The sequence below is a fragment of the Talpa occidentalis genome, unplaced genomic scaffold, assembly GCF_014898055.3.
Source record: "Talpa occidentalis isolate TD23 unplaced genomic scaffold, MPIMG_talOcc4v2.1 talOcc4.11, whole genome shotgun sequence".
NCBI classification, from domain to species: Eukaryota; Metazoa; Chordata; class Mammalia; order Eulipotyphla; family Talpidae; genus Talpa; species Talpa occidentalis.
This window is the reverse complement of record NW_023601104.1, coordinates 36,782,333-37,022,229: the sequence shown is the minus strand read 5'-3', so window position 1 is coordinate 37,022,229 and position 239,897 is coordinate 36,782,333. Positions and strand designations below refer to the sequence as shown.

The 239,897-nt window shown below is 38.1% G+C and overlaps 1 protein-coding gene and 1 pseudogene across 5 annotated transcripts; one reads left to right on the top strand and one right to left on the bottom strand.

Annotated features, from left to right (window-relative positions):
• Positions 1-12,440: 12,440 nt before the first annotated feature.
• NEO1 (neogenin 1) lies at positions 12,441-193,186 on the bottom strand. Of its 5 annotated transcripts, XM_054688659.1 has the most exons (29): positions 192,997-193,150; positions 133,422-133,739; positions 127,965-128,240; positions 124,712-124,865; positions 122,189-122,325; positions 95,233-95,387; positions 93,704-93,824; positions 65,598-65,757; positions 60,253-60,407; positions 56,128-56,276; positions 55,680-55,818; positions 50,921-50,970; positions 49,725-49,872; positions 47,107-47,217; positions 45,615-45,809; positions 40,604-40,699; positions 37,842-38,065; positions 37,621-37,759; positions 35,652-35,759; positions 33,959-34,153; positions 33,257-33,289; positions 30,201-30,269; positions 28,371-28,518; positions 23,991-24,229; positions 23,319-23,411; positions 19,420-19,578; positions 15,364-15,627; positions 13,371-13,507; positions 12,441-12,533 (listed from the first exon to the last, which is right to left on the bottom strand). In XM_054688659.1, the coding sequence occupies exons 1-29, from the start codon at positions 193,133-193,135 to the stop codon at positions 12,450-12,452; spliced, it is 4,395 nt and encodes a 1,464-aa protein (XP_054544634.1). In that variant the 5' UTR covers positions 193,136-193,150; the 3' UTR covers positions 12,441-12,449. The 5 variants fall into 5 exon arrangements, with proteins under 5 accessions (XP_054544634.1, XP_054544632.1, XP_037358787.1 ...); XM_054688657.1 differs by lacking the exon at positions 33,257-33,289 and having other exon boundaries at positions 192,997-193,186; XM_037502890.2 differs by lacking the exon at positions 33,257-33,289 and having other exon boundaries at positions 37,842-38,017; positions 65,598-65,817.
• LOC119239507 (U3 small nucleolar RNA-associated protein 4 homolog) lies at positions 134,688-135,847 on the top strand (annotated as a pseudogene).
• Positions 193,187-239,897: the final 46,711 nt, after the last annotated feature.

Genomic DNA, 239,897 nt, shown 5'->3' with positions numbered 1-239,897 from the left:
TGTGTGCTGGGCACTTGGTGCTTTCCTCTTATCTCATTCTATCCCTGTAACAACCCTAAAGGGATCTGAATTAGCCTCCATTCGAGTGAGCCAAAGGGCGTGGAGGTGCAAAGAAGGTAAGGAACTTGCCAGCTAGAATGTGAACAGCCAGATCCTTGAGACTCAAACCCTTCCTGCCCCTTCCCTTCGGTGGCACCAAGGACCAGGTAGTAGGAGCAGTCTGTCCCTGTGCAGGCCAGAAAGGTGTGTTGTCTGTAAAGAATGAAAAAGCAATAAAAATGACTAAGTGTTGGTTTGCTTTCTCTTATCTTTCACCATCACTATGTGCCAGCAATTCTGAACAATGCGATGATAAAGTGTTCCTCCCCACCAGGACAGACAGCCCCCCAAATGCTGCTGCACCCCATGCCCAGCCCCAAGGGAAACCTGCTATGCTTGCTTCTGGCAGAAGATCATAATTTTTAAAAGAACATTTTAAAAGTTTAATAGTTTCTTCCCAGCTGCTGCTCCTCGCACTTCTCAGCCAGATGGTCTTGTGCTGGTCCCCACTCCCCTCGGATCTCTTCCTCTGAGCCACTTCTTTCTCCACGCAGTCTCGTCCTTCACAGAAGGTGTCACATAAGGTCGTCGATGAACTGGCTGTGACATCCAGGCTGAACAGACCTCCTTGGCTTTGGGGACCCCTTTCCCCTCTGCTCCACCTTTCCACTCAGCCTCCTTATAAATACTCTTTCTCTTTGAAAGTCAGTGCTCCTTGGCCCCCATTTTCTCACTCTGCACACCTGCTTCCTGGAGAAACCCCCCCGGCCATGGCTTCCCTGTCTGGGTGAGTGCCTCCCAGATGTCCCCCCTCATTCAGGCTCCTCCATCCCCGGAGCTTCCGCCTGGTCCTGTTGCTGCCCCCGCGTGGTTTTCTCGTCCTTCGCTGGTGGACTGATCCCTTTCCCTCTTCCTGGAGTTTGCAGCGCCCCACGTTCCGCGGCGCGTGCCTTCCCACCCGCTCTGCCCACGGCTGAGCTCGCTCCCTCAGCTGTCTTTCTCTGGACGCTGGGGCATTTCATACATAAGAAAATAGAAACAAACACACAATAAATACATAAGTAAGTATATAATAAAAAAGACGTTGAAATATGATAGTCATTTACCAATCAATCACTCAGCTTAAAAGCTCTCACAGAAGGAACGTCTTTGCAAGTATCCCTCTCTCACGCCAAGAAAAAACACTCATCTGAGCTTTCTAGTCATTCCCTTTCTGTTCACCATACTTTTACTACAGAAATAAAATGTGTCTAAACTCTGTGTTCCGTTGGAGACCAGGGCAGGGGGGTGAGGACTGAGAGTAGCTGCCTTTGTGGGGAGAGGATGCTATCACAATAATGTTCAGAATTGCTGATGCGTGGTGAGAACAAAAGCAGACTAACTTTTTAATGTCTTTTATTATTACTTGAGATTTCCTTATAAATATTGCACCTTTTGTTGCTGGCATCAGGGGTGGGTCGTATCCCCCTCCACTGTCACGCACCTTTGAACATATCTGTAAATCGTTGAACTTCACATGAGTAGTACCAGGCAGTATGTATTCTTTAGCAACTTGCCTTTTCATTCAATATTGCAATTCGGAACCCCTGTGGATGCACTGAGCAGCGTTCAGTCATTTTCAGTGCTGTCTGGCATTCCAGTAGATGAACAGGTCGCCATTGCAGATATATTTTTCTGCAGACAGATAGTTCAGTCAATTCCGGATCTCAGTATTACAAACACAGTTACTACCAAACGTTTGTTTTTGTGGCTCCCAATAAGATGAGTAAAAGGATCTCCAGGCTCTGTGTCCAGGAGTGGAATAACTGAGTCCTAAGGTGAATTAATCTTCACTTTATAAGACAACGCCAAACTGTTTTAAGTAGTTCTAACAATTTACACTCCCACCTCCAGAGTCTGAGCTACTCTTGCTCCACATTTTAGCCAATAATTGGTATCATCGGACTTTCTTATTTTTCCCAATCTAGTGATTTCTAATTGTGTTTTAATGTGCAAATCCCTAATGACTCATAAGGTTGAATGTTTTCTCATATATTCATTTGCATTTGTGTTTCCTCTTCTGAGAAATTTATTTCATGTATTTTGATTTCTGACTGTGGTTGTCTTTTTATTGGTTTGTAAAAAATTTACAAACACACATCTACTGAGAAAGCAAATCCTTTGTTCCTTACATGCATTGCAAATATCTTCTTCCTGTTATTGGCTTATATTTTCACTGTTTTTTTTTTTTTGGTGTTCTTTAACAAATAGACATTTTATATTTAATGAGGTCAAGTTTAGCAATACTTTAAAAAAATGTCTGATACTTCCTTAGTGCCTTTTTGCTTATTTAAGAAACCTATTTTACTCTGATGTGATAAAGATACTCTTCTATGTTAATGTCTAAAAATGTAAAGTTTATTTCTCATATTTAAGTCCCTAACCTACCTGACCTTAACTTTGGGTATGGTGGCGGGACATAGTTCAATTTCATTTTTGCCCCATCTGGACAACCAATTGTCCTTACTTATTTATAGTGACATATGCCATATCTGGATCTATGTCGAAACTCTCTATTCAGTACCATTAGCTTGTCTATTCTTGTTCAAACAGTATACTGTCTTAGTTACTATAGCTTTACAAAGTATGGATCTATCTAGTACAATAAGTCCATCTTCTTAAGCAATGGCTTGGTTATTCTAGTCTCTTCGTGCCACCATATACCTTGTATAATCAGTTTGTCTAAGATGCATGAAGAACTCAATGGGCTTCTGATTGAAATTACATGAACATTATCATTAATACTTGTAGTCCTACGGATGAACAGGGTATAACATTTCCTGCATTTGGGTTTTATTTAATGTCTCTTGTCAATATAATCAGCACAGGCTGTTGCAACAGAAAAATTTCAATGATTTAGCACATTGAAGATTTCTTCCAGCTCAGGTAACATCCCCTGCAGGCCAGACAGCTGTGTTCCTTACTGAGATTGCCCTGAACCCGTGGTGTCCCAGATCACTGTGAGAGGAGAGACAACTAGAAGGGAAGACTGATTCTGAACTACTGTTCTCTGGCAACTGACACACCATTTACTCTTATATTCTATTGGAACATGGCCAAAATGTAACTGCAAAGAAGGCTAACATATGCAGGGGGACACATGGAATATTTGTTGCTGAGGAAAGATAAACTGAGGCATATCAAAAATGTTGAGTTTATTGGAGCAAAAAAAATTCAAATTAGGCCATGCCCAAACAGAAGTGGTTACAGAGCCCTCCACAGACAGGAACCAAGGGAAGAAATACATAAAGTGGGCACACAAAGAAAGGAAATTATTTGATTGGCCATAGCTTAAAGCTTAGTTGATTCTTTGCAATTGGTTGTTTTTATCATTTTGATTTCATAACCTGAAAGCATTTACAGGCTTGATTTTGGTTTACTTACAAAAACCACCCAGGCTTAGAGCCACATCAGTTTAATAGTTTCCTTGTTTAATTATTTTAACATTCAGTACTCTGTCAAATCTTTCAAGATAGTTTTATTGTTTTCTTTATGAAGGTTTATACATTTTATTAGATTTACTCCTAATATTCTGTATTTTGCTGCTTTTCCTAATTGTATCTATTTGTCATTATCAAGATATAATTTATATATAACAAAATTCACCAATTTTCAGTATATAGTTCAATGAGTTCTGACAAACTTACATAGTTCTATAACCTCCTCAACAATTAAAATCTAGAACATTTGCATCAACTCTCCAAATTCCCTCCTGTCCCTTTGTAGTCAATCCCCTCCTCCTACTCCTGACCCTTGACAACCCGCTTTCTGTCACTAAAGTTTTGCCTTTTCTAGAATTTCATATAAATGGAATCATAAAGTATGTCATCTTTGGTGTCTGGTTTCTTTCATTTAGTCTAAAGCTCTTAAGGTCAGTCCTTTGTGTGGATATGCCACAATTTATTTATTCACTTACCCACCGATGAACAATTGGACTGCTTCCAGTTTGGGGCTCTTACGAATAAACCTCCTATGAACATTCATCTTCAAGTCTCCATGTGGATGTGGATTTTCATATATCTTGAGTAAATATCCAGGAGTGGCACTGTTGGGTTAAATGGTAAGTATATATTTAACTTTATAAGAAACGGTCTGATTATTTTCCAAAGCTGGAATTCTCCTGTACATCCCCACCAGCAACTGTATGAGATTTTCAGTTACTCCATAAACTTGTAACACTTAATACTGTTAGCCTTTTGTTTTTACCATTCAAGAGGGTGTATAACGTTAATTCCGGGTGAAAATTTACATTTCCATAATGAATAAAGATGCTGAGCATCTTTTCTGATGTTTATTTGCTACCCATATGTATTCTTTGGTAAAATGACTGTTCAAATCTTTACACATTTGTTTTCTTTGTATTATTAAATTATAAATAATATATTCAGGACAAGTTCTTTATAAGATATATGTTTTGCAAATATTTTCTCCCAGTTTATGGCTTGCCTTTTTATTTTCTTTTAAAGAGTAAACACTTAATTTTGATGATGCTCAACTTACTGACTTTTCTTGGACTACATATATACATTTAGCTAGAATGTATTCCAACTATTTTTTGTCAACAAGAAACATGCTTCGTATGCAAAAACATATAAATTGAAAGAATGTGAAAATATTAGCCAAAATAGACTTGAAATACTATCCTAATATCAGAAAAAATAGACTTTAAGATAAAATTGTTACTAAAGACAAAGGATTTTCTAAATGATAAAAGGGTCAATCTATCAAAATTTAATGATTATAAACATATATGTGCATGTGTGTGCATACACACACACACAAACACACACCCTAACAACAGAATCTAAAATTCATAAAGAAAACCTGACATAATAGAAGGGAGAAATAGAGAATTCAATAATAATATATGTAGACTTTAATACTCTACTTTTAAAAATGGTTAGAGCTGAAATAAATGAAATAGAGATCAGAAAAAACAATACAGAAAAACAGCAGAACTGAAAGTTAGTTCTTGAAAAGATTCAAAAAACGACAAATTTTAACAACTGATCCCATAGGAGACCAAGAGCTAATTGAGTCCAATTCCAAAATGATGCAAAATAAAATATATATATATATATATATATATATATATGTAGTCTCTTTGCAAAACGCACATTTTCGTATTAAGTGGACAAATGCAGTGTTAGAGTGCTATGAAACTCCTAGTTGAGAAAGCATTGTTTTTCTGTGATAATTACAACTATGGAAGACAACTGCCATTTTGAAACTTCCCAAGTAATTTTTAAATTTCTGTGAACAAACTTGAAGTTGCAATTTCTTTGATTTGACAATCAATAACTTTAACAAATATCAGCATAACTGTTATGGAAAGCTTTCATATGCAAATGTTGTGAGTGTACTTCATCAAGGGATCAAAATAACCTTGTAAATTCTATGTTAAAGAAAATAAACTGGCTATTTGTGACAACAAAAAGCCACTCTGCTGAAAACCAGAGAGAGAGAGTCAAAATGTCAACATCAGGAATGAAAGAGGGGTTACTACTACCAAACTTTAAGGGGAAAAAAAGGAATATAAGGGAACATTACGACAATTGTATGCTGAAAAATTAGATAATGTAGGTAAAATGGACAAATTCCTACCAAAACCGAATCAAGAAGAACTAAAGGATTTAAATAGACTTGCAACAAGTAAAGAGATTAAATAAGTAATAAAACATCCCACAAAGAAAAGCCCAGGTTCTGGGCTTCCCTGGTGGTGCAAGAGGTTAAGCACAGCACTATGAAGCGACCCAGAGCCTCTCTAGCATGAGTTCAATCCCGGGCCCTCCAGGGAGCTGACCTACATGGCGCAGCAGACCTCTCCTGTCTTGCCCGCTGCTCCCCTCAGCAGTGTATTTCAGTAGATCTGCCTGTTTGTTCCCCACTCTGTCTCTGGTGAATCCTTTCACCCCCCACACCTCTGGCCTGTACCTCAGTTCTTGTATGCATGAATAAATAAATCTTTAAAAGATTATTATTTAATAATAATAATCTTAAAAAATCTTTTAAAGATTTATTTGCAGCGTGGGGCTGTGACATGTGAAACCTTCCTTACCTCCACCCACGACCAAAGTCCAGACAACAACTGAATGCTCTCACTCACTAGAGTTTGACACACCTGCATCTTAATAACAGGAGCAAATGCTGCAGGTTAAGGTTTCATACTAAAAATTCAAGAATAATTCCCTGTCTCAATGATAGCCCCACCTGGTATTATACATGTTGCTCAACCACAACAACAGGTTAAGGTTGGCAAGAGACTGTATAAGACATGTTGGCTGAGGAGTTGGCCTAGGGGAGATCACTGTGGATCAACCCCACGCGACTTGGGTACACAGCGCTGTAGAAAGCTTGAACCCTTGAAGCTCACTGGAGACAAACAGTATCCCACTGCCCTAGTTCACCAGGCAAGTTTTTGAGTGAACACAGACAGTGTGCTTGGCAGTGGGAGGGAGTGTCCAAACAGCAGCATGCTTGTTTTCCTTAAGGAGTTCATGGTGTATTGGAAGAGACAGAAATAGGAGCAAGAACAATCAGGGGCCTGGATAGTGAGGCTGGGTCTTCAAAGATGAATAGAAATGTACCAGGTAGAGAAGGCAATAGTGAGAGGAGGCAGGGAGGCAATTTGAAGCAAGGGGAATAAATAGTACAGCTCTGACAACATGGCTTATTCCGCAAGTGCAAATTGCTCTTGTTAGGGCCGAATTTGGGTAAAAGTGCAAGTTATGTGGCAAATAAAAGCAAAAAGGCAGACAGGACCACCTGGAGCTCTACTCTGCAGATGGGGCGGGGGAGTTAATGCACAAGGTTGAGCAGGGGGAGAGATCTCAGATTTGAGATAGAAATCTCCATAGTTGTGGAGGCTGCTGGTGAGGATACGGCAGGGAGGGGGAGGGGGAGAGTGGGGGAAGCTTATTGTGTTTGAGCGAAGGAGTTTGCCCAACAGAGGACAAAAAGGATGAGCACTGGGCTGCGAAGCTGCCCGCAGCCTCTGCAGCACCGGTTCGATCCCCAGCCACCAGCGAGGGTCCCACATGGCGCGCAGACCTCTCCTGCCGCCCGCTGCTCCCCTCAGCAGTGTGCTTCGGTCCTTCTGCCTGCTCTGCTCCCCGCTCTGGCTCTGGTGAATTCTCTCACCCTCCCACGCTTCTGACTGTACCCAGCGCTTGTATAAATAAATAAATCAATCTTTAAAAAAAAAAAAAAAGGAGCCACCTTGGCATTTGAGAGAGAGCTGCAGGGTTTGCTGAGTAATGCCATGGGTGTGAGGAAAGAATGCATGCATATTTCTCCTTTGAGAGGTCATGTTCTCAGACCGCAGACCCACCCATTGCAGGGTGGGGCAGGGTGGGGGGTGTGGGAGTGGGGAAGCGGTGGGCAGAAGTACGGAGGACAGCACAGTGCAGCTCCAGGACACCAAGATGGAGGGTGTGGAACCAGAAAGTCCTTGCAACCCAGACAAAGCTGAGGTCAGTCTGCCTCTTCAAAATCTGGATAAGGCTGATTGGAATTCACATTTCTTGGCCTATGAAAAGTCCTGTGCCCTCTGCTCACCCCAGGATTCTGCTTTAGATTCTTTTGGTTGCTTCTGGCTCTGAGCTCCTGCTCCTGGTGAGCCAACTCCATTATGGCTCACCCTCACCAGATTCGCGGTCCATGCCCGTGCTGGCCCAAAGGCCCCTTTGTCTGTTGGGGGAGCAGCCAGCAGCTCTAACCAGGCCTTGGGCACAGGCAGATGTTATATGACTTTGAAGTCAGAAGGATTTACCTCATGCGAGCGTAGAGAACAGACAGCAATAAGTTACCTCTCAGATCTTCTCATTTAAAAAAATTCCTTTAAAGCACCTCAGGGGCAGCCCTTCCCACAGAGCCCCCCATTCACTCGGTTTCTTGTTAATCATACCTGGTGCCAGCACTACCTCATTCTTCCTCTAAGGTACAGCAAGAGTCTCCTCTGACCCTTCTTCTTCTACTACCTTTCTTGTGCTCAGTTCGAGGTCCACCTTTTCATTTCCAGAATCCATCAAATTCCTACTTGAGTGAAATGGGAATTTGCCATGAATATCACCCACTTTTCTTAGAGGGTAATTGTAGTTTTAGATAGCATTTTGCAACATTACATACTTCAAAAATATTATGAAAATGTATTTTCTTTCAATTACTGTCTCTCCCCTCTGACCCTGGCGAACGTCCTCCTTTGGTAGCTGGGAACCCATGATGAAGGGTCAGCACCTGCTGTGTGTGAGTGTGTGTGTGGGGGGGCTTTGTGTGGGTAGGGCTGGCCCCTTGGGTGCCCTGCTTTTCCACCCTCTACCTCACCAATGACGGTCTATTTAGTGCTGCTTTGCAGGCTTTCCTGAAGACACCACACCCCTGGCAGGAAGGTGGCTGAAACTGAAAAGGCTGATGGACTGGGGCAAGAGGGCAAGTTCACCCCAAGACACAAAGGACCACAGCTGCTGGAATGGAGGATCCTGCCACCAACCCCACGGGCACCTGGTAGGATCCCTCATGGCAGGGCGGTGCGTGTGGGGAGCCTGCCAATGTGCTCCAGGCCACGAGTCCCCTGTCCGCCCATCTGGGAGACAGGCTTCTCTGGGGTTGGAAACTGCTGGTGGCAATAGGCATTTAGTAGTAAGAGATTATGTCCCCACTGAGTCCAGTCTGGTGGAAAAACTCAAATGCTGTAAAGAGTGGCGAGAGCGCCACCTAGGGAGGCAAGCAAGGCTGGCACTGAGGACTCTGGGCTCTGGGAACAAGAGTGGGTTTTGTGTGCGAAGACGGAAGCATTTCCCAAATCATTCCCTTGGCCTCAATCCTGGGTGCACACACTGCGGGAGCCTGGAAGCTGAGGAGAGAGCAGACTTCAGCACTGGGGCCCCAATTCTATCCTGAGCTCAGAGGGGCACGGTAATGGCATATGGGTTTCATAAAGTACACTCGGTAGCAGAGCAGGTGTATCCCGGGGCCGAAGGAGCAGTCGGTAAGGTGGTGGGCCTGTATCCAGCCCTCACTCTGTTGCAAACTCATGAGGGCCTATGACTGCCGTGTTCCCCACTATCCTGTCCTCAGACAGACCCTCATACACTAGGAGAACTCCTAGTGCTATGGACTGAGTGTTTTATTCAAAATCGTATGTTGAAATCCCAACCCTGGCTGGAATAGATTAGGAGGTGGATCTTTGGAAGGTGCTTAGGTCACAGATTAATCCCCTCATGAGTGGAATTAGTGCCCTATTAACTCTGGAAACCCCTCATGCCCCTTCCACATGTGAGGACACAGTTTACATCTGTAAACCAGAAAGCAGACCTTTAGCAGACACCAGGCCTGCTGGTATCTCAAGCTTGGGTCTCTCAGCTTCCAGGATGGTGAGAAGTAAATGTTTGCTATTTAAGCCACCCAGTCTATGGTATTTTTGTTCCTGCAGCCTCAGATAAAGCACAGAATGAATGCAGTGGGAGGTGAGGCAGCCTGGGTGAGGCAGGGCTCCTGGCAGACACCTCCTGCCAGGGTCATGCACCAGCAGAGGTGGGGCTGGGGCAGGCAAGCGCAGCCTGGTGTGGGGGTGCAGTCTGTGTGCTGACAGAACGAGCTACTGCCCGGGAAGCTGCCACAGCAGGACTTGCCTGCACACCACACAGGAGCAGGTCTTTCCTGCTGGGGTTACTTGGCTCTTTCTGACAAGGGTCACCTTCGATTCCTCAGGCTGCTCGGGCCCAGAAGGGGAACAACGGTGATGGGGACAGGGCTCACCCTCAGGGCTGGGAACTCTGCCTCTCCTGCAGCCTTCTGCCTCACCCGTCACTCCCCAGGGCGCCCTGCAGAACTACAGTTTTACAGTTGTCAGGACAACATGAAGTCAACTAGGGATGGGCAACAAGGGACCCCAAGGTTCTGTTTTCTTAAGGAAAAAGGAAAATAAGTCTTTGACCAGAGTTTGATTGGATTAAAAAAGTGTATTGGATTTCCAATACTAAATAAAAACATGAAATTGTTTTTTTAAAAACCATAGAGTTTACAGCATCAACTACAGAAAAGGCCAAACAGGTGTGTACAGAAACCAGTCCCCAGCAGTCCTCCAGGCCCCCCTCAAGCAGGCAACAAGGCAACACGCACATTTGTTCTCAGTCCTCCTGAAGGAAGCTGCTGAGAAGCTGATCAACTAGGACATTACAAGACACACAATGGTTTAGTTTCAAAAATCACAGGAAAATGTAAGAAAATGTATTAAATTGTGAAAAGGTGCAATACAGAATAGTTCTTTTTCTTAATTTTAAAAAATCCCCCAACTTTGAACAGTTAGTTACTTTATTTAAAAATAGGCCCTCCCCACCCACCCCAGTTCTGTGGCAGTATCCAGGTCCCAAGGCCCTGAGGTAACAGAAGTGTCAGGGTTCATGGGGGGATGCCCCGAATACCCAGCATGTTTCTTTGGGCAAAAGGTAAGAGACTTTCTGGGGAATCTAGCCCACCTGGTGTCCAGAGTGCTCTTTTCAGATCAGTTAAGTGCACTGGTTTTGCAGAACCCTGCCTGCACCATCCTCTGTGATGGTCAGCATTGCACGTTTTATTGCCCCCCAAATAATAAATAGAGTTCATCTCCTAGAAAAACAAATGTGTTTTAAGACCTAAAATGTGAAATAACCAATGCACCAAGGCAAGTGGCCTGCCAGGGGCCCATGGGCCTGGGGCAGGGAGGCTGGGGTACCCACTGGTGGTCTCTGCAGCTGGTCCTTTCTTGGGCACAGAACTCTTCTGGGGATCTGTTGAAGAGTAAGGGAAGAGGCCTGAGGGTCAATCCTGTATTCTTTTAATAATATATTCTTAGTATTTAAAAAATCACCTCAGCTCCTTACCTTTTGAAGAAAAAGAACACAAGAACTATTTGTAAAGGCAAAGGCTTCTGCATGTGGCCGGGCCTCTCAGCAGCTCACAGAAGCCTCCTGCCGCCCTGTTGGAATCTGGGCTGAATTGGGTTTCAGATATGGAGGGGGCAGCTGCCTCCACTGTCCCTCTCTGCTGTCCTCTCCCCTGCTGCTCAGAGAACAATGTTTGGAAAGAGGTGGGGTGCCTCCCTTGTGCTGCAGCCTGCCTCCCTCATTCCTGCTGATGCTTTTTCTGGAGGGGTGCTGGCACATGGACTGAGAGCTGGACAGGCTGAGGACAGGGCCCAGAGAGAGCAAACAGTCCTGTGTGGAAACCAAGTTCCTTCCTCATCCTCCAGTTTCCCCTGAGGGAACATGGAGCACAGCAGGCCTTTCTCTCTGACTTCCCAGGAGGGAAGGCTCTTACCCTGCCCTATCACTCCTGAAGCTGGAAGTATAGAGCCTGGCCCCTGGTACGGACATTTTTATAGAATCTGACCAAGACATCAGGGTAGCAAAATCCTCAAACCCACAGACTGCACAGAAGAGTTTGACTAGATCCAAATGAAACTCCAGTTGCAAGTGACAATAGATGGGCATGCCAGGAAAGAACAATAAAGATGCTTCCATTCTCTGCAGGCTTCTGGAAGAAAGTACAATGACTGATACATTCACAGGACCTCAGCAGCCCCTCCATTTCCTATTACCAACGCCCCCCAACCCACCCCCACCCCAATACTGAAACTGCACAGAAAGCAACAAACAAGTCTTTTCAATGTTACATTTCATTCAAATAGATCTGTAATCTCACAGTGATGAGAGGAGAAAGTCAGGCCTTTAATAATTATAATAAAAAAATAATAAAAAAGTTTACAAACAGCAATGCAACATTTCCTCCCCCCCTCAAAGTGATGGATTAACAGCTGGTAGAGGATGCAGTGACTCAGAACTAAAAAACAAAAACAAAACCAAGCCAACCCCCCTGGAAAAACCCACACTGTCAGTGACCTTCCATATGCAATTCAACCAACCGGTCAAATGTCAACCACTGTAGAGAACACCATGGATTTCCTTGGGTTTTGATGGTTTTTCTTTTGAAGGTAAAATAAAATAGGACACAAATAAAATTGTACATAAATGCCAATGTCTACACTCCATAAAGGCGATGCAGTCGTAGCACGAAGACGCAGCCTGACCACAAAGTGAAATGTAGGTTGCATTTCTTGTCTCTTCCCTGGACACAAACTCTTGGCCCATGGTGCCCAGTCCTGCAGGGTATCAGCAGGCAAAGGGAAGCTGCCTCGGCACAGGCTTCTTCCAGGCCAACCAGGAGAAGGCAGGTGGCCAGGCCTGGAGCGGGCCCCACGCAGAGACACTGGCTGGCCGGCTTGCTCACTCTGTGTTCTCACGCTGTCCTCTCGCACTCTGTACAAGTCCTTGCTTTCAAGGCGAAGACCCAAGACTTCGAGACTCAGGTCTGGAGTCATGTTCTGGTGAAGGGCGTCATGCTGTTGTGATGGCGTTTAGGTCCTTCATTAGTCCTTCCAGGTGGGCCATCTCTTTGGTCAGCTCATCTGGTTCATAGCTCTAGGGAAAAGAGAACACTGTTACTGAGCCGACCTGAGGAGCTGACGGAAGGAGAACCCAGGGAGAGCGCTCAGGCATCGAGAGGCCAGTGGTAGAACAGCCCTGAAAGCCTGGGACACCAAAAGCCTGCCGGGTCCAGAAGGTAGAGACTGCTAGACGTGCCCCGGTGACTAGGGTACCAGGCTGGCAGTTACTCATCAGCAAAACACCTTTCTCCCAACACGTGGTCCCCAGGTCCTAATAATAACCTCGTAGGTGAGAGGCCTCACCGCCCACACCTTGGAGGGCACAATGATAGTCAACACAGTTGGTGTGTCACCTGTCTCTCTGGGCCCAAAGTGAGTCCCGTACCTGGAAATATAGATGCAGAATATCTTTATTAGAATCTGAGAGTGAATGATCAGGAGAGACCCTGTGGATTTTTGTCTTGAGAGTAACTATTCAAGTACCTTCCTCTCCAGCATCCCACTCAGAAAAGGCCAGGAAGTGGAATGGCGCTGAGAGAACAGGTGGATGATTCAATCCAAGAAAAGAGGATCAGATGCATAGCACAGAACTGAAAGGAAGGCAGGTGGGTGGATGGGAGAGAAAAAATTCACTAGCTGGCCTGGTTGGACACACTGATCTGAGATTCACCAGGGTGGTGAGATAGCAGGCTAAGCCCGCGGCACCATCCCTGGCTCAGAGGAGATGCTCAGTACACGGGTACTGAGTAAGTGACTGCTCCACACTGCTGGTGGCAGAGCCTGGGCCAGCAAAGAGTACAGGCCCGACCAGCACAGTCCTGTCTTGGGACACACTAGACATCTGGCGGGGCTGATGGGCCTGTGAACTTACACTCTCGGAGTCTTCCAGCATTCGTGTGGTCTCCTGCACTTCAGGGGCACTGGGAACCACCACTGGCATAGGAGGCCGGCTCCTTCCTAAAGTCCCAATGGAGGCCGTCTTCACCGAGTGAATGTGATGGTTGAGAGCTGAGGGGAAAGGCACCATTAGGGGTGTGGGAAGTTTGCTTCCTCTAGACTTCAGGCATCTAAGGTCCAAATGTTGCTTCAGGGTGAGGGACACACACAGACCCAGTGCAGAGATGATCTTCTAATGGGACGGGAAGAGGGAGAAAGCAAGGAATCCCAGAGACAGAGACAACATCCCATTTGGTTTTAGAAAGCTAACGTCCTACTTTAGGGTTCTCAAAGTGTGGTGGTTGTGGACAGACCCCTTGCAGAACATCTGTGAGAAATTCTTTTTTTAATAAGACATTTTTTTCCCTTTATACAAAAGTAACTGGGTAAAACTGCTGAAGCCTCAGCACAAATTAAGGTAGAGTCACCAAACTGCTGTCATTCACTGATGTAAGCCTGCAGCTTTTAAAAAAAAAATTTTTTTTAAAAAAGCAAATTTAACTTAAGATCCTTAATGAAGTAGTAAAAATTATATTAAATCTTGACCTTGATTACATGTTTTAAATATTCTATGTGACAAAATGGAAAACATGCATAAAGTCTGATGCCATCTCAAAAAAGGCATCTGTGATCGTCTGAGTTGTGAGCTGTGTTGCTTTTATCATGAACATCAATGTTAGTTCAGAGAAAGACTGACTGACAAGCTCGTTGTTCGGGCCTGAGCATTTGGTGGACATTTTCTAGAAAGGGAGTAAAGTCTGTCCCTTCAAGGAAAATAATGGACGACATTTTTTTGGCCAATGGTAAAATCAAGTTTCAAGTGAAATTAGAAAAACCTGTATCTGCCACATGAGCTTGAGACCGTCCCGACACACACTTACAGGCTTTGGTGTTACGGCTGAATGCATCTGTAGATATTGTATAATGAATGTATCAAGAATTACAGGATCTGTGTAACTCAGGTCACTTTCCAAGTGACCAAAGTGTGATGTTCCATATCATGCACTCAAAATAAAAAACAGATGGAATTCCATGGGAGAGGGTACAAACAGCTCATGGATACGGTTTGACTCCACATTACAAACTGTTATTTATCCTAACATGATAACAGCTTTATTTTTTTTCTTTCCAAAGGGATGTTTTTAATCTGTAAAGAGGAGGTTTGGTTTCCCAGTCACATGTAAATACTATAGCACATCCTGCAATAATACTACTTTACTATCCATTTTGATTCCTTTTTATTTCTTCAGTTGAGATTCATGCGGAGTATTGGATAACTGCTTTATTTTTAGAAAAATTAATAATCAAAAAATTTCCTGGCTTTAATTTCTAATATAGTAAACACTGACAGATATAGCTCATGTGAAGAAAAGCTCTTCCGTGGTCTCATGAGCTTTTAAGAGTGTAAGGGGGTCCTGAAACCAAAAAGTTTGAAGGACCACGGCCTTATCCTGAAACCAGCCATCCTAATAGACACCAGTGTGGAAGCGTAGGGGAAGAATGCTTGCCTTTGAGGTCAAGGGACTTTTGTGGAGCTGTGTGGACTCAGGGAGTCAACATCCCTTCACCAGGCTTCATTTCCCCATCCTAAGGCTCCCTCAGGTCTTGGCCTCCTTAACCCTTCTCCAACCTGCAGGGATCTTATGGAATGAAGTAATTATAGGAGGCTGTTGCTCACGCCCAGTCATGCTGCTGGATTTTACCACCTAGCATGCTGGGTAAATTACCCAAAACATTATTCGAAAGACAAGTCCTTGCTCCCCAACATTATTCTATGGCTCAAATGAATCCCCAAAGGAGGCTTCTCAACACTCCCTGAGTGGGACAATAACACTACTCTAAATTTCTGGGGTGAGCAGAGAGGATCATTTGCTCTGCCATTTTTTGTGACTTCTGCCAAAGCAGGAGGTGTCGCTGTCCTCACTCACCTTGCTGGGATAGTAAAGGTGTGCTTGGCAATGCAGGATCATAGGTGGGAGGTCCGGGGGGTGGGATGGCTGGCACGGCAAAGCTTTTCAATGGGTGGGAAGGGCGAACATGTGCTGTAGGAAGACTCTGGCCTGAATCTTCCTCTTGGGAGCTGGCCAAGTAAGAAGAGCTGGTAGCACCTTCAGGATCTTGGTGATCAGTACAGCACGTCTGAGACGAGGAGGCCGGCATGGTGTCAGTGCTGGGGGTATTTCGAACAGATTCTACAGTGGGAGAGTCTAAATGTTAGCATTTCTTTTGTCATTAATGTAAGCATATCCCAGGGTTCTGGGGCTACTTCTAAGTTAGCACAATAAGCAGTGGGGATCAGTATTAGTCCAAGGAAACACAGTTAGTTCCATTGCCAAGGTTAAGGATGGACTAATCCTCTGAAAATCTTAAACAATTTTGTCAACCTACTGCTGGAACTTTTTCACCTACACAGCTAGGTGGATATGATTGTATTTTCCTCAGTACTTACTATGGAGCACACATAAAGGTTCCCGAAATTGAAATGTAAGTAAGTACAAAAGTAAATTAAAAATCTCACTCACTGATTGGTAGTCTTAGAGATAGGCCTTTCAAAGACAATGTATCTAGTCACCAAGGCTGGCTAGGTCCATGACAAGCACTAGCTGTGTCTGTGGGCCTGGTGGGCACTGCAAAGGGGGCAATGCCACAGGCCCAGCATGCCCTCCAGGGATTGTGCATGGCCTCACCAGAGAGGCAGCCACAAAGCTCAAGTATGACCTGGATAACCAAGCAGTCCAGAGAACTGCAAATCGTTTTAAAAATCACACCATATGAAGGGTGTTTTGGTCCAGAGAAAGAAAGAGGAGATTAGTAGGGGCAGAGATGGTCTGGAAGAGCAGTGTAGTGGACAGCAGACTCTAATTTTGGCGTGCTAGCTGGGTGAGCCTGGCAATCACTGTAGCTCTCTGAGTCTCAGTTTCTTCACATGGAGAATAATACATAATTCACTGAGGTTTAAATGAGAAGATGTATGAAAAGTGCTGAACACAGTGCTTGAATAACTGACAAAGTTCTTTGTAACTGACAAAGTGCTTACTCTGAGTGAGTCACTACATTTAATGTACTCATTCAGCTCATTCATTTCTCATACTAATGCAGAAGGCACCAGGAGGTTATGCCATACCCAAGGACACAGGGAGAAGTGATGGGGGCAGGAAACTGAATCTCTTCCCCCTCACTCCCACAACTGTGCTCTGAAGCACCTCACACTATGCCTGTCCATGCCCAATATCACCCATGCCTGACCCTGCAGGGATAAGGCCCACCCAGGGAGGCCTTTCAAACAGTGTGAGCTGATGCAGGCCACCTTCCCCATCCCTGAAGCAGAGCCTGGAGCACTAGCTCTGGACAATAGACTGCACCAGGAAACCTGAAGGAGAGCTGCCTCTGAATCCTAAAGCTTTCAACCTCAAGAAGGAAAATAAATCCTTAGTAGTAAAGCCCGAGCACCCTGTAGAAATCCCACCTACTTCCCTGTCTTTGCTGCTAAGTGAGCAACTAATCTGTTCCCCTGGGCTCTCAGGAGCCAGGTCAGGTCAGTCAGGAGTGCTGTCTCCTTAGCTTAAAGTTCTTGGGTGCCAAGGATGAGGGACTCAACTGTTGAAAGTATGGCTATGATAACCCTACAGATCTAACTCACTTCTCACCATCTGAAGAGATGGGCTGAGGATCTCACTTCTTACACTTGCTCAAGCCAGCCACTGCATAGTTGGGAGTGGCTGATCCCCTCTGTGATTCTGGTCTGGGTGGAAATTGCTTAGAGAGCTCGGGTTCACACCCAGACCCTGTCACTGCACTGGCAGATATGTCATGTTGGCTCTGGCACACAGGGCCCCCTGCGCTGCCTTAATTTGGTGTATGACTTTCTGAGAGGCAAAGAGATGGTGGGAAATGTGAAAAAGGAAAATAGGATTGCCTATGTGAGTCACAGCCCTGGCCTGCTGCCATAGTTCAGGGCCATTTTGCCCAACTCCAGAGGGCAATATGTACACTTCTCTGTGTATTTTCTGTGAAGGGTGTGCCCTGAAGTGGTGCAACAACATTGGCTGATGAAGAAAACTATGCTATAGTTTCTACTATGCTAAAGCTTCTACTTTGGTGATGGGCCTACTTTCTAACTGACTTATCTTTCAGAGTTGTTTAAGACACACAAGTTTACAGTGGCCAAGGTCCTGGACAGGTAGATAGTGCTCTTCCTGTGTTATATGGTGGCGACAGTGTAAAGGCCCAAGGAAAAGGCCCAGCAAATGGTCTTTAGAGCAAGGACTCTGAGGCCAGGTTCTAATCATTTCCAACCACAGGTTCAAGGTTTGTGGTAACACTGAACTCTGGATACACAGAGCTTGGAAATACAATGGTAAAAGAAATCTGATTACATCCAGATATTTGCTCTACATTTCAAATCCATCTATACTGAGCCTGTTACTAGCTTTATCTTCTTTTATCCAGTCATCAAAGTGAAGAACCCTTTAGTACTGAAAATCATTACTTCATCTCTCCACTTTCTGCTTAGGTCCCTATAAAAGGGAACTGTTACTAACACTAGGCCATTAGGATGAGGGCTGGGTGGGAGCTGTCTTGTTTCCTTCTAACTTTACCCACTCCGAGTCCAGGAAGAAGAACTAATCTGATTGGTTAGAGCATGCCATAGACTCAGGCAGGGCCCCATCCTGGTGAGTGAGAGTCCTCTGCCCTTAAAATGGGGAACAGAGGACACAAAACCTGCTTTCTACAAGCAGGTTTGGAGGTTGTTTCTGGGTCTATTCTGCTTGAGACTATGTCTATGGTCTAGAACAGCTGTCTATTGTGTAGACCATGCTTCCCTAAAGGCAGGATTCCACACCTGGAGGGAAATAGTAGGAAGGCTAATTTTAGACATGAGTCCCAGCAGTTTTCTCCAAGCCAGGTCCAAGTTTTGGAATTAGATAACTTTGGGAATTTTTAGGGCCTTAAAGCTTTGATCTACATCTGATGTTTTGGGTGTATTTATAATTGATCACAACTTAAAGGAGAGGGGGATGTTCTTGGCAACCCAAACCTTTGGCATGAAATTTTAAAATGAAATTCACTTGAAATTCTTCCCAGAACCACCCAAACTCAGTTCTACTAATAACACTGTAACTACTAATAGATGAGTTTCAAATGATGGAAAAAGAGTATGCTGTATTTATAAGAAGTTACCAGATTTGCACCTTAAAACTGAAAAGTATAGACATTAACTTTCAGTTAAGGAGGAACAATAATATTTGTTCCATTTTCTATTGCCTCTCCTCCATTTCTCCTTAAAACCGTTTCGATAACACTGTTTTGTAAGATTTCTGAATTGGGACATGTTTATCTGGCAACATATTCTTTAAGCACACTGCAGACTGTTAGGTTAATCTATCCGGTTTGTGTGTGGACGCTCTATGCCTGTGCAGCCCTTTCTAATTTCAGTAATCTACTAGGTAACCTGAGCTTTATAATGTGCACAGACTCATTGAGGCTGCCGGCCCAGTTGCCCCAGATACATGTCTTATATATGTGCACAAATATGTGAGTAAGACCTAAGGTAAGACGGACTTTATGGCTGCCCTACACCCCTCCCCACTTTAGGACGATTATCAGGCAAAGGAACCTTTAGAGTCTGAAAATCACCCAGAATGACTTTGCCTTTCAAATTGGAAGATTATAAAAATAAACAAACTGAAAATAAGACTGAATTAAGATATAAGTTGATGGAACAAGACATGGTTAAGTGATTATAGCTATTGTGTTTATAGGCACATAGGCACTAAAATTATACCTCACAATAAGCATTTAAAACTTAGGGAGAAAATGGAGTGAGTTTTATAGAAAGAAATTTGAGTCAATAAAAGAAAAGTTATGATAAATATGTGACACTGAGAAAAATTCCAAATCCTTCTAAGCAGGGCAAGTTGTTCCCATTTCAGCTGGCCAACTCTGTGGAGTGCTTTCCACCTGGGCTGGTCCTCATCTCTCACCTGTGGAATTGGCCCTGTCTGAAAGGGACATGGATGTGCCAACGGGCCATGGGCTGCCCGGGTGGTAGAGATGACTGCGAGCTGGAGAAGCGAGGCTGCTGGAGTGGAAATGATGGTGAGGGTTATCGAGGGAATGGATGGGATGGGCACTAATCACAGCTGTGAATGAACACAAGACAGAGAAATGCTTAACATGCTTGCACAGACACACACGTCACCGCTGGTCACCCACCCCCACCCACACAGAACCACCACTCCCTCGGCTTTTGGCGGCAGCTGGCTGGATTTGGACAATTAGCTACGGATTTCACATTTGTTATCAATAATTAACATACTTCTATCGCATGTTTTTCTCTCTCTAAAAATCTATATATTAAAAAAATATGGAATACATACTAAAAGTCTTACAGTGATTATCCTGTAGGGAAGAGTGGCCAGGATTTAAAAAAAAATTTCAACATCAGTTCAATTTGTTGAAACACACAAACACAAATTAAATATTATATATGCATGCATATTCCCTACCACAAAAAAAAAAAAAAAAGGAAAAGAAAACAATGGTATTAGCTGGTATAATACTTTTTTTTCCCCCTATACTCGTTTTCTAAATCTTCTACAATAAACATGGATTACATGAGTGATTCAAACGATCTATTTGAATATGTCACAAATATAAACCCAAACCCATACTTTTTTTCTCTGGCTAAAAAATAGAAAACACTTCTTGGGCCTCCCTGGTGGTGCAGTGGTTGAACGCTGGGTTGCGACACTGCCTGCAGCCTCTGCAGAGCCGGTTTGATCCCCGGTCACCCGGCAAGAGTTCCACATGGCACGCAGACCTCTCCTGCCGCCCTCTGCTCCCCTCAGCAGTGTACTTTGTCATTCTGCCTGCTCTGCTCCCTGCTCTGGCTCTGGTGAATTCTCTAACCCTCGTGCGCTTCTGACTGTACCCAGTGCTTGCATAAATAAATAAATAAATGAATAAATAAATCTTAAAAAAAAAAAAGAAAGAAAACACTTCTTCCAGTGTATTCCTAATTTTCACTTTGCATTTTCTTACTTTTTGAAGGAGGCAAGCAAAAGGATTCATGCTAAATGAATAAGCAGCTGTTTAGTTGCTTCCATATCTTATAGAACTTAAATGGTTTGAACGCCTATGGTCCAGTCTAATACTAAAAGCAAGAAACACAGTCCATGACACCATCTCTTACTGCTGCCAGTTTCAGGGCTCAGTCATATCCATTCACATTTTAAAATATAAAACTTTCCTAATTGCCTCTTTTCTTCCCACATGGGTTAAAGAACTCAATTTACTGCATTTAGCTACTGAATGCAATTTTTCCACACAGATATTTCATATACAATTTTTTGTAAAGACAAAGCACTTCTTTAATGAGGCTTCATTATTGATTCCTGAGACTGACACTAACAAAATTAAACAGTTTGGGTGTAAACTTTGTACACCCTTAACATAGCTGTAGAAACAGAGTACTTAAGATTAAGATAACCAACTCTAAGCCTCCAAACAAGCCAATAGGCAGGGCTGAGTAGGAACACCGACAATCTTCTCTAAGCAAGGACTTCACCAACTCCGTGATGAAATTTAATTGGCCCGTGAAGTATTCTACTAAAATGTCTCTGGGCTTGTATGGAGTCACACAACATTACTTTGGTGAAGAAAAATCCCAACCAAGAAAACAGATGCCTTCATCTTCCACTAATTTTGGTTTTAGTCACTAGCAAGCAAGCAAGCAGGTGGTAGACAACTAGGAACCCTGGAGTTATTGCTCCCTCCACAAGACCTAGAAGTTCCCTACTCTCCGGGACCAAAAGACTCAGGTGGTTTTTTGGAGCAAAACACAGCCTAGCAAAGCTGCCTGAGGAGGGTTCTCAGGTCAGTTTGGGAGTTAGCATCTCCTTTAGGAAGGTGGGGTGCAGGAGTTTTCAGAGGCAGATCCCTTGGGATCGATGTTTTCCAGAATTAAGGTTAGAGAGAACAAACTTGATTTTCACCCCGGAAGTGCAACCTGAAAGCATTCTAGGCATAGAGGACCCTCACAAAGGAAAAACAAGTAATTTCCAGTCTTTCCAAATTAAGTAAATAAAAAATAACAATGTGAAAGTGCCTGCCTAGCTAGAATACACTCAGAAATCGTTAGCTTTTAGCTGAATCCAGTTCTCTGTAAGAACTGGATCAAACCTCCCTCTTTCCTAACAGTGCTCAGGCATTCAAGGTCGGGATAGGTAAAAGTGGATACAAACTCTAGGGAATTCTAGCTTGTGAAGAGGATGGTAGTCATGTAGGGAAAGGGGTATCTCAAAACCTGAAGATCACAAGTATATCTGGGTACCTGTTTGCAGGTTATTGAATTAAAAGATTCCACTCACGCACCTAACTGTTGTAACATGAATTAAGTATTATATTCTCATGCATATTCCTTCCCTACCACCACAAAAATAAAACAGAAAAAGATGATATCTTACTTTTTTCTTAACATATTCAAAAGTCAAATTTTATGTTTGAAATATAGGCTGGTTCAGGTAAGAGCTAAAGTCTTAAAAAAACAAACAAGCAGTTCAGTTACCATTCTCTTATAAATCAAAGCAACTGGAATGGATTACTTTATTCTTTTTGAACATCTATAATTTCAAATTTGGAGGCCCTGTTCAGGGTACCTCTTATAAGTGGAAAACTACAGCTTTTCCCTGTATGCTTTCAAGAATAGGCTTCTTTTCATTATAGACTCTAAGCAAAAACTACTTGTGCAGAAATGACCTACTGTGGAATATATCTTTCTTTCAAAGCTGACTTTTAGAATCTATTAACTACATGTGAGAGCAGTGAGACAGTGTGTGTGTGCAGACATCTATGTGCTTGGAGCACTACTGTCTTCCCAGTACAGAGTGCCATGGAGCAGCTCTTTGCAAGTAGCAAATCTATGATTATTTAAATCTCTGTCACTTGTTGACAGAAAGATGGCTGGGAGTTCGGAAATGAGAAGTATTTTAAGAAATGAATGAAAAATTCAAAAGCTCATTTAGGTCAAATTGAAAAGAGATCTTTTAGGATTTGATGCTTTCAATATTTGAATCTAGTTATCTGAGAGTATTGAGGCTTACTGGCCCACTGTTCTACTTAGAGCAAGTACTCCAATTATCAAATAGTTTTAAAACTTGATACGGGTAGGCAGGTTGCTTCTTATCACTCTAGGATGGTAGAGGGGACCACTCTCATGCCACTGTGCCAGCTAGTCTGATAAGCTTCTATAGCTTGAAAACAGGACAAGGGAAAAGATGCAGTAGTTTGAAAAAAGAATTGGTTCATCCCACTGCTTTTTGGTTTTCATACATGACATTTACCTTATTTTGAATTTCAAATATTATTAAAGGATGCTAGGTTACTCTTATCACAGCAAAGCATAGGTCAAATAAGGTAGGAGAAACACTGCTTTTAAAACTCCATGCTGTAAATCTAAAACTTCTTCTACAATAGAAAAAAAAAAATCCCACAGGTGCTCCCCAACACAAAGATCCCACAGGTGACAGGAAGCCTAAGAGGCACTGTGACACCCAGCTCCTCAGCCACAGCCTGGAGGAATGCTCTCCATCAATCCCATAGAGATGTCACGCACTTTTAGGGAGACTGGGTACTATTCCTGGGAGACCAGGGAAATTGGCTTTTTAGTTTATTTATGCTAAACATAAGCAAGCTGGTCTCAAGAATAATATTAATTGTAAAACATGGCAATTGCTTGATATTTCTTTCCCTTCAAGGTGCCAAAGCTTTGGGACATAACCTATTGTGTTAAGATCAAGTGAAGTCAAAAGGATCATTCACAACTGTTTCCCAACATGAATGGATAGATTGGCAGCACTGGGGGAAAAAGCTTTTAACTTACGCTGGGGTGGCTGGGAGTCAAAGGGCATCATCATTTTTGGTCTCATCCCCCGTCTTCCAGCCAGCGTAGACATGCTGTCCTCTGATTCATGCCCTAGACATCAAATATGGAAGTTACGCACAAGCATGTGCCCTCAGTGACTGAGCAGCCTCAGCAGTGACCTATCTATAACGGGGGACTGAGGATTCACAAACACAATGAGGATAAGGCGCTTCTTCAGGAAGTGAAGTAGAGGAAAAAGATCATTACTCATTACTGGAACGCCTGTTAAAGAGTCAGTACAGTTGACACAATGCTGCCTACCATGCTTCATGGGGTGTCTGTAAGAGCATCTGCACCAAGAACATTCTGAACACTGCAATGACAGCTGGATTCCAACTGCAGGGCTAAAATGAAATGTGAAGACATGGGCAAGTTTCTCTCAAATGCTTGAGGATCAAATGGGTGAAGCATGATGTGAAGCCTAAAACAGCTAAAATGTTGTCTCTTCTGGGTACAGAACCATTCCCCCATAAAGGGTTAGCTATTCTTCACCAGATGTTGACCAAATTCCATAACATACATTTCTTTAAACCCAACCTCATATAGGAACCACCATATTTAGACAACCTTAGGAAATGCAAAATGATTTAAGTGAAAATAATCTCTCTAACATTTGGGAAAAACCTGCACCTCTGTATGAATTCCGTCTTTGATGTATATTGCTGTCCATGGAATTGTCAACTGGTGTGATATCTTGAGAGTTACGAGGAATTGGAGTATCAGTCATGATGGGGTTTGGGTCTGGAGATTTATCGATGGGTTTCAGCTCCAGTCTCTCATGATGGATCCAAAGGTCTGGGGGTTTGACATCTTTCGAGTTCCCTTTGTACTTGTGGGAGCCATTCACAGATTTGCAAGCAGCTCGTTTCCTAAGCACAAAATTAAGAGAATTTTAAAAAAGTAACTCTTCAGAGTTATAAAAGGCTTATCCTTTTGAAGGCTGCTTCAAGCAAAGTCAGAAACTTAAAAACAAACAAGAGAGGAAAACAGGCAAGAAATTTACTTCTGGAAACAGCAAATGTATTTCTGCTTTGTCCACACATATTTGGAGATACATACAAGGGCATATTTGAATTCTTTCCTGTGACTATTTTTTTTGAGTATCTACAGATTAGACAGCATTTTAAGATCAAATAAGCTCTAAACCAAAAAGTTCCCCCACAAACTTCCAATCAATAGAGAATAGACAACATTAATTAGAAATATAGCAACAGAGTAAAGGTAAAGGTGGTGGCTTATGAAAGAAGAACCCCAACTAGAACTACCAAGTGGGCAAGTCAGGAATGGGAATAGCAGCATCCAGTTCTCCGTGCCTTAGTTTCTCCCTTCCCTACTCAGTAAGCAGTTATTAGGTACCTATACTACTCTATGTCAAATCTTGTGCTGGAATGCTATGTCCTCAGTATTTCTGGTCACACACGCAGACAGATATCAAGCTATTATTTTAAAATCCTTGAGCTTAATAAAACACCAAGCATTATAGTAGGTTCTTAACAGGTGAATATAAAGTAGACAGGAAAAAAGTGATATTTAAACAAATGGATGCAGGGCAGAAGGTGCCTTCTAGGCGGTGGAATCAGCTTATGTGAAATCCCTGCAGTATAGAGCAATAGTCTGATACGCTGGAAGGACTGCAGGGAGTTCTGAGTGGTGGGAACAGAGTGAACCATGGGGAGAATGATGCTGGAAAGAGAGTCTGCCATCAAACAGAAAACGCTCTGCTGAGAGTCTGAAGTTCCCTCTCTGAGTAGTAAGAAACCATTAAATGGTTTTAAGGAGGTAAGGAGATCAATTTTGAGATAAAAATTTATACCAACTGTAGTGTGAAGAATGGATTTCAGGGGTGGGATTCAGAAAAGGAGACCAACTGGGATATCACATCATTTCAGGCAGGACTGATGGGGGCTTAGGATAGTAGGAATGGAGGAAGAGGCAACTTTGACAGTTATTTAGGAGGCAGAAATGACACAGCTTGGTGGATAAATGTGGGGTAGGGTGGGAGTAAAGTAAGGTAAATGCTGATGCCAAAGGTTCTGTTTTAAGTCATTTACCAACAATGGGGTTGAAACATGTTTGACAGACAAGCTGACTAATTCTGGTTTGGACATGCATGTGCTTCTGAGCCTAGTCTAGAGGAAATGCTGAAGAGACAACTGGGTATGCAAGACTGAGACTCAAAAGAAAGAGGCCTTCACTGGAGACAGAAAGATAGGAGTAGCTAGGATGCAGGGAGTAAATGAAGCCATGGGAGTAGGAGATATCACTTAGGGGAAATAAAGAAGAGTGCAAGTCTATGGCGAGTCCCTTAAGCATGTCTGCATTTGATGGCCGGACAGACAGGAGGGCTGTAAAAAAGAACATATATGCAATTACAGAATATAAGAGAAGAGAATGTTTCAACAAGGAAGGAATAGTTGATATCAAGCACTGTTGAGAATTTGGCTTTAGCAATAGGAAAATCACTGGTGACCTCAGCAAAAGCAAAAGTGATAGGGGCAGAATTTAGAAAGGATTGAAGCATGATTAGATAGTGAAAGCATGAACAAGTTGAGTGTAGACCAGTATTCAAGAAATTTTGTTGGGATGGGAAAAACAAGGAATTAGAACAGCTAGGGACAAGGAACATGCAGTAGTGGGAGGGTTATAATTATAACTATTTCTAAAGATGTAAGAAGTTTGAGCACACTTATATGCTGAAGCATGGAGTCAATAGAGACTAAGAGGTAAGCTGTGCTGGGGAGAGGGATAACAGCAAGTGTGAGGTCTTAGAAAGAGGGGACAGTGAGATGAGGATAAATGAGGAACTGGCGTTGGACAAGAGGAAGTATACATAGAAGGGAGAGAAAACAATTAGTCTCAATGTAGAAGGACCTTTAGATCTGATGGTGGTAGACTGAGGTAGTTTTCATCTGATGATGGCTTTCCCTCTCTTCATGGAGGAGGTCATCTTCTGGGAGGGAGTGGGTGAAAGAGAAACGTGCTGAGAAGCAATGAAGGGCTAGACTTTATATGCTCTGTTAACTTTGAGGCTATAAGAGTCTATAAACAGCTACCATTGAAATAGGAGATATCCAGGCATCAGAGAGGAAGAAAGTAAGAAAAGCTCACTTACATTTTTCAATGGTTGATGGAAAACTTGGAAAGCAGGTCACAGGGAGATGGAAGGGGAAAGCCCTGTGAAGACTTGACACAATTCTTTTAAACAAAGAGACTCAAATCTGCAGGACTTAAAGCTTCAAATACAAAGTATAGAGTCTATTATCAACCCATTTTCCCACCTCTAGATCTGGAGACTAAGTGCTTTATTTTGAATTTTAAATCTCCCAAAGCACTAAGGAACTGCCATTTTAAAAATGATTCCTTAAATAAATATCTCAAGATTTCTAAAACAAGATATAAAATCAAGTTCACAGAGATAGATGAATTTGTCATGACAAGAAGCTAGCAGAATATTTTTTTGAGTAGAAAAAATGTAATCTTTGAAGTTTTTCAAAGAAACCATTTCTATAATCCAAAGTAGACAGGGAGAACAGTAAAAGGCAGTGATCAGGCTTACAAAAGGAGCCCCCATTTTCTTGGACAAGTGACGGTATGAAAAAAAAGCTATTTCATTCGGGCAAAAGAAAGCTCAAAATCATCACATAACCGATATAAAATGATATAAAGCGATTACTAGCAGCAGTTACAGGGTAGCTTGTTCATGTCTTTTCTATTAAAAAAATTTATTAAGTATAAGCATGCTTGTCTTGGGCAGACCAAATCTGACGAATGATAACAGACATGAATTTCTTTCTCTCTTAAGGGGCAGCTCCTCCATCTTATGATCTTAAGGACACTACAACCAAAGTTTTGTGTTTTTGTTATTAGGGGTAACTCTAATATATATATATATTTTTGTTATGTCTCACTGGCCAGTGAGTGTAATCTAGGGTCAAGAATTCTGTCAAGTTTAGGAGAATGTAATCTAGGGTCAAGAATTCTGTCAAGTTTAGGAGAATAAGCTGCTGTCACCAAGTTCTACATTACTACATCTCCTCGCTGGCTGCTCTATGCAATCAGCCACTAGCCTCAAACTCCCAGAGGAGTTCAGAGCTTTCAAGCAGTTTACCTGTCTGTGAATTTATGTCTATACATGATTGTTTCTTAACTCATTAAATCAATACATCTCTAGCTGCCTTACCCCAGTCAGTCCCAACCTCAGCTTTTACATTTGGTAGCACTTTAAAGTGCTTAAACTCAGATTCAGAATAAAGGCCTATGGTCTGCTTCCATCTCAGCTGGCATCTGTCCTGTGAAGGAGCCTGCAAACTCGTCACACATATTCCTGTGTGCCTGGCTCATTGGGTGTGTGTGCAGACAGCACTCCGCACCAGCCTCCAGGATGCTGGACATGTCCATACTCCTCATCAGAACCCCTTCTCTACCTAGCTCTGTAACTGGAGAGGCTGAGTTAAATGAACTGCATCTACTTAGCAACCCTACCCCTGGTTTTTGTTGGGTTGTTGCCATTAAAAGGTACAGGCAGGAGCCTGGAAATAGGAGGGTTTTTCTCTCTTAAGGGGCAGCTCCCTACTGGGTTAGAAGCTAGCAAAGGCAACATTCTTAGCACCAGACAGAGTTGTATTCAGGAGTTCCCTCCTATTGCTTCACAACTCTGAAAACAGCTCTCTTCTCCAGAAAGAATTTTTGCCCTTCTAAGCTTAAGGGCAACAGTGGACTGCAACTGCTGCTGGCCTCTGAACTTCCCTGCCTGCTGCCCCCTGTCCCTGCCCGTGACTTACTGGTCCCTTCAATAAATTCACTCCTTGTGAGTGTGCCACCTCTTCTCCAGGCAGAACCCTGATTGATACATGTTTATAAAAGAAACCATTCTGCATTTTCCTTAAAAATATTAAAACAGCCCTTTTCCTGAATTTTATGCTTTAACTTCGTGTACCACTCCAAATATAGAAGTTACATAGAAACAATAAAAATACACTCCAAGTTCATGGGCTATATTTAGGCTCTTACTTTTTCTGGTGTGAGGTGGTGCGCCTTGTGCAAAAGACAGCAATGATCACCACCACGACGATGGTGATGACGCCAACAGAAACGATGATGACCAGGAGCATGTTGCTGTCTAGAGGAGAGGTGGGGCTTCCATGAGGGCTGTTACTGCCTGGAGAGGGAAAAACGGTACATTTTTGTTCGTGTTAGAGAACTCTCAAAATGCATGCAATCAGGCTATAAACTTTCATGTAGAGACAAAAACTCCATGTGAGCTGCTTTGTGGCACACATCACATGCCTTTTGTAAGTGTCTGCTGAACAGGGCTGTGTCCTCTAGATTATGGAATCTAGAGAGCAGAGTTTCTGCCTTATGTGTAGTTCTCTGTGGCTTGCACAAAGTTGTTCAGTGAAAGCTTCTCAAATTGTATTGAATGTTACATATGGACAAATAAAGGGTCTGCCCTTCCAGTGTCGTCATCTTATAAAGCACCTTCTATAAATCATTTAATTTTCTGCTTTTCAGAACCATTTTAAAAGGGTATATTCATAGAAAGCAAGTTTTTCCCAATATACATACATATCTATGTATGTGTGTGTGTGTATCTCTCTCAGACATCACAAAAAATTACTTGAAAAATAGTCTGTTTTTATAAATATACAGTCTATGCAGAGTTAATGCTCTTATTCAATTTCAGGAAAAAGATGTGTATGATACATTAATCTGACGAATATTTACTGAGTGGTTATTATGTGCCAGTGAACAACAAAGATGTGAATATTGGGGTGGGAGTGGGGGAAGACTATATAAACTGAGGGGCTATGATACAGAATAACTGGTGGTTATTTTAGATTGGATGGTAGGAAAAAAACTCTGGAGATGGCATTTGAGCTAAGATTCAGGTCACACAACACTAAGACCTGGAGGAAGAATATTTTAGACTGAGTGATCAGCTAGTGGAAGGTTCCTTCTAGCTAATGGAAGGCAGAAATGAACTTGGCGTGTTCAGCAAAGAGAAAGGTAGCCCAGTGTTGCTTAAGCTAAAAGAGATATGCAAGGTTAGAGGGGAGACAGTGTGCAGAAGTAATAATAGTATATATAAATGCATGGCAATATGTTTGTGGACATTTCCCCACTCTGGATTCCCACATCTGGTGTAGAACCCCATGACTTTTAAGCTGCATATGACAGCAGAAACCAGAAATCAGAAGACCTAGGTTTTGGTGCTACAACTTCCATACTTAGTAGGTGGCTCCAGGCACAATACTTTTCCACATTGCCTCTTAATGCACAGAATGGAAAAAAAAGAGATCTATCCCAGCTGCACAATATTATGAGGAGCAAATGAATGAAAGTGTGAAAGTAAATTACAAATGGGCAAGTTCTGTGGAGAAGTAGGTATCACCATTTAAGTGAACAGGATGGCTAGGAGACTGAAAGAACTTTAGAGAATTCCCAAACTAAAAACACTGAAGTCGTGTAGGGAGAAATCAATGATTCTGAAGTATTTCTTTGATTTGCTCTTCTGTGCAATGGTTAATTCCATTAGACATTTTATTTTTAAAGTATAAGATTCTATTTCTTTCCAGAGGCAGTGGCAAAAGGAAGATTCATTTGTTTAAAATTAATCTTATTTTAAGTTGGATATAAAGGGAAACAATTTTATTTCTGGATCCTATAATGAATGGGTTTATGGTAATTTAGCAAACATTTGCTGGAAAATGCCTAAAGCCAAATCTATTAATTATTAAATGCTATAACCCATGACATACAAGTTACAAAAGGCATTTCAAGAGTTCAAGAAGAACTGCTTCATATCCATAATAGGCCAAGAAAGACACAGGAAGGCTTTACCGCTCATTGGAGGTTTGTAGTCAGATCCTAAGTCTGGCAGCCGACTTCCTTTTCCTGAAGACCCTGAGGCTGAAGCAGAAGAAATCATGTCATTATTAACCCAACACTCTGGTGTGACAAGTCCACTTCACAGCCAGTGAATGTTTCCTACAAAACATTTCAGTCTACTCTGTCCATGAGAAAACGAAGTAGCACATAAACAACAGGGAACAAAATATAGCCTATTTGTACAAAGCAAACTAAAGTGTAACTTTCTACGCAATGAGGCATCTGAAAGGCTGAAAGCCCTATTACACAGTTCTCTCTGGGTTTGTCACTCCCTGTTTAGGAGGGGTGGGAACACATCCATTTCTCTACCTCAGGAAACAGTTCCAGAAAGGCTGCTCAGAATACTATGGCAAAAGTAGCTTCTCTTAGAAAAGAACTAAGGAGATCTGTTAGGTTAACTTCTACACAAAAGACCTGGACTCTTTCAGGGGATCTAGCTATGTTGATCTGACTTAGTAGGTGTCTGTATCATTTGAATTCTATTCCAAATTATACAGTTGCCTTTCTAAATATAAAGTTAACCTAAGCAGGAACAGGAAGGCAAGCAGAAGATCAAAATGGGGTCTTAGTTCCTGTGCAGCAACCTAAATATCCAAAGATAGAAGAAACAAAGTCTTCCCTTTGGTTGCTCACAAAGGACACTGTCTCCTGCTGTATTTCATGGGGAAATACAGCAAGTGGGTCTTCTGACCTTAGACTTGGGAAACCTCTTAAGCAGGCCTCAGAAAACATAAAACACCAATAATTCTTAGAATTCTGTATTCTTGATCTTGAACTTTGTTCTTCACATAAAGAAAAAGGTGTTTTGGTAAAGCAAATACAAGGATTCCTTTCCCAATAAGGCAAAGGTATTTCTCAATCCAAGGTTTGGGACTAGAAAGCAGTATCACACTGTCCCTTGAAGAGGTCTGAAGGGAGTGAGGAGTAAAAACTGCTCCTCACTGTTAACAGCACAGCACTGAATAGTGGATGCACCTGGATACTGGCTCCATCAGGTATTGAATGGCTTTTGGTATGTTTTTTATTCTTTCTGGGTTTCAATTTCCTCATTGTAAAACAGTGATAACAATGGTATTTACTTCACAAAGTTGTTGTGAGGATTAAATTTTAATCCTATAAATTATTTTGAGTACTACAAAATGACACATAGCAAATGTTCAATAAATACTAACTACTATTATCACAAGCATAATAAATCTTTAGGGAAGAATATAATCTTTCCTTTACAGAGGCAGAGAGCATGAAGCTTCAGGAAACACTTATAAATAAGTTATTTTTACAACTAAAGCTTGACTAGAAATGCATAAACTGGATGTGTTTCTGTAAAACATTAGAGCTGATGTCAAGAAATTCCATAAATTAGCAGACTTGGGGGAAGTGAAAGAAATTGAAACTTGAAGTTTCTATATCTAGTTCACATAACAGAATAAATCTAGAGATGAAAACATTTTCTGCTTCTGGAAGCTAAAAATTCCCAAAGGTAACAGAAATTATTGGGTTTCCAAAGGGCATATTCTAGAATTTAACTCAAAGCCCCGATCCCTTTTCCATTGTTCACACTTCTCCCTTAATCTCCTTACTTCTTTTGCCATTATTTCTCCCAAATAGTACACACCATATCTCAAAATTCCAGTTCTTTTCAATATGATAATGTCTAAATGGCAGAGATGGCTTAGCACTTTTTAGGCTCTTCATATGTAAGTATACTTAGGTGTCGGGTAGACCACAGGCCAAACTATCCAGAATATCATATTAAGTAAATAATTGCCAAAGAACATACTTGTCAATAAATAGGTTGGTATGATTCCTATATTTCCCAATATTCTTTTAAAGGTAACCTCTAAACAAGAAATTCCAAGGACTAACCAAATACCAAGATAAATATGGGTAAAGAATTTTAAACACCAGAGGTGTGGTATAGTTAAGAACTGTACCCTGGCTATCAAAAGAGGTCAGGAAAGGACAATAACCACATTTATATCCTGTGCATATGCAGTATGGTTATTTTTCTATTTTCATGCTTGAGTCACAGTTCCCAACATGATTAGGATGCTTTCCACGCACACATAAAAAGCACATACACAGTTTCTCCAACGTGCAGCGAAAGACTCACTGAATGGGAACATAATTCCAAAGCTCTGAAGCTTGAAGCCTCAAGTTCTGACTCTTCCTTGCTGTTAACCAAGATCAATGACTTTGTATTTCTAATAATTTCTCTTATACCATGAAAGCAACCATCAAATTTATTTTTATTGCTTTTTCTCAGCATAGAAAACAGGTACCAACTTCAGCTGACTTCCCAGAGATGAAAATCACAAGTACAGTTACTGCTCCACCACAGCAGTTATAATGAAAAGACCATGCTGACAGTTTCAAGAATGGTGACACTGAGGCACATACTTCCTACGTTTCAATTTCCAATGTTTTTTTTCTCTTTTAAAATGAACAGATATATTTAAGAGAAGACATGAAAAAAGAATTCTGAATTAAACCCTACAGTAACAGAATATATAGCACTAATTTTGCTAGAGATAATCACATAATTCAGTAGCTAAATTTGTAGTCTTTGTGTGAAGAGGAATATAGGGTATTCACTGAATTTGATTACAACTTCTCATTTAGAGATACTGTTAAAATCTTAAATGCTAAGATTTTCAAATATGAAAAATTAGTATGCTGTTCTCAAGGCCCAAATGCCTATCATTGTTACAGAATATCAATCTCTTAGCACAAAGGATAATCTGACCCACACTTGAGGTCAATTTCCTACAGCTGCAGTACTCAGTTTATGTGATTCAGTTTTTTTCCACCAGTCATTTTAGCTTCTAAGTAGATTCCCCAGCTTTTCAGATACCCCAAGTGCCATAGACATGGACTCAACTCCACTTTGGCCAATAAATATGTGCATTTTAATACAGATTTTCAGGAAAAAAGAAACAAAAACAACAAAAAGCTAACAATAGATCACAAAAGAGAGGAGAGGAAGGAGAGGCCATCTACTCATTTACCTTGATCATTAGGCATTTTATCAGAGGAGTCCGCTAACAGGCCAAGCACAGGGGAAGAAAAAACAAGAGCAAGGATCACAAGCTTTGAAGATGGGAGAGGCAGAATTTTTAAAGGAAAAATAAAACCCCACAACGTTCTAAACAAATTGAATCTTGTTTATGGTACTAATAGAAATCCGCATTGGGTTTCCATATTCCTATATTCAGTCCCCGACTAGTCACTTGGTCCAATACTTTACCTTCACTTTCTTATCCAAAGTTTTCTTTAAAGGGCCCCCCTTTAGTCTCTGTCTCTGTCTCTCTCTCTCATCTTTCACTCTACAAATGTCCATGAAAAGCCTTTTAGTTTAAGAGCCTTAATTTGTTGAAAGAGAATTTCTCACAATAACATGCTATTACTCTGGGAAGCAAGAAAAGTGCATCTGATCTCACTGGTGAAAACTTTTACATCACTGTACTTTATCAGCCTCAAAAAGCCTGGAGTCAAAGTCCCCTGGTTATGATATGGTTAGGCAGCAACCTAAGGAGCATTGATTTGGTGGCCAGTAGTGGGTAAGGGGTCGTTTTAAGAGACATCTTCACACTGTGGCTCATAATGCTTATCTTCAGGACATCTATTATCCAGTCTCAACAGCCAAAGTGATATGTGTGAGCATAGTCCCACTAAAGAGACACATCATAAAACCTGTTTGGGAGCTTTACCTTTAGGTGTTCTGAATTGGACTGCTTCAGACATGGGCCCCATGCCCTTCGAGTTCCGGGCTTGGATTTTGAAGTAGTATGGTGTGTCGAGTGTTAACTCTTGAATCTGATGAGTCAGCCTGTTTCCCACAACAGGTTCAATGACCCAGTCATGTATCTCTGCATTCACATCCGTACTGTAATATATGATGTAACCTGTCCAAAAGAGTTAACGGGAAAAGATCTTATTTCTGTGTTTTCTTTTGTAATAAAAAGTCAATAAAGACATAAGTTACAGCACATATGGGCAAAAAATCAGATACTGGTTAGAATAGTGGTAAATGCATTCGCAATGCTACGCTAAACATAATATGTAGAAAACCACACTCTCAACAGCATCAGGCTATAAGTTACCATCTATACAACAGCTGAAGTGATAGTCACAGATAAAAATATAGGGTTAAGTACTCTCAGAAGCTAAGAAATCAAATAAGGAAACATAATCTAATTACTATAAATAACCTGAATATTTGAATAATGTTACCCTTCAAGGGTCTACAATTAAAATAATGCAGTTATGAAAACTAACAATGGCCCGACATGCTGCTTTAGCTCTTGCCAATATGACTTCCTGGGAGAAAAACTCCTGGGAGACAGACTATGACCTTTAAGGTCACTGGGGTGGGTGATAGTGACAAGTCACCTGATACTTCCTTCCACCAGAGGGCACTCAATCCCTGTGGTTGAGGAAAGAAGAGCCACACGCCTACCTGACCCCCACACAGCAAAATGCACTATATTATTACTGGTTTTTTTTAAGACAAAGTGAAAAGTAATCCAAGCCAAAGCATGCTTGATGCTTTTATGGAAGAGGCAAATTCACAACCTAAAAAAAAAAAAAAGCCACAAAGACTAGAGATTTACAGAAAGGGATTCCTAGTGAAAGTCAAGGTGGGGCAATGCTAAGAAATGCTTCCAGTTTCCTTAGGCCACCTAATTCATGAAAAGGAACTTCAGAAGGCAAACTCCTGCTCCACAGCATACTCCTACTTATGGAACAGAAGTTACAAAGGGAATAATTAGCATTCAAATCCCATCAGGCTTTCCTCCTTGAAAAAGCAAAGGAAGGCCTAGTGTCTACCCTCTCTGCTGTGGAAGGTTCTCTTCTGCAAGTCAAAGGAAAAACACCAGGTCCCTTCAAAGGCCTGAGCCAAGTCAAACTTTTAATTCTAGTTATAAGAGCACAGGAAGCTAAAGAAGTAGGTTTGGAGGAAAAAAAGGAATTAAAAGCCTTTTTGGGGAGTCTAGGTTAAAAGAACACAATCTGTATTTATTGGATATTACCCTACATAATTAGGTTTGGAGGAGGATATCTCCAAAGTCAAAGCTGGCCATCTAATCAGAGAAAGAAAATAGCTTTTCTGAAGAAAATAAATATGTCTGCAAGGACCCATTATAGCCAAAGGCTGTATTATGCAACCCACATTCATCATACTTTCACTCAGTTGAGTTAGGACAAACTGGATACCTGGTTATGTCACACTGGGTACACAACCCCTCCTTGCTCCATTTGCAAGGCCCAACATGACTCACAGCACCTCATAAAAAGATCCAGTCAGCCTTCTGATTCCCTCTTTTCCCAGTAACACAGCAGTCTCCTAGAAAGCTTCTGCTAGTTGAGAACAGGGAACAGACACAATCAAAGGCATCTTACCTGTAATTTTGCCATTGGCTTCAGAGGGAGGCTGCCAATTTACAATTATGGTCCTAGGTTTTCCCTCTTTACTCACAACTGTCACATCCTTAGGTGGAGAAGCAGGAACTACAAAATAACAATAGTTTCAGTAATTCCCATTCATCTTAATTCACCTTTCCGCAACCCTTTCCATTTATAAGCATAATAAATGATATAAGACAAAAAGGGTAAGTCTCCTGGCTCTAAAGAACTTACTATCTATTCATAAAGTAATAAAAAAAAGAATATGCCAAATACCAAAGAGAAAATACCATACTATAAGGATACATAACTTGACTGGGATCAGGGACGTATAGAACAGTTAGGTAAGGAAATCAAATGGCATTTGTAGTTACCAAATACTATATGGCTGTCATTTTACAAATAGTATTTCACTAAATATTAACAACACCTTAAAAGGCAGTTCCACTATCTCTGCTTTACAGATGAGGACACTGAAAATGAGAAAAGTCATAAAATTTGCCAATATGGCATTCCCCTGACTTTGCAATTTGAATTATTTTATTAGAATAATAAATTTTCCTTTGGCTCTTGTAACCAAATACAATGTTTAAAAATCCCTATTCCTTCAAAGAAAGATTTACAAATTGATTTTTTTTATTTTAAGTTTACAGTGAAAACATCTTACCAACTATGTGAAATTATTGCTCTTATAGGTAAAGGATTCACAAGGAAAAAACCCATAAAATAAAAATGACAGTGTGTTTGTTGTGTTTCCATATTAAGGCTGCAAACTTTTTGTATTAGTAGGAAATAAGTAAATTCAAAGTGTAGTCTTAAATTTATTCTTCCCTCTGTCAAATTCTCCTAACACAAAATGGAAAAGCCTGGTGAAATACAAATAACCTAAGGGAATACACAGTATCATTTATTAGCTAGTGGGTTGGAATTAAAGCATTAAAATCTTAAAAACTGGTAAAGAAAGCAAACTCAAGGTTTATTTAAGTTTGCATACTATATTTCTAGCTCTGTAAATTCAACCTTCTCCTTTGTAGGAAGTCCAAACACAAGAAGATCAAGACATTAAGGTCAAGCCTAGTTTGGGGAGATTTCTATATTTCATTTTTAAATTCATGTATAGAAGAGGAAAAAGACAGGAGGTCAGAGACCCCAATGCTTACACATATCCCCAAATTTGGATAGTACAAAGGATACATGGGCAGGCCTACCAAACTGAGCAATAAGCAAACACTTTCTCCTCTTAATTTGCTCAGTTATTGTTTCTCTCTCATGTTTACTTACAGACAAAAACCCTAATACTTCAGAAGGAGCTTTTATGAGATACTGCCTTAATCTTTGCAAGGCCAACTGATTTGCAAGAAAGCTTTGGGGTCCCTAATACAGTGCTCAGGTTCTAGTAAGCACGACATTGGCAGCTGTCAAGCGTAGATAACGTGAACTTTTCTGTCTCAATTTACCAGGAAAGCAGGATAAAAGACAATAATCCCTAATTCTATGTGTTTTATAATTAACCATGTGTGTTCCCATCTGCTCCTCATTTTAACTTCACAATAATCCTACAAAATAGGAAAGGCAGAGATTATCATCTTTCTTTTATTATTGGAAGGAATGGATTCAGAGAGGTTGGATGATTATGTTTAAATCACTCAGTAAGTGGTTGATCTGGGATTGAACAAGTCTCTTGATCCCTAAAATCTAGTGTGTTTTGCATTGTATTACTGTTATTTGCTAGTGTTCTGGTACAATGATGAAAAAAATTCATCAGTTGAAAAACTGAGGAACTCCTACTATAGTAGCATTGTGTTTAATTAATGCATTCAATTCTTCCCTTGGTTATGTAGCAAAAGCAGATGATGATAAGTCTCATGACTTGAAATGTGGCAGAACATTAGCGTGAACTTCCACTGGCCTTCACGTCTTGTAAAGAGAAGAAATGCCATGTGATGTAGGTTCTGACAATACATACCAAACTCAAAGGTGGTCCCATGGGCTGTCATACTCCACGTGCTTGATCTTCGACCCTTGGTCACCATCACAGAGAACTCATAGAGTGTATTTGCCTTTAAACCAGTCACCAAGTAACTCAAAGTTGTTGCATTTGCATTCTGGAAACATATGAAGCAAAAACTTCAGAATTACATAATATCAATAATTAGCTTTTCTCACCCAGAGCAAATGTGTCAATACCTTGTACTTGGTGTTTGCTGGGATGTTGGTTTTCCATCGGACTGTGTAATACCGGGAGTCTGTAATCTTCTGGTGCTTGGGCAGTGAGTTGTCCGCCCATGTGATCCTTATGGTGTCATGACTCAGAATGGAAGCCTGAACTCCCACAGGTGGCATCATGGGAGTGGGATCTGGCACTGGAGTGTATGGAGCATTAATAACAAATAAATCAACTTCAGAAGTGTCTGGGTAAAAAGTAATTAAAAAAGGGAAGTGGCATTTTAACATAAACAAAAAGAAAAGAAAAGGGAAATGTAGGGCAATAGAATGGAATGAAAGGTGAGAAATGGAAAAAAAGAGAAGAGAATCCAGTGTTAATAGATAACCACCACTCATTTAAGAGTATTTCCATTTGTGTTCTTTCAGGAAAAATATGTAAAGAAACAGGAATGAACTATTTTCTCTACTGTATTCTGTAGACAATTAAAATTTGATAATAGTGATTTTAATGTAGCCATACTTGAATTTCCTTAAATTACTTAAGAAAGCTATCTCCTCCTCCTGTCCAAAAAGGATCCTGAAAAGATAACTGCTTTTAAAAGCAAGGGTATAATTTCTGGATAAGCAATGCAAGGCTCAGTATCTGTTTTGATATTTCAGTGACTGTGACTGAATTTTTGGGACTTGGGTTACCAATGCAAATCACTAGATATATATTTGGTCTTACTGTCAAATCTGAGTCCATTTTATTTTAGCAAATGACCTTATTTTAGGCGTTATCTGATACCCCAAAGGGTCAAGTTCACATATGCTAACATCCTGGGCTTAAAAGCAGTACAACAATATGGTCCCATCAAAATTAAAGAAAAAGGAAATGAGAGCATTCCTTGTTTTTGAGGAAAGGCAAGCTGATTATCATGAGAGACTCTTTGCTACACTTTTCCAGTACAGTCAGGGGACAATACATTGAGGCATCCCAATCAGTTATGAGAAATATCATGGTTATCAAAGGTTCAAATGACATAGCCTTTTTGAATTTTAAAAATCAGAGTACTTAGATGATAGGAAAGTCTGTAGTTCATATGCTGATCTTGTGGCATATGCAACAGACACATTCACTATGGAAAGCACAGCAACCAGAATGAGTATCAAAGGATCAAACACTGGAAGTTCAGGGCAACACAAAAGGATGGATTTGGACTTTCCCAACTCTCAGGTTTTCTAAGTATATGCACACCAGTTTATAGTAATGTCATGTTTATTTAAAATGGGCTTTCCACATGGTTATGGAGATGAGTCCTTTCTATAACTCAGAATCTGAAATGGCATAGGTCGTATTTATGAGTAATTGCCAAGTCAAACTAAGAGTCTCTGTTTGTGTATTTCCTGCACAATGAGGACTAAAAATAACAGAGGAACAGCATACATTATAATCAAGGGCTTTGTTCAAAGATTGTTAGGACACATACCAATTAGTTACAGAAAATGCACCTTCAGGTGCAAAGTCATTAGAATACTTTGAGAAATTTTTTTCTTATTGGTAACAATTCTTCGAAATGATAACTAGATTACAAGAACATTTCCTGGTCTATTTCTAGGAAGAGGGCTATATTTTTAACTCACATAACAGATTACAATTAAAAAAATTTCTATTAAAGGCTTATTTGAGAAACAGTAAACCATTTACTTAAATATTCCCTTTCTGGTTTTACTTTTTTTTTTTCTTCTTTCTGGAACACCAAAGCTATATTTAAAATAACTTGTAAATTGAAAGCACATCGAAGCAGAAGACAGGAGAGAGCAACCAAACACATAGTAATGATGCTGGTTTTGTTAAGCAAAAGCTTAAAAAGAAACAAGAAAGACGAGATTATCTTTTTACAAAGAATAATGCCAAATCTATACTATATTATGTAAAGTATCCAGAACTTATAGGAGGCAATACAGATTCACAATTCTGGGAAACAAATAAAAAAGAACATTTCTGAAAATGATAAATTCTTTAGTTTTCAGTACTTTCTAGAAAAATTTACAACTGAAATAGTTCAATAAACTTTCTCATTCATATACAAATTCAATGTCTTTTAATTTCTCAGAAATTTTATATTATATTCTTTCATTTTAATAAATTACAAAGAAAAAGTGATGAGTACCTGGTCTTTTTATAAGAAATATAGTTGTTCAAACGGAGAGAACACCTGACTTTATATAAATAAAGCTTGAGACTAGCACATAGACTAAGGTGGCGCAATGTAGGTGCTTGGTGATGGGAGTGGTATGGTAACATACACCTGAAGGGTGTGATCCTACACCTCTGAATCATATACAGTGTTGTAAGCCAATGTTACCTCAATAAGAAAAATTTGAAAAAATTAATTGATCATTAAAAAAAGGAAGGCACATAGAACAAAATTCTCCCCACCAACTCAGGTGGACTAGTAAAGGAAATGTGAGATACACCACCACAAACATTTTTTGGCTCAGTTTAGTTATAACTTATGCTACTGAAAGATGAAAAATTACTTTTAATTCTTTCAAAACTATGCCTTCTAGGTCCTAACACATTAAAAACATGTGTTAGGTATCTACATAGAATTGTTTACATGACAGGATAGCATTTTCCAAAAAAGCAAAACAGGATAGTCCATGTTGAAAGTCTGTTTTCCTATTTGAAGCCTACATCCTAAGTTGCCATACACTTTTCCTTCCACTGATACCTGAGGGGCAGGCTTCAGGCCATGTTTTACTTACTTTGCTGAAAAGAGTTAGAATGTTAACTTTACCTGTGTGAGGCCTGGTCACAGCACTCTCATACAGGGGAATGCCTTCACCCACATTGTTAAACGCTTTCAGGGTGATCACATAGTGAGAGCTGGGATCTGAAGGAAAAAAAAAAATTAAAAAATTCTCACTACAAAATTTTTTAAAATTCATCATCTTAATTGCAGAGGAGAGAAAATGTAAAGAATGTGTACGTAGGATTATTTTGAACTGTGGGGAGATATGGAGATGGATCTCCTACTACTCGGTCTTCACATGTGTACAGCTGTTCCCTATGCTGGGGACACACAACACCCCTATTCTTTACCAGATGATTGCAGGTGTATTGGTAATATAGTATTTCTAATAATTAGGATCATGTCTGTCTGATTCTGTACTCTATGCAACATTTCAGTAGCTGCATAAAGGAAAGGGCAGAAGGTGACTGAGTCACCACTGCGATGTTTATCTTACCAGAAAGACTTTTCTTTTGCCCTCTTACAGTTGCCTTATAAGACTGCTTTGTGGGGAACACTTCTAGGTAAGCTATGTTATTTCTTCTTGGAAGGGAAAACAGAAAGGCTACAGTATCTGAGATATTGCAGCACTCATTAAACATTTGCTGACAGGTGAGGTGGAAAAGATATTAACTTTAATTTTGATTAAGTTATGACAGAATATGGGATAGAACCTGGTGCAGATGTCCAGTAAGCAGATATTTACATGGATCTGAAGGTTAGGCAAGTGCTCTTGTTTGATTAATAATTCCTGAGTACATTTCTTCCCCTCTGACTTGCCACTTTTGCTCAACATTACATGCATCTTAGATCTACTTGTGTTGACAGAATTCAAGTTTATTTTATTTTATGCCAAATTAAATTTTTTGCTTTTATCAATGTGCACTCTTCTTTCTTATCTGCTTATTCTCTTCATCACATGTGACACTCCTCATCTCTGTTTTCAAACACTATTCTGACTCAATCTTTCAAGGACAGGTTAAGTTTTTTTTTCCTTGACTGTTCTACAGTGCCTTGCTAGCTCTCCCTTCTGGGAACTGACTTCACTTCAAGTCTTAATTGCTTCTTGTGTTTTACTTTTGTTCTTCTATTAGGGTGAAAGCACCTGAAGGTCAAGGGCCATGTCTTGCCAACACTGCAGAGGATTTTCATTTCAGTAGCTGCATAAAGGAAACAGTAGGAGGTGGGTCACTACAGGGGTGTTTTTTTTTATCCTACCTATCCTACCAGCAAGAATTCTTTTGACCTCCTACTGTTGCCTTTTAAGACTGTTCATGTGGGGAACACTGTAGGTTAGCTGTGCTATTTCTTAGAAGGAAGAAAAAATGGCCACTTTGTTTTTGAATAAAGCATTAAATTGTTGCTTATTTTCTACTAGGATTTTCTACCAAGATTAAGTGTCGGGCCTCCCCGGTGGCGCAGCGGTTGAGCGCTGGGTTGCGAAGCTGCACGCGGCCTCTGCGGCGCCGGTTCGATCCCCGGCTGCTCCCCGGCCACCGGAGGAGGGTCCCACATGGCGTGCAGACCTCTCCTGCCGCCCGCTGCTCCCCTCAGCAGTGTGCTTCGGTCCTTCTGCCTGCTCTGCTCCCCGCTCTGGCTCTGGTGAATTCTCTCACCCTCCCGCGCTTCTGACTGTACCCAGTGCATGTATGAACAGAACAAAACAAACAAACCAGCAAACAAATAAATAAAGCATGCCTCTATTAAAAAAAAAAAAAAAAAAAAAAAAAAAAGATTAAGTGTCATTGTTAGGCACTTAAAGTTGTTCTTAGGAAAGATATTTAGAAAGAAATGATTTAAATAAAAAACCTGGTTAGGGAAAAATTTTAAATTAAAAAACCAGTCTTTCCAAAAAAACAATAGCGATAATCTAATTTGAAAATGTAATTATGCCCAAATTAATTTACTATTATAAAATATTACTATTTCTCTAATTTTTTTCCCTTTGTAAATGAACTTTGAGTTTATACTAGCATACAACAAAATACACTCATTTAACTATAGGTTAATGAGTGTTTACAAACATATACTTGTATAAAATATATTTCAAAATACATGATAGTGACCACAACCATGATATGTAATATTTCCAACACTCCAAGTAGTTTTGTTTCAGTCTAATTTTCACCAGCCCTGGATCCAAGCAACCACTAATCTTGCTTTGTCACTATATATTAAGGGCTGCCTATTCTTTAATTTCATGAAAATGCACTGACACAGTATATACTTACTCTCTGCTACTTCGTTTCTTTTGCTCAGCATGTTTGTGAGATTCACTATGTTGCTGTGCATATGGATAGTCTGTTCTTTTTAATTGCTGGCAGGGTATTCCAGTGTGCAGATATGGTACAATTTACCATTTACCTACTGTTTGCTCCATTGAGACTATTATAAATAAAGCTATTATGAACATTTGTGTATAAGTCCTTGTATAAATAAAATGTTTTTATTTCTTTTGGTTAGAAATGAGTGGGATTGCTGAGTTGTAGGGTCAACTTTTTAAAAATCTCTACACTGTTCTCTGAAGTGGTCATATAATCAGACATTCCCACCACCAAGTATTAGAGTTCCAGTTCTGCATCCTTGCTGATAATTGGCATTATCAACCTATCAAGAGTTTTAGTAGACATGTAGTGGAATTTCATTGTGGCTTTATTTGTATTTTTCTGATGGTCAATAATGTTGACCAATAATTTGAATCTTTTCACGTGCTTATTGTCCACTCATAGATCTTTCTTAGGATTAATGTTTCTCCAAATCTTTGTAGGGCAAAGAATTTTTATATATTCTGGTGTCAAATTCAATGTCGGATATTTAAATCAATTTTATCAGTGCTTTTCCAAAAATAGTTTTAAATTTTGATGAAGTTCAATTTATCAACTTTTAAATGTTTGTGATTTTTTGCATCCTAAGAAATCCCTGCCTACCTCAAAGTCAGGAAGAATTTTACCAGTATTTAGTTCTTGTTTTTAGTTTTGTTTTGTGTATGGAGTGAAGTAATGGTCAAGAAAGGCTCCGTTTTTTTTCCTTTATACAAATATCCCACATCTTTTGTTGAACAGCCGATCATTTCATTTCATGTGTATGTAGAATATAAAGAAATAAAACAAAGGAACAGACAAAACTAAACCATAACAACCCCTAGAAATATAAATGCAGAAATGATCCTATTAGTGGGGGGATGCTATTAGATAGAGGTGATGAAGAAAGGGGAAAGGGACAAAACAGACTATGGTGGAGGATTATTGGGGCTTTGGTGGCAGATGTGGTATAATAACATACATTTGAAGCGGTGTGAACCTTGTCCTCTAAATCATACACAGTGCTGTAAAGTAGTCTTACCTCAAATTTAAAAAAGCTACAGGGAAAAAAAGACCATCATCTTCCCTGTGAATTATCATAATACTTTTGTCAAAAATCAACTGATCATATACATACAGACCTATTTCCAAATCTTCCATTCATCTAAAATACCTACCTTAACACCAATATCATCACATTGTTTTGATCACTACAGTATCAACAGTATTCTTCTTTGTCAAAAATTTTTGGCGATCCTAATTCCTTTCATTTTTCATATAAATTTTAGAATCGGTTTATCATTTTCTACAAAAAATCTATTGGAATTTTACTTGGAATTACAAAGGGAAGAATTATCACTTTAATAATATTGTCTTCCAATTCATGAACATGGTATTTCCATTAAAGTCTTTAATGCTCTCAGCAATAACTTTCCAGTTTTTAATGCACAGACCCTGTACATATTTTAAAATTTTATTCCTAAGTCCTTTGTATTTTTGGTGTTATTATTTTAATTACACTTTCTGTTTATTTTTAGTATAGGAAAATTGAACTATTTTTGTATACTGATTTTATATCTCGTGACCTTGCTAAACTCAAAGTTTCAGTCATCTTTTTGTACATTCCTCAGGATTTCCTACCCAATAAGAATAAGCATGTACGTGCTCAACTACTGGTTTCTAAAGAGCATTTCCCATAAAAGAAACTGGGGTTCCTTGGAGATTTGATATTTCAGGGGCCAATACTAGGTAAATACCTGTGAAAAAGATGGGACATGAAAAATGGACAAAAGACTCCCATTGGCTATTTTCTATGGGGGAAGAGGTAAGTATTTCCTTGTCAAAGAATGCTTATAAATGTAGAAGAAACAATGGAATTAGAAAATCATAGCTTATAGTACCGTTATAAAATTGCTAATACTAGTGAGTGGAAATTTGATGAGAAACAAGACACAAAAACTCAAGCTATCTCCCCACAAGGTACTTGTTAAATATGAAGGGAAAAAATTACTTTATCGTGGAGAAATGTGGCAGGTAACATTTTAATCCAGTGATTTAAAGTTAACATGATTAGCAACGGCCCCCATGTGCCTGATACAATGCACTGACAAGAACATAATGCTTCTATACTATTTCTTCCAAAAACACATAAGCTGAATGTAATGAGGAAATACTAAACAGTTCTGAAATGAAGGATATTCCACAAGACATTAGTAGCCAATGCTTTATGTAAAGGTCATCATCATGAAAATTAGGAGGAACTGTTGCATAGCAAAGAAAACCACTGAGACCTGGTAATTAAATGCAGTATGTGATCATGGACCAGAAGATAATGTTCTTCTTTTGTGACAAAGGATATTAATGAGACAACTAGTGAAATATGAACAGTCTTTAGATACAGCCTAAGTATTAATCTGATGATTTTGATAAACTAGTTGTTTTAAAATATCCTTGTTTTTTATGGAAACCATTATAGTACTAATGGGCACCATGTCTGCAACTTATTCTCAAATGACTCAGAGGAAAAATAAGTACATACAGGAAGATAAAGAGTGATAAAGTATATGTGGTAACATGTTAACCTTTGAGGAACCTGGTGAAGAACACATAGGAATTCTTTGTAGAAATTTTCAGTTTTCTATAAAAATAAAAATTATTACATGATAGAAAGTTAAAAAGAAACAGTAAGTACAATTACTTCTACTTGGCATACATACCCAGATTTTCTATGGTGTAATAGCGCTGTTTATAGTCCACTTTGATGGTCTGGGCATGAGGGCTGCCAATGCCATAACCAATGGCATAACCTCTGACCACAATGTTTTGATTCTCTGGAGGAGTCCAGCTTACTACAATGCTAGTAACCAGTGGGCGAACGTGAAGAGAACTAGGCACTTCAGGAACACGGGTTTCTGGGAAGGAAAAGTAGAAAAGCAAGATGAGATCCACCTTCTGAATGCTGTTCAGCCTCCTGCCAAATTATTTGCGACTAAGTGTTTTTCCATTCTGCCCAAGAATTCAAAGGGAATTTTTAGTATGATGCGTGGTTTTACTACGTTACTACATTTTAAGATGAAAGCAAAACCTAAACACCTTTGAACACAAGCTACTCATTTGGAAAGGAAGACCTAAGATCCTCTGCACAATGGACTTTTGATGGCTGTCTATTCCTCTTGGTCATACATCTGATACAACAATTCTATTAGGTAGAATAAGGAAAGGCATTGTACCAACTAATTGCTATCATAGGTGATCAAGGATTACATTACAGCAATGGTGTCAATTATATAATCCTCTAAATACTGAAATAGGGCAGAAAATATAAAATTTTAGAACTACCAATTAGCTTAAATGGTGGTGGACCCAAGAAGCTTACAAAGGTGGCAATTGAGAGTTATGTTTCAAATACATATTTCAAAGCATAAATTGCCATCTTAATTAAAAATTAGTAAACCAAGAATTACAATAAGTACCAAGTTGTGTTTTTTTGGTTTTTTTTTTTTTTTTTTTTTGTCTCCCAACTGCAGCATCTGTCTCTGATAAGGATAAATACTACAAAACTATTCACTGAAAAAAACAGGTGAATAAAAGGGCAAAATGTCCAGGACTCAGGGAAAAGGGGAACTTTAGGATTCATGTATTTCAGTCTTAAATTTTAGATCATCCATCTACTTAAGCGCTTTGGTCAAAGCTAGACTTAAAGCACCTGTACATTTTTATTTTTCTGGTTCTGCTTAAAGGGACAATTTTCTAAAAGCCACTGCAAAAAACAAAGCACAACATTCTAGATTTGCTATATTACAGGAATGAGAGCAGTGTAAAACAAAAGTTCACAAATTTAAGTTATACACACCCCAAATCTGTGGCCTTCCAGTTAATTCATTTAACTATAGTTAGTACTAAGCCTGTGCCAACCCTGTCATTATTCTTTTTTGCTTTTTAAAGATTTACTTGTTTATGCATACAAGAGCTGAGTGTATGCTAGAGGTGGGGGGTGTTGGTGAGAGGATTTACCAGAGACAGACTGGGGAGCAGAATAGGTGGACTGACTGATATACACTGCTGAGGGCAGCAGCAGGTGAGAAAGGAGAGGTCTGCAGTGCCATGTGGGTCACCTCCCTGGCTGGAGATTGTAGCTCCGAATTGTTTCATAGTGCTGATGCTTAACCCCTTGCGCCACCAGGGAGGCCCCCTGCCAATTATTCTTACCATCTAAGTCACTCTCAAAAGTTTCAGCAGATAGCCAGTCAGTAGCTGGGCCTGTACCATTGATGGTTAGAGCAGCCACTCGGAAATTATATTCAGTCCCCCGATCAAGACCTGAGACACAAATGACAAAAAAATGATAAGCTGAACAAGAGCTCTGGAATATGAAACATTAACAGTCCTTCATTAAAGCAATTATCTCATCTACCAACTTGGTAGATAACTACAATCTTGATAATACAGAACAGGCAATATGTAAGTAGAGCAGAATAGCTCCCACCTTTATAGGCTGAAACCCAACCCTCCTAAGAGAAAACAGATATGAGTAAAGCTCCAAGGAGACTACAGATTCTTTGCATTTGAAGGCATTTTAGAAATCATTTAATAAAATCCTTTAAATTTTGTTACTAAGGAAGTGAAAGGCCCAAAAGAGGCCAAGGATAATGAAAGAGTTAGAACAAAGGAATAAAGTCAGTTGGTCTCAGAAAACACCAAAATCCAGGAAAGAATGCAAAAATATAATGTCTACCAGGTTCTGTGAGACATCTATAATACATTCACAGTTGAAAAATTCTGAATAGCAAATAGCACCTAAAAATTTTTTCACAATCTAGTTGTCCAAAAAGAGGACTAGAGTATTTCTTCTCTATAGAACTCTTCATATTTAGTATCAGCTAACAAAGTACACAATTTACCAATGTATAGATGTCAACAAAGACCTACGTGTAAAAGTCTACCCTTATATAGGGCAACAACCAATAATATAGTCAGTCTTACATTTTTTTCTTTTTTTTATTGTGTTAAAATATACGTAACATAAAATTTGCTGTCTTAACCATTTTTAAGTGTAGATAGTTAACATTAATAAATTTTTAGCATTTGTAGGTAATAGATATTATGATAGGTCTTAAAAGATTTATGAAATATCTTAGCTCCCCATATATAAATACTGGAAACTAGAAGGGTGAAAAATATCCTTGGAGTCATATATTTACCTTCTCCTATACCAAAGGAAGCCAACCCCATCTGTGAAGTAAGGAGCAAGGAGAAAGCTTACTGGGTTACCAGAGTATAGGTTTTCATTGTCAATGGCTCTCTCAAGTTTTAGAAACTTGAAGCTATAAAGAAGGGAAGCGCCATCATATCTTTTAACCCCAGACCTTGGTCCTCTCAAGATTATACTCCCAACGGCACAAGTGACTGATGTGAAGCTTCTTTAATCATTTCACTTACTATGCAGGAGGGATGTAATATAAGGAAAGTTAAGAGTTCCCCAAGGATGACGAAATTAATTCGCAGGGTTTTGATACTAATGACATACCTCCAATTCTTACAGTTCTCTTTTATATAAGAGTGGAAATCCCAAAAGAGTTTCTCAGAACCATCTGTTGCTATTTTCTGTAAGCATGGTGCCAATATCCAAAGATTAAAAAGCACTTCATCTTTCCCCCAACCTTCTGCAAAGCCAACTTGCCTTTGCTAAGCCAACTCTATTTAAGGAAGAAAGAGGGGGAATCTCTGTCACTTATAAGGGGCCCCAATTTGAGATGCTTTTGGGTTCATTTTTATAAGTATGCCACTTGCTGTGTTTCATGTGAAGGGAAAACTACCCAAAAGAGCTATCTCTGAAGCAATTTATAAGACTTTATCATGTCCATAGTAGCAAGAATGATTACCACATTAATATGGCAATGCACAAATATTTCAGGCCACATACATACAAGTGGAGTTGGTATTATACAAATAATTTTGTAGATAATTGCTACTACCTTGATTGAGTAATTTTTATTTTGCTTTTATAGTTTTGTTTTACCTTTTCTTTTAGATTACAAGAAATACATATATTAAAAAAAGAAAATATGAAGATAATAGAAAAACACAAATAAGAAAAAAAACCCCAAAATTAAATTATACCACTTGGAGATGGCAGAACCTGTAAAAGAGTTTTCCAATAATTTTTATCAAGCCAAAAGTGTCTTTTCTTTGAAGAATTTTTATTTGTCTAAGCCAAAAGTTCAAAGAAGTCATGTAATTAGAATATTCCTTTTTCTTAAAATTTGTATTATAGTTTTATCTTTTCATTTCTAAATCAATTTCAAAGTCTTTGGGGGGCAGAGCAATACTGCCCTTCACTGTTTGCATACAGTGGGGGTCTGCTAAATGTTTATTGAAATAAAACAAACAAAAAAATAGAACCAACGTACCGTGCCTTGTACTCTCTCTATATATGTATCTATGAGCCCAATTTAAAAGATAAATACATAAATATTCACACATGTATGTGTATGCATAAATATGTATATATGTATGCATCTGAAAAAGAAACAAAAACCAAGGAAGAGAAGAGAAAGTAACAACTTCAGTAATGTAGGTAAACTTCTGTCTATTGCCTTCAAAAAGTATAGTCCCAGGAGAGAGCAGAAGATGAGAGGGGTGCCCTTCTCTCATGCACTCTCAGTTCCTACGAGCACTCATGACGGAGCACCATGCTGTGGTGAGTGGGATGCTAGTGTTAAAGATGTATATTTTTCATGCAACATGGTATCCACACGAGAGACCAGCACATTTCACTATCTGAGAAAGACCTTCTCTCAAGTTTGCTCATGTGCAGTACAGCCTACCTTCCACCAGCTGAGACAGCTGGGTTCCAGCTACCACAGTCTCAGTGACGTCACTCTTTCGGGAGGCCTTCCGATAGCGAACCTTGTAGCCAGTGATTTGTCCATTTTGTGTGGCTGGAGAAGGTGGCTGCCAGTGAATCATAATACTCTGGGAAAAATAAGATTATAGGGAAAAGACTGACTATATAAAAAGTTTGGACCCAAAGGTTTTGTATATTACTACCCTAATTTTTCTGTGTAAAGGAGGTATATAAAAGGCAGCAGGGTACTCAGAGTTTTACTAAATTATTTAATAATCACTCAAGAACACTTTTTAATTTTAAAATCTTCCATTATCAGAAAGGGATATTATATTTGTGGGCAATATACCCTGGGCACTTGACCTACTGGATATTTTCCAGAATGACAACACTGGGCAAAAGTCTCAGAAGAGTTTTCAAAAGGAAAATACAAGATTAGAAGCAGATGAATTTGGTAGTAAATTATTGTTAGGTGTAAAGATTCTTTCCCATCTGCAGTATGCAATAGCTGAAATTAAATAATATCCATTTAAAATTCCTCAGAAGGTAATTAACAACTGTTATCATTAATTAACAACTGTTGTTTGTTGTTTCTAAAAGAAGAAATGGAGTCCCACTGGACTTTTTAAAAGGACTGAATCCCTCAGTTGTCTATGCAGCCCAGAAAAGGCTCTGGACTCTGAGAGGCATCCATAACCCTAAGTGTATAGTGAAGTTGACTTGGAGGGAGGATTTGAGCATATGCACCCAGTCTGACAGCTGTCTGCCTTTAATTTACATGGGGGATGTTATCATAAACATCTTCTTTCTGTGTATCACCAAGGTTCTGGAATGGTAAGATCTCAAATGCTGTGATTTATATAACAATTGCAGTGTATATGTACAGCTAAAGTAATTTTGGCAATAGAGAAAGGCAGCAAAGTTACACAGTATAAGCTGGAGTTGGTTTTCTAAGTCCAGCCTTACTAACATATCTATGTCACCTTATTTCTCTGATTATGATTGTTTTTAGTTAAGCTGTAATTTATAGGCTTAGTATTTTAAAAAACAAATAGATGATTGCAATGTTAGCATTCACATATTTTGATGGTTTCCCACAAAATTTCCCTGCTATAAACCCTTCTGAGATTTGACAGTATAGTAGTGAAAATGAGTAACAGCAACATAAAATTTTACCTTTGAATTTCTTACTTCTAAGGACAGATTCTGAGGAGCAGCACTGGGAACTGAAAAAAAGGAAAAGTTTTTTCAATCACCCAACATATCATCATGTGACTGTTTTTGGCTAGACTTTACACAAATGCACATTTCCAACACTAATTATGCATCAAAATTCTTTTTTTTAGAAGAATTATTTATCTATGCATACAAGAACTGAACCGCGGCACAGGCCAGAGATGGGGGTGGGGTGGGGTGAGAGGATCCACCAGAGACAGAGTAGGGACAGAACAGGAAGATTGACCAAAATACACTGCTGAGGGGAGCAGCGGGCGAGCCAGGAGAGGTTCGCTGTGCCATGTATCAGCCCCCTGGCTGGGGATCAAACTTGTGCTGCAGTGGCCGCGGACAGCCCCATAGGCTGCATCTTAACTTACCCTTGTGCCACCAGGGAGGCCCTATGTATCAAAATTCTAACCCACCTCAGAGTTCATATTGATTGAACTATGTGGATAAGGGATGGCCAGGTTTGACTCATTAGAGAAGTAAGACATATTCATTTAAAGTTTGTTCAATAAATGGTGCTGGGAAAACTGGGTCGCTACATGCAAAAGAATGAAGCTTGACTACTACCTAACACCATGCACAAAAACCAACTAAAAATGGATTAAAGAACTAGACATAAGACCTGAAACCATAAAATACATAGAAGGAAATATAGGCTAAACTCTACATGATATGCATATCAAAGACATCTTTACAGACACATCACCCAAAACAGTGATAGTGAAGGCAAAGATTAACAGCTGGGACTACATCAAATTAAAGAGCTTCTGCACAGCAAAAGAGACAATAACCAAAACAAAGAGAAACCCCACCAACTGGGAGAACATTTTTGCGCACAACACTAATGATAAACGACTGATCACAAAAATCTACAAAGAGCTGATGAGACTCAACAAAAACGAAGAAAATAATCCAGTCAAAAATTTGGCAGAAGACCTAAAAAGAAACTTCTCTGAAGAGGAAATGCAAATGGCCACCAGGCATATGAAAAAATGTTCAACATCACTTGTAACCAGGGAAATGCAAATCAAAACTACCATGAGATACCATCTTACACCAGTGAGAATGGCACATATTAAAAAAACTAGCAACAACAAATGTTGACGAGGATGTGGAGAAAAAGGAACTCTCCTGCACTGTTGGTGGGAGTGCAAACTGGTCCAACCACTATGGAGAGCTGTGTGGAGATTTCTTGACCTACTAAACATAGAGCTTCTATATGATCCAGCAATTCCACTCCTAGGTATTTACCCAAAGGACACAGAAACATCAATTCCAAAGAGCACCTGCACCCCTATGTTTATAGCAGCACTGTTTACAATAGCTAAGCTTTGGAAACAACCCAAATGCCCCAAAATAGATGACTGGGTCAAGAAGATGTGGTGCATATACACCATGGAATATTACTCAGCATTCAAAAAAGATAAACACATGCAATTTGCAGCAACATGGATGGAACTGGAAGGGATCATGCTCAGCGAAATAAGCCAGAATGGAAAAGAAAAATACCGGATGGTCTCACTCATAGCAGGAATCTAGAAAACTTAAATAAGGGACCAGGAAAAAGAATAACTATAAGAAAGAAAATATCAAAATCAACAAACAACGATGAACTAGAGACACTCTACGGGGGGTGAGGGGGCGGGGAAAGGAGGGATTGGGGTCAAAATAAGGGGGTTGTAATTGTATGGGGAATATAAAAATAAAAAATTTAAATATTAAAAAAAATTTAAAAAATTAAAAAAAGACACATTCATTTATATATCCATGTCAGTTTGTGCCTTGGCAAGTCAGACACTTATTTAGAGATGTGACAGTGACTTCAAACTTTCCTAGGTTCTGAATTTTTCCAGACCTCTGAACCTTCAACATATTCTTTGAATATTCTTGATGATAGCATGTATTTATCTTGGAGAAAGGATCATAAGTTTTCTGGAACCAATTCTCAAAAATATGGCAAGTGAGAGATTATCATAGGTTCACAATGTTATTGCATAAATCAGTGAGTTTTGTTTTCTTATGCGGTTCCTAAACTGTCTTTTTATAATAATTTCTTTTATTGAAGTAACATTGGTTTACAACATTGTGTATGATTCAGAGGTATAGGATCTCCCCCTTCAGGTAGATGTATTACACCACACTCACCACCAAGGCACCCATAGTGCTCCACCATAATCTATTGGGTCCCCTCCCCACTTCCTTCTTCTCCCTTCCTTCCTGATAGACCCAGTTATATAGTCAGATTTTATCTGCTTTCTTGCTTTGTTTCTCTATATTCCACATATACGTGATATAATCTGGTATATGTCTTTCTCCTTCTGACTTATTTTACTTAGCATTATCCCCTCCAGTTCCATCCAATGGGAAGAATTTCTTTTTTAGTAGAGCAAAGAGATATTTAAGCAATGGCAGCCTCAGGAAAGTGACCATCTGGTTTCCCAAAGCAACTATTACAGCAGGGAACACTCATTTAGAAGTGAGAAGTTTGGAGCTATTGGTTAAAGAAACAGCTGAACTTCAGTTTCTCACATATTAGGGATAAGATAGGGTATTCAAAGTCCACAAATGCAACACCATTCCTCTTTGTAGTGAGTATAGTAAGCAAAGAAAATTTAAGTAGACCTGATTAGTTCTCTCTCCATTCATAAATGCTGACTTTAGTTCTCTGTTGTTGTATATCATGCTTTAGTTCTTTGTTGTTGTAAAGTTGTTGTATATCATGCTAGCGAAGTATATCAGGCCTCAACCCTGACAATCAGGTGCAAAGGGTCTGGAGTAGGTCTTGGGCACCTATTTTTGGTTTTTTTTTTGAGGAAAAAAATCTATAGTTGTTCCATTCATTTCCCTATTAAGAACCTATGCATTGGCTGCATATGCACTCAACAGTGGTGCTGTCATTGCTGTTGTCATCACAACTGTCACCATCTTGACCATCACTGCTACAATTTGCTATATGTGCCCATACTTCAGTATCCATACAATTCCACAGAACAGTTTTTTTGTCATTATTTCTGTTTTTGAGATAAGGAAACTGTAAGTGAGGTTTAGGGCAGTTAACCCACCCTTGTTTCAGCTGGCGACAGAACCAAGATTTGTCTCACTTCAAAGTGATGCCCTTAATCACTGAGCTAAGACACATTCAGTGCACATGACAGGCACTGTATTGGGCATGCCAACCCACCTGTGTGCAGTTAAAATATGGCTCATAATGTAAATTTAAAAGCCCACATTAAATCTCTTTCTCCCCTCAACTTTTCTGAAGTGTCTTGAACAACTGTGTAGCTGGCTAATCAAATTACAATTTTTATTTATTTCCCCCAACTTTTCATCCTGAAAAATATCAAGCACAAAGAAAACAGTGGTAGGAATCATACAATAAACACCATATAGTTTCCTCCTGTAAATACCCCACCAATTTGCCTTATTTCTCTCACTGTGCATGCATACACATGGTTATTTGTCTTTATGATGCTTCTGAATCTGAGGTAGAGACACAGCCATCATGGTACTTCTCTCCTAAATGCCATAGAACAAGGACATTCTCCAACAAAATGATAACAAGCATATTCAGAAAATTTAATCCTAACACACAATTAATAATACACTTAATAAGATATCTAATATTCACTGTTGCTTCCTATTATACCTATCTAACACTAGGTAATTATACAACCAGTATCTTTGTAGCATTTTAATCACCAGATCGAGGATCTAAAGATCACATATGCTTCTCTACGTGTCTTCACTCTTCTTTAATCTAGATTCTAGAATATTCCCCAACTTTTTATATTTCTAAGACTAATATGTTTCAAGAATGCAGGCCAGTTCTTTTGGAGGGGTAGAATTTGCCCGTTTGGGTATGTCTAGCTTCTTCACCATGATCAGATTCAAGTTAAACATGTTTGGTGGGGACTAAACACAGGTGAGAGGTAGAGTTATGTTCCTCTTATGCATCACTCAGGAGGCACATGATGTCAGTCTGCTCCTTGGTGATGCTGCATTTGGTCATTTGCTTAAGGGGAGCAAACTACAGTTCCTAAAGCATGTGTGTTTATATATAAGGACATATAAATATACATTAAAAAAATAAGACATTTTTATAACACACTGATTATAGTTGAGTTTCAGGAAATAATATGTACACATAGCAAGTACAATGGATGATGTTATTTTTTGTCAACTCTAAAAAACTTTTTTTTTAAAAAAATGCTAGTTATGCCTACTCAATCTCTTTGACAACCTGTACTTTGGAAAATACTACTCTGCGTCATGGGTATATACATACAACTTAGCTTAGAAATTCTATCACAAGTGAAAAATGAAATGTCATTACAAAAGACCCATTTGGCATGCAAATATGATTGCTAAGTACAGCAAGGCTAGCCTTCCAACAACACTAGAATGATCTGTGCTATGAACAAACAACAATCTTTATGAAAGCCCCAAGTAAAAATAAAAGCACTGAGAACATAACTCAGTACCAGGCAATGCATGTGCTGTATCCTCTGACTGACTGTTTACAGCAGTCCAATTAAATTGGTATTAACTACATTTTAGATGTAAAAAACACATTCTCAGCTAGGTCAAGTGACTTGACAAAGGTTTCACTCCCAGGGATCAACTGGGATCTGAACTAAATCTTGTTGTATCAAAGCCCATGATCACCTCTTTGCCACCAGGGGCACTGTGTTTCAAAGGAAGGAAGACTTACCATCTGACAATGTTCGAACAGCCACATCTTGTGTGGAGACCCCAGGACCATGTTTATTGTAGGCAACCACTCGAAAATTATACTCTGTATATTTTTTCAACCCATTAATGGTGTGGGAGAGACTTGAAACATCAACATCCTTAAATAAAACAAAACAATTTATATATATGCCACTCAAGCCAAAAGAAGTGCTGCACTATGAAGAATTAACTATGCAAATTCCATACTGAATGCAGTCAAAGCAGATTAATCATAAACATTGGCAATTTACTTAGAAGTATCGCTTGATGTTTAGTGACCTTTACTAGTAAAAATCTTGGTACAGAGAAATGACTCTACTGACTTTGTGTTTCCTATACATTACTTTTCTTTCAGATTTTGACTTTTGGAAATATATTTCAAATTTACTAATCTAATCAATGTATTGGAAAATGGCTTCATCTTTTACCTGTTCTTTATCAGTCCCTTTTTCCATGTAGTATAATTTGTAATTCTGAATTTCTCCATTGCCAGACAGTGGTGTTTCCCATGTGATGGTGATGGAAGTAGGTGAAACTGCATATGCTCGGATGTTAGGTGCTGGGCCAGGAAGCTGAACTGGAAAGAAAATTTCAAGAGAGCAAGATATATGAAATTAACTGCATTCCTCAATAACCATTCTCAGCATTAATGCCATACTGGATTATTTTAAAAACTAAGAAGTGATTTGATTAACGTATTAGGATTAATACACAATTAAACACATTTCCCTTTATAATTCAAATTAAAACCAAAAATTATCTGTAAAGTATCCATAAAGTATCTCAAATTTATTCAAAGAAAAATATGAAAACTTTAGAATTTTTGTGGTTTATAAAATACCAGCTTTGTGGAAGGACTGTATAGCAGATAAGAGCGACCATCACAGAAAGAGCCTTCTTTTGTCAGGTGGTGAGGTAGAGTGATGAACAGAGTTCCAACCCACCAAGAACTTTTAGTCTAATAGGGAAGTCAGACATAAATACACACAAATAATGTCAAAAGTGCTAGTAGCTAGGTAATGATCACAATGAAGAGAGAGAGAAGAGTACACAACTTTGCTCTGGGAGGGTTTGGTAGAAAAGGGAAGGCTGGTGTGAAGACTTCTGGGGGCTAAGGAAAATGAATACTTTTCTCAGATACCAAGGAAAAAATTATACCAGTAAACAGGTCAGGGAGGAGGATGTAGGAGAAAACCGTGCTACATGGCTCAGATTAAAAGATGGCAGCTGTGGGAGAGATAATGATTGACAGGATGACAAGAACCAGTTAGTGAAGAACATGTAGTGCCTTACTAGGGAGTCTGGATTATTTCTAGTAGGTGCAGGTAATTACTGAAAAACTATGAGTAGGAACATATATGACGTGATCAGATCTGTGTTCAGAAAGACATGTGAACATACCATGGAAGAACAGCACTACGGGAACAAGACTAGGGGAGAGAATAATAGTCTATTTAAAAAATAGCTATCATTTGTTGAATGCTTAATCGAGTACAGCAGTTAGTGCTTTACATGTATTTAAGTGACATTTTATTTACCTTTGCACTCAACACTCTTTACAGATGAGGTTCAGAGACCTCTAAGAACCATTCCTAAGTGAATGGATATTAGTGAGTGGTGGAGTAAAGATCAAGCAGTCTCTAAATCTAAAATGTGGCTCAGGAAGACCAATCAGACAGCTGTAATTCCTCCTATAAGATGTATATGATGGAGAATCAATTGTCTGCCTGGTTCTGACTCTTACATTGGCTCACATACCTTATGATATTCTTTTTTTTTTTTTTCTCTCTGTGGGACCCTCGCCGGTGGCCGGGGAACCAACTGGGGCTGTAGAGGCTGCGGGCAGCCTCGCAGCCCAGCGCTCAACTGCTGCGCCACCAGCCACCAGCCACCAGGGGAGGCCCCCTTATGATATTCTTTTAGTCTGACTGACAGGTTCCAATCCCAATCTACACACAAATTCTATGCCTACACTTGGCACACAGTCCCTATTTGAAAACAATTTCTCTGGTGCTAGGGTTCAGTAACAGACATCCATTAGAGTGAAGGAAAGGGGGAAAAACTAACAAAATGTATGACAAACTGGCTTTCTTAAATAACAGCAACATAGCTTAAGATTAGTTTTGCTACCAAAGTAAAGAAGCCTGAATATGGTTGTTTAAACAGTTGTGGGCTTTATTTAGTCATGAATCATGTTATTCACTTAATGTGAACAGCATATTTTGTGCAGCCTGACAGGTGGGATTTGTCTCACTTCTGCTGCTATGGAAAATTTCCTTCTAACTTATTAAAGGGAAAGAAAAACAAAACAGTTCCCAAATTCCCTTGAAATCACTTTCAGTATATTCGTTGGCTAAATGTACGTAAATAAGATCCTAAAAAAAGGTGCTAATAAATTCTTTCCTTTCAGCAGTATAGTGGCATAATAGAAAAAATTTTAAGTCAAGTGGTTTGTGAAACTAAATATATAAACTATTTTCCAAGGGCTGATTCCAACACTTACACCTCCTCACACAAGCTGAATACTTCCAGATGAAGTTCACATCTCTCTACACTAACTTCTCGTGTGAAAATGTGTTACAGTCTCTCTCCATCCCTAAAATACCCTCACCAGAAACTGATGTCCCTTCCCTGTACATTCCTCTTTTGTTACTTTTAAACAAACTCCATGAACAAAGGACTATGCTGGCTGCTTTCTTTGTGAGACAGCCCACACTGTCAATCTACTTGTCTGTGGTCCCACAGTGGAAGTTCCTGTGGTCAGAAGTCCACTCTTACTCATCTTTACACCCTGACTGCCTAGCACAGTGATCAGCATATGATAGCCTTCTTCATCTCTTTTCTTTCATCTTTAAATTTGACAATGACCCTTCTAGTGGTTCTCAAGAGTTTTGACTCAAGTTTTGAAGTAATCAAAGCCACAGACTCTTTCCCAAGAAAAATATGAGTATGAACACACAAATATTTTCATGTATTTTCAAATGGGTCACAGTTGTAAGATGGAATCCTGGGACCATATCAAATTCAGCAGTCATTGCGTTCATTTTTATCACGATTCCCTTGCATGTATACTGTTTGATCCTATTTCTAGGATTTGGGTCATGCAGTTTCCTCCCCCAAGAATACTTAGTCTAAGTCAGATGCTTCAAGGTCGACCTCAGATCTCATCTTTTCCTAGGAACCTGCTTCAATTTACTTTTCTTTCACAGAAATTGTCCCTTGTTCTGTATCCCAATATCTTTCACATGACACTTGTTCATTGAAGCTAATGTAGGAAAACTGACTAACAATTTGTTCCTGCATCTATCTGAATGTACTAACTGTGAAATTCAACCTCCTTTCCCTGTAATGAGGGCACATTCTATCCTTAACTCAACCCCCTGATTCTCTGATGGTGCTCTTGTTCTTGGCTGGGTTTGAATTCTGATCTTCAAGTTCTATCTCTGAAATGATCCACGCCACCTATCTTGACTGCTCCCTCTTAAGGGGTAGAATCCTATTTTGCTCATCTCCTGGATCTCCAATACCTTTGGATAGTAGCTGGTGTAGGAGATGCTCAACCAGTGTTTGATAAATGAATAACGTGCTATAGTATTAGTGAGTAAAGTTCCACAGCTTCTGGATTTTACTTATTCCATCCATCAGGGTAAATAAAGTCCTTGAGATATTTCCATAGCTTCATGGGCAAAGTCATTAGTCTGTTTAGTTCTCTGGTGAGTAACTTCTAAAAATATATCTCATATGCCCCCTAGCTGAAGTAAAATCTTTATTACAAACTTTTAATACAGAAAAACCAATACAGCTAATGGTAAAAGAGAACTGGAGAAGATTCTAAGGAAAACAGTGACTTTGTTAAAGGAAGGAAAAAGTGTAGATGAAAGTCTCAGTGGGAAAAGCATTAATTATTATTCAATTGTTTCTTCTTCCAATCTCAGGTCTATAGTTTGCAGTGAAAATTTAAGATATACAAGATATTTATAATATAAAACAATCCAATACTCATCTCAGTTGCAGAACACCTTAAGAAATATGAGTAGACGTAACACTATTTAGGCCAAAAGACCCACGGCTCCAAATGAAATCTTTAAAGGGATTCTGAAGTGTGTGGTGAATGTAAACATCAGAGCAATCTGTTTGACTTTCTGATTACAGTTATGAAACACTTATTTCACATGCAAAGCACTGTATCAGAAATTCAAGAAAATAAAAGGATTGTGAAGACTGTTTTGCCATAAAACAATGTACATTAATATGAGAACTTAAGGAAAGAAAGTGATACTATATCTTAAGACTACTGAGAAACAATATTAGGATCTGAGGAAAGATTCTAGAAGGTTATCTGGGCTAGTTCTTACAGGATGGGTAAAATTTAAACATGCATCAGAATTATATTGTCTTACACTATTTGCTACTGTTTGATCTGAATTAATTTTGTCTCCCCTAACGGATGAGGAACTATTTTCTTGCACCCCAATGATGTACAAGGCTATTCACAGGGCAGACCTTCATAAAGATCTACCTACAAGTGGGGCTGCAGGTGGTGGAAGACTTACCCTCAGGCTGGGTTTCAACTCGAAGTGGAGCTGAACTCTCTCCTGAGCCATGCTTGTTATGAGCCATAACTCTGAAGATGTACACAGTTGCTGGCATTAGGTTTTGAATGGTTACCTGCATTTCTCCTGGGCGACTGGTATTTTCAACACGTTCCCTTTGGACAAAGAGGGATTTGGAAAGAAAGAACATCAATTAGGGAAATTTCTAGAAAGTACAGTGTCATTTTCATTGCAATGCCTATAGACACCACACCACATCAGAATCTTAATAATTTAAGTCAAATTAACTCTCAAAAAATTAAACTTCTGAGATGGAATAGTGCATAATATAGAGACTGGCAAAGAGCAATGCCAGCTGTATTTGATAATGCGCCAACCAACCAAGCTTCTTGCTTGACCATTACTGATCTCTGGTCAAATTCACCACTTTCTTTCAGAGAAGACACAGAAAAGGGTCTTCTCAGTGCCATTTTAAATGGGGCACCTGGTCATCAATTTTCCAAATTTCTGCAATAACTGAGTTTTAAGGGGTGATTCTCAGGGAGTCAAAAAGAAGCTGATAGGGATGACCCAATTTTCACAGCAAATATAAGAATACTGTGTATATTTTGGATAGTAAGACCCTCGATAAAAAGAAACTCGATGTAATAACTTTGAAAACATCAAAAATTTAAATGTGTTCTTAATCTAATCTGTAAAATAAGTTCAACATGATGCTGATTTTCATGATTTATTTCTTAAATACTCTTTTCAAAGCATTTTAAAACTGATTTGCAATGTTTAACAAATTGTACCACAAACTGTACAGTCTAGTGCCATGAGATAAAAAAATTAAAAGCAGTTACCTAGATTCTATTCTGGGGAGTCTGTAGGTCCACACTTGGGCCCATAATTATGCTCACTATAATAAAACCAAGAGTTTTCAACAAGCATTGTGAAGGAATTGTGTTAGAATGGTCAAATTTGAGGGAAGATCTGATCTACCTAGAAAAAGTAATAAAAGGTTGAAAAACTACTCTGTAGAAGATATTACTTGGAACTATCTAAGGAGTTAAATCAAAATTCTTATTTTAAAATACTGAAATTACTAACTAAAATTAGTTTAGGTCTCCATGACCATAAGCCAATCTGTGTGACTGTTAACAACATTTGAATTTCAAAAAGCTGTGTTTTTCCAATACTTTTTCTGTAGTTCTTTAAACGACTTTATTTTAATACAAAGAAACCCAGTACCTGTATTCTATTTAGAGAGACTATTAGTCTTAGGGCCACTGGAAAGAGTATTTCAGTAATAAAGGTTAATGGCTAACAGATACTTAAGATATTTATAAAATTATTTTCCGTTAGCTAAACCTCACAAGATGTATTTAGGAGGATATCAATTGATTTCTAACACTTCAAGATTTCTGACACTTGGTATGATCACAAACAATCTCTTTAAAAGGAAAGATGGTATTTTATGCTTTACTGCACTATAAATTCCATGTGAGAACATAGATTATGTCTGTCCTGCTTACTGTATACATAAAGGTGTTAACAGAGTCTTCTCTAGAGAGATAATGGGCAAGGAGAGTGGGAAGGCTATTTTACTATAATTTGAAGTGAAATGTCATCTCCTTCATGTTCACATACAGAAACACTTAGTAGAATGATCAAATATTCCACTAAGTACAACATACCACATGTGTGTTAAATGAGTATAAATCTGCCTTCTGATATATGTCATGTATAATAATGATATTACGGATACCTTTTGTTTGTTTCTATGAAAGGGGGAAAAAGTAGGTGAAATGAGTGAAGGGATTAAAACCTAAGACAAATTTCTATGGCAGCATTCCACCCCCTTCCTCCCAAAAAAAATCAGTCGCAGGTGTGATTAGCCATGATAGAATACACAGCACCTGAAAAGGTTTCTAACACTGAACTGAACTGAGGGCCCAAACAAGTTTCTCTTAGAAAAAAACTTTTAACTTGAAAATAGGATTCAGGGAGAATTATAAAAGACAGTTCACAGAAATATGTAGGATTACAATGGGCCTTAGGTCAGAATGTGTCAACGAAGAGTCAAGAGAAAAAGAAAGGTACACTTTATAGTACAGTTCCATTCTGACAGCACAACAGCTGGGGTAAGTATCAAGTCACTAATTCTGGGTCTCAGTTTCTTCATGTATTAACTGGAAGAATGAGACCAGAGTCGTCAACTTGTTCTTAAAACACCAAAAAAAACAAAAAAAACAAGCCCTAATAGTAAATATTTATGGGATAAGTGGCAAATGGAAAATACTATGCAGTTACTTATAAATCCTATTAAAGTGGAACCATTTAAAACCATAAAAACTATCTTTTGCTCCTGGTCCATAAAAATAAAAGCATTATCTGGACCAGCATCCATAGTTTGCCAAATCCCCACCTAATAATTACCTCTGGGCTTAGCCAATCTCTATAATGGTATTAATTTCTGGAATAACTTATTCACTATTATCCACTTATTAATATTAGGAGAGTGATACTGTCTACATTACATGCATTTTCTAAAAGGGTGAAAATTTCAGATCTGAAAAGGCAGATAAAAAGGACCTTTTATACTGTTTGGAAACTGAGGTACCCAGCAGAATAGAGGCGTGCGATCAAGGCAAACAGTGCCACCTGGTGGTTGAATTTTCAAATGCAGGAAGGGGAATTTGTAAATGCAAGTGCTGGCACACATTTTCACAATGAATTTTTATTATTCGCCTGTGAAGAAAAGTTATTACCCTCATTTTTCAGACGGGAAAGTTCAAGCTTATAAAGTCTAAATAAATTGTTTATAAAACAAATAAGCAGGATACAGTCTTTTGACTTACTGTTTTAATTCATTCATATCAGAAATCAAACTCAATGAAGTAACAAAAAATATTAGTCTGCAGGATTTCTCTGTCCACTGAGGTCACTGCTTTTATTTCTATTCATATCCATCCACACCTAGAGGAACATAAACTGCTACCTGAAAGTCTCCCTGACTCCATTTCTTCCTGTCTCTAATCTTGTGCGGTGCTCTCAAAGCACTACTAAGAAGAGCTGTTTAATAAAACCACAGTGCGCACTTGCTCATGAATCTACAAATGCCTTCTGCTGAACCGATTATGTCCAAATTCAACATTTGGCTCCCCTTTATTATACTTTCTTACTAACTGCTACTCTAAACTTGGCCAGTTAGGCTAGTTTTCTTACTTTCCAATCCTTCAAACACCAGAGATACAAATTAACTTCGATTCTTACCTTGCATATCCTCTTCCTCCACATATAGCTGCCTAGTCCTCCTTACCTGCCAATTTAACTTTTATATTTTTCTTAATTTCAACTTCATTATTAATTATCCCTGTTGATTTCCTTTAAAAGGTCTTTCACACACAAATGATGAAAGTAATTTCTACTTTTCTAATACAAGTTTTAAGAAGTATCTCAACCCACATATAATTCGGTGTTATATGTCAGACATAGAACTGCCCCCCCCATGGTAATTACCAACATAATATTTAACAGATATTAACAGATATTTAACAGATACTTAACAGACTTTATTTCATGCTACTTATATGCCAGGTTCTGCTCCAGACAATACTCACTGAACAAGACTGATACCATTAATACATTAACAAAGAGAGAAAATATCAGTGGTAAGTGCTTTGGAAAAAAAAAACAACAAACCAACAGGGAGATGTGACAGCAGTGACTCAGTGGTAAGCATTTAGCAACTGGCTCTGTGCTTACCATTGTAAACACTTATACCAGGACCAATTTCAAGCTACCACAACTTCCTGAATTTTGTCATTAGGTTGGAAAATTTTCCTGAAAGTTTAACAACTGATTTGGGATCAGCTGGTTTCAGCTGTGTAAGGAGGGTAAATTGGGTGGGCATTCATGGAAGGCCTAAGGAGCAGCATATAAGAATGTCAGCCAAAAAGCCAGACAAAATTGTTTATGAAAAAAAAAAAACAAAAAAAAAACAAACACCTATCTGGCAGAAGGAATAGGAGAAAGGCATGTTATTCTGAGGAATTACTAAATGCTTTCTTACCTCTGTGAATGCCTATGAGACATGTTATGAGACTTGAAAGTCTACTGGATACAGTTTAATATAAATGCTGTTTGGTAGTGATGACTTGCCGTTTTGTGTCTGGAATTGTTTCCTTATGTTTCTAATATCCAGAACATTCAGTATAGTAGAGTTCAGATAAACATTACCATCTATCTGGCTCAAATCCTCATACTTCTCAAGAGTATTAAATCAAGGGATCTTGAGGAAACTTTCTGTACTTGTTGAGTTTGCTGGTCTGGTATTAAATACAATGTATGCCAAATGTAAGCACCTTAACAGAAACACAAGATTTATTTCATGTGTTTGGGTCTGAACCCAAACAAGTATGTTAGCATCTTATTCTGGTGTGAAGTAACAGCACACTGAAGGAATCCACACAGCAATATTTATAATACACAGCATATAGCACACTTACTCCCTAAGAGTTTATAAACTGGGGAAACAAGACAAATGCACATAGTAGAATAATTTATGGTAGTATAAGATTATGTGTTACAACTGAGTGTCAATGGCACAAACTAGTAACACATATATAAGAGCAATGCTGCACATGCTGAAAAGGTGGGAAAAATTTGATGAAAATTTCATGGGGGGTGGGATTAGCAGAATTTAGTTTTAGTTTAGAAAGGGTAATAAGGGAAGTGGATGAAGAGAATAGACTGGGGGTGAAAATGAGTTAAATTGGAGTGGGAAGTGGAAAGAAAAATAAGGTGGAACAGAAAAAAAGCTAGCAGTTGGATATCCTGGATAATTTCCTAGAAGCAGTGAAGAGGCATTTGAGTTCCCTATATGGAAGAGGAATTTAATGAAAATGCTGTTCTAAAAATAGTTGCTAATTAATCATGTCATCAAGGAGACACCTTGGAGTTCAGCAGCCCACATTCACATACAGGCAAATAATTCATTTAAGATTACTTTAATAAATTAAATCTACCTTAATTTCTAGAATCTGAACGTTCTAAGTAAGCTACAGCATGTGTTGAGTGAATCTTAGGAAAGAAAAAGGGCAACCCCTTTTTATAATTAAAACTTTTATCACTTGCATCTAAATAGCTATATCTACTATCTCCCCAAGTCATGTAAAAAAGAAGGAATATCTGAATTTCAGTCTACTTGGAATGTACTTTTAAAGATGTAAAAACAGAAGAGATGCATCTCAACACTATTTTCTAGAATAAAAATTGGTACAGATCCCACACAACAAAGAGCCAGGGTGAGCATGACCAGGTTGGGCTAGCCAAGAAGCTACACACAGATAGGTGCTTACCTAGCAGCGCCCTCCTTGGTGTAGAAGACAGAGTAGGTTAAGTTGTCCCCATGAGGATCTGATGCAGGTGTCCGCCAAGTCAATTTGATGAAGCGGGTAGAGACCAGGGAGGCCACGACATCCCGAGGAGCTGAAGGCAGTGGTCCAGTTGTGGCTGGTGCTAGATGGTCAGTAGTGGCACTGGTCAGTGAAGTGGGAGGTAATGTTGGGATGGCAACATCTTGTCATGTGCAAACATTGGGGAATATGAAGGGCAAACCACGATGGTTTTAAAAAAGAGAACAGAAAAAAACAAAACAAAAAGAAATAAACAAAACCACGATGGGAAATAAAATAAAATGAGTGAACATAAAAAAGGCCATTAAACTGAAGGCTAACATGCAGGCCAGGGGTAACTACCGAAAACTAATGGGCATCTTCAAGACACACCACTGTAGAGCAAGCAGACTTTTTGGCCACTATAATGGGTGTGGGCAAGGGACAGGGAGAGTGACAGCTGAGAAAAGAAATCTCACAGGACACAGCAGTGCCCCTGAAATAAGCATGCAACATCTGTCAAACTCTGCACAATTAAGTCTCATGTATGTTAAGACCTCAATATTTGCTCTTACTTTATCAAGGTGTAAGAACAATGTATGAAAAGTATGTGGTACGAACTGAGTTACACTCAACAGGCCCCAGGGTCACTGTGACCTCACTGATGAGCTTGTGTGTCTTCAGCACTGCAGGAGAGCTAAAAGCCACAGTTTTCTTCAACCTTACCCTAATGTTACACTCTCTATTAGGCAATACCCATGGAAGTCTATCACCTTCCTACTCACTTTGGGATAATGAAGTATAGAAATGATTCCTGAAAGCACAGTCTTAGTACCATTTTAATAAAAAACAAAACAGTGAACTAAAGCTCTGGTCACTATAAAAAATATTTATGTATTTTAGTTTTGTTATATTCACTTGCTTCCTTTTTAGGAACATCTACACTTTCAGTAAATGTTTGCTCCATCACTGAATAAATAAAAACTAAGAAAACACTCAAGAACTAAGATATGTAATTCTGGGGATAGGAAGGACTTTGAAATATGAATTAATATCGTAAGGAAACTTTTCAAGCTTTCTAAAGAGGAATCATTTAGTTTTCAGGAAAATAAGGACTTTTAAATACATAAAACTTGACAGCCCGCCCTAACACACTATGATAAAGTGAAAGGAATATTTTTATTAGCCAAAAAATCCCAGGATATTTGTGTATATGTAAGTAAATACAGACTATTGAACTTCCAAATAAATCTTAAATTATTTTTCTCTTATTTGTAAAAGTCTCACCCCAACATATTTGCTTTTTCAAGTAAGCTATATGCATTCAACTCTGTTTCACAAAATAAGTCCTCACACTTTCTTATTACAATTTTAAATTTCTATAAGGGTCTACATTTCCAACTTCATTATACTAATGACAATCTTAGTTCACTCCAGGTTACCACTAAGATGTATAGTGACTGGTGCAAATGAAGCCCAGCCTGAATTCTGGATTCCCTAATAAAGGAAAATTGCTCATGGATACAGGAAACACTTCTAATCCCACTCAGGTTTCTAGAAGTAGATGTAGCAATGATCAGGCTGAAGCATTATCACCACTTTAATGGAAAAACATCAAACAGCTGTTCTTGCAAAACTCAGTTCAAATATTCTCAACTTCTCAATATTCTTTCTTCTCCACTTTTAGTCTTAACTTACACTTTATGTATGATTTACCGTCCACCCCCCACCAAAAAAAAAAGTAGTGAAAGTACACTGGCATTTCAGATAGCATCTATATGTGACTGTCATCTGAATAACTAGCAGGCTAAAGAGAGAAGCTACTATTCTAATTGCCACCGAAAAGTCAATCAAAACTGCTACAGGTGTTTATCCCATTCTCAAATTACCATAAGATAAATGTATGAATATTCTAATATTTCAGGATTCATCTTTAAAATTTCTCTACTGGGGGCCTCCCCAGTGGCGCAGCAGTTGAGCGCTGGGTTGCGAAGCTACCCGCAGCCTTTGCAGCGCTGGTTCATTCCCCGGCCACCAGGCGAAGGTCCCACATGGTGCGCAGACCTCTCCTGCTGCTGCTCCCCTCAGTAGTGTACTTCGTCAGTCTGCCTGTTCTGCTCCCTGCTCTGGCTCTGGTGAATTCTCTCACCTTCCCGTGCTTCTGACTGTACCCAGTGCTTGTATAAACAAACAAACAAACAAACAAATAAATCTTTTTTAAAAAATTTGTTCACTGGGTCCTACTCCACAATTCTCATACAGAAGTTCTTTCTCGCCCACTGTAAGAAGCTCAAAGAAAGCAATCAAAAAACCTTGAGAAACAGAAAAAACAGAGTCCAATAAAACAACTGTTCTTTCTACTTAAAGACATTCAAATGAAGCACACTCAACAGGGAAACAACCATTATACTAGACTATTTATCACAGCACTTTATTAAAAATAAGAACACTAACAGAATGTGAAAAAGGCATCAAATTATTTTCTCCTGAGAGTAATCTGTCACATAAAGGAGCTACTGAAAAATATGTGGCAGTAACAATGAATTTAAGGCTGTACACTAGTTGTTCCTAGTGGTGTCTCTCCATAGATGAGGCATATTTCATGGATCTGTGTAAGCAGTAAAAGATACAAACGTCTTCCCCTTCCCCAAATTAATACAATTCACCACTATTTTTAAAGTTAAAATATAATTATACTTAATTTAAAGAAAGCTAAAGAAGAGGAAATATGCTACACAATAGTGATGATTTAGACTTAACATGTTCTTGTACTATCACAATATGATTTATAAACACCTGTTTTTGGGAGACTCAGACTAAGAAATAGCCCCTGGCCAGACCCTACCCCATTTTGGCAGATGCCCCATGTAGGAGTCAATGTTAAAGATCTTAAGATTTTTATGGACTCTAGAGATTCACAGCACAGGTAAGAAAGAAGAGCTAGAGAGCAGAGACAGATTTTTTTAAAATTAGGAGTACATACACAAAAATCAACTCAAAATGGATTAAAGAACTAGACATAAGACCTGAAACCATAAAATACATAGAAGGAAATATAGGCGAAACACTACGGGATTTGCACATCAAAGACATCTTTACAGACACATCACCCAAAGCAGTGATAGTGAAGGCAAAGATAAACAGCTGGGACTACATCAAATTAAAGAGCTTCTGCACAGCAAAAGAGACAATAACAAAAACAAAGAGAAACCCCACCAACTGGGAGAACATTTTTGCACCCAACACTAATGATAAAGGACTGATCACAAAAATCTGCAAAGAGCTGATGAGACTCAGCAACAACAAAGAAAATAATCCAGTCAAAAAATGGGCAGAAGAGCTAAAAAGAAACTTCTCTGAAGAGGAAATGCAAATGGCCAACAGACATATGAAAAAATGTTCAACATCACTTGTAATCAGGGAAATGCAAATCAAAACTACCATGAGATACCATCTCACACCAGTGAGAATGGCACATATTAAAAAAACTAGCAACAACAAATGTTGGCGAGGGTGTGGAGAAAAAGGAACTCTTCTGCACTGTTGGTGGGAGTGCAAACTGGTCCAACCACTATGGAGAGCTGTGTGGAGATTTCTGGACCTACTAAACATAGAGCTTCCATATGATTCAGCAATCCCACTCCTAGATATTTACCCAAAGGACACAGAAACATCAATTCCAAAGAACACCTGCACCCCTATGTTTATAGCAGCACTGTTTACAATAGCTAAGCTTTGGAAACAACCCAAATGCCCAAAAATAGATGACTGGATCAAGAAGATGTGGTACATATATACCATGGAATATTACTCAGCATTCAAAAAAGATAAACACATGCAATTTGCAGCAACATGGATGGCGCTGGAAGGGATCATGCTCAGCGAAATAAGCCAAAAAGAAAAAGAAAAATACCGGATGGTCTCACTCATAGCAGGAATCTAGAAAACTTAAATAAGGGGCCAGGAAAATGAATATAAGAAAGTGAAAATCAAAATCAACAAAAAACTATGAACCAGAGACACTTTTTGGGGGGTGGGGGGCGGGAGGGGAAGGATTGGGGTCAGAATGGGGCGTTTGCAATTGTATGGGGGAATATAAAAATAAAATTTATTATTTAAAAAAAAAATAAAAAAAAATTAGGAGTAATTTTTTAAACATAAAATTCTGTTTTATAGTAGAATGTGATGTTTTGTGAGGAAGACTGTCCTACTGTTGGAAGATGGTAAGGGTTACTGTAATCACTGTAAAAGTAAAATTTGTGATTTAAAAATTCTATTTTTTTAAGATTTTTTTGGGCCTCCCCTGGTGGCACAGGAGGTTGAGCGCCATGCTGTAAAGCTGTCCGCAGCCTCTGCAGCACAGGTTCAATCCTGGCTGGCCGGGGAGGGTCCCACATGGCGCTGCAGACCTCTCCTGTTGCGCCCGCTGCTCCCCTCAGCAGTGTATTTTGTCAGTCTACCTGTTCTGTTCCCCATTCTGTCTCTGGTGAATCCTCTCACCCTCCTGAGCATCTGACCTGTACCTCGGTTCTTGTATAAATAATCTTTAAAAAAAAGATTTTATTTATTTTTGCATAGAACTGTGGTGAAGGTCAGTGGTGAGGGAGGTGAGAGGATTCATTAGCAACACAGTGGGGAGCAGAACAGGCAGCTCTATGAGATACACTGCTAAGGGGAGCAGCAGGCAAGACAGGAGAGGTCTGCTGTGCTGTGCCGAATGGTTTAGCTCCCTGGCCAGGGATCAAACTCAGACAGAAGCGGTGATAGCGTGATAGCTCTGAGATTTAACCTCTAGGCCACCGGGGAGGCCCCAAATTCTATTAATTTTTCAAAACAGAAAAAAATGGTCTTGCTAATAAATCTAAGAGATTCTGTATTTAACATTTTACTTGTTTGAAACAGAGCAAATTTCATTGTTATATATTATTAAAGAGAAAGAAAGCAAACAGCAATTAGTTTGGTGAAACTAACATGAATGTTAAGGACTTGACAGATATGTGCTATCTCCTTCTAGGTGACAGAAACAATGATCTATTTAAGTTTGATTTTTTGTTATGGAAAAGGCGCTAGGAATGTTTCATAGCAGATAATCTCCCCATGGAGGAGTTGACTTGGGAATAATCTTCCATATTATGAACCTTATTATTTAATTTCTAGAAGGAGAAATCAAAACATTTACTTAGCATGAAAATAACTCCAAAATATTCTGAATCTCCTTGAAATTTTCATGCAAATTCAGACACCTTTATTGATGCCAGTATGAGGAGCCTCTATCTAATTAATTCTAAAACTATTTGCCATTCCTGCGGGTTCGTATTAATTCGAACAAAGGGATTCAAACCGATAAACTCAAGATCCTTACACATATTTAAATAAAATTTACTCAAATATCGGAAACCCTGATGTAGCAATTAATTCAAAAGGTTATATTTATAAATTAAAGACAAAAATAAACTGAATAAATACACATATTTATTAACATTTATTAAAATGGTAACAGATCAAGCAATGCTAGGAATTATAAAATTACATGATAAAAGGAATAAGTCCTTTTAGTAGGGAAGAAATTGTATTTATTTAATGACTACATTTATATAAAATAGTAAACAATGCTAGAAAGGAAATAAATGTGAAATGAGGTTAAAAAAGGGATTTCTGCTGGAAGAGTGCCAAGAGCATTGCAGTTGAGGTGGTATTAAAACGGGATCGTGAAAGATATCCAGGATTTGGTGTTGGTATAAGAGAACTGCATCTTATTAGCAAAAACACTTACAGGCTAAAGTACAAGGTGAGTGAGGAACTGAAATCCATTAATCTTGGTGGAGTAGAAGCTATACACTCACAGCAAAGTACTTAAAAGGACCTGTGTGGATGTCTATCAGTCAGATGCATGAGGTTGATAACCTGATTCTGACATACATATTAGTCATGTGATCCTGGGCAGGTTACTTAATGTTTTTAAACTTCATTTTTTTTAAGCTTACATACAAATAACAACATCAACTTTATTGTGTTAATGTAAGGATTAAAAGAGATGTTCCCTGACACAGAATACTAACTTACAAAAATTAAAATCTACTTTGTTAATTGAAAGTGAATGAAACTGGATCAAGTTAGACTGTACATGCCTACCATCTCTTTCAACCAAATTCTTTTGAAATTACAGAAGAAAAATACTTGAATATGAAAAGATATCATCCTTAAAATTAAAATGCTGAGAAGTACTTAAAAAAAAAAACGGTTTGGTGAAAGGAAAAGAATACACAAAATCTATACAACATCTGAGAGAAAACAGTTTTCAAATTACCTGATATGAGCAAGATCAGACAAATTCCACAGATTAGACATGAGAAAACACATGCTTAATTAAATGAAGAACTATCTTTGGAATACCTGGCCCAGACATGTTTGTTTCCCTTCTTTTCCACATACTGTCCTGGTTTTCCCGTTGTCTCAGAACTCTTTCCCTAATGAGTACTTAGGGCAATATTTTTATGAACTGACTTTAATATGTTAACAACAGATAAGCAGGGGTGAGGATATATATGTATACAAAGCTACAGCATGGAATTAAAACAGTAAAGACAGGTACAAAACTCAACAGGAGAAATAATAATCTAGAGATCAAAAAATACAGGAGAAAACTTTAAAAAATGTTAAGGGTTTGGGTATCTCAAAACAAGAATGTGACATTAAAAAGTTTTTAGAGATACTAGTAATGAAAAATATAGCCAGGGAGCTGTCCAGTTTCAGTTCTGGCATGTAAAGAATTAGAAAAACCATCATTCCTGTGCTTACAACAAAACAAAAATAGCTGGACAAACTGAAAATGAATGACTTTTCTTGGACTCATCAGAAAACTCTAAGTACCAGGATAACTGCTACCTCAAAATCTGGAGGGCTGGGTACATACAGACAGATACAACAATCAAGATCTGCTTATATGAAGCAGAAATCACTGAAGCTATAAACTGGAAGGAACACTTAAAATGGTAATTTTTGATGAACTGATAAAAGGTTGAGTGTGGACTAGAATAAGAGATTCCTCAGGGCCACAGTCTTAAGGATGATCCTATATTTTTGTGGGTTTTCCCTCTAGGAACTCCAGCAGATTCTCACCTTTAGGATCCAAAAAAAGATCTCCTCCAATCTCCTGCATAGGGAGGAGAAGAGTAACTACTGTGAAACATTCCCAGTCCCTTCTCTATAACAAAAGTACATGCTTCAGAGGAAAAGACTTTGCTAGAAGGCAATTCTGAAATCTGTGTACCAGCTGAGGAAAGTTGTCTTCTAGCTTTCCAGCCGTATCTATGGGGTAGTGGGCAGAAATACAACAACAGGGGACAGGGCTTCAAGGAAATAGACTGGAAACACTATATGCAGGGAAAGGAGTAGAGAGCAGGGAGAAAAAAACCACCACTGTACAAACACTGTTAAAGTTACAGAATGATACACAGGCCCAACTTAATCAAAGATTACGAAATGGTGCTCCTCTTCATCCCTATCTTAATACCACACAAATAGTGCTCAGTGACCAAAAGGGTATTTATTACATGTGAAAAAACTGCAAGAAACTCTCTGAGGAATAGTATATAGGAAAGTTTCAAAGTCAAGAGTACAGAACAAAAAACCAAGTATATAAGAGGAATTTGAAGCCCCTGGTATCTACAAAAAACATTAAACACAACCTAACTCCTAGTTAGTTAAAATCCTCACACTAAAGGTTTAATGACTTCAGTTCCTACTACCTGAAACAAGGTGCCCAACTTTCAACCAGAAATTGTAAGGCATTAAAAAGCAAGGAAAAAACAAAAGACGGGAGAAACAAAGCAACCACTCGGACAAACCACAGTAATTGGAATTACCAGATTTGGAATTTGAAATTATGAATACAATATGGGCTCTAGTGAACAAAGTGGGTAACATGCAAGAACAGATGAGTAACAGAGAGTCAGAACTCTTTAAAAAAAATCAAAAGGAAACATTACAAATAAAAAAATACAACAGCAGAAAAGTCTCATCAATATACTTAACATCACTGAGGAAAGTCTCATCAATATACTTAACATGACCAACCTGAAGATTGGTCAACAGAAACTTCCCAAAATGAAATGATATGAGGAAGGGAAAAAAAAGACTAAAAACCCCAGAATATCCACAAACTGTTGGACAAAATCAAAAGGTATAACATTTAAATACTAAAAGGAAAAGAAAGAGAATGGAGGAGAAGAAATAGGTGAAATAATAATGACTGAGAATTTCCCAAAAATTAATGACAAACACCAAACGAACACAGGGGGCTCAGAGAACACCAAATGAAATACATATTTTAAAGATTCATGTGTAAACATATATTCAAATTGCTGAAACTAAAGACAAAGAGAAATTCTTGAAAGAAGTGAGAGGAGAAATATCACCTTACCTGGAGAGGAACAGTAAGAATTACAACAGACTTCTTGTCAAAAATCATGTAAGGAAGAATAGAGTGAATCTTGAAAGAAAAAAATAACCATCAATCTTTAATTCTATATCCAGCAAAATTATCCTTCAAAAGTGAAAGAGAAAGAAAGACTTTCTCAGACAAACAAAAACTGATGGAACTCATCACCAGATGACCTGCCCTGAAAGAAATTTCAAAGGAAGTTCTTAAAGCCGAAGAAAAATGACATAGGCCAAGAAACTTGAATCTACATAAGGGGAGAGCATCTGAGAGGGGAAAAAAATGAACGTGAGACAAAATCTTTTTAAAATCTTAGTTGATCGAAAAAGTATTTGTTTACAACAATAACAGTAATAATGTACTGAGTGATTTTAGCATGTGGATAAGTGAAATGAGCAGTTGCAATACATAAGGAATGGGAAGGATGAATTTGGAATATTGCTATAAAGTGTACATCACAATTAGATTACTTAACATAGTTGTTAATACAATGTAAATGCTATGTAAATACTTGTCACACTGTCCTATATAGAGACTGAGGGGGGGAAGTCTGTCCATGTGCAACAACTGTAGGCATGATTACATAGCTGGTATCTTCAATCCACAGTTGATTGAAACTGTGGATTCAGAGCAAATGGATACAGAAGTCCAACTGTATATTAATTTCAGACAAAGAAGACTCTGGAACAAGGAAGATTACTGGCAACAAAGAGGAGCATAGCATAATGTTTACACTGTCAATTCACCAAGATGACATAACAATCCTACTCAAAAAGAGTACCAAAATACAGGAGGCAAACTGCGAGGAGAAATAGGTAAATTCACCATTATAATTATAGAGCCAAGAGCCTCCCTGGTGGCGCAGTGGTTGAGCGCTGGGTTGCAAAGCTGCCCGCAGCCTGTGCAGAGCCAGTTCGATTCCCGGCTGCTCCCCGGCCACCGGAGGAGGGTCCCGCATGGTGCGCAGACCTCTCCTGCCACCCGCTGCTCCCCTCAGCAGTGTGCTTTGGTCCTTCTGCCTGCTCTGCTCCCCGCTCTGGCTCTGGTGAATTCTCTCACCCTCCCGTGCTTCTGACTGTACCCAGTGCTTGTATGAATAAATCAATCTTTAAAAAAAATAATTATAGAGCCAAACACCCTTCTGTCAGTAAATCATAAATCAAGTAGAAGAAAAATTAGTAAGGCTGGAGATGACCTGATAGCATTATCAATCTACTGACACATAACAGATTCTATTCAACAATAGCAGAATGGACACTCTTCTTAAACTTACATGGAAATTCACTAGAGATATAATGCCCTAACTATGAAACATATTTTAACAGATTTTAACAAATTGAAAAGAACAGAAATCGTTCAAAGTATGTTCTCAGACTACAGGAGAGTTAAACAAGAAATAACTAATGAATATAAATGAAAAACTCTGAAATATTTGGAAATACACACCTAAGTAATACATGGGTCAAAGAGGTTATCACAGAGAATGAGAAAACACTTTGAATTGAATGAAAGTGAAAACAAAACTTATCCAAATCTGTGGAATGCAACAAAAGAGATGTTTAAAGGGAAATTTACAGCATTAATACACATATTAGAAAAGAAAAAAATAACCAATGTTTCTACCTTAGGAAACCAAAGGAACACATTAAGCCTAAAGTAAGAAAATAAATAAAAACTAGGCTGCAATCATTGAAAACAAAAATAGGGGAGTGACAGAATAAGACTGACATTGATTACATGAAAATATCAATAAATTGATAAACCTCTAGCTAGGTGCATCAAAAAAGAAAAAATAAGCCACAAATTACTAAAATCAGATATGACAGAGGAATCAACAAAAAGAAATATAAAAACCATATGATAATATCAATAGATGCTGAGAAAGCTTTCGACAAATTGCAACACGCATTCATGATAAAAGCCCTTGAAATTCTTGGGATACAAGGAACATACCTCAACATCATAAAGGCCATATATAACAAGCCAACAGCCAGTATCATTCTCAATGGTGAAGAGCTGAAAGCATTTCCATTAAGATCTGGAACAAGACAAGGATGTCCACTCTTACCACTGCTTTTCAGTATAATACTGGAAGTCCTAGCCAGAGCAATAAGACAAGAGAAAGACATACAAGGAATCCAAATAGGAAAAGAAGAAGTCAAACTATCACTATTTGCAGATGATATGATAATATACATAGAGAACCCCAAAAAATTCCACAGAAAAACTAATTCAACTCATCAATGAGTTCAGTAAAGTGGCAGGATACAAAATCAACACGCAAAAGTCAGTAGCCTTCCTATACACAAACAATAAATCTGAAGAAGAAATAAAAAAAAAAATCCCTTTTATTATTGAAACAAAAAAAAAATCAAATACTTGGGAATAAATCTAACAAAAGAGGTAAAGGACCTATACAAGAAAACTATAAAACACTGTTAAAAGAAATAGAAGAAGATATAAAGAAATGGAAAGACATCCCCTGCTCATGGATTGGAAGAATAAACATTATTAAAATAGCCATCCTACCAAAAGCAATATACAGATTCAATGCTATTCCAATAAAAATTTCAATGTCATTCTTCAAAGAAATAGAACAATTATTGATGAAATTCATATGTAATCACCAAAAACCCCAAATAGCCAATGCTCTCCTGAAAAAAAAAGGAAGGGAATGGAGGCATCACACTCCCAGACTTCAAACTATACTACAAAGCCATACTCATCAAACCTGCATGTTATTGGAACAAGAACAGACACACAGACCAATGGAATCAAATAGAAAATCCAGAAATAAACCCACAGATTTATGGTCAACTAATCTTTGACAAAGGAGCAAAGAATATGCATTGGAGCGAAAAAAGTTTGTTCACACCATACACAAAAAACCAACTCAAAATGGATTAAAGAACTAGACATAAGACCTGAAACCATAAAATACATAGAGGGAAATATAGGCGAAACACTATGTGATATGCACATCAAAGACATCTTTACAGACACATCACCCAAAGCAGTGATAGTAAAGGCAAAGATCAACAGCAGGGACTACATCAAATTAAAGAGCTTCTGCACAGCAAAAGAGACAATAACCAAAACAAAGAGAAACCCCACCAACTGGGAGAACATTTTTGCACACAACACTCATGATAAAGGACTGATCACAAAAATCTACAAAGAGCTGATGAGACTCAACAACAAAGAAAATAATCCTGTCAAAAAATGGGCAGAAGAGGGCCTCCCCGGTGGTGCAGCGGTTGAGCGTTGGGTTGCGAAGCTGCCCTCGGCCTCTGCGGCGCCGGTTCGATCCCCGGCTGCTCCCCGGCCACCAGAGGAGGGTCCCACATGGCACGCAGACCTCTCCTGCCGCCCGCTGCTCCCTTCAGCAGTGTACCTCGGTCCTTCTGCCTGCTCTGCTCCCTGCTCTGGCTCTGGTGAATTCTCTCACCTTCCCGCGCTTCTGACTCTACCCAGTGCATGTATAAACAAACAAACAAACAAACAAACAAATAAATAAAATAATAAAACATGCCTCTAAAAAAAAAAAAAAGGGCAGTAGAGCTAAAAAGAAACTTCTCTGAAGAGGAAATGCAAATGGCCACCAGGCATATGAAAAAATGTTCAACATCACTTGTAATCAGGGAAATGCAAATCAAAACTATCATGAGATACCATCTTAAACCAGTGAGAATGGCACATATTAAAAAAACTAGCAACAACAAATGTTGGCGAGGTTGTGGAGAAAAAGGCACTATCCTGCACTGTTGGTGGGAGTGCAAACTGGTCCAACCACTATGGAGAGCTGTGTGGAGATTTCTGGACCTACTAAACATAGAGCTTCCATATGATCCAGCAATTCCACTCCTAGGTATTTACCCAAAGGACACAGAAACATCCATTCCAAAGAACACCTGCACCCCTATGTTTATAGCAGCACTGTTTACAATAGCTAAGCTTTGGAAACAACCCAAATGCCCAAAAATAGATGACTGGATCAAGAAGATGTAGTACATATACACCATGGAATATTACTCAGCATTCAAAAAAGATAAACACATGCAATTTGCAGCAACATGGATGGAGCTGGAAGGGATCATGCTCAGTGAAATAAGCCAGAAAGAAAAAGAAAAATACCTGATGGTCTCACTCATAGCAGGAATCTAGAAAACTTAAATAAGGGACCAGGAAAATGAATAACTATAAGAAAGTGAAAATCAAAATCAACAAACAACTATGAACCAGAGACACTCTATGGGGAGTGGGGGGCGGAGAGGGAAAGGGTTGGGGTCAAAATAAGGGGGTTGCAATTGTATGGGGAATATAAAAATAAAATTTATTAAAAAAGAAAGAAAAAACTATGACTAAATATACAGGCTAGTCTTAAAGTTGACCATTTGATAAACATAGTAAGATGGGTCGGCAGGACTCAGAGTATGAGTATAAAAAGAATAAATAAAAAAATAGAAAATATAGATCAGTCAGGGCTACTAAAAAGAAAGCAGGTAGAGTAATGCCAATAATAGTCAAAACATAAGTGAAGACAACAAAAATCAATCAGAACAAAAGGAATGTTTCCTACTGATAAAATAAGTACCATGTTTTATGCATGTTTTCACATTTTAATACCTCTGAAATCAGGATGCATATTATTATTCAACGTCTTAAATCTGATGAAACAGTAATCTACCAGGAACATAAGTCATGATTCTGAATGCATTCAGAACATAGCTTCTGATTAATATAAAGCAATAAGTTAGAAATACAAAGAACTGAACAAATCTATAATCATACTGTTCTCAGAAATACATTTTCTTAGAAATTGGCAGATTGAATAGACAAAAATTAGGTTAGTCTCTACAGGATTTTACAAACACAATTAACAAGCTTGATCTATTAGATTACTTATAAATTGTACAATGTAGGAAACAAAAAACTCAAGGATTTATGACAAAAAAAACTGATCATCAACTGTATCACAAAAAAGAATCTCAAATTCCAATGAACTGAGAAATGTGGTCATCTGCTAATGAATGGTCGGTATAGGGGAATAGGTTTGAAGAGCATGAAGTTCTAATTAATATACACAGGGAAAAGGGAGTAGATGAGGAAAATCTAATAGGACTTCCCAGCAGTTCTGAAGTCTAATTAAAATTGGTGCTTAAGAATTCGGTAGCAGTCTTCCTGGCTGTGAGAAAACTGTGAAATAATTCAGTTATCCAAATACCTGAAATGTTTATTAGCAAAGTTGTTGAAGACAATGTAAACAATGCAATATAAACTTACAAATTAGTCTGCCAAAATCATGAATTTGATTATTTAAATAACTACATAGGAGTGTAAGAGTTCCATGTAAATAACCCCATAGATTTCAGAAATCCTACTTTGAAGAACTAAGGCAGAAAACACCAAATCTGGTAACAGATACATACTCTATTGGAGAGTTTTAGTATGCGTGTGTTCTGACAAACAGCTCTGTAGTGAACTGCTGGCTTAAACAAATGACTTATACAAACAATTGAAGGAAGTTATAAAATAAAATGAACACAAAATACTCCTCTCATTCTTGTGTGCAGGAGAGATATTTCAATTTGAAGGAAGTCATCTGACTTTTTCCTGACATTAAAAGCATTCATTAAAAAAGGTGTGCCAGAGGCTAATGACGTACTTGTCACAGCAGTGAGCCCCGGAAAAGATAGCCTTCTCCCTTTCATCCTAAATCAAAATTCAATCCCTTCAATAAGATGGCAACACCCCAGAAGGAAAGGAAATATAAAATGTTTAAAGGTATTTCTGCTTATTACACACTGACACCAATAAAAAGGGAAAACTGACATCACTCCAGTATGCTAAATGGTGTACATTAATTCTAAATGTAACCAATTTTCCAAGATGTAGTTGAGAGACAAACAGCAGCAGCATTTTTTGGGATTCAAATTTAAGATGAATTTGAGAATTTAAAGAATTTAAAGAAGAATTTAAGAATTTAAAGAAGTTCAAGTTCTAAGTTCTTATTTCTTCAGATTGTGTACAAAAGTAACAGAATTCAAGTAGCACCTAATCCAGATCTTTAACATAACTATTTTATAAGAAAATATAACTACTCAAATATGTGGAGGAGTCTAAACTAAAGAAGAACTCTAAAAATTAGAAGAAAATCACCATCACACTGAAATCCAGCTAAAATAATCTCTCACATTCTCTTTATCATCTGGGGTCCACAATGTCTGGTAGACACTGTATAAGTTCTAGTGGTAAATAGTTTTTTAAAAAATATATACAGCTAAAATATTAGACTCATATTAGAAAGTGATAGCAGTAACACTTAAAATGCTAATACTAAAGAAAACATTTTTCAAAATGCATATAAAATTATACCATACTTTAAATTTCTCTAAAGTATGCAGCAATTGGAAGATTTTCTCAGCACCAACAGGATAACTGAAATGAGTAACACACTGATCCAACACTGAAACTGTAAGAAATCAAGTCTATAAGTAGCCAGATTGTCAGTGATGTTTTCTAAACTCAGATGATACTCTGCCAACTAAGTATGACATTATTGTATAATTTAGCATCTTTTAAATATAGCTACCAATTAAAAGATATTCAGACATACTATCTTCCTTCTGGTGTTTTAGCACCGCATAATGGATTCTTTATAACAAAATACTAACATCAAATTTAAATTCAGCCATGGTCTCTGATAATTCTTAATTCATCTTTGTGTCCAGAAAGGTCATTTGCAGAACTTCTGTATCACTTCTAAATACTAAAAATTACAAATGAGGCAGTAAGTCACTATCTGTACCTCACAAAAGGTGTGTCCTTAAAATTCATGACTGTTGGGAAATATGATGTTAAATATTAAACAAAAAATCATTATTTAATATTTCTACTTCTCCAAACTTTTCTAAAAACTGAACATTCATTATAGCACAACAATAATGGGGACAAACTTTCTTAACCTAAGGACACTAAGATTGTAACTGTAGACTAATACAGAATATCATTCTACATGTATTAATTGTAAAGCTCCAACCTACTTCTTTCCAGTACGTTAAATATCAAAATATTTATCTTATGTTCTGAGCAGCTATATATTGATAACAATTAATATGTATGAGCCACTGAGGGCTAAAAAAACTTTTATACCTACTGTCACTACCTAGTTGGGGGGATAAGGGTGTCTTAAAATGATATCTGATTTGGTGCATAATGCTCCTAATCACTATCATAAATTCATTATTTATTTCCTCTTTAAACCCATGCAACACATCACCAATATCTAATCCTAAACAAGTGTTGTTTCTTCATGTATCTGAAAATTGTGAGATTTTCTAGTTATTCAACAAATTCCAACCTTGTGACTTGGTATTAAATAAACTGGTCTACACATACTGCCAGAATGTATATTCCTGAATTTGTACTTTTCTGAACACTGTTAAATAGAGCTGCTTGCTATTCTCAAATACTTTGCACTTGAACTTTCTTACTTGCATACCTGAAATGTCATCCTTTTTCATGTCTGTAAAACCTGACCAATATATAATCCCATTCACTTTATAGGTTCAGCTCCAATGCAAGTGTCTGACTTCCTTTGCTGTCAAACCTAGCAGAAATCAGTTCTCCCCATTTGGAATTACAGTGGCAATTTAGCATTTAGCGCAGCTTACACTGCAATTATTTAGATTCATAATCTAAAACCTATACCCCAGAACTGTTAGAATATTTCAGATTTAATAAATTGGCAATAAATAGTTTCTGTGGAATATATTGTTCACAGCTAGATACCTCTAAGGGTGCTAGAAGGAATTTTCAACAATTATGCTGGGGCAACAAACTAGGACTGTCTCAGGCACACAAGATGCATGGTTATCCTTGCAAAATGATACACCTGATCAGTCTTATCAATAAGTATAACCACATAGATTTAAAAATTTAACCTGAGATTAAGAGGAACATAAATGATCTTTGTTTTGAAAACATTAAACTTATTAAATTGGTACAATGAATTCTGAAAGTGAAAACCTATGTATCAGTCCTGACTTTGATGCTATCCATGTGATAAAAAAAAAGTCACTTACCTGAGTCCCCAGCTAGTTGGGCTGGATACTCACATCTCTAAGCTATTCTAGCTAAAGTCTCTATGATTTTATATCATCTCTCCTGATGGCCTAGACAGTAAGGTCTCAGGTAAATATAAATATATTCACAGAGTATGTGTACTCAGTAGAAAACTCCGTTAACAAAAAAATTGATTTTAATATTTACAAACTATACTTAATTATCTTAGTATTTATGAGAAACAACTTATGTCCAAGGAAAAAGAAATACTATAATAAATGGCCAACAGTTGAAGATGGTTAACAACCTATTTTTTTCCTCACAGCATTTTGTCTCAAGAAATAAACTCAAAAAGTTATAAATTACCCTGAGTGAAGTAAAACTCACTATGTATAAACCTGATTGAACTATTTCAAATCTAATTTCCAGTAATTTTTTTTATTTGGCTTTTCAAAAATTTACAATACATTGTCCTCTCCTCCTCATCTTTAGATTTGTCCAATCCCATTCCTCAGTTATAGCACCATAAATACATCAATGAAGATTTATAGAACTTTCTTATACATACAGGCATAATACAACTATAGCCCTTTCACCTTTCACACAAAGCTAATCAGATGACACATATTTCTTTGAAACTTGCTTTATTAATAAGTTGGGCCTCCCTCGTGGCATAGGGGCTTAAGATGCAACCTATGAGGCTGCCTGCAGCCACTGCAGCACGAGTTCGATCCCTGGTCAGGGAGCTACCCAATTGGCACAGCAGACCTCTCCTGTCTCACCTGCTGCCCGCCTCAGCAGTGTGTTTTGGTCAACCTGCCTGTTCCGTTCCCCTTTCTGTCTCTGGTGAATCCTCTCACCCCCTATACCTCTGGCCTGTACTCCTGTTCTTGTATGCATACATAAATAAATATTTAAAAATATATAAGCTGGATATTTTTCCATATGTACCTTATTTCTTAAATGTCACCTAATAGTCCACTGTATTCATGTATTTATTTGTTGTATCGTTTGCAGATTTACGCTAGTCTAATTAAGTATCTTTAAATATTTGGTAACTAGATCTACAAATTATTACAAATAGGATTATCTGATGAAAGGATATATGAGTTCTAAATTATTAAGTTGCATTTCAAAAAAAATTATACTGCTACCAAGAATGCAAAAACAAGTTATACTATACTATAGTCCAATGAATAAAGAACAGTTAAAAGAAATAAAGTAAGCCTATACGTACTGACAAATCCACAAAATACTGTTATGTCGTCATAAAAATAATTTCACTTCTGTAAGTAAGTTTATAGCGAATGTGTATATTCATATACATGACCATAACACACAAACAACGGCTTATTCTAATGCTTTTAGGTCACAAATATCATATTAGAAAGACCCATGTAACTCCCACTCTACCCTCAATAATTCCTTTTCAGATGATTCTTTTTATTTAAGTAAACATAAAAACTGTTAACTATTTTGTTAACTTATTTAATGTCTGTTTCTGCTAAATGAACATGAGCACTATGAGGGCAGAGTCATGTCTGCTGTTCATCTTTTATTCCCATACTTAACATGATATAGAAACTTTATATAGCATGTATAATTTTGCTCAAAAATATTTATTGAGGAGTAAGTATACAAAAAATGTTAGTTAACAAGGACTATCTCAAGAAAGTAAGATTAGGGGAAGGGTTAAGAGATCTTTACTTCTAATATCCAAGTCAATTATCCAATCTCTCTTTTTTTTTTAAGATTTATTTATTTTTATACAAGAACCAGGGTACAGGACAGATGCGTGGGAGGGTGAGAGAATTCACCGTAGACAGAGCAGGGCATAGAACAGGCAAACTGAAGAAATACACTGCTAAGAGGAGCAGCAGGCAAGACAGGAGAGGTCTACCTCGCCATGTGGGACTCTCGCCAGCCAGTAGGCCGGGATCGAACCCGCGCTGCAGAGGCTGCGGACAGCCTCATGGTACGGCACTCAACCGCCTGCGCCACCAGGGAGGCCCCCAATCTTATTCTTGACAATGAACATGTGTTAAGCTTATTTAAAATTTGTGCAAATTTCCTTTTAATAAGGCTATTTCAGATGCCTTGCAATCTGGTCATGTATTTTTTCTTGTTTTTCAAACATGATCGAAATGAATAGTTATCAAACTTTGCTTCACAAAGGTACCTTTTATCTTTAACAGAGTTTAAGGTGACTACTGATTCCTATTCAGTAGCTTTGCCTCTGAACATTCTTCAAGCTACTATTATGTTAAGTTAGAGTATTTACAATTTATAACATGTTTTACATATATTCTACTTTTCCCTCAGAAGTGTACTGTGCAGAGATTATAGTTTATATTATAGGTAAGGAAACTGATGTTCAGAGAGATTAATTAACTCATCCACAGTGGGGTTGGGACATGAAATCAGTTGTTCAGATTTTGAGCACAGATTTCTTCATTACACACATTGTGGCAGGTAACAAAAAATTATTAACCGGCAATGCCCCAGCCTGTCTGTGAACATATTTGTTCATATTTGTTTCCATGTCTAAACAAAAACTGCTCTGAAATACATCTTATAGTCATCTGTTTTTCTAAAACAAATGCATTCAAGGTATTTGCAATAAGGGACCTAGAAAATCACTTAATTTAACCTCTTCATTTTATAGAAAATAAATATTACAGAATTTCAGTATGTGATTCAATCACTAAGCAAATTAATGGCAGACAAGTAGTAGAATCCATTGACAATAGGTGCATTTTCAATCTTAGATAGTTCTGAGACATGGACTTCATCAAATTTCATCGCAACTATCAAGTTAAACCTTTTTCTGAAGTTATAGTTACAGCTTTAAAAATGCAAAATAACTGACTAGTATTCTTTGATTAAAATCAACACCTGCTATCCTATATCCTAGTGCTTTATATTTAAAATATTCCACTAATGACTAATAATTTCCTGCCACATAGCCAACTTCTAATCATGCCAAACCTTTAGTCATTTACTCCAAAACTCTTATTATTCAATATTTACCTCAGATACTACATGGAATTTTTTTTTTTTTACAAATGTCTCTGTCCAAAAAAAAAGAAATGTATTGTCAGTCTGCACTCTTATCTACCATGACCATAATACCCTTGAAGTCATTTCATGAGTTAGTAAAGTATGAATTTCCTTTAATAAAAACAAGCTAATATTACTCCTTTTTCACAAACCTAGCCTACATTATTGCAACTAAAAAACTGCCAAACATTAGAACTGATATGAAAGGATGTACAAAAAATTGTATTTGTTTCTACATTTCAGTATTACATAATTTTGGAATCTATTTTTAAATTCAAATTGACAGGAAGGAAAGCTAATAAAAATTGACAGACAAATCCACATTTTACCTTAATTTTTACTACTTTTAACCTGTCTGCAATAATTTATATGCCAATACTCTTTTAAAAATAATAGATGATTAAAAAAAGAGATGATTATTACAAAGAGAAGATATTTTAGCATAAATGACAGGCATATTTTAGCATAAATATTAATTTACACTGGTAGCAAATAAAACAATGTTAGTTAACTTAAATATATTAGTCACATCTTCAAAAAGCAGAAGTGTTGTTGTTCCTAAAAATACATAAAAATAAATTTAGTATTAAAACTGCATTTTAAGTGTTTTGATTAAAAAAAAAGTTTGACATTGAATTCCAAGAAAGAGCATGGGATGGTGACTGCCAGGGGCTGAGGGGTAGGGGAATAGAGATGATGGTCAAAGGGTACAGACTTTCAGGCATAAAGTGAGTCAGTCTCAGGGTTCTAATGTACAGCAAGGTGACTATAGTTTTCATACTGATCCATATGCTTGAAAGCTGCTATGACAGTAGAGCTTTGATACTCTCACCCTAACAACAACAAAATAGAAATTATATGTCAGGTAAAGTACCTGTTAAACTAGCCTTATAAGTATTTTGCAATGTAATTGTCTAATCATCAATGTAATTGTCAAATCAGTGTTAAATGTCAATTACATCTCAAGAAACCTGAAGGATAATTGTTTGAAAGAAATCTACTTCCCAATATGACTATAAATTCTCTTTTCTAGTGTTGTTGCATAAGTGTTTTGCATATTTTTAACTATAATTATGAAATTACACTTAATGTTCAAAGGTGATAATAAACTTTAGAACCATGCTGTTCAATTGTATCATAGGTTAATGTGGGTGCTCCAATGTACCTTCTTGTGGCCAAGCACCAGTCAGCAGATTGAAGGTCGGTACATATAGCCATACAGTTCTCGTGGGAATCTGAAAATTCCCTCTACAAAAATAAGACTCTGTCAAAGAAGCTCCATCAAATATTTCCAACATTAATTTTAAACTAGGTAGATAAAGATAAGTACCATCACAACAGGTTTCTTTCTACTACTAAAATTTTATTCCATGGTACTCTAAGTGCTTAAATGTCTCTCGGATGTTACTCATAAAAATCTCCTAGCAAACCATAGTTTGTAGTTCTCCTGTTAACAGTTCTCCCTTGATTATTCACACATTCAAGTTTGACTTTTTTTTCTTATTCTTTTATCTTCACCCTCCTGACTTCTGCCCTTTTCCTGCCTACCCTTCCCCCTTTTTTTTTCATTTAAAAAGTTGTAAATGAAACAAATTTCCACTTCAAATCACACACTGAGGCTGTAAAGTATATATAACATAAACACTGTTTTCAGAAAACTTGTACAACGCCAGAGCATAAAAAGTTTTGCAGGTCATATGGTCTCTGTCTAAACTATTCACCTCTATTATTGTGAAAATAAACCACAGACTGGACACAAACCAATCTGTAAACAAATGTGTGGCTGTGTTACAATAAAACTTTATTAACAAAAACAGGAAGTTGGCTGGATTTTGCCAACATTACTCTTGTCCACCTTTGGAAATCCTTACATTAATGCTTCCCAAACTATGCCTTTTAAAAATTAATGGATCTACTTAAAAAAAAAGAGCGAGTTCCATGGTTAAATAGATTTGGAGAATGTTATATACACATTCTATTTTACTCTTTGAAATTTGTAATGCTAATAAACACAAAGGAAAAGAGTCCCAAGGTGAGCCATTTTCTATCCTTCCTCCTTCAGGTGCTCAAGCCTCTAATCCTTGTACCAAATCAAAGGGTATCAGTGAATTCTACCCAAAGATGCTCAATTTATTTCTTGCAACACAACCCAACACTCTTGTGAAGGCAACTGTTTCTCACTTTTAACTTGTACATTTCTGGCAGAAAGTCCTCAAAATTGTGCTTGGAATCTTTTCTAAATTTCAGCATTGATTGACAAATGGCTTAAATATTAATTTTTAAAAAAGAAAAACTATTAATGATTACAGAATATATGGCTATTTTAGAAAACTGAGAAACTATCACTACCCAAAGACATGGGAATTTCTAAATGTAAATGTTTAATTTTTTAAACTAAATTCAGATTAACTGGCATGTACAATTTTTGTATTTTAATTTTCAAATTCACACTATATCCTGAGTTTTTCCCGATATCATTAAAGACTGTTCAAAGGCATAATTTTTAATGGACAAATAACATCCATCATAAGGTGGTACTATATTTTCATTATTTCCTCTAATTTAGGGCATTTAATCATTTCCTATTATAATTACTACTATCTTTTTCTTTTGAAGTTACTAACGTTGATATTATTAGCCTTTGTCCAAATCCCTGAAACCTCCCTAGGAAAAAATTCTAAAAGAACAATTAATGGGGTGAGTCAGTAATTTTTAAGACATAATTGTTAAAATGGCTTTAGTAAATGATGTAACAATTTACATTTTCAAAGACATGAATCTAATCACACCATACCCCATCATTACAAAATAGTGCCATTAAAGATATAAAAAACTGAAATCTCATTAAGATTTTTAAAAATATTTTATTTTATATAATTCTTACATCATTTTTCATCTTTGCACAATGTATGCATTTTCATTATGGTTATATTCCCCATACAATTGCATCCCCCCTTTATTTTGAGTCTAGTCCTTCCTCTCTCTGCCCCTCCCTTCACCCTCCACCCCAGTAGTGTGTCTCTGGTTTATAATTGCTTGTTGATTTTGATTTACTTTGTATTGATTAGAAGATCTATCTTTATTCTATAGTGAATTGCATGCTATGTGTGTCATTTTGTCACATATATTTGTATTCCTGTTGTATTTAGAATATTAAATTTCTGTAATTTTTGTGACATTATTCCAGTTTGTCTCCTAAATTTAGTTAAAGTATTTCTCATACACAGATGATGTAAATTTTTATATCCTAAAATACCAAGATTTTCATCTGTACTCTATTTTATATGTAAAAGCAGATGGTAACACTATTCCATCATCTTTCAACCTTTTTATGAATTCAATAAATTTTAACTCTCCAGATTTTACATATTTTAGAAGGTGAATAATTTTCTTTTCAAATCACCAAGTAATCTGTGTTCATGTAATGTATTATCCTTTCTATACACACTGGTTCATGATTAAACTTTATCATACACTCAGAAATTTTAAAATGCTATTTCTGTAACAGGGTGGTGCCCAGGATGAGGGGAGGTTCCAGGTTCCCTGCCCTACCCAAAAGGAGAATTGAGCTGAGCAGGGAGAAGAAGCTGGAAAGGAGAATGGGGAAGGAAGGAAGCAGGATGGATTGCAAGAAGGAGACCTGGAAGAGGCTCATGGAGCAAACAGACATTTGCCTTTTGGTCCTGGGCTGGGTGAAACAGATGTGGGTGAAAGACCCATGGGGAGGTAAACAATGGCAGCTTTTATCTTGATTTTGACTTTGCTCTTTTCCTCCCAGACTTGTCTGGCTGTTTCTGACCCTTTTCTATGGGTCCCCGCCAGAAGGTGCTTTAGACTTGTGGCAGGCTTTCGAGTCTTGCTCTGGGCCAATCCCGTCTGGATGGGCTTTTACCTATGAGGGGACAGGTAAACTGGGTGCTTGACTTAGAAACCATATTCTTTGTCTTTTCTGTATTGTTCACTAATTGTATTAAAGTTCCTTTCCATTAAAGGTCTTATACGTTTTGTCTTAATGTGGAGGATGGCAGAACCTATTTACAGTGGGCTTCTGGGGTGCCCCTCTCCCTGCCCTGTGACATTTCTGCTCTTAAGTTTCTTTTTCCAGCTTCTTTTATTTAAACCATCTATTTTTCAAATGAAGTGCATTAGACTGAGATTAAAGACAAGTTTTTAAAAAATCAGCAGAACAGGTACTTCACTGGAATTGATGTGAAGGAAAAAACACAGTAAGGGAGTATGTGCTCTCTAGATATTGAGGTGTAAGTCTTCAGAAAACAGTGATGGCTTAAGGTATAAACAAGGATGAAAGTTTTGACTATAAGTAGAAAACACATAGCAAAAACCATATGAAAATTTCACTAGAGATGATGTCTATGGAGATCTTCAAGAAGACGTTCAGTGATAAATTCTGGATCACCAACCTTCCTCCAAAGACAGAGATCCAAGACTAGATAATACATGGTCCCTTATAACTACATTTACTGAAGAGAGGTTGAGGGATCTGACTTTCAGTAGTGTGGAAGACTAACACAAAAACAACAGCAAAGCTAGTAAAACAACATTAGATACATGTTGCAACAGAGAAGGCTGGTTTCGAATCTTGGATTAAAATCAAAATGAGTTACTTTCCTCCTCAACCTTTTTCCTAACCATCTGAGAGGACCCATCTTGCTCTGGTGTTCTGCTGTAACCCACCCTCCACACATCTTAAAAGTGATGTCTTAACCTCTCTTCAACAAATCAGATCTATTACTTTTTTTCAAGAAATAAATTTGTCCATAGCATTCCCTCATATCCTCCTAAAATTGGTAGGTCAGTAGTCATATTCTTCCTTTCATCCCTGATACTGACAATCTGTGTTTTTCTTAGCCTGGTTAAACATATTCCAATTTAATTGATCTTTTCAAAGAACCAGTTCTTGATTTCATTTATTGCCTATTTTCCATTTTATTTATTTATGTTCTTTTTCTGAATGCTTTAATTTGTTCTTTTCTGATCTGATTTGTAAAAGCTTTTCTCAAAATACTAGTTTAGCTGCATTCTAAAAATACTCATGTGCTCCCTTTTCATTTTCAGTTTAAAACAGTATCTCATTTCTTATGTGATCTGTTCTTTGACATGTGGATAATTATAAGGGTGTTTAATTTCCAAATATTTAAGGATTTTCCAAGTATCTATTATTGATTTCCAGTTTAATGCTGCTGAGGTCAGCAAACATACTTTAGATGATTTAAATCCTGGTAAATGTGTTGTGACTAGCTTTGCAGTCCAGAATCATTTACATTTAATGTACTTATTAATAAAGAAGATTTAAATATACCATCTTGCTAGTTGTTTTTAACTTGTCCTATTTATTTTATGTTCCTTTTTCTTCTTTTTTTCTTACTACTTTTATATTGAGTGTAGTTTCTGATTCCAGGGTATTTCCATTATTCACTTATTTAGTCAAATTCCTTTTTCTATTTTATGGTGGATTCCTAAGGTCTATAATATCCACCTTTAACTTATGGAATACTTCAAATAGTTTTATGTGATTTGACAGTAATGCAAGAATCTTAAAATAGATCTCAATTCTACCATACTTTGTTCTGCTTTTTTGTCACACATTTTAATTTTGTATGTTCTATTTCTTTAGACCAAAAGTCAGCAAACTAGAACTTGCCATCTGTTTTTGTAAATGAAGTTTTGCTGAAACAGTGCTGGCTGTTTGATTTACATGGCAGATTTCATGCTACAATGGCAGAACTAAACAGTTGTCGCAAGAAAGTATTTGGCCCACAAAGGATAAATAAAATATTTACTATTTAGTCCTTTACAGGAAAAGTTTGTAGGCCCCTCTTTAGACAATCAATTGTCTCTTCATTTATTAGAAATAAGAGAAGATGGGCCTCCCCTGGTGACGCAGCGGTTGAGCACTGGGCTGCGAGGCTGCCTGCAGCCTCTGCAGCGCCGGTTCGTTCCCCGGCCGCCGGCAAGAGTCCCACAAAAAAAAAAAAAAAAAAAGATATAAGAGAAGATAATTATACATATATGTATGTACATGTGTATATATGTATGCAGTATATATGTATATATATATATTAAATCACTATAGCCTGTTTTGTTTCTTTGTGAAGGTTCTTTAAGTTTCAGTCATTTATAATACTACCTCTCCTCAAGGGTCTGTAGAATGCTTTTGGAGCGACACCTCCCTGTGAAGAGCTCTGACCAGCATACTGACAGTGACTTTTAAGCAAGTTTTGACAGCACTGCACAGTAGCACAGCAACTTCTCTGTTATCTAGTAAATGATGACCACACCCTCCTCACCAACAAGGTGTGAATTTCAGTCCTCAGGGGACCTAGTCCTGAACACTGTCACTTAGTCCTAGCAGTATGGTTGCTCTTTATATCTGATTCTTATATTCTTCTATTCATTATATTCATTCTTCTTCTTATATTCATTCTTATATTCATTATATTTGCCTCACTTTTTCTAACTAACCCTTTGTTATTCCAATTCCCTTCAATTTAAAAATTCTTTACATTAAAGTATATTTCTTTTGTTTTTGCTTAAATTTACATTCTGAGTAGAAGTCCACTTCCACTTCAATTCACAACACTTTTCTATTTTTGTAAAGCATCCCCTCTTTCTTAGTTGCCCAAATAACCTCGAAATAGTGCCTTCCTTCTTCTAATAAAAGTTGCATTATCAGACTGCCTTACTACACTGTTATTTTGACTATTTATAATCAAGGTCATTATCAATTGTATCCTTTTCTGCCTTTATAATTCACCTTCCTAAAAAACAGGTACTCTAGTGATCCTATTTCCATAATGACCGAGGTCCTCAGTTTAACATGTAGAAATCCTATTATTTGAGGCCTATTACAAAGAGGACACTCTTCATGAATAAACCTCCCTAATAATAAACAAAATTATTCTTGTCTGCATTATATACTGCTTTATTTGTACTATAAAAATAATACTTACTATGGACTGGTATTAAAGTCATATACAACTCTTAACACCCTTTAAAATACTATAAACTCCAGAAAGGCAGAGATCATACTTTATAAATTATGTTCTCTCTGTTTTATCTCCCCATATACCTTGCAAATTTAAATAAAACAGTAAAATGGAAAGCAAAATTGGTAGCATGGAACCTACCTTCCTTCCTATAACCTGTACATCCTTAATGCTTCCATGACAAGCTCAATAAAATATCTGCCAGCCCAAAAACATTGTCTGTTTTTGAAAAGTTGCCTCAAAAATTTATGAACACACATCCATGAGTATCATTATTTTGGCATCAAGCATTTTAAAATGAGGATGAGTTTAGGGACAGCCAAACATAGCCGACCATTGAAACCTACAATGGTAACCCCAAACACAAATATACCTAAGTTCCTTTATTGATTGCCATGAAAATAACCTCAAGAGAGTCACAAAGTTTACTAATGAAAATCACTGTCACTAATAAAAAGAAATAAACCTATTTACTTCACTTTAGTTCTGTTAGTGCCTTATTTGGTAATCAAACTGAGGTATTTTGCCAAGATAGAAAAGTCGTATGCCTCACTAAGTCTTTTCAATGAATAGGGAAAGTATAATGGCAGACAAATATAGGAAGAAAAAGTTCAATTTTGCATTTTTATAATAGTACTCTCAAGCGTATTTTTTAAAAATAGCATACAAAAATCTTATATGATATTTTAGTTAATCAAATGCCCTCCAATTTAATAATTCTTTATATTAAAGTGTATTTAACTGTTTTGTTTCTGTTCAAATTGCTGTGTGATTTTCCCCTGGACTGACCCTGACTGAAACAAGGTTCTTCCCAATTTTTGAATTTTCAAAGTTGTATGAATTTGTAATAAACGTATTTTTGATGATAACTAGAAAAGGCAAGTTAATTTTATTTTTGAAAGACTGAAAATTTCTATGCAAACTAAATAAGGTAGAAATATATTTGTGAGATTAATGATTGAAATCTAAAAAAAAAATTCAATTGTGTAAGGCTATAATTGTTGTTTATGAAGGTCAGTTTTTCCTTTTTTAATTTAAATTTTGTTTTTATATTCCCCATACAATTACAACCCCCTTATTTTTACCCCAATCCCTCCTTTCCCCGCCCCCCACTCCCATAGAGTGTCTCTTGTTCATAGTTGTTTGTTGATTTTGATATTTTCTTTCTTACAGTTATTCTTTTTCCTGGTCCCTTATTTAAGTTTTCTAGATTCCTGCTATGAGTGAGACCATCCGGTATTTTTCTTTTTCTTTCTGGCTTATTTCGCTGAGCATGATCCTGAAGGTCAGTTTTTCTTAATACCAATTTTCAACATTATCTAAATTGTTTCTAGATCACTTTATGCAAATGAAATGATTTAGAATGCTATTTTTTCCTCACAGTTATGTCATATATTGGCCTTTACCAATAGATCATTAGTTATGAAATATACTGAAGTGATAGATACTAATTCTCAAACACACAGTCTCTTTCATCTTGACATTTCAGTCCCTCTTACCATGTTCAAGAATTATCAGTTGGGCTCCAGCTTGTGCATTTCCAACATCATTCTCAGCAATGCACTGATAGAACCCTTCATCTGATTTCACCAGACCCAAAACTTGAAGATTATGTTCCTTCTAAGGGAGAAAAATATAAATAAAATTTTATAATTCAAATGCTGACTAGTTGAAAATCTCAAGGTATGTTCTGTCTGGGAAAGAAAAACAAGTAAAATTGTGTGAATAAATCACTGAATAGTATTACTTCACCATCTACCTGCTAACTCAATTTTACATTATAGTTTTGACAAGGTATTGACTTGACCAGAACAGGAAACAGTGTCATTGACAAGAACTTAAGAGAATGACATAAACAAAGAACTTAACTGAAATGGAAAGTCATACCCACAATGTTTGCAAACTTAACTGCTTTATTTGGAATAATGTCTGCCATACAACACCATGTGACTGAAGTGAAAGTCTGATTTGTGAATTCTAGACATTTTCTTAAGATTATTTTTAACATTAATATTTTAGTAGATTAGATTATAATAAATCAAATGAGGCCACGTATATACCAGCTTTCCTTAAACTAAAAAGTACTATATTAATGTCAACTATCTTTATTGTTAGATATAATATAATTTAAAAATCAGAAGAACTATGAAAACACCAATGAAGTGAAACTGATAATTTAGCCATAAAAGTAATTTTTAATAAGATTAAATATTTGCAAATCATTTTTTCTAACATGAATATGTATTTAAAAAATAGAAAATATATTCCTAGCATGAGTGAAATACTTACATGAGAATTTGAAAGGAGACATTCAACAAACATAATTACTGACTCTGATTGTTTATGAAGGTCATGTATGTTATCTTAAAATATACCATTAATCCCTATTACTAAAGCCTACATAATTCTATTACTATTACTAAGATGTTAGATAATGATATAAGTAGTAGTAGATAATATTTACTAAACCATCTACTATATGTAAAGTAAAAAGCAATAATGGTTAAGTATTTTTAAATATATTTAAAATTAATCATTTACTTTTGTATTTACTTTTTAAAAAAAATCTTTGTATCTACTGTCACAACAATTGTCCAGCACTGGGTTATACTTACCTTGAAGGGAATGGGTATTTATACATGAGGGACAAATTTGTGGTCCCTTAACTAGAGAGCTATGAAGAAAAATTGGTACATGGCATGCACATGTGTACAAACACACGAGGGGTAATCATTGCCCAGAAAACGATGGCAGCTATGTTTAAAGATGCCATTGTGTGTAAGCAGGAGTACTAGATTGCTGGTCAGGCGATCTGGACTTCAGGCTTAGTTCAATCACTGGTTTGCTATGTGATTTATATAAGTTATCAAAATATTTCTGGGTTTAGTTTTCTCTTCCTCAATGAAGAGATTACATTTTGTGCGAACTTTTCTATCTTTATCTGCAATATATAAATATGTAAATGACTAAATTCTTGGTGATTACATTTAAAGATCTCAGAGGTAAGTGTCCTTTGAAAAATACTTACTACAATCTTAAAGTAATCACTTGGGATAACCATATCCCCATTCTTGACCCACTTCACAGTTGGAGTTGGTTTCCCAGTCACTTCACATTCAAATACAATATCCATGGATTCGTGAGCATATATATTAGTAGGTTGCTTCAGGAATTCAGGTTGCACTTTGAAAGAGAAAAGAAATTAAGTATTAATGAAAATAAAAATTCATATTACATATTCATAATTCAAGCAATTTTTTAAATTACAAGACTTACTTATTTGAGACTTTCACACATTTTTACAGAAGTATATAATAAACACATGTTTTCAATATGTTAGGAACATAGTATCTTTAGAAATTGATACTCTGGATGAATTAACTCAAAGAATAATTATAAAGATAATCTCTCAGTTTCCCTGTTAGAAGAATTTTCTAAGTTGACTATATGAAGAAATTAAAACTGTGAATAATCTAAACTGTTTAAAAAGGAATATTAGAGACTACTTCACTAAGATTTATACCATTTTGAAAAGCTCATAATTAAAACTCAAAGAGTTGAAAAGACTATTATCTTCCTTTTCAGTCAGCCTAATTAGTAACAACAACAAAACAACAACAACAATGCAAATGTTATAACAGCGGTCTTAAATAGTACACTCACAGAATACATTCTCACTAGTAACATCCCTTGTAACCTAAAATGGGTTTTAAGGGTAGGAGAAAGAGTGAACGTGATAGGATCTTTGAGGAAAAGTTAGCGTGTTGAAAAGCCCAATTATTCCTTTATTTATCTTCTCTTCTGCCCCAAAGTTTTAAATCACAAACATAACAGATTAAGATTTTGAATTTGAAGGGACAAAGTAGGACTGCCCACTCAATTCTACAATGTCCTGTACAACATCCTGGACAAGGGCTCTTAAGGATCCATGTTTGACACTGGAGAGGAAAGGATTTGTATTTCAGATTGGGATGTGCTCTGCTTGCACCCTTATGGTGTGGCAGCCACAGGTATGTGGGAGATTAATTGGTGTTCACGTCATGCATTTCCTTCTCAGTATCAAGCAAGTTTCTCCAGTTTATTCCAGCAAGTTGTCTTCTGTGCACCATTTCTGATCCATAGTATTCCATTGGATACCAGTTCTGATTCATGGCACTCCAGCAGACAACTTCCTGCTCATCTTCAGTCAGGCCATTGGCATTCCACAGTAGGCAACTTTCTACACAGTAGCTCAGGACTGTGGCATTTAGCATGTAATTTCCTGTAGACCATCTTTGCTCATGGCTGTATCTTCTGGCAGCAGCTACATTCTCTCTAAGGTCTGAACTGCAGCCTTGGAAAGAGATGTCCTCTTCCAAGCTCTGTTTTTGAATTTTCTCCCTCAGTTCTAGAGGTAGTAATTGATCCTTTTATTTACTATTTCTGTATTCTTTAGTGTCCTATTTTATCCTTTGTAGTAAACATCTTTTAGTAATTAATAATCCTTCATATTAAATTTTATTTCTTAAATTTCCTTGTTCAAATTCCTGTTGTGATTTCTGGCTCTTGACCAGATCCCAAAACTTCTTTTTGGCTTTTTCTTTTGTCTTTTAACTTAAGGTACCTGTTGTACCAAAGTTTTAAATCTGTATGTGGTAAAATGTGTAAGTCTTCTCTTTTCTGGCATCTGCATTTTATTATTCCTACTCCAAAGGTTTTCCATTTTAAGTTTCCATACTACTAAAAATATTCAGTTACATTTTTTTTTAGTATGTCTATGAAGCAACCTGAACTTCACTGAGGTTGAGTGTTAAAACTTTCTATTTTTCTAAATGGCAACTCCAGTATCCCAGTATGAGTAGCTGATCTGAAATAGTTTTAATATTAAAATTTTATGTACTCTTCTGTCCTTTTTCTGAAACCATATAAGCTGGGAATGGAAAACTTTATTAACTTCAGAGAGAGAGAGATCATCAAAATATGCGTAGGGGCCTCCCCGGTGGCGCAGCGGTTGAGCAGTGGGTTGCGAAGCTGCCCGCGCCTCTGCAGCACCGGTTCAATCCCCGGCTGCTCCCCGCCCACCGGAGGAGGGTCCCACATGGTGCGCAGACCTCTCCTGCTGCCCGCTGCTCCCCTCAGGAGTGTACTTCGGTCCTTCTGCCTGCTCTGCTCCCCGCTCTGGCTCTGGTGAATTCTCTCACCCTCCCGTGCTTCTGACTGTACCCAGTACTTGTATAAATAAATAAATAAATAAATAAATAAATAAATAAATAAATAAATCTTTAAAAAAAAAGTATGTGTAGGCAATCCTCATGACCACTGTTTTCCTTACTATCTGATGGCATCAAACTGCAAACAAGGAAACCAGTTTGCCGGTCTCACCCTTATCTGAAGATATTTGGAACCTAGATATCTTGAAAATTTTCCTGATTGGTGTCCCATGGGACTCCCAACTGGATGTTTAGTTTGCTTTAATCTGTTAGAGGAACAATAAGGAGCAAGCTCTGAGCTATGAATAATGTACTAAAAACTCTGTCTCCTGACATTTTTACAGATTCCCATCTCCACAGAGAAGAGATTTCAGGTGTCAGTGATCCCAACTCCCATCATGCCATGAACCTGACTTCCTGAATGGGAAGCTGCTGGGAACTAGGGAAAGAGTTAAACAGCCATGCTTGACTCATAAATGAACATGTGTGTGCTTCTGCTCTCTGGCATTTCCAGCTTCAAGTTGCCCCCAGTACCTGGAGGACCGAAATAGATACTTGGAAGAAACCCTTGGGTGAGACATGAGGGTGGCTGCTCTTGGTTCTCAACAGAAACAATGGCAACTATTATCTTAATGTGGTAAAATTTTTTTTCAAGATTTATTTATTTATACAAGCACTGGGTACAGTCAGAAGCGTGGGAGGGTGAGAGAATTCACCACAGCCAGAGCAGGAGCGGAAGCAGAACAGGCAGAGTGATGAAGTACACTGCTGAGGGGAACAGCGGGTGGCAGGAGAGGTCTGCGCACCATGTGGGACCCTTGCCCAGCGGCCGGGGATTGAACCAGAGCTGTAGAGGCTGCGGGCAGCTTCGCAGCCCAGCACTCAACCGCCGCGCCACTGGGGAGGCCCTTAATGTGGTAAATTTTGATTTTTGAGTCTCTCCTTCTATCCCAGTTCTCTGGGACCTTCCTAACCCACTACTTGTGGTTCCCTGCCAGAAGGTACCTTAAACTTGTACCAAGTTTTCAGGTCTCAGTGGCCTACTTCAGGCCAAGCCTGCTAGACTGGGCATTTGCCCATAAGGAGATGGGTAATTTAGGGGAGTTTTATTGGAAAACTATTGGAGGTCCTTCTCCCCCCTTTCCCCCACCAATTCTACCAAAATTCTATCAAACTCAGAGTCTGTTTCCTTTGCTTTTTTGTACACAGATGGCTGAATTCCTTTTAGAACATGCACCCCTTAATGATCTGGGGTCCTTAGGTAGTTTTTGGTCACACACTAACCTATTTTTCTTTATTTTTCATTATTTTCTTTTGTTTTCATAGATATGCTTATTATTGCTTGTACTCACCTATAGAACTACCTCTACAAAACAGACACAACTGTCTAATTGGACTGAAATATTCTCAAGACAAAGGCACTGGTCTATTAGGCTCAACTGAGTTAGCTATGATTACTTAGCTTGTTTTGGGTTGAGAGCAGTGAGGGTCCTGAAGGGTAGGAGTAGCTTCTGTCCTTTGCCCCTCCCTATCTGAAGAAGAGATACCTAGTGGAATGTAGTTTAATCTATCTCATTCAGCTATAGGTTTATCAGTGAACAAGTCCTCTCAATCTAAGAATCTTGTATTTACTTTCAGGGTAAGGATGAAGTAATCACCCCCCTCTCCTTGTCTGTCATGTGGAGTCTCCTTTCTCTCCTGATGTCCCAGGTCCCTAAACATAGGATAAATATACCTAGTCTACTGCATTATTCTTTAGAACTACAGCCATCTAAACCATGTTCATATGTATGCTATTAAATTGATATTTTTCCCTTTGCTAAAACAATTAAATGCTATGTATTCTTCGGGGTTTATTTGTAGATATTAAGTGGTTTTACTGATAGTCTACTCTTGGGCCAGAACCACAAAATTAATTATTATAATATACAATATTTTAAAATATTTGGTGGACTATGTATTCTCTCTTTTATTCTCTCAAAATTTTCCTAATATTCATTAAATTGGTTTTATTCCTCCAGATGAGTTTAGATTCACTGTTGATCCAAGTTTCTCAGTTCTTTCTCACAGAAAACACACAACAAGAACAACCTGAAATTTTCTTTTAAACTGCAAAAAATCTGAGCAACAGAGAAAAATTACTTGGAATTTTGAGTATTCCTATTTAAGACAAGATTATTTAAATACTTGCAAATTCTTCAGTGATGACCTACTGTAAAAAAGATGTCAAGGCAACAATCCCTCTGCTCACCTATGACTATGCAGGTGCATTTTTTGACCAACTCTCTCCATCTGCAGGGCAGCAGCTTCCTGCCTGCCTGTGACCTGTACCATGCTGAGACTTCTCTTTACTGACCTCCCTCAGCGGAGGCCGCTCACCTCAAGTTCTCCTTAAGGCCACCTGCAACCATCCAGGCCTCTCTGAGCAAACCTGTCCCTTTTGGGGCAGCTCTTCCTTCCTGCTTGTGTCTATACAAGTGTCCTTTATTCTTCTGGCCCTTTCCCTAATAAACCTGCCCTTTAAATATAATTTTAAAAATGTCAAGACTGGAAGTCAAGAGATCTACAGTTGATTTCTGGTTTACCACTGGACATTTTGGTGATCATTAGTTTTAGTTTGCTTCCTATGTTAGATAAGGAACGCAAGTAGACTATTCTTAAATACACTAAGAACTGTGATTTTATGATTTCAGTTTCTTTGAAGTATAATATTTAATATTGACTTGTGCTTTGTACTTTAGTCCTTGCAACAATACTACTATTTAGGTTTTGCTATATTATTTTCATTTTATAAACAATGACACTAATATACAGAGAGGTTGAGTAGCTCTACAGGGTCACAAAGCTTAGTCAGTGACATATTTGGATTTTGAACCTAGGCGGTCTGACTAAAATCCTGTACTTTTTAACCTTTTATTTTATAGAGAAGAGAGCAATAAACCCTGTGTACCTGTTACGTAGCTTCAACAATTATCAACTTATGGTCCATTAGTATTTCACCTAAGCCCTAATCTATCTCACCCGCTTCTCCAGATTATTTTGAAAGAAAATTCCAGGGATTATGTTATTTTGTATATAAATAGGTAAGTACACCGCTATAAAACTAGAACTCCTATTTCTAAGCATAACCGTAATACCATTATCAGGTAGCTATCTATAATATCTGTTAATTTAGTCAAATATTCCATTAGTATTCACATTTCACTAACTGACCTATGTTTTAAAAAACTGATCTATTTTATTTGAATTGGGCTAACAAGGTGCATTCATTGGTATTAATCTGTTCCTTATGTATCTTAATTTACAGATTTCTCCTTTATCTCATCTTTATTTGCAATTTTCCTATTGAAAAGTCATTTGTCCTATACAGTTTCCTGCTGTCTTTTGCATTACCACAATGGCAAATAACATATTCTTTCTAAAAAAAAAAAAAGACAGTTAAAGGAGAAGCTTGATTGGAATCAGGCTCTTTTTCTTTTTTTACCCTCAGATTACTTATTACACAATGGTACATTCTCCCATTAGGAGGTTCACAATGTGTGAAATGTCTCCTTTTTGTGATGTTTAGTTTTTGAGATCATTACCTATGCTTAGGAGTTGTAAACTAGTAATGTTTATCATTCCACATAGTCTAAAGAGAAATAGCTTCTCATGAACTATTTGGTTATCCATAAGTGTAGATCTTACAGAAAGAGCAAGATAAATGTTTCATTCTTTCCCTTTACTTGCCAATTTTCAAACTAATCAGATACTCTGATTTCTTCCCCAAAAGATAATTACTGATTTTTTTAAAAAGAAGTATTATTTATGAACTCATGGATTAAAATGTTATAATATATAACATAAGTTAATTCTTTTGATTCTCAAACTATCACATCTTTGACCAGTGGAAGTCTGAGTTGATGGAAGTTCCTGAATCCATTCTGACAAAACCCTAGTGGTCTTTAGTATCTTCCGGTCACTGTTTTTAGACCCTTTTTTTGTGGACAAAGCCAGGAAGCTTGTAAATTTTAAAAATAAAATTCATCATGATCTCATTTGGGTATTTCCTATTAAATTCAGAACTATAGGTTTTAAATGGATCTTATTAACTTTACATTTTCATTTTTGTTCTCTCATGCCAAAAATCTCTGCTCATGAGAATACTAATTCACAAGCTTTACTTAAACTAAGTAGTCTCAGAATAGTGATATCAATATTTCTACCAATGATAAGAAAACAGCCAACAGTTGAAGATTCTTACAAAGTTTTCTGACCTTTAGCATATGACCCACTAGGTATATACAATCCAACTGCTATTTTAAATTTATTTAGAATAATAAATTTCACTTGGAACTGTCACTTTCTGGGTGGCTATACTACCAAGTATATACACATGTAACGAGTCGTTTGTTTCACTGTCTCTCTTCAGGAACTGCTTTATAAAAATTTAAATCTATAAAAATAAGGTATATTCAAACAAACAAGTCCTGCTTTTAACCCTATTATCCCTTTTCCTACCACTCTCCTACAGGTAGCCATTTACCACTTTTTTATGCTTTATCCTTCCATTTTTAGAATTATAAACAACACACATATACACAACTTGTCGCTACTCCTCTTTAAATTAGTAACATAATAAACAACTTTTTCCTACAAACCCTCAACCTTAACCGCCATGGTACCATGATTCTAAGGAACTGACAATGTTCCTTGAATCTGAAAGGATTAAGGATCCTCCAATGCAGAATATGTAATTTTGGAAAACAAAATCTTCAAAAAAATTCAAATGAATACGATATATTAGTATGCATTTTTAGTAAACAGATTTTCAGATTATTAGGAGGAAAATCACAATGTTCATTTACTTTTCCCTTTCATGAATTATAAAATAATGCCTTTAAGATGTTTTCTGGATTTTAACTTCTCTGTGGATAGTAGTCACACCAATTAAACACAATGTAAGAACAGATGTTTGTGGTAGGGAAGTTAAATTGATAACCAGAGAGCAAACGAGTCAATTACCATAAGAAAATAAGCCCTGTAATGGAAGATTATGCATTTCGTTACCGAAGAGATAATTAAGCTTCAAATTCTCATTGACAGTCCCTATCCCTTCTAATGCCATCATCATCACAAGAATAATTTTAATTGCTAAATGCACAAGTAGAATTTAGTAATAAAACACATTATACTTGCAAAATTCTTTTACTAGAAACATCATTTAATTCCATCACTATTATATAATGCTGGAAGGTGCTACCTAATTAAAAAAGAAAACAATATAGGGCCAACACCAATGTTTCAAGGTTACAAGGTTATTTTACTGTTATTTGGAAGATAACATTTGTTGTGTATATTTGCTCTGAATTGTTGTACTTCCTAATTGCTTGATTTTAAAGGTTTAAGCATCTAAATTCTTAAAAAGCTCTAAGTACAGAAATAAAGCAATTTCTTCCATTCATGTTAAATTATACACTTGATTTTCTTAAGCAGCTTTTCAATAATTCACAAAATTACATACATGTAAGTCCTTAAAAAAAACACCAAATAAATAAAAACCAAGAATTCTCTTCAGGGATGTTGTTGACAGTCTAATCACAAGTTAGCTTTCAGCATGGGTTTAAGTAGCAAAGCAAAAAAACACTAGAACTCTCCATTTCTTAAGAAAACTTCTCCTTCTAATGATGGTGGAATGGTTTTCTTTAATCTCCAGGAGAAATAGGTGAAATGATAGCTATGAGGTAACATTATGACAAAGTTGCTACATGACCCTGAAATGATTTTCTACCCTCTCATGCCCAGCACCAATCTCAATGCTTTTCCTTAAAGCTACCCCTTAACTTTGCTAACAGGTACTCATCCTTCAAACCTGAACCAAGACCTTTCTTTAAAGAAGTGTTTCCTCATCTAAAGCTTCCTTAAGAAGTTTTCCTTTTTCAACTCTCCTGCACTACTATGGGAGTGCAAAATGGTCCAACCACTATGGAAAGCTGTGTGGAGATTTCTTGACATACTAAAGATAATGCTTCCATCCAGCAACTCCACTCCTAGGTATTTACCCAAAGGACACAGAATCATTAATTCAAAAGGACACCTGCACCCCTATGTTTATAGCAGCACTATTTACAATAGCTAAGCTTTGGAAACAACCCAAATGCCCAAAAATAGATGACTGGATCAAGAAGATGTGGTATATATACACACAATGGAATATTACTAAGCAATCAAAAAAGATAAACTCATGCAATTTGTAGCAACATGGATGGAGCTGGAAGGGATCATGCTCAGCAAAATAAGCCAGAAAGAACAAGAAAAATACCGGATGGTCTCACTCATAGCAGGAATTTAGAAAGCCTAAATAAGGGACCAGGAGAAAGACTAATTATAATAAAGTAAAAATCAAAATCAACAAGCAACTATAGACCAGACACACACTACAGTGGGGGGCGGGGGGAGGAGAAGAGGGATTGGGGTCAGAAAAAGGGGGTGGGAATTGCATGGGAAATATAACTAAAATGAAAATGCATACATTATGCAAAAATGAAAAATGATGTAAGAATTATATAAAATAAAATAATTCATAAAAAAAAGAAGTTTTCCTTTTTCTTCTATCCGTTCCCCAAGCCTATGTGCCACTGAAACCATAGCGGACTAAACTGTAATAAGTGCTGGATGCATACCTGTTAGATAAGTGCTTACTTGAATTCTTCTAAAAATTCCATTAACCAATACCCTCAGAGAATTAGAGATATCATAGAGCTCACAAACCAAAATAGTTATTATCTGCTCCTTTAAGAAAAAGCTTGCTGACTCCGCTCTAAAATCTTTTCATGCCTCCTAACAGAAAAAAACATGCCAAAATAGAATGGTAATATTTCATTTTTAAAATGAATGTGTTTATGAAATAGCTTAAAATACACATAAAATAAAAGGTTAACAGCTATGCTCTTTCTGGGTGTTGAAATTATAGGTGACTTCTACTTTTCTTTTCTATACATTCTAATTCTCCTTTGTTTTTGTGGGGAGAACATAAAATATCAATTGTTCTTATAATCTAAAAAACCAATAACATTATTTTTGTAGTATCAATTAACAGTTCTTAAATGAATGCAGTCCCCTGAACAACAATCCAATCATCAAAACCAGTAAATGATAATTAAACATCTTCTGAATTCCTTATCTACAAAGAGGAAAAGCACGTTTTAAAAGATGTTATTATCAAATTGCTACCAGCATGCTAATTTTTCACTCCTAAACTACCACACACGAAAATTTTTCAAGTTGGCCTAGCTGAGAAAAATCTTTATATATTTTTCCCATATGCAAATTAATGCATATATATTTGAAAATACACAAAGCCCTGATAATGAGCATTTTAGCTCTTAGTTGAAGTCTAATATAATAAATCACCAAATTTGCTGGTCAATACACGATTCAACAGTTTACTACAAAGCATAGTATCTGTTCTTCAAACTGTTGACTCCTGGTGTACCAAGAGTAGACCAGTGGACATAGTCAATTTGGTGCAGGCAGTGAAGAAGTACTTTGTAGAATTTAAAGATAAAAATGAAACTGACTAAAAATTAGTCTACTTTATTTCACCATATGCCAGCAATAAACAATGTCAGCAAATAACAATTTCAGTAATAAAAAACCTCCTCCGATCCAGAGAAGATTACTGCTAGCCCCGCCCCCACCCCCATCAGTTAACCTACTGATGTTTCATAAAATCCATTTTTAAATACAAGAACAGGGCCTCCCCGGTGGCGCAGCGGTTGAGCGCTGGGTTGTGAAGCTGCCCACAGCCTCTGCAGAGCCAGTTCGATCCCCGGCTGCTCCCTGGCCACCGGAGGAGGGTCCCACATGGAGTGCAGACCTCACCTGCCGCCCGCTGCTCCCCTCAGCAGTGTACTTCGGTCCTTCTGCCTGCTCTGCTCCCCGCTCTGGCTCTGGTGAATTCTCTCACCCTCCCATGCTTCTGACTGTACCAAGTGCTTATATAAATAAATAAATAAAATCTTAAAAAAAATCACTAATAATCACTAATAAGCTAAGATATAAAAAAAAGTTTAATAAATAAATAAATAAATAAATACAAGAACAGTAAGATATAGGATGGATAGAAAGTAGTGCATCTCATGTAGTATGGGGAGGTACTACTTTGTAAATCTTGTTTCCAAACAGATATAAACGTATATTGGATGATAATACAGAATGTATTTCTTACTATTATTGAAACAAAAAAAATCAAATACTTGGGACTAAACCTAACAAAAGAGGTAAAGGACCTATAGAAAGAAAACTATAAAACACTGTTAAAAGAAATAGAAGAAGACACAAAGAAATGGAAAGACAGCCCCTGCTCATGGATTGGAAGAATTAACATTATTATCAAAATGACCATCCTACCAAAAGCAATTTATAGATTCAATGCTATTCCAATAAAAATTTCAACAACATTCTTCAAAGAAATGGAACAAATATTGATGAAATTCACATGGAGCCACCAAAAACCCCAAATAGCCAAGCTCTCCTGAAAAAACAAGAAGGGAATGGAGGCATCACACTCTCAGACTTCTAACTATATTACAATGCCATAACAATCAAAACTGCATGGTATTGGAACAAGAACAGACACACAGATCAATGGAACCGAATAGAAAACCCAGAAAAAACCCCACAGATTTACTGTCAACTAATCTTTGACAAAGGAGCAAAGAATATGCAATGCAACAAAGAAAGTTTGTGCAATAAATGGTGCTGGGAAAACTGGGTTGCTACATGCAAAAGAATGAAGCTTGATTACTACCTCACACCATGTACAAAAACCAACTCAAAAATGGATTAAAGAACTAGACATAAGACCTGAAACTACAAAATATATAGAAGGAAATATAGGCGAAACACTACATGACATACACCTCAGTAACATCTTTAAAGACTCATCACCCAAAGAAGTGATAGTGAAGGCAAAGATAAACAGCTGGGACTACATCAAATTAAAGAGCAAAAGAGCAAGAGAGACAGTAACCAAAGTACAGCAAAAGAGACAGTAACCAAAACAAACAGACACCCCACCAACTGGGAGAAAATATTCGCACACAACACTAATGAAAAAGGACTGATCACAAAAATCTACAGAGAGCTGAGGAGTCTGAACAAAAACAAAGTAAATAATCCAGTCAAAAAATGGGCAGAAGAGCTAAAAAGGAACTTCTCTGAAGAGGAAATGTGAATGGCCAACAGGCATACGAAAAAATGTTCAGCATCACTTGCAATCAGGGATGTAAATCAAAACTACGAGATACCATCTTACACCAGTGAGAATGGCACATATTAAAAAAATTAGCAACAACAGATATTGGCAAGGATGGGGAGAAAAAAGAACTCCCCTGCACTGCTGGTGGGAGTGTAAACTGCTCCAACCACTATGGAAAGCTGTGTGGAAAGTCCTCAACCTACTAACGATGGAGCTTCCATATGACCCAGCAATTCCACTCCTAGGTATTTACCCAAAGGACACAGAATCATTAATTCAAAAGGGCACCTATGTTTATAGCAGCACTATTTACAATAGCTAAGCTATGGAAACAATCCAAATGCCCAAAAATAGATGACTGGATCAAGAAGATGTGGTACATATACACCATGGAATATTACTCAGCAATCAAAAAAGATAAACACATGCAATTTGCAGCAACATGGATGGAGCTGGAAGGGATCATGCTCAGCAAAATAAGCCAGAAAGAACAAGAAAAATACCAGATGGTCTCACTCATAGCAGGAATTTAGAAAACCTAAATAAGGGACCAGGAGAAAGACTAATTATAATAAAGTAAAAATCAAAATCAACAAGCAACTATAAACCAGAGATATACTATGGGGCGAGGTAGGAGGGATTATGGTCAAAATAGGGGAGTGGAAATTGTATGGGCACTATAAACAAGATGAAAAAGCATACATTGTGCAAAAAAAGAAAAATGATGTAAAAAATATATAAAATATTAAAAAAAATTAAAAAATGGCAAGAAAACCCTCCTTAGCTTCTTCAAACTTAAAAAATTAAATAAATAAATAAATAAATAAATAAAGTGCTTAATGAAAAAGACTTCCAGGCTAGAATTCTTTACAGGCAAAACTAGCATTCAAGATGGAAGAGTAAGGAGCTTCACTGAAATGCAAAAATCTAAAAAAATTGGTCAATAAGAAACTGCATATGAATGAAATCCTAAAGAGGTTATTGTAAAGCAACAGAACAACAAATATCAAGGCAACAGACACTTAAATCACTTAACATGGAGGAGCAAGAGGAAAGTAACAATGTGACCCATCAGAACCAGAGACCAAACCATCCAATGGGTCACACAAGTAGCTGTCATATACCAACCTTGGTAGAATTCTAAATAAATAAATAAGGCACAGACAGTGGAATACAAACCTAACAGGAATCACTCAAAAAATAAGACAAGATAAATGAAAGCAAAAACAAGACAAAAGCAAAACAAGAAAATGTGTACTTACACTATGGGAAAGTGGGTTTGGGGTCAAAATAAGGGTTTGCAATTGTATGGGGAATATAAAAATAAAATTAAAAAAAAAAGAAAATGTGTACTTATGTCTCAAAAATCACCTTAAATGTAAATGGCCTGCCCTCACCAGTCAGAAGTTGAACAGTGGTTAAATGGATTTTGAAACAAAGTTGAACCTTCTGCTATTTATAAGAAACTCCCTTACGAACAAGCACAGACTTACAGGCTGGTAGACAGTTACACAAGCTAGTGGCAACTAAAACAAAATCAGGAACATCTACATTTAAATCTGGTAAAATGGACTTCCAATTAAGAAAGACAAAAATATGATAGAGAAGGACACTCTACTATGATTAAGGGTCTAATACAACAAGAAATGGCACTCATAAGTATATATGCACCAAATAATGGAGCACTAAGACATATAAAACAATAACAGAACATAAGAGATACTGATAACAACACAGTAATACTAGGGGACCTTAATATCCCACTTAACAGCAACAGACAGATCACAAGTCAAAGCACAAAAAACGCTTTCAATGAGGAGCAAGACCAAACAGATCTAATCGATACCTACAGAACATTCCTCCCAAAAACCTCCTCACACTTTTTTTTAAAGTATACAAGGCACATTTCCAAAAATAGACCATATCTTGATACATATGTCAATTGTCAATATAACTACAAAGATCAAAATTATATCTATTACTTTCTCTGACCATGTCATAAAATTAGAAATCAACTACAAGGGAAAAAAAAAGGAAAAAATAATATGAATACATGGACACTAAACAACACGCTGTTTAACTGCAATTGGAAAAAGAAGACATCAAAGCAAAAATTAAAAAATACCTTGAGTGGAACAAAAATGATGATACACATTGCCATATTCTATGGGATGCAGCAAAAACAGTCCAAAGAGGTAAGATAACTGTAATATAGTTCCATCGGTGAGAGAGGGGTACTGAAATCTCCTACATAAATGTGTTTTTTTCCAATATTGTTTTCAGAGTAGTTGCCCAATATATTGGTAGTTGCTCAATATATTGTGGTGCTCCTTTATTTGGCACATATGTACATGGAGATTAAAAATGGATCTTTCATAAGACCCAGTAATTCTACTCTTGGGCATCTACCCCCCAAAAGTAAAAAATACTAATTTGAAAGGAAAATTACACTGGCATGCTTATTAAAGTACTACTCACTACAGCTAAATTATGAAAACAACCTAAGTGCCTCAAAACAGGCAAGTGGATCGAGAAGATATGGTATATACATATACAATGGAATATTATTCAATTCAAAAGCAATACTCATACCATGAGCAGCAATACAGATGGATCTGAAGGGATAATGCTAAGTGAAATAAGTCAGAAGGAGAAAGGTTAATACTGGATGGTGTCACTAATAGGTGGAATATAAACTAAAATAAGAGTAAGATAAATACAAGCTTAAAAACTAACCCCTGAAAGCTGACTACAGAAGTGAAGCACCAAGATGCGAGGAGGTGAAGAAGGGCAAAGGAAGCACAATGAACTACAGAGCTGGATGGGTACTCTGGTGTTGGTGTACTATGGTGGTAATACCTAATGGGATATCCAAATATTACCTCAATTATAAATAAATAAATGAAACATTCAGTCATGCTAAAAAGAAAAGATCAGGAACAAGACAAGAATGTCCACTGTCACTATTCCTGTTTAACTTAGTACTGGAGGTTTTGATCAGTTATCAGACAGATATAGGAAATAAAGGAAATCTAAGTCAAAAAAGAAGTGATGCTACCACTATTTGCAGACAATACAATGTTTTATATAGAAAATCCTAAAGACTCCACTAAACAATTAGAAACAATAAATATAGCAAAATAGCAGGCTACAAAAATCCATAGCCTTTTTATGACACAAAAGAAATTAAGACAATAACTTTATAATTGCCCTAATACAATTGTTGTTGTAGTATGTAAATAAAGACTGCTAAGTGTTCACTAACATTTTGTCTAGTATGTTTTCCTTGACAAGCAGGAGTCAACAAGCATAGACTAATGTGTCTAAGAAGCCAGATAGGGTAAAGAGTGTCATGTGAACAGCTTAGCTCATGGGCCACAAAACATGGAAACAAGAGTTAGCGTAAGACAAAACCAAAAGAGAAAGTGATGTCAGTCTGAATGATCCAAAGCAGCAGCAAAAAAAAAAAAAAAAAAAAAAAAAAAAAACAAAGAAAGTAGAAAGAACTGAAGAGGGCTTAGCAGGGAGTCTTTGAATGACAGGGACATTAGGTGAGGCACAACTACTAACTGCCTATAATGTGCCAGAGATTGTATCAGGTATCATCCTTACACCATCACAACAATGAAGGCATTCTCATCTTCATTTTACAAATAAGAGGAATGAAACTCTAGTAAAGGATTCATTTGCCAAGAACACAAAGCCAGAGACTGGAAATGTGAAGCATGTCTCCAAAAACATCTTTTTTATCATGTTATATTCCTTTTATATTAAGCATTGTTGATTTCTTAAGTGATTTTACAGAAATCAGGGAACTATTTCTATATCATGATTCCCATTTGTTCCATAAAGCTTCTTCTTGACTAGGGTTATTTGGTAATAACATAAAATCGCAATAGAGTTGAGTTCTTCTCATGCTGTATTTGACTAATGCAAAAACAGCAAATAGGAAGAATCTTCAGGCATGTGAATGGGTCTTCTATTATGCAATGTTTTCATCATCATAAGCCACACACCTGCATTTGTATTCCACATAAACCCAAATTCTAACTTTATATCATATTCCCACCTTTTTTAGAATACCTGCAGGTTCTCTCCTAAGATGGTTAGTTACCATGTAAGGCTATTGTAGTTCAGAATAAATTTACATAACTACCAGAAATTATTTCAGTTTGTAAAATATGGGATTTATCTGAAAGCTAACATGACCACTGATGCAATAAAAGTCTATGAACTGCAAAGCAATCCAAAATGATTCAGGTCCCAGTTGGTTTATAAAACAATTGTAAAAATTTTTATAGTTTATAGCAATGACTTCAAAATTAGAAAGTTTATAAAGTGAAATTTTGAAATCTACTGGATACAAATAACATCCTATAAAAATGTTCCAACAGATTATCATTTGTTGTCAAATATGTAACACCAGGTTCTACAATAGGTATAAAAGATCTAAAAGTTGACAAGATCCAGCTCTATCCTCAAGGAACTCAATCTGATAAGAGAAAAAAACAAACTGCAAAACCATTTAACCCAATAGGTAAAAAAAGAAAGGTATGTAATAAAGTATATCAGCAAAATTAAAGAGAAACTAATGCATGGAGAGAATGGGTACAAATGTTAAGAAGTACAGAGAAGTCAGAGTTTCAGCGACTTCTGAGGAAAGCCATATGAGAGGCTAGAAAGAGGAACAGTCTTAGGCAGAAGGAACAGTACAAACCCAAGAACTGCACTGGTGGTTAGCTACTGCCCTTAACCAAAAGTTTATTTAATTAACCCTTATAACAACTCCTTTAATTGATAAAAGAAACTAAGACACAGGTAAGTTTAAAAATTTGATCAGGGGCCTCTACAGTGGTGCAACGGGTTGAGTACAGCACTGTGAAGCTGTCTGCAGCCTCTGCAGCGCAGGTTCGATTCCCAGCTGGCCAGGGAGATTCCCACATGGCTCGGGAGATTCCCATAAAGCACCCTCAGCAGTGCTTTTAGTCTGTCTGCCTGTTCTGCTCCCCATTCTGTCTCTGGTGAATCCTCTCACCCTCCCACACCTCTGGCCTGCACCCCAGCACTTGTACAAATAAAATAAATAAATAAATAAAAATTTGACCATGTTAATATAGCTTAAGAGGGAACGAGGGAGGGGAGATGAGAGGGTTGTGGCAATGAAGCTATGGTGGAGGGGGTGTGAAACACATTCACATATGTAAATGTACTCATTACTCACTACAAATCAATAAAATCTGAGGAGGAAAAAGACATTAAAGCAAAATCAAAATGAAAATGTAGTAAGATTTGCATTTATAGATTTAATTTTTTTTAAAAAAGGTAGAGTGAGATTTCATAGAAATAATAAAGCAATGTTTATAATCATACATGCAAATGAATGAAGGTGGCAATGATGACCTCACTTATATAAATTAGGGTAATAGCCTCATCTTCCTAAGAATAATCTTTTAGATTTTAACTCCCGATTTCTTTTACATTAGAAGTCCATGGAAAACAAAGTACAAAGGAAAACATGAGTAATAAAGTAGCCACAAACATTAAATCATTATAGCTGTTGGATTTCAGACTTGAATACATTTCATTCATTCAGTAGTTATTACTAATATACTATGATAAAAATAATTAAGACCAGTTACTGTTGATAAGGACCTCAGTCAAAGAGTAATGGGAAAAAGCATACAAACAAATCAGTGAGAAACACTACTGATGAAAACAGAACTATTTCAAGAACACCTGAGAGTAGACAGTTAAGAAGAGCTTCACAGAAGGGTCAGGTCAACTAATAAATTTTAGCTGAGGGTGAGAGGGTATAAAGGGGCTAAAGGTATCAAACAGTACAGTATGTTCAGGAAACTATATGCAGCTTGATAAAGATGACTCCATCTGCATCCCAGGTTTAACTTGAGGAATGTCAAAAGTTTGTTTAATTAATCCTTAAAACAACTCCTAAAACTGATAAAAGAAACTAAGACATGACAGAAATGAGACTGGAACCCAGGTATGCAGGGTTCAAAGACTACTCTATACCTCTCTGCAGTAACATCTAGGTTAGCACTAAAAAAAAAACCACCAACTTCATATGAAGGGTCTGGCTCAGTTTTGTACATATGCCATAATGAGCTGCTTTTTATCCTAACCCAAGAGAACTGAGAAATCTAATCAATGACAGCAAAATATTGTAACTAAGAACTGACATCATGACGACTGGCAGAAAAAGGAGATCAATGTCTTAATGTGGATAAAGATCAGACAGCGCAAAAGAGCAAGGAAAGTAGAGTGACATTAGGCTGTGGTTTCAGAGAAAGATGGTGAGATTTAAAACTCAAGTGGTAGATTTTTTTTAAGTACTGACAAAGTTTTGGAGGTGGCCAGTCTAGAATTTATCAAGTTGTCCCACAAAGTTATAAATGGAAAATTTTCTTTTTGTAGGGAGGAGAGTTGTGTATCACAGACTATTATGAATGTTCTAAAAGAAAAGGGAAATTTCCTATTAAAAAACAACTCATGACCCATTTTAAGTGTTAATGACAATCTGAGATGACAGGAAATACATAATGGGCTAATTCACGTCACAGCATGTGGAGAAATCCCAGGAGTTAATAATAAAACAATAAATTTCAAATATTTAGCAGATGAAGAATGAACTTACAACCTTTTCTGCATTAACACTCACTATGGCATTTCCTGTAGCTGTAACTCATTAAAAAACATAAGTCAGATAGGTATGACTATATATATTTTTATATAGTATATTCTTTATCTCAATATATATAAAAACTATACATGTATGTTTTACTACATATAAAACACTATATACACTATGTATAAAACTCTACACACACACACACCCCTACCCAACTTTCTCACAAACTATTTTCCCCACACAAAAACACTTTGTTATGGGACAAGGTTCAAAACAAAATTTTCCAAATGTCTTTGTAGATAATGGCTTCTTATCAGTAAATAAAAGAGAACTCACATGACACACATTAATATTTCAGCTTGAATTATTGTAACTACCGCCCAAGTTAAGAAATGGAATATTAACACAGTAGTTCTGTAAAACATCAGTCACTGCTCTGCCCAGATGCAAAAGTAATCACTATTCTGCTTTCTACCAATAAAACCACTGAACAGTTTTGTCTGACTTTAATCTTTATAAAATTAGAGTCAAACAGTACATATTCTTTTGTGCTTGATCTGTTTCAATTGTACTTATGAGATTTATTCATTTTGTTGGATGCAATAGTGGCCTATTAATTTTCAAGCTGATAGTATGCCATCACATGATTATTTGTCTATTCTACAGTTGATGGATGCCTAAATTGGTGCCAGTTTTGATTTTCTGAATATAAAGCTAGTGAAAATTTTATTGTATTTGCTTTTTTTTTTGCATAGAACTGGAATGTAAGCCAGAGGTGCCATGGGTGAGTCACCAAAGACAGAGTGGGGAGCAGAACAGGCAGATTTACTGTAATACACTGTTGAGGGGAGCAGTGGGCAAGACAGGTCTGCTGCGCCATATGTGGGTTAGCTCCCTGGCCAGGGATGGAATTCAGGCGTTATAGCAGTGATAGCGCTGAGACTTAACCCCAAGGTCACTAGAGAGGCCCAGTGCTTGCTTCTTTTTTTTTCCCCAAAGATTTATTTATTTGTTTGTTTGTTTATACAAGCACTGGGTATAGTCAGAAGCGCGGGAGGGCGAGAGAACTCACCGGAGCCAAAGCAGGGAGCAGAGCAGGCAGAAGGACTGAAGTACACTGCTGAGGGGAGCAGCGGGCGGCAGGAGAGGTCTGCGCACCATGTGGGACCCTCCTCCGGTGGCCAGGGAGCAGCCGGGGATCGAACTGGCGCTGCAGTGGCTGCGGGCAGCCTCGCAACCCAGCGCTCAACCGCTGCGCCACCGGGGAGGCCCCCAGTGCTTGCTTCTTGATGCATATATTTATACATTTGTGATGAGTATACATACAGGAATATTGTATGTTTTACCATAAGATGTGTTTGTGTGTCATTTTTGTACATTCTACCAAATAGTGCTCTAAAGTTATTCCATCAATGCAAATACTTGTCCCCAGTATTCTTCATGCTAACCAATATCTGGTATTGTTAGTGTCTTCAATTTTAGCCATTGTGGTGAATGGAGTACAGTGGTATCTCATTGTAGTTTTTATTTGAATTTCTCTGAAAAGTAATGATGACAACTACTTACTCAAATAGTCACCTGGAGACCTATGGAATAACTGTTCAAATCTTTTGTCTACTTTCTACTAGTTTATCTGTCTTAGGTTACCTCACTGAGCTATAGGAGTTCTTTATAGAACAGTTTACATGAGGAGTGTAATTCTTTCTGAAAAGGACCGAATAGTAAATATTTTAGGCTTTGTGAATTATGTGGTCTCTGTCACAACTAATCAATTCCTGTGCTGTAGCATAAAAGCAGTCATAAATGAATACATACACAATACATAGATGAATATATATGGCTGTGTACCAATAAAATGTTATGAATGATAACAAAAAACAATTTCACAAAATTTTCATGTGTCACTAAATATTATTCCTCTGATATTTTTAATCATTTGAAACTACATTAAGTATTTAGATCTTTTTTTTTTTTTTAAAGATTTATTTATTTATTTATTTATACAAGCACTGGGGCACAGTCAGAAGCGTGGGAGGGTGAGAGAATTCACCAGAGCCAGAGCGGGGAGCAGAGCAGGCAGAAGGACCGAAGTACACTGCTGAGGGGAGCAGCGGGCGGCAGGAGAGGTCTGCATGCCATGTGGGACCCTCCTCAGGTGGCCAGGGAGCAGCCGGGGATCGAACCGGCGCCGCAGAGGCCGCGGGCAGCCTCGCAACCCAGCGCTCAACCGCTGCGCCACCGGGGAAGCCCATGAAACTACATTAAGTATTTTTAGTTCACAGGCTATACAAAAAACAGTCAGATTTGGACCACAATCTATAGATACAGATTCTTCTATTATTCCCTACAATGATTATAGAACACGTCCTATTTTAAATTATTTTCTATTAATTATTACAGATGAAAAATATTACTATCTTGGTAATAAGGAAGTACTCTATGTCAAACTTGCCAAATGGTGTTTTTTGATGTGATCAAAAAAAATCATATATTATTTTGTTGATTCTGTTGGTGATTTCAGGAAGACAATAAAATCATGTGCTGACAGAACTCTCTTCTTCCAATCTCAGCACTATTCTTTTTTTCTTTATATAACTAATAGGACTATGTTAAGTATTAGTATCTCTGACCAGAGATAACTGTGGTCAACCTAAACATTTCTGTCTGTATATATACATATGGGTTGGTGTTTTTTTAAATCCATTTTGCTGGTTTCTTTTGATGAGTTTGACCCATTTATATTATTTTAATAGCTATTACACTGGAAGTTATTTCTGCACTCTATTCAGTTTGTTTTTACAAATGTGTTTTTCCCACTCAGTTTGTGTAGCTAATGTAGTTTTCTTCCACTGTTTAGTTATAAGTATATCCTATTTTGTTCTATGGTGATTATCCTTAAGTTCCAAACTCATATTTGATATCTTAATATTTATGTCTTAGGCACATCTATGTACCTATCTGAAGATACATAATGTTCCTATCACTGTCTTTCCCTAACAACACACATACTTCCATCTACTCCTACTTGATATTATCAACAATTTTAGTTATAGGTTATCTTTCATGTGCTTTTGCTTTTTCTTTCCTTGGTCCCAGTCTTTTTTAAAACAACAACAATGAACTTTGCCAAGCTACTACTGTTATATAGCAAACCACTCTAGAACTCAGCAGCATAAAATAACCATCATTTTCTTATGCTCACAGACCCTTCAGATCAGGAATTAGGACAGAGAACAGCAGGGATAACCATCTCTACAGAGTCAAAGAAGACTTGAATGTTTGTGGTGACTGAGACAAGTGGGAGCTGAAATCACCTGCAGACTTGATTCACACATCTGATCTCTGGGTTAGAGACTTACAAGTTAATCTTGGCTAGAGGTGCCTACTAGAACACCTACAATGACATTCATTGTGACTTGAGATTTTTTTTATTATTTATTTTATTTTATATAATTCTTGTGACTTGATAGTCTTACAGCATAGCATCTGGGTTCTGAGGAGAGCCCAAGAGGCAAGTGCATGGGGATTAAGAATTCCAAGAGAACCAGTAAGAGTTTGCATGGCTCTTTATAAGCTTCAGAAGTCATGTGACATCACTGCTGTCATACTCTTGATTCAAGTACTAAGCTCAGCCACATTCAAGGACTTCATCTTATTCATTAAGAGGATTGTTGAAGAATTTGGGGGCATTCTCAGAGTTCCTCACCATTACCAATGAGGATTGAATGTATTATAAATATCTTTTATAGTATTTCCTGACTGTGTCTCTTCTTATTTGAGTATTCCCTAAGTGTTTTTAGCGTGTATCTTGTGTAGCAAAACTTCTGAGATCTTATAAGGTGAGAATTTTTTTTTTTTATACAAGCACTGAGTACAGTCAGAAGTGCTCTCACCAGAGCCAGAGCGGGGAACAAAACAGGCAGACTGACAAAATGCACTGCTGAGGGGGAGCAGCAGGCGCAGCAGGAGAGATCTGTCGCGCCATGTAGGACCCTTGCTGGCAGCCGGGGATCGAACCAGTGCTGCAGAGGCATGGGTAGCTTTGCAGCCCAGCACTCAACCGCTGCACCACCAGGGGAGGCCCAAGGTGAGAATTTTGATTATACCTCACATTTGGGATATGTATAAATTCCATGTGGATTTAATGGTTTATTCCTTTAACATTTTTAAAACATTACTCTGCTTATCCTCTTGATATCTTGTTGATTCTCAAAATCAACAAGAATTAGGTACAACCTAATTAGGTTGCTCATTTGTAGGTGATAGATTCTGTCATTGAAAAGCTTTTAGAAGTATTTGGTCTTTGCTATTATGTTACTGCAAATGGTTCACTGGCAAACTGTCCCTTCTCTCCCACATTTAGCAATCTTAAATTCTTTCAGTCTAAAGTTTTCCATGAGTCCTTCATTTGAGAAATCATCTTAATTGTTTCTACAAATATTTCTTCTTCCCCTTTTATTCCTCCCCTACTATTCCAATTTGTCTAGATAGAAGTCCTTCTACATCTAACTTCATAGGCTTGCTTTTTATTCTGTGTTCTCCCTATCACTTAATGCTGCATTCTCAGAGAGCTCCTCAATGTCATGTTCCACCTCATGATTTTGCTCATCAGCTATATACCACCTTTGACTATCATCCAATCTACTTTATTCTTTATTTTCACTGTATTTTAATACCTAATTTTTCAGTCTTTATGCTCTTGTTCTCACATCATATAACTAATATCTTCTTATCACTATAAATATATTTATTGTACCATTTTTAATTCTTGATCAATCTTTTCATATAATACTGCATCAGATGATATATTTTATTCACTTATCTTTCTCTGAGAATTATGGTACTATTCATTCCCATGACTAGTTTGGCTATAAACTTATATTTTTCCAGGGTACCAGTCACTCTTCTCTGGTAATAAATATGGTGTCAGGGCTAAAGACCAGACCCTAATTGATAAACTTAAGGGAAGGATGAACCCCAGAACAAAGAGTCCCAGGAATTTGGAACAACTGTTGTTTGTTCCAATTTGCTGGCCATCCCATGGACAACAACTCTGGTTAGAGTTTCACAATGAAATATTTAAGGAGAAACAGCACTGGGCCCTTAAGTGTTCCTTGCTTGAAATCTACCAATTTGGGAATTTGGAGGGATGGGAGAAGAGGTTGAAAGTGACCCCTTAAGGGTAGTCAGTCAGGCTACAGCAATTCTTATCAGTGCCACCAGAGCACCAGCAGACCTTTTGAACATGGAGGTCTGCACGGCTTCCTTCAATAAGGAAGAGACAGGCAAACAGTCTCAAGGCAACCCAGTGATGAACAATAGAAGTTAACAGCCATCCTTCGATCCATTTTCTCACTGTAACCTCTGGTAGTCCTTAGTTGTAGACTGCAGCTATGTACACCTCATCATACCTTATTAATCAACAAATCCAGGTTGAAGAGAACCTTCAGTTTCCATGTATTTCCTGCTCACTGCTTTAGATCTTGGGCAAGGAAGTCAACAGCTTGGACTAGCTTGACAGGAAACGGAAACCAGCCTATAAACTATTTTATCAATAGCGTAGAACTTTTGCTTAATTTCAACCACTCATAATCCATTTCAGAAATGTGAGGCAAATGGATGAATGCAAACTTAATATTTAATAATAGAATACCTTAGCACCAAAAAAAGCTATACCCTAGAGCATCAAGAGTTTGCAGAGTTGGGCCTCCCCTGGTGGCGCAGCGGTTGAGCGCTGGGCTGCGAAGCTACCCACTGCCTCTGCAGCGCTGGTTCGATTCCCGGCCCCTGGCGAGGGTCCCACATGGCACGCAGACCTCTCCTGCAGGGTCCACTGCTCCCCTCAGCAGTGTATTTTGTCAGTGTGCGTGTTCTGTTCCTCGCTCTGACTCTGGTGAATTCTCTCACCCTCCCATGCTTCTGACTGTACCCAGTGCTTGTATAAATAAATAAATAAATCTTCAAAAAAAAAAAAGTTTGGAGAATAACAAGTACTCCCTTCTTAATTCTCTCATGGATATTCATAACATGTTCAGCTTCATACTTCCAAAAACGTATTTTAATTTTTCTAACTCTTCATCAACCACAGATTGTGTGAAATTAAAAAAATAAAACCCTCTATAGTTGCTATGCTACCCAAGATTGTTGACCTCTCGGTGTCATTAGTGCCACGATTTCATACTTCTCTACTGAGAATCAAAGACCATGGCAGGAACCCTCAAACATACATACACAACTATTAGCCTCAAGCCAATTGAAACTATTAGAGAAGTTAGAAGGTGGGACACTATCTCAGTAGTAGGCAAGAAACAAAGGAAACCTACCCTAGAACTTTAAACACCCTCCCCAAGTAAGAGTTGGTGAACAGTTGATAAGATTTGGTTAGTAAATTAATTTAGTTGTTTGCTATAGTAAGGTTATCAAAAAAAAAAAACCCAATACAAACCTTAAATTTCACTGAAAACTATAATATCTAGTACTAAAGATACAGTGAGATCATATCAGTAATTACTTTCAGTTCTAAGTACCATGCCACACTCTCTTGAAGTCAAAAACCTTTTTAATTTTTGCCAGCAGAGTGGCTGCTGAAAATGGTATCTTTTAAATTTGTATTTCTCTGAGTACTAGTAAGGTAGATTACCTACTGATGAAAAAATGAAACTATCTAATAAGCTGTGAATTGCCTGTTCCTACTTTTTACTCAATTTTCCTATCAAAACTCTGTTTCCGAAAGCTCTCTGTATTTTAAGGATTCATTAAATGTGTAAGAAATATTTTCTCCCAAACTATGGATTGCATTTAGTGCCTATTTACATGTTTCTTGTTTTCCTATATTTTTTTAAAATGTGTATGTCATTAAATTTTGCTGGTGTTTGTGCTTGACATGCTACTTTGTTTTTCTGAAGATGGGCTCCTTTCCCAGAGATAATAATATAAATACTATCCCATATATTCTTCAGCTTTTTGCATTTAGACCTTTGGTTTGAAGTAGACAGAGCTCCAACTTTTTATTTTCCCCCAATCAAAAGTCTATTGTATCAATAATATCCTTCATTAATAAATACTTTTTTTCCTCTGACCTGAATCACCACTGTAATAAGATTTCTAAGTTTGTTACTTCTAACAGTTGGATTTCACACCTTCTATTGTATATTCTTGAATCAATACCACAGTGTTTTGATTAGGGAAGGGTTGTGGTCTTATCTGGGTCTCTTCACGCTTCTTTTTTCCTCAGTTTCCAAGGGCATTTTCTTTAGGCACAGATAATAAGATGCAACTGAGAACAAACTGAAGGTGAATGTATTATCTTAAAACTTAAAAAAAAAGTGCACCAGTTCAGTTAGTAGTCTCAAATTCCATACAATGAATAAAAATAAGAGCAGAAAATAAATCATAAAAGCTCTCGTGAAGAAAATACCGTGGAAAAAAGCAGCAACTGGCACATACAGAAGACACTATATGCATCTCATTTGAGGCTAATAACAGGATACTATACAGTGGAAAAATCTGAGGCACAGGGAGGAAAAAGGGAGCATTAGGCCAAGAATTTGATAAATGCAAAAAAAGACGAGAAAATGTCCATCAAGGGGAGGCATAGGTCAAATTATATAGAGTTCATTAACACTTTATATGTCTAATCCCACCTACAAAGAGGTAAAGAATTGATTATTTTACAGTGCTATATCCCAAAGCCAGCCTTATATCTATCCAGCCAAGAACACTGACTGGTTGAGCTCAACTGAAGCAATAGCTATCTAAAATCCAGACTGAGATTTTGATTTTCAGAGATTATGACTCCATCTACATAGTGATAGAGAATATAAATATTTTCAGCTTTTAGCAGCATAGAATCCAAGCAGCCTGCTCCCCAATTCCTGTCAAGAACACATTTGAGTCCTTTAGTGAATACTGCAGTAGGATTGTGGTTACTCTCCCGTTCTGAACCCACAAAATATACTAAAACAACAGCAACAACAAATTTTCATAAAAGATATGAAACAACCAAACCACAGACCATGAGTATTTTCTCAAATACAAATTGGGACAAGCTAATAACGATTATCATAAGCCATTATAGTTTCTGCATATTGAGGCAGCACTGAGTTTCTCTGAAAATAACAGGGGAGGTCTGAAAGATTTTTATTTAAAACCAAGGTAAATGAGAGTGCAAACAAATCATAGGATAGCAAATATTCCTCTGTGGATACAATTTCACATGGAGGAATGGCAAAGGAGATGGGGCTAAAGAAGAGAATATTGTATACATGCCATGTTCAATCTCTCTGACTTCTAAATAAGAGAACCCATAAGGAGAGAAGGTAAGAATATAGAGAAAAGCAAAGAACAACCATTTTTGCTGTAATCAGCATTAGTTGAACAGAAAGAATGAACACCCAATCATCAAAACAGATGTCCAGGTTCCATGGTGAGCCATGGAACACTCCTTCCTGGGTGATCTCACCTGAAAGGGAATACCAGAGCTTACCCAGACACGTGGTTTGGGTCAGAGAACAGAGAAGTTTGTAAGAAAGCATTCTGAAACAAGAAAAGTGAATCGAACCTTCCAAATGCTTTTCCCCACACTACTACTGCAGATAATAACTAACTTTGAGCTCTTACCATATTCTAGTCATTAATCTGGGAGTTTTACCCTTTTAATACTCTTATCAAAACAACACCAGTCAGTTAAGTACTCTGATTATATCCATTACAGAAAAAGAAAATGAGGATCAGATAAGTAAATTTCCTGTAGTTCCACAGTGAGGAATTAAAAGACCAGGAATTTGAACCCTGTCTGGCTTAACCTTAGACCTTTAACTATTATGCTGTATAGCCTCTCCCACAGAAATGTTCAACATTTAAACCCTGAAAGCTCATGTAATTTTTAATTTATACAGGAAATATTTACCTTGTACTGTAAGCTCTGCCTGAGCTTCAATTGTCTCATTTCCATTATCAGCAACACAAAAATAAGTCCCAGCATCATCCTCAGTGATATCACTGATCTCCAGATTATCACCTGCCAGCAATACCAATCGCTCAGAGCTGCATTCAAAAAAAAAAACCAGTGATACATATCAGTACTAGGAAAATAATACCTGAACATGCTTCACAGAAAACAGAGAAAATATTTACAAGAGTATTGTGATTTATATTGCTATGTATGAATTGAGATTAACATAAATTAAATTAATTCCCATTTGTTCTGCTCATAATTTGCATGCATAAATATCATTAATACAACTCAAAATGTTACAATGGAATATGACACTTCTATATTCCAAAAGGGGTATACAAAATTGTAACCAATTCCATTCTCCAGTCCACCCCTGCCTTCCTACTATGCCCAGTTTTTTAGTAAGTTATATAATTTTGAAGTACAGAATCAGAGTTTCCACCAAGCTATGCCACACTGAGATGACTAATAGAGGTCAAGTTCAGAAACAGTGAGTCAAGAGGTCACAATCTTACTGAACATTTTCTGTGGTAGTATGACTAGAAAAGGGAGGAAAAGAGGAAGAGAAGGGAAGGAGGACAGCTGCCAGAGAGCAGCTGCCTGGGAATGGTTATCTGGGCATGAGTCAGTCACCATCATGCCACTATTAGCAAGGATGCTGATACCCAACTCTACAGAGTGATTTAAGTCTATATAAATAAAATACTTGAAAAGAAAATGATCCTATAATGTCAAGGAAGTAATCACAAATCAATATTCTGACCAAATTTTTATTAAGTGAACAAGCTGAGTTAAGTTGTAGAGTTCTAAGCTAAATCAAACATGCAAAGGTAGCAGTCATAAAGTAAGGAAGGCAATTAATTATAGGGACAAGAATTAAAGGTACCACTCCAAAAGTCATGTTCACTGATGATACAAACTAAAAATACAATACCAAATACAATACCAATACAATAGTAAAATACACATTATTTTTGAGATTCTACATCTAAATTGACTTTCATAGGCCATACTTTTCTCTCAAATCTTAACATTGTTAATATTTCCTGTCTATTTATGCTTAACAAAAAAAATGTTTTGTTTATAATTTGGCTTTTCATATAAAATTCCTAGTGTGGGAAAAAAGAAGAAATGACTATTCATTTTGTGTCACATTTATAGGTCTCATCCCTTACATGTGCTTCAGTATTATACATTATAAATCTAGGTTATTAGTCTTCCTAAATCTGATAAACAAGATTAAACTTCTGGAAAAAAACAGAGGAAAACCAGAATCAGGTTTGGTGAGTTCTCTTAAGAAATACCCTGCAAAATTATGAAAAAAATTATCAAGTAGCCTTCCAACTTGAAGCATCTTTCTCATGACCTGAAACCCCAAATTTATGTGAAGAATAGAAAAGTAAGAGAACATATAATGGCATAGAGCAAGAAAGACCACATAGCAGTTATCATAAACTGAAATTTTTTTTTATAATTATTACCTGATTTCCCTCCCCTAAAATATAAACTACCTAAGAATTCTGTTTGGTTGATTATTCCAAGTACCTGAAAGAGTGCCTAACACCATCAGCAATCAATAAATATTTGTTGAATAATTATTAAATAAAGAAATAAGAACCACAAAAATCCTCACTTTGATTTCTTATATAAGAATCTTTTGATTCTGTATCATATATATTCATAATGTCCTTCTATAATGATAAGATAAAGTTTTAAAAATAATCTATTTCAGCTTTTCTACTCCTGAGAAAGATTTTACTTTACAATGTAGCCAAATAAAGTTTCTACTCTAAAAGAACTTGAAATTCCAGTACCCTATTTCAAGTACTGTCTGGTCCTATCTAGAGACATTTTTGGTTGTCAGAACTTGGGAGTGCTATTGGCATCTAAAAGGTAGAGGTCAGGGATGTTAGTAAATATCCTATAATGCACAAAATAATTGTTTGGAAACAAAACATACCTAGCAACCCCCACCATCTCAGTTCTCTTATCACGAGAGAACAGAGAAAGGTAACTTTACATAGGGAGGTGATGAGGGAAATGGGAGGGATGAGAGAACAGTATTGATGTTAACAGAAAAGGCATTTGTGGAAAATGATGAATTTGTGATCACAGAAGGTTGGTTTTCAAAGGGAGAACCAAAAGGATGAATATATTTTCTTTTCTTGTTTGAGTAAAAAAAAAAAACTACTACCAACAAAATGCAGATGAGAGTGAGTGAGACGACTCAGGTTAGTCAGGACCAGAAGGAGCTCAGAAGAACAAACAGAATAATTATCCCTTAATATTTTGAAAGCACATTTTTTCTTTAAACATCCTAATCATGTACAGCATAAAAACATATCTCAAGGATGACAAATAACCATTTTTATATGCTTAAATAAAAATAATCATTTTTTTAATTAATCAGTAGTCCCAACAGGATTAGACCAATAATCCAGCTAAGGATGAGAAAAACTTTTAGGTGGACATTACCTTTCTGTGTCAAGTGCCTCCTCATTTTTCATCCACCTAATGGTTGGAGCAGGAAATCCCGAAGCAACACAAGGCAAAACTGCACTCTGACCAACGACTCTGACTAAGGAAGAAGGCTGTTTCACAAATACCAAATTTAATGTAACTTCAGGATCTAAAAATAAAAAAAATAAAGGTAATAAAGAAAGCACTTTATTATTTTAATGAAAAGGTAGAATAAGTTACGATTCAGTCTCTGTGGTTTCATGTAACAAAATGTCAAGCAAAAGTGACTCAAGAAAATTCCACTTAAATTAGCAAACATTTCTTAAATAACTTGTATGTGCACAGCGTTGTGCTAGGCACTCTCAAGGCTTAAAGATATATAATTTATAATTTTTGACTTAGGGTGCTGATTTGACATAAATTCCCTTCACTTAAAAAAAAAACAGGTTAAAGTAAATGACATACTAGTACAAATTGAGAAAAGACTGAGAAAATTCAGCACCCTTAGTAGCATCTTCTTCTTTCGGAGGGATTTAAGAGGTTTCCTTTCCTTCCTTACATGAGTGTTATTTCCGAAAACCTTGAGTTCTATCTCTATATCCTGCTCATTTAATCTGTTAACCCTCTGAGTTGATAGTGCTGTAACTAGCTGTCATAATGTGTATTTGCTTTATGTAGTTGCCAAATTATTAAAACATATTAAAAGACCACACTCTTATGGGTAGAAGACAGGGTTCTCTACAGGATGGGGTGATATTGCTAGTGCTGACTTTGGAGAAAAGGACAGTTCTCAGGCGAAGAGAGGTGACTCCTGTCCCATTTTCTTAGAAAAAGATGTTCTACAGTTTTAACCAATCAAAGAAAGTTTTACAGTCATGGAACTAAGTAAACATTGCCTAATAAATCAGTGAAAACTCACTTCACTGAATTTGCCTTTGACAGTCAACAACTGAAAGACAGTGTCAGATTTTAAGCACCAGCCATCCAGTGGCAGAATCACTTGCTTCCAAGGCTGTTACTAATTGCTCTCATCTCTGCAGCCAGCCATAAAACATGCTTCTATGACTAACATCAACCCATCCAGAACAGTGTCCTCCCCAAAATTCTACAGATCAGAAATTTGCATTATTCAGGAAGACTATGCTTGACAAGTATAGGTCTCCTTTACTTCAGTAAACTAATTATTTAGTACTTATGTTTCAGCTACTGAGTGGTGAATCATCCTTCGACACTAAGAATCTTCTTTCCCTGGACTCAGTTCTAAGAATTTGCTTGAATGTTACTCTAGGTAGAAAAGAAATATGACTGTTACCATGTAAAAGCAAGTCAGAAAGAGACCAGAACACAGTATGGCAACAGCTCACTCTCAGTTTGAGTTTCTTGTAAAATATAGTTACTAGTAAAATATTGATAAACTCAAACAAATTTGAATAGTAACTGGCTTCTATGTGCCAATAACCATTTTTAGCAGCAGACAAAACTCCCTGCCTTCACTGAGCTTCCATATTAATAGGGGGAGAGAGTCAACACCAAAAGACATAATAGGTCAGATGATGATGTGTTCAAAGTAAAATGAAGGGGGGAGGACAGAGCAGCAAGTGGAAAGGAAGAATATGGTTTTAAATAGTGATCAAAGAAGGCTTCACTGATAAAGTGGTATTTGAGCAGAGAGTTAAGACAGTGAGGCAGACAGTTTCTGAGAGAGATAAAGCCAGGCAGAGAACACAGCAAGTAGAAAGGTCCTAAAGCATGCTTGGGGTATTACAAAAACATAGGTGGTCACAATCACTGAATGAGGATGAATGTGAAATGGAAGAAGTGTGCTGGATGGAGGAGGGAAGTGACACTGAGATTATATAGTCTGACACGTCAAGGACTTTAACACTTACTCTGAGGTGGGAGGTTTTGAGGAAGCACAAGGCATGATGTAATACACATTTTAAGAGACTGTGGCTGCTAACTGAGAATATATTGGCATAGGACTAACAAGGTTAAGGATGATGACCAAGAAAACTGCCTTTTAAAACTCCTCTTCAGAGGAATGCCCTCTCAAGAACTTGTCTCATAGGGCCTCCCTGGTGGCGCAAGGGGTTAAGACACAACCTATGAAGCAGTCTGCAGCCTCTGCAGCATGAGTTCAATCCCTAGCCTACCAGGGAGCAACCCACATGGTGCAGCAGACCTCTCCTATCTCGCCTGCTGCTCCCCTCTGCAGTGTACTTCGGTCAATCTGCCTATTCTGTTCCCCACTCTGTCTCTGGTGAATCCTCTCACCCTGCTCCCCACCTCTGGCCTGTATCCCAGCTCTTGTATGCATAAATAAATCTTAAAAAAAAAAAAAAAGAAACTGTGTCTCCTAACATTCATCTCACTTTGCAACCCAACCCAAAATAGGAACCTGATGTCCTGTATATAAGAACTGCACTCAAACAGCTAAGAATGGTCCAATTATATTCACAAACTCAGATTTGAACTAAGAAATATGGTGAGAATCAGGCACCTAGTAGTAGGAATATTAGTTGAAAGGTCAAGGGAATAATACGAGCTGTAAGTGAGAGGAAGTTATGAAAAAACAAAAGTTACAAAGTGAGGAAAGAGACACAAAACAGATGATGAAGAAAGTAGGCAGTAGACAAGAGAGTATGAACCTATAGAAAGAAGATGAAGAGAAGTTGAATTTACATTAAAATAGGGGGGCATTATAAATATCTCACAATTCCTGCTTACCAGAGCTGCTGTATTAGTAGTTGCCACTCTGCCCATCCTTTAAATGAACTGTCTGATTCTCACAAGTAAAAAAAAAACAAAAAACAAAAAAACCCTAACTTATAATAAGGATCCTACTATAGGAGGTAATAACACCAATAACCAGTATTCTATTGTGGGACAGTAGCAGAAGAGAGACTTGACAAAGGACAAAAAGTTAATGTTTCCAGATATCAAATATAATTTGTTGCTAGATAATTTTTTTTTGTGGGACCCCCACCAGTGGCTGGGGATGGAACCGGCGCTGCAGAGGCTGCAGGCAGCCTCGCAACCCAGTGCTCAACCACTGTGCCACCAGGGGAGCCCCCTGTTGCTGGATAAATTTTTACTGACTGAAGCATTCACTAATTTACTGACATGTTTCCTTCTTTTCCCCATAAGAAACTCCTTATGCTGATATTAATGTCATACCACATATTTAGCAGTGCTTATAAAATTCTAAAAGAACAATTTTTATCCATTAATAGCCATAATACCATTAGTCCTGATAATAAATTAATACCTGGAAGAACTTTTAATTCAGCCTCATCACTATACTTTGGTGGTCCACCACTTTCAACTATGCAGCGATAAAGTCCCTCATCTCCTTCAGTAACGTTGCTGATAACCAGTGTTCCACTTGGAAGTTTGATGACTCTGTCATCCAGAAGAAGAGGTTGTCTATTCTGTTCCCACCTCACAAATGGGACCAAGTCTGTATTAACTTCACAATTTAGAATTGCACTGTTCCCAGCATAAACTGAAGAAGGTTCTGGTTGGCTGGCAAATCTTGGCAGACCTGGACAATAAAGAAAAAGATTAAATAAAGTGTAGTTAGTTATTACTTTAAAATGTCATTCTGGGGAACAAGAGCAAGTAAGCCCATGTGGTCACATGTACAATGGAACTAGGGTAAAAAAAGAGCCATATGTAAGGTTAGAGATCAGAAAGATGTCTCTTCATTTTGGTTACTGTCTCTTTTGCTGTACAGAAGCTTTTTTAGTTTGATGTTAGTCCAAGCTGTTTATCTTCTCCTTTGCTTTCCTTAGCAAACATCTCTTAAATAACATGTGTGTATAAAAAAAGCATTATGCTATGTTCTCTTGGGGCCTTAAAGAGGTATCAATTATAATTTGCCTTCACGGTGCTGATTTGACAAAAATTTCCTTCACTTTAAAAAACAGGATAAAGTAAATGATACAAATAGTACAGACAACCAGTGACAACAAGTGAAATCTGAATAATATCTAAGGATTAAATGGTAGTCTGTATTAAGGTAAGCTTCCTGAAATTGATGGATGATTATTTAGGAGACTGTCCTTGTCTTTAGGAAATATACTATAGCATATTTAGGCAGAGGTAATGAGGCAACATGTCTGCAACTTGCTCTAATGATTCTGAAAAAATACGTGTATATTTTACACAGTGCAGGATATCTGCATACTGGCAAGCATCATTGAGACAGATGTGGCAAAATGTTAGTACCCTAAGAGAAGAGTATACAGGATTTCTTGCTTCCATTCTTGCCATAATTTCACAACTTTGAAATTAATTCAAAATGAAATATTAATTAAAAAATACATAGACACCAATGCGCTGTAGATAACACAGTGTGGCTAACAGCATGAGTCCTCAGGTCACATAACCTTAATCTTCACTCTACCACTTCACGGCTATGTGATGTTGGCAAGTTACTCACTATTAATTCTCACTTTTTCCACCAGTAAAATGAGAACAATAACAAGCCTCAGAGAGTTTTAAAAATATTAAATGATTAGCATAAATAATTCATACATAGCATGTTGCTTGGCATATAAACACACAACAAAGTGACTACCATTATTATTATCAATGATATTTAAAAAGTACTCTGATAAGTTCAGAATGTTTCTTTGAAGACAACAAACATACTCAATTATGAGAAACAATTCCTGGTTTTCTAGTTTTATGATGGTGAATGGTCCAAATGACACAGTTACAGATTAGCTAGCTGTGCTAAAAAAATATTTTGAATTTTTTATTACAAGGGGAGTTTTGAAGAAAAGATAAAATTAACCAAACATCTACTTTTAAGAAACCAGAGAATTAATAGAAGGATATAACAAAAATACAGAAACTAGTAAGGTAGGAAAAGGGGAATCTAAAATAAAGCCAACGGGCCTTCCCGGTGGCGCAGTGGTTGAGCGCTGGGTTGTGAAGCTGCCCGCAGCCTCTGCAGCGCCAGTTCGATCCCCGGCTGCTCCCCGGCCACCGGAGGAGGGTCCCACGTGGCGCATAGACCTCTCCTGCCGCCTGCTGCTCCCCTCAGCAGTGTACTTCGGTCCTTCTGCCTGCTCTGCTCCCCGCTCTGGCTCTGGCGAGTTCTCTCACCCTCCCGCGCTTCTGACTGTACCCAGTACTTGTATAAATAACTAAATAAATATTAAAAAAAAAATAAAATAAAGCCAAGAGTTAATTCTTTTTTTTCCTTTTTTTTATTTATACAAGAACCAGGGTACAGGCCAGCTGTGTAGGAGGATGAGATGATTCACCAGAGACAGAGCAGGGAAAAGAACAGGAAGACTGACGATATACACTGCTGAGGGGAGCAGCGGGCAAGACAGCTGCGCCATGTGGGTTTCTCCCTGGCTGGCCGGGATTGAACCCATGCTGCAGAGGCTGTGGACAGCTTCACAGTGCTGCACTCAACCGCCTGCGCCACCAGTGAGGCCTAATTCTTTTTTTTTAAGTTGAAATACTGTCCCTCCTGAAGTCTCATGAAAAGCAGTAATTTTTAAAAATATAAACCCATACCAACATATGAGGAGTCAACAGAGATTTCAAAAAATTTCTGAATTGGGAGAGCAAAGGGACCTAGTAACTGACATACCAAGGCAGAAAACTGACCAAAGGAGTCAAGAATATACACTGGAGAAAGTATCTTCAACAAACGGACTTGGGAAAACTAGACAGTCATATGTAAAAGAATAATATTAGTCCATTATCTCACATCAAACATAAAATTTAAATCAAATGCATTAAAGACTTAGATGAAGACCTGAAACCTTAAAATATATAGAAGGAAACAGTCAAAATACTCTACAATATTGTCTTCAGACGTGTCTTTGGGGATTCACTGTAATGGCAAGAAAAGCAAAAGCAAAAATAAGCAAATGGGACTGCACCAAACAAAAAACATCTGCAGAGCAAAATGAGTATCACTGAAACAAAAAGACACCCTCTGAATGAGGGTAAATACTTGTATATCAAACATCCCATAAGGGGCTAGCACCCAAGATGTACAAAGAACTCAAACAATTCAACTAAAGAAACAACATAATAAAAAATGGGCAGAAGAGCTAGAGACACTTCCTCAAAAAACATATAGCCAGCCAATGGGCACAAGAACAAATGTTAATCTTCACTCAGCATCAGGGAAATGCAAACAAAAGCCACAATGAGATACCACCTCAAACCATGAGAGTGGCCCACAAAAAAAGAAGACCAGAAGTGTTGGCGTGTTGGCAGAGTATAGAGAAAAAGGAGCTACTGTACACTAGTGGTGGGTATGTAGACTAGTTCAGCTCCTATGGAAAGCAGTATGAAAGTTTCTCAAAACATTAAAAATATATCTACCATATGCCAGCAAACTCCTAGGTATCTACCCAAAGAATGTAAAAATTAAAAATATTTGCACTCTTATGTTCACTGCAGCACTGTGTACAATAGCCAAACTATAGAAACAAATTAAATGTCCAACAACAGATGAGTGAATTAAGAAAATGTGGCACATATATACAACAAAATACTACTCAGCAATTTAAAAAAAGATGGAAGTCTCCATTTGCAACAACAGGGTGGAATTAGAGGGGTTTATGTTAAGCAACTAAGTCAGAAGGAGCAAGACAAACAGATTTCTTTCACATATGGATTCTAAAAAAAACAAAACAAAGGAACAGTTAAATCTAAAGCAAAACAAACCCTAGAAATCTGACTAAAAAATGAGGCAAAGAGAAGGGAAGTGGAGGGAGTGAGGATCAAGACAGAGCAAAGGCCGAATAGACTATGGTGGAATATTATGGGTGCTTTGGCAGTGAGTGTGGTATAGTAACATACATCTGCAGAGGTGTGAACCTGTACCTCTATATCATACAGTGTTGTAAAAGTGTTATATCTCAATTAAAAAAAATACAAATAAAAAGGGGAAGGATGGGGAAACCTAGCAGAAGAAAACAAAGGAAAAGGCAAGAACAGGAATCCTAGGCAATGAGGAGGCCATCAGCAAAGACCAATAGAAATGGGATAAGAGACTACTGTCTCCATATTCTGTTTCCACATGTTAGTATTTTACCATTGTGAATGTAAATACAGGACTTAAAAACAATACGATTATATTATTTATACTATATTATATATTTATATTATGTTATATTATATTATGTTATGTTATGTTATTGTATTATAGACTAGTCTACCTTAGACTAGTCCAACGCCTATGGAAAGTGGTATGGAAGTTTCTCAAAGCATTAATATATATATGTAATATAAAAGATTAATATAAAAATCATATGTAATATTATTATATTATTACTTAAAATAATATGATTATATAAATATAACATGACCCTTAACAAAAACTACAATTTATCTGGTACTCAAGTAAAAAAATACTAATCTGAGGAACACCCATGTGTACTAAAAAACATGGGTGACATATTCAGGGACTGTATCTTACTCTTCAAGAATCTGTATTATCTCTTATACTTTCATCATTCTTTAAGTAAGTATGCTCCAATCCCTAAAGGGAATAAATAATTCTCTTCACAAATTTCTGCTTTTCACACCTTTATACACACACACACACACACACATATTTACATATATCTCCTACAAATTTTTTTAAATAATTAACTCAAATATCATACCCTTGGTTAAAGCATAAAGGAACCATAATTCTTAGTTATAATTCAATTTTTAGAGTCATTTTATTTATTTATTTATTTATTTAATAATAAATTTTATTTTTATATTCCCCATACAATTGCAACCCCCTTATTTTGACCCCAATCCCTCCCCTACCCACCCCCCACTTCCTATAGAGTGTCTCTGGTTCATAGTTGTTTGTTGATTTTGATTTTCACTTTCTTATAGTTATTCATTTTCCTGGTCCCTTATTTAAGTTTTCTAGATTCCTGCTATGAGTGAGACCATCAGGTATTTTTCTTTTTCTTTCTGGCTTATTTCGCTAAGCATGATCCCTTCCAGCACCATTCATTTTGCTGCAAATTGCATGTGTTTATCTTTTTTGAATGCTGAGTAATATTCCATGGTGTATATGCACCACATCTTCTTAATCCAGTCATCTATTTTTGGGCATTTGGGTTGTTTCCAAAGCTTAGCTATTGTAAACAGTGCTGCTATAAACATAGGGGTGAAGGTGCTCTTTGGAGTTGATGTTTCTGTGTCCTTTGGGTAAATACCTAGGAGTGGAACTGCTGGATCATATGGAAGCTCTATGTCTAGTAGGTCAAGAAATCTCCACACAGCTCTCCATAGTGGTTGGACCAGTTTGCACTCCCACCAATAGTGCAGGAGAGTTCCTTTTTCTCCACAACCTAGCCAACATTTGTTGTTGCTAGTTTTTTTAATATGTGCCATTTTCACTGGAATTTTTACAGTCATTTTAAATGGCTAGACTAGGCAGGATAAAAGTGATCAATATGATTCAATTTTCCTATACAATTTTCTGTCATTTCCAGTTTAAATAGAAAAATAGACCTGGCTCAGTACTTGTAATAGCAACTTTAAGTCACCTAAATCATCAGAAAGTGGGAAAGTACTATAGTTTATTCCTTATAGTACACCAAGCAAGTCCTAGCATAATCCCAAACACACAGTATATGCTCAGATGACACTTGTTTAATGAGTGTATTAATGAAAACTCCAGGATAACATCACTTTCATCAAGATTTGAAAATACAAATTATTTAACAAAACCTACCTGCTACTGTGAGCTTGGCTGTTCTGCTGACAATAGTTCCAAGACTCTCAACAGTGGCCACACACTGGTAATAACCTTCATCAGGTTTATTGTGTTTGGAATGTACCACATTGCTGATAAATAAAGATCCATCTGAGAGAAGTTGGCGTCGATCATCAGACACTAAATTTAAAAAAGTTCCATCTTTTTTCCATTCAATTTTTGGAGAAGGCTCAGAATACGCCGAACAGTTTAATATAACAGAAAAGCCTCTAACTGAGAGTGTATCCACTGGTTCCACCAGAAAATAAAATGGAGTGAATGTTCGAATGCTGGCTCCTATAAAAATAATAATAAAAAAAGAACAAAGTTAAGCAAAACTTTCTTCTATGTTCTTTGGGTATGATATACATATATAGTCATTTCACAAGGAATTTACCTTTTACTAGAAAAACAAAACTTGACTCATTCAGAACATTAGGAAAAAAGACCCTCCCAAGATTAAAAAAAAAAAAAAACACTTTCTTAGATGATATGAATCTTTAATAAAGGTTTTCTTTCTGGCCTTACAGTGAAATTTATAAATATTTAAAATTATTGTATCCAAAGTGAACTTTTTTATAAAACATAGGTAGAAAACTGAAATGACTCTAAGGTACCTTTTCTATGTTTATCAGTTATATTTCTTTCATAAATTCAATATATATACACACTACATTTTTTAATGGATTAGTCATCTTATTGATTTAAAAGCAATCTTTGGGTTTAATGTCTCACAAATATTATTTTATCTCTTTTGACTGATTTTTATAAGGAAATAAATTTGACTACATAAAATTCAATTTGCTACATTTAAAAATGTTTTCTTTATCTCATGGTTATAAAAAAAGCTAGCCTTTCATGTGTTAGTATTTTTTGTAGTTTCATTTTCCACATAGACTCTTCACCCAGAAATCATTTTGATGTAAAGCGCACAGACAGATCAGCTTAATTTTTCCCAAGCCTTTGGCCAATTCTTCGAACACGGGAAGAATGTAATTTGAAGAAAACATCTGCTATATTCTCAGCCAAAAAGTTTTACAACCTAAAAGTTTGCCCCTTCTCATCAACTACCCCATGAACAAGTAAATTTGAAATCAAATTTCTTTGTGTGAATAATCGGAGAAACTTAGTACAATAAATGAAACAGGCCTTGTTTTTCAAAAAGATCTACACATTAATTTAGTTATAATTTATTTACATTATCAACCTAAGGATGACACTACTTCTTTGCTAAACAATTAAAGAATGGTTCTAAATAAATATGAAACAGCGGTGGAGGGAAAGCAGCTCATGGATAAGCAGTACATGGGTATGTCTAAGTGGAAGTGCATCATATGGGGCAAGGCCTTCTTGTCTGACAGCACTCTCAGTAAGTATGGACTCAGCATAAAAGGTGCCGTTCTGGGACTAAAACACCAGGATGCTGGTGAAGAACCATCTCATGGCAACTGCATATGTGCAGTCCATTGCTGTGTCTGATCAAGATAGTTTTGTGATGCGTACAGCCTCGGGGAACAGTATTCCTTTTTCAGCTGGTCTTTGTGATTTCCAGCAGTAAGAGGCAGTGGACACAAAGCCCTTCTAGCATCCCACTCAGTGAGGACCGAGGCCCACAGCCCAACAGCACTCATATCTGGAGGCACCGACACCCACCTAGTCATTCCTCCCAATATGTGGAGATTAAGAATTATGATGCTGCTCTCTGAACAATCACTTATCCCCATCGACTTCTTACTTCCAGTTCAAAAAGGAAGCAGCTTCTCTTCTTCCATTTTGCCATCATTTGAACTTTGGCAAGTGGGGATCTACAGTTCCAACAGGAAAGAATAGGGATAGACTTCCACTAGCTAAAGATGAAGCTCATTTACTACACCTCAAGACAAAGGTCCTGAGTACATTATTTAGAACTGTATCTCCCCATGTGGTCATTGGATAGCCTATTCTGCAGCTTCTCTGTTTTCTATCTGCTGAACTATGAACATGACAACACAAGCCTCCAAACAGTTTCCAAGATGCCAGTGTTTCTTTGCTCTTCCTTTCAGATTCTGTTTTCTGAAGATTCAATAAAGCTCTTTATGGCATCAAATCTAGTTTCTCTATATATCATCTGACTGTTGCAAGGAAGCATCAAGTACCCGTATACTTTCCAGCCTCAGTCAGGGATAGTGGAGTCCATGCATCTTTTGGCAGTCAGTCCACATGGGAATCACCTCACTGCGTCAGGTACCACTGCAGGGATCTATGTGTAAATCCTGAAACCTCTAAAGCTTCACTGCACAGTGCCTGTTCACAAGCTCCCTGTGACTGCTCTGGCCATCACCTCCAATACCAACAACCTCATGATTGCTCATTCTGATCAGCAGGTGTTTGAGTACAGCAACACAGACAAACAGTATAAAGAGTGAAGTCAGGGGCCTCCCTGGTGGCGCAAAGGGTTAAGTACCACACTATGAAGCAATCCACAGCCTCTGCAGCAGGAGTTCGATCCCCAGCCAGCCAGGGAGCAACCCACATGGCACAGCAGACCTCTCCTGACTCGCCCGCTGCTCCCCTCAGCAGTGTACTTTGGTCAAACTGCCTGTTCTTTTCCCCACTCTGTCTCTGGTGAATCCCCTCACTCTCACCCCCACCCCTTGCCTCTGTGGCCTGTACCCCAGCTCTTGTATGCATAAATAAATATTAAAAAAAAAAGAGAGTGAAGCCAGACCATCCAAAAACAGGGTTTCATTCCTTTTGGCTCCAAAGGGATATTCCCATCATACACACCAATTTTCATCCCAAGAGACCCAAAGCACATCCTTCTCCTGATGCCTTATGTTCTGAATCACTGACAAGTCATTGCCTCTTCCTAATGACAATCCACTTCTTCCAACAAATGAGTCATATGACATCAGGAGATGCACAGACCAACAAACATTTAAGATATATAAGCCTCTACTTTCATGGATCTTTGGATGAAAGAACCCTGGTAGCAGAACAGTCCCTGGATGCCATCATCACTCAGCTCCCACCTCCCATCAAAAAGAAGAAATTTGGGACTCAAAAAAGAGCACTGTTCTTGAACCATCTACCCTGTCCTTTTTCACAAATTATGATAATAAAACAAAGTTATTTTTAAAGAGAGAGAAAGAGAAAGAGAGCGAGCGAGAGCGCATGCGCACTAACTCAGAACTAGAAAAGACACACCTCAAAACATTAAAAAAATAACTACATGGGGCCTCCCCTGGTGTTGCAGGCAGTTGAGCGCTGCTCTGGGAAGCTGCCCGCAGCTTCTGCAGCGCCGGTTCGATCATGGCTGGCCGGTGAGGGTCCCACATGGTGTGGCAGACCTCTCCTGTCATGCCTGCTGCTCCCCTCAGCAGTGTATTTCGTCAGTCTGCCTGTTCTGTTCCCCGCTCTGTCTCAAGTGAATCCTCTCACCCTCCCAAGCATCTGGCCTGTACCCTGGTTCTTGTATAAAAATAAATCTTTAAAAAGTAATAATAATAACTACATCAAAATATCATTAAAAAGCAAAGACAAGATTAGGGGGAATTATATCACAAATAACAAATAATTTAGAAGTTTACACTACTCAATAGAAAAATGGGTAAGACTGGGTTTCAACAAAACTTTATTTACAAGAACAGGCAGCAGAATGGATGTGATCCATTCACTGTATTTTACTGATCCTTGCCTCAAAAATATTTAGCCAGTAAAATATGAGTGAGTTGCATTTCATGTGATATGGAATGAGTTCTGTGAAAACTGGACAATGCAGACAACTCTAATTTATATAATTTCTATGCATATTATTGCACTCAGCATTGAGAATGGTAGGAAAGAGTATACTAGCTTGTTAGTATAGGTTATTGTGAGGAAAAGAATGAAGAAAGAGTGGGTGGGTCAGGGAGGACAAAAATCCCAGGCACATATAAAATAATTTCATACTATAATCAGTTTGTGTGTATCATTCATTTATAAATATTATACATATGGTAGATGTGAGTGTATGTTTACACATGCACGAACACCTGAAGGAATAAATACTAAAAATTAGCCACCAAAATGGGGATAATCTCAGGGTAGCAAGGTTTCAGTCTATTTTAACAACTTCTCTCAACATTTGGTGTTATCTGAATATCTTATGTAAAAAAATAGTTTTGTTCACTTAATCATAAATAGTTATTTTCATCTACATGAGTTACATATATGTGTGTATAAGTATATATATATACATATATATGTGTGTGTGTGTGTGTGTATATATATATATATATATATATATATATATATATATAGAGAGAGAGAGAGAGAGAGAGAGAGAGAGAGACTCCACAGGATGGGGATAATAGGAACTCTGTGGCATACTCATATTCTGAGCTTGAAAGATTATCAAAGTACATATAAATAGAAAATATTCACCTCTTAAAATATGTAGAGCAGACTCTGCTTATATTAAAATATACATATACATGTACACACATATACATATTCATATTTAAATGTAATTACTGGAAAAAGTCTAGAAAAATCAACACTGGTGTTTTTCTGGAGAGAGGAGTGAAGTTGAGCTGCTTAAGGAGAATGTGCAAGGAGAAGCCTTCTACCTTCATGGATTCCTATACTATTTATTTTCAAAAATATGAACTACTTGTGCATTTTTTCCTTTAATTAATAAAATTATTGCTGGTGGCAAACAATCCTTTGTTAGGAACAGAAAATTATTTTTAAAAGACCTATCACCATTTTCTTTACCACTTTCCTTTTGTCACAGTAGTAGAGTTATCACTCACTCACTCGGGCTACTTTTACATAGATTGTCCTTTACTTCTCACCAGGGTCCTGATTTCCCACCTACTTAAGTTTGCTTAATTTTAGTTTACTGTGACCAGAGTTACTGGACAAATTATTCTGAATTACGCTTAATGATCCTGTCTGATCTCTTCTATATTCCCAGGTCTCTGCAAATTTCTCACTTCTTAATAGAACAACTCTCACTTCTTGATAGACTATTCCTCACTTTGCGATAGACTATTTCACACTTTCTGTTATTTCACACTTTCTGATAGAATTCCATCTTATGAAAGGAATATATCAACAGGGAACTTATATCAGTTTTAAGCCCCTAAATATCAACAAATCTTGTCACTCACTGCATACCTTGTATGGTGAATAATTCTAAATTTTATTGTACCCAGTTTGTTTACGCCCTGCACAGGCAATTCTTCCAAAGACTGAATCTATAACCTTTCATAACTCCTTTTGTGGGGTTTACAAGTAAGATAAGTGGGCTAGTTATATAGGTGATTTTCATTGTCCTATCTACAAATACATATATACTCATATATACATACACTTTGAAAAACTTTATGGTACACAAGCATACCATAAAAAATGAATTTCAACTCCTTATCACAATTGATTCTGAAATTATTTTTCAGGATCATAATGTCCTAATAGGGAAGTTCAACTGGTTTGAATGTATAGCCTCTATCTTCCCAACCATTTCCCCTGAATGAAGGCTATCTGAATTCCTTTATCCAATAAATATTTATTATAGTAAGAGTGCTTTTCTTTTCTTCAATGTTCAGCCTTCTACCCTGTCAAAAACAGCCATAATGTGAAAAAAACTTGGAGAAAGTGAAGTCACTCACACATGGCTTTGAATCCTAGTTATATAACAGGGGGTACCCCAAAAAAGGGGAGGTTCCAGGTTACCTGCCCCACCCAAGGGAGGGTGGAGCTGAGCAGGGAGGAGAAGGAGCTGGAGGCAAATTGGAGAAGAAAGGAAGCAGGATGGAGAGCAAGAAGGTAACCTGAAGGAGGCACATGGAGCAAAAAGACATGTGAAGAAACTGTGCTTGCTTCTTGGTCCTGGACTGGGTGAAACAAATGTGGGTGAGAGATCCACGGTGAGGTTAACAATGGCTTTTATCTTGATTTTGATTTTGCTCTTTTTCTCCCAGACTTGTCTGGCTGTTTCTGGCCCTTTTCTATGGGTCCCCACAGGAAGGTACTTTAGACTTGGGGCAGGTTTTGTGGCCTTGCTTTGGGCCAATTCTGTTTGGCTGGATTTTTACCCATGAGGAGATGGGTAACTTTGGGTGTTTGATTGAGAAACTATATTCTTTGTCTTTTCTGTATTGTTCACTAATTGTATTAAAGTTCCTTTCCATTAAAGTTCTTATATGTTTTGTCTTAATGTGGCAGATGGCAGAACCTATTTAGAACAGGCAGGTTTGGGCGTTCTGGGGTGCCCCCTCCCTGCCCTGTAACAGTTATGCCACTATGTTCCCTCATTTCTATATCTAAAATTTTGTCCCCATAAAATAGTAAAAAATGGTCTTCCTTTCAAAGACATTTCTGCGAAGATGAGTTTGTGTAAAGCACATACCCATTGCTTGGACAGATAATAGATCCCTAATAAACAGTAACTAATCATAGTTTCAAATGCCTATAATATTTCTCTGAAAATTGCTAACATCTAGCAGCTTAGTCTTCACCAATCACATTTTAGAAATTGCTAGTATTAAATAACAATGACCTTAATTTTTACTTTTAATTATATTTTTGCCAAGTGTAAAATAATATTACAAGATTTTAAAACTCAAATTTGTCCATTTTTCTTCTCTGCATAATCTTTCAAACATTCCCCATTATAACTAAAATAAAATCATTAGCATGACCTTCAAAAACTGGTACAGTCTCTGGTTCCTGCCTCTCTCCAACCTTATCTTACTTCACACTCACTTCTCAGTCAGTAAGTTCTGGTCTCCATATTCAGTTTCTTGAACAAGCCATGATTTTGACCATTCTGAAGTCTTTGCATTTGTTGCTCCCTCTGCCTGGACACTCGCTCTGCACCCATTTTCTGTTACAGGGCTACCTTCTTATTATCTTTCATATTTTAACCTACTGTCACTCTTCCAAAAGAGGTGTTCTCTGACAACTACTCCTAGATGCTCTTCAAAGAATTTGAACTTCTCTGTGTTTGTAAGGTCTATCTTCCCTAGAAGGGCAGACTACAAGAGACTATTAAAATCTAATCAATTAGATTATTACAATGACCATGTAGCCTTGGTTTGCCATGTAGCCTTGGTTTGTTTTGTGTTTTACTTGTCTGTGTCCTTTGGGGATCTTCAAGTAGGAAAGGTAGTTGGGTTAAGATAAAATTAAGTGTTAGAGATTCTTAGTCACTTTGCATTACATCAAATCTCCACTATTTTTTCTAAGATCAGCCTCAATCTCAAAAATTGTATAAGCAGAGAAGTGGTAATCTGTCCATTGTAAAAATGTTTAAAGTGACATAAACAATTAAAACTAGTATTTTATTGTAATTCCTATATGATCTGCAAGAAGACTTGGTATAATCTAATAACCTGCAGCAATACTACAAATGTTCTGAATAGCTACCTGGAAATTTTCTAGAACAATTCTTAGGAAAAGTATGTTAACAATTGCATCAGTCAACAAGATTAGCAATTATTTATAATTCAGCTCTAAATAGAGGAAAAATGTGAACTGGTCACTTTTAATTCTGCTATATGAAAAAAGGTTAGAATTTTCATGTTAACCTTCATGTAAACAACTTGATAAGCAACTAGGTATAACACATTTCACCAAATACGTGATGCAAAGTATTTCAGAACTTTTAAAATAGGAGTATTTTCCATTTGCACTTTTGCATAGTATCCTAATGAAAATATGGGCTCAATGATAACATAATGTCAGAATTAACCAAAAGGCACAATCAAAAGATCTGACTTAGGACTGACACTGTTTTACATGTAATTCATTTACCACCATTTTAGAAATATCTTTAGGAAATGTTCATTAATTCAGAAAATGCACATAAAGATTTCAACTAACTAATCTTTGATAATTAAGTGGTGTACTTTTCTACTATGACCAATAATAGTACTTTACTGGTATTCTGAGTGGAAGATGCCTTATCACAGTAAAATGCCAACTTATTTATACATACTAGAGCTGGGGTGAAGGCTAGAGGTTTGGGGGCTGAGAGACAGAGTGGGGAGCAGAACAGGCAGACTGACTAAAATACACTGCTGAGGGGAGCAGTGGGCAAGACAGGAGAGGTCTGCTGTGCCATGTGGATTAGCTGCGTGGCTGGGGATCAAACTCATGCTGCAAACACATGCTGCAGAGGCTGCCTATAGCTTCACAGTGTTGAGACCTAATCCCTTGCACCACCAGGGAGACCCCTTCCAACTTATTTTTAAATAGATTCTTTGCTTTGCAAAACTTCATTAAGTACTTAAATCATCTACAGCTATTTTGTTTTAATATAAAAATGGGTAGTTAACTAATTTAAAGTTTAAATAACTGAAGTAGATAAACTACATTCATTAATTTCAAGTGCCCTTTATTTTGTATGCTAATATTTTATCTTACTGTTATAATTATATAGACTTTTGTGAGAGAGAGGTATTTGTGGGTTTTACAAAGAGAACCTAGTCTACTGTAGCTCTCAATCTTCTGCATGTTTTTTTTTTAAATCATAATGACAATCTTTCATTAACCCATTGCCATTGTCAGAGTCACTGGGTTTTCTCATCCATTTCATGATAGTACCAAGAGGAGAGGACCCTTGAAATCAAATTGTCCTGGAAATCTAGTTCATCTTGCTGGTTTATAACATTACCATAGAAGGGATAAAGCAAGAGAATGAGGGCAAGATATCAAACATACTTAATTCTAGTTTTCCTAACATGGTATACTTCCTATAAGAGTACTTTCTATAAAAAAATATTTATCTACTTATTTATTTATGCATAGAACTGGGGTGCACACGAGAAGTATGTGGTGGGGGTGAGAGGATTCACTAGAGACAGAGGGGGGAGCAGAACAGGCAGATGTACTGAAATATACTGCTAAGGGGAGCAGGAGGTGAGACAGGAGAGGTCTGCTGTGCCACATGAGGGTTAGCTCCCAGGCCCCAGCAATGATAGCGTGATAGCACTAAAGCTTACCCCCACGCCACCAGGAAGGCCCCTTATAAGGACACTTCTAAGACAAAACAGAAATTAAAGGACCTAAAGTTATAGTTAATTATTGCTAAACAGTTTCTAAGTTCCAGGTATGGTTCCAGTGCTTCATCTGCATTAATTCTTCCAATCCTCCAACCCTGGTGATAGGATCATTATGCCCAATTTACAGTGAGAAAATTGAGCCACAAAGAGAATAAATAACTTGTACAAAGTCATGAAGTTAGCTATGAAAAAAGACAAGACTTGGAACCAAGAAAGTCTGGCTTCTCTGTGCCCAAGATCACAATGACTACCTTTGCACAAGCCCATGCAGGAGCAACTTAGCAACATTAACTCCACTGAGAATTCCAAATATGACTAAATTAAGATCTGCACTAAGTATAAAATACATGCCCGGTGAGAAGACATCTTAGCAAACAGAACATAAAACATCCCATTAATAATTTGTATATTGTTGTTTTGGATATATCTGTGTAAATAAAGTATAGATAAAAATTAATTCTACCTGCTTCATTTTTCTAATGTGGTACCTAGGAAATTTTAAATTGTGTATGTGGCTTGCACTATATTTCTATTGAATAGTTGGCACTGGACCTTGCTACCCTTCATCAATGTTTTAAGACAAACAACAAGTTCCTTCTAAAGGAAAAAAGGCCCTTTTTGTAAAGGGTAAAAGATAATAAATCATGACAGGTGATATGAAGATTAAAGCAAAGCTGTCTCTGTCAAATGCAAACCAATGGCCTTCCATCAAAACAGCAAAAAGTAAAGAAATTAAAGCAACTATTTTCATCACCTCTTTAACACCTTTTCAGAAATGCCTGTTTGGAAGCTAAATTTTTTACAAACTTTTAATTAAAAATTATAATAATTCAATATTGGTAAATGCTCAGACGATTGGGTTTCTGGAAAAAGGATAGTCACAAAATTTCAGAGTGTCACCCACAAGTCAATTACAAGGAGGAAATGTAACTTAATAGTGGACAAATTTGGTATTCACCTCTTAACCATGTAATCAAACACAACTGTACCAGTACTAAGAAAACCTGACATCATCTATGTCCTGATGAGATACAGTAGGAAGCATGTAATTTTCTTGTTAAAAGTGTACAACCTAAATCTAAGTATGAAGAAATACACAAATCCAGAATGTGAAACATTCTAAGACAACTGTAGCTTCAAAAAGGGCAATGCCATCATAAACAAAGGCAAGAGGATTGCTCTAAATGCAAACACTATAAAGAGACAAAAACAAATGTGTGAATGAACTACAAATAACGTTTAGGAAATTGGGTGAATTTAAATTTTGAGTATACCAGATAATAATGAATTAATTCTAATTTTCTTAGATGTGATTAAAGGTGTTGTTATAAAGACTGTCCTTATCACTAGATACTTTTGCAATAGTAAAACATGTTGATTGTCTACGCAATTATAACATACCAAAAACTATGCAACATGCTCTTAAGCATAGACTCAAGAAAACTGAGTCTATAATTATAATTAATTATATAACCCAGGAAAGTTATAATTTACAGAAAAATAATTTCTTTGGCCTAAAAAAGTAGGTATCTGTTAGGTCTTTAGTTTTCCACTGATTCTTTAGGCTACCCCATATCATTCCCATATATATATATATGGGAATATATATATATATATGCCTATGCTAGTTAAAACGTCTGGTGTTTGCAATAAAAAAAAAAAATGGAAACTCTGGGTATATAAAATTTTTATAGATTTAAAAGCACATTTTCAGGGCCTCCCCTGGTGGCGTAAGCGGTTGAGCGCAGCACTGTGAAGCTGTCCACAGCCTCTGCAACGCAGGTTCGATCCTGACTAGCTGGCGAGAATCCCACATGGCGCAGCGGACCTCTCCTATCTGGCCCCTGCTACTCCCCTCAGCAGTGTGTTTTGGTCAGTCTTCCTGTTTTGTTCCCTGCTCTGTCTCTGGTGATTCTTCTCATCCTCCCGCACATCTGACCTGTACCCCAGTTCTTGTATGCATGAATAAATAAATCTTTTTAAAAAAGCACATTTTCATATAATTAAAGCATAAGAAATAAAGTGATAGCTTTTTAAGAAAGTGTTCCAACTATTAATGCCTATTTAAGAAAATATAAACAATTGAATAGCAATCTGTATTTTAGCTATCTGAGGAGGAATTTTTCCAATTTTAGGATCTAAGTATATAACTTTATAACATACAGTATAAACCTATCTTTTCTTAATAAGAACATAATTTTTTGAAGCTAAATATCATTTCTTACTGCTATTTCTAAAGGATACCTCTAACAGCCCTTATTACCACAGCTTTATTCAGAGTAACTAGGTAAACTAAAACTAAGATTAGTTTTAAGGCAGTGTAAGAGGCAGAGTAAGAGGTGCTGAATAATAATCTAATTACCACAGATTGCCTGGTTCAAAAAGGTTTATTACATTATTAGAGAGTAGTATTTCAAGAACTTAAGTCAGTAACAGTAATATCAAAGATTTCTGGACTGTAGGTTCTCTTTAAAATAATTTATACATTAATTCTTTCAAAAAGATTACTAAGGATATACTTTGAATAAGAACAAAACAATTTCTATTTTATTGTTTAATTTCTCATGCCTCATAAACCTGCTCCCATCCTCAAAATATAATATAAGCGGGCCTCCCTGGTGGCGCAAGGGATTAAGCACCGCACTATGAAGCAATCTGAAACCTCTGCAGCAAGAGTTCGATTCCCAGCCAGCAAGGGAGAAACCTATATGGCGAGCAGATCTCTTCTGTCTCACCCGCTGCTCCTCTCGGCAGTGCATTTCGATCAATCTGCCTGTTCTGTTCCTCACTCTGTCTCTGGTGGATCCTCTCACCCCCCCCCCACCCTGCATCTCTGACCTGTACCACCGCTCTTGTATGCATAAATAAATAAATCTTTAGGGCCTCATCGGTGGCGCAGCAGTTGAGCACTGGGTTGCAAAGCTGCCCACAGCCTCTGCAGTGCCGGTTCAAACCCCGGCTGCTCCCCAGCCACCATAGGAGGGTCCCGCATGGCACGCAGACCTCTCCTTCCACCCGCTGCTCCCCTCAGCAGTGTACTTCGGTCCTTCTGCCTGCTCTGCTCCCCACTCTGGCTCTGGTGAATTCCCTCACCCTCCTGTGCTTTTGACTGTACCCAGTACATGTATAAATAAATAAATCTTTGAAAAAAAATATATATATAAGCTAGATGAGAGCAAAAACTTTCCCTGGCATACAATGGTGGCTGCTCCCTGAGTATTTGCCAGCCAGTAAATAGCAGACTGCTTCCAAAGGAACAGCAAGTGCAAAAGCCTAGAAATAGATGGTAGTGGAGGAGCAAGTAAGGCAAGAAATCTGAACTGAGTAGGCAGGGCCAAGATTATGAGGATTTTTATGCACTAAGAAGTTTGGCAAAGGTTTTAAGATGAGACATGAAGATCTCAATTACTTTTTATTAACAGGATAATTCTTGCTCCCAGAACAAGACCAGAGATAAGCAAAATAAAAGGATGGAAAACAATCCTACAAGAAAACAGAACCCCAGAATACGTAGGGACAGCCATACTGACAGCAGAATAGAATTTCAGTTAAAAAAGGTAACAAGAAACACAGATGGACACTATATGGTGATTAAAGAATCAATATATCAGGAAGACATGACACTCATCAATATATACACAGCAAACAAAATACATAAGGCACTGTATTATCAAATTTGAAACAGACATTGGTAATAACACAATAGTAGAAGGAAGCATCAACATCTCACTTTCACCACTGCACAGAAGAACCAGACAGAAATTCAACAGGGAAAGAATAGTATTAATAATAGTATTAAAATTAAAAGAAATAGTATTAAAATAGTATTAAAAAGAATATACACTGGAGAAAGGAAAAGCTTTTCAATAAATAGTTTTGGGGAAACTGGAAAGTTACATGCAAATGAATGAAACTAGATCACCACCTCACGCCTTACCAAGAAAAAGTAACTCAAAATAAAGTAAGACTCATATGAAGGTAAGACCCTAAACCAAAAGTAACTGAAGAAAGCATAGGCAAAACACTCCACAACATTGGCTTCAGTGATATCTTTTTGGACTCATCTACAATGGCAATACAAACAAACATAAATAGAAGTAAATGGGACTATATCAAACAAAATCTTCTGAATGAAAGAAACTATAATCAAAACAAAAAGACAACCTACTGAGTGTGAGGAAATATTTGCACATCAAGGGGCGAATATCCAAGATACAAATAACTCATGCAACTCAACAAAAAGAAAAAAAAAAACCCAATCAAAAATAATGAGCAGAAGAGCTAAACAGATACTTCCACAAAGACGTACAGATGGATAACAGGAACATGAAAAAATATCCATCATCACTTATCAGGTAAATATAAATCAAAGCCACATCCCACACCTGTGAAAATGGCCCATAATCAAAAGACCAAAAACAACAAGTGCTGAGGAGGATTTAGAGAAAAAGAAACCCTCACACACTGTTGGTGGAAACGTAGACCAGTTCAATTCCTATGGAAAACAGTATGGAGATACCTCAAAAATATTAAAAAATAGATCTTCCTTATGACCCAGGTTTCCATTCTTACGTATACACCAGAAAATGCAAAAGCCCTAATTTGAAGGAATATATGCACTCCTACATTCATTGAGGCACTATTTTCAATAGCCAGATTTCACCAGACATTAAAATTATCCAGAATAATGGAAGATTTGAAAGCATGGAAAGACTTTAAAACAAAACCTAAAGTTTTTAATGAGCAAAAGTGAATAAAATTATACAGAAACAAATAAAATGTAGTAGCCCAGGCCTTGAAAGAACAGCAATTTTTATGAAATTATTTCACATTTTTGAAAACTTTTTTTTTAATTATTCTTCAGTAATTAGCTATGTTTTAGAGAGCTGATGTTACCCTAAATATCACTAAAAGAGTACTTTTCTTATAAGGGAAACAAGCATTACATATTTTATTCAAGTGTACCACCATATGTCTATAAATTGTTACCAAGTTATAGAGTAAAGCTAAAATAAAAATTCTAAGTAAAGATGCATTAATTCTTGAACACAGAAAACAAATAGCACATGAATAATTTATTGAACACTTTTGCTGTCAGTAGCTTTACCAACAGAACTAATATTTATGAAATCCCATAGGACACTCTAACAACTTAAACATATGCAAAAAAATACAAGATGAAGACTCTTAATAATGACTCATATAATACCAAAGCTATTTTCTGCAAACAACACTGTGCATGCACAAGTTCTCAAATGCAAAATAAATAGATGCTTAGAAAAATGTGAGTCTCATAGGCCTGTATAGAGGGTTCTAGAATTCTTCAATTCAATTATATATTCACTAATAAATATAAACTGAATTCAAAAGCTGGTGTAATTCAACCCTGCATACATAAGCTGTCACAATAAGTCACAAATTCATATTTCATGCATTGAGCTCTTAATCACTTGATAACACATTTCTGATGTGAAATAATCTTGGGATGGGGTATGAGAAAAAAGGTGGAAATCTCTGAAATCCAGAAGTTAACAACATCTTGATAAGACTTCATTTCCAGAATACTCACAATGGAGTCCAATAAATATAACAACCAAGCAGTTGTACATGCATTTGTTGAAGTAAAATACTTTTCCATGCTAGAACTGCACATGATTTTCACATACATGTAGAAATAATTACTAAAATGAAATAAAAAATAGTCCTTAATTATTTTAAAACTCAACCTCATTCATAAGAGAAATGCAAATTAAAACTACACTGAAATACAACTTGCAAAATTCCAGTTGTTTAACAACATACTCTGAAAGCAAAGTATAAAGAAAAAGGTTGACAGGAATCCAAAATGCTTGTACTATCAGTCTGCAAACAACCATGATGTTCTTCAATGGGGGATACACTGAACAAACAATGGTATACTAAAACAATGAGGTACTATGCAGCTGCAAATAGGACTACAAAACAATTTTATACTCTACCATGAAGTAAACTCAAGAATAAATTAAGTGGGGGCCTCCCTGGTGGTGCAAGGAGTTAAGCACTGCACTATGAAGCAATCCACAGCTTCTGCAGCACAAGTTCGATCCCCGGCCAGCCAGAGAGCAACCCACATGGCGCAGCAGACCTCTTCTGACTCACCCGCTGCTCCCCTCAGCAGTGTATTTCAGTCAACCTGCCTGTTCTGTTCCCCACTCTATCTCTGGTGAATCCTCTCACCCCCCACAACTCTGGCCTGTACCCCAGTTCTTGTATGCATAAATAAATAAACCTTAAAAAAAAAAGAATAAATTAAGTGAAAAACACAAATCAAGGGTGGAGCAAACTGGGTGTATATGTTAATCCAAGATAGGTGGTATAATACATATATACACATTTTTTAAATACATATAGGTAGAGAAAATATGACTAGAGGAAACAGATTAAAGATAGGAGTCTCTGATTAGAACTTGCTCATAGCTTTGAAATTTTTAAAATTTAAAAAATTTAAAACTCCCTAAAAATTGAAAGCAGAAATGAAACAAATCTAATTTCCAGTTGATATAACCACACACAGAGGAATAGGTCCAAGATATTTTAAGAATACAGTAATAAGGCCTCCCCTGTGGTGCAGGCGGTTGAGTGCCTAGCTGTGAAGCTGTCCACAGCCTCTGCAGCGCGAGTTCGATTCCTGGCCAGCCAGGAAGATACCCACATGGCGCGGCAGACCTCTCCTGTCTTGTCCGCTGCTCCCCTCAGCAGTGCTTTCAGTTCATCTGCCTGTTCTGCTCCCCGCTCTGTCTCTGGAGAATCCTCTCACCCTCCCGCGCATCTGGCCTGTACCTCAGTTCTTGTATAAATAAATAAATGAATCTTTTTAAAAAATTATGACAGTAACTAAACTATTAATCTACACAGGGGAATATACCTTAAGGACCAAAAAAATTGCAAAAAAAAAGTTTTTATCTGCTTAATAATGATTTCTTTTGCGGTTACCATGAGATTGGGGTGGGGGTGAGCACAAAAAGCAAATGGATGATTTTACTGAGATCATGAAGAACAGGATTCTCAGCATGGGAGAAAAAGCAATATACAGACATGTAAAATCAACAAGAGTTAAGTAAAAGCCAAGCATCCTTCAATTTTAATTACAAGTATCTATATGAATTTGTATTTTATTTATTAAAAAAATATGTATTTCCTATTTCACATCACTGAAAAAGCCTAGTAAGCAATGGTCAATCCAGGAGTAATGAATACTTGCCATACCCAGATTTTCGTCCTAAATACCATGTCCCCTCAAAAGAATCTTCAAAAAAACCTGATTAATCGCAAATCTGCAATTCAAACATGAGATAAATCTTGAAGAACCTGTCATACCAGAAAACAAAAAGCTGTAAGTAACTACCAGGGTCATCCCAAAAAACTTAAGGACCAGTAATAACAGTATAGTAAATTGAAACATTCAAATATTTTGAATTCATTGCTTTACAATAACCTCAAGGAAAAAAAAGAACACTAATTGGTCACCTTTAGAGAATGTTAAGAATCATATCATTAAGTATTATTCAAATCAAACTTCCTCATATAAAATTATTGATGAAAGTAGAAAGAAGTCTGTCATAAATAATGAACAAAAAATACAGTATCACCATTTTGTAACCTGTAATGAATTAACAGATGCTAATAAACATCAATGGCCCTGAGTCAGCAATTTTTTTATTAAAAGGGACAGATAGTAAATATGTTAAACTATGCAGGCTATATGCAGTTTCAATCACATATTCCCCTATGTTTTTTAACTTTTTTAAAAAACATTAAAAATCTGAATACCAACATAAGCTCATGGGATGTACAAAAATAGGCTACATTCTTGATGTGACCACAGATCATAGTTTGCCAAACCCTGGTGGCAAACAGCAAAGAAGAAACAGAATCAATCACTAATTATATGCTTTTTTTTTTTTTAAAGATTTATTTATTTATTTATACAAGCACTGGGTACAGTCAGAAGCACGGGAGGGTGAGAGAATTCACCAGAGCCAGAGTGGGGAACAGAGCAGGCAGAAGGACCGAAGTACACTGCTGAGGGGAGCAGCGGGCGGCAGGAGAGGTCTGCGTGCCATGTGGGACCCTCCTCCGGTGGCCTGGGAGCAGCCAGGGATCGAACTGTCGCTGCAGAGGCTGCGGGCAGCTTCCCAACCCAGTGCTCAACCCCTGTGCCACCGGGGAGGCCCTAATTATATGCTTTTTTGATGAAAGCATTCACCATCAATACCAATCTGATAGTTTCACCAAACAAAACAAAATCCTAAAAGGGAACAGTCTCTAAATACAATTATCAATTAAGAAAAATAAAACAAAATAAAAGGGATATAATAATATGGTAAGAGACACCAGAGGGGTACATCAACATCTCAAATGAGAGGAAAATTCTTTAGGACAAATGACCCAGTGAAGGTAGGGAGGGGATTAGTATAGTTTAAAAAAAAACTTAAAATACATGCCAATCAATTATGTAGAACTTGATTCATAAAAAACAAAACTTTAAAAATAATTATTGTATACAATATACATAAAGCATAACAGCCAAAGATAAAATTAGAAACATGGAAACAACTCAATGTACATCAAATGATAAGTGGATAAATAAAATCTGATATAAACATACTGATGAATATTATTCAGCCATAAAAAGGAATAAAGTACTGATACAAGTTACAATATGGATAAACCTTGAAAACACAACACTAAGTAAAATAAAGCAGTTGCAAAAGACTATACATCATATGGTATCATCTATATGAAAATATCCAGAATAGATAAATCCAGAGATAGAAATTGTTGCCTAGGGTTATTAATAATGTACAATGTAGATTCACTAATTGCAACAAATGTACCATTCTAATATAATATGTTAATAACAGGAAAATATGGTGTGAAATAAATGAGAACTCTGATTTATCTTTGTATTTTTCTGTAAATCTAAAAATGATCAAAAATAAAAATTTTTTACAAGGAATAGTTATGATATTTATGAAACAACTGAAAAAACACTAAGTGTATATTTAAGTAATTAACTTTTCATGTATTATGTCGGAAAATATTTATGACTAACATAGATACTAAGAAAACTGAAAAAGACTAGGTACAGAAGCTACATTTGATAACCAAATACCAACCACATTCAAGATCAATGAACATTTCCAATAAAACCATCATTACTAAGTACTGTATTTAATTCAAAATTTTTATAGAAAGATAATCAAAAGTGTCATCAAAACCAAATGATATTAAAAAAACAAATGATATAATTAAGCAGAGAAAGTCCTAAGTTATTTGTTAGATAACTATGTTTTGCTTTTACTTAACAGATATCTAGAAATACAACAGGTGAGCTTTTTTAAAAAGCTCTTAATTATCTCCCACATCCAACCTACAGTAGCTGGCACCTGTCTTAGTACTTAGGTTTCCCTATTAAATTGATACCTTCTGCCTCCCAAAGACAAAAGAGCAGTAACTAACACTGATTCAGGAAACAGAAGTCAGAAAACTAATCAACCCCTCCTGAGTTACAAATGTGACTTCTCTATATGAACCCTGTTATTTTACGCTATTTCATAACAGTACAAGCACAATAGCTATTCTAAAGGCAAATAAAAGATTTGGTAATTATCTACATAATTTTTCCATGTGAACATAGTTCAGTTTTATGCACTAAGTAATGACAATAAAATTAAGTGTTCACTTAAAAAACTTTTCTTGCAGTTCTCATATGAAAAAATATAGTTCTGGGCCTCCCTGGTGGCACAGGGGTTAAGACGCAACCTATGAAGCAATCCGCAGCCACTGCAGCACAAGTTCAATTCCTGGCAGGCCAGGGAGAAACCCACATGGCGGGACAGACCTCTCCTGTCTTGCCCACTACTCCCTTCAGCAGTGTACTTCAGTCCGTCTGTCTGTTCTGTTCCCCGTTCTGTCTCTGGTGGGTCCTCTCACCCCCCACATCTCTGGCCTGTACCCCACCTCTTGTATAAAAATAAATAAACCTTTAAAAAAATAAAAAAGAATATAGTTTAGTATGCACAAAAGCAGAATCTTTGAAGGCACCCAAAAATGCCGAGTTCGCTCCTGATTTCTAGTAAATACTTTCTGATTATTCAAGAGAAAACAATTCCCCCCCCCCAAGAGGACAACATCACAATAGTGATACTCAAATGAAAAAAAAAAAAAAAAAAAAACCATGATTACAGATACATGATTTTTCACCTCATATACACAACTTTTCAGGAAGGTAATGCATAAGGCAAGGTCTATTTATACTGACCTATAACCACATAAATGTATACCAATGCCCACAATACCTAAAATAGAATCCTGCAAATAACAGGCACCAGTTACTTCAATTTAAAAATTTTGAGGAAAAAAATAAAAACTTTGAGGTTCAAATTTTAAAGTCCACAAGCTAGATCTATAACAAGGAAAATGGTTAATTATACAGTACACTGATAATATATAGTCACTAAAGCATTGTGAGGAGGACATTTAGAAAAATGGAAATAATGAACAAAGGAAACAATCAACAAAATGAAAAGGCAACCTACCCAATAGGAGATAAAAATATGTGCAGATCATATATCTGGTAAAGGTTAACATTCAACGTATATAAAACACTCATACAACTCAACAGAAAAAAACCTATTAAAAATGAGCAGAGGAGGGCCTCCCCAGTGGCGCAGCGCTGTGAAGCTGTCTGCAGCCTCTGTAGTGCGGGTGCGATTCCCGGCCAGCAAGGGAGATACCCACATGGCACAGCAGACCTCTCCTGCCTCACCTGCTGCTACCCTCAGCAGTGTCTTAGGTCCATCTGCCTGTTCTGCTCCCCACTCTGTCTCTGGTGAATCCTCTCACCCTCCCACACATCTGGCCTATACCCCAGTCCTTGTATGAATAAAAATAAATCTTTGAAAAAAAAAAATGAGCAGAGGATCTGAATAGACATTTTTCCAAAAAAGACATACAGATGGCCAGAAGGTACAAAAAGATGTTCAACATCACTAATCTCAGGGAAATGTAAATCAAAACCACAGGAGCTATCACCTCACCTCTGTAAGAATGGTTATTATCAAAAAAAGACAAAAAACAAGTACTGGCAAAGATGGTGTGCAGGAAAGGGAATCCTTGAACACTGTTGGTGGGAAATGTACATTTATATCGCCACTGCAAAAACATTATGGTAGCTCCCCAAACCACTAAAAATAGAATTATCATGATTCATCAATCCCTCTTCAGAGTACGTATATGAAGGAAATGAAAGTACAACCTCTAAAAGCTATCTTCATTCCCATATCAACTGCAGCATTATTTACTCTAGCCAAAATAGGAAAACAAAATAGGTGTCCACTCAGTAGATAAGGAAAATGTGGTATAAATGCTGTACAACAGAGCATTATTCAGTCATCCGAAAGGAGGAAACACTGCCATTTGTAAGATTATGCATGGACCTGCGAGCACAATGCTAAGTGAAATAAGTCAGACAGAGAAAGACAATTGCTGCACGACCTCACTTGTATCAGTAATCTTTATAACAAACAAAACCCTAATATATAGAGAGAACAGACTGGTGGTTTGGGGGAAGAGGGTTGTTTAGACAAAATAGGTAAAGGCAGTCAAAAAGTACAAACTTCCAGATGTAAGACAGATATAAGTTCTGTGATATAATGTACAGCATGGTGACTATATTCAATAATAATGTATTGCATATTTGAAAGTTGATAAGAAAGTAAATCACCACAAGAAAAAATTATAACTATGTGTGGCAGTCATTTGCAATTATACATACATCAAATCATTGCTATATGCTTAAAAGTAAATGTTACGTCAGCCCTAGCTCAATGAAAAAAGAAACAGGCATAGAAAGAAAAGTGCTTGAAAAATATCACACACTGTTGAATTACTAAGCAATAAAAATGAACTTTCCTTTTCTTTATATTTATTTTCTCACTTTACTCATTCTTGAGACTCCAACTATCAACTATAATGTAATGGACACAAATATGTATCCTTCCTTCATGCCATCTCAAACTCAACAAATTAAAACCTAATACTTCTCCCTCCTCCTTCTTTTCAAATCTTAGGAATCATCATTTCTCTACCCCTCTAGTCTGGAAATCTTATTATCTTCTACTTCACCCATTCTATCTCAGACTTTGATCAAATGTATTGAGTAAATTGCAATTACCTCTGCTGAATGTGCCCCTTCTCTACACTCACCATTTTGAGAGTCCATAGTCTCTCAACTCACCTGCGTTTCTGACTTTCTAGCCTCACATTCCTCCCACTCTCTCCCCTCAACCTTTCCACTCTTTTTTGCCCAGAGTTCATTCTGTAAAGACGGCCCTGTCTCCTATTGAAGAAAGTGTAACCCCTTTGATAAGAAGCGGGCTTTTTATTTCTTTATTTCTTTGTTTTCATCTTCCCTCTTTAATTTTCTGTCACATTAGGTCAGACCGTATGAAACTTTTGATAGGTTCAAGCCTAACAAAGGCATAATTCCTTTGCTCCCTCCTCCTTTTCTCTCCTTGACATCATTTCCCCTACATATCTTATTTCATCATTTCTAATAACTCTCTTATTCCCTTGCTCCAGTTCAATCTCTTCCTTTCTACTAGATTTTTGTCCTGATCCAGACAAAAACTCCCCACTTGTCAAATGAAAAACAAAAATAATTTTGCCCTAAACTTATTTCTTCCCTTTCACGGTAAAACGTCTGCAACAGCAGTTTGTACTCCTGGTCTTCATCTTCCTCACTCCATTCCTTACATTTTATAAGCTACCCTATCCCCTCACTGGCAATACTGCAACTTTCTCCAGAAGTATTACCAATCTCTATTGTGCCAAAAATCAAAGGCTTCTGAAGTCTTCAGATGTGTTGTGTTGCCCACCTTCTGCCTGACACACTTTCCTCTGCACAGCGCACTTTCAACAATGCACAGCTGAAACATATAACACATTAAAATAATGTTTTAACTCTTTATCTCTATGTCCCTGCCAGTTTCCTAATATTCTAGAAATCAAAGAATTTCATAAGGCTCAGTCTTGGTTTCCTTTTTTTCTATACTCTTTCCCTTGGCAACTTTGTGCAAAATTCCTGGCCTCAACTATCATTACCAACTTGGAGAGAATAATAGTTTCCTTCAGAACCTATCTTATTATAAGCAAATTTCCAATGCACTCTGAAATTTTCATAGTTCTCCTGTCTAACAGAAACCCAGAATTCCATGGGCAATCCTGGTCACTTCTCTATATGCTGATAACCAGAGAACAGAAAGTAATATTAAACACTGTCCTTTCTACTGGCACTTTTGCACACTCATTATCAAAGTATTTCCTTAATTGTGTATACTTACAAAATATATTCAAACTCATTTGGGTAACTCAACTTTTAAAAATGACATAATCTCAACATTTCTTAATATGTATATACATAGATAGACATAAATGTAAGATGCATTTACACACATGTACAAACACAAGTGTTCACTAGGGAGCAGAAGCAATTTGGCAATGTTTATGATGAGCCTTATATATGTTGAATGAATTCTTTCTGATCCCAAAAATTAAACTTAAGTAACTGTCAGGAAAAAAACATATAAAATACATGTATGAAACTTAAAAATGCACTATACATGTATAAAATTTTTAAAAACACTGAAATAATTTTTAAATTATGAGATACAATGAAATTAGGTAGCCACACTGGGTCCAGGCATAAAATGGCATTTGTAATAGGATCTCAAATTCTGTTTTAAACACATACATGTATACACACATGCAGTTCAAAAACATACAAGTGTATATATATGCACAGGAAGAAAGCTAAAAAAAATTCCATAATCATCTGAATTGTGAGAATGATTCCTATTTTCTTTGTTCATTTCTATAGTTTCTAAATTCTTAATAATATTTTCTAGTTTCTACAATAAATACTATTCTGATTATGAAAGTAAATTTGTATAATTAAAAGGGTACTTAGTTTTGTATTAAATTCCACCAAAGATTTAAAGAAGAACATTCTGTACAGTCTATTTCAAAAAAAGAGAAAAAGAAGGAACATTTCACAACTCATGGGGACATTGTCATCCAGAAAACAACAGTACAAGAATACTACAGAACAAAAGTTCTGATGAACAGAGGAATTAATCTTGAACAAAATAGTAGCATATCAAACAGTACAATATATATATTTGAAAGTACTAAGTGCCAATTAAGTAAGGGTTTATCCCAAGAATGTCAGGTTGGTTCCACACTCATAAGTCAATCAGTGTAATTACCAGAAAGTTAACACTAAAAAGGAAAACTACATAATCTTATCAACAGATGTAGGAAAGCACTTGAAAAATTCAACTACTTATGATAAAACTACCAATAGAAATTTCTTAATTTGATAAAGGGCATCTACAAAATCCCTAAGGTTAACATTTCACTTAAAATGGTGAAAGCTGGATGCTTTCCCCCTCAGATCAGGAACAAGGTATGTCTATACTGACCACTACACTCTTCAGCACTATAACGGAACCCCCAGCCTGTGCAACAATAAAACAAGGAAAGCTAATAAAGGCATATATGTCAGAAAGAAACAAAGTAACCTGTCCTTATTTGCAAACAACCTGACTGTCTAGTTTGAAAATCACAAGGAATTTACAAAAAAAGCTCCTAGAGGGGCCTCCCGGTGGCGCAGAGGTTGAGCGCTGGGTTGCAAAGCTGCCCACAGCCTCTGCAGTGGCGGTTCAATTCCCGACTGCTCCCCGGCCACCTGAGGAGGGTCCTGCATGGCGCGCAGACCTCTCCTGCCGCCCGCTGCTCCCCTCAGCAGTGTACTTAGGTCCTTCTCCCTGCTCTGCTCCCCGCTCTGGCTCTGGTGAATTCTCCCGCCCTCCTGAACTTCTGACTGTACCCACTGCTTGTATAAATAAATTAATTAATTTTTTAAAAAAAGCTCCTAGAGGGCCTCCCCAGTGGCGCAGCGGTTGAGTGCTGGGTTGCGAAGCTGCCCGCAGCCTCTGCAGCGCCGGTTCGATCCCCGGCTGCTCCCCGGCCACCGGAGGAGGGTCCCACATGGCGCGCAGACCTCTCCTGCCGCCCGCTGCTCCCCTCAGCAGTGTACTTCGGTCCTTCTGCCTGCTCTGCTCCCCACTTTGGCTCTGATGAATTCTCTCACCCTCCCCTCCCACGCTTCTGACTGTACCCAGTGCTTGTATAAATAAATAAATAAATCTTTAAAAAAAAAAAAAAAAAAGCTCCTAGAAATATTAAATTGTTAAAACCAAAGGTCACAAAGAACAAGGGCAACATACACAAATCAACCATATTTTTATACATTGAAAACAACTGGAAGTCAAAATTAAAAAATGAAACTATTCACAGTAGCTCCGCAAATGTGGAAAACTTAGTTATCTGAAAACAACATGTTAACGAAAGAAATAAAAAACAACCTAGTAAATAAAAAGATCAAGTTCATAGATTGAAAAGACTCATGGTTAAAATGTCAGTTCTTCCCAAACTGAGCAATGGATTTAATGTAATTCCAATCATAATCCCAACTGTAATTTTTATAAAGACAACATGACTAAAATGTATATGAAAAAAATAAGTAGAATAAAGAATTAAAAACAAAACAAGGCGGGCCTCGCTAGCCACAGCCACTGCAGCATGAGTTTGATCCCCAGGCAGGGAGCTACACACATGGCATAGCAGAACTCTCCTGACTCGCCTGCAGCTCCCCTCAGCAGTGTATTTCAGTCAATCTGCCTCTTTTGTTCCCTGCTCTGTCTCTGGTGAATCCTCTCACCCCCACCCCCACACCTCTGGCCTGTACCCCAGCTCTTGTATGCATAAATAAATAAATCTTTTTTAAAAATAAAATCAAATCATTAGGGCCTCCCTGGTGGTGCAGCGGTGGAGTGCTGGGTTGCGAAGCTGCCCGCAGCCTCTGCAGCGCTGGTTCGATCCCCGGCTGGACCCACCGGAAGAGGGTCCCACATGGCGCGCAGACCTCTCCTGCCGCCTGCTGCTCCCCTCAGCAGTGTACTTCGGTCTTTCTGCCTGCTCTGCTCCCCGCTCTGGCTCTGGTGAATTCTCTCACCCTCCCAAGCTTCTGACTGTACCCAGTGCTTGTACAAATAAATAAATAAATAAATAAATCTTTAAAAAAAAATCAAATCACTAAAGGAAATCAGAGGAGATTTTTATAAACCCAAATTATACAGCAAGTTTTTAGACATGACAGTAAAAAACCACAGGCCATAAAGGAAAAAAAAAAAAACTGATAAATGGAATCTCACCAAAATTTAAAACTTTTGCTTTGTGAAAGACACTGTGAGTATGAAAAGATAAGCAACCGATAGGGAGAAACTATCTGCAAACCACTAACAAAGGAAATTGGACACAGACTATATAAAGAACTAAAACCTCAACTATTAGAAAACAACCCAATTTCTTTTAATGAGCTAGATTTAAATAGATATTTCACCAAAAATGGCAAGTAGTACATCCAACACTACACTCCCTAGAAAAAAGGCAAATAAAAAGCACAAGGCACCACCACATATATTAGTATAATCTGAAACAAGTCAAAACAAACAAACAAAAAAAAAAAACCCACAAAACTTGACAATACTAAGTAGTGGTGAAGGTACCAACCAACAAGCAACTAAAACTCTCATATACTGCTGGTGGGTACACTGCTGGTGGGTACTGCTGGTGGGTCACTCTAGGAAACAGTTTGGTAACTTCTTATAAAACACACACACACACACACACACACACCCCAAATGGCCCAGCAATCTGACTTCAGATACTTATGCCAGAGAAAGGAAAACACGCTGACACAAAAACCTCTCCATAAATGTAATATTTTTATCCATAATCCCTATAAGCTGATGACAATCCTTCCCCAGATGAATTAAACTCTAGTGCGTGCATACAGCGGGATAAAATGCAATAAAAAGAAAAAACCATTGATACAACACAGATGAATCTCAAAGAATTATGCTCTGTGAAAAAGGCTAGTCTCAAAAGGCATGATTCTACATAAATGACAAAACTAAAGGGATGAAGAAGAGATCAGTGACTGCCAGGGAAGGAGGGTTTGACTACATAGGGCCAGCATAAGGGGATTTGGGAGAACTACTCTGTATCCAGACCACAGAGTTGATAAAAGAAATTACCACACACATGATAAAATTTATAGAACTGAACACATAAATAGTTAATTTTATGTTAATTTTGAAAGTTAACAGAATGAATGATCTTTATTCCACTCAGTCCCCATCACCGTCCCAAACTTCCCTATCACCCCTGTTGCGTAATCAATAAATACCACCATACATCCAGTTCTCCTGTTGCTCTTTCATAAACTCCATGGGTCAGCTAAAGACACTTTCATAAACTCCATGGGCAAAGATATGAGGAAATGATAACTCACATGTATTGCTGGTGGAAGCATATATCCTGGTACACAATTCAAACCCCAAAGCCTAGAATATAGCAGATACTGAATGAATATTTGTGATCAAAACATGGAATCTGAAGGTATTAAGAAATAATGTAGGGCCTCCCTGGTAGCGCAAAAGGTTAAGATACAATCTATGAGGCTGTCTGCAGCCATTGCAGCACAAGTTCAATCCCTGGCCAGGGAAGTGACCTACGTGGCGCGGCAGACCTCTCCTGACTCTCCCGCTGCTCCCCTCAGCAGTGTATTTCAGTCAGTCTGCCTGTTCTATTCCCCACTCTGTCTCTGGTGAATCCTCTCACCCTGCTCCCCACCTTAGGCCTGTATCCCAGCTCTTGTATGCATAAATAAATAAATCTTTAAAAAAAAAAAAAGTAATATAGGAGCCCTAGGGTCACTAACACAAAAAGGCATTAAGAGTAGTTGAAAAAAAATTTAATCAATGGATTGAATCACATTAAAATGAAGGATTTCTGTTCAAAGAATATCATAAGGTATCAAAGGGTAACAAAGGATAAACAGATGACAGAGAAAAAATGATCTGCAATGTCTGGAGACAGTAAGGATGGTAACAGGAATAGTCGAAGAACTGCAAACCAAGAAGGACTACAACTAGAAACATGCTACAAAAATAACTACAGTATGTAAATAGGAAAGTTACAGAGCAGATGACTAAATAGCTATAGACTCAATAATAAAATGCAAATTCAACCAATACAGACATAATTCTTTACACCCGTGTCAAAATGGCAAGGTTTATTTAGGAAGGTAAATCTTATCAAGACTGGCAAGGATATTAGGAGATGGCAACTCACATGTTTTCTGGTGGGAGTATAAATTAGCAAGTATTCTAGAAACTAAGCCATATACAGTGACATTAAACTATATGTATGTCATATGATATAATAATCTCACAGGCTTATACATCAAAGAATTTATGCAAATTATGGCTTTCTTCATGATAGTGGAAAATGGAACAAATAGGTATCCACGATTCAGGAAATAGGAAAAATGTACTGAAGGACTATGAAATACTATGCAGCAATCAGAGGCACTGACTAGATGCATACATAATAGCATAGCTACATCCTGAAAACACCATGCTGAATAGAAAAGGAAATAAGTAAAAAAACAACTCTCACAAAAATTATTTCTTTTAATCCTCCCAACAACATATAATCTAATTAATTTATCCTCACTTTACAGATGAAGAAACTGAAACACAAAAATCATTACATGACTTGCCTATGATCATACAGCTAGTAAGTGGTAGAATAAGGAACACAGTAAGATGTACAGCATAATATCGCAAGTTAAAACACATGAAACAAAACTTCACAGTTTATAGATTTTGATGCAGACTCAAGAAGCTATATTAAGCACATAAGGAGATATACTAAAAGCATATAAGACTAGGGTAAGAAAAGAAAGGGGAGTGGGAATGGCAGATGAAAGAGGAAAAAAATACAACATAAGAAAGTCCTTGCACTGTCTAAAAATGATAATATGCTAGGAACTGAATACTGGTTCTTCAACTTTCTACCCTTAATAACCAAACTATATATAATATATGTGAATAATGCCACAATTTATTGAATGAATGCCAAAAACTTGGATGCATCCTTGAAGTCTCCCTCTACCTCTCTCCCCTTCTACTGTGACCGGTATAGCTATATATTTAGCTATATACAGACAACAGACCAATTGTCTATTCTACTTCAAATACAGCCCAAATACATCGGCCTCTCACCCTGTCCACTAACACCCTTTGGTACAAGCCAGAACTACCATAATGGTTTTCTAATCAAATTGCCCATGCTCAGTCTTGCTCTGTTCCAATTCACTCATCATTAATCTGAATCTGACATTCCTTGCCTACACACTTCCATTTATGATGAAGTACAAAGTCCTTGACACACCCAAGAAGGCCCTAAATTATTAACTCCTATACTCCCTATCCTGCTCACTTTCACACCACAACCCCCTTCTCTTACTACACCAGCTACCTATCTTCTTTCAATTCCTTATACTTGTCAATCTCTTTCCCACTTAAGTATAATAAACATCCACATTTGGCTGGGTCTGTATTTGTCAGACAGCTGACAAGTCATTTCCTTAGGCAAGCTTTCCCTGACAGGCTAATCTGGGTTAGGTCTCTGTTATGTACTTGTCCTCTGTAGCACTTATCAACATTGCAATCAATTATTTCTATAAGCAACTGCTTAATATCTGCCTTCCATAAGGATAAAAACATTCCAGTGGTTACTCCTTTATTCTCTATAACCTAACACAGTACCCAGTAAATATGTAATTAATATTTATTTGTATTCCTGATGTAAGTTAGATCAATAATCTATTTTCTAAAAAAAATTAATGCCTACTGCTGATTTTTAAAATGAATAAATAGAATGCACAATTTATTACTTCAATGCTTTGTGCTTTGTTTTCTGACACAGTTATTATCCATATTAAAAGTTTCAGAATAGATGACAATCTTCTCTTCTCAAATGCTCCTATCTCTCTTGAATTTAAGGGAGTATGTTCTCAAAGTGCTCAGAGTTTATTTCAACTTGGTAATATACAAATTTCACGAGCCTGAAAGAACACTATATAATGTAGTAGACAGAAATACATTAGCCAAAATTTCTCTATTCGTCATATTTTAGTAACATTTTTCTCAATCAAAAAACTTAGGGAAAGAAAATGTTATATAAATAGCCTAAGTAGACTCTAAATCTATATATGGTGCCTACAAAGGCAAGCATCCCATTAAATTCTTATCAACTATTTAATTCTTGCTGTAGTATTTGACCACCAGGTGGCAGATCCATACAACTTTAGAAATTTATCGGCCCTAAGAACTAATGAATTTTAGGAAAGGTTAAATAATTTTAGGTATATCTGAACCTGAGCTAGTTAACCACAGGCTAGATGCAATTGCTTCTCTGAATATCACACTTCTATTTAACTACAAATTTTTCTCTAGATTACACAGAACACACACTTAAACACTAAACAACACCAAAATACAATTTTAAATGTGATTACCTATGGTTCAGTCATTCAAAATTCTCAGAAGTGTAAGAGAGTTTTGAATCCAAATTTTTTTTAAAGATATTAAAAAGAATGGGAAAAGACATACGAAGAAAGGGCAAAGAGAATAAACACCTACCAACCAAGAAATTTTCCAAACCTGAGTTACAGCAACCCAAAGAATAAGTGACTTTTCTCTGTTTTCAGCAAAAATAGTCTAATCAGTAATATAAAAAAGACTAATCTCAGGTCAATGAATTAAGAAACTGACTCAAATTTTTCAATAAAAGGAATCTAAAATTCTAAAAATGTATGATTAAATTCTAAGATGAGATATATTATCTTGGGATGAGTCTTCAGTTATTTTTAAATGCTATCGGACATACTATTTGCAAATGCATCCTTTAAACATAAGGAGAACATCCTCAGCTGCTTACCACTCCAGCACAGCCTCCCCTCAAACCACTCCTCCACCAGCCCTATTCCAACTTCTTGTCGGAGAACTCTTAGCCCCCAAAACTGGGAAAGAGCTCCCTGGTCATTACAAACACCAGTCAATAGCTCAGCTTCTTTACTAATGTCCTTCTTGTCTGTTACCTTGAAATGTACTTACCAAATCGACTTCAGCCACAATTAAGAAATCAAAACCCAAGCTGTCTCATTAACCAGGGTAGATTTGAGTTTTGTGGGGTTTGAAACATACATAATTTGAGGGCCCTTTGTAAGAAAACAGGAAGGAGAATTTCATTTTTGCAGGTTTTACAAAAATATGTAAGTACTGAAGGCACTGCTAGAGCCCCTCCCAGGCTTCTTCAAGCAATCAGAGCCAGAAATCATCAACTTAAGGTAAATTACCCCTACCATTAACTCATGCTGGGGGAAAAAGCAAGCTTCTAGCCCCAGTTCATTAACTAAAACAAAACAACTGGTATACCAATTCCAGTTAGCAAAAGGAAAAATACAGCCTAGATTTACAGTGTTGACAGTTACTTTAGAACAAAGTAGCTAAAATTAAGGACAGAGTCAAACTGTCTAATAGTGACATGAGAGCAAAACATAAGGAATAAAAATTTCCAGCTTACCAAGGTGGGAAATGCACCCCTCTACTTTATCCCCCTAAAGCACACTGCCACTCAGGCCTCTGAAGTCCCAACTGAAGTCCCCTTCTGAAGTCCCAACTTCAGAAAGCTCTCTTTTCTTCCCCGACAGAAACACTCAAAGAGAATAAACAATTCTCAAACAACTTTGCTTTGAGAAATTTTCCTTTTAATTATGCATCAAACATTCCATCATTCTGTAGTCCAAAGTCCTTAACATACTAGAACAAAGCCATGAAATCTCTTGTTCCTGCCTCTAATACAAACTGTTTTGATATACACAAAGGTCTCAGCAGCTTATCTGAGTGAACAAGAACACAAGTTCTCATTTCCTAATAACTTCCTGAATATTTTATTATCGTTTCCTCCCAGGAAATTTATTCACTCTATGTAGCTCCAACACTAACAGTCTATTTTTGAAGGGAAACTATTCAAGTATAGCAAAAGCTCATATAAAAGATTACCTCCATGAATACAGTTTGACAACGTATCTGAAAAAAAAGATATGAATTGAAAATACATATGAATTTCATCACAAGCAGACAAGACAAAGGTAAACAATTATTTAAAATCAAAAAGTTTTCATCTACCAATTGAAAAAATCCTAAAAAGGAGGAAAAACAAAAAAAAGGAAACATGCTTAAGATCTACACATACATTTTAACTGCACCTAGTTTCAATTATACCTCAGTAAAAAAAAAAAAAAGAAAAAAATCAAAGCTTAAGATTGAATAATTTTACCCATTAACAAGAAAAATTATCAGTACTCTTTTCCTAACTCTGATTTCAGAGAAAAAGATTTACAGAAATTACCTGTATGTTTCAACTCCAGCATCTATTTACTATATAATTTGTATTTGCATGCTCAGAATTTGGGGTCTATTGTAAGGCATTAACAGTACATAATACATGTCAAGCTTTTCACAGAAAAGTCTCTGCTCTATGGAGCAAGGATCTGGAGTAGTAAATAACTAGTTACAAGACTCCAAAGCAAATTCTATTTGGGCATTATCTTTGCCATATACACTTCTGAACAATTTTAAAAGAGCTTCTTTCCTTTCTTATTAGAACAGGGGAAGTACGTTTCACTAAACCAAGGTGATGGAGATGAGTGTGTTAAAGTGGGAAAGTGTCAGCATTCAGGAGGAAAAAAACCACACTGTTCATTATATCGTAACACGGACAGCCGCTTAAAAGCCTGACCTGAGTTCAAATTCCTGCTTGCCACTTAACTAGCCGATAAAACCTCACATTAAAGGACTTATTGCATGTAGCATGCTTGTTAAGTTTCTGGCACAAAGTACTTTACACGTGAAAACTGAGGCACAAAGAGGTTAACCAACTTGCCTAAAGTCCCCTAAAACCATGGGAAAAGGCCAGCACTGTTACTGAATAGGTGTGAGGAAGAAGATCTGCAGGAAGACACAGAAAAATACAGCCAAGTGTATCTTAGCACAGCAGAAACACGGAGCATCTACTCTACCTGCAACAATGTCTGCCCATGGCACCCCACAACCTTTTAAGAACCTCTAACTGCGTCATGGGCTTTTTATTTAGCAGGAAGGTAGGAACCTGCCATTATCTAAATTAAATAGAACCATCTATAGAGTGAAAAGGCAGTGAGAACAGTCCCATCACCTACACTTCTGATCATCCTTAAAGACATCAGCATGAAAAACTCTACAAAAATTCAACTGATAAAATCTACAGAACTCTCTGCACAACCAAATACAGAATTACATAAAATTCACTCTAAAATATCAGTGCTATTCTTCCTGTCCTGCAGTGATTCTCTAATTTATTCAAGCACAGAACACTTTTCCCCCATAACACTATTAACTCCGACTAGAGAAACAATGGTCCATGAAAGAACAATTTGGCAAATAATCTAGATAGATTCAACCAATTCATAATATACCCCACTGTCAGATCAAGCACCCTACTTTTTCATTCCTATATTGTGCCACCTCATGTAACACTCCAAACCTCATTATCACCAATGCTTTCCTACTCCTACACATTTGCTTATTATATTTCCTCTGTTCTTCCCATATCCACAGGTCCACAACCTCTACACAGCTAGCCCTAACCACCATCACACCAGCCCACACAGCTGAGACTATGCACTCAGTCTTCACACTGCATTTCAAATTCTCTCATCGCTTCAGTTACTCAATCTGGAAGTAACTTCTCCATTTTTAGAACTCCCTAAGCACTCTGAGCCCCTTTTACCAGTACACATCACTTTCTACATAGCATTTTGATTACTTTTATATGTGGCTGATAACTCTTATTCCATGTTCCAATGCCTAGCACAGTGCTTCACACATGGTAGCCACTCAATAAATGCTTGTTGAATTAATAAATGAGTCTGAGAATCCATTTCCCATTGGAGAATCATAATTCCTCTTTACTAAATACAGTTAAATGGACTGGACTTCTCCCTCAGAGAACACAAACTATCTGGGGTTGCCAAGAGCTACATCTTAAATCAGAAAGAGTCACTGAGCTATACAGCAGAACTTCATTCACACAAGCTTCCTTGTACTTACTTGTTGACATGTTCTTCTCTGTGAAACAGGCCTTTATACTACAAAATTGAGGAGGGTGGAGAACATAACCAGTTTAATTTGTGTTAAAAAAAATGCAGGCAATTAAAACAGTTATGACAGGCTGAAAATATGGCTCAAAAAGTGCTGTTATTCTAAGTATCGTCTATCCTACAGAAATTTCCTCTTAATCATCACAGAGGATGCTCAGTTCTGAACTTTTTCTGACAATTCAGGTCTTTCCCAGATAGTGCCTAACCTCCTCTGGAAAAGAGGGAACTATGACCTAAGAGAAAACAGCCACCTTACAAACCAAAATAAGACCCTTCTGATTCTTAAGAGATGAACAGCAATGACTTGGGAAGAGAGGAAAGGAAGAGATAAAGAGGTGGCCAAAGCAGTGGTAAAATAAAAGTGAGAGAAGTCAGGCTTGCTTCTAAAGAAAACATCAGTTATCAAAGGAAGGGACTGCTTCGCGACTTGAGGCGGTGGTGGTGAAGTACTAAGGTCAGAAGTTGGAAATACAAAATCAGAGAAAATGAAGCTACTTACCTTTTGCACTGTGTGGGATCCCAGATTTTCAACAACTGCTATCATTCTATGTTTACTATTTTACTTTCTATGTATTCATCCAGCCAATATTTACTGGAAACCAACTGTATGCCCAGCATTGCTCCAGTCAATGGGAAAGTTGTAATGAATATTTATTGGCGCAAAGAACAAGTTATATGGTATTATTATTCAGCTTCTTTAGGTCTCTCAACCTCCAATCAGACTGTATACCATTTGAAGGCAATATCTCTCCTAAATTACAAACATCTTGAGAGCAGGATAAATATATATTAAATGTCATCATCTTCACAGCTTCTTTTATCTTGATATTTCACAGATCTATTCTTACCCCTACATTGCTATTGCTAAAAAGAAAAATATTCACCATTTGTTTGTTTGCAGGAAAAGTTACATCATTACAAACCAAAAGCAGACAAAAGGGAGACCATAACCGCACTTGCTTCTATGTTCTTCGTTCTATGTACTTCTAACACATGAAATTCCCCCCCAGATTTCTACCTTCTCCTTCCACATTCAGCTATTTTCCAAATTAATGCAAATGTGAGATTCATTTTACACATGCTGAAGTTTAGCAAGGAAGGAATCCAATAGAGAAAAATAAGCTACAACTTACAAGAAGTATCACAGTGCCAGTTACAGCTCAAAAAGCACAACCAGATAACCAAGTGATGCAACCTCTCTAGACCAGACAGAAAGTGGGTGAAGAACAGGATCTTGAAGTCCCCTTCCATTTTGAAAAAAAAAAAAGCCCTATGATTTATGAATTCTCACACATACATCGATAAAGTGACTACAACAAGTCAGCATTATTCAATTTTACTGAAGGGGCTGAATTCCTTAGGTGGAGACAAGACATCATCTGACAAAAATCATCAAAAGTCTCAACCCCCACGTGGACATATTACACCGAGAAACACCCTTCTGCCATCTGTCTTCAAAACAATCACCAATATGTACTTTCAAACACAGAATTCCCCCAACTCAAATCTGTTCCCACTTCTATAACAGCAACAAAAAATGCATGTCTTCCTGATTGGATCATTTGCCATTTTTTTCCATTTTGTAAAGTTGGCATACACAAAGGAGTAACTCATTTTGCATTTAATCATACACTACTTTGAAACATGTTGATTCTTATGTTGCCTCATGTCAGAAAAGTTCCTTAAGGCCAGAGTTATGTTTTATAGAACTCTGTGCCTTCCACAACACAGTATGCAGCAAATACATGTATCAAAAACAAAATAAAACATCTCCCATCCCAAATTCCGCTAGATAAGTGGTTGGTTGACTTTCTATTTAACTTAGGATTCTTAAAAGGCTGAGATTGCATGTTATAGTCATTTACCTCTTTGGTCTAAAGTATAATCAGCCATGTCAGAGAAACATAAATAGCTGCTACTGAATCTAAGCCTTACTTTTCTCATTTATAGCAGAAAGATAAATGATTCTTCCTAATGACTCTGTAATTTTGAAATACTCTTTCATTCAAAAACAAAGTATTTCTGGAGGTATATTATATGTGAGGCACTGTGTTAGGCCCTGAGGATACTATGATTAAATGCTATGGCCCAACCTAGAAAAGCATGGTCTACTGACCATAATTAATTCCTCCCTATAGCCTCTGCACCCTGCCTCACCATGGGCATAGTGTGCCCAGGACACCAGATGTCAGCATTTCATAGGCTTACAAAGCAATCAGTGTAAGCAGTGACAAGAACAAGGTGTATGGAGAATGCCTGGGACTAAAGATAAGACTGACAGAAAGGGGAAATCCATCTCAGGTAGGGATATGAAGTTAGACACTCTAGTGGCAAGCCCACAGGCAGGCAAGGCAGGGGGGCAAAGTAAGGGAGTATGAGGGGCTGGGGGGCCCTCATGTTTCACAAGCCTCCCGGCCCCCAGCAAATCTTTAGGTTTTCTTTGGGCTCTCTCTGGGATTCTCTGGCGGTCTCACCTCTTTTGAAGTCACTCATCCTCTGGTAGCCATTTTCCTGTAGCAACCCATCTCTGAGGGATGCCGCCCTTATATCCCTGGCCTCTAGGCTCAGGTGTGCACTCACGCAAACCCACACCCATGCTCCAGGTGTGCACAACCAGACACACGTGCCCCGTGCCCACACTCCCAAGAGCCTTCTGAATCAACATGATCAAGGCCACAGATGATAGCCACAGTGGCTAGCGGCGCAAAAAGGCTGATTAATTCGTTTACTCCATAGACACCCATAAAGTACCATATTCCTATAACTACTTCAAACCTAAGAAAACTATTCTATCTGCCTGGAGTTGGTGATTGTCTCTAATCTATGTAACATGAGGGTTTCCTAACACGCTGAAAACCCATTTAATTACAATGAATATCTTAGAAGCCACTGACAGCTTCGAATGAGGCACAGAAGACATAGAAAAACAAAACAAAATAGCACTTCATTTTAGTCATTAATTTATCTACATTCTCTTTTTTTTCTTCTCCTTATTTTACTTATGAGTTTAGAGTAACAAAACGCCAGATTTAGAAGAGACTGAGAACCAAGAGGATTGCCAAATCTTGAGACAAAAAGCAAGATAATTAGCCTCTGAACAACTGGGAATTGGTTATAAAAGTCTCCACCTTTAGATACAGCAGGTTTTTAGAGATGGATGTCTTAAGGTGAATTGCCCTGAGGTGAAATTCTGATTGCATTTACAATGTATCTTAACTATGCCAAAGCTGTTACCTTTATCTGTTTAGACATAGATTGACTCCTCAAATGTGCAAAATCTGCTGTGTAAATCAGGTACTTAATTAAAGAGAAAAGCTTAGTAGGCTGCAGGGAGAGATTTGTTGAAATGGTGGATTAAACACTATATAGGAAGAGGCTTCCTTCACTTATTAGTTCTCACATTAGTCTAACAAAATTTAAGTAAGTCAAGAGTAGAGACTATGCAGTTTTCACTTAAGATTCCAGTTTAGAGTAAACACCTACAATCTCCATATGCTCATGAACCCCATAGCATTAGGGGACAGGGGAGCTATCCCCTTAGAAATTAAAATCTTGTTAGTAGGAAGTATGGATAATCCTGCCTCTCTGATGAACTAAATTCCCAACTCTCTTACCCAACTTCATGCACAGCCAAGGCGTCCTTATTAAGAATACCTATTCTTTATGTTTCTTGCTTCCAGTTAGAGTGGTATTCTCTCCCCTTTGATCTAATGCAATCTTTCTACTTGTGCTATTATCCCAACCTTCTAAGGAAACTTACACTATTTCATTTTCTTTGCATATTCAACTATCCCTCTCAAAAAGTCTTCCACTGCCTTGTAAATTTTCTCGAGTCTTGCCCCTTACACACACACACACACACATACACACCATTCTTAGTAGATTATAACCACTACAATCATTCATCTCTTTCCCCAGCTAAATTTCTAGTATTTTCACTCTATTTCTTCCCTTCCCTTTTGTCCCTCAACCTGCTTCCAAATTCCATCTAAAGATCTTAGTAAGGTCTCATATTTGTTTCTTGAGTTCTATGATACAACCGTTAGGGGGAAAGGATGTCCTGAGCAAACTCCATACAGGCTTTGTGGACTCCACCCCCACTCCATCAAGACACTGGGAACTACACATCCCATGTTCCCCAAAGGGATAGTTTCAACCTGTTTTATATCAGGGTTGCCCTGTAACACAACCTTTTCCTGGTTTTCCTTCTCATTTCTTATTCCTTCTTACTTATTTTTCCACTCCTCTGTCCTGTAACAGCTCATCCTTCTCAACTCAACCATATTCTAATAAGATGACTCACAAATCTAAAGCCCATATCTTCCACTACACTCCAGATTGTAGTGGATAACTCAAAGGTATATCAAACTTACGATGTCTAAATAAAATTCACATTCATCTTGCCCCCCCCCCCAATTTAGTCCTTTCAGGAAAAAAAAATACAACCAATATCACCATCCATGTTGCTATACAAACCTTAAAGAACTTTAGAAATAACCTGTCACTGCAATCCATCACCCAATTCAAAATCTGATCACTTAATTGTGAGACACCACTGATTATTTCATCACCACCTCCAAACTCCACACGGATATGCATCTTTTTTCTTGTGCATTATAATGGGTTGGTTATCAAATTACCTGTACTGGAGCTTCAAAGTTATGCAAAGCACAAAATCACTTGTTGATATATGACTTTCCTATCTCATTCCAACTTTACCAGAACAGATTTAAGTTTTTTTTTTTTTTAAAGGTTTTTTTTTTTTTTTTTTTTTATAGAGGCATGTTTTATTTATTTATTTATTTGTTTGTTCGTACATGCACTGGGTACAGTCAGAAGCGCGGGAGGGTGAGAGAATTCACCAGAGCCAGAGCGGGGAGCAGAGCAGGCAGAAGGACCGAAGTACACTGCTGAGGGGAGCAGCGGGCGGCAGGAGAGGTCTGCACGCCATGTGGGACCCTCCTCCGGTGGCCCGGGAGCAGCCGGGAATCGAACCGGCGCCGCAGAGGCAGCGGGCAGCCTCGCAACCCAGCGCTCAACCGCTGCGCCACCTAAGTTTTAACCATCCTCATGGCTCCAGAGAGCTTGGTGTGCAGCATATACTCAATAAAGGTACTCTGAATAAGTTAGTCTGAAATGCAGTTTTGGAGAATTTCTTTAAATGTGTATACACATGATTTCAGCTTAACTTTTCCTTATGTTTCTGCTTCCAAAAGTTGAAAGTCAAATAAAACAAAACTAGAACTATTTTAAATGTGTAATTTTTTTTTTAATATTTATTTATTTATTTATACAAGCACTGGGTACAGTCAGAAGCGCGGGAGGGTGAGAGAATTAACCCGAGCCAGAGCGGGGAGCAGAGCAGGCAGAGTGACGAAATACACTGCTGAGGGGAGCAGCGGGCGGCAGGAGAGGTCTGCGTGCCATGTGGGACCCTCGCCAGGTGGCCGGGGATCGAACTGGCGCTGCAGAGGCTGCGGGCAGCTTCGCAACCCAGCGCTCAACCACTGCGCCACCAGGGAGACCCTAAATGTGTAATTTTTAATCTTCTTTATATTACAATAATGAAAACAGTCCAAATTCTAATCACACTTCATAACTGAAAAAGCATTAGATATCATTTCCATGTAAAAACAATGAAAATAAGACATTTCAGAGAAATGGCATTTTTCTTTATTCCAAACGTTCATAGCTATAAAAAGGCATTTTTTAAATACAGGTGAATAAATAGCAATTACCTCATTATATGCAAATTCTTTTCTCCCTTGAAGAGGTAATCCATTCTTTTTTAATTCAGAAGCAACATTCTGGATTTTTTTTCAGTCAACATTTCGAAATTGTTTCTCAAACAGTGTGGGAAAAAGCTTCTCAGATGTTTCTTAAAATGCAGATTCTCAGAACAGTGAACCTCAGTAAATGTATAATGATACCCTGAAAGTAATGGCTACTTTAAGAATGACTTCAGCATGCTGCTATTTAATAAAGCAACCAGCCCCAAAAAGATTTTAAATTAATCTTAAAAGATACTAATAAGACATTGGTATTTGGAAAAAAACTTCTATTTTCTTCTAATTCTTCCATGATTCACTTGCACTGTAAAAATATCCTGTTTTATAGTACACAACAAATGCTCATTAATTATTTCTTTCATAGAAGTACTGAGTTGAACTGCATTTAAGTCATACAGCTTATACAATTATACTTTGTTTAATGTAATTAAAGGTATTACTAGTTCACAATATCTCACAAAGCACATCACTACCTCCAGATGTTCTAACACCTGGACAAGTGTGAAAGCCACTGCATTAAAAACTGAAAACCCGGCAGCACGTGTACTTCATCATCTCAAGTTTACATGATTTCATAAGTTAAATAATGTATTTAGCCTAGTAGGAACAACATATGAAGAAAAGTAACTTATGTCATGACAAAGCATTAGTCAGGAAGAGTCAATTTAATAGGCTTAATTTAACAAATTTTACTGTCTTTGTTGGGTGTAAAAATGCAGACAGCCAACTCTCATTTCCGAGTATTTTATGTCTATAACAGAAATAACCTATTCTTCCCGAAACAGCAAAATGAAGCTAGTCATTTTCTTTCCCAATCCACCCTTTGGACTCAGCTGTCTGCTGTTCTTCTTCGATACCCAATCTGTCAAACTACTTCCAAAAAATGATTTCCAGACTGGCAAGCTCTAAATTTAATGCTCCTAATTCTTCATGTAAGTAAAATATTGCATAATGAATACACAACATTTCTTTTCTCTGATTCATATCTTACACCTTACTAAATTCTGAAATGTTTTTTTAAAAAAAAGCCATGCCATCCTCTTTTCCATATATGTGTAACATAAGAGCAAATTCAATTGAATGTATGATATAAACCTTTATCATTTGATATGCTCACCTAGTCAGAAAATAAACTGAAATTCACGGTATTTTTTAATAAGCAAAGCAACACAATTATAAAAATTAACTAGAACATTTCTTACATACATAAAAACTATTATCAACATCTTTATATATATTCATTTGCATTCAACAATGTAAGTAAAGTGTTAAGAAAACAGAATTTTAAATGAACACTAGTGCTTTCATTCTCCAAAGTGTCTTGGCCTCAGAGAACATCTCTCTGCCTCAAAGACAGATAAAATTAGTGTCTTGCCCATATTTGTGATCACAAAACTTGGCACAACCCTGAAAACAAAGTTAACCTTCACAAAAATGGCTGTGCAGTAATAAAATGCCCCATTCTATCAAAGGGTCACTATCAGGCAAGAGTTAATTAGCCTATAGAGTTCCTTCAGTAATTGCATAATTATAAGCAAGAGGTACATAAACATAAAGAAAATAATACAACAATTCCTTAATAAACCAATCGGTTTAGTTTTTAAAAAAAAACTTAAGAAAAAGAGGGGCCTCCCCAGGTGGCGCAGCAGTTGAGCGCTGGGCTGCGAAGCTGCCGGCAGCCGCTGCAGCACCGGTTAGATCCCCTCTCACCAGGTGAGGGCCCCACATGGCACGCAGACCTCTCCTGCCACCTGCTGCTCCCCTCAGCAGTGTATTTCGTCAGTCTGCCAGTTCTGTCCCCTGCTCTGTCTCTGGTGAATCCTCTCACCCTCCTACACTTCTGACTGTACCCAGTGCTTGTATAAATAAATGAATAAATCTTAAAAAAAAAAAGAAAGAAAAAAAACTTAAGAAAAAGAGAAAACGGAGTGTAGATTATCAATTCAAGATGGCAAAACTAAGCTCATAAATTTAACACTGGCCACCCAACACTTCATCCCAATCTCCACTGAAATAGGCAAAGGAATAGTTTTAAAAAATGAAAACACATGGAGACAAAATCTGTAGCCCACTGAAAATCACAGAATGCCAACCATATGTGGACATAGGGAGCCTCCAAGAGAAAAGACTGGCAAAGCATCTAGCTGCAGGATTGATGTTGCAGATCTCATACTAAGTAAAGTTTAGAGACAAGGGGCAATTGCTAGCATTGAATTAAGAATTTTTTAATTTCAGCACTGAAAACAAACACTCAGCAGTAAACCTCCCTGTTTCCTAGCTCTTTAACAAGATCTTGCTTCTAAGTTCCTGAAAGCCACAAAACCAATGACCTAGCAATGTAAAATTACTGCAAAGAAAAAATTTTCTTTCTTCTAGACCTGAAACATTAAAATAGGAACACACACAAGTTCAAGAGTCCATCTCAACCAGCAATTAAGCACATGTATGAGCACATACAGACACTATCCCATCATCATAATTACCCCTAACAGATATTTGAAAAGACCCAGAAACTAAAGGGGTGATCTGCCTATTGACTGAAACAAATTTTCCAATTGAAAACTTGCTTAAGAAAGAGAACTTTAAAATAAAAAAAAAACAATCAGAAATCATGAGACTGCTTTCGGCCACAAAATAACTTAGTGATTTTTCAAAGAAATGTGAGGGACAAAGATGTGACGAAAAACCAGACAAGACTGAGAAATTCTCATAGAACACAATAAAAGGAAAGACGAAAGAGGCATTGCAGGAGTTTAGCTTCCAGGAATTATATAGTCAATGGTATGAATGAACTCTTACATTGAGAACAGCTAAACAAACTAGACAAAATAAAAATACTCTGTGAAAGCAATCAAGGTGATAAGTAATTAAGAGACCCAAATCCAAAGAGACAAATCTGGTATCTGTGGCTGCCTTCTGCCAGAGGTACCTGCACATTCTAAAGGCTACCACTGCTGAAAAGGCTAAGATGAGCATTGCTTCTGACAGACTCAAGTCCTCAGGGAACAAATATAGGAGTGAGGACCTGCCAAGGAGGAAGGTAAACCCCTTATACTGTGAATTAGAACCTCAGAGGACTACATTCAAGAAGTAAAGGTAAAAGCCTGAAATATTTGAACTCACAGGCTGTGAAGCCCAATTTTAAATCATAACAATCCCTGAATGGATTAAAGTGATCTGAGATTGCCAGTGCCTCTAGCATAAAACATCAGAGAAGAAGCAAGGGTAAATCCTTTCTAGGAGAAGATACTATCCTTTTAATTATTTCTACAATGTTTCATACAGTGTATGACATTCAATCACCGATAAGTAACCACATGAAAAGACAAGCCAAGGCTAAAATCAAGAGATGTAACAGACACAAAAGCAAACCCTCATGGGAAAAAATGGAATTGGTTAAAGGAATGAAGGTACAAAATGGAGAATTTCAGAAGAGATGTAGACATTATAAAAGAAAACAAAGTAGAAATACTAGAACTGAAAACACAATCAGTGAAATTAAGAAATCAATTTTACCCCAGCCAGATAAGACACTGGCAAGCAGCTAAGTTAAAGGGCCTCACACCTTTGGGCCGAAGCTAAAGAGCCTCACACCATGGGGCTGAAGATTCCTTGTGCCTCACACCGTGGGGCTGAAGATCTAACATCTTTTTGTTCTTGGTCATAAAAAGAGAAAAAGTTCCAAAAAGTACATTAGGCAATAAATTACATGTATCAGTATACTGCAAGTAAATGGCATGAAAAATTATTTGTTTAGAAAATTAGTTATTAAACAATTTGGCCCACTTGACAATGGGAGACAATTTATTGTACATATCTGACAAACAATCCAGCACAACAATTATAGTAAATCCTTCTTTTGCTTTTTTAGAAGTTTCCTTTTTTTTAAGAAGTTGCTTAGAAAAGTTTTAAATGAAGTTAACTGTGTTAAGGAGTTTCTAGGTAGAAATAATTCTGATAGCTGAGTAGCAGCTGGTCTCCAGCTGAAGGCCATATGAATAAAATAGTCTTTTGATGCTTAGGCTTTAGCTGATAGGAATGTAGTTGGCAGATATCAACTGTCTTAGGTAATTGTCTAGCTAAAATAATAAGTTTTAGTGTTAAGTTTGTTTGGTTTTTTATCTATTAACCTTGAAGGCTACCGTCTAACTAAGACCCATAGGAGCCAGTAGTCCATGGGAATAAAAATACTCTAATTGTTTCTGCTTTGTACATGATGATATAATTTTTCTGATTACTAAAAACGAATAAATAAAGACCTGCTGAGTCTCTCGGCAGAATATACTTACACCCCATCCAGTATCAGTGTCTCCTCAATCTCCTTCCCTTCAGCCCGTAACGTGTCGCCTAGGCCATCTCATCCTTTCAGGAAACCCTGACAGGACATTTTGCTGGAGGCTGGTCCCCGACACTAGTTAGAATGTAGAAGGTCACAAAAGACACCTGGCTCTTAATCTAAACCAAAACAGGGCAGATAAATTACCAAATCCCTATTTTTCTAAACCCATCAGAGGGACGAGGAACCCTAAATGAACTAAAAACTTCCATAGGGAAGAAGACAAATGTGAAGAGATAATGGGATAATGGCCAAGAACTTTCCAAAATTGAAGAGTTATCATTCCACAGATATAAGACAAACAGGTATTACAGAATTGGGGATCAGATGATTAGTTTAGTTAAATCAAATCATTTTGCTCATGTATAGGTTATTCAGAATTAACTTCATGAATAAATAGAATAATGCTAATATAAAGCTTGTTCTCTTCCCTTACCCCAACATGCATGAGTACAGTTAGAGAAGATTTTTTTAAACTATAAATAAGGAACAAATCTTAAAAATGGCCAAAAGGAAATGATGGAGGGAAGTACACTACCCACAAATCAAGAAACGTAAGACTTATGGCTAACTTCTCATCAGAGATTATGGAGTTCAGCAGACAATGGAATGAGACATTATTAGAAGGACTGAAAGAAAAAACTGCCTAGAATTTTACACCCAGCCCAATAATTAATCAGTTAATTAATTAATACTGAAGATGAAATAGAGATGTTCTCAGACATATACTAGGTGAATTCATCTCCAGCAACTTAACTAAACACTGAAAGTTCTCCAGGCAGAAGGAAATGAACCCAGAAAGACACTCAAAGATGCACAAAGAAATGAAGGGCAACTAAGAGAGTAAATATGTGGGTACATCTAAATGAGCAAATTACTCACATGATAATAGCAGCCTGTGGATCTCAAATATAGAAATAAAAATAATTTAAACAGAACAGCAGTAACAAAAACTGGGTGGGACAAATGAAACTAAGATATACTTTGCATTGTCCAATAAATGGTAAAAGTAGTAAATGAAAGACCCATTTAGAAATTACTAAATGAATAGTAAAAGAAAATATAATGGGTAAGCTAAAAGAGGAGAAAACTTCATAAATGAATCAAAAAATATAAAAGCGAGAAAAATGACAGGAAGAGCAAACATAAGTAAATAACAAAGTGAAGCATTTAAAGCCAAATATATCAGCCATTACGTAAAATGTAAAAAACCTAAATGCTCTAGTAAGAAAAAAATTGTCAGACTAAATGAAAAAGAAAACCTAATGATATGCTACATCATAATAAAAAATAGGCGACAAAAAGGATGAAAATAAAAGGATGAAAACACTACCCAAAGACATATGATACAGCTACAATAATGAGAAAAAATACTTTAAGAATAGTATCACTGGGCCTCCCCGGTGGCGCAGCGGTTGAGCGCTGGGTTGCGAAGCTGCCCGTAGCCTCTGCGGTGCCGGTTCGATCCCCGGCTGCTCCCCGGCCACCGGAGGAGGGTCCCGCATGGCGCACAGACCTCTCCTGCCGCCCGCTGCTCCCCTCAGCAGTGTACTTCGGTCCTTCTGCCTGCTCTGCTCCCCGCTCTGGCTCTGGTGAATCCTCTCACCCTCCCATGCTTCTGACTGTACCCAGTGTTTGCATAAATAAATAAATAAATCTTTAAAAAAAAAAAAAGAATAGTATCACTAAAGATAAATAAAAGTCCACTTATCAGAAAGATAAATCTGCATGCATCTAATAATGTAGTCTCAAAATATATAGAGCAAACTGACACACAAAAAAGGGATAAAGTTTCACAGGGAAGAAAGATGACAGAGCAAATATACTCATCTCTGGAATTGCAAAAGCAGTTAAGAGTATATGTAATAAAGAAAAGGAAGAAAATTTCCCTATCCTAAAATAGATGTGTGCATTCAGAACAGAAAGACTCACTAGAAACATACAGAGCACATTTTAGGTTGAAAGAATTTAGCCACCTAAGAGAAAGGGAACATGCAATAATTTAAAAAGAACACACCATTCTAGTGCCAATCAGTATAAGCTTGCAGTACGAGATAGGAGCTTGTCCTCCTGGCTGAGCTCAGCTCCAGTGTACCTCTTAGTATGAGCATCTCCACTCATACTAAGAATTCTGCAATTCCAGAGTTCTTTTAAAAAGCTTTTCCAGGGCTCCCCAGTGGCGCAGCGGTTGAGCACTGGGTTGCGAAGCTGCCTGCAGCCTCTGCAGCGCTGGGTTCGATCCCCGCTCACCAGGTGAGGGTCCCACATGGCGCGCAGCCCTCTCCTGCCACCTGCTGCTCCCCTCAGCAGTGTGTTTCGTCAGTCTGCCAGTTTTGTTCCCCACTCTGGCTCTGGTGAATTCTCTCGCCCTCCCGCGCTTCTGACTGTACCCAGTGCTTGTATGAATAAATAAATCTTTAAAAAATAGATAAATAAAGACACCCACCCTGGAATTGATAGTGACTTCTTAAAAAAAAAAAAAAAAAAAAAAAGCTTTTCCACAATGTAAAGTCTTCCTCTTCACTTGGTAGTCAACACAAGACAATTTTTCAAACATGAAGAGGAAAAAATATGTCAAACTTATTGAGGGGTGAAATAGCCTCCAAAATGGGGCTATCCTAAAGGGGAATATAATAATATACAGTTCTCACGTTACTTGATGAATTAAAATCTAATGCCTAACTAAAACAACTCCACTGTACTAGGTTTAAAAAAATAAGTCAAAGAATAAACTCCTATTCAGTCATATTCTGGTGAAAACTCTAAATCTAAAAGTACAAATACACATAAAATTCTACAAATATACAGATTTTTTTTAAAAAAAGAGGAGGATACCTAGTAGTCATTACATTATGTACAACACCAAGTACAAAGCTGGAGAATTGTCCAGTATCAAGGTCAAGTTATTAGACATATGCAGAGGAAAATTTTTAAATTTAAGTGTGATGTAAGTGGCCAACATTATTACCATAATTTCATTTCGTATTTCTTATTCACAAACTTCAATTCTGAAACTTTGAATTTTTACAAAATTAGTTCTAACACTACAAAATTTCTACTTAAGTATATCTACACAAAAGAAAGAAATTCATGCTTCCACAAAATTTTTTTGAAAACAAGGATTTCTTCACGAAGTGGCAAAAAGTAACTCTTCAGATATTTATTGCTACAACTTTGATTAAACTCCAGAGAAATCACTGTTTTCTAAAAGATACCCACAGCATCTAACAGAAAATAAATGAAAGCAAATATGCAATAAGGCATTAATTTTCATACATTAAAAATTATAACAAATACTGGGCCTCCTTGGTGGCGCAGCAGTTGAGCGCTGGGTTGCGAAGCTGCCCACAGCCTCTGCAGCACAGGTTCTATCCCTGGCCTCCGGGGGAGGGTCCCACATGCTGCTCTGCTCAACAGTGTACTTCCCTCAACAGTGTACTTCGGTCCTTCTGCCTGTTCTGCTCCCTGCTCTGGCTCTGGTGAATTCTCTCACCCTCCCGCGCTTCTGACTGTACCCAGTGCCTGTATAAATAAATAAATCTTTAAAAAATAAATAAATAAAATACCTAAATCTGAAAAGGCTATCTTTATTAAAAATAATAATAATAATAACAAATACTATCTCCAGTTTCTTTTTGAGCATCACAATCTTTTTTTTTTAATTTTTTTAAAGATTTATTTATTTATGCATACAAGAGCTGGGGTACAGGCCAGAGGCGTGGGGGGTGAGAGAACTCAGCAGAGACAAGAGTGGGGAACAGAACAGGCAGAATGACCAAAGCACACTGCTGAGGGGAGCAGTGGGCGAGTCAGGAGAGGTCTGCTGCGCCATGTGGGTTGCTCCCTGGCTGCCCGGGAATCGAACTCATCGAGCATCACAATCTTCAGAAGATAATCTGGCCTACGAGTTCATGATGTAATAATCACCTCTTCAATTCATAACAAATCATAAACTTCAGAAAAAAAACTGAACCTTTTAAGAAATGATTTACTGATCAAGAATGTTTCTGTTGTGCTTTTTTTTTAAGGTGGACAAATAATTTTATTTTGTGCATGCAAATACATGTCAAGTACTGCAAATTTTTTCCATCAATTTTCTCTCAAACACTGAAAATCATGATGCTCTATTCTGTGAACAGCCAAAGTTATTATCTCTTCACTTCAGTGCTACAGCAGAACACACAGAATTCACTCTGCTATTCACTGTCATCACAACCCTCACTGTTCCATCTCTATCTCACTCATATACAGGCCTTGTAAGTCCTAGCCTTCCCCCCATTTAACCCTATTCCTATAGCACAAAGGGGAACATTACAATTTGGAAATTCAAATTGAAATAAATGGAATAGAATTTATTCCCATATATAGTCCCCATTTCACTGTACAGAATTATTTTAAATTATAGTTTTAAATAGAAGCTGGGTATATGCCTTAAAAATGAGCATTAAATCCATCTTAGAGATGGTACCTGCTTTTTACATGATGGGTGTACACCATTTTTAATTTCATTTACATTTCAATCAAACAATAGATTTGCAAAGAAAATGTCTAATACAGACGTAACAATATTCACACTAGAGCTTCACAATCGGTTGTATAAGTGACAAAGAGGACTCTTTTCCGAAATCTTCCAGCTAAGCAAATTTATAAAATGTAATCAATGCATCTGTTGCTTTTGTTTTTGCTCTGCTTCAACTCATATTGCTCTTTATTACCCTTCCTGCCCAAAAAACCTGTCCATCTAAAAAGCCTACTCATGCCTTCAAAAGCAGCTTCAGTCCTACCTCCTACAAGAAACTTAACCAAACTATACTTCAAACTAAACAAATCCTTATCTTTCTCAACAGAAGTTCACTCATTTAACAACCTAATTATACACAGTCATCAGATAAAAATATAAACCAAATTATATAAGCATTATCTAATTTTCATGTATTTTTAACTAGCCTCTCCAACCAGTTTTAATAATAACAAAAACAAGAACAGTAACAGTTTACATTTAATGAGTGATTAAGATAAACTAGACTCAGTGCTAAGCACAGACACAGATTAATTCATTCATTGTTTACCTCAGCCCAAAAGGTGGTAAATTATGTTATTTATTTATTTTCTAAAAAAAAGATTTATTTATTTATGCATACAAGAACTGGAGTCTAAGCCAGAGATGTGAGGGGGAGAGGATTCACCAGAGACAGAGTGGGGGGCAGAGCAGGCAGACTGACTGAATACACCGCTTAGAGACGCAGCGGGCGAGACAGGAGAGGTCTGCTGCACAATGTGGTTTATCTCCCTGGCCAAGGATTGAACTCAGGCTGCAGTGGCTGGCTACAGCATGGCAGTACTGAGAATTTAACCCTGCGCCACCAGGGATACCCAAATTATGTTATTTAAAGTATCACTCAGAATTGTCTTTGCAAGCCTCCAATCTTCTTGCATAGCACTCTAACCCAGGGCCACTCATATATGTTAGGGTAAGGAAAAAGAACCAATATGGTAGCATATCCCATGTATCAGATATTCACAGGCAAATATTTTTATCATCCCACCTAGCTCTGATTCTAGGTATTTATCTTATTCTGCAAAGTACTGCTTCCTAACTTTGGACACCCAACTATTGGTTTATGTTCAAGCTTTTGCCCTAAGTTTTCATTTTCCTTCCTCAGTGATAAGATATGGTAAGTGATCTCATGGTTTGAAGATCTATCAGATAATTCCCAAACCTGGCCCAATGGTCTAGCCAGACATCTCATTTGAGCCTTAATTCTGTTAACAACTTTATAGAGAGGTTCTGCTGGCATCTCAGGCTCACAGTATCCAAAATGCAAATCATATACTGTCCCTCGAACTTGTCTCTTCTGCTGCATTCTTAATTTATTTCCTACTTTAAACCACAAGTATTTGATTAACTGACCTTACTCTAAACCAAAGCTGTCCTAAAAGAGGTAAAGAGCATGTTTCAATTTCAGTATTTCACTCAAATCAATGAATAAAATAATTAACTTTGTTTCCTTAAAATAAAACACCTTGGGCCTCCCCAGTGGCACAGTGGTTGAGCACTGGGTTGCGAAACTGCCCACAGCCTCTGCAACACCTGTTTGATCCCTGGCTGCTCCCCGGCCATCGGAGGAGGGTCCCATATGGCGCGCAGACCTCTCCTGCCGCCCACTGCTCCCCTCATAAAAACTGGGTTCACTGCAATAAAAAATTTGGGAGCATCGAAAGGGAATTAAATTATGATACATCCATAAAATACCATATGGTTATCAAAGTAGCTGTGATACATACATGTACTCACATTGAAAAATGTTCTAAAACAATTGCCATATATGAACAGCACAACTCAACTTGTTAGTGCTGGCATACATGTATTTCATATTTTAGACACTAAATTGTATATATACACACACATATACATATTTACATACACATACATAAAACTGTAAGTCCATAATAATTAAAGGTGATTATCTCTGAGGACAAGGTTGGAGTACACAATCTCACTTTCTGCTTAACACAGACAGTATTTAATATTTTATATTTTTAAGTCAAAATAGCAATTAAGTTTACCCAAAAATTAAAATTCACACAAATATCTTAGCAATCAGGGTTAGAGGCTGCTAGTAAAGCTAAGTCCCTGGGTAGAGAGGTAGGGAACAGCAAAGGGGGAGCCCTGCCCAGTCACCTCACCTCCCTTCCATTTCCTTCCCTCTCACCATGGGTATGGGTCAACCTGGACCCATACTAACTTGAGGTGACATGAGACTCCAGGGATCTCTAAGAGAACATGTGGCTCCAGTAGCTACTGTGTGTGTGTGTGTGTGTGTGTGTGTGTGTGTGTGTGTGGTGATGATGATGGTGGTGGTGGTGGTGGTGGTGGTGGTGGTGGTGGTGGTGGTGGAGTAGGAGGAGGAGAGGGGAAGGGATGAAAAAAAGAGCCAGGCAAGCAATTGCTATTAGCAGTGATAGAGATGGGAAGAAACATTCCTTAGCCTCGCTGAGAAAATTATTTCTATTTAAGGGAAAATCTGTGTTCCTATGTTTAAGTCTTCTTCCTTACAAACACTGCACTTGCTTTTGTTCAAGGGTCTTTACAACACAGTCTTTCTACCCACTTCTAATCAGCTGAGTTTAGAAATTGGATATTGTTTGCTAGAATACATATGAATTAAAGATAACTAGGTTCTAAACAATGACTTATTTACTTCAATGCATGACTAAAAATTATTTCTCTTAATTCCCCAGTCTTCAATTTTTCCATGGAGCTCAGGGTACAAAATGGTTGAGTTCTGCATAGGTAAGGTGCCATTACAAAGGGGTTATCACCATAAGCAGTGCACACACAATCCCTTAACTATATTGGGTTGTCAGAAAAGTCACAACACATTTTTTGTTTTTGACTTTACCAATAACCCAATATAACACTATGTAAATTTAAAACAACTAATAATGTACCTTAAACTTCAAAAACTCTGAAGAATTAACCAAATATATCCTCAAAATTTCAGCTGATATAGTAAAAGTTATGCTACAAAGTTATAAATAAAACATAATTTGTTGGGCCCTCCCCAGTGGCGCAGCGGTTGAGCACTGGGTTGCGAAGCTGCCCGCAGCCTCTGCAGGGCCGGTTCGATCCCCGGCTGCTCCCCAGCCACTGAGGAGGGTCCCACATGGCGCGCAGACCTCTCCTGCCGCCCGCTGCTCCCCTCAGCAGTGTACTTCGTCAGTCTGCCTGCTCTGCTCCCCGCTCTGGCTCTGGTGAATTCTCTCACCCTCCCACGCTTCTGACTGTACCCAGTGCTTGTATAAATAAATAAACAGATCTTTAAAAAAATAATAATAATTTGTTATTCTAGCTCTGAATTTGTGTATTACGATGCTATCATTATAAAGATATATTTTGGTGATTTTCTTTTTCACTCAGTCTACAGCTAAAAACCAAATATTCTGTATTCAGTTTCTATATAGTCATTTTTAAGTTTCACTCTACTTAGGACTCCTCAGTGAGTTTTACTGGCTATTACTGACCAACAGTAAATGTTGAAAGCCAGTACAATCAATCTCCAGATTTCCCAAGGATATGGAAGTAGCTGTAGCTGTAGGCCCAGATGGCTCCATTATTAGCATTCTCATATATTCAAACATTCCAGTAACCATTTCACTTAGAGGAAATGAAAAGTAACTCCCTCTGAGAATTCTAGTCACTGACTTCGTAAAACTAAGTTACAACTACTCTAAAGATATATAATCAAAATTATGAAAGCAAAACTATTACTTGAGCAACAGTAACACAAAGATTCCAGAATCAGTTTTCCTACCTTCCACAGTTATGTCACTTTCTCCATATAGATCAAGTGTCTATTAACCAGGAGTATGTGTTACCTCTGCTACATTAAGGACAGAAAACATGTCCAATTCATCTTAGTTTCTCCACAGTGCACAGCTTTTTACATTATTAGTCCTCAAAGATCAACTATTTGCAACCAATCAAAATTACCTAAACTTTCAGTTTTCATTTTCAAAGAACTGTCCAAACGACTAGAAAGTTAAATTTAAAAATTCTCGCTCTAAGACAATTTTAAAGGTTATTTCTTATGGTTCCTTTTTAAAGGGAAAGCAAAGACAATCTAAATTTCAGACTGCCCAACTGCTAATTCCTCATCAAAAAGTCAAGTACTATTTTAGTAAAAGAAAACATATAATCACTACCTCTTTCTCTCCTTTCTTTGATAAAAGAGACAAAAGGGGACAAAAAAACCTGCTGCTTTCAACCAGATCTGTAAGCTGGTCAATGTTCTTTACATCCCTTACAACTCCAGTAGTAAATAAGCATCTAATATTTCAAGTAATACTATAACTAAGTATTTATCACAATTGCTTAACACTGATTCTTTATTTCTCATAATCAACCCTAAATCTATAAAATAAAATAAATTCATATACAATTTACAAGCAAGTTAAAAGACATTCCTAATCATATTCTATTTCACACCACAAACACACACACCACACACACACACAAAGATGTAAAATAACTTGGACTGTGGAGAAGGATAAAAGATAATTCTTGCATCCAAGAACAGAAATGATCAGTATTCAAACACAAGAACTGAAGAGAGGTGATTTAGCTGAGATAAATCCACCAATTTTATAGAATTTAGAGTTACAGAAACTTGGAGGTAGACGGGCATTTGTAACTATCATTTAATTGGATAATTAATTAACCCCTTTCATTAACATACGAAATAGAGACGTATAGAAGCTGCATTTTAAAATAATGATAATGGCGGGCCTCCCCAGTGGCGCAGCGGTTGAGCGCTGGGCTGCGAAGCTGCCTACAGCCTCTGCAACGCTGATTTGATCCCCGGCTACCAGCGACGGTCCCACATGGCCCGCAGACCTCTCCTGCTGCGCCCACTGCTCCCCTCAGCAGTGTGCTTCAGTCCTTCTGCCTGTTCTGCTCCCTGCTCTGGTTCTGGTGAATCCTCTCACCCTCCCACACTTCTGACTGTACCCAGTGCTTCTATAAGTAAATAAATAAATCTTTGAAAAAAATAATAATAAAAAAATAAAATAATGATAATGGCTTTAAGTACTCAAAGTTCACAATTAAGGGTGAAAATATTTTGAAAAAGTTATAAGAGTATATAGTCAATGGCATTACTCTTAATGATACCATTATTCTTCCACAATAACTGGAATCCTGACTCCCACATACACACAATAACTTTTTTTTTTTTTAACCAATAATCCCTTATGTGGGAATCCAAAACACAGAGGGAAAAGACTATTTGCAAGAAAATATTCATTATGGTATTCTTTATAATAGCAATATATTGAAAAAAATTTAAACATCTGTTAACGGGAGAACAGTATTCCTTATAATAGCAAAATATTGAAAACAATTTAAACATTTGTAATGGGAGAATAAATAATTAGCAGCAAAACGCAGTTTAACAAAGAGCGCTGGCTTTCAAATTGGGAGATCTGGAGTCAAACGCCAACTTCTCCACATGGAACTGATAAACCTCTGGAAAGTCATTTAATATTTGAGACTCAGGAGCTTTATCTGTAGAATGGGGGGGAGGGGTTATGACCATCTTTCTCAGAGAACTGTATAAGGATTAAATGCATGTGAAAGAATGTGGCAAAGTGCCTGGAGTTCAGTGAGTATTCAATAAGTACTATCTTCATTGGCCACTATGAACATTATATTTATTCACTGCAATATCATACAGATATCATAAATAATGATTGTAGTAAAATCTATATGTACTAGCATTGAAAGATCTCCAAAACATTCTTAAAGTGGGGGAAAAAAAGGTGAGAAACAATTGGTAATATGATTCCGCTTATATGTAAAAAATAAAACTATGCACACAAAGGTAAATGTAGGGGTAAAATATTAAAAACGGTTATTTATGGGTAAAAAAATAAATTTGTTGGCAGAAGTGATACAACTTTATATACTTCTATATTGTTTTACCTCGCAAATGTATTTAAGTATTTTTTAATTTTTAAAAGTACTAAGATGACTTAAGGATAATGTGGCAACAAAGAAAAATGGCATAATGTTAAGGGAAAACATCTACATATAAAGCTGTACATACACCATGATTACGATATAAAAATGATGTGCCATACAGACAGCTACTAGAAAGATAAACCAAAATTATACCAGTGGGTCTAAGTGACTTTTTTGTTGTCCCTACTTTTTGGCTTATAATTAAATATTTTAATCAAAAAACTCTTTTCATTCCAAATGAATCCAAACTTTGGGTTCTATTTTAAATATCTCTCATTAGTCTGTGTTCCATGACAAAGTCAATTATTTTAAATCAGAAACAAAAAAAATCTTTCCTCAGCTCATTTAGCTCTCTGGTCAATATTATTTTACCTTTAATCATTTCTTCTAACTAAGCTCCTGTTATTGATACAATTTTAACTAGAATACTCCTACCAATGGTATAGTTAATAACGCTCAACTACACAGAAGTCCCTAATAAAATGTTTAGGGGAAAACGACTATTAAATAGATGACTAGAACCTCCATATAGTGAGAGTAATGTTACCCCAGTATTTTTTTCATTAGAGAAAACTCATGAAGAAACAAACAAAAAAAAAAACCCAACATGATGAAGTCAACAGAAAAAAAATCAACACTTTCCAAAAAATTTCAGTAGAGTAGTATATTTTTAAAGCTCTTAAAGAAACATTAAAACCAATCTACACAGATTCAGTACTTTACAAGTTTATAAGCAATTTTTTATTTCATTCATGTGAAAAGTCAGTTAGGTAAACGAGGTATTATTCTGTCCTGCCCATAGCCCCTAACAAATAGGTGGGACAAGGAAGAACCACGAGTCATATACCAGATCCTTTGCTCCATATCCTAAGTCTTTTCTCACTATCCCACATCATGTATGATTATCATATGGTTTACTAAGAGCAATCACATTTCTTACCTCCTTTGAGTATTCATCCTGGAAATCTATGAACCTCATCCTGCTGGGCAGACAGCAGAACATTAGTACTTGTTTATAGATGACTCAGTAAGATCACTGACCTTTCCAAAGATGACATAACTAATAAATACTAAAATTGTAGCATATCCAGAAAAGGATGACCAAACTCACAAAGGGTCAGAAAACTAAGTAATGTGAAAAGTGACTGAAAAATCAAGGATGACTAGAAATAGAGGGAATGTATACAAAAATTTTGCCATCGGCTATTTGAGGGACCACTGTATAGAAGAGTCAGATCTGTGCCATCTGTTCCTAGAGGTTAAAACCAAAGGCCATTCAACAAATATTTATTGGTTATCTCCTCTGTGCCAGATGCTGGTGCTACACTGGGTATACAAAGGTGTGGAAGAGAAGTCCCAATCGAAACAAGTACAGATCAGTAGAAGAGACAAGAAAATAACTACTCCAAAAGCTATGGAAACAGAAAATAATGACTCTTTGAAAGGGGTTAATAGAGAATAATTCATTGAATGGAAGAACAGAAGTTTCAGAGGTAGACAAGGAAGGATTAACAAGGAAGCCTTAACAGAAAGAACAGCATGTTGAAAGACATGGAGACATGAAGTCCTGCAGTTAATCTGCAGAGACAGAACACCAAGTACATATCAGAGGTGCCAAAAGATGAGGCTTTAAATTGAGGGCAGGGGAGGTCAGATGTAAAGTACACAAAGGACTTCACAATCTCCATGCCAAAGAGTTCAGACTTTAATATTCAAGCAATGGAACACTAACAAGAGGTAATAAGTAGGAGTGTTACATGCTCAGAAAAAAATATGTAAGAAAGGTCATTTCAACAGGTGTACAGACTTCTAGAGGGTAACAGTGGAAATAAAGCGATTAACTATGGGACCACTGTTATCGTTCTAGGTGGAGGATGATGAAAAGATACAGATTGATATTCAAGAAATAGCTAGGAGAAAAAAAATCAAACAGAACTATTGGTTAAGGGAATAAGGGAAAGAGGAGGATCCAGGATGACTTCTAGATCTCAACTTGGGTGAGTAGTGAACAGAAAATGCTCGAGACAGGTTTAACATAGGAAAACAAGTTCATAGAATCATTCCTACAACGTAAGACCAAGGAATGGTTTGTTATGGTCTGGAAAACAGGATGAGAGAAGTAGGATGAAAGAGGAGCAGAGATGAGTTTTCCTTTGTTCTTGTGTAATATAAGGTACCTATTCAGTGTAGCTGCTGAGCGAGACAATAAAGTGCAGTCTAGAGAGTCACTAGCTTACAGGTAGCAAATGATGTCAAGGAGAGTGTGCAGAATGATACCAATTTTAGATACCAACATTCAATGAGAGTGAATAAAAAATCTGAAAAATAAGAGAAAGGATGACTGGAGATAGCATGATGCCAAAAAAGGCAAGAGGAAAAAGTTCAAAAAGGTTGGAGAGAGTGAAGATTGAAGTCCAGTGCACTGCATAATGCACTTTACTAACATGGTATTCAAAACAGGAATAGACTGCTTTGTGAGACAATGAATCACTCCATCAAGTACAAGATTAAGGTTTACCCCCCTGCCCTGAGGGAGGGAGAGGGGCACGGATGAAAACAGGGTGGGCTGAGAGCACAATGGACTGAGGGTGGAGGCGATGAGTGCTCTGGTAGTGGGAGAACTAGGGCAACCACACCTGAGGAGAGAAATCCTATACTGTCAAAAAAAAAATTAAGAAGGATGTAAAACAACGGTACTTCATTTAAGGGAAAAAAAAAAAATTCAGGCCCAATAAAGCCAACAATAGAGAATGTTAACAAAATAATCCCTACCTTAAATGAAAAGTGTAGCTGCATGAACTCAACACTACGCCTCCAAATTCTAGGTCAAGTGTAGCCTCAAAACGATTATGACAGTTTTGTCAAATAGTCTTTTGCAATCTGACCAATGAATGGGACTACTCTAATAAAAAAAAAAGAAATTTAAAGACAGTTTCTACCTATTTCATATAACTCACAAGTAAGCAGTACTGTATTACGACTTTTCACTAATTCTGCTCTTAGGGTCCAAAAAATTGCTGGAGAAAGTACGGAAATAGTTGATATATTTTTCTTCAAATTCAAACTGATTTGAAATGAGTTCTCAACACTGCCTTCCCAACTTTCTCCATTTCCTGCATCCCAGTTTCAGCCTATTACCATCCAGTGACCCCTTCACTCTGAACTAAGATGGCATGCATTGCAAAGGTTGCTCTGACATGTCAACTTTCCTGCTCTTTCCTTCCTTCCTAAAGCCAGTGCGCCTCATCACTCCCAGCAGTCCACCACTGCTGACTATTCTCCCTCACCACTCCTTCCCTCCCTTTTCCTCCACCTCCTCTTGTATACATCCACCCCAGGTTGGGAGAAACATCTCCATGTATCCTCTTGCCCCACACCCCAATTTTCTTTTACAACCAAATAAATGTATCTCCCTGCCCCTACCACCTACTCACTGCAATCACCTTATAAGAAGGTTTGAATGCCTTGGTAATGGGTGTGGCGTGGTACCATATATCCAAAGAAGTGAGATCCTAGACCTCTGAAACACACAGGGTATTGTCGACACCTCTACAAAAATTAAAAAATTGAAACCACTGACACATGATATCTGACAGCTTGTTTTAGTTGCCATTTCCTCAGTTCTCAATTCCTTTGATCTCACTGCAGTTTATGACAGAGCTGACCAGCCCTTCCTTATTGCAGTGACTCCTCTCACTTTTGCAACCAGACAGGACAATTTGTGGAAAGTACACTGGACCAAGAGTCAAATCTGTGTTCTGGACCTAACTAAACCACTAATTAGCTGTGAGCATCCCAATCTCCCCCCCTATTCATCCCTCAGGTTTCACTTCTTCTGAAAAACCCTGATCCCCGGAAGTTAGGTCCTGCAGGATACACTTTCCCCAAATCTGTTCTTTACAGTGCTGATCACAATGACTTAATTGTATCATTAGTAGTTGAACAGCTATACATCAGTATGATATACCTATACACCAGACTGTAAGCTCCATGAAGGCAGGTTATATCTGAGCAATGTCACGCTTATTAGTGCAAAATAAGTCTATCAATACAATTAATTCTGAAAGAGATGTTATGACCATTTCCTGACACTGCTTATAATTTTTAACCTATGTAATAAAATTATTAGCACTTTTTACTCAACAAAATTACTGACAAAATTTTTAATTGGTTTAATTTTTTAACCCTAACATACACATAATCTGAACAATATATAAAATTCTCTCATGTAAAATTAAATGAGCTTAAGAGAGAACTTATCTTCCAAGACATTTACAGTTCTCATGCCCACCCACAAAAATAGAAAGAGTTGGATGAAAATGTGTGTTTGAAACCATATGCACGCTGAAAGTGCCAGTTAAGAGTTAGATACTAAAACACTGTATGCTGTTTAAACGCTGATAAAAACCCACTGGTACTTCAGGTTTAAAGCTTTTGACTTTGGCAAACGTCATGAGCTATACATACCCTGAAAGAAAATCAAAAGAAAATTTATCAACCACCGTTACACTGCAGTGCGACTTTAAATATTTCATATAAATCAGGGAGAAACAGAGATTTAGTGACACAGAAGTTGCCAGATCAGATTAGAAGACTTTAAAATGCAAAAAATTTCAGATCTCCAGCAAGCAGGTGAAAGTTTTGTCAAGTTTTATGATATACCACTTTGTCAAACAATTTAAACAGATTACACGCTAATTTGCCCTTCAACTGCTGAGTGTGTCCCACTCCTCAATTACACTGCAAGGTCTTTACAGGCAAGCTTGGCATTTTGTTCCATTCGTCCCTGCACATAAATAGGAATGCAACAGATTTCGGCAATCTATTCGTTTAAATCTGAAAACGATTTTTAAGGATAAATCGACGTATATATTGCCGCTGGAAGCCAACCTACAAATACTTTTTTAAAAATCCAATGCTTAGACAATTCCCTAGGTCCAGAGAGGTTAACAGGCTGTAAATACAGTTGTAATCCAGGGAAGAGGCGTTTCATAACGGAAACATGAACAGATATAATCACTTGGAGCCGATCTCCAAGGCATCCTCATCATTAACTCCCCACCACCGGCTACGGGCAGGCAACGGTGCCCCTCTGACCCTCTCCCTCTTCCGCAGCCTTGGGGCCACAATCGCGCACAAGGAGTCCCTCAAGATGTGCCAGCGCTTCCCTGGGACTTCAACTGGGAAATCCCAGGCCAGGGAATGCGGAGTTCAAACCCCCCTCCCCCTCCCTTCGCAGAAAATTAATGAATTGGCCGTCCGATTGTTTATTTAATGAGGTGTGGAGTGGAGTGGCCTCTACTGGTGCTGGTGTGAGCACAAGAATGTCCCACTCTTACAAGTGGGATGAGCCTGGGGGATGGGAGGAAGGCGAGGGGTGAACCTGCCTCCGGGTACAAAGCGCAGAACAGAACCCCCGAGCCCCCGACGCGCCCCTGCGGCCGCCCCTCCCCTGGCGGCGCCCCCGCCCGCCTACTCCCCTCTCCACCGGCGCGACCCCCATTCTCCTCGGCCACCGGAGCCGGGGCGTAGAAGTTCCTGCACCTTTCCTCCCGGATCCTACACAAAAACCCCGCAGCGGCCGCCGGGGTCCGCGCTGCGCCCCCGCTCCCCCCACCCGCGCCCCCCGGGCCCGCGCCCCAAGCCGCCGCTTACCTGGGGACGGCGGCGGTGCCCCGCTCCTGGCGGCGGCGCCCGGCACTCGGCGCCCGAGCAGCAGCAGCAGCAGCAGCAGGCAGCAGAGCCAGGAGGAGGAGGTGCCGAGGAGTCGCCGGGCTCCCCGCTCCGCCGCCATCTCTTCCCCGCGAGCGGCGGCGGCGGCGCCACGGAGCCCTCGCCGCCTTCCCTCCCGCGCGCCTCAGCCGGCCCCTCGCCGCCGGCTCGGCTCCCGCGGCCGCCGCCGCCGCTCCAGCCCGGCCCGGCCCGGCCCGCGCGGCCCCTCTCGCGGGAGGGGAGACTCGGGGGCGCCTCCCTCCTGCCGGGGGGCGAAGAGGGGAGGAGAGAAGAGGGGGGAGTCAGTACATTCCGGGGCTGGGTGGGGGGTTCGGTCTCCAGGTTCCAGGCGCCGCCACCCGCCGCCGACTCCGGCTCCACACACCAGCGCGAGGGGGGCGGAGACCGCGAGCGACGGGGGTGGGGGGGGGCCCGGGGCGCGCACCCCGCGCACGCGCAGGCGCGCGCCGCCCTCGCCCGCACCCCCTCGGCGCCGCGCGCGCCCCGCCCCCGCTCCAATCCCGGCGGTCGCCTCGCGGGCCTGGGCGGCGGGCCCGTCCCCTCCCCCGGCTCCCGGGAGCGGGCGCGGGGGGCGCGGGGGGCGGCGGGAAGCCCCGGGGAAGCGGCGGCTCGGTAGCGTCCGCCGGCTCGTCGCCGCCGCGCGCCCCCGCCTCCTGCCCCGGCCCCGAGAAAAATGCCCCCTTCTCACCGCCCCCGACGCCGCCGGGACCCGAGGCGAGGGCGCTCCACGCCCGGGCGAGTCCGGGAGGCCGGCGCGGGCGCGCACCGCTCCCGGCCTGGCCTGGGCCCGCGGCCTCTGGATGGGGCCTCTGTGGAGACCGAGTGGCCTCCGGGAGGAAAGCTGGGTGCGCGGAGGGCCGGCGCGGGGATTTATGTGCTCGCCAAAAACAATAGCGAGCCCGCCCGGCTCAGGCGGGTCCTGGCGCGGCTCCCGCGGGAGGGGGCCCGACGCGCCGCCGCTGACCTCCAGCTTCCAGGCCGCCCCCCGCCCGCGCGCTTCCCCCGGACGGGGCCCGCGCCCCCGCTCGCGTCACTCGGCGCCGGGCCAGGGAGCCCGAGCGCAGACAAAGGTGCCCGGGGCCGCGGCTCTGGTGCGTGCGGGGAAGCAGGCCGAGCCCCTGGCCTCGCGGGGGGAGTCCTCTGGCTGGAGCTGAAACGGTGTACCTCCACCTTTGAGGGGCGCTTCGCCTTTTTGTACCTGGAAATCACGTCTTTCGCCCCAGACCGGGAGCAAGAGGGATGTGGTTTTAAAGCCCTTGGAAAGGGTGAGGCAGCAGTCAGGCGACACGAAGTTAGGGGAAAGCAGTTTTGTAGTTCCACGACTGAGGAGAATACTGATAATTATATGAACTGCTCCCAGAGGGAAACATTTTAAGAAAGTTATGCACTAGAGAGTCATGTGTAGCTGTTAATAGGAGTTGGATTTTTAGTCACTGTTAGGTGTAGTCAGTAACTAAAATGTGTTGCTTCCCACAAGAAGATGGCTTTTTTGCTAACATCCACTTCCCTCTGTGCCTTTTCGTAATTACTTTTTTTTAGATATATTCTTTTATAATGAGGTGCCAAAATAAGCGATGTAAGGCTTCCGTTAACATCAGAAAGGAAAGCCCTCAAAATGTTCGTAAAACCTCTTAAATCATCAAAACGGTGAATTAGGGACCCTCATCCGAGTCTTTTCAAACAATTGACTCAAGGGAGCAGACACACGCTTATTGTTTTCCACTAGGGAAACAATTTAAATACCTTTTTGGTTTTGGTTGGAGTTGTTAACCAGCAAAAACACTTCTCTAAATACCCTTGATTGACCTGTTAAATTAGAAATAGATTGCCTCCCAATTACTTCATAAGTATTTGCTTAATTAAGCCTTAATAATCACATCATTATTGAGTATTCTGAGATAATGTGAAAAGTTCTTTGCAAACTATAAATTGTCTCGATTTGTTAATTTTCAGATATGTTTTCTAAGTCCGGAAAATTTTCATTATTTTTAAACTGAAATGCATAATGTGACTTCTAAGATGATGCTTATATTTATCTTCAATTTTAAAAAATGGGTAAGTTATGGCTAATAAAGTGATCAGATTGATTATCTTGTATCATTTCTGTGAACTGTTACTAGCCTGCTGTCAAAAGCAGGGTTAAGTGAAAAGTTTAAAGCACCTTCTGTAAAATGGGGTGACTAAGTAATTTTTTTTTTCTTTGTGGGACCCTCACATGTGGCCAGGGAACAAACCAGCGCTGCAGAGGCTGTGGGCAGCCTCGCAGCCCAGTGCTCAACCATTGCACCACCAGGGGAGGCCCCGACTAAGTCATATTTAATCTAACTTGTGATTAAATCACAATTTTAATGAAACCTACTCTAATAAGTCACCAGATAAAAAGTTACAGATTGTATAGCAGTTCAAAAGTAAAATAGTGAAGCAACGCAGACACATACTTGAATTAAGACCCTTCACCTTGTTCCAGTGTGGCTGATTGGATAGGCATTCCTTTTAAAAGTCATCACTTGGGGTCATGAATTTCAATCTCTCTCTCTGTCTCTCTCTGTCTCTCTGTCTCTCTGTCTCTCTCTCTCTCACCAAGGGCATCTCTTATTTATCATTTTCATTCTCCCAACAGATATTCAATTAATACCCACATTTATGTTGATTGACTAATCAACATATTTTATATAGTCTAAGCCATTAATCTATGAAGAGATAATAACACTTTGTTCATCTAAGTAAAGTTAGAACTTGAGATGTAGATTCAAGGAATAGCGCACAAAGAACTTTTAGACCAAAGGAAACAGACCAGTCATTGTATGTTGGTATAAGTTATCAAAATACAGGCCAAAATAACTAGACCAAATATCATTGTGAAATTTATTCTAAGTGTACTTTGACAGAAAAATTAAATGGTAATGAAGCCTATGAATATAAAACTCAGAATCTTACTCTCTATGGTAAAGGGATTTTCCCCTCAGCTTTAGTAGCAATATATAGTTCCGTGTTTTAATTGCTGGCCATAATTAGATCCTACAGCTGATTCCCTGGCAGAATTCCAGCATCCAAGGTAGAGAAGAAAAAAAGTAGCCCCCTGACCAATAAATTCCAGAAGAGAACACTTCCCAAGCACAGCAGATTTTACCTAGGAGTCACCCATGTTCTAAAAACATGTTTTTCTTCTGCGCAGACTTTGGCATTTTTACATCTGTCCTTTACATTCCACTAGATAAGAATTTTTCTCCCTTTCTCTTTCATAAAGCCACCTGTTTCAGGGAGCCATCTCTGATTAAGCCTAATTAAGAAGGATATGTACTCCTTAAGGACAAAGGCTACACAATATTGATTTTGCTTGTTATACATTGCTTAATCACATATATTTAGTTCAACAACAATCTATTAATTCAACAAATATTGTTGAGGACCTGTTATTTGCCAGATGTTGTGTGGGTACTAGGACAACAAAAGTATTAGTTCATTCACTCAGTATTTAGAAAAAATGCATGCTATGCCTCAGGGCCTGCCCCTTGTTAAGGGAATGCAATAGTGAGCCACATAGACAAAGTTCCTGGTCTAGTAGCAAAGATAAACAATTATAACAAAATGTGAAGAGCATTATAGTAAGGAAGATAAGGAGTGTGGGAAACATAATAAGTATCTAACCTGACTAAATTGTGTGAGAGGGCAAGAGGAGGGAGGGAGGAGGCATGGAGAATGAGAGAAGCAGCACTGGTCTCTAAGCTGAACCGGCTAGCAGGAAAGGATGGTAGCACTTAGCCACCCTGCAGAGGGATTTGACTTTGGATTTGCATTTTAGAAGGATCTTTCAAACTGCTTACTGGGGTGTATACTAGAAGGAGACAAGACCAAGAAAACCAGTCCAGGTTTTGTTAACATTAGTCTGGGCTAGTCTGGGGAGGAGGAGATTTAGAGGAGTGAACAGATAAGAGATTTAGAAGATAGAAATAACAGGGGTGTGTGGGAGAGAGATGTGAGTGACTCGGATTTCAATTTGGGCAGCTGAATGAAGATGGTAGTGTTTACTGAGAGGTGAGCAAGGAAGAGGAGTAGATGGAGGGCAATGTGAGTTTGACTTTGGACAAATTTAACTTAAAATGTCTATGGAACATCTGAGTAGAAGTATCAGTAAACTGTTTTTTAGGGTCTGGAATTTAGCAGGAGAACTGGGATAGAGAAAAGAATTATCAGCATATATCCCATGCCTGAATATAAGGTGTCTCTCAAAATGGATTATCCCCCGATACCTTTGCAAAACTGTGGTCAACTTAAATATAGGTGAAGTAATCAGGAATCTACTTATAGTATTGAATGTGTCGATTGAATAATACTGTAAATTACATATTGTGTAAAACATCATTTTAAAAGAACTTTATTGCAACTTTTCACAGTGCTTTAGTCATCACCAGAGTCACATTATGAGTCTGACTTAGTTTCCCAGGGCACATCATCTTAACTTCCATGTAAATTTTTGGTATTATATGTGATATCACTGGGAATTTTATTCCAGGCCACAGTATCTAATCATACCACATCACTCATTCTGTGATTATATTTACTTATCATATTGCTTTTTTTTTTTTAATAGAGGCATGTTTTATTTATTTATTTGTTTGTTTGTTTTGTTTTATACATGCACAGGGTACAGTCAGAAGCGCGGGAGGGTGAGAGAATTCACCAGAGCCAGAGCGGGGAGCAGAGCAGGCAGAAGGACCGAAGTACACTGCTGAGGGGAGCAGCGGGCGGCAGGAGAGGTCTGCGCGCCATGTGGGACCCTCCTCTGGTGGCCGGGGAGCAGCCGGGGATCGAACGGCGCCGCAGAGGCCGCGGGCAGCCTCGCAACCCAGCGCTCAACCGCTGCGCCACCGGGGAGGCCCTATCATATTGCTTTTTTACAGTGACCTCTAAAGTCTTATTTACAAGGACAAACAACACTTATAAATCTATTTTCCAGGAAATAATTTCTAAATCCGTGTTAAGTTTCTTTGCTTCCTTGCTTCTTTTCTTACCAATTCTATCAGATGGCTTCCATGTGAACATTAAAATGAGATCATTTCATACTAATGTATATTCTTCCAACAAGCATTTTGTTGTTCAAAATAATTGAGAGAACACACATCCAGCATTATGAAGGACTTTTCAGGATTAGAATTTAAAGTTGTCTCTTTTCTGAGGGATTATTGCAGTGGGGACAGGAAGGGTGGGGGAAAAGCTGGGAAATTAGTCTTATATTCGGATCTATATGGTAATGCCAAGATTGTCCCAGTAGAGGGTAATACTAAAAGGAGGACTGAAGACTAGGATCAAACTGAAGGAAAACCAACATGTTAAAGGAATAGAAGAAAAAGAGGAACTTGCAAAGAAACAATCAGACATGTAAAAGGAAAACCAGAAGGCTGTTTATCACAGAAGCCAAGGAATGAAAGTGTTTCAAGAATGCAGGAGTGGTCGATAGTGTCACATGTCTCCGAGAGGTCAAATAAGGTAAGACTGAAAAATATCCGTTGGATTTAGTGATAAGGAAATGACAGACAACCTTAGCAAATGCAATTGCAGCAGAGGGTGTGGCCACCTGATTGCCATGGCTTGCCTCAGAATATTTGCTTCTTCAAAGAGCTTACCTGTAATAGGAAGTAAGAGTTGGGAAGCCTGAGACAGATTTTGTTAAGAGGAGAGTGGACTTAAATGCTAAGACAAGGAGTCTATGGAGGGAAGTGTCGAATATTCAAGAAAGAAAAAGGATAATTGATAGCTTTCGAAACAGTGTAGTAGATAATTTGGCAGCTGTCATTTAGCAAGGCCCATGATTATCTGACCTCAGTCATCTCAGGCAACTGGCAATCGGCAAAAAGGATTTCACAGAACAGAGTTACACCCCAGGCCAGTGGTTTCCAGCCAACTTTCAGCTGTATTTGAGCAAGTTCTATTCTCATGACACCTTAGTATACACTGGAATCAGAGGCAATAGCCTGATATTTGCTACCCAGTCCTCTAAAATTCCATCCTCAAAGGACTCATGGTTGAGTTTCAACAGATAGCAATCACAAGGCAGTCTAGCTTTCCAGCAATTGGTCATAAGTGGCAGAAACCCCACATGAAATACAACCTTAAACAAAGAAATGTTATTGGAAGCACCTGGAATCTCACTCCAAGAACACAGACAAGACTCAGGAATGGAACTGGAGATTGATGTACTTTAAAGAACCCCAAAAAGTCTTCTTTTGGAGAGTCACTTGTCTCTGCACATCTCTCTGAATCACCCCAATTTCACACCTGCTGCAGAATGGCTCTCTCTGTGACCTAGTCCACCTGGCAGAAAAATGCAACTACTAACAGCTTCCAAGTTACTCTGTTAAAGACTGTTCTGATATCATTCCCAGTTACAAATTTACCAGTGAAAGGATTGATAGCCAATCTTGGTTTAGATATCCACTCCGAACCACACAGGGAGTAATATGGCAGCTCTCACTGTAACCAAATAACTAAAGGAGGTCTGTTCACTTCCTGGCAAAGAGCTACTAGTCAAACAACTCAACACACATCTTATGGAGAGGTTCTGCTTGTCACTATATCCCAATCGCCCTGTCTGGCTCCAGGTGCTTAATAAATATTTATCTAAGGAATAAATATTTTATTTGTGTAGATGCAACAATTTCTTAAATCATGGAAAGAAATTTAGATATCAAATCAAGGGATTTGCTTGGGTGGCAAGAGCCAGAAGAAAAGGCAGCAAAGATGTGTATATGCAAGTAGGTTTGTAGGGGGGAAGAAGATGAAAAATTGAAGGTCTTGATAGTCTCCATGAAGTAGGCAGCAAGGCCATCTGCTGCAGGAAGAGGAGTGTGGTAGGGTGTTTAAGGAAAGTGGTAAATGTTTGGAAGAGTCACAGAGGAGATTAGGAGAGGGAACTACATATGGGCCCAGCTGAAATTAGTAATGATGCATCTGTGATTTTTGTCCATCTGGTACTTATAAAGTAATGTTTGTTAAGAGGAGAGAAAGTGGGTGGTTGGATTGACCCAGAGTTTTTTGGAGTGGATGAAGAAGTAAAAGGGCAAAGAATTGAAGCGCTTTAGGAAGCTGAAAAGTGAACTGTTGAATTGGTAAATCAGGTGGTTTTATCTAGAATAGGAAGGAAATAAATCCAGAATAGGCTGAATGACTAGGATAAAATGAGTGTGTCAAGGAATTAGGACACTCAAGAAGAACAGAGAATAGATATATTGTGTATGAATAAAGAAGTAGGAGTGTAAAGATAGAAGATTGTGTATTTGAGACTACATGTTTACTGTTTCAGAAGAGTCAAATAAGCCAAGAAACTTAGATAATACAGTTTGGTACATTGCTTTTTGGTACATGACATGTATGTTTTGGAAATATTGGGAGTTTCCTTTTTACTGCTCTGAACTCAGCTCTATCCAGTTGCCTGCCATTGAGCTTGTGTATGATGTGTGCCCGCGCATGCACACACACACACACACACATACACACCCAAACTGCTTTCCACAAAGGATTTGGAAAATATTAACAGAGGACAACTACGTTCCTTTTTACAAGCGAAGCAGTCTGCTCACTATGATTAGGAAGCTGACTTAACACAAAAACCTCAATAATCTCTCATCTGTTCCTTTAGCTTGTGTCCTCTGTAGGGGCTACCTGTATTTTGGTCCCTTTTTCTTAGCCCTGCTGGACAATCCTAAACTGACAAACCCCAAGCAGAAGGCATCCCCAACATTGCCACTAATTGGGAAACAAGAAAAAAGATTTGCCTCTCTCCAGGCTCTGTTACAGAAGGAATAAATGGGAATTGGCCTTTTCCTGCTTGGGAATCCCAGTGTCTTGTCATGCAGTCTCCTCTCAGATAGTCATGAGGTGGGAAAGGAGAGGGAAAAGAAGCAAGGGCAGTGTGGCTAAGAGATTGGTCACCCACAAGACCAATGAAGTCACCCAGGATGGCAGCTATGGTGTGGTCAGAGTAGGGGGAAAGAATGTAAAGAAAACTCTTTACATTTAAGATATCAGAGAAGTGACTCAAAAGCTGGTCACTGGATGGCCAAGACAAAACACAAGGATACTTAGCCATATACCATGAATCTCAAAATCAAGCAGAATTCTTATTTTGCTTGGAGTTGTTTGTTTTGTCCAGATATGTGAGTGAAATGGTGAGAATGGTAATGGAAGCCCAGGTGAATATTAACACACCCCTACTGGTCACTGAGATCTTAACAAATGAGGTCAGCAAACATGGTCTCAGGAGAGAGTCAGATTGAAAACAAAATAGGAGATAAATGGAATGCCTGCACAGAACCTGAGGAAATGGAGGCGTTTGTTTACAACCCAGTGGGGCTTTGGAAGGGTGGAGGGAGAGGACATGGTTGTGAAGGAGATCAACACTGAGGGCTTACATCAATGGGGAAGAAGAGCAAAACATAAAAAGAACCCATAGGACAATGACCACTAGGATGAGGGGCTCTAAATCAGGGGTAACACTAACTCACAGTATCATGTTGAGGACTGTGAGCTGTGAGGACCGTGGTCCAGCCTGACACAGCCTTTTGTGCTTGGGGAGGTAGATGGAAGCCCAAGGGCCAGAGAGCCAGTCGTTGGCTCTTCACATGGGGGTTCTAGATTTTGAACACATACCTTTGGCTGGACAGCCAAGAGCTGCAGCAGCTCAAGCAACACTGCAGGAGCAGTAATGACTCAAAGGTGGATAAGAAAGAACTTCCTCCACCCCAGAAACTCAATGGTGCTGCTCCCACTCTGCCACTGAGCCAGAGATTCCCAAGCATAGAATCTCCTGGGGAATTGTTTAAAACAGAGAGTGTTAGGCCTCACTGAAATCCTCTTGAATTAGAAACTTCTAGAGATGGGCCGCCCATAATTTGTGTTTTGGAGAAGTCACCCAATGGCATCTTTTTTTTTTAAAGATTTATTTATTTACACAAGCACTGGGTACAGTCAGAAGCACAGGAGGGTGAGAGAATTCACCAGAGACAGAGCAGGGAACAGAACAGGCAGACTGATGAAATACACTGCTGAGGGGAGCAGCAGGCACAATAGGAGAGGTCTGCGCGCCATGTGGGACCCTTGCCGGTGGCTGGGGATTGAACCGGCACTGCAGAGGCTGCAGAGGTTGCAGGCAGCTTCGCAGCCCAGTGCTCAACCGCTGCGCCACCAGGGGAGGCCCCCAATGGCATCCTGATGTCTATATCAGACAAATGTAAGGGGTGATGTAAGTCTGCGGTGACTCAAAAGATAATCAGTTTCATAGATTGTTGTCATAGTCTTAAGCCCAAACTTAACCTAAATATTAACTTATAATTCCCTATTTTTAGCACTCTTGCTCTTCCTCCTGTTTTTTTCCAACCTGTCATTATTTTAATTTGAAATCATATGATCTTGTCATTAGTGATACTAAAAACCATTCCAGTCAATGTTGTAATTAGCAAATTTTCCAATATTAAAAAAATCCAGCTATGGAGAGGTGAGAGCAGGGAATGTACAAAATTCAATAGAAGAGGAAAATCACCTGTATTCTCTCTTCCCACACCCTTCTCAGTGTTTGGCTCTGTCTCCTTCCCTTCTGATTTCTCTCCACAAAGTTTCCTATATTTATCATCATCAAATATATAAAAAAAAGAAACTTTGTAATCTTTTCTATATATGGTTTCTAGCTTTGTAAGAAACTAGTATAAGAACATTTGTAATTATAATATATATGTAAAATTACACTTTGCTTTCTTATACTTATTGTTTCATTATAAATATTTTCCTATGTTATAAATCATTGCTCTTAAAAATGTCTGTAATAGTTTCACAACATAGTGAGTAGATTAATCATAAATGTCTAAATTATTCTCTTATTGTTGGACTCTTGGAGTTGTTTATTCCACAAATAGGTGTCACCTGCCTACAATGAGCTTGGCAGGGAAAGATGATAGTGAGGAAAGGAGGCAAATTCTCCTGGGGATTCTATTCTAGTGTGAGGGATACTGACAATAAAGAAATGCCAGGTGTTAATAAATGCCGTGAAAAAAGAAAAAACAGGGAGAGGGGAATAAAGGATGACAGAGCTGCTCTTCTGTATAGCTTGGTTATCACGAATAATACTGGTTCAGAATGCTTTTACATTTTAAAAATTATTTTGTCAAGATTATTCACCAGAGAAAGAATTACAGGCTCAAGGAGAGTGAACACTTCTCATATTCTTGGATACAAACTATTAATTCCAATCCAAGGCTTGTGCCAGTTTGTTTTCCCAGCTCCGAGGTAAGGATCATTGGCTGTTTATTTATACTATTTTAGACTCTTTGCTTATTTGAATTTCTTATTGATTTGAATACACTTTTAAAGAGTAGAGAAATAAACTTTTTATCCTATTTGCTGCAAATAGTCCAGGTTCTTGATTGACTCAATTTTGGTGGCGTGTTACTCTCTTTGTCTAACCACCAGCTATCTCAAAACCCATTGCTGAATGAATTTTCCTCAGACATTAGTTTATGCCATTTTATTTAACACACATTAACATTTTAAGTATATCGGGAGCAGTTGCAAGGTTATATATCTTGCTCGTTTATCTATTTCCCACTAATAGCATGCTGTGTTAATTATTCAAGTATAAAACATTCTTATATCTGACAGGACTTATTTTTTTAATTCTCTCTTATCCTACTTACCCTTTATCATATATTCTTTCTGTTATTCTTTATGATTTATTGTTCCATAGAAACAATGTGATCAAATATTCATTGCAGTCTGTTCACTACCATATTTGTATTTTCGATGCTATTAAAAATGAGATTTCCCATTTCACCACATTTTAAACACATTATTGCTGTTACACAGGCTAGCTATTGATTTTTATATATTTATCTAATCCTACCAGTTTGTCAAACTCCTTTTATCAATTCTAATAGCTTTTTAATGGTATCTCTTTGGTTTACAGATACACACTTCATTTTCCCTTAGATGTTTCAAAGGTCTTACTCTGTTTCTTATCTTATTCGATGTTTTAGGGTTTATTACTGTTATGTTTTTATTTTGAAATACAACTCTTTTCAAAATAAAATCACTCACTTCGGTGAATGGCTTTGACTTTGAATTTTACTTTCCTTATGTTCATGCCTAATATGTTTTTGCTTTGCTTTTATTTCTTTTTTTTTCTTTTTGTTTTAGCTATGCTTATTGGGTGCCTGTGAGAGTGCCCATCAGTCCCCCCTTTCCTTTCAAATACTTCGTTGTCATTGGTGCTACCATGTAACTCCAGTGTGACACCCGTCTCCTGACTATAGTTGAGTGGACTTGGTATGGACTCCAGACCAGAACGCAGCCAGTCGTGTAGGTACCCTAATCTACTGGCCACTGGCAACTGGTTCACGCATGACCTCCAGACCTAAATCAGTAAGAAACTCTTTGACTTGAAGTATGTGGAGAACAAGACCACTTCTTTCTGTGGGTTTAAGGTCTGTAATTTTACATCCAGGGACAACTGTCTGAAGCAATGTTTTTTAGTGTGTGGAGGAAACTCATATTCAGCAAAAGACAATGAAGCTGATGTCAGTTTCTGGAGTTCCTAGGTGCATTTCTGCATAACAGTTGTTCAACTACACCTTGGGTTTTGTGAAATGCCTCAGTCTTGGCCCAATAAATTCTCCTTTTTGCTCAGGCTAATTTGAATTGGTTTTCTGTCATTTGCAACCCCAAAATTGCTAGCTGATACATACATCTTTGTAACTGGCTGAGATTTTCTCTTGAGGCAGGAACGCAAGTGAGATAGCTTCTAGAGGTAATAATTTCTAGAGGAGATAAATCATTATTTTTGCTATTACATTGGTCAAATCAGTTCAACAGGCAATTAAGAGAGGAAAGAATACAATACATTGGCTTAAGTTATCTTGGTCCTATTCTCCTCATCTCTTATCTAGACAATGCAAGCCACTACTTGGCAGGACCATGGTTGAGGTCCCAAGTAGTTCCAGGCACAACGTGACCATTTTTTTCAAAGCACGTATCTGAATAGTATAAGATTAGCTTCATGGCCTCTGGATGAAGAGAGGGGGAAAAGAGACCAGATTGACAGCCTTTGAGAATAACTTGCTCCCTTTCTAAAGCATACCCTGCGGTGCTGTCTTCAGGGCTATCAGTCTGTACATTTTGCCAGCTAAACACAAAGAAAAAGACTCACTTTAGGGAACTGATTTTCTAAAAGGAACATCTGTCCTGTCACCTCCCAGCATGCTCAGGGAATTGATGGTCAAAATCAGGCACTCCAGGCAGGTGACACTGAGGGACACTGATCCAAGATAAAGACCATATCAAAGATCACCACATTTCTCTGACAGTTAGGCCTCCAAGAATGTCAAGATCTGTTCATCTGCTTTTAAGACATGGAGTTACCGTTTTAGAGTCCCTTAGTAGCAGCTCAGAAATCAAATTACTCTGCTGCAAGCCAGAGGCCCTCATTCACTGACTGAAAGACTGAATCAGACTAATTGAGGTAACAAATACGCCTGAGCGGTGCTTCCTCGAGAAAATGCAACCCTCAGAAGACATGACATTTACTTCTGACTTCGCTGAACATATTGACACCTAGGCATTTCTGAGACTGCTTTTGATTTGTATTGATTAAAAGAAATATGTAATGAATTTTAAGAGTTCAAATGCACCTTTGCCCAGTTTCAAAACCAAACAGAAACACTAAATAGAAATTTGTAAGAACACAAATCTAGCCCAAGCCAGTAACAATTAAGAGCTCTTAGTGCCTAGCAGTAGTTTTCAGACCCCCATGAAATGACGTGAGGGGTCTGGTGCAGTTCATAATAGGCCAAGCGTCAATGTCACAATGCCTTCCAGAAATTATGACAGTTGTTTTGCTACTGTGTTGGCAGCCTCAGCAGGACAACTCAGAAGTATAATGTTACCAACAGCACACATTCCTTTGGAAGGCCATTTTTGTCTGAAGATAAAAATGAGGTGAGGACAAATAACTCACTCTTTCTGCCAACTTGACAGATACCTTCAAAAATGTTCAGTTTAGGTCTTTTAATCACAGTGAAACACACATTAAGGAAAAATATATAATGCAAAGTGACAGAATGCAGAAAGAATCCATCAGAAGTATGTGAAGAGAGGGAAGATATTTTCCTGAAGATTGCTGTGCACCACGCTGATATGTTAATCAATGCTTAGGACCCTAAAATAAGCTCAGAAGATATTGAGATATTATCTTAAATGAATTATTCATAGACCAAGTAGCAAATTAAAAATAATGTATTGCACAATCCTTTTATGCCAAGACAAAAACTCTAAATAAAGAGGGTAGCCATGGCAAGCAGGGTACTTCAGCGAGAACTCCAAAAGAATTGGAATTTTTTGTTCCTAGCTTTCCTACTCACTCACTCCAAAATCCCTGTCTACATGTGCCAGGTCTACATATGTTTATATAGTGTAGACCTAGTCAATGTTGAAAGTAAACTATGAGCCACACAGTTCATTTTTCTTCCGACTTTGATAGCAAAAGATGTTTGATGAACAGATGTGATTATCTCCTAGAAGGTCAGCCCTGAAGATCACCAGCTTCTTTGATCAGCCATTACGGATTATTTACCCATTCCTCTACAACCTGAGAAGGTGATTCCCTTAAAGCACAGCTCTGAGAGTCACCCGGTTGGATTAATGAGAAAGGCAGTATAAATGGAGTCAGGAGACCAATGCTTTGCTTCTAGTTCTGCTCTGGTTGAACTTATTTATTATTAGTTCATCTATTTCCATTACAGGTAGACTGAGTGCCACTGAGGCACAAGTTCTGTAATAACCTCTGTTGGGTTATAAGTGAAGCTGAGCTGCTGATCCCCTTAACTCTGGACTGGCTAAGTGGCCTCAGCAGACTTTATAGTATGCTCAATCCCTGTAGGCTATAAATTATTATCAAATTCATGCAATCCATATTAAAAACACCGGCATTAATATCATTAATGCCATTTAGCATTGGCATTTATTAGTCTAGAAATACAAAGATTAACCTAAGATCAAAACTTTTGAAAAGCATGGCATGAACACAGAAACAGCTTGCCCTTCTTGCATTTGTATCCTGTTCTCATTGTCCTCCTATACGTTTTCCTTTATAACCATCAGGGAGATGATTCTAAATATATGTCCTAAAATCCCACCCTAATACCCATTGTTCTACAGGGGGATATCTGAACATGGTCCATAAGGTCTGTCTTACTCTAGACTGTGTCTACTTCTCCAGACTCATCTCCCATCATGGCCATTAAACCCCTGCCACAGTATCACACAGCGTGTAGCTCCTTGGGTACCCCATGCTTTTTCCACACCTCTTTGGTTTTGCTCAAGCTGTGCCCTCTGATTACAATGCTTATGCATGGAAAATTCCATCTTTTCTTTCATATTTCAATTCTTCTAAGATGCTTTCCTTGTCCTGAGCCCCATGCCCCCCAATCCAATCTCTCTCCTATCTACCTAAAACACACTTCTGTGCTTGTACTTATTGCCATGTTAGGATTTGCAAGTCTGCCTCTCTCATACTAGGGCAGGGACCACAACTTATGTGTCTGGTCATTTTGAGGACAGAAACTGTAAGCACTGGAGTAACTTTGGTTGGCCAGATGGACATACCGACAGATGGTTGAATGGATGAATGTATTTAGGATAATGTGGTCTTGTTCACCAAATTTCAAAAACTCTGGTGCAAGAGTTGAATAAAAAGAAGTTCAATTTTATCTAGCGTACACTTACTTGGCACTTAGTATATCGCAATATACCCTTTAATATTAATCGCCTACTTCTGCCACAAGATCACAAATTGCCAACATGCATACCAGTAAGATGTACTGTATGTAGGTAGCAGGAGACTTGATTTGTGTCAGACTTTATATGGGAAGTGTCTGGTCTCTACAATGTCTGTCACTAATTTTTCCAGGGGTCCTCTTGGGAGCAGCATTATTTAATGGGTGGCTAGTTAAAACTGTGTGGAGTTTAATATCTGTTGCCAAAGCCAAAGGACTGCCCCCCTTCTAATCTCTGGAGGTGTTCAAATGAATTAGTAAGCCCCCTTCCTTATGTTTACTTCTGAACCCAAAGCTTGGCTGAGAACAATAGAGGTAGAATCAAATGGCTGAGTTCCCTATTTAATTCAAAGCATCATCTCTGAATGGAAAGATGGAATTTAGCTAGAGACTTAGATTTTTTTAAGTGATTTTTAAAAAGTGGTTACTATACCAAAGAAAAATGTCAGAACAAAACAGGACTCTCCAATTGAGGAAAACATCTTTCTACTTTATTCTCTTCCTCTCAACACTGGGGCACAAGAACTATGATTATAATGGTCTTTTTCTACAGCAATTCTCATCTAAACAGAGGTCTAAAATTTTGGAAATGTAATTAGGTAAGAAACAAGACTGTCTGCCCCATGTGGCACCTCTCGGCTTTTAAGCCCTCATCAGCTTGACTTCTGCAATGTCATGTTTGGGGAAATACTGGACTCTTCCAAGCGTATAGAGTTCCTACTTGCAGGAGGCATTTTTTACTCCACAACTAGAAGAGTGTCTTTTAGAGTTTGGACTTCCTAACCTTGAGAAGGAGTTGACGTGCTTCTTCACTGAGTGTGAAATGAGCAGATGGTGTTGTTTCACTCCAATTTGTTTTGCATGGACTGAGGAGACGGCTGTGGGGGAAGGGATAAATGTGTTCTGTCTCTGATTGCTAAACACAACTTATTGGCACAAAGAAGCCACTTCACTAACATTGGATCATATACTTCTTAATAAGGACTGGCGCTTTCCTTACTCCACTTCAGTCTGGAAGTTATTATCACCATGTTTTTCCCTTTATCCGGAAGGGATTATATTCTCATTACAGCAAAAACCAGCATATTTGGACTGCCCAGTCTGATAATTGAAGGAACCTACTGTGGGCCCTTTGAGGTAATGAAAGTCACCCAAAACATACTTTAAAAGCACACAAAACACCCAATTGTCCTTCTCTAAATATGTTCACCTAATTTTCAATTCTACATTCGGCTCACAACACCCAAAGATGTCCATAGTGTACCAAGACAAAGAGCCAGTAAACTCTCCCAGAGAAGTTGCCAAATATCCAGTGAGCCTAAGCTAGCTCTCTCTCTGGACTGCTGGGAATACCGATGAGCACATTTTCTACCTCATCCTGGAGAACATTAGAGCCTTCTACCAGGCTAGCAAGTGGAAATCCTGGAGCAGGGTCATCTAAAGAAAAGGGTTATGAGGCAACTCATGGAGACATTATCCCCACTTTTTATGTACCTCCCCACGGTCCCCCACCTTTCATCTATCAGCACAGAAGCATCGATAATTAACACACTGCTGAAGATTCACTGGGGAGAGGGAAGGAATGGGAGGGGACAGTTAACATCCCACACAGACATGCCCCCCATCCCAGGCAAAAACATCTAGGACATATTGAGTTTCTGTTTTTAGCAGTTCTCTACTACCCTTCATCCACACTGCTTTACATTCAGCTATGCCCCAAATTTGCATAGACCCCTCAGTAAAAGCACTGCATTTATTGAACCTATCACCCTCTTTAGAAGGCAAGTTAGTAATCATCTACTACTATGTAAGCCCACTCTCTGGGTGTCTCATCATCACCGGAAGGAGCACTGAACAACATCCAATATTTCCCAGGTTAGTAATCATGTTAACACAATCTTCCTTACCTCCTTGTACCAGCTCTGGCCCAGGTTCCAGAATTCACTGAGGCTTCTTCCTGCTTTGCTTATTTAAACTATACTCTCTAATCTTATTTCCTTTTTTTAATTTAATTTTTTAAAGATTATTTATGCATACAAGAGCTGGGCCAGAGGTGCGGGGAGCAGGGGGGATGTGAGAGTATTCACCAGTGACAGAGTGGGGAGCAGAACTGGCAGATCTACTGAAACACACTGCTGAGGGAAGCAGTGGGCAAGACAGGAGAGGTCTGTTGCGCCATGTGGGTTGCTCCCTGTCCGGCTGGGGATCGAACTTGTGCTGCAGAGGCTGCGGATTGCTTCATAATGCTGTGCTTAACCCCTTATGCCACCAGGGAAGCCCTTTCCTTTTTCTTGGGCCCTCTTTTTCCTCTGTCCCTTGGAAACCAAGACTCACTTCAACCCTTCCTTCCTTTGGCAGCCTCTTTTGGAGGTCTTTCTTCAACTGAGCTCAGCTCTTTCCCTAAGAAAGGACTCAGGCCCTGCTGCCTCCTTATGGGAAAGACCCTGATATTTGCATCCTGGCTGGACCACTTGCTGAGAGTGGTGGGTCAGGTGACACCAAATCACTGTCCTTAAGTGAGCACCTATCATAGCACATGAATAATTTACAAATGTGTTCATCCTCCACCATTTCCTTCATAGTGAGGGGTAGCCACTAGTGGCCTCGAGACTGACGGTGAGAGGGTCTGGCCAGGGGATTCTCATCACAGCCTAGCCCTGAAAATCGTCCAGATCTGTGGTCTGTTTCTCATTGTGTCTAACACTCATGGTGGTCTTGCTGCTTTAACAGTGGTGCATTTGGACCCTGCTCTGCCTTTGGAACTCAACCCCTCAAATTAGGGCCTAAACTTCACACCTCACTGTTGGGTTTGATGCTGCATTGGGGCCTCCTCTTTTGACTTTGGTGTCTTGGACTTTTACAACTTTGGGGAGCCCACTGCCTGGGACCTGTTTGGAGTACATCTCTCACCTCAACCAGTCATTAAGGTGGCTGGTTCAAAGGTCAACTTTTTTTGTTGTTGTTTTGTTTTTTAAAGATTTATTTATTTATTTATTTATTTATTTATTTATTTATTTATTTATACATGAACTGGGACACAGTCCAGATGTGCAGGAGGTTGAGAGGATTCACCAGAGACAGAGTAGGAGCAGAACAGGCAGACTGACGAAATACACTGATGAGGGGAGCAGCGGGCACGACAGGAGAGCTCTGCTTACCATGTGGGTTGTTTCGAGGCCAACAGGGATCAAACCAGCACTGCAGAGGCCGCGGACAGCTTCACAGCACTACACTCAACCGCCTGCGCGACCATGGAGGCCCCAAAGTTCGAAGTTTTTAAGGAAAGAGCTACATGAACTAGCAAATATATTATAGGTTTACCTTTTATAGTGTCTGGTATTTAACCAGCTAATCTGGTAGTTTAACTTTCTGCATGTTAAAATAAAAAAAATTTTTGAGGAGGTACATATTTCTGAATAGTTGAGAGGTTATGATATTTCTAAAATATTATGGATATAAAACCCTACACAAATGATAACTACCAAAAGTTTGAAATAGTTTTATATCACCCTCTCTCTTCCCCCACTCCACTCCAAATGCAAGTCTGGTGCTTTTGTAGAAGAAAACCTAGAAGCCTAAATTAGTAGTGTTTAATACTGACCCCTCTCCTCTTTTAATTTGATAATGTACAGTAACTCGCTCTATTTTCTTTTTCCAAAATGAAATTTGTTTGTCAGGGAGATATATAGATAACAGAATTTTGTATTCAACTAACAATTTAGAACTATTTTCAAGTGTTTGATTTTCAACAGAATATAAAATGTGGTCTCCCTTGAATTTGTCTCCTAATCTTTAAAATACAGATGAGTTTCAAAGGACATTTAATCATGATTTTCATTCCTTTTCACTTAATATTTTTAAAGTGCTATTTGATATCTAAGAGATCTTCATGAATTCTTTTAATAATTTCCTCTGATTTGAACTAAATTTTTTTTTTGCCACAAATAGCTGGAACCCACAAATCTTTGGGACTATACTAAACTGTGTTGGCTTCATTTTTTGAAAGCTTGCCAGAATATTGTTTTCTCCAGTTTGTAATTTTTTTCCTTTTTTCTCTCACTTACCAATTGAATAAAAGTTTAAAGGTCATATCTTTCTCATATCACCAAAGTAAACATTTCTCCAATTACCCATAAAGGGCAGATGTTTCCTAGGAATTATTTATTGTTTATTAGCAAAAAGACAAAGGCTGTAAGAGAAGACTTTCTGTCACACATGTGAGTTCTTAGTAGTCACATTTAAGTATCCCTAAGCCTAGGGAAAAAGAAGTCATGCCACCGTGACTATACTTTTAAGAATTTGTTAACCAGTTGCCTGCTAAAATGCATCATTATCAGGGATCTCAAGAATGGGTTCTTGTATCACCTTCACAACACAATTCTTGTATCACCTTCACAATTCATTTATTTCACAAATGTTTGTTGCCTGCCACTGTTATAGACACTGGAGACAGAGAAGTAAATAAAAACCCAGCACTTCAAAGCTGTGAGAAGAGTGTCTCAGCTTCCTTAACAGGACCATCTTATTAGAAGTAAATACTTTGCATAGGAGATTACTAGAATCCAAAGATATCCAGACTTCCACAGTCAGACTGTCAGGTTTTGTTGTTGTTGTTTGCATAGTACCTTCTTGGAAGAAAGCACAGAGAGATTTTCATCTCTAAACTCATCCTTTGCCCAGTTGGGTATTTGTTAACCCCATCCATAATTTGTTGTAACAATGGATGGCCTATTGTGAGACAAGGAACCTCTGGATGCCTGGAGTGATTTCTTTGCATAAATAACCCAAAATTTTTCAGGTTTACTTGCTTGTCTCCATGCAATAGCCTCTCTTTTATCATCTCTAATATACAATAAGTCAATTTAGTAATTGAAATTTAATCAAGTCAAGTAAGGAAATATTCTGAGATTGTCAAACCAAGTTGATTTTATAAGGACAATGATATAGAATGGAATGCTTCATGGAGTAAACTGGGAGAAGCCCAGGGAGGTCCCTGCCATCCATATTCTCCTCTCTCTCTCCCCAGTTTCTCTCTTTCACCCAGATGTGTCACCGCAGGGGGGAAATGTCCATCATTGCATTGGTAATTACTCTATATTGAATTTCCTCCTCTAGGTGTGGTTTTATAACATACAGACACCTCTTGGAGGATTTTCATACTCTGCATAGTCACTGCATGGGAAGATCGAAGTAAATAAACACTTGAAATATTCAACTGCGGTCTAGGCACTTTCCATATCACGTTGGTTAATTCCTACAATCATCTTCATGAGGTGAGGAATCCGGGGTTCAGAGAAGTTAAATGACAAGCCCCCAGAACACACAGTCCTCAATGCTGGAGCCAATAGTCAAACATGACCTTTCTCACCCTTAATGTGAATTCGTTTTTCAAATCCATTTCCTCTGTGGCACACAAAACCTAAGAATAGCCTTGAGAATGATGACTGCCTGGCAAGAAGGTTAAAAGTGAGAGGAAGGAACAGAGAAATGAAATGAGAGACAAAAAGGAAACATTTTTGCTGACTTTCCAATTTTCTCTAATGTCTGATTCTGCATAGGATACATTCCTACTGCTTTGATAAAATTCCTGATTCTCAGAAATACTGACTTGGCGGGAGCTTAGAGGTCATCTAGCCCAACCCACCATTAAAAGCTTTATTCAGTCATTAACTCACTTTATTACTGTTGGTGATCTGGGAAGGAGTGTCATTGACTTGGCAAGTGAGAGCATTTCCCTGAGCCACAATTTTCCACTATCTCATCATGGATTCATCTAGAGAGATTTTCTTTAAGTAATAAGAATTCTTTACATCTAGTTAGTTTTTCACAGTTGTCAGAATACCTTCGCATACCCTATGCTCTTTGATCTCATCTCTGTGATGTAGGGAGGAGTGTTTTTTTTTTATAGTGGCAAGAGTCAGGACCTGGACCAGGTGGATCTGGGTTCAAATCCCCACTCAGCAACACACTTGCCATGTGGACTTGGGGAGATCATTTAATCCTTTTATCTTCCTTGGGAAGTTGCCTTTACTTTAAGACTCCGAGTCCTTCATCTGTTAAATGGGGACAATAATATCTCCAATGAGAGGCTGTATGAAAGATTAAGTGAAGCCACATATGTACAGTGTTTGCTCATGGCAGGTGCTCAGGGTTGATTGCTTTTCTCTTTCCTTCTCTTCTTTTTATAGAAATAACTTTCCGAAGATTAAACAGCCCGTGTTGGTGAAGAAAGGCCAAGCCCTTTCCCTCTTATTTTAGGGTTCTTTGTACCACACCATCCTATCTGGAATACCTTTCTCTTCCTTCTCTGCCCTTTTGATTTGAACACACTTTACCCTCTTTGTTTAGGTCCTGATTTCTTTGTACTGAAAACTCTTCCACCCTCCTCTGTGCTGTCCATGCCCTTGCGTTGCAGTCCTAGTGCTGGTTCTTGTGCTGCAGCCTCTTGTTAGATTCCTATGTGTTTTATACGCTCTGTGAAAGTTTAAGACAAATGGGCAGGCACCTTTAGCTTCATCTCTCCCATGTAAAATCTGGTTCTCAAAGAGGAGACAGAGCAGCTGTAGTGACATCCGGGCAGATGGGCTCCAAGTCCCCTGGCTTCTGGTGCCCGGGTGTGACACGCTACTGCTGCCGTCTGGATTTTGATTACATCTCCCATGGCACTGCAGCTTTCCCAACACTCCTCTAACAAACTCTGATTTAAACCACCTCATACTCAGCCTTTTACATACTCTTGTAACGCATAGAACCTGCACAGCCCACTGGGAGCCCCTCAAATGAATCGCTGCCAAAGGAAGTGACTTTTTTAAAGAAGTGATGTTTTCTTCCATGCTGTACAGAAATACATGCAAATCATTAAAAAACTTTGATTTGGGTCATTCAAAATGCATGGTCACAGTGTTGCTTTGAAGTGAAAATAAAGGTGTAGGTGAGCAGGTTTACAATACGGCATGCACACCTATATATTTATGAAGAACACATAATGAAAAGTTACTTGTCACTCATTTTCTCTGTCATAAATAGAAGTAATACAATTGGAATATTACCCAACCTGGAGAAAAATATAGTATCATATATCTGAGAAAATTCCCAAGAGATTCTCTTGTCGATCTACCTATTCCATCTGTAAGCAGAGGGAATGTTTAACCTAGTCAAATTGAGAGTTAATATTCCCTTATCGAATATCCTTGGTCTGCTATGAAGCCTATTTACGTATCTAAAATCATTCTTACTACCAAACAAATAAACCCTTGGGAACGCTCTTCAATATGAAATCTCATATATGTTTTCCTTCCCAGGGAAGGCTCTGGGAATATGATCTTAGAAAGCTTGTTGAGAAACTTTGCCACATGCCCCTTGAGCCCATGGGGGCCTCTATTTCCAAGAGGCTCCCCTTCCTCCTGCCCTGAGGGTCTCGGGCACTTCCACCAATGGTCCAGCTTGGGCAGGACTGATTTCCTGCTTGATGCTTCCTGTCCATAGGCCCATTAGTGACTTTCGGAGATAATAGTTTCTGACAAGTCAGAATAAAAAATAAATTTAGGGCCTCCCCTGGTGGTGCAGCAGTTGAGCGCTGGGCTGTGAAGCTGCCCGCAGCCTCTGCAGCGCCAGTTCGATCCCTGGCAGCCGGCAAGGGTCCCACATGGCACATAGACCTCTCCTGCCGCGCCCGCTGCTCCCCTCAGCAGTGTATTTCGTCAGTGTGCCTGTTCTGTTCCCTGCTCTGGCTCTGGTGAATCCTCTCACCCTCCCGTGCTTCTGACTGTACCCAGTGTTTTTATAAATAAATAAATAAATCTTTAAAATAAATAAATAGGTTTAGTTGTTGGCCAGGACTTTATGCCTTTCTGGGGCCCTATTAGAACTAAGACTCTCACAGTCCATTGCAAACCAGCTTTACCTTTCTACTTCAGGGTTCTCCTCCTGAAAGCACCAGCTGGTCCCTCAAGGAATGAGGGAGGAGAAGAGAAAGAACAGCCTCTCTGGAGAGAAATGAAGATGGCCCTCTTGATCCCACATGTTGTCTACAGAGTGCCCCTCCCCATGCCTCCTGCCATTCCTCACATATCCCTCCTCTCCTGAGAGAAGCAACAAAATCAAAGCAGAGCTAAACACAACTGCAGCCCACATGTGGGAGCCTGTGGAACACAAGGAGCCTTGTCTACACCCTGTCTGTCCATCCACCACGCTGGACATGCTCTTAAACTTCTTTACACAGTCACCAGAATTCTTTTGAAAGGGCAACTGGAGTTTATCTGTGTTTTCCTGGAACACCATCTTTCCACAAAAACCCCAAAGTTTTGTGAAGTAACAAAATATCAATATTCCACCAAATGGCTTGTAAACAACATTGTAGGAAAGAGGAAAAAACAAACAGGCACAGGTAGCTGGCTTACCCATTTTGTGAGCTAATTATAGAAAAAAATCCAGTTTTATTTTTTTCTGTAAGAGGGGGAAGCAAATAGGTGATAATACCCTTAAGAATTAAAATCTGCTTTCCCCACTGGGGCAAGCCCTGTTCTTATCAGGAGCTATTCACCGCTATAGGAAACAGGAATTCCACCCCAGGGAGTCTTCCTCCCACCCTTCCAGGGCCCCTGCAGCTCCCAAGGCTCTAACATTAACTTCTTGGATCCCTCCTCCTTGGCTCAGAGTTGATTTTGGATACAGTTACTTGCTCTTAATCTGTAAAATCTAGTTACAGCTCCACTAGGATCTTAGTAATTCTTGGAAACATTAATGCATATCTTTAGTCTTTTACCTTTTTTAGCATTGATTTTTTATTTTATATCTGTAACTGTTATTAATTGTTTAAAAAGTGAAAGCTAATAACCAGCAGCTTTAGTAACACACACACACACACACACCACACTTTTCCCCATCAAACCTTAGACCCTCGCCCTTTTCTCTCTCCCCTCCCTCTTAACCTCAGAAACCTCAGTTTGATTATCAATGTCTGCTAGTTTGTAGTTGTTATGCTTTATCAGTTTGTCTGTTTTGTGAAGCCATCCAATATTTATCTTTCTGGCTTACTTCATTTCATGCAATCCCTTTCCATTTTGCTGTAAATGGTAACATTTCATCTTTTCTTATGATGGAATAGTATTGTTACATGGATATACTACATCTTCTTTATCTAATCTTATCAGTGGACACTTAGGGTCCTTTAAAATCCTTGCTGTTTTAAATGATGTCACAGCAAACATTGTGGAACATATAATTTTTCGAGTTGATGATTTCATGCTCTTTGAATAGATGCCCAAGAGTGAGATTGCTGGATCATATGATATTTCCTTTTTTTTTTTTTAAGGCATGTCCAGATCGCTTTCTAAAAATGGGAAGTTACAATCCCACCAACAATGTATTAGAGTTCCTATTTTTCTAAATCTTCTCCAAAACTTGTTAGAAGTTTTTTTGATATATGCCACAGGTGTGAGATACCAATGCATTGTGGTTTTGATTTGCCTTGCCCTCATTAGAAGTGATGATGAGCATTTTTTCATGCATTTGTTGGCCTTCTGTATATCTTCTTTGGAAAAATGTCTATTCCAATCTGCTGCCCATTTATTTATTGGGTTGTTTGTCTTTTTTTGTTGTTAAGTTGGGTGAGTTCTTTGTATACCTTGGATATTAGCCCTTTGTTGGTTGTGTGCCTTTTCTTGTTTCTCCTTCACAGAGTACCTCATATTCCTGGTCAAAGTTTGGGATTTTGTCAACTTCCACCTGGCCCAACCTATATCTGCTCAACCCAGCCCAGCCCAGGCAAGCCCACGCACTCCACCAAGCCTACTATCTCAGGGACTTCCTATAAATTACTGATTTCACAATGTTTTAAGCAAAGACTTGCTCACCTGATCTTTGGTGATAAGGACAAAATGATAAGGACTCTCCAGCAGAGTTAAGAATGTAGGGTCATAAAGGACATTGTTTTCTCAACTAGACTCTGTTTAGGTTCTACTATGTCCAATGAGACTATGAGTTATCCTAACCTTGCACTTAGTTTCCCCAAAAGGGAAAACTGAACTGAGTGTGTATTGGCAAGCTAGGGCTGCCATAAAAAAATATCACAGAATGAGTTACTTGAACAATCCATTTACTTACAGTTTTGGAGGCTGGAAGTCCATGATCCAGGTGCTAGTAGGTTTGGATTCGTGTGAAGTATCTCCCCTTGGCTTGCAGATGGCTGCCTCTTGCTGGGTGCTCAAATGGTCTTTCCTCTTTCTCCTGGTTTTCTCTGCGTGGGTCCAAATTTCCTCTTCTTGTGAGGACACCAGATTGGATTAGGGCCTACCCTAATGACTTCGTTTTTAAGGCATTATCTCCAAGTACATTACATTCTGAGATACAGGGATTAGGACTTCAACATATAAGGAAGGGGATCATAATTCAGCCCATGACAGGTGGATTTGTCACCTGTTGAAAGTGCCCTCACTGGGCAGATTTTAGGCCACACTGCCTCACAGGAAATCGCTGCATAGGGCTCATGGGTGGCTGCCTTTGACTTGGCATCAGTATCTGATGAAGACAGTTACGGTGAGGGCACTGTGTTGGTTTCACTCAAAATATGGCCTAAGCAATAACAACTGACAGGAAAAAACCGGTTTGGGCCACTTTCCTTAAAAGGTAACTTCAGGTGTGGCAGGTGTTCTTAAACTACTGTAGCACAAGCTGAAAATCACATGGCTACCAACTGCTGGCAGCAACAGGTGTTTCCTCCTTCCCCACCAGCCCAAGTCTTAGCCTCTGGGATATGAAAGCAGGACTATGTCCTCCCCACTCAGTCTTACTTAGGCCTTCTCTAACCTCAAACCAGTTTCTGCATCTCCCTTACCTGGCTTGATTCTTCTAAAGACTTACATACCCCTGCCCTGGCAAAATGACAAGCTCTCTTTCTAGATTCTTTGTTACCAACCCTTAGACTTGTCTTCCATTAATGTTTCTTCATAAACCATTTAGTTCTCTTGGCTTCTGACTTTAACTTAACTCTCTTTCTATTGCTTTCATATCTCTAGCTTTAACTCATGAATCCCAAGACTTGTTTTCCATATCAAACTTGATTGTTCTATTCTGTTCCCCTAAGGCAGCCCCAACTTGACAAATCTAGGACATGGACACAAATCTGCACATACACTTTGGGTCTGAGGTGTGTGTGATAAACTTGATTGGTAGGTACAGGGAGGAGGTTTTGACTTTGGGGGGAATGCAGTGGTGAAGCTTCTGACAGAGCAGGAAGACTTAGAACAATATGCACTTTGCATTTCATAAATACCAGGCTGAGGGCGAGAGAACATGTGCCAGCTCAAGCAGTGAGGCAGGAAAAAAAAGGGACAAATTCTCCCTTGTTGTGTTTTTTGTTCTATTTGTGCCCTCTAAGGATTGACAATGCCCACTCACACTGGGCAGGAAAATGTGCTCTACTGAGTCTATTGATTCAAATACTAACCTCATCTAGAAACACTCTCGCAGATATGCCCAGAAGTGATATTTAATCTGGGCACCATTGGCTAGTCAAATTGACACATAAGTTAACCACCACAATGGCCTTTCTGGTTTTCCACTTACCTGGGTGGGAGGGTAAGTGCAATTAGACATGTAAGTGCAATTAGACAAATAAGAGTAATATGTAAGAATATAACTCTTATTTGGCAATCTGTTCCCTTAGGCATGTCAAGTGTTAGTAAGGCCTAAGCTGGGAAGAGGGAGATGGATGGGCAAATGAGACTCTTTCCAGAAACACCTCCAGGTGGCTAGGTTATGCCAAGGTCTAGATGCTTGAGGAACCTGAATCTTGGCAGGGGACTGCCTTCTCTCCTGGTGGGACCTCTTTATCTACTCCCCTCCTGGTGTTCAGATGACCCAGAAACATAAAGATCCCCTTATGTTCCACACCTCCAGGGAACAGAAAGTTAAGGAACTGTCCCCTCCTTCAAACTGCAATAGAATCTGGCCTCAGACTCAGCCCTGGGGTGCTCCTGCTGCCATTCTGTGCTAACTATTCTGAATGCAGCTACTGTAGAAAGCTGATGCCTATTCTTCCTCACTGCCAGGGGACCCAGTATTCCCAGAGCTGAATCTGAATGGAGCAGCCAGGTTCACAGTCATGATCAATTTGTGGAGGAAGCGGGAGAAGGCATCTCCCAGAGAAACTTAGTGCTATGGGTTATCCTGTTCTGCAGAAGGCACTAGGTTTGCCCTTCCAGATTCACAGGTAGTGGGACTCTTTGGGTGTTTAGGTTGGCTATGAGGAAACCTGGAGAACCATCTAATGACAAGTTCCTATAGACAGTGCTATTGAGGGACCCGAATCCCATAGTGATGTTTCCTTGAAATTGTAAAGCTCTCTTGGGCCTCCCTGGTGGCGCAGCAGTTGAGCGCTGGGTTGCGAAGCTTCCCTTGGCCTCTGCAGTGCTGGTTCGATCCCCGGCCGCCGGCAAGAGGGTCCCACATGGAGCGACGCCCGCTGCTCCCTTCAGCAGTGTACTTCGTCAGTCTGCCTGCTCTGCTCTCCGCTCTGGCTCTGGTGAATTCTCTCACCCGCCCACGCTTCTTACTGTACCCCAGTGCCTGTATATATAAACAAATAAATCTAAAAAAAAAAAAAGAAATTGTAAAGCTCTCACCCCTTTATCACAAACTTCTCAAGAAGTAATATTTATCCTCATCTTCAATCTCAGGTATTCAAATTTTCCTTTCAAACTGTCCTGTTTGGGTCATGTTAAGCATTTTCCTTTGGGAGAAGTGCTCCTCCCTAATTCTATGCACTTCTGGGGCAAGTCACAAAATTCAGGGACCTGACATTTCTATCACATCCCCAATCAGACTGTGGCACAAGTATTTGAATCTGATATGCGAACAGAGTCAGGAGACAGATGGAACTGGGCTTGCCCCAAATATTGTCACACCAGAGAAAGGAAGCACCTCCTTGTGTTACATTGGGAAATGAAGACTGAGAAGATGACTAGTGCGTCCAAGGTCACACACTAGTAAATGACAGAGCCACAATCTGAGCTCAGGTGTGAACTCTGTGTAACCCCTAACACCTGGATGTTTCATTCATCCAAACAGTCTCCAGGTCAAAGCACCAAGTTCCACTTTATACAGTGGAAATATTAGAGACAAATGACTCTTGTGCTCACCCACTTCATTCAGTGAGTTAGATGCAGAATCACATAAGATTCAGTTATATCTCATTTACATGCACGGTATCACGGTATTTCATCTCCCCACCTTACTGCAATTCCCCATATCAGCTCATCATTGTGTTTTTCACACATCCTACTACTAGCCGGTGGACGGTCCCCACTCTTTCAATGCACAGTTCTCAGAATTCAGAAGGTATGCCCTCATCTTCACCTCCATTAAACAGACACTGCCCTATGCATGTCCTAGATTTTCCTGAATCTTTCTTTCTCAATCAATTACTGTGCTCCCTCCAAACAACCCCCCACCCCACCCGACTAGCAATAAAAGCAAGCTGGACACCTGGGTGTCCCTGCAAATACTGAAATTGTTCTTCCATTTAGTCATTAGACACTGCGCTTTAACCAAATAAAGCTTGTCTGCGGAGGGCATGGAAGCTCTTCATAGATGGTTTATTTTCATACGACCTGGGAGCTTCTTTCTTCCTGATGAATCAGCACTGCTGCTTTGCTCGCTATGCTCTGGCAGTAACAAGGCACAAAGACTGTCAAGCTTCAGCCCATAAATGACTCTAATGCACCTATTATTCCACTGTTTTTCCAGAAGATTCCTCTGAGTTCAATACTCTGTTCTAGGCAGTTGTAAATGTCAGTATATCTTGCTGAAGGCTCACAGGGCTCAAAAAAGCATTTGATTTCCTGGGTGCACTGCACGCTTTGGGAAAATCTACCAAACCAAACAAACAATTCGTATTTGAAAATAATATCCTTTTCATAATCATCAAAGAAAACGTAAATGCATTGTCAACCTCATCCAATTAGCCCAGAAATACATGTCAGGCTGCTTCTGTGCAGATAAACTCCAGAGGCAAAGACCAGCTTGACACACCTCTCAGGGACTTGAAAAACACTTTCAGTGCTAGGTAGCCACCTGACTTGATGCACTTAGAAGCAATGGAAGGTGCATTGCAATTTAATATGACTTGAGCACAATTATTTCCTCTTTGGGGTCTAAAGGTCATGATCAGATACTTGGGTTCATGCTTTCTGTCACTTTTCTGCTCTGCTATGGACTCTGTCAACTACCTCCCATCCCCATTTTAAAAATGCCTACCTTTCTAGGCACTGTGGGAGGGAGGCACAAGAAATGGCCATATAGATCCCATTTAAAGGCCTCTCACTACAGTAACGTAAGCAGATTGTATCACTGGTGACAGGACCCTGAAGAGAATTTCAATTCTAGCAGAAGCAGACGGAAATAAGCTTTTAAAATCCTTCCTTGCCAGATTCTAACCTGCTTGGGAGCTGGCTGCCCACTTTTGCTGGTCTCCTAGCAACCGAGCCCCTTCTTCTGCAGGCACTGCTGCTGTCCACCCATCCAGGCTTGGGAAAACCAGCCTCTCCCTGTTCTCCCCAGCATAGGGCAAGGATGTCACCAAGGGAAAGGGTGTGAGCACTTGGAGAAATTGCTAAATGGTCTGTAAATTCATGGTGGGGATGGCAATCTAAATGGGGCCACCTTTCACACATTTTCCAGGAGATCTTGGGATTTAAATTCATCCTTCTGCTTCCTTCCAATAATAGCTTGCATGTGTGGAATGCTTTGTATTTTTCAAAACACTTTTCTATCCATTACCTCATGCAGTTTCTTACAAGAGCCTTGAGAGACCTCTATAATGGGAAAAAGCATAGGGGATGTGTACAAGTTCACTTTTAAATGCTTTTGAAGAAGAAATTTCAAGTCATTTAATAAATAGAGTTTAAAAAAAAAAGCGGAGAAAATTCCAAATACCAGCCTTTATTACTGTTGTTGTTGTTGTTGTTATCACTAACATCAGTGAGTTAGCATTCTGGGCCATGTTCATAGTTCACAATTCCAAACTTTGCCTTGTGTCTGGAAGCTTGAGTGGGCCCAGGATGGTGATATATTCATTTTCCCCCTCTTGTTCTCATATTCTTGTCTCTTCCTCAACAGCCACTATTGGGATTAAAATGGATGAAAAGCTCTTTATTTATATTGGCCTCATTCTGAGTCTTACCTGTAACATTCTTCCCTTCAGGTGCAAAGAGGAAAATTAGAATGCAGAGAAAGCTCTGTATCTGTCCACTCAGTCTTCCATAATAAAATAACAAAGACTAGGTGATCTAATCTGCAAAATTTACATCTCACAATTCTGAAGCTGGGAAGTCTCAGAGCAAAGTGCATCTGGGTCTGGTTCTGGTGAGGCCTCTCTTCCTGGCTGGCAGATGTCTGCCCTTCTCACCGGCAGTGCCCTCATATGGCAGAGAGGGCTCTGGTGTCTTTCCCTCTCATAAGGGTACCAGTTCTATTGGATCCAGGTTCCACCCTTATGATTCACTTAACAAAACCATTTCTGAAGGAGCCTGTCTTCAATAGTCACACAAGGGACCAGGGCTTTACATTCAAATTTGAGAGGGTACGTGTACAGTTCAGTTCCTAGCAAGGCCTTCTCCTGTAGGACAGAGGGAAGAGAAACAATATCTTCTCACCTACTCAAAGGCCAGCCTTTGAACGATGGGTCTGAAAATTCAGGCCAAGTGATAAAATCTCTTTGTGTTTCTCTCATTTGTGGATTGGCACTCTTTGAAAGAAGTTATTGATTCTCTGTGCTTTATAGCATCTTTATCATTTTAATAGTGTTCAAACAGCAAGCGTGATTGTTCTAAGACTCAGCTAGTAAAAGTCAGGGTGTAAAACTGCCACTGTGGAAGGAGCTTCTGCATCTTGCTCATCATAGCACAGTTAGCAGCAGGGTGTGCTCTTCAGGAGAGATAGCAGCAGCTAGAAAGCTCAGAGCTAGCCCCCAGTCACTGCCACCAACTGCAGCAGCACAGCTATGGCTGGACCCCAGCACCAAGACCAGATGTGGAGGTCTTCTAGGAAACCCTTGCCCTGGCTGTTGATATCTTCTTCTCCCTACTGTTTCTCATTGTCAGGCTGAGGACTGAAATGAAAATCTTTTGTAGCAGCAATAACTGCCTCATATCCAGTAAGGCCCTGGATGAAGCTAATCTGGCTGAAGTCCTAACGTCACTAGTTTACAATCTTGAAAAGAAAAAATGCAAACATAATTTTTAAAATAAACTTTTATTTTTGGAATCATGTTATATTTACAGAAAATTTGCAAAGACAGTACAGAGCATTCTAACCACTCCTCAGCTAGTTTCATTGTCCCCTAATATTAGCTCACATTATTAAGGTACATTGGTCAAATTAAGAAACCAACATCTGTAGATTACTATTAACTATATTCCAATTTTATTCAGATCGCACCAGGATATAAGCACCTTGCAAACCAGACTACAGGATACCTCCAGAGTAGTGCAAGATAGAGATAAGTCCTCACCTGTTTGGAGATGCTGTGGGGAAATGCAGCTTTTGATACCATAGGCAGCCTGGAGGGTCTTTTGAAGAAAAAGTGCCTCTTTCCAAATCAGAGTTGGAAGAAAACACTTGGTTGGATTTGCAGAAACCAGTTGTCCTTTGGAAGAGTCCAATAAGGCAAAGAACCCAACGACAGAGAACCAGAGTCTTCCCAGGTCATGGCAGAATCAATGGAGAGTTTGAAGGCCAAGATTCATTCCAAAGCCAACAATAATCAATAAAAACCAAAAATAATCAAATAAACGATACCAGAAAGCATTTTTAATGTTTGTTTTTATAATTTTAATTTTTAAAATATATTGCAAAAATAAATACAATCAATTAGAAATACAATGAAAATGAACACTGCTTATTCCAAATCTCTGTAGCCATTCTTGAAAGACATCAAGGGTTTCTTATGTTTCTAAAGATGGCTACTGCATCATTATTTGTAATAACTAAAAGACTAGCAGTCAGCAAAGTATGCATTGGTAGTGAACAAGTAAAATAAATTATGGCTCATCCATTCAAGGGAATGCTATGGAGATATTACAAAGAATAAATTCATTACTAGTGCATGTATGGGAAGGTCTGCAGAATATATTATTAAGTGAAAAAAGCAAGATATGTAGAGCATGACTTGTCTCCTTGATTTAGGTCACATGAGGCTCATTCAAAAGTAATTGCCTCAACATTACCACTAGGCTGGCTCTTATCAGAAAATGAATGGAGAGAAGTCACAGACTTGGTAACAGTGTGTTGGAGTAGATTGTACCTACTAAAATGATGTAACTACTGCATTGTCTTGAATCTTAAATGTCACTAGTAATTTTGCCCTTGATATTAACATGGGATGTCCCTCTTTAACTCATGGTACACTGTGATAACTTATGAATGCTGTACTTCATTTGTTCTAAAATATATTTTTTGTCATATTGTAACAAAACTGAAATCCAGATGTTGTAAAATCTCTGTCAGCCAGGTAGCCAGTGCAGGGGGTGCCATGGCTCACAAACAAATAATTCAGGATATGTTAGTGAAGAATTCTAAAACAATGTAGGCATCAGCAAGGAGGATAACAGTGGTGTGTGTGTGTGTGTGTGTGTGTGTGTGTAATCAGGGCAAAGGAGCTGTCTTCAACAACTCTGATTCAAAAAATGATTTAGAAGAGTCAAACTTTGAACATGAAAAAGTTATAAGAATACTGTAACCCATTTACCTTATCTAGGTTTTCCTTTTTATTACACATGAGAGTAATGCAGGATAAAAATCTATGTCTAAATAGGTTTAAAGAGTTCTTTCAATAAGTATAAAAAATTCTAAGTGATAAAACAGCTTGATATCAAAGTTTGTTTGTCAGTCTTTATTATTTCTTCACAGAACCTAAAACAATGGCATGTTTTACAATGGCGTTTTAGATTCAATTTTCTTATTTAATGACAACCTGCTGAGATATTCAGAATACACCATTCATTTCTCTAGTGGATCCAGCTCTTAAATAAGTTGGTTGATTTTCACTCTTTTATACCTGTAAAAGGAAAGGCTTGGATCTGAAAAACATTTGAAAAAGGATGAGAGAGAAAGACACTTAGTGAAAGTGAAAGTGTTCCTTATTTACTTTTAAATTGCCTCTCTGCCTGTCGCAAGCATGTTAATACTGGTTCATTTGTTAATTCATTTCTTTGTAGCATAGTTCCCCTGGTGTCATTCCAGCTTGTGGCTATACAGGAGGTCACGTTGATAACTATATTTTGCTGATTTGACCCAACTGCAAAGTTGCTCCCAGATTAGCAAGCCTTACTAGATTTACCTGGGGTGTGTCTCATGCATATAATGGAAGTTAGGTCCATAATATGAAGTTCTGTTAATTTTTGGCCTCCCTTTGGTCTAATAGCCTTCCATTGGGAGTGCTAAAGTCCACCCAGCACTGGCATTCAGCCAGGCACTGCTGCTGCCATCTCTGGCTGCTGCTGCTGCTGCTGCTACCGCTAGTGCCGCTGCTGGTGTATGATTATTCCCAAGTTTTATTGCAAACTGAGAGAAATAACCATATCCTTTTGAGGCTTAGCTTCCCCCGTTGCCATGTTTTTAGTCATCCTTACTGGGGAGGAATGGGCAAGTGACTAAAACTGAGCCAATCAAGGATTTTCCCTGGAATTTTTGAACTTGGAAAGTTTTCGTCTCTAGAGTAGTAAACCTAAAGTGAACTTAGGAGTTGCTGGCAGCTAAATTTTTAGGAGTGGTTTGAGGCAAGAAAGTCAGCATGCAGAGAGAAGCAGAGACCTGGATTTCAGGCTCAGCTGCATCTCTGCACTTCCTGTGGTTTGCTTACATGAGTCAAATTTGCTTAAACTAATTTAATTTGGGTTCCTGTCACTTATATACCAAAGTATACTCACTATACCATGACACTTCTCCTTTGGTATTTACACCCATGCATGCTTCCTCATGCCTGTGTTCATGGTAGGTTGCAATGGGAGATAAACCCAGGGGACAGACACTAAGCTAAGCCATCACGCACTGTCTCCATCAGCCAAAGCTGTGGTCTTGGGCTAAGCCCGCTTGTGGTTCCTTCCTAGGAGAAGTTCTCCATCTGAACATTCATTTCTGTACAACTTGGAACTTCCTCTCCCTTATTCAGGGTCTACCATTTTCCTCCCATCTAAACCTCTCCTCTTTTTCTCTGACTTTCCCATTCCTTAGTTACCAAATTCCTCTAGGTCTTCAACATCTTCATTGAACATTTCCTCCATCTTCAGTCTTCACCGGAACCAAGCTTTGTCCCAGGGACATCGCCTCCCTCTGCTACCTTCTTAAATGAAGCTTGCTCATTTTTGAACTTCAGGATCAGAAATGGGTGCCTGATCTTCCACGTTGGAAAATGACCATTATCTTATTATGTGCTTGTGAAATGAAAAAAGTGCATTTCTTTAGTCCAACTACCCACTTGTCACCTTGATGCCGCTTTATACTGTCTTCCTACCATCTCCTCTGCATTAACTGGTGACACTTGCCCCTGACTCACATATTCCCTCTCCATCCCAGCTCATGCCATCATCCTGGAGGACTTCAAAGCTCATATGACTATGGCCTCCCCTGGTGGCGCAGGCAGTTGAGCACCTCACTGTGAAGCTGTCCGCAGCCTCTGCAGCGCAGGTTTGATCCCGGCCGGCCGGTGAGGGTCCCATATGGTGCGGCAGACCTCTCCTGTCTTACCCGCTGCTCCCCTTAGCAGTGTATTTGTCTGCCTGTTCTGTTCCCTGTTCTGGTGAATCCTCTCACCCTCCCGCGCATCTGGCCTGTACCCCGGTTCTTGTGCAAATAAATAAATAAATCTTAAAAAAAAAATAAAAAAAGGTCATGTGAATATCCATCTTGGTCTCCTGGTCACTGGCTCCCTCATCATCAAAGACCTTCCCCCATATATCACCTCAAATATCTTCTCCCACTCTCTCTACTTGGATCCTGCCACTTTCCAGAAACTGTACAGATGTCTGTACCACTGATTTCAACATCCTGCTATACAACCACAGCCTCTTGTCCTTTTAGTTTGCTCATCTAATGATTCTCACCACAATCTGTCTTCAGCAATATTGGGAATTTATTGTAGCTACTCCTTTGATCTTTCTGCTTTCTCTTTGTCAACTCCTTTAGCAGAAGCAGCATTCAGTTTCCGGAGACCTCACCAGATATGGTATCTGGTGCTAGTGGTGGCATGTTGCCCTTTCCAAAACATGGCAGCAGAATTTATTTGATTTTCCCATATCTTGACATTACAGAGGAGTACTCATCATTCAAGTTGGTCAGTATGATAGAAAAATCCTTCCTTGCAGATTGTTTAATTTGTATATCTAAATTGCTAGCAAGGCTACATATCTTTTTTTTTTAAAAGATTTTATTTATTTATATAAGCACTGGGGTACAGGCCAGAGATGTGGGAGGGTGAGAGAATCCACCAGAGACAGAGCGGGGAACAGAACAGGCAGACTGACCGAAATACACTGCTGAGGGGAGCAGCGGGCGAGACAGGAGAGGTCTGCTGCTCCATGTGAGAATCTCCCTGGCCAGCCAGGGATCAAACCGTCACTGTGGAGGCTGCGAACAGTTTTACAGCATTGCGCTCAACCCGCTGTGCCACCGGGGAGGCTACAAGGCTACATACCTTTTTGTATAACTATTGATTATTTGTAAGCTTTTGTGAATTGTTTGTTAATGTCCATTTCTTATATATCCACCTGGGGGCTCATCTTTTCTTATCAAATCATAACATTAAAGATACAGTTTCTTGTTATATATGTTCCCAACAAATGTGCGTCTTTTAATTTTTTTTAAATATTTATTTATTTATTTATACAAGCACTGGGTACAGTCAGAAGCACGGGAGGGTGAGAGAATTCACCAGAGCCAGAGCGGGGAACAGAACAGGCAGACTGATGAAACACACTGCTGAGGGGAGCAGCGATCGTGGCAGGAGAGGTCTGAGCACTACGTGGGACCCTCGCCGTTGGCCGGGATTGAACCAGTGCTGCAGAGGCTGCAGGCAGCTTCGCAGCCCAGTGCTTAACCACTGCACCACCAGGGGAGGCCCCGCATCTTTTAATTTCGATTATGGAGTGTTTTTCCTCTCTAGACATTTTCAATTTTAAGATATCTACCTTTCAGTCTTTTCTTTGTGGTTCCTGCCCTTGGTGGCAAGCTTCAAAAAAACTTTGCCCATCTTTTTTCTAGATATCTTTCTGGTTCAAGAGATTACATTTTATTTTATTCTTTTTATTTTTTTAAGAGATTACATTTTAATTTGTAGTATCTCAGGAATTAACTTTGATGTAAATGAGTTCAGTGTGGATCCAGTCTTTCCCCTCAAAAAATGGTTAATAAGATATAACAACATCATTTGAGTGTCATCTATTTCCTTTAATTTCTAATCAGTTCCATGGGTCTAATCAATTCTCATGCCAGAACCATACTGTTTCAATTTTAATAGCTTTATAAAATGTGTTAGTATCTCCTAGAGTAAGTTTCTCTCATTAGCAAGAAAGCATGATTCTCCATTAGGCACGTATTTTCCCATGGCCCATAAGTAAATTTTGTTGCTTTATTCACATAATTAAATATATAAACTCACATAGATTGTTTTTATCAATTTATTTTGTCTTTTGCTTTTTGTATTTTCTAGGTGTTTCCTTTATTTTTGATATTTTATTCTATATCCTACATAGTAGTAAAAAAATAATAGGAATGTTTTATTTGCTTGAATTCTCTGTGGTAATTTAAAATTTAGAAATTCTATTTTTATTTATTCTACTAATATATTTAGCCTTAGAAAAGCAATCCTTGTCTTCATTGCTTTATCAGTAGCAAGTACATAAAACTTTTCATAAACCTTATTTTATTTTCTTCCTGTTCAGTAATCAATGAATGAAGTAAATAGATCCAGACTCAGGGGTTGTCAACAGACAAGGTATCTGGAATTTGCTTGACCCTTTTAGTCCACGACCCATAGATTAACTGATAGAGGAGTCCTTAGGGAACACTTGTTGGTGCATTTCTACTGGACACAGATACACTCCAATCAACCTACTCCATTTTAACCTTGTTTCTACACAAGAGATGGTGTCCTTTAAATAGTGTCAGACAAGAAGGTCACACACCTCACAGTTTTCCTATTTCCACCCTTGATCTCATTGTAGAGGAGACTCTCTATCCACGAAGTGGTGCTTCTTGGCTTACTCCTGACCACTTTTTATTGCATGCTGGGAGATAGCTCTCTAACTATCTGTAGAAAGATTTGCTGATAGGAGTTAAGGGATTGAGCCCAGCTCCTTCAGAACATGACTCCAGCACAGATAGGAAATGGTACTTTGTTTTTCTAGATTGTCTGGCCTGCACCTGAATTATGTATAGATAATGAAAGAAGACACTAAGTAATTCCTTCCTTGTCTAGGGCCATCTGCTCTATTCTCCTTCAGTGGGTAGAGTATGCAAAGGCAAATCAAATAATATGCTTCTTAATCCTTCTTGACTGTCCTGCTGCAGGCCTACAATATCATCTGATTTATGGTTTTCGGTGCTGTTGCCAGTTTTGTATTTTGGTCTATCCTCATGGCATTTTAGAGAGAAGGAAGGAGGAACTGTATCAGGAACAGCATTCTGCTGCTGTGCTAACCCAGAAGCCATCTCTCTATATTTTTTCAAAGTAAATGATGTAACTTAAAACCTATCCAGTTCAGGAAATGCAAAATTTGCAGTTCTTATGGGAATATTATATCACCATCTTTGCATTCACTTAAGGTATTTCACTTAAGAGGCAGAGTAGTAATCTAAGATACTTCCTACTCTGCAAGTATTAATGCAGTAGCCATAAGTTAATATTTCATTAGCCTTGAATTAAGAATTTACAGCTGTACTTACTGAGGGTGGTTATCTTAATATTGTACTGGTGGGAAGAGGTAGACAAACCCATCATTTCAAAACAATTCATACTAATCACAGTGATGTCTTATTATAAGAAAGACGCTATTATATGGGTATGTTACTCCTAGTGGCACATGAATTTTATTTTCTTTAAGGAGAGCTGCATGGTGCCTACAAATGTGAAAAGATCATTTTATTTTATTTATTTTCCTTTATTGTTTTATAACATTGTTATAAACATTGTTTTATAACATTGTTTTATAACTGTATGTAATTTAGGGGAATAGGTTCACACCTCCCCAGATGTATGTTACCGTACCTCTCCACCATCAACTGCCCATAGACCATTTTTTTTGTTCCTATCCCCATCTTTTTCTCCTTTCAGTAGTTTTAATTCTGCAGTCATATATATATATATATATTTTTGGTCAGCATTTATTCCTTTATATTTTTGTATACTTGATATGTAATACAATCTAAAATTCTCAAATTCTCTAAAAATAGAATATCATATTAGATATAACAGGCATGAACCAATATTATAAACCCATTAGTTTATCTCTAAAGCATTGTTTCCTTTGTTTTTGTTTTTTATATAGCATAAAGCTACTTTATTCCATATTAATTTTGATAGCTATCATATTAATGTTATTTTACATCATAATTAGAGTATTAGCTTTCACTGTATCCTTTGTTACATTACTCATTTTTTTACTTTTTAAAAAATTAATGACATATCGTTATTTAATTTCCTTACTTGTTTTTTCACAATATAGGATTTGTCCCATAGATTTCTTTCTCACCATAGATTTCCTACCACCAAAGCACCCATAATCCTCCACCACGGTCCATGTGCTCTCCACCCCCCACTGTTTTCTTCTTTTCCTCTTTCGCTCCCTCTTGGATGCCTCAGATCTACGGCCAACTTTTTTTTTTTTTTTAATTTTTAATTACACATTTACATTGGAAACTAAGTATATATTACAGAAATCTGAGGTCATTTATTTATTTAAAGATTTATTTATTTTATTTATACAAGCACTGGGTAAAATCAGAAGAGCAGGAGGGTAAGAGAATTCACCAGAGCCAGAGCAGGGAGCAGAACAGGTAGAAGGACCGAAGTACACTGCTGAGGGGAGCAGCAGGCTGCAAGAGGGGTCTGCGCGCCATGTGGACCCTCTCCCGGCAGCCGGGGATCGAACCAGCGCTGCAGAGGCTGCCGGCATCTTCGCAACCCAGCCCTCAACCTCTGCGCCACCGGGAAGGCCCTACGACCAACTTTCAAGATCTGGTTTCAAAAAAGATTAACACATGCAATTTGCAGCAACATGGATGGAGCTGGAAGGGATCATGCTCAGCGAAATAAGCCAGAAAGAAAAAGAAAAATACGGGATGGTCTCACTCATAGCAGGAATCTAGAAAACTTAAATAAGGGACCAGGAAAAAGAATAACTATAAGAAAGAAAATATCAAAATCAACAAAAAACTATGAACCAGAGACACTCTATGGGGGGTTGGAGGGCGGGGAATGGAGGGATTGGGGTCAAAATAAGGGGGTTGTAATTGTATGGAGAATATAAAAATAAAATTTAAATTAAAAAAAAAGAAATTACAAAGGATAAAAAAAATCTGGTTTTAAAGTTCGTCTTTCTCTGATCCTTTGTTTGATTTCTCTATAGTCCATCTGTAGGTGAAGCCATCAGATATTTATCTTTCTCCTTCTGGTTCACTTTACTTAAGATAATCCCTTCCAGTTCCATCCATCTTGCTGCAAGTGGCATGAGTTTCTCTTTTTTGATGGCTGAGTAGTGTCCCTCTGTGTGTGTGTGTATATCATATTTTCTTGACCCACTCACTGTTCTTGGACATTTAGTTTTTTCCCACATACTGGCTATTGTAAATAGGTTGTATTCATATTTCTAGGGTATGATTTGGTTTAGTTTTGTCAGTTCCTTTGTTTCTTTTTTCCTCTATATTCCACAAGTGAAATTATTCAGTATTTGTCTTTCTCCTTCTGATTTATTTCATTTAGCATAATCCCCTCTAGTTCAATCCATGATGTTGCAAATGACAAGACTTGATCTTCTTTAATTGCTGAGTTGTATTCTATTGTGTATATATACCACATCTTCTTAGTTTACTGCTCTGTCAATGGATATTTAGGCTCTTTTCTGTAACTTGGCTATTGTAAACAGGGCTGCAATGACCACAGGGGTTTATATTTCCCTTCGAATTAATGATTTTGTATTCTTCAGGTAGATACCTAGGAGTGGAATTGTTAGATCATAGGATAGATCTATTTTTTTAAGATTTGAGAAACCTTCATGCTGTTTTACACAGGGGCTGGAACAGTCTACATTCCCACCAAAAGAGTACAAGTGTTCGTTTTTCTCCACACCCTGGCTGTTTCGTGTGTGTGTGTGTGTGTGTGTGTGTGTGTGTGTTTCTGATATGGGCCATTCTCACTGGACTGAGGTGATATGGAAGATATTTTTAAAAGGTGGGGGGAAAAGTATGTATGGAAGAGAGATTTGATAAGATCCTGCTATAACAAAGGGAAAAAAGGGAGAACTTAAAATTTTACATTTTTCTTCGCTTACCCCAACATGTGTCTTTGATATGAAGTGCTGCAGCCCTAAGCTTCCCTATTTTAGCATTTGTTTATATAACGCTGTCTCTACTAATCGTACAAGCCCAGGCAAGTCCTGCACCTGAGTCCCATAAACTGTAAAGTGACGCAGGAGATGATGGGAAAGGAAGTGGATTGCAAGACAGCAGGTGTAACTAAGGGCCCTCACCCCAACCCCAAGCTGAGAATTTTTCAATGAATCATGAGGTCCTGGGGGTGAAGACTGGGAAGCAAACATTACAGTTATTAATTAATCTCTGTTAATAGACATAAGAACTGTGTGATCTGGATCCTGCTGGACTTGGGGTTTGAGGGCCACAATTGAGGCATCCTAATCAAATCCGAGTAAAACATTTTAAGGGAGAAAGTATACAGAAAATGAAATGCACCTGGAAAGAGTGCCCAGCTGACAGACTTACAAATAAAAGAACACATGCATGTGCACCCCACACACATACACACACCCCATGAATGGAAGATTGAGGAAGAAGCAGAATATTTTAGAATTAGAATATTTTAAGTGGCACTATGGAGAAACGATGTTTCCATTTGCCTCTGTAGCTACATAGGGCAAGACCAGGAATAGTGCCTGGAAGTCTCAGGGGGACAAATTTCACTGTGTGAGGCAGGATTTTCTCACAATGGGGATTATTTAGCTCTGAGAGAGGCTGCCTGCTGAGTCCTTGCATTTCCTTAGTACTTAGAGCTTAATGTTAAGTCTGAGGCTGGAGGGATATGTCAGGATTCCTATTGGAGGGAACAAATAATTAAATGATCCCTAATGTTCCTTTTGACTTTACAATTTCTATTCCAGTTTCCTATTATAGAATGGGATTTATAATGGGGACATTATAATCTTCAAGTACATGTAATACTTTTATATACAATCAGACCAAGCTGCAATAGAAATATGTATCATGGAGTGATCTGAATCACAAGGAAATCTCAAAAAGATTTATTCTTTATTCCTGAATTTCAGTGCTCAATTTTTGTTACCCAATCTTTTGACAGTTAAAAAAAAAATCATAGTTCTTTTTCCATGCATTTTAAAAATACATTGTTATTTAAACAACCTCTCAATTTAGATTAGTTTATTGTTAAACCTCTCTATCTCCCACCCTCCCCATTTACTATTAAAGTGTAGCCGTAAGCAGAATAAGACTAAGGAAACATACAGGGAAAGAGGAAAGTTCAATGCCACCTTTTCTGGACCAGTTACTCCAAGTGCCTAGGACAAATAGAAAGGAAAAGTAAAAAGAAATACCTTACCCAGTTTCAATTTAAATAGGCACATGTAGCTACTGGCTGCTATATCAGACAGCACAGGTCTATGAGTTCACCCTCCAATTTTTTTCCTTGTATTTTAGTTGTTCAAGAAAGCAGGTCTTTATCTTACAGATTCTCACAGCCTCCATCTTGCTGATTGCATCTCCATAGTGTGTTGCTTTGAACCATATTATCTCCTATAAATTGGTAGAAAATAACCCGATTCAGGTTATTGTTTGGGGAAGATAATGTCATAGATGGTGTTTTATATGGCCATCAGAAGTACAAGAAGCACCTATTGATTACCTGTGTGTGTGTGTGTGAATGAGCTGCCATTGATGACCACTGGCCTGCTCCACGAATTCCAGTACGAGTTACAATATGATGGTATTCTATTTCTCTCATTTCTTCTTCATTTATAAGCAGAAAACGGCCATGTACTTTTATTTTTTTTGAAGTACCATTGTTTTACAACCTTGTTGATATTTTGATAACAAAGGATTCTCCCTTCAGGTGCTTTTCACTGTAGCTCTCCCACCACCAAAACACCCCTAGTCCTCCCATGTACTTTTAACAAACCCAGTTTTAAACTTGGTGAAGAAGTGGGCCCTGTTGTTTTACAATATTATTGGCAGTTGCTATGAAAATACCTTTCTTTAAAAATTGTTTTTATTCAAGTGGTTTATATACATTACGTAGGTTTTATAGAGACTATTATAATTCCACATATATAAGTATATATTATACTAATCTATCTATTATACTTAAATTTAAATTGGTGAGAATTCAATAACATTTAAAATGCATTCCCTCAATTGTGCTAGACTCATTTTAGGTGCAGTGGCAGGAAATTCTACTGGACAGTGCCACTACAGACAGAGGTATAGGTTATGTGCATGGCAGAGACCTTACATAAATCCTAATTTGAGAAAATACTTTAATGTGTAACACAAATTGGGTAAATTTGAAGTGACTAGATATTTGAGGATATTAAAGATTATTTTAAAAGGAACATCCCATCTTCTGGCCTAGGAGACTGGAAGGAAGAAGGAGAAAGCAAACCAGAAAGTGTGCCCAGAATTCTTCATAGAGGCCTCAAATCTGAGTGAAGCTGGAGTGCTGATGGTTGGGGGGAATCCTATGGGAGGTATATGTTTGCTTTGCTTTGTGTATGGCACTCTGGAAGGAACGCTGTGGAGGAGCATGTCAGAGTCCACCTTGGGGCAGAACTGCAGTTTGGTTCTCCCAAGTAGCCACTGTGTTGTATGTGGAGTGGGTAGGACCTAGAGCTAGTGCCTCATGCCCCCGAGTGCTGTAAGTTTGGGATGCAGTTGCACTGAGAGCTAAGTAGGCCTGCAGTGGGGCCTGTGATAGGGAGAGGCAGAGTTAACCTCATTCAGGACTCTACAAGCCTGAAGGTCCAGTCAGCCAGGGAGTACCACATAGCTTCATTGGGTTAAGAGACCAGACCACAGACAATGGTAGAGAGGCTCACAGAGCAAATGGAGTCAGTCTCCATTGTCACAGGGGCCAGAGAGGACTTGCAGAGCCACACAGGTGCAAGTTCTGGATCTAAAACCTCTACCTCTGCCAAGGTCACTGAGCCATGCCCCTTCCTCATATACCAAGGTTCCATCTTGTAGAAGCTGGGAAGATCATTGGACAATCTGAAAGTATTTTTACCCAAAGGGATTAAACTTTTTCTTAAGGACACTGCTTCAGAGATTGTACCACCACACTGGGTTGTAAGATTGAACTAAAATTTGGGGGTTTTGTCTGGCTTTCAAGCAGGTAAGATCTCATGAAAATTGTTTACGAAAAACTTAAAGAAGCAACATTCCCTTTGCCCTTCTAACCTGGAGTGCAAATATGTTTCTTTACTCCATTACTAACGTCAATGGCATAAAAAGTATGACATTGAGTTTGTGGACAGACACTTGTATTTACGGTGGTGTAGTAGGGTGGTGCCTAGAATATTGAATGTGCCAAATAATTACTTGCTAAGATAATAAATTAATAGTCAGTAGTAGGGTAGAAAAACATTTTTACAAACTCAGATATATGACTGTAGAAATATCAGTCACTTCCTTGGTTCAGTTCAGGCTCTCTAGGGACTCTCTATAACTCAGTCCCCATGAAACAGGACCAGCAAGATAAGGTATCTCACCAGGGAGAAATTGAAAAGACGAAATGGAGTAGGAGGGACTGGCATCAAAAAGGACTGTGTAATAAAGGCCACTGAGAGGAAGTGGAAGGAAAAAAATCAATGAATAGCTGTAAAAGATAGAAAAATTTTTATGGCAAAAGTTAATTTAAGACAATGGCAAATGGAGTTGAGTTTTGGATTATGTTGGGATTGGTTTGGGTTATTAGGGGACCTAACCAATATAGTTCATTTTATTTTTATGCAGTAGTAGCCTCAATACTTCATGTCATAAAGCACTTAACATAAAACACTCACTAAGAGAATCAATTACAGACTGGAAAAGACATAAAAATAATTTAAATTTTTTTTCACATTGCGTTTTCAAACCAATTAACTTCAGAATGAGTTGCTGGCTTATGGATTTGCTTATTTACTATTGAACACAATTTTCCTCTTTTGCTTCAGCATATGCAATCCATTCACGGATTCAGAATCAAGCCCCCAGTGATCTTACTGAGAGAGCACTCTTTGATAGAATTTCTTCAAGGCTAAAGACATGCACTCATCCTAAACACCTTTTTCCTTTAATTTTTTTTTTCTTTACCAACAAAATGTACCTCACATCTGTCCTAGCTCAGGCTCTTAAAGCCTCTTGTCTAAATCAGCAATAGAATATACACTTAACTCCTGCACAAATTTATTTATTTTTTTTAAATAATAAATTTTATTTTTATATTCCCCATACAATTGCAGCCCCCCCATTCTGACCCCAATCCCTCCCCTCCCGCCCCCACCCCCCTAAAAGTGTCTCTGGTTCATAGTTTTTTGTTGATTTTGATTTTCACTTTCTTATATTCATTTTCCTGGTCCCTTATTTAAGTTTTCTAGATTCCTGCTATGAGTGAGACCATCCGGTATTTTTCTTTTTCTTTTTGGCTTATTTCGCTGAGCATGATCCCTTCCAGCGCCATCCATGTTGCTGCAAATTGCATGTGTTTATCTTTTTTGAATGCTGAGTAATATTCCATGGTATATATGTACCACATCTTCTTGATCCAGTCATCTATTTTTGGGCATTTGGGTTGTTTCCAAAGCTTAGCTATTGTAAACAGTGCTGCTATAAACATAGGGGTGCAGGTGCTCTTTGGAATGGATGTTTCTGTGTCCTTTGGGTAAATACCTAGGAGTGGAGTTGCTGGATCATATGGAAGCTCTATGTTTAGTAGGTCCAGAAATCTCCACACAGCTCTCCACAATGGTTGGACCAGTTTGCACTCCCACCAACAGTGCAGAAGAGTTCCTTTTTCTCCACACCCTCGCCAACATTTGTTGTTGCTAGTTTTTTTAATATGTGCCATTCTCACTGGTGTGAGATGGTATCTCATGGTAGTTTTGATTTGCATTTCCCTGATGACAAGTGATGTTGAACATTTTTTCATATGCCTGTTGGCCATTTGCATTTCCTCTTCAGAGAAGTTTCTTTTTAGCTCTTCTGCCCATTTTTTGACTGGAGTATTTTCTTTGTTGTTGTTGAGTCTCATCAGCTCTTTGCAGATTTTTGTGATCAGTCCTTTATCATTAGTGTTGTGTGCAAAAATGTTCTCCCAGTCGGTGGGGTTTCTCTTTGTTTTTGTTATTGTCTCTTTTGCTGTCCTGCACAAATTTAAATGGACTAGAGTGATATATTGAAAAGGATTTTGAAGCATTATCTAGATCTACAAGGAATGAGTGTCAAGATGGTTTAGTGATGTCTAGTGTGGATGTGGGAGGAGGAGGACCAGTATGTCAACACTGTACTATCCCTGACCCAGAGAGTGTACCTCCCTGCTATCTCCTCACCCCCAGTCTCTCGCTTGTACAGTAAGTTCTCATTTAACATCATCAGTGGACTTTTGGGGACTGTGACTTTAAACAAAATGACATATAATGGAACCAATTTTACCATTGACCAATTGATGTAAATGACAGTTAAGTTCTTAAGGTATATTTCTGATCACAAAAACACCCCCAAACTTCTAAATAAAGACCCAAAACATTTCTAATATTCAACAATAATTTGTATTCATTCATTTTCCCACCTTATTCTAGTTCAAGGTCTCAGGCAGCCAGAACCACCCCAGAAACTCAAGTTGTGAGATGGAACCCAAATTGCGTCAGGATGGCCTTCCATTGCAGGGCACACTCACACCCACACTCACTTGGGCTGGGACAGTGAAGACACACCAAGTAGTCAACATGCCCATCTTCAGGATGTGGGAAGAAACTGAAGTATCTGGAGAAAACTCCACTGAGACTATGGTCCTGGTAGGAATCAATTTTTTCCCTCAGTATTACAATGAATGACATTGAACAAAAGACCTCATTCAAGGATCTGCTGTGTATTATCTTCCTAAAGTGGGAATATTCATTTTCCCCTTTATAGACTTTTTAGGACTCCTTATTTCTTACTTAAGGAGGGCTAGTCTCCTTGGTGTGGTGTTCAGAGCTTCATATGTTGACTTTAACTCACCAACATTCTGTTTTGCTATGGCCTTACCTCCCGTTTACCTAACCAACTCACTTACCAGTCACTCTGAACTATTCAAATCAATTCCAGGAGTATGTCTACATGGATGTTTCCCCCTTTCTTTGAAATATCTTTCATTTTCATATGTGTGTGTATATGGATGTGTGTGTGTGTGTATCTCTTCTACATCTTTAATGCTTCTGTTCCAATGTCCTCTCCTTTGGAAAATGCTATTTTTTCCCAATCATTCAGATTTCATTGTTGATTCCTGGAATCTATTGTGCCCCCAGATGAAAATTAGTTCAGCTAAGCATTTGGAATAAGGTGCTGCTTGTCAGGTTTTGTCAACTCTGGGTCCCAGAGAATTTTTTTTTTTTTAGACATTTATTTTTTTTTTATAGAGGCATGTTTCATTTATTTATTTATTTATTTAGTTTGTTTGTTTGTTTTTTGTTTATACATGCACTGGGTACAGTCAGAAGCGCAGGAGGGTGAGAGAATTCACCAGAGCCAGAGTGGGGA

Bases quoted from the DNA above. Each gene is read 5' to 3' on its own strand.
- NEO1 (XM_054688659.1), bottom strand. From the start codon at position 193,135: ATGGCGGCGGAGCGGGGAGCCCGGCGACTCCTCGGCACCTCCTCCTCC. The intron at 93,825-95,232 runs GTAAGTATTTTT...TTTCTCCCTTAG, and splicing joins GTGATTACTTTAAGATTGTA to AAGGAACATAATCTTCAAGT. The intron at 60,408-65,597 runs GTAAGCACCTAT...CTTTGTCCAAAG, and splicing joins ACCAAGGAGGGCGCTGCTAG to GGAACGTGTTGAAAATACCA.